The 288,358-nt window shown below is 33.5% G+C and overlaps 14 protein-coding genes, 2 long non-coding RNA genes and 3 pseudogenes across 39 annotated transcripts in view; 10 read left to right on the forward strand and 9 right to left on the reverse strand.

Moving 5' to 3' along the window:
- LOC128182864 (uncharacterized) overlaps nucleotides 1–3,833 on the reverse strand; it is a 5,006-nt gene extending 1,173 nt beyond the window's left edge. The window contains exons 1-4 of the long non-coding RNA XR_008243478.1: nucleotides 3,066–3,833; nucleotides 2,533–2,602; nucleotides 1,857–1,930; nucleotides 1–1,289 (exon numbers count right to left, since the gene is read on the reverse strand). The exon at nucleotides 1–1,289 is cut by the window's left edge and continues 1,173 nt beyond it. This is a non-coding gene — a long non-coding RNA (uncharacterized LOC128182864). The remainder of the gene's footprint in view (nucleotides 1,290–1,856; nucleotides 1,931–2,532; nucleotides 2,603–3,065) is intronic.
- Nucleotides 3,834–9,903: 6,070 nt separating this feature from the next.
- LOC128185931 (uncharacterized) lies at nucleotides 9,904–12,318 on the forward strand. Of its 2 annotated transcripts, XM_052855641.1 has the most exons (6): nucleotides 9,904–9,926; nucleotides 10,360–10,458; nucleotides 10,557–11,221; nucleotides 11,334–11,416; nucleotides 11,494–11,600; nucleotides 11,945–12,317. In XM_052855641.1, the coding sequence occupies exons 3-6, from the start codon at nucleotides 10,560–10,562 to the stop codon at nucleotides 12,149–12,151; spliced, it is 1,059 nt and encodes a 352-aa protein (XP_052711601.1). In that variant the 5' UTR covers nucleotides 9,904–9,926; nucleotides 10,360–10,458; nucleotides 10,557–10,559; the 3' UTR covers nucleotides 12,152–12,317. The 2 variants fall into 2 exon arrangements, with proteins under 2 accessions (XP_052711601.1, XP_052711602.1); XM_052855642.1 differs by lacking the exon at nucleotides 10,360–10,458 and having other exon boundaries at nucleotides 9,910–9,926; nucleotides 11,945–12,318.
- An 8-nt stretch (nucleotides 12,319–12,326) lies between these two features.
- On the reverse strand, nucleotides 12,327–24,866 carry LOC128185932 (uncharacterized protein CXorf65 homolog). Its single transcript, XM_052855643.1, has 6 exons — nucleotides 24,713–24,866; nucleotides 13,669–13,755; nucleotides 13,146–13,265; nucleotides 12,876–12,950; nucleotides 12,661–12,714; nucleotides 12,327–12,542 (listed from the first exon to the last, which is right to left on the reverse strand). Exons 1-6 carry the CDS (start codon nucleotides 24,738–24,740, stop codon nucleotides 12,364–12,366), a joined length of 543 nt encoding a protein of 180 aa, XP_052711603.1. The 5' UTR covers nucleotides 24,741–24,866; the 3' UTR covers nucleotides 12,327–12,363.
- A 1,432-nt stretch (nucleotides 24,867–26,298) lies between these two features.
- On the forward strand, nucleotides 26,299–89,130 carry LOC128184499 (uncharacterized). Its single transcript, XM_052854015.1, is given in 30 exon segments — nucleotides 26,299–26,753; nucleotides 26,882–26,993; nucleotides 27,466–27,590; nucleotides 27,869–27,984; nucleotides 29,843–30,028; nucleotides 30,863–32,474; nucleotides 32,884–33,065; nucleotides 36,622–37,087; nucleotides 37,880–38,275; nucleotides 39,768–39,799; nucleotides 48,241–48,358; nucleotides 48,487–48,598; nucleotides 49,024–49,148; nucleotides 49,421–49,536; nucleotides 52,012–52,197; nucleotides 53,155–53,431; nucleotides 53,434–54,765; nucleotides 55,445–55,629; nucleotides 59,605–60,070; nucleotides 60,849–61,244; nucleotides 70,586–71,002; nucleotides 71,145–71,256; nucleotides 73,332–73,456; nucleotides 73,908–74,023; nucleotides 74,489–74,674; nucleotides 82,006–83,611; nucleotides 84,029–84,210; nucleotides 85,062–85,527; nucleotides 86,900–87,220; nucleotides 87,632–89,130. Coding segments are annotated over 30 exon segments (10,572 nt in total). The 5' UTR covers nucleotides 26,299–26,302; the 3' UTR covers nucleotides 87,682–89,130.
- Nucleotides 89,131–89,281: 151 nt separating this feature from the next.
- LOC128184498 (splicing factor, proline- and glutamine-rich-like) lies at nucleotides 89,282–112,868 on the reverse strand. 7 transcript variants are annotated; one of them, XR_008243740.1, is made up of 10 exons: nucleotides 112,243–112,868; nucleotides 111,657–111,958; nucleotides 111,150–111,442; nucleotides 110,932–111,016; nucleotides 110,331–110,412; nucleotides 110,000–110,113; nucleotides 108,053–108,106; nucleotides 91,037–91,158; nucleotides 90,600–90,838; nucleotides 89,282–89,392 (listed from the first exon to the last, which is right to left on the reverse strand). XR_008243740.1 is itself a non-coding variant. In XM_052854012.1 (8 exons), exons 1-8 carry the CDS (start codon nucleotides 112,795–112,797, stop codon nucleotides 101,902–101,904), a joined length of 1,698 nt encoding a protein of 565 aa, XP_052709972.1. In that variant the 5' UTR covers nucleotides 112,798–112,868; the 3' UTR covers nucleotides 91,470–101,901. The 7 variants fall into 7 exon arrangements, 3 of the variants coding, with proteins under 3 accessions (XP_052709972.1, XP_052709974.1, XP_052709973.1); XR_008243739.1 differs by having other exon boundaries at nucleotides 90,600–90,902; XR_008243742.1 differs by lacking the exon at nucleotides 108,053–108,106.
- Nucleotides 112,869–115,138: 2,270 nt separating this feature from the next.
- LOC128183036 (zinc finger MYM-type protein 4-like) lies at nucleotides 115,139–135,056 on the forward strand. 4 transcript variants are annotated; one of them, XM_052851837.1, is made up of 19 exons: nucleotides 115,139–115,418; nucleotides 116,709–116,802; nucleotides 117,301–118,605; nucleotides 118,779–118,853; nucleotides 119,302–119,405; nucleotides 119,688–119,804; nucleotides 119,901–121,230; nucleotides 121,528–121,635; nucleotides 122,522–122,586; nucleotides 122,858–123,005; nucleotides 125,125–125,303; nucleotides 125,466–125,592; nucleotides 125,769–125,993; nucleotides 127,331–127,819; nucleotides 128,144–128,269; nucleotides 129,518–129,775; nucleotides 130,381–130,495; nucleotides 131,448–131,468; nucleotides 133,796–135,056. In XM_052851837.1, exons 1-19 carry the CDS (start codon nucleotides 115,320–115,322, stop codon nucleotides 133,995–133,997), a joined length of 5,187 nt encoding a protein of 1,728 aa, XP_052707797.1. In that variant the 5' UTR covers nucleotides 115,139–115,319; the 3' UTR covers nucleotides 133,998–135,056. The 4 variants fall into 4 exon arrangements, with proteins under 4 accessions (XP_052707797.1, XP_052707798.1, XP_052707800.1 ...); XM_052851838.1 differs by having other exon boundaries at nucleotides 133,802–135,056; XM_052851840.1 differs by having other exon boundaries at nucleotides 125,814–125,993.
- Nucleotides 135,057–135,585: 529 nt separating this feature from the next.
- LOC128183037 (cyclin-dependent kinase 8-like) lies at nucleotides 135,586–145,117 on the reverse strand. 8 transcript variants are annotated; one of them, XM_052851842.1, is made up of 14 exons: nucleotides 144,936–145,117; nucleotides 144,615–144,690; nucleotides 144,104–144,214; nucleotides 143,585–143,725; nucleotides 143,016–143,073; nucleotides 142,645–142,776; nucleotides 142,413–142,556; nucleotides 142,036–142,105; nucleotides 141,709–141,781; nucleotides 141,463–141,560; nucleotides 141,108–141,195; nucleotides 140,613–140,705; nucleotides 137,343–137,372; nucleotides 135,586–136,106 (listed from the first exon to the last, which is right to left on the reverse strand). In XM_052851842.1, the coding sequence occupies exons 1-14, from the start codon at nucleotides 145,061–145,063 to the stop codon at nucleotides 135,999–136,001; spliced, it is 1,350 nt and encodes a 449-aa protein (XP_052707802.1). In that variant the 5' UTR covers nucleotides 145,064–145,117; the 3' UTR covers nucleotides 135,586–135,998. The 8 variants fall into 8 exon arrangements, with proteins under 8 accessions (XP_052707802.1, XP_052707805.1, XP_052707801.1 ...); XM_052851845.1 differs by having other exon boundaries at nucleotides 140,631–140,705; nucleotides 144,936–145,116; XM_052851841.1 differs by having other exon boundaries at nucleotides 140,613–140,717; nucleotides 144,936–145,116.
- Nucleotides 145,118–147,473: 2,356 nt separating this feature from the next.
- On the forward strand, nucleotides 147,474–150,241 carry LOC128185520 (lambda-crystallin-like; annotated as a pseudogene).
- Nucleotides 150,242–152,377: 2,136 nt separating this feature from the next.
- Nucleotides 152,378–161,206, forward strand: LOC128185658 (lambda-crystallin-like). Of its 3 annotated transcripts, none has more exons than XM_052855279.1 (7): nucleotides 152,378–152,453; nucleotides 157,618–157,712; nucleotides 158,177–158,411; nucleotides 159,581–159,742; nucleotides 159,882–160,076; nucleotides 160,327–160,432; nucleotides 160,968–161,206. In XM_052855279.1, exons 2-7 carry the CDS (start codon nucleotides 157,669–157,671, stop codon nucleotides 161,180–161,182), a joined length of 957 nt encoding a protein of 318 aa, XP_052711239.1. In that variant the 5' UTR covers nucleotides 152,378–152,453; nucleotides 157,618–157,668; the 3' UTR covers nucleotides 161,183–161,206. The 3 variants fall into 3 exon arrangements, with proteins under 3 accessions (XP_052711239.1, XP_052711238.1, XP_052711237.1); XM_052855278.1 differs by lacking the exon at nucleotides 152,378–152,453 and adding an exon at nucleotides 157,196–157,318; XM_052855277.1 differs by lacking the exon at nucleotides 152,378–152,453 and having other exon boundaries at nucleotides 157,438–157,712.
- An 18,213-nt stretch (nucleotides 161,207–179,419) lies between these two features.
- Nucleotides 179,420–193,134, forward strand: LOC128185521 (ganglioside GM2 activator-like). Its single transcript, XM_052855102.1, has 7 exons — nucleotides 179,420–179,437; nucleotides 180,718–180,912; nucleotides 185,383–185,524; nucleotides 187,366–187,570; nucleotides 192,033–192,210; nucleotides 192,286–192,380; nucleotides 193,122–193,134. The coding sequence occupies exons 1-7, from the start codon at nucleotides 179,420–179,422 to the stop codon at nucleotides 193,132–193,134; spliced, it is 846 nt and encodes a 281-aa protein (XP_052711062.1).
- A 2,997-nt stretch (nucleotides 193,135–196,131) lies between these two features.
- LOC128182672 (ganglioside GM2 activator-like) lies at nucleotides 196,132–198,530 on the forward strand. Its single transcript, XM_052851359.1, has 5 exons — nucleotides 196,132–196,163; nucleotides 196,432–196,553; nucleotides 197,012–197,216; nucleotides 198,092–198,269; nucleotides 198,343–198,530. The coding sequence occupies exons 2-5, from the start codon at nucleotides 196,481–196,483 to the stop codon at nucleotides 198,451–198,453; spliced, it is 567 nt and encodes a 188-aa protein (XP_052707319.1). The 5' UTR covers nucleotides 196,132–196,163; nucleotides 196,432–196,480; the 3' UTR covers nucleotides 198,454–198,530.
- A 548-nt stretch (nucleotides 198,531–199,078) lies between these two features.
- LOC128184893 (ganglioside GM2 activator-like) lies at nucleotides 199,079–201,212 on the forward strand. Its single transcript, XM_052854532.1, has 4 exons — nucleotides 199,079–199,208; nucleotides 199,348–199,552; nucleotides 199,976–200,153; nucleotides 201,069–201,212. Exons 1-4 carry the CDS (start codon nucleotides 199,136–199,138, stop codon nucleotides 201,177–201,179), a joined length of 567 nt encoding a protein of 188 aa, XP_052710492.1. The 5' UTR covers nucleotides 199,079–199,135; the 3' UTR covers nucleotides 201,180–201,212.
- Nucleotides 201,213–204,372: 3,160 nt separating this feature from the next.
- Nucleotides 204,373–212,790, forward strand: LOC128184666 (uncharacterized; annotated as a pseudogene).
- Nucleotides 212,791–217,510: 4,720 nt separating this feature from the next.
- On the reverse strand, nucleotides 217,511–257,618 carry LOC128184926 (B-cell receptor CD22-like). 4 transcript variants are annotated; one of them, XR_008243792.1, is made up of 8 exons: nucleotides 257,499–257,618; nucleotides 256,932–257,162; nucleotides 253,726–254,040; nucleotides 249,534–249,818; nucleotides 249,118–249,402; nucleotides 248,740–249,033; nucleotides 246,480–248,090; nucleotides 244,470–246,194 (listed from the first exon to the last, which is right to left on the reverse strand). XR_008243792.1 is itself a non-coding variant. In XM_052854569.1 (8 exons), exons 1-8 carry the CDS (start codon nucleotides 257,554–257,556, stop codon nucleotides 247,886–247,888), a joined length of 1,554 nt encoding a protein of 517 aa, XP_052710529.1. In that variant the 5' UTR covers nucleotides 257,557–257,618; the 3' UTR covers nucleotides 244,470–247,885. The 4 variants fall into 4 exon arrangements, 3 of the variants coding, with proteins under 3 accessions (XP_052710528.1, XP_052710529.1, XP_052710526.1); XM_052854569.1 differs by having other exon boundaries at nucleotides 244,470–247,920; nucleotides 248,040–248,090; XM_052854566.1 differs by having other exon boundaries at nucleotides 247,794–248,090.
- On the reverse strand, nucleotides 231,713–234,001 carry LOC128184927 (uncharacterized). 2 transcript variants are annotated; one of them, XM_052854571.1, is made up of 3 exons: nucleotides 233,900–234,001; nucleotides 233,311–233,581; nucleotides 231,713–232,916 (listed from the first exon to the last, which is right to left on the reverse strand). In XM_052854571.1, the coding sequence occupies exons 1-3, from the start codon at nucleotides 233,964–233,966 to the stop codon at nucleotides 231,728–231,730; spliced, it is 1,527 nt and encodes a 508-aa protein (XP_052710531.1). In that variant the 5' UTR covers nucleotides 233,967–234,001; the 3' UTR covers nucleotides 231,713–231,727. The 2 variants fall into 2 exon arrangements, with proteins under 2 accessions (XP_052710531.1, XP_052710530.1); XM_052854570.1 differs by lacking the exon at nucleotides 233,900–234,001 and having other exon boundaries at nucleotides 233,311–233,660.
- On the forward strand, nucleotides 232,704–235,244 carry LOC128184934 (uncharacterized). Its single transcript, XR_008243794.1, has 2 exons — nucleotides 232,704–232,843; nucleotides 233,246–235,244. It is a non-coding gene; the product is annotated as an uncharacterized LOC128184934 (long non-coding RNA).
- Nucleotides 241,005–244,457, reverse strand: LOC128184928 (uncharacterized; annotated as a pseudogene).
- Nucleotides 257,619–261,739: 4,121 nt separating the features above from the next.
- LOC128185522 (uncharacterized) lies at nucleotides 261,740–271,277 on the reverse strand. The gene is made up of 11 exons (XM_052855103.1): nucleotides 271,262–271,277; nucleotides 270,001–270,240; nucleotides 266,619–266,933; nucleotides 265,860–266,144; nucleotides 265,442–265,726; nucleotides 265,020–265,343; nucleotides 264,387–264,671; nucleotides 263,968–264,252; nucleotides 263,567–263,869; nucleotides 263,083–263,379; nucleotides 261,740–262,508 (listed from the first exon to the last, which is right to left on the reverse strand). Exons 1-11 carry the CDS (start codon nucleotides 271,275–271,277, stop codon nucleotides 262,231–262,233), a joined length of 2,913 nt encoding a protein of 970 aa, XP_052711063.1. The 3' UTR covers nucleotides 261,740–262,230.
- Nucleotides 271,278–272,812: 1,535 nt separating this feature from the next.
- The window catches only part of LOC128184933 (B-cell receptor CD22-like), a 20,557-nt gene continuing 5,011 nt past the window's right edge, over nucleotides 272,813–288,358 (reverse strand). The window contains exons 4-9 of the mRNA XM_052854578.1: nucleotides 280,599–280,883; nucleotides 276,732–277,016; nucleotides 276,327–276,626; nucleotides 275,861–276,157; nucleotides 275,667–275,675; nucleotides 272,813–275,547 (exon numbers count right to left, since the gene is read on the reverse strand). Coding sequence (XP_052710538.1) covers nucleotides 275,279–275,547; nucleotides 275,667–275,675; nucleotides 275,861–276,157; nucleotides 276,327–276,626; nucleotides 276,732–277,016; nucleotides 280,599–280,883 — 1,445 coding nt within the window. The 3' untranslated portion in view covers nucleotides 272,813–275,278. The remainder of the gene's footprint in view (nucleotides 275,548–275,666; nucleotides 275,676–275,860; nucleotides 276,158–276,326; nucleotides 276,627–276,731; nucleotides 277,017–280,598; nucleotides 280,884–288,358) is intronic.

The following is a 288,358-nucleotide window of genomic DNA, read 5'->3' on the forward strand; positions in this document are numbered from 1 at the left end:
TCTTTCAGTCAAATAAAATCATAAATTCATACATGTAGTGCTATTAAACAACTATTATCATCATTCATACATGTTGCACTAAATGCTAAAAAACATCATTGATTCCTACATATAGCACTAATAACATCAATTCATACATGAAGCACTATTTGCCAAATAACATCATCAATTTAAACATGTAGCAATTTAAGACAACTATGGTCATTAATTCATGTATGTATATGTTTCACTATTGGCCAAATAACATCATCAATTCATGTAGCGCTGTTAGCCAAATAACCTCATCAATTCATACATGTGGCGCTACTAGTCTAAGAACATCACCAATTCAAACGTATAGCACAATTGGCTAGCCAAGTAACACCATCAATTCACACAAGTGCTATAAGTCAACTTTTATCATCGAATCATCCATAAAGTTTACATGTACATCCTCAATTGATACACGTAGCGCTATTAGCCAAATAACAATCAATTCATACCTGTAGCTATTATTACAAAAACATTATCAATTCGTATACATGTAGTGCTAATAGAGGACTAACATCATCATTCATACATGAAATGCTATTAGAGAACTGACAACATCAATTCATATAATTATGTAATGTTTTTAGCAAACTTACATTATCAATTCCTTCTTGTAGCACTATTAGACAAATAAAATTATCAATTCATACATGTAGCACTATTAAATAACTAACATCATTAATTCATACATGTAGAGCTACTAGCCAACATTCATACATGTAGCACTTTTGGCTAAATAACATCATCAATTCATACAAGTGATGTTAGACAACTCTTATCATCAAATCAATAATGAAGTGCTATTATCTAGTTTACATCCTCAATTGATACATGTTTGTCTATTAATGGCCTAAAATAATCAATTTATACCTGTAGCGCTATTAGAAGACTTACGTCATCAATTCATACACATGTAGTGCTATTAGAGGACTAACATTATATAAATAGTGCCTGTTTGGGAGGGTAACAGTTGAAATTGACACCCCGAGGACACCATTGTCAACCGACGCGAAGCGGAGGTTGACAATGGTTTTCGAGTAGTATTTAACATGAAAATATAATAATATCAATTCATGCATGTATCACAATTCTCTTTGAATATTGAAGTTGATCAAGATTCATAGATGGCTGTGATTTTACAGGGGAGTAATTTCCATAAGACAATAATTTCACAGCTTCACTGAAGATTTCATGCTCTGATCTTTCATCTTTGGACTGATCAGACCCCACAGTTTTCTGAGATGACAGAAGATCAAAATCTGAAAATAAATATAAAAATAAATATATACCGGTATATTCATTAAAATATATATATTCAAAGTATTAGACTAAACTCAGCTGTTGGATACACACATATATGTACCACTATAATATACATGTAAAGCGTTGACAGCTTTAATAACAACTATATGACATCTCAGAAAAAAAATATGCATTGTAAAATTCACATATGATAATCATTTCAAGTGGCAGCCAATCTTTGAATGACCTCGATCCCTAAGATGATCACTGTGACTTTTATCTACATTTAGCATTGTCCTTGTGCCTGAATCACATTTAAACTCATTGAACTGTAAAACTGAAATTCAACCATACAGTTCAAGAAACATATATACCACCCATGCGGCAATAATGAAAAAGGTCAAATAATTCATATTTGGAATATCTATGATAATCTATAATAATAATGCCAAGTATGCGTCATTAATCATCTTGTACAGTACACAAAAAACTAGCGCACATAAAACTTTTATAAACAGCCACAACACTAGACAATAAAAATAATTCTATTAAATTGTAAAACATATATTTTTTCACTGTTATACCTCTTGGGTTAGAAAAAGATATATCAGCGTCCATTGCTTCAGGATCTGTAGTTTTTCTAATAAACAGCATATTTCTACAAAAGAGTACATTTAATGTATATCTAATATAATGTATATGTAGTCTATATACTGACAAAAATATAGCCCAATCTTATTTCTGATTTTCATACACAATATCTAATGTACATATACAAGTATCAATTGAATATCCCAAATGTTGATTAGTTGAACTCTCAATAGACATATTGTAATATAACTAAATATAAAGTGTAGATGATTAAAGATTTTGATCCATTAAAAGACATTGTTATTACAATGTATCAGTTATTCTAATGTTGTCCAGCTAAATAAGCTTTTAGCATGAATACAAACTATACTGCTATCTTAATGGGACAAATACATTAACCATTTGAAATGCCCTTTGATTTTTAAGACATTTTCATGTATAAACCTGTTTTTCTCTTAAATACTTCAATGAAAGATCCAGGCCTGGCACCCCCCCCCCCCCCATATCTTTGGTGTGAAATTATCAGACAACATTTGTTCTTACATGTAGTACATGTACTCCTCAACTCCTTCGTATTTATATTTTCTGTTTCATATGTAGTGTACAACAAAGTTTTATGAGTTGAAAACATCATAATAATTCAGTCAATCAATTGTGTAAAAAACACACCTTTCAACTCCTCCTTCAGATCTGTATTAATCTTGACACAGTTTTCTCTCAATGCGTCTTCTGCGAACACCTATTTAATGGTAAAATTCCAAACATCATTCTGATGTGTCCATTATGCATTAATTTCCCCTAGACGTTGGTTCATTTTACAGAGTTTTTGTTCATAATCAAAACAATAATTTATCAGTGACAACAGGTAAGAAAATTGAGATCAAGCATGGGTTTATAAAAGCACTAATTCATTTCTTGAATAATAAAATTAGGTTTTCAAATTTGTATGAGTATTTCAACAAGTAAATTTTAAGTTTAGAACACTATACCACTATAAAAAATGAACTGTGTATCTTTTCATAGATATCTAATCAAATGGGGAGGGGGGTAGTTTTAATCTGATATTGATGTGCATTTATTTTATGCATAAATACATGTAGTAGGTCCTAGCAATATATACTGGTACACAAAAGAGTACTGTTATATAAATATTTTTGGTTTGTTAAGAATTATGTCATTAGGTAAAGGCAATTTTTTCTTACCAGAACCAGTTGGAAAATGTGTGCTCAGCTTCATCCATATCTCTCGGCTTTGAATGATTGTAATTCCAATCGCGATTGTGTCAGATTGAGATTTTTTATGTAGTGAAAGACAGCATGTTCTCCTTTTCCTTTTCTACTGAATTCCAGTCCTGCCTGTGATTAGCACATGTACGCCCGCTGAAATTTGACAGCCTCAGCCCATGCACACCAGCACAATGATTCTGGTATTTGTGCAAAATCTGACTCAGATGTACATTCAAAAAATCTCAAGTGTGCTGAAGTGTCTTTCTTACAATCTTAAAGTATATTATCTGCTTTCTCTTTACAATTTTCACCAAAACTACATTTCAAACCATCCATTTTGTTGACATTTGGCTTTCTCCAATCATTCTTCTTTATCTTCTTTACACGAGAGTTCCACAAAGGAAGATAATTTAATTTGTAAAAATCCCGAATTTAAACACCGGAATATAAGCTTAATATTTATTTGCAACCAAATTCCCATTCAAATATATATTTTTATGGATAATTCTATTGTTTGAACCAAGAAACTCTAAATTTAAAACGTTTCTTGGGGTTTTATATCCTACTAAGAGAAGTTGTGTGTTTTGGACATTATCTATCTTATTAAAATATTTGATTATCTAGCTTAAAATCAAAGAATGAATTAAAAAATATTTGTGCACCAAATCAAAGGTATTTGTATCAGATGTTATGTGAATCTGACTCCATGTATGATTAAACTCTATTTAATACTTAAATGACTATCTGAAATTAGCCTTATTCATGCATAAAATTTATCATGAATAATGAGCTAAAAATAGAAATGATCTTATCTGGGGGATTTCAGTGGTGCAGATAAATTTTACCATGAAAATTTGATAAAATATACAATATACTTTAGATATATCCAGATAAACTATGAAAATTAATCTACACCCTTCATTATAAAATTTTGATTTTGCATGGTTCTATCGTAGACTGCCTCTTAAATTTACATATTAAAAATTGAATTATAATAGAGATGCCCCCCCCCCCCCCGCTTTATGGGAGTATGGAAAAAATGGAAAGTTCACTCTTTTTTTTGGGTAAAGATTTTTTGGATGAGTCCCCCCGCCCCCCCCCCCCCCCCCCCCACTTTCAAAAACGATGCTACGTGCCTGTTTTGAAGTGTTTCCATAAATTTTCTAAAGCTGTGAAAGACCATTCCTGATTTGTCAGATTGGTCAGAAGTAAATGTCGTACGAAGATGACTTCCTTTCGATACCTGTCAGACCCTGACGATCGAGTGTAAGGAGAAGGGGGGCGGTTTTAATCAGATTGTCTATTTATCATACTTTTTTAAAAACAAATTTGAAACTTCATAAGTAAATGTCAAAACTTCAAGAATTTACAAACTGGTCTTAATAAAAAGTGAAGTCTTATGGAAGTACATGTAAATCTAGTCACTGAAAAGTAATCAAACGGTGAGTAGATTTCGGTACATACATGGACAATCATCATAGCTTTGGCCGGTGCATGGAGGATACAACCCCACCCTGCTTTCTAAGGGTCTGGGCTACGATTTTCTAAAGAACTGAAGAGTAAGTCGCTAATGATTTCAATCACGTTGAATAGTTTTCGACGCAAAACCTTATACACCGAAATGAAGTACATTTCCTGTAAGTATAAGTTTTTCCTGGCTCTGGCAATGAATTAATATGTTCTCATAAATTGACTATTAAAGTACAACTAGTGTAGAGATTTTTTTAAGTTTTCTGAACTCATGACTAATTGCAATTGTAAATCGCTAAGAAAATTATGTTTATTTATTTCAAAAATTTTTGATGCTGTCTGCTCCTCTTAGTTGTTTTCCTTTTATGATCCTTTATACTAAAATCTAACATAAGTAGTGATTCTATAGTCTGTTCTTTTTTATTTATATTTTTTCCCTTTATGAAAATTTACCTGTTTGTATGTACCTCTGACGATTTGTATTTGTGTGTATTATATATATGTTCCTCTTGTACCAAATTATTTGGTTTGAGCGAATAAACTGAACTTGACACATGAGTTACAAAATGAGCATAGTTAAATATAAGAAGATCAAACAATAAAAGAATAATTTATAACTAGAGCAAAGCTCGTTGCAAAGCAACGAGTGGGTCTTCCGTTAATGTCGGAAGTAAAGCTGGAAATTCCTGTAAGGCCAAGAGCTCTTAAACCAATTACAAGAGTAACTAAAATATAAAAGATTAAAAAAAATCGAATTATTCCTTGTACGACTTAACAAAATACGAATGATTTTAAGTACGACTTAACAAACACCTTTCCGATTTCAAGAACGACTTAACCAAAAAAAATCCGAATGTGTTCAAGTACGACTTAACAATTATTTTTGGTACAAGTTAATTTCACTTTAAACATTACGCTATTTTTTAAACCAAGGACGCGGAATCAAAATTTCCGGAAAAATCAATTTTTAAACCCCGATATCTCTGTAATGCATCGTCCGATTTTAAAACGGGTTTCGGTTTTAAATTAAGCTTAATAAAAGCTTCTTTGCTGCTTTAAGATTAATATCAAATTATTGGTCAGAAAAGAGTTATTATGAAAAGATTTAGTAGCCCTTCTGGCCCTAATTTGAGGGGTCAGCCCCTTTTTTTGATATCAAATAAAAGGTCTCGGTAATATTAACATATTTTGTTCTACAAGTGTTCATGAATTGTAAACCGTTCTCGAGATATCTGTACAAATGCGTTTTAGGGGCCGACCCTTTAACACCTTACCGGGGCCACTAACAACAACATTTTTGGTATCATATTGTTAAGAACATTATTTTGAAGAACTTTTGTTCTACATTGCTTTTAAAAAATATTTCTCCTTTTTCAGATATTAATGTTTTGAGTTCTGGCCCCTTGAAACCCCTAATTACGTAATATATGACTTAGGCATGGTAATGTATAGATGAACAGCTGTACAATATACATTTTTCCGTCTATAATTAATAACAAAATATTGTTCAGTAAAGAGTTATTGTAAGAAGACATAAGAGCCCTCTTGACCCCTAATTTGAGGGGCCAGCCCCTTTTTCTTGACATCAAATAAAAGGTCTTGTGAATATAAACATATTTTGTTTAACAAGTGTTCACAAAATGTTTACCGTTCTTGAGATATCTGTACAAATGTGTTTTAGGGGCCGACCCTTTAACTCCTAAATGGGGTCATAAACAAAAACATTTAAGGTAGCATATTGTACAAAACATTATTTTGAACAACTTTTGTTCTACATTGCTTTTAAAAATATTTCTCCTTTTTCAGATATTAATGATCAAAGTTTTGAACTTCTGGCCCCTTGAAACCCCTAATTACGTAATATATGACTTAAGTATGGTACTGTATAGATAAACAGCTGTACAATGAACATTTTTGCTTCTATAATTGATAACAAATTATTGTTCACTAAAAAGTTATTGCAAATAGACTTTAGGGCCCTCTTGGCCCCTAATTTGAGGGGCCAGCCCTTTTTTCTTGATATCAAATGAAAGCTCGTGCAAATTGAAACAGCTTTTGCTTTACATGTTTTAACAAAATATTTATACGTCAAAAGATATTACGGAAAATGTGCGAAGATTTTGTGAAAAAATTTGGTGCTAATTTTCAGGTTCAGGCGAGCTTCTAGGCCTTGCGCATTTTTTGCAATTGGAAGCATGGAGGGAATTCTACAGACATTCATCTACAATCCCTGCAAATTTCAAGCTTTTATCATGATTAGTTTCAGAGGAGATGCGTGGACAAAATGACCCTTAAAAATTTACAAAATCGTCCATATCTGAAACCGGAAGTGACGTAATCATTTGAAATTTTAAAAATTAGTAGCGACATTAATGCTTTATAACTCCTAAAAATTTGGTGTAAATCGGTTGAATAGTTTCTGAGAAATAACGCTCCAAAAAAGTCAGAAAAAGAAAAAAAAGTATAATAACTAGAGCAAAGCTCGTTGCAAAGCAACGAGTGGGTCTTCCGTTAATGTCGGAAGTAAAGCTGGAAGTTCCTGTAAGAAGCAGAACTCTTAAACCAATAACAAGAGTACCTTAAATAAAAAGATGAAAAAATCGAATTATTCCTGGTACGACTTAACAAAAACCGAATAATTTTACGTACGACTTAACAAAAACCTTTCCGATTTCAAGAACGACTTAACAAAAAAAATCCGAATGTGTTACAGTACGACTTAACAATTAATTTTTAGGTACAAGTTAATTTAACCAAGAACTTGATACTAATTTCTTAACCAAAAACGCGGAATCAAAATTTCCGGAAAAATCATTTTTTGAACTCTTATATCTCTGTAATGCATCGTCCGATTTTCAAACGGTTTTCAGTGTTAGATTCAGCTTAATAAGCTCTATAAAACACATATTCATTTTTGATTTGATCAGAAAATTCATTTTTTCGAAAAATTTGATATCCTTCCGGTTTCGACCGGAAGTGACAGATTTTCATTTCCAGCCTTATTACAGAGGTAAATCGATTAAATCATAACCATTGAAAATTTCAAGCCTCTATCTTGAAGCGTTTTTTAGAAACGCCGCGGACAAACTGACTTTTTGAAAATTTTAAAAATGACGTAACGTTAAAACGGAAGTGACGTTTTCAAAGAAACTTCACAAACTTTGAGGTATTATAGTTGCACACAACCTCTGAAAATTTCATTAAAATCGGTTGTAAACTTTTTGAGTTATAAAGCCGAAAAGGAGTCAGAAAAAAAAATAAAAAGAATAATAATAACTAGAGCAAAGCTCGTTGCAAAGCAACGAGTGGGTCTTCCGTTAATGTCGGAAGTAATGCTGGAAGTTCCTGTAAGAAGCAGAGCTCTTGAACCAATAACAAGAGTAACTAAAATAAAAAGATGAAAAAATCGAATTATTCCTGGTACGACTTAACAAAATCCGAATGATTTTAAGTACGACTTAACAAAAACCTTCCTGATTTCAAGAACGACTTAACAAAAAAAATCCGAATGTGTTCAAGTACGACTTTACAATTATTTTTGGTACGAGTTAACTTTACTCTGAACATTACGCTATTTTTTAAACCAAGGACGCGGAAACAAAATTTCCGGAAAAATCAATTTTTAAACCCCAATATCTCTTTAATGCATTGTCCGATTTTAAAACAGATTTCAGATTTAGGTTCAGCTTAAAAAGCTCTACAAAACACATATTCATTTTTGATTTTATCAGAAAATTCATTTTTTCGAAAAATTTGTTTCACTTCCGGTTTTGACCAGAAGTGACATATTTTTATTTCGAGCCTTATTACAGAGGTAAATCGACCAAATCATCACCATTGAAAATTTCAAGCCTCTATCTAAAAGCATTTTTAAAAAACGCCGCGGACAAAATGACTTTTTGAAATTTTTAAAAATGACGTCACGTCAAAACGGAGGTGACGTTCTCTTTAAAACTTTAACATTTTTGAGGGACGCCAACTTGCAAAAATCTCTGAAAATTTCATCAAAATCGGTTAAAAACCTTTTGAGTTATGAGGCAAAAAAGGAGTCAGAAGAAAAGAAAAAGAATAATAATAATAATAATAAAAAGAAACCGAAGAATAACAAGAGGGTCTTCCGTTGGAAACGGAAGACCCTAATAATAGAAAGAAACCGAAGAATAACAAGAGGGTCTTCCGTTGAAAACGGAAGACCCTAATAAAGAAAAAGAAACCGTAGAATAACAGAAGGGTTTTCCGTTGAAAACGGAAAACCCTAAATAGTTAAAACATTTACAATAAGCACTTGTACACGTACTTTGTAAACATGGTCACAGGTAAAACACACCGCTGCGTTGTAACAACATCCAATACTAGTACTCCATGATTCTCATTGATTAATTCTTACAGAATTACATTTTTTGGTGAACAGATACACACAGATTAATCGTTTGTGTTAAATTAATTTTAGAATCAAGAGCATTATTGATTTCTGGAACATTTTTATTTTCATTGATGGTTTTATTAAAATTTTTAACTTTATTTTAAATAAGCATGTCAACTTTGCTATGTTTATATCAAGAAGATTATAGGTACAGTTTTCATGAAAATGTATATGAAACAAGAACATGCATGTGTTTCCGACGATGGTCAGTGTACAATTATATGGCCATTTAACACAAAGTCCATACCCGTGGAGATATGTATAATAGTGAAAGTTACTGACATAGACCTTTGTCTGGCGCAAATCTTCCAAACGTCAAAGGAGGCTGACTACGTAAGTGCTTGTACATGACTTGCATAAAAGCTGTATAAGTTTACAACATGCATGCACTATCCAAATTGTACGTATCTATGATGTAACTGCATGTTTACTACATTGCACATTTAGCCACCCCCCCCCCCTCCCTCATCCCTCCTTTTTTGGGAGGGGGTGAATAATTATATTCCCTTAAATTTCAGCATCTAGCTTGTATAAATAAGTATATTTACATTCGCTTAAATTAAATACACAGTCATGTTTGCATTCCACCATAATTCGTGTTGAAACAAAAGTAAGAAGTTCAACATCGGCTATTAAATTAAACATTGAGAGCTGGAACGCCGTGTCAATATGGAATAGTATATCGATATTCCACGCCGAGGCTCTTATGGCCGCCTCACCGTGTACTAGCAGCGATCAATCAGATTCAACTATTCAGTGCCTTCAAGTGTTGCTCAGTAAAGAAACGCCAGCTAATCTACACTTTACACTGACGATTAAAAAACTGATAACCGATGAAAAGGAGACCTCATTATCAAATTAAAGCCACGGAGTCTATTTGGGAAAGAACTTAAGATTTCACCTTGGTCACTATATATATCCTTGCACCTAGAGGTCCTGTGCAGGTATGTTAAATTACTGATGATAGAAAATATATAAAGCAACAATTCAATAAAAGGAAATCAACAATGTATGGTTATTTTAAAAAATCAGTTGTGAAATGTAAAAGGTTTCGTAAAATCGAAGGTGTCTCACACCTTTACTCAAAGATCAAACATGGTTACCAATAATCTATACGCCTTCCAGAATAAATGCCCCCTTTTCCTGTAAAATTCCCACTTCAGCATTCTATTTTTTATAATTTTCTATAGAATTTAAAATCGAAAATGCTAGTCTAACGAGATTTATTAAAGGACAGTTATCTCTGAGGAACATTAAATTACCCCTTTAAAAAGAAAAAAATGTAAGCATTGAAAGCTAAGATATTTCATACCTCACTGAACTGACTTTTTAACACGACAGAGATTGAATAGAAAACAAATCTTTATTTGTTGATAGCACTCTGTTTCTCAGTGGGCTCAACATGGATTCATGTGGCACAAACATCCCATAGCAATAGGGAATTCTTCGATTTCCTTTTCACTGTCGGAATAACAGGTATTTCTCTAATGATTATGGAACACTTAGCAAAGTAAGACAATACATATTGGATTTAGCGTGATAGTATACAAAAAGTTTTGTCTATTTCATTGTAGAAGATGGAGGACAAGGAAGGAGGCGGTCCTACTACGGACGCTCTACCAAATAGTGCTGAGAATATAACACACGACAACAAAACACAGGATAGCGCAACATTCAAGACAGATGACAATGATACCGTGAAGGAGGAAAAACAACAGGAGGATGACCCGGAACAGGATAACACCAGCCCTCCTCAACAGGCTCCAGAGCCCGTAGAAGAATCGGAGTCACTAAAGAAAATGAGAGCAGAGTTGGAGAGAATGCGAGTGGAGGACAAAAACCGAGAGGAAATAGCAGCGGCAAAATATAAAGAAGATTTTAGACATGAGCGTAACAAATTAGAAGAGGGGAGGATTGCGCAAGGATACATGTTTAACCCCGATATCCGGGACATTAAGAGTGCTATAGCGGACATCATGAAAGAAGAGCGCGTGTGTATGTTACAGAGACAGATCGATGCTCTAGATAAGGAGGAGAAACAGGTTCAGGAGGAGATAGACCGGAAGTATGGCCAGCTCTTCTCTACAGACCGGAAACATGACCTTACAGCCCTCGCCAACAACTTTTTCTCCTTGCCCGGAAATGCGGGTCTTCCGGAACACATCACGCGTGCTCTGACGTCAGAAGAAATAGCAGACCTAAAGATAGTGTTTGATCTGTTTGACGTGAAAGGAAGAGGGTACTCGAATGCTCTTTAGACAAATATTTTGTGCATTGCTATGTTTTTTGAAATCAGAAGAGCAGTTGATATTGACTAAAGATGCCAATGTTGTATTATTTTCTTATTTTAGATACGTCAGTTCCAACGATTTAAAGAAAGCTCTAGCTATGCTAGGATTCAAAGCTTCAAAGGCAGTCCTTGGCAATATGATAAGTAGGTATACTAGTATGGATATTTTTTAGGTGCTTCAAAATTTCATTGATTTAAAATGATACATATATTTGTTTAAGGTGAAGTGGCAGGGGAAAAGAAAGTGAAGGTGACTTTCAAAAACTTCTTGGATTTTGTCGTAAAAAGTCAAGGCGATGGTCCCGACCCGTACGGTGAAATCAAACAGGTGTGTCTATATATAAAGAGGATTTGTTTTCAGTCGTTTGTTGATTGACAGCTAGCACATTCATACTCTTGACTTGTCTTTTAAAAGTTGAACGTTATCTTTAAAATCGTTCCCGTTGATGGCTCGAAAAGTTTTACAAATCAAAACAATGAACTCATTTATGTTAAACCAAGAATAATTAAATAGTTATATTTAAGATCTGAATATAATTGATTCAAAATGTTAAACTGTTTAAGTTCAAGATTATTTTAATGAACATCGCATATACTTTAAATCGGTGCATAATGCGTTTTATACGTGATGGTCTCTAAATCTACATGGTATTTTATGTTCCTATGTCTCAGGCCTTCGACTTGCTGGATACAAACGGTAACGGGTTTCTAACGCTGGAGGACTTGAGAGACGCCTCTATGGAATGCAGCCTCAACTTCTCTAACAACACGTTACGCGAGATGTTACAAGAGGCAGACAAACATGGCGATGGCAAGATCAATTTGGCGGACTTTACAGACATTATGTTACTAACCAGTAAATTCAAGTATGCGTCCTGACGCAATATATGGCTTTAAAATGCATTTATCATTGATCTCGATTGAAAGTAAAGAGCTGTTATGCAGCTAGTTATAGCTTTTGTAAGTAGAGATAAAACCATGTCTATTGTAAACAGCTTGAAATAAATCATTTACCAAGTGCCAAAACCAAAGAACGTGTGATATTTTTTGTAACTTATTTATTAATATTTTCATCAAGGGTTGGTCGGGAATCACGTGCTGACCTTTCGTTTTTTCTTGGTCTTCTTTGGAGATGAAGTGGCGTCAGGCAGGGGGGACTTCGTTTCCTTCCGGCTAGAACCGGAAGCGCTGTGTCCTCTCTCGCTCTTCTTTTTGTTCAGCTTCCCCTCTTTGTTTTCTTTGGGAGCCCCGTTCTGCAGCAGCTCCGCTTCTACCACAGAACAAAATCAATCAATACAACATTATCAGTCATGAAAAGTACAGTAACTTTGGTCAAACACTAATGTTAATAAGCCGATGAGTTGTTGGTTAAAGATCTATTTACTTACCTGTCTTTTCTTCTGCGATCTTTTGCTGCTTTTTATCCCAATGCTTTAATTTCCCTGGAGAAACGTTGTTTAAAAAGAAAGAACTTAGAACCTTCAAATGAACAAAGTGTTTAATAAGAGAGAGAGAGAGAGAGAGAGAGAGAGAGAGAGAGAGAGAGAGAGAGAGAGATATTTTTACAGTTCAATTAGTTTCTGGTAATGTATCATGTACGTACTCTCAAGGAATTGATACTTCTTCTCCCAGTCTTGTAACAAAGGGGTAATCTTCTTTATGGCGTTGTCCTCATACACTTCAACGACATAAAATCAATTCATCAGTTTCAAGGTGAACATTAATATTGTTGTGAGTTTGTTCAAACTGCAAAAGGCAATTTCTTACACTACGTCAATACAGATGGACAAAAATCTGTTGATTTGTTAATTTTTCGAGGAGGGAAGGGGATAGGTACAAGCTTATGGTAAATAAATTCCCATCTTGTCCTTACATTCAACGGATGCCAGGATGTAGACCCCTCTGGGCGAGAACAAGGAGACCACATTTTCGTTCGGGTTCTTGGTGAAGAGTTCAGACGCCCACGCATTCTCGTCAATCAGATCAACCACGTCTGTAATAGATTACATGTGTCTACAGATCAACTACGTCGGTAACCAAAAGAGACTACACAGAGTCTAACAATAAGCCACGTCTGTAACAACAAAAGACTACACGGTATCAACAATCAACAACGTCTGTAACAAAAAAGACTACATGGTGTCTACAGATCAACAATGACTGTAACAAAAAAGACTATATGGTGTCTACAGATCAACAACGTCTGTAATAACAAAAGACTACTCGGTGTCTACAGATCAACAATGACTGTAACAAAAAAGACTTCACGGTGTCTACAGATCAACCGCGACTGTAACTAAAAGAGACTACAATGTGTCTAAAGATCAACCGCGACTGTAACCAAAAGAGCTCGAGACTACACGATGTCTACAAATGTATTATATTTAAGTAATTACCTTTGGGGTCAACTTTGCATTTTTCTCTTATGAAGTCAAGAAAAAGTTTGCAGGTGCAATCAGGATTTAGAATAAGATTTTCGCTTTCTGAAAGAGATATAAAAAAAAAAACAACAACCAAAAAAATTAACACGTTTAAAGTGATTACAAAGCAAGCAAAATATAAACTTTTAGCTATTCAAAATGGCTTTTTTGTCGATCATGAAGTATTAAAAGCCTACAAAAAGATAGAAATTTCACCTTTCTGTAAATAATGCATGTCACGATCCCTATCTTGTCTTCTTCAGAGACTGAGCTTTTCAAAGTTTTTGGATAAAATATGAAAGGAGATAAATTCTGTGAAACACATTTTTGCATTTATCAATCTATTCTGAATAGCTTAATCAAGCTTACGTGATGCAACTTCTGTAATTACTAAATGCATTTGATTAATGTTTTGATTGGAAAAGTCCCATTGAACATTATCTATTTACATCGACCGAGCATGATTCCCACTATTTCTCACAAAAATGAATCGCAATTCATAAATCTCTATAAAAACTGACAAGTTGAAATCACCTTTCTGTTTTGAAACATCCCCTATAGCTTCTCGGGTTTCAAAACACTGCTAAAATAAAGAAGTCTAGCTACGGGGGTATTGCTACTCAACAGACACGAAAGTATCCGTTTTTGCCGTTCCAGTGAAAAGTGGTATGTGCATGTCAATATGTAGATAGAATGTTCTATCGTTAAAATGAGAGATGTTTTACGGACCCGGTTTAACGATAGAATTCGTCCCATATACTCGCTTCGTAGCAAATAAAACAAGTATTCCTTTTAAAGGAATGATCGGAAATAATTATATATTGATAGCTAGAAGCAATCAACATGATCAGTTTGATGTAAAATAATTAAAAAAGTACTGTTTTTTTTCATCAGCAAAGTGGACCGAAAACTACGAAAGCCGAATAGGGCCACATAAAAAAATATTTTTATCTCGTAATTACGAGAAAAGATCTCGTTATTACGAGTTAATTATCTCGTTATTACGAGAAAAGATCTCGTTATTACGAGTTAATTATCTCGTTATTACGAGAAAAGATCTCGTAATTACGAGAAAAGATCTCGTTATTACGAGATAATTTTCTCGTTATTACGAGAAAAGATCTCGTTATTACGAGATAATTTTCTCGTTATTACGAGTTAATTTTCTCGTTATTACGAGAAAAGATCTCGTTATTACGAGAAAAGATCTATATAAAATGGTGCGTTTCTGAAAAAGAATTCGACTGGATCACACTTTAACGAGGCCGGGTCTAATTTGTTCTGAAAAGATCTCGTTATTACGAGATAATTTTCTCGTTATTACGAGAAAAGATCTCGTTATTACGAGATAATTTTCTCGTTATTACGAGTTAATTTTCTCGTTATTACGAGAAAAGATCTCGTTATTACGAGAAAAGATCTATATAAAATGGTGCGTTTCTGAAAAAGAATTCGACTGGATCACACTTTAACGAGGCCGGGTCTAATTTGTTCTGCCCTAGATTTTTGGATGAAACTTTTTACATGAATTTCTACTGATATAATTATTATTTTAAGATTAAAAAATAAGACATTTACCACACTGTTTGTTTAGGGGGTCATCTCAAAGTGTGTTAATCTTTAACATAGGACCCTATGGGATTTTGCTTTAAATGTATCAATTTTGCATATTTTTTTACATTTTTTCAAAACTTCTGCCCTAGGGATTTCTTTTTCTGTTCTACATATTAAAGTTATTGCTAAAAGGCATCTAATGGTCAAATAAAAAAAACCTTTTACCTCCTGGTTTGTTCCAGGGGTCTTATCAAAGTTGATTTTTGTATGCTCAATTTCCCAGATTCGTCAGATAATGGCTATTTTTTATTTGACAAAAGCGGAGAAGGTGATCTAAATAGTATTATTAAAACATTCAGACATATTTAAGTAATAAAAAAATATATAACATCACATATTAAGGGTCATTGATATAAAATACATGGTTACTGTCTGAAATATATGAAATTAGCTATATTTAGGCGGGTTAAGAAAACGTGACAGAAGGTTAGGCTTGCTGAACCCTCTTCACGTTTTCGACCCGAGCCCAAATATAGCTTATACTTTGAGACATTTATGTTTATTCCACAATATAACATTATTTTTACGCATCAAACGAGATATTTTCAACAATTTTCGCTGAATATCTGCAGTTGAAACTATCACGCCATGGCGTCAACCTAGCAAAAAGATGACGTCACAATACAAATGAAACGCTGCGCGAAAGCGTGCGTACTCGTTCTGTACTCGGCCTCGTTAAGTCTATCTTTTTCATTCCAGAAACGTTGATTCAATTTTGATCAATATTTAAAAATAACAACGATCATTATTCATTAATTTCTACATATCAAAATGATTGGATTTGACATTTTATCTGGTATTAATAAAAGGAAAGAACTTTAGGTAATTTTTCTATTTATCTTATATATATTATAATCCCACTCCGAAGTAAATACCAGGTAGTCCTATAGTCGTAAAAACACAGTTTTATTAGTTACAGATCACTTTAATGACTATATAGTTTCAGTCATGGATATGGATACACAGGATTTACCCGAATTTGTGTTTTATATGTTCATACACAACCTACATGTATATTGAAAATCATTGATTTTATATAAATATTTTTGAGTCTGAAAAAAATAACACGTATCCTTCTTAATTATTGACATATAGTTCAATGAATTTTTTAATCAATTTGCTTTGCTAATTCTTCTAAAATTTCTTTTAAACTGCTTGGTCCGATTTTATATCAAATTATGCGTTTTAAACGATGATCACATGTGCTAAGTAAGTGTATATTAATAGACTTTGCAGTACTTCATACACTTTATATAAAAAGAATAGAATAATGAAACGCGCCATTTCAAAAATAGATCTGTTCTCGTAATTACGAGATAATTAACTCGTAATAACGAGATCTTTTCTCGTAATAACGAGATCTTTTCTCGTAATTACGAGATCTTTTCTCGTAATTACGAGATAATTAACTCATAATAACGAGATCTTTTCTCGTAATTACGAGATCTTTTCTCGTAATTACAAGATAATTAACTCGTATTAACTCGTAATAACGAGATAATTAACTCGTTATAACGAGATCTTTTCTCGTAATTACGAGATCTTTTCTCATAATAACGAGATAATTAACTCGTAATAACGAGATCTTTTCTCGTAATAACGAGATCTTTTCTCGTAATAACGAGATAATTAACTCGTAATAACGAGATCTTTTCTCGTAATTACAAGATAAAAATATCTTTTTAAGTGGCCCTATTCGTCTTTCGTAGAAAACCCTTGGCTAGCGAAGATGTGTATTTTTACAAAATATAGAATATTTTTAATCTGTACACACACCATGCATAATTTCATCATCATTAACCGTCAACAAATTTAATTTTGAAATAAATTTGGGGAAAGCCAATCGTAAACTCCTTGTCTAGTTTTATATTTTTAACGTAAGTATTTAATTTTATTGTATCTTCAGAATACTGAATAGGGCTCTTCAAAGAGCATTAATTAACACGTATACAAAGAAAGAGTTGTATTAAATAATTTAATGCGACTGAAAAACATTGAATGCCATCATAACTTGCTACTGAGGTCGCATTATAAAGTAACCTTGTTTATAAATCAAGCCGTCTTTCTAGCTACTATTATGCAACATCAATAGATCGAGGTCAGTTCATGGATCATCTTATGATTGAGGTCAGTTCATCGAGGTCACCTGCATTACTGAATGAATCGTTCGATCGAAATTCTTACGCGTGAGACAAAATGTGCATTCATGAATTAACAGGTCGAACTGTATTTTTTGTATGTTTGCATCTCTTAAGGTAAATGAATTGAGTAAAATGTTATATAAATACTAAACCAAACTTCAAGTTTTTGTAAGAACTACTTATGCAAGCGGAATGTATGCGCACGTGGAAGCATTTGCCGTATGCCTCATATGGACACAACAGTGATCGGCCGAAGCCGATCACAAAAATAATATCGCGCTGTATCTCGCCTAAATTCCCATATGATTGGTCTCAAATACCTACAATTTTGCTCTTTTATAAACCCATATGACCATATTAATTGTGGTTTTTGTTGTTTTTGCAACGAAATCACTGCCACTTTTACATCAGTTATGGTCGCCATGTTGATGATAAAATCTGAGACATTCCGAGTGCGATTTCCGACAAAATGGCAGGCAAATTCAAACGTGTATTTTAACAAAATGCCTTGGTACGGCTCATTAAATGGATTTTTTGTGGACTTAACTGCACATGCATGTTCAAAAAGGCTTGCAATGTTTAGATATGTGTTATTCCCCTGCAGATTATTTTGATCAGTCTTAAAATCGACGCAAAGCTCATCCGCTTTGCGGCTGCTACATTGCAAGTATATGGGACGAATTTTTACTGTGACCTGAGCGTAGCCTGGTCACGGTAAGATTATTCTTTCTAGTCATTATGAAGATATGTTGGATATTTTCCCTTCCATCGATTTCAGTTGTAACGTGTAAGTATCGCATAGCCCCCTAACTCCGTCACTACCCTAACTCCGTCACTTTCGGGAAACTCCTCGCCGTTTGAAATTAAGTACGATTATGACGTCATATTTTACATGTCAAAAATCTTTAATCAAATGTCATCAATTTGCAATGGTTAAATTTAAGGTATCTCACTCCTCATGTTTTGATTTCATTGCGCAGATGATCATTATATTGAAAATGAATATGATTTTATTTATTTAATCATCACAGATAGATTATTATTTGATAATTACACAACATTCATAAAAAAAATCCATTTGAATTCAAGAAACAAACAAGTTTTTGGGGAACTATTTTTTCGTGCGGAAGGCTTTTTAGACGAAAATGACAGAAACAAGCAATTTTATGAATTTTCAATATACTTTTCTTTTTATTATACCTTATTCATTATTCACATTTTTAACATTTGATAGGTTTGTAACATATTTTATAGGTTCTGTGTGACATGTACAAAATCAAATCTTGAGAATATGATAGCCGTTTAGCATAACATCATGCATATATACATGTATAGAACATGTCTGAAATTTTTTAAGCCAAATTTTGCAAGAATTTTACCTTTGAAGCCCTATATCTAAAATTTGACATCACTGACCCCCATGTTATATTATGTCAAGATGATACTGAATACAGATTTAGGCAAACTGGATTAATCTTATAAAATTCTTGATATTCAAAAAGTTTTTATTTCAAATCAAATTGTAACTATTATAGAAATTGTCTATTTTAAGTGCAAAAAGGTCACACAAAAATTTATGCAGCTTTGTACAGTTTTTTTTTTCGTAATCCCTCTATTCAGTGTGACCATTGTGCATAATTAAAAAACAATATTTGAAGAAATAAGTTTGCTTAATCAAAAATACTGACAACAAATCCTAATCAGGATGAAATTGCATTTTAGGTGCAAAAAGGTCAAATTAAATGGGCCATAACTCAGAGGGATGGATACTGGTCCCCCATTATCTTTGTATTTTTTACGTTTGTTTTGTCTACAGATTTCAATGATATACTTCTCAAGAAAATCTTGATACAACAACATTGAGGAGTGGGATACCTTAAGAATGTGTCAAAAAATAACAGAATTAAACCTTGTTCATTTTATGCACTAATTGTGTGAAATCGGCTAAAACTTTTTCACGGGTGCACTAAAATATCGATATTTCTGACATGCGGGCCCATTCGACCATATTTACGGTGGTCAGCAATTTTTAGAGAGGTCAAGATGAAACATTTCACACGTAATACATTTTTGATTAGGGTAATTCATACATTTTTTTCAGTCCGCAATAGCCTTTATGCACTACTCTTGATGATAACGTCAAATCGCTCATGCCGATACTTTTGCCTTATACAGGGTATAGATATCACCGGTATATCGCTATTTAGAATATGCTACATTTCTAAAAATGTTACAAATAAATAATATAATAAGTAATATATTAATTAATGATATAAAATATTTGAAATATGTAAGGACATAAATCAAACGGCATCCATACATTCTGAAAAGGCCATTGTGATTGTTGTTACATGGACCCATTTTTTATTCTGGCGATCATTTCATTTCGATGAAATTAAATACAATTTAAATTATATGCACCATTTTTACTTATTATAACTTGGCGTAGATACAAATGGAGTTTTAACTAAATTGTTAATGTGTCTTCATTCCCTGCCATATCATAGAGCATGTGGGTGACGGAGTTATAGTCTGTCCCAAGATACTTATGCTGCATATTTGAACGATTTTTAATAAAAATACACATACCTGTGACTGAAGTGCAATTAAAATCGATGAAAGGGAAAATTCCCAAGATAAGTTCATTCACACATTATCATATTTCCCTCGTAAAAATTCACAGGAACGAAAACAGATTTCCTACGGAGATTTATAATGGGGAATGTTGATATCTTTTCCCCATTTGGAAATACTCGGGACCCCTCGCGCAATTTGTCAACGTTATCATCCGGGCGTCTTCATCTCCTTGGCAATGAAAAAACCTCGTAGACTTTTTATTTTTAGCCGTGTACTGATACCCGACAAGCTAGAGGGGGCGTTTCAAAGGGGAAATCTTGGGATTTTTTTCATACTATTGAATGAACATCGTCTGAACCAAGAGGTATTTATAAATATTGAATAATTTATATAGGATCTCTCATGATTTGCGATGGTATATGATTTTTATCCAACGAGTTGTGTGTTTTCTATCCCCGAGCCTTGGCGAGGGGATAGAAAACACACAACGAGTTGGATAAAAATCATAAACCATCGCAAATCATGAGAGATTCTTTTTATCACATGTTTTACCAAGTATTTTGTTAATCCCAACTTTTTATGTAAAAATTGTGATTGTGAGCGGCACAATACATTATTTACAACACGTCAACAACGTTACGCATGGAAAAAAGTTCCTTTAAGTTTAACCAACAGACATTTATTTTCGAACATTTTTTTATGAATTCATGACAAATAACTGAAATAACATTAAATGTTTCAAATTTATATCTCAACACCCCTCAACTGAATTAATTATTTACTTTTTCATTCTACGTCAACCAACCGTCTAAACCTACGTAATGATTAACTATGACGTCACGTGGCGTAAGAACACACAGTGGAATATCATTTAATATTTATTCGTTTGATGAGATATCGGCGCTTCTGATTGGTCGAAAAATTTCTTTGATTTAAGAAATGAAGATAATAATTTTTCTATTGATCGACGTATCAAAGAAAAAATTGACCGGAAAACTTCATCAATGCGCGTAGCGCATTGATGAAAAAGTTTTCCGGTCAATTTTTTCTTTGATATGTCGATCAATAGAAAAATTATTATCTTCATTTCTTATCATTTAATTAAACATTTTCAAATAAAAAAATGTGAAGTGTCATTGATCAAAAATGTAAATAATGTATATGAAGCAGCGCGTATGAATACCAAACAACAACAGCAACAATACTCAAAATGGATGCGCCTTCAGCTGATGCTGATCTATTGAGCTAATTTTAATGGATTAAACACAAATAGTGAGTTAAAATCTAAACCGGCTGAATTGAAAACGAAAGGAAAATACATGTGATATTATTCACTGTGCAGAAAAACTCGTATTAAAACTAGTTTTCATGTGAGATCGCTGGAATATGCAACTCAATGGACATAACCATCCAAGGAAAGGCGATCGTGGACGAAAATAGCTGATATGTCGACAAAGAATAGTATGTATAAGCGACTTTTGTAAACGTTGTGGTAACTAGATAGCCAGTGATGTCCTTGAATGGTATATCTGCCGCTTGGAATGCGCCGAAGGAGTTGATCGATGCATTTCTCATAGCTTTTCTTTACGACGCCATTTCTGATGACCGATCATGTACGTGTGTAAATTAAAAACTTATCGTTACCAAATTTGAACAGCAGTGTAACCGTGAAAGTTTATAGGCCTATTTGTTCGTTATAATATTCCTGGAAGAGGAACAGCCAGCCTCGCTGTAAATGTTCATTGATCTCAAGCAGACGAAATCGTGAGAAGACGCTTAATTTTCTATTTCGTGAATCAAATAATGTGTTTTATTCATTTTTGAAGGTTAAACTTTCAAGTTTTTAAATTCCCAAGGTTGCATTTTCTTTGCTGACAATAAAACAGACACAACTTTACATTTTGTTGACAGTGTTTATCTTGGAAATACCTGTTCTATAAATAGTGTTAGACCAGAACAGTTGAGAAAAGTAGATCCGGCAAAAATTTTATTGATGCGGGTATCAAAGAAATTTTTCAACCAATCAGAAGCGCCGATATCTCATCAAACGAATAAATATTAAATGATACCTGCATCAATAAAATTTTTGCCGGATCTACTTTTCTCAACTGTTCTGATCTAAAGCTATTTATAGAACGGGAATTTCCAAGATAAACACTGTCAACAAAATGTAAAGTTGTGTTTGTTTTATTGTCAGCAAACAAAATGCAACCTTGTGAATATAAAAACCAGAAAGTTTAACCTTCAAAAATAAACAAAACACATTATTTGATTCACGAAATGGAAAATTAAAGCGTCTTCTCACGATTTCGTCTGCTTGAGATCAATCAACATTTACAGCGAGGCTGGCTGTTCCTTTTCCATGAATATTATAACGAACATATACGCCTATAAACTTTCACGGAAACACTGCTTTTCAAATTTGGTAACGATAATTTTTAAATTTACACACGTACATGATCGGTCTTCAGAATGAATAAGCGTCCTAAAGAAAAGCTATGAGTAGGTATCAACTCCTTCGGCGCATTCCAAGCGGCAGATACACCATTTAAGTACATCACTGGCTATCTAGTTACCACACCGTTTACAAAAGTCGCTTATACATACTATTCTTTGTCGACATATCAGCTATTTTCGTCCACGATCGCTTTTCCTTGGATGGTTATGTCCAGTTGCATATTCCAGCGATCTCACATGAAAACTAGTTTTATTACGAGTTTTTCTGCACAGTGAATAATATCACAAGCTACCGCATGTATTTTCCTTTCGTTTTCAATTCAGCCGGTTCAGATTTTAACTCACTATTTGTGTTTAATCCATTAAATTCAGTTCAATAGCTCTGCATCAGCTGAAGACGCATCCATTTTGAATATTGTTGCTGTTGTTGTTTTGTATTCATACGCGCCGCTTCATTTACATTATTTACATTTTTGATCAATGACACTTCACATTTTTTTATTTGAAAATGTTTTATTAAATGATAAGAAATGAAGATAATAATTTTCTATTGATCGACGTATCAAAGAAAAAATTGACCGGAAAACTTTTTCATCAATGCGCTACGCGCATTAATGAAGTTTTCCGGTCAATTTTTTCTTTGATACGTCGATCAATAGAAAAATTATTATCTTCATTTCTTAAATCATTTAATATTTATTCATTTGATGAGATATCGGCGCTTCTGATTGGTCGAAAAATTTCTTTGATACCTGCATCAATAAAATTTTTTGCCGGATCTACTTTTCTCAACTGTTTTGATCTAACACTATTTATAGAACGGGTATTTCCAAGATAAACACTGTCAACAAAATGTAAAGTTGTGTCTGTTTTATTGTCAGCAAAGAAAATGCAATCTTGTGAATATAAAAACTTGAAAGTTTAACCTTCAAAAATGAACGAAACACATTATTTGATTCACGAAATAGAAAATTAAGCGTCTTCTCACAATTTCGTCTGCTTAATTGAGATCAATCAACATTTACAGCGAGGCTGGCTGTTCCTTTTCCAGGAATATTATAACGAACATATAGGCCTATAAACTTTCACGGTAACACTGCACTGCTGTTCAAATTTGGTAACGATAATCATAAGTTTCAAATTTACACACGTACATGATCGGTCATCAGAAATAGAGTCGTAAAGAAAAGCTATGAGTAATGCATCAACTCCTTCGGCGCATTCCAAGCGGCAGATATGCCATTTAAGTACATCACTGGCTATCTAGTTACCACAACGTTTACAAAAGTCGCTAATACATACTATTCTTTGTCGACATATCGGCTATTTTCGTCCACGATCGCCTTTCCTTGGATGGTTATGTCCAGTTGCATTTTCCAGCGATCTCACATGAAAACTAGTTTTAATACGAGTTTTTCTGCACAGGGAATAATATCACAAGCTATCGCATGTATTTTCCTTTCGTTTTCAATTCAGCCGGTTCAGATTTTAACTCACTATTTGTGTTTAATCCATTAAATTCAGCTCAATAGCTCAGCATCAGCTGAAGGCGCATCCATTTTGAATACTGTTGCTGTTGTTGTTTTGTATTCATACGCGCCGCTTCATTTACATTATTTACATGTTTGATCAATGACACTTCACATTTTTTTATTTGAAAATGTTTTATTAAATGATAAGAAATGAAGATAATAATTTTTCTATTGATCGACGTATCAAAGAAAAAATTGACCGGAAAACTTTTTCATCAATGCGCTTCGCGCATTGATGAAGTTTTCCGGTCAATTTTTTCTTTGATACGTCGATCAATAGAAAAATTATTATCTTCATTTCTTAAATCAAAAATTTATCCCATGAGTGATATCCACCGTATATTGGAATTAACATGTGATAAAAGAAAATATGCGGCAAAAATATCTTGGGACAGACTTATAGGTTCATAATTAAGATATAATAAGCACGCGATTATATTTAGTGATTGCAAATGATAAAAACCACAAAAAATAATTTACAGAGAAACGCGGGAGGTTTTCTGCTTCTGGTGACGGAGTTTGGGTACTCGGGGATACCGGTTTCTTTCACAAGTATGATACTTTTATTCAATCGTCCGAATGTGACGGAAACAATAACTTGCGATAAACTGTTGAACTGTGAGCGATGTGACCCATGGGCCTCTTGTTTTTGGTTGGGGATCTTTTATAGAGGGTTCATAAATTAAAAAGATAACTTACCTCCATGTTCAACTATGATAAACGTCATTTTAGCATTATGAGTAATAACGTCGTATTTTGTGACGTCATGTCCGCGGATAACGACGTGATTTTTTGAAAATATCAAAACGAAAGTAGAAGTTGCATTTCAGGCTACATAGTCTATACACTCGGCACAGAAGAATGTTTACACAGGCGAGTTGGTCTCTCAGGTAAACATTTAGCAACACAGTTGAGAACTTTCTTTCAGTTATTTGAAATGCACCGAACATATGTGATTTTATTTTAACATTTAAGGCTGCAGATTTTATCGGCGTCAGAGGAGTCGTGGATTAACAGGGCTAGTTGAACGGTAAGCTAACCTAGCCGCTACGTAGATATTCGTAGCCTAAATTTTTTATGCTAAGCATAAAGCAATATGAGCTGCAATTTTCAAGTTGAATTTTTTTTTTACGAAAATGTTATTTCCTACTAAAATGACAAAAAAATATCTTTTAGCCATATTTGTGTGGATAAGGCCATTACATGTAAGAAGCCTTAGTTGCAGCAAAATTAAATTATTGTTGTCCTGTAAAAAAATTGATTTGCTATAAATTCCTTAGTAGAGAAATCTTTCCTCTAACAAAAATTAATCATTTTTTCGAATCTTATTTAGGCCTATGAAAAAATTGTATGTTTAGGGTAACACTGATGAAAAAATTAGGTTAGGTAGGTAGGGATTTTTTAAAAATTTTATCATAGGGGCCTATTTTTTTCTGCATGAATCCTAAGAATGTTTGTTTGTGCCATATTTAAAAATGGATTCTTTAATAGAAATAATATAAAATTCACAATCGGACAAAAACAGATATCTAAAAATGGTAGGATCAGAGCATTTTTGTAGGTTAGGTCGGGTTACCCTAAACACACATCTTTTTGGGAGTTGATTTTAATCAACTCTCCTATGCAGTCACTCTGACAAACCGAAAGTGAAACAGTGTTTGGACCTAAGTACAAATCATCACCACTGACAAGTCTTAGTTCTTGAATATAATAGAAAAATTTTATGTACTGTATGCTGAAGCATTGTTTTTCAAGGAAACTTATCTATAAACACTTTGAAAATAGTAAGATGTTATATAATACAAACAATTTAGATATTTATGAAGTCTCATATGTATTCCTACGCCAGAGTTTAATATAGTCTCGTCCAACCAAAAGCTTGGCTGTCTCTGTAAATCTCTGACAAACAGAGAGGCTCTCTTGCTTGTCGGAGATTAACAGAGACAGCTGAGCGTCTGGTTGAACGGGACTGGAGTTCAATATCAATAGTGCTTGGATCCATACAATTTTTAGAATCTTTAAATATTACACAACATGATTCATATGGGGTTTCTCTAAGTTCTCGTCTGAAAAGTCTAATTAAAATTCATATTATAAAAAAAGTACTTAATTTAAATACAGACCAGAAACTAATTGCCACGCAAGATAAGTTGATTTTAAAATTTTATAAATGATAATCGATAAAATCAACTCCCGTCAGTACTTTAGTACTTTAATTTTTTTAGGCCTTATCAACAAAGTTTAAATTATATGCAAACAACAGAGTCAAACTTTTAATTCGCAGTTGAAATGGATGACGTGGATCTGAATTCTCCCAATGTGGAGATTAGTGACACTCACATCCACCCCTGGGACCTGATCCGCCATGGGCTCTCACAGGAACTGGACACTGACCAAGGCCTCTTCCAAGAAGTTTGCCAGCGTGCGGCTCAGGACCTCGGACCAGTCTTCATACAGAGTGTCAACAATGCTCACCAGTTCTTTGAAGCATTGCATAACAATTTAAGTAATGATGAAGTTCTGGTGCTGGACTATTTAATAGCTCTAGTGGAGTTAGTTAATCTACATAGCCATCAGGGAAGTCAACCTTTCAAGAATGTTTTACTCGAATATAAAGTGAAGTTAACAAAATATAGGGAGGACTGTGCCCGTATATCACGGTCTAAAGCTGAGGAGTTTATTGGGAGAACAAAGGACCTCCAAGATGTAGAGGAAAAACTGACTGGAAAAAAATATCTAGGTTTGAGTTGATTTTTCTAATGCTAGTAAGCATTGTTTATTTCCTGAATGTTATTGATACAGATGCAAAATTGACATAGAACTTAATCAAATTAAAAATCATTGCAATTTATGGATTGATAATTACAGGAGTTGCTATTTGTGGCCTTGGTGGAATGGGGAAAACCAGTCTTGCCACTCAAGTCTGTTATCAACTGCAGAATGCCACGAAAATCTGGCACATCAAATCCATAGACATGAGGTAAGTTATATAGCTGTAAAAAACTGGAGCATGCCAAAAAGATCTTGCACATCAAAATCATTGATATGAGGTAAGTAATAATCACAGTTTATTGCATGCCACAAATATCTGGCTCATAAAAATCTATAGACATGTGGTAAATTATAGCTACATAATGGTTAATCAAAACAACAGAGATAGCTACAGACATTTTGCATTCTAGGAGAAACTGGTACATGTAAATTGAAGACATGTGATAAGCGATAGCGACAAAAACTTGAAGTAAATTATAGCTACAGAATGCAGCATGATAAAGAAAATTAACATGATTATTAATTACTGGTCACTTTGGTTCTGGAGCCATTTTAATGGATTTTATGCTTCACATGATGCTCTTAAAAGCATGAAACTGAATCTGCCTCCAAGTAATTAGTGGTAACATGTTGTTTATTACATGTAAAAGAGAAAAAATTCTTGATTTTTTTTCTTTAAGAGAGAAAGAAGACTTGATAGACTTGTTGAGGGACATGGTCGGTGAAATAGGCCTGGACTGTAACAGTACCGAACTGAATGACCTGTACTCAGAGCTTTGTAATGGACTCAAGGGCATTAAGACTAGTAAGTCTTTGGACTTGAAAGTACTTATTTATTTTAATGAAGGAGATTTAGACTTTGTATGTAATCTCATATGCTGTATCTTTTGATAAAAGATGTGTTGGATATGGCAAACAAAGACTTACCGCTCATCTTGTTGAATACTAAACCACGCATCATATATTGTGTGCACAATGCAAATTGTGTATATATATTTTTTAATTTATCACAAAAAACCCCCAAATATAGTGATTTAAAACAAAGTTGAGGGTATAAATAATATCTTTAGATGTTGATTTCAGGGACAATCTTTTTCATGGATAACCTGGACGATATGATGAAGACAGAAGAAAAGAAAGATAGGCTGTTGTATTTTCTAGAGCATTTCTGCAAAGACATAAAATCCATGGGGACAGAGGTATTCTACTTTGTCACAGTGTTCTGTGAAATATTCACATATTAAATGTGTAAAACTTGAAAGGGGATCACATAATTATGCTTATTATGCAATTTCATGTATATTTTAAATGTGTAAAACTTGGAAGGGGATCATATATGCAATTTCAAATTCTAAGTGGCATTGCAAGATTTTTTTTTAGATATATCTTTGCAATTGGTTAGTTGATCTTCATGCAATGATTTATTGATAATACTATTTCAAAGGAGCTTACGATGCAATTGGGTTATTGTATAGAGCTCTCAATATCCATCAATTTTTGGGTCACCTGAGTAAACTCAGGTGACCTATTGCTATAGGTTTTCGTCCATTGTCATGCGATGTGCGTTAACAATTTTACATTTTTAAATTCTTCTTAAAAACTACAAAGCTAATTGTTACCATTTTTGGTGTGAGGCATCTCCATGGTAAGAGGAATCTAAATTGTGAAATTCATGGCTCTACCACCCCCGGGGCACTACAAGTAGGGCCAAATATGCAAAAAAAATCCAAATTTTCAAAAATCTTCTTCTCTACTTCCACACATGTGAGGAAAAAACTGGTTGCATGGTTATGATGTCCATGAAGCCCTCTACCAAAAATTGTGAAAATCATGGCCCTGGGGTCAAGGGTTATGGCTCTAGGGTGGGGCCAATATGGCCAAATAGTAAAAATGTATTAATTCTTAGAAAATCTTCTTCTCTACTCCCATATATATTTGTTATAAACTAAATGCATGATTATGATGTCCATGAAGCCCTCTACCAAAATTTTGGAATTTATGACCCCTGGGTCAGGGGTTCAGGCTCTAGGGTTGGGCCAATATGGCCAAATAGTAAAAATGTATTAATTCTTAGAAAATCTTCTTCTCTACTCCCATATATATTTGTCATAAACTAAATGCATGATTATGATGTCCATGAAGCCCTCTACCAAAATTTTGAAATTTATGACCTCTGGGTCAGGGTTCTGGCTCTAGGGTGGGGCCAATATGGCCTTATAGTAAAAATGTATTAAGTCTTAAAAAACTCTTCTTCTTTACTCCCAAACATGTGGGCAAAAAACTGAATACATGGTTATGAGGTCCACCAACTCCTCTACCTAAATTGTAAAATTCATGGCCCCTGGGTCAGGGGTTCAGGACATGGGGGGGGGGGGGCAATATGGCAATGTAGTGTTAATGCAGATAATGTTTTAAAATTTTCTTCTCTATTCTCACACATCTGTATGAAAAACTGACTCCATTATTATGTTTACCAGGAAGTCCTCTACTAAAATTTTTAATTTCATGTCCCCTGGAGTATGGGTTTTGACTCTAGGGCAGGGCCAAAATGGATGTATAGGTGCTAATGCATATAATGTTTAGAAATTATGTTCTTTGCACCCACACACCTGAAAAGAAAACTGAATTTATGATTTTGTAGACCAGATCTTTAATTTTTAGGCCAAAATTATAGGTTTCATAATAGTTCTTTTTGAAAGATTTCAGGCAGGGAGGTGGTCATCATTACAAATTATAATTTTTCTACTCCAGAATGAAACCCAATGAAATTAATATATGAGACTCCTCGACAAGTTTGTGTATGGGTTATATGCTACTCAGGTGACCGTTAAGGCCTATTGGTCTCTTGTTTAGAAGTACCCCCCATATCTCCTCTTTTTTCAGCTAAAATCAAATTACAACTGGTTATGATCCCCTGTTGATTATTAGACAGAGTGTGCTCATATTGACAAGTTTAATGACTTATGTTTTAGAAAATTTTAGTAAAGGCAGACAGAAAAACAGTTCTGAATATGTAAAATATAATCACTGATTTTTAAATTTTGGTTGGACTGGTAGGTTCGTATATTGGTGACTCTACGACAAAAACTAGTTCCCGAGGATAAACTACGCACAACTGCCAGTCAAAAAATATCTCGAGGTGCCGAGAGGCTTAGTGGTCTGATGTTTGAGGTAGAACTCTCCAAGTTAAAACTGCTGGACGGCGTGAACCTGTTCAAAGCCTGCTGTAGGAGACCATTCACGGTTAGTCTGTTTTTATCATCAAGAATATTGTTATTTTTTAACATATACAGTATTTTTGTTTTTCAATGTTTTTAACTCAATCTGTTATATTGTTCAATCTTTAAAGCTTATCTGCTATATTATTTGTACAATTAATATGGGTTTTTTTAAAGAATTTATTTTTCACTGCCTTTCCAATTTTTTGATATGTGCAGATGTTAAGGTTTGTGTGTAGTATTTTTGAATTTAGACCTATTTTGTGTTTTGAAGTGAAGTAAAGTTAGTCAGTTGGGTGGCTAGCATTGCTTAGGTGACTTACATTAAATTAATTATGCTTCTATGAATATGAGTTGATGTTTTAAAGAACATTTGGAGCACATGGCTCAGTGGTCGTGGGTGATGGACCAGTAACCCAAAGGTTGCTGATTCAAGTGATATGGGTTGTTCACTGTGCGGCACCCTTAGACACGACACTTTCTATTCATTGTCTCAGTCCACACAGCTGAAATTAGGTACTTGGTTACACCGGGAGTTAACCTGTGATGAACTTGTGTCTAATTCAGGGGAAGTCAAAGACTCTACTGAGCATCACAAAAAACATAATAAGCTCTGGCCTAGCTTGGAGAGGGATTTTTAAACTTTAAAAGAAACGATACATTTTGATTGAAAATTTATAAACTCTCAAAAGGTAAATTATCTACAGCCCACAGATGTAGAACCTTTTTTCCCATGGACAATTCCAAATTATGAAATTCAAGCAGTAGTTACCATTACAAAGATAGGCCTTGTACACCCCGAAACAAAAACCCTGCATCATAAGAATAATTGTTTTAATATTACAAATTTCTGTTCCAGCCTGCTCCAGATAACGAGGTATGTCAGAACATTGTAAACTTGTGTGGAGGAAGTCCTCTAGCCATTAAATCTGTGGGAGCAGCCGTCAGGAGTGGAAAGGTCATTGCAGAAATGTTGGCTAAAAAACTGGAGGATCTCCCAAATCTTGATGTAGAGAGCAATTGTCTTGCCCAGACTTTTGATACTCTGGACAAATCCAAGCAACACCTGCTGGCTAAACTGCATGTATTTGGGACAGCTAAATTTGATTTGGCATTTGCAGCCTTTGTTTTAGGTGAAAAAAGTATGGATGAAGAAAAACCAATAGTTTTTGAAACGAGTCTCAACATGATTTACTTAAAGAGTCGACATTTTGTGGAAGTTGACGACCTGCAGAAAGAAGAGACGGATGACATAAGAACAACCTCCAAAAGTGCAAAGTTTTCGTTACATCCATTAGTTCACAAGTTTCTCCTCAAAATTGCTAATCAGGAAGAATTTGAAGAGCCAGTAAATGAAGCCAAATCTTTATTTGTTGCATATGTAGAAAAGAAAACCAACAAAATTTTTGAATACTTTGAGAAAAACTGTGTTAAAGCATGGAAAGAATTGAAAGATTTTAAGGTTCACTTAAAGACTTACTATGAACTGATTCAGAAAAGTTCTCCAGAGTTTTGGAACAAAGGGTCACGCACAGTTTTGACGTGCAAAAGAGTATCAGAAGTTGCAGACCTATTTCTGGAGGACTATTACAAGTTTAGATTACTACAAAAGTGTATTGAGCTTTCAAAGGGAGATGAAAGAAAATTCTTGGAAACTGCTCTTTGGCAAATACATCTTGGTAAGAAATTTTTTGAAAGTGACAGAAATGAAATAGCAGGAGAGGTTTTAAATTGTGTACTAAATGAGACTCTACAGAATATATCGCCTGACTTAAGCTCTGACGAATTGGGTCAGCTGGTTGAGGTGGCAGGAGCAGTGTTTTATCTGGCTGGAAAACTTTGTATTCAAGACAGAAAATACATTGAAGCAATGCATTATTTGGAAGACACAAAACAACTTTGGAGCAACAAGGTAGAGAAAGCTGTGAGGAAAAAATACAAGATTGATCTGGCTCTGGTATATAATTCCCTTGGGAAAGTCTATGCCAATATGACTCCTCAAAACCTCCAAAAATCCAAATACAACCATCTAAAGGCATTTTTGTTTGCATACAGAATATCAGATAATTTTAACAACATAGATATACCTTTGTACATCCAGAATATTGGAAGATGTTCATACCGGGAAGGTCTAGAACTTGAGAAACTTAATAAAAAAGAGCAAGCGAACCAGAGCTTTCGGGATGCTGAAACCTATTTCCGCCATGCTATGAAACTTTTCGAGCATTTCAAGATGGAGAAGTTTGACAGCTATGCCGAGGTTTTGAGGTCTCTTGCTTATGTGGAAATGAAGTTAAGGCAGATGGGGCTGGCAGAGGACAACATTTCAAAATGTTATGAGCTTCGAAAGAAGATCATGTCCCCACCGCACGAAGCCATCACACTGACGGTGCATGATGTGGCCACGGTGAGGATCGAGAGAGCAATCTACTTGTACTGGGACTACTTTGAAAATAAAAGAGGAGATGAATGTAAGAAACCAGAAACAATTGGATTTTAAGAGGCTGGTGGTCATCAAATTACATATCAGATTAAACTTTAATTTTAGAAATAGTTCTTTTAGATATAAATTATTATTTAAGAAATAAATCCAAATCTTTAAGCCCTAAATTTATAGTTAATCTAAAAATAGCCAAAACCATCAGCCAAATCTTGATTTAAATTGTTTTAATAAAAGGAAAAGTAAATATTATTTGCTGGAACAATCTTAATGAACACTTGAATAAAGAATCCATGAAGTACTTTTAAAGAATGATAAGCTATAATTGCCTTTGAAAATAATAACATTGGACATCATTAAAAAGATCATATGACAATGTGGGAACAAATTAATTAAACTGCATGTAGTTATGTCTTTACTTCCTTTTTTGATGATTTCAGATGCTTCTATTAACAAGTTGTATGAAGCGATTGCTGACTACGAACATTTGATGCACCTCACCAAGTTAGGGGGCCTGCCCAGGAACCACCCCGAGTATCCCAGTATGAAGAGGTCCCACCTCTGGGCTCTGACACAAGTCAAAGAAACCAAGAAGATAGAAAAGGCCATCCAATTCTATAAGGTAACCAAAAAGATTGATATAGCCAATCAACTTTTTTGCCCTTGATATGATAGCCTTAAGGCCAAGATCTAATAAATAGAGACATTGAGATTTCAAACGTGTACGGGTATGTGTACCTGAACTAGGGGAATCACCTAAATTCTTTACGTATTACGTCATCAGGTTTTTGTGACGACATGGTTTCTGCACGTTCTCTAAACTTGTAGAGTGTCGTTTACAAGTAAGTACAAATATGTAGCTTTATACAACAAATAAAATCTTATTGATGAGTGAATGTATTCTTGTAATACATTATATAGATTTCAAAACTTCATTTGCATGAAAGTTGATAAGAAATTTTCCATTTAATTTGGAATTAACTAAATAAATTCATGTCACAAAACTGCGTCAATTTACGTACACTATATGCTACATATATCCTACAAGTTAAGAAATCTCAACTGATAAATTACAAAAACGTGTACGTGTAGTTTTAACACACATATGCGTACCCGTACACGTTTTAAATCTCAACCTCTCTAATGATTCCAGAGTGTCTTTTTGATGAGAGAACCATTATTATGTCATTATCGATTTGATGAAAATTTTTCCCGTTCTTTTCGGCTTTAAAGGAATTATGTAGAAAATGAAACAGTTTCTTGACATTCTTAATCAAATCATGAAAAAAGTAATCCCGATACCTATATTCAATTTTACATCATTTTAAGAGGAGGTCAAAAGCTTGTTTGATGCCGTTTTTGGTGAGACTCTAGGCATTCTAGATATATTCAGTTAGTAAAAATATGGACAAAACTCTGAGATTTGCTACTTATTTCCTTCATATTCTGTAAAAATGGCAGTTCAAAACCTGATCTTTCATTGTGTTTAACAAAAATTTAAGCCCCGGTACACCTCATCAAAAAAGCTATTATTATGAAGCATCGTAAAAAAAATTTATATCTTGAATTTCATAAACATTGAGGCACCTTTCATTTACTAGATCTTGACCTTAAATTGTTACAACAGAGAGGGGATAATTTATGGTTAATAGGATAACCAGTTGTTTGTTCTTTAATGCCTCTTAGTTTATATTTCAATTTAGTTGTGAGGAATTATGATAAATATTTCATTTTTTAATTGTTGTTATTTTCTCTTTATTACTATAGAATCAATGGATTACAGGATATCTCGGATGAAATATTTCATCACATATTTATTTGTAATGTTACTATGTTCAAGGATATCTTTGATTAATCGTTTGTTGTGAATTCTTCATTGTTGATATCTCATTCCTGTTACTACAGTGTAGGACGATATCTTTGCTTAATCGTTTGTTGTCAATTCTTCATTGTTGATATCTCAGTCTTGTTACTAAAGTGTAGGAGAATATCTTTAATTAATTGTTTGTTGTCATTGCTTCATTGTTGATATCTCAGCCCTGTTAATACAGTGTTAGAAGATATCTTATTAATTGTTTGTTGTCAGTACTTCATTGTTGATATCTCAGTCTTGTTACTTCAGTGTAGGAGGATATCTTTGATTAATCGTTTGTTGTGAATTCTTCATTGTTGATATCTCATTCCTGTTACTACAGTGTAGGACGATATCTTTTATTAATCGTTTGTTGTTAGTGCTTCATTGTTAATTGATATCTCAGTCTTGTTACTAGTGTTAGAAGATATTTTTGATAAAATTCTTGTCAGTATCATTGTTGATATCTCAGTCTTGATACTACAGTGTAAGAAGATATCTGATGGATTATTTGTTGTTAGTATGTCATTGTTTATATCACATTCTAATGTGTTCAGTATAAGAAGATATCTCTGATGATATATTGGTTTTATAGTGTTACAGTGTTATAACTCTTACCTTGAAATTGGTATCTCAGTCTTTGAGACCATTGGCAACAACAATTTTAAAACAATAATGATAAATCATGGGTTTAGAAATGGTCCCTCAAGATGAATATACTAGTAAAATTTTGACTGTATATAGGTCCAGTGTTTATGATTATTCATTTATGTCATTAACAATTTACAAAATTGACCAAATACCTTTAATTTATTTTTTTTTTCTTACAAAATTCAATCAGAAATTATAATTGTTTAAGTTAAATGTAAAAATTTGTGTATACAATACCGGACCATCAAAATAATATCGTATTTTCTAGCAAAACTCTAACATAAAACATTGAGCGCTGTAGATCGATGGATTCATATCTATACTACTATATTAAAATAATAGACTCGAATTTTTGGGCTTTAATACCGATAAATCGGAAAAGTACTGTCTTTTTTTCATATATTTTAAACATCATTGGCGCTTGAAAATTACCAATTTGTTTTTATTTTTTTTCAACTATGCTTCGCTAATTAATAATCAACGAAAACTCCTCAAAAAATCCCGGAAATCACCTAGATTTTTTGGATTTTACAATCTTGCGCGTGCGCATTACATTCACGCTAACGGGATCTTTAGTTTATGTTTCCACAATATCATATTTGCATTAATAAACTCAGAAACGATAATTCAAGTAAGTGTAAATTTTCATTGGAAATTTGCTATATATTCTGTTCATATATGTTTATGATTTCTTATGAGAGAAATTATAAAATAACAAATATAAATATCAACTTAGTACATGGACTTACTTTTGTCTTCGTGATAGCAAAAAAAATATTGATTCCATGCAAAAAGTTCACATGATATTTCTTAGGAGAGTGAAGATGTTTTATTGTTAAAATGATAAATGTCTTTCAGACCCGGTTTAACGATAGAATGCGTTCCGTGTATCTTCTCTGTGGCAAAGAATTAAAATACGTGTACGTTGGCGAAAAGTGTTGAATTCTTCCATTATATGGATTAAATTTTTAGATGAAATGTATTTACAGTCTCAAAGGGTTTTTTTTTATTATTAATTTGACTGTTATCTTCAATGCAACTTCATTAACTTTCTCAAAAATTGTTTCGCAGCGATTCTGCAATTTTCTGCTACATTACGGGTATTTATATGGGAGCATTCTAACTGTGGTGAGGGCCTCTCTAGAGACACAGTTTGATTATTCTAACTAAGGAAAGTGTAGTGGATTTCTTAGTATTATTGTAGACTTATAGCTTTGTTATGTAAATGTCAACAATACGGTGTGTGACTGTGGATGTATCTTTTTAGTAAATGTCCAATATGCAATGTCAACCCATGCACGCACGGGTCAAAGTCTAGTAATAACTAAAAGCATTAACTATTTCAGAGCTATCCGTAAAATAATATTTCAATTTAGTATTCCACAGTATTAACATACGGGGCTAACTTTAAGGGATGGTTTGTTTTCTTTTTTTTTAAAGGAGGGGGAGGGGGTATCTTTGTAGTCCACAGGGTATATTGGATAACCGAAAATTATATTTTGTATAAAATTTTGAAAGTGCTTTAAATTTGTTTTTCCTTTGTGATTTTTGAGGTTTCTTAATAAGAGACATGCTTTAGTATTTAATACATATCAGTACGAGAAATCTTGTGTGCATCTCGGAATAGTTCCTTATTAACAATGTAAAGACATAAAATCTTGTTGTTCACGCACAGGACTTCGAGAGTGGAAAATTTGAAGAAAAGAGGAAACAGAAGAGAAGTAAGAAAGAGACCACGCGGTTTTTCTACACATACGATCAGTTGCAGACCATGCTAGCAGCAGGTGCTTTTGAGGGAGCAACCGTTTCTGCGTGTTCCTCGTCAGAAAGTTCCTCCGATTCCGATGACAATGTTCCGGAAAGTCCCAAACCTCCTCTGGTAACAGATACTCCTGTAACAGAAGATTTGGTTTTACGCAAAACTAGGCTGAATTTTAACTACGTCTTCAGGCAGTGTCCAGAGAAAGAGAAAGCTCGATATGGAGACACAAGCAGCGATGATTATTTCATCGAAGAAAATTTCGAAGGCGTAAACATTCTGGACAATTTCAACGCTTGCGAGAACCTCTTCGATCAAGTTCAGAAAATGGAGTGCGATAGTGATGACGATGAAATCGATGAAATCGCTAGTGGAGGGTCAAGTAAGGGAATTTTACTGTTATAGTTACGGTATAGAGATGATATATATTTAGATAAAAGATTATTTCCAGCAAATGGCAAATACTAGTAAGTTTTTCCAGTTGTCACGACTTCTTTATTTTAAAAAGTTGAATTTTCCGACAACCGTTTACCTCAAAATAAATACTTTAAAATTATTCTATTTTTTCTTAAACTTAATAAATTTCGTTATATTTCTAGAAGGATACGTGTAAAACAAACCATTTGTTACCAATCTCTTTATTAAGATATAGTTGTGGATTCAGTCAGCTAGTTCTAAATGAAACGATCCTTGCCGAACGTCCTCGCAAATTAATGTTTGTTTACCGGTATATTATAAAGAGTTTCTGGATTTGAAATTGCTGAGAGTTGTTGATTAAAAAAACAACTTCTCCTTTTTGATCAGATTCCTATTCAAATTAAAATGGCATATCGGTCGTTTTTTAAAAAAAAATCGTTTTCCCCCATATTATCAGGCACGGACGTTTTGGCCGATTTCGCTTGTAAAAAGAAATTCAAGGCAGCATTTTACAAAGTTATTTACGGCAAAGCCGTAAATATTTTCAGTCCCATTGAATGAACTTTAACGAAAAAAGAATATAAAACTATACATTTACAACTATTTCTGTCAACAAAACATTGATTAGTTTGTGTTAAATAAGCAGACAGCAATTTCGTCGCAAGTCGTAAGGTTTTCTAAAACGCTGCCAAAGAAGCATAGGACACCTCCATATTGTGACGTAGTTTCTTCCAAAATAACCACTATCTTGTTGCAGTGAGACAGCTAGAGAGAAGAACCAGCGATATTTCCGTATCTTCACAGAGCTCTTTAGAGGAAGATGACCTGGAAGACAGAAGGAAGCGCTTTGCGCGCAAAGGATCACGTGAGAGTTCGCTGCAGAACTTCCTGGAAGACAGGCTGCTGGAGTCGAAGATCATCACTACGGGTAGACACTCGTCCTCGTCTTCCATATCCATAGAGGTCAGCATGGATGAAGATTCAACATTTGTAGAGGTAGAAAGAAACCCGGCCCTGGTGAGTTTGAAGAAGTTCATATATGATCGGTTTGCAGCGAGAGACCAACAGGATTCAAAGAAATCGCAGCAGGAGATCAAGCAGAAGAGATCGAGGATGCAGCAGCAGCATGCGACCATAACTGAGGAACCAGCAGGTAGGGGTTGCAAACGAAACAGGCTTTTTTAAAAAAAAAAACTAGCTTTGCAACTGTAGCTGACACGTATATTTGCAAAGCAAAGTTCGTTGTAAGAAACCTAAGTCCAGTGTCCAATACTAGTACCCGTTCTTAGTAGTCAGTAATATGGTATGCAAAATTGAACGTGGTTTTAAGGTGGCTCGACACACCAATGCATTATTTGATGGATCGATGAAGAATCATTTTTGAGAAATGATTATACAAAAATGACACCTATATCGGCCTCTGATTATTTTATATGAATTTTTTTGTATTTTTTTATAGAAACCGGAAACATCGTTTTAGCTGCGAACAAGATATATTAGAGCTAAAAATTTGTTATCAATTAATGCACAATACAATTATCTATAAATACATATCAAAAACGGCCAGATAAACTTTGAAATATTTTTGTAAAAAGGATTGTAGATATTTTTTAAATCTATGGATAAAAACTGCAGATAAACTGTTACTCGCATTTAACAATTGCTGTACAATCATATTTCAACAAGAAATTGAAACCAAATAGTGAAATTAAAGAAAAAATGGAAAATTTTAAAATCGAACCGATCCCGATTGTAATTAAACTGATCCCGAACGAAATCACATAAAGTTAGAATGAATCAGAATTTTGCAAAAATTTCAGGTTGTTTAGCTGTAAAATGGTTTCGACATTTACTGACTTTATAATTTATACCAATTACTTAGAAAAAAACTGCAGTTTATTTGTAAAATTTCAATTTTAAAATAATTCTGATCGGGATCAGATTTTTTTCAATCGGGATCGGTTCAAATTTGATAAATAGCAATTTTTCTAAAATTTCGCATTTTCATTTCAATTTCTTTGTAAGATATCATTGTTTAGTAAATAGTTTATGTGACTATATGTTATTTTTAAAATTTTATCCATAGATTAAAAAGATATTAAAGAATTAAAATTTTGATTTTCAGAAATATTTTTTTTATTAAAAAATTAAACACTTGACCAAACGATCTTTGGCATGAATTTATTTATAATTATATTACACATTAATTGACAACAAGTTTTGAGCTCTAATATATTCTGTTTGTCTGCAAAACAGTTTTTCCTATTTCACTGAAAAAATACAAAAAAAATCGTATAAAATAACTGAAAGCCGATATTGATCTCTGTTTTGTGGAATCATGTTTCAAAAAAAGATTCTCTATCGATCCATAAAATAAAATTTTGGTGTGTCGAGGAACCTTAAGAGGATAAACATGTTGGCCACGTTTCAGTGCTAAAATTTTGCAATTTTCAACACAAGATAAGTTTTTTTTTCTATGTCTAACATGTTGCCTTGAGTTCATTAAATATAAAAAATACACAATTTTTATACAAACCAGAAATCATTATTGTGTCTCCATACGTTTATCATTTTCTGGCAGACCGTTAACATTTGGCTTCTCTATCACTGCCACTTATTCATGCTTTGAAATATTTTCTTTTCAGGACTAACTGATCCAGCGGAATCTAAAGCAACTGTTAAGCGAAAGAAATGATTGTGGTTGAAGAAGTAGAATTTAAAAGTTAATTTTCAATTGATTTCTTACTGAAACTTATTAGAACTCCTGGCTCTCTTGAGACTGACAGCAGACACCTAGCATCGGTTATGAAAAAAAAAACAACAAGGGAACAGGAGTAGCGCATCATAACATTAACTTCCAATTCACTCTTCATTCATTTTACATTGCTCCAAAAAAGGGGGCGGGGCGACTTTATAAAAATTAACTTTTCTATAGGTATGTAAATTTTAGAAAATATTTGCTGCGACAACTAGCACCCGCTCCCGTCAAAATTACGCCAACAACAACATGAACAATAGTACCGGAAGACTCGGACGTGTGAACAAACTTGGTGATGCAGAAATTTAGTTTTTCGGCAGTCCTTTTTCTCATCTTTCGGTCTTGCTGCATTTTCAACATTTTTCCGTTCATGTTGATTGCATCACAGTCTCTGTACATAATCTTGGTGCAGTTTGTACAGTCTTCTGTACACGACTGCGTCAATATCTTGGTGCAGTTTGTACAGTCTTCTGTATGTGATGATTTTGTCTACAGATGTTGTATAGTGCGTGTATTTAGTCGTTACAGTATCAGTATTAATACTTTAAAATATCCTTGTCCTTGTCAATAACCTGGGCCAGACAAAAGTCTTCATCGTCAGTCTCTGAACATGTATGCATTGGTCATGATTATTTTTCGAAAGTCCAATTTTCCAATCATATAGAATGAACTACTCTTCTTATAGATTCTGTAAATAATCATTTTATCAGAAAATCAATTTGTGGCACTTTAACATACACTAGACAATTTCTAGCTGGCCCAATTCAAATTTTCCCGATGTGCCTTATTACTTATTACCTCCTCTGTACTGAAACTGACATGTAAACAGGAAGGCAAGTCCAAGAGCTGTCTGATACTGCTGCCTAATCATTTTTCTGCTTTTAAATTAGATATCATTGAAGTGATTAAAAACACGCCAGTTTAATTTGCAAGACATTATTTATTCAATGATACAAATACACGTGAAGGGAAACAAAGAGTAGTGTTTCTCTTGCACATCAGCAGGCAGCCTCTTACATTCGCACCAAACACTGTAAAAAAAATATATTTCATTACATTCCAAATTTGCTATCAGCTAATGATGATTCTAATCTTTAATGTTAAGAACATTCCATAATAACTATTGTTTGAAATGCAGTAAAAGATTAACTAGAACAGGTTTTGAATTTGTTTTTTTTTTATATGTAGATCGTTTTCCTATGCTATCTCTTCCAGCTTGTTACTTGTGTAGATATTTTATGAGTTTTTACTTCTTTAAAAAGTGCTCATTAATCAGGTTATTTTTACTGTTTATGATACGATACAATTTTTACTTTGTTTTTACGAAATATTTACTTATATTGCATTTATAGGAAGGTTGTTGTTTTTAATTCTCAAGTGCTTATTAGTTTATTTTTGCAAAATATTTACTCATGCATTTTTAAGAAGGTGATTGGTATTTTCAATTTATAAAATGTTAACTTTGAGTTTACTTATATTTCATTTGACTTTACAACCTTGATATTGTAAGAACGGGTTTCTGTTGTTGTTGATTTGGCATGTATTTCTGTATCTCAAGGTATACAGTGTACTATTGTATGTGAAAGAAGTAATACAAACATTATTTTTGTTAAAAGTAGAAGAAATGACCTTAATTATATCGAGAAATGCCAAATGGAATGTGCATTTTACTAATATTCCCAGCAATACAAACTTTCGCACTTGCTGACTTGTAGAGGCAAGCTTTTTGGAGTTGATAGTGGGCGCTTTGTTAAATATATTATTATTTATTTGCTCAAGATATACATTTTATGGTATTATGCACAACATGAGTAAATATATATTATATGATCTACATATGTATGGTACAGTGTCTGCTATGTAACAAAGACACAGTAGTACGGCAGAAAAAATTTTTATGGAATACCATTGCTGTTATTAAAGCTAATTGAAGATATTTCCCCAGATTACATAATTCTTTATAATTTTGGACACTTAATAATTGTATAAATTTAAAAAACAGAGGATTTTTCCCAATAATATTTCTTAATATATTTGAATCTGAATTCTTTATATTGAGGACAAGTTTGCAAAGATGATTTTCTTTTGTAATATTTGTGTGCCGACCACTTTTATTAGCAAGGTTTTGTGATATAGGACGTGCTTGCTTTTTAGACATGCTTATTTTACAAACTCACTTCTTGTGTTTTATAAAGAGACCCTTGACTATTTTGTCAATAAAAAATCTCGCACAAAAGTCTCTTGTGTTTTTCAACGTAGGGATGTCCATAGCGGGAGTGTCCGTTGGTCAGGTGTTATCCTACAGACGATAGGATCAAATCTCCAGGTGTTAGGAGTGTCCGTTGGTCAGGTGTTATCCTACAGACGATAGGATCAAATCTCCAGGTGTTAGGAGTGTCCGTTGGTCAGGTGTTATCCTACAGACGATAGGATCAAATCTCCAGTGCAAACACGTCACTATTAAACCAAGAGAAACAAGATTATTTTACTATATATATATATATATTTTTAGATGGGTCATTTTCGCCGTTATATCCCTTATAACTGAAATCTGCAGAATTTGAATTGTGCCAGACTTGTTATCATAGTTTCCTTTAATCAAAGACTTGCCAATAGACGAGTGCCTAGTTCAGGGTACGGTTTGTACGGATGACAACAGAATCTGGTACTTGTTGTATCAGTCAGACGATCCGTGAAGAACAACTGTAGAATCAGCCACCGTAAGCCAGGCCCTGGAGAAATAAGAACATTCATTACGACAAAATTTAAAATACCCAAATAATTTATTTCTTAATGACGCAATAGATAGTAACTCAAATATGTAATTCAAAGTCTCTCATTACACAGCAAAAGACAATATCCTTTACTTTCTATGGTTTTGTTTTTGAATCGTCAATTTTTGTCATATGACACTGTCTAATAATTTCCAAACGCAGCTTACAAGACTTTGTACATGAAGTGAAAACTTAAATTGAGATTAACGTGAGTTTCCTATTAACTCTTTATCACTGAAATATTGTTTTAATATAGATCAAAAAAATTATTAAAAAACGTACACATTGTTAAATTTCCTTTGTGCAAATATAAACTGTGGAAATATTCTTTTCAGGACCCTCTATCTTTAAATTATTTTCTGTTTTTATTAAATCTCCCTCGATTATAAGTGCACATTTTGCATTTATGCCATTCATTTTAACAAAAGGTACAGTTTGGATAACTGTTCACAGACAAAGTACTGACGAAAAGAAATCGCATTTGCTAAGTGAAATGAGGTGGGGATGAAAGATAAAGTATATTACTTTTGTAAAGTTTTGAATAAATTCACTTTAATTGATTAAAGATGATGTCATACCCTGATCATTTTAGTACTTTATTTGATAAACAAACATTTTTAAAAAGGGTAAATAACTCTTGTTGCGAGAAATCAGAACTTTTTAGTAAGTCATGTAAAGAGGAACCATGAGTTATGAGCGAATGACTGACATCATTTCTGACCTCTCGTACAAAGCAGAAGCCACACCCCCCCCCCCCCCCCCAACATTATTATGACTTTATAAGCGAAATGAAATTCATTCAGAAATTAAGGTCCGACTTCATAGAGTAAAGAGTATAATATGAACTATTCATTAAAGGTTCAGATGAAGGACCAAAGACCCTTGGGTAGTAATGATGTATTAATTTATCCAGTTCACGTTTTTCAGTAGCTCACAGCATTTGTTGCATCACAACTTCAACATACATTATGAAGGTTAAGAAATCATAATTTCTTCAATATTCTGTTTCAGAACTTTATCACATTATATCATAAACAAATAGATGGAGCACTTTAGTGTTCAGTGTTTCAAATTAAATAAAACTTATTATTCATATTATTATAGAATTAAACATCCGGGTCATCAGTGATGATAACAAAACATTTACTGTACTTGGAACTATTATTCAAAAAAGAAAAAGTTTTGAGATAAAATAATATAAAAATGATTTGATATGCCTCCTCGTCTAAGAGTGGTTGTGGTTAGATATGCGCCGAAGAAACACAAACTGCTGGAACTGTTCATCGATGATTTATGCATATTTCATATTTTTTATTTGATTAGATATGGCTGTCTTTTTCTTTCGTTTTATGGCTGGGTTTAAGAGAGGTTTAGCAGACCAACGTGTACGTGTACTTGTACGTGTAGGTTACAAGTTAGAACTACCCGTACCAGCTCAATTACTTTTCTGGTTTAGCAGCTGTAACGTGTACTTGTACGTTTAAATGTTTTAATGTAATTATGGATATCCTCTCCTACTAAGCTAAGAATGTTGGTTATAAACGAAAAGTAGGAATTCTGCATGTGTTAATTTTATTAAACATCATTTATTATATATGGACATTTTTATTTATCGCAAATTAATAAGATAACGGAGCCATTGCATGTTTTGGAGGAAGAGATGCGTGAAATAAAACTCCAATAACATATTAAACGCTAATGAAAATTTATGTTGGTAGATATCAGTATTCGCATTGAATATTCAGGCTTAAGAAAAGTTAACATATTTTTTAAAATTAATAGACAACAGGGACACAGAGGCTACAAGTTCGACTTTACGGGTACTTTGCAATTTACACGTATGTTCATTCGGGTACATACGTGTAGAAATTCGTCATTACACAAACTGATGACGTAATGCACATATTTTCCGTTCTACACGTACACGTACGCGTACACGTTGGTTTGCTAAACCTCTCTATTGTCTCATTCACAAACTTGAAAATGTCGGTTGCTTCTCATAGCATAACTTGCAACTAGTTGATTTGAGCACACTTAAATTAACCACTTATGCAGATCCAATAGATATCAATTATCAATATCAAGGATTCCACAATACTGGTGCCGCTTTTTATGGCCTCCTTATTTTGTCAAAAACAGGATTTAAATTTTATTAACGATAACTCATCTCAAACAGACAGAGTCAAATATGCTTCATCTCTTGCATAAGTTACAGTTCATGTCGAAGTGGTGGCATTTGTCGAAAGAGTTCTTTTTGCATTTTTTACTAGATTTTCTTATTAACCTGAATTCTAAGTGAGCGCACACCCGCTAACGCGTTCGTTCTCATGATTAAAACGAAAATCCTGATACGTTCTTGCACATTAAATATTATAAATAGCAAGGTGGGTGGTCAACAATTTACCCATCACGTATGTCTTAAACGTTTAAATATAATATCTTTGGTAATAAGGTATTGTTTTAAAAAAAGAAAAAGTCTAGATTGTTTTGCTTTGAAATTTGAATAATTGTTGGGTTTTTTTTATATCTTTACAGAGAGCTATTCATCTATAGTTAATAGAGCCTTAAATGGTTATGACCATCCATAATTCTTTATAACTTGCTAAGAATGTATAAGGAAAAACCTTAGAACTACGAAATTCATAAAGTAGAGTGTATTTCTTCAGTCATTGCTTAAAAATACCCAAATGGTGCAATAAAAACACTTTCCTTACCAAAATATGCTTATAGAAAGTAAGTGCAAAAATGTGTTCAAATAGTATGACAGTAATATTCAAAGCAAACTTTGTTTGACAGGATATGCTATTTCATATCCATAATTGATGGAATTTATATGTACCATTTTTGAAACTATATTTAAAAAATTTTAAGACATGTTCACTCAGACATGTTCCTTGTGATTATCTTTAGCTTTCATAGCTTCTGGTAAAAGAAGGTATGTGAAACTTTCGTGTTCCAAAGAAAATACCAGATAAACTACAACAAATAGCAGCATCCGCGTTTACTTTAAAAAGAGGTTCCCCAGCAAATTCTATGTAAAGATGACGTTATTATATGTAATGATGTTCCAATCTGATAGATCGAAAAGATAAGAAGTTGACAGTTACAATGAGAAAACCAAAACAATTATCAAAAGTTCACCATCTTTTAGCGCAATTGATTTATATGGTATGACTGTTCATTGGAAAATAAAACCGCACGTTAAAACAAAGCAAGCAATAAGCAGTGTGTTAGGCTCCTTGATAAAAATTATTAAAACGAATATATCTTCGTTCAATGCTAGAAATCAAGTTACAAGCGAGATACAGAGGAAATAAGTCGTCGTTATGTAAACAAAACTAGAGTCAAATCAAATAAACTTATTCAATGGGTTCATGAATAATGTTATCAAAATCATAAAGAAGCAATAGATTGAAACTTATACCAATATAACCCAGTCATATAAACAATTAAATAACATGACTCGAACTTTTTTCGCAAATAAACGAATTGTAACTCGCTTGAACTTGATATTATACTTTCAAATTTTGACAAAGCATTAAAAACATCCATATTGATCATTCCAGAAAATATTGAGCTTAAATTGTGTCAAAGTCCCTTTAATTTCTCGATATTTATCGACATACCCAAGGGTTTAAATGTTCATTCAAAAGGATATTTTTTTGGGGGCCCAAAGTTTTCTCTTTTGAAACACCCCTTTAGCTTCTCATGTTTCGATACATGGCTAAAAATAAAGAAGTCTATAGGAATTTTGTATTGCAACATTCATGAAAGTATTGTCGAAGGCCCATGAGTCGTTATCTTTAGAAAACGTACCATTAGACGCATAGTTAAACTTGTTATATATACATACATGCATAAAAGACTTCTATTTCTTCGTATGACTTTCCATTCGTGATTTTATTTTGCAGCGATGCGATGAAAATGATGAATACAAAACGGACACGATTCTAAGACAGTAACGAATTTAGGACCTCCGACGTTGAACATTTTTCATTATAATGTGTAAATAGAGATATTTTGGATTTTTTCCCTTTCAATGATTTCAATCGTCTAAATGTTTTGGAAACTAGAGCTTGGGACGGACTATATAGAACTGCTGTGTAGATGAGCAATGCGGACCATTGGCTTCTTGTTTTTGGTCGGGGATGCTTAAAAGGTTAATATATATAAACTTATTTCCATGTTCAACTGTAATGAACGCCAAGCATCATGAGTTATATCCACGTCTTTTTTATTAAAACGAAAGTAGAAGTTGCATAGTAAACTGTTGTTTACACGGGTGCGGGGTCTCTCAGGTAACTATATTATAGCAACACTGTTAAACTTTCTTACTTTAATATGAAATGCATTAGTACATTATAAAACTGAACGTCTGCAAATTTCATGACAGGGCGTAACATTTAAAGCCGAAGTGTCTATGTTGACATTCATTTTATCCGCAATTTCTCTGACACCGTTTTTACTCTGTTCTTCCTCACCATGTTTATAAATTGTTATCTATTTATTGATTACAAGTGGATAAAATCTTGGATGTTGTGAAGTGTATATAGCTGTTGTTGAATTATGAAGTGTAATTAAAACACAGGCACACTTTATAAAAATAGATAAACACAATCTTGAATATTCTTTGATATGTTAATATGAAATTTAATAATGCAAATTCTTACCAATTGTATTTCACGGTGTTTCTGTCAATTAAATAATTGTGTATAACCGTATGCAGAGGGACTTGACATTTAAAATTATTCTCTTTAAAAATGAAGTGTTTCTTGTAATACCGATAGATGATGAAGATTATAAAACGAGGAAATATTAAGCATTGATAAGAGAAAAGTTTAAAACGCCAAGTGCATATTAGCCACAGTCTGATTCACTTTTGATCATAAAGTTAATATTCTGCTGACTGACTTGCTAAGGGTTTTTTTTTTTAAAGATAAATCTTGTATTATCAAATAGGGGAAAGTAACTGGAGAAATCACTGATGTTTATATTCCTCATTAATTACGTCAACTTGTCAAAGACAGGACTTAATATAAGTATCAGAGAGATCTTTGATTAGGAAACAGGAAACAAAAACCTATGGAAATTATGACATTGTCAATTTTATCATGCATTATTAGATATCACCTTAACGTTTCATCCAAGTTTCACAGTGAAACGGTACATTTCATGGTGCACATTGGTAAAAGTATTTTGTCCATTTCACTTTATCTTTAAACAACAGAGTCCATCCTTTAGTTAGCAGATAACATGGATGATGTGGATCTGAATTCTCCAAATGTAGAGAATTGTGACACTTACATCCACCCCTGGGACCTGATCCGCCATGGGCTTGCACAGGAATTGGATACTGACCAAGTTCTCTTCCAAGAAGTTTGCCAGCATGCGGCTCAGGACCTCGGACCAGTCTTCATACACAGTGTCAACAATGCTCACGCGTTTTTTGAAGCCTTGCATAACAATTTAAGTAACGATGAAGTTCTGGTGTTGGACTATTTAATAGCTCTAGTGGAGTTAGTTAATCTACATAGCCATCAGGGAAGTCAACCTTTCAAGAATGTTTTACTCGAATATAAAATGAAGTTAACAAAATATAGGGAGGACTGTGCTCGTATATCACGGTCCAAAGCCGAGGAGTTTATTGGGAGGACAAAGGACCTCCAAGATGTAGAGGAAAAACTGACTGGAAAAAAATATCAAGGTTTGAGTTGATTTTTCTAATGCAAGTTAGCATTGTTTAAGTCCTGAATGTAATTGATACAGATGCAAAATTGACATAGAACTTAATCAAATTAAAAATCATTGAAATTTATTGATTGATAATTACAGGAGTTGCTATTTGTGGCCTTGGTGGAATGGGGAAAACCAGTCTTGCCACTGAAGTATGTTATCGACTGCAGCATGCCAGGAAAATCTGGCACATCAAATCCATAGACATGAGGTAAGTTATAGCTATAAAAGACTGCAACATGCCAAACAGATCTTGCACATCAAAATTATTGATATGAGGTAAGCAATAATCACAGTTTATTGCATGCCACAAATATCTGGCACATAAAAATCTATAAACATGTGGTAACTTTTAGCTACAGTTTGTACATAGCATGCCAGGAAAAATGGTAAATCAAAACCATAGAGATAGATACAGAAATTTTTACAGAAATTTTGCATTCTAGGAAAAACTGGTACATGTAAATTGAAGACATGTGATAAGCGATAGCTACAAAAACTTTAGACATGAAGTAAATAATAGCTACAGAATGCAGCATGCCACAGAAAATTAACATGATATTAATTACTGGTAACTTTGGTTCTGGAGCCATTTCAAAGTATTTTATGGTACACATAATGATCTTTTTCTGTAAGAGAGAAAGACGACTTGATAGACTTGTTGAGGGACATGGTCGGTGAAATAGGCCTGGATTGTAACAGTACCGAACTGGATGACCTGTACTGAGAGCTTTGTAATGGAATCAAGGTTATTAAGACTAGTAAGTCTTTGGACTTGAAAGTACTTATTTATTTTAATGAAGGAGATTTAGACTTTGTATGTAATCTCATATGCTGTATCTTTTGATAAAAGATGTGTTGGATATGGCAAGCAAAGATTTACCGCTCATCTTGTTGAATACACACTTCATATATTGTGTGCACAATACAAAAAGTGCTGATATATTATTTAATTTATCACCAAAAAACCCAAAATATAGTGATTTAAAACAAAGTTGAGGGTATAAATAATATCTTTGGATGTTGATTTCAGGGACGATCTTCTTCATGGATAACCTGGACGATATGATGAAAACAACAGAAAAGAAAGATAGGCTGCTGTATTTTCTAGAGCATTTCTGCAAATACATAAAATCCATAGGGACAGAGGTATTCTACTCGGTCATAGTGTCCTTTGAAATATTCACTTATGAAATGTGTAAAACTTGAAAGCAGGCTTGGGGCGAATTACATTGTAAAGTAATGCATTACATTATCATTACTTCATGAATTTGGGCATTAAATTACCATTACCATTACTTGATTTTCTGGAAGTAATTCATTACATTACCATTACAGGAGTAAAGTAATGCATTACCATAACCATTACTTTGTTTTAAAAAAGTAAAGCTAATAAAGAGTTTTTGCAAATGTTTCAAATATTAAACACTCTTTAACATATCTACAGGTTCATGCTCAGTATTAGGTTCAAATTCAATGACTATACAAGAGTCATTCTTTATTTGCTCAATATATAATCATCTTGTGGTATTATGAGCAACATATTACATAAGGAGAATTATATTTATAGACATTTGGCATGATACAATGTAGAATACGAAATAGAGACACAGAATTACATGCATAACAAGGCCACAATTAAAAATATTTCAGTTTGTCCAAACCCGACCCATGATGACTGGGTGTGTGTAGGTAGGTAGGCAAATTCTTTTTTTTTTCTTTCAGAATTTGCATGAAGTTTTTCCAACCTTTTATATCTACCACCTCTAACGTTATACAATAAAATACACAAGGGAGGAATCAAAACTCGAAAAAACCGCTACCCCCCGATTTCGGTCGCCTCGTATTAATTCTTCTCGGACGTTAAACCCTGCACTTTAGGTATCATTAGATCCGGAAAGGACCATAGTTTTTAGGAATACCAGCAACATTTAAACATCGGCAAAAATTTTAGAAGTTGTCACGCATTTTCTTCTAGTTTACTGTCCGGTGTGAGCTTTCTTCTGTTAAAATAAATTTAATCAAATTCAATTTCAACTATTCATTTATTCATCACATTTTTAAAGTGAACATGCATAAATAAGCATAGTAATGCAAAGTAATGCCATGTAATGCCAGCATTACACTAGATTTTGGAAAGTAATGAATTACATTACCATTACTTGTAATGCTAATTTTTAATATATCGAAAAATACATGAATCTTGTATTTTCTTTCAGTCCAAACTAATGTACAGTGTATTTAATATGAGAGAGAGAGAGAGAGAGAGAGAGAGAGAGAGAGAGAATAAGTAAAATTATTTTCAAATGGGTTATAATATTGGAAGTGATATTGACAGTGCATTCATTTTGCTTTTAAAGGTGCATGTCTGTCTCCTATTCTATTGGGACATAGCGAAGGGAAGGGGATTGGGGTGTTTAGCACTTCTTATAACAATAGATTGTCTTGATACTTAGATTATCCTGAGGGCATAGTGTATTGTTGACACATTTCTTATTGAAGTGCAAACTAATTAAAGTAAATTGTTTAAATGATTAAAAACTCTTAATAACAACACTCTTAAAAATGTTATGAAATATTGCTGTTATATTTAGTTATATTAACAATTCAAAAATGAATTTTTAAAAATCTTTTTCAATAATACAATTAAAACATTTTTTTCTAAAGAATTATTTCTTTCTTCTGTTAAAATAAATTTAATCAAATTCAATTTCAACTTGTTTAAATGATTAAAAACTCTTAATAACAACACTCTTAAAAATGTTATGAAATTGTGCTGTTATATTTAGTTATATTAACAATTCAAAAATGAATTTTTAAAAATCTTTTTCAATAGTACAATTAAAACATTTTTTTCTAAAGAATTATTTCTTTCTTCTGTTAAAATAAATTTAATCAAATTCAATTTCAACTATTCATTTATTCATCACATTTTTAAAGTGAACATGCATAAATAAGCATAGTAATGCAAAGTAATGCCATGTAATGCCAGCATTACACTAGATTTTGGAAAGTAATGAATTACATTACCATTACTTGTAATGCTAATTTTGTGGCATTACACATTACTAGCATTACTTCGAAAACATGTAATGCATTGCAATGCATTACCATTACATTTAGCATTACCCCAAACCTGCTTGAAAGGGGATCATATATGCTTATCATGCAATTTCATGTATTTTTTAAATGTGTAAAACTTCAAAGGGGATCATATACACTGTATGTATACGCAATTTCAAATTCTAAGTGGAATTGAAAGATATTTATGTAGAGGCTTTTAGACCTTTCTTTGCAACTGGTAAGTTGCTTTTTGTAATGGTTTATCGATACTACTATTTCAAAGAAGCTTACGATGCAATTGGGTTATTGTATAGAGCTCTTATTATCCACCAATTTTTTTTTAGAAGTACCCTCCATATCTCCTCTTTTTTCAGCTAAAATCAAATTACAACTGGTTATGATCCCTTGTTGCAATTGATTATAAGACAAAGATTTGATGTGCTCATATTGACAAGTTAAATAGGCTTATGTTTGAGAAAATTTTAGTAAAGGCAGACAGAAAAACAGTTCTGAATATGTAAAATATAAACACTGATTTTTAAATTTTGGTTGGACCTGTAGGTTCGTATATTGGTGACTCTACGACAAAAACTAGTTCCTGAGGAAAAACTACGCACAGCTGCTAGTCAAAAAATATCTCGAGGTGCCGAGAGGCTTAGTGGTCTTATGTTTGAGGTAGAACTTTCCAAGTTAAAACTTCTGGACGGTGTGAACCTGTTGAAAGCCTGCTGTAGGAGACCATTCACGGTTGGTATGTTTTTATCATCAAGAATATTTTTTAGCATATAAAGTATTTTTGTTTTCAATGTTTTTAACTCAATCTATTATATTGTTCAATCTTTAAAGCTTATCTGCTATATTATTTGTACAATTAATATTAAAGCATTTAAATAGTTTTTTTTAATCAATTTTTTCACTGCCTTTCCAATTTTTGATATATGATGTTATGGTTTGTGTGTAGTTCTTTTGAATTTAGACCTATTTGTGTCTTAAAGTGAAGTAAAGTTAGTCAGTTGGGTGGCTAGCATTGCTTAGGTGACTGACTGACTTACATTAAATTAAATATGCTTCTTTGAATAAGAGTTGATGTTTTAAAGAAAATTTGGAGCGCATGGCTCAGTGGTCGAGGTGATGGACCAGTAACCCAAAGGTTGCTGATTCAAGTGATGTTATGTGTTCTTCCGAGCCGTGCCCTTAGACAAGACACTTTCTCTTCATTGTCTCAGTCCACACAGCTGAAATTACTCAGTAGGTACTTGGTTACACTGGAGTTAATCTGTGATGAACTTGTGTCTTATTCAGTATTCTTATTACTGATTTATAATTTATAAACTCTCAACAGATAAATTATCTACAGCCCACAGATCTTGAACCTCTATTCTCATGGACAATTTCAAATTATGATATTCAAGCAGTAGTAACGTAACCATTACCAATATAGGCCTTGTACACCCCAAACAAAAACCCTGCATCATACGAATTATTATTATACTGTAAAAGTTGTTATTTACGCTGGTGGTAAAGTATGCATTTTTGGAATTAAATACGTAGATGTATCATTTACAAACAAAAGTATTGCTTTTTTTATCATACACGTAGGGGTATTTTTCGTGGTTTTAAATTTACCGCGTAACTATATTGTAAATTTCCCCGACGCGTAAATAACCACTTTACAGTACACTTTATAACAAATTTCTGTTCCAGCCTGCTCCAGATAACGAGGTCTGTCAGAACATTGTAAACTTGTGCGGAGGAAGTCCTCTAGCCATTAAATCTGTGGGGGCAGCCGTCAGGAGTGGAAAGGTTATTGCAGAAATGTTGGCCAAAAAACTAGAGGATCTCCCAGATCTCGACGTAGAGAGCAATTGTCTCGCCCAGACTTTCGATACTCTGGACAAATCCAAGCAACACCTGCTGGTTAAACTGCATGTATTTGGGACAACTAAATTTGATTTGGCATTTGCAGCCTTTGTTTTAGGTGAAAAAGTATGGATGAAGAAACACCGATTGTTTTTGGAACTAGTCTCAACATGATTTACTTGAAGAGTCGACATTTTGTGGAAGTTGACGACCTGCAGAAAAAAGAGACGGATGACATAAAAACAACCTCCAAAAGTGCAAAGTATTCGTTACATCCACTAGTTCACAAGTTTCTCCTCAAAATTGCTAATCAGGTAGGATTTGAAGAGCCAGTAAATGAAGCCAAATCTTTATTTGTTGCATATGTAGAAAAGAAAACCAACCAAATTTTTGAATACTTTGAGAAAAACTGTATAAAAGCATGGAAAGAATTGAAAGATTTTAAGGTTCACTTAAAGACTTACTATGAACTGATTCAGAAAAGTTCTCCAGAGTTCTTGAACAAAGGGTCGCGCACAGTGTTGACGTGCAAAAGAGTATCAGAAGTTGCAGACCTATTTCTGGAGGACTATTACAAGTTTAGATTATTACAAAAGTGTATTGAGCTGTCAAAGGGAGATGAAAGAAAATTCTTGGAAACTGCTCTTTGGCAAATACATTTTAGTAAGAAATATTTTGAAAGTGACCGAAATGAAATAGCAGGAGAGGTTTTAAATTGTGTACTAAATGAGACTCTACAGAATATATCCCCTGACTTAAGCTCTGACGAAGTGGGTCAACTGGTTGAGGTGGCAGGAGCAGCGTTTTATCTGGCTGGAAAACTATGTATCGAAGACAGAAAATATGTTGAAGCAATGCATTATTTGGAAGACACAAAACAACTTTGGAGCAACAAGCTAGAAAAAACTGTAAGGAAGAAATACAAGATTGATCTGGCTCTGGTGTATAATTCTCTTGGGAAAGTCTATGCCAATATGACTCCTCAAAACCTCCAAAAATCCAAATACAACCATCTAAAGGCATTTTTGTTTGCATACAGAATATCAGATAATTTTAACAACATGGATATACCTTTGTACATCCAGAATATTGGAAGATGTTTATACCAGGAAGGTCTAGAACTTGAAAAACTTAATAAAAAAGAGCAAGCGAACCAGAGCTTTCGGGATGCTGAAACCTATTTTCGCCATGCTATGAAACTTTTTGAGCATTTCAAGATGGAGAAGTTTGACATTTATGCCGATGTCTTGAGGTCTCTTGCTTATGCAGAAATGAAGTTAGGGCAGATGGGGCTTGCAGAGGACAACATTTTAAAATGTTATGAGCTTCGAAAGAAGATCATGTCCCCACCACATGAAGCCATCACACTGACGGTGCATGATGTGGCTACGGTGAGGATCGAGAGAGCCATCTACTTGTACTGGGACTACTTTGAAAATAATCGGGGAGATGAGTGTAAGAAACCAGAAACAAATTTTATATGAAGTTAGTGGCTGGGTGGTCATCAAATTACCAATCAGATTAATCTTTCATTTTTTAAATAGATTTTGTAGATACAAACTATTATTTAGTAAAGCAATAAATACAAATATTTTTTCCCTGAATTTGAATTCTTAAATCAATTTTTGTTAGTTTGCGAGAGAAATAATTGAGGTTTGTAAGACCTTCGTATTCTTGAATTTTTTTTCGCTCAAACCGTTCTAGCTTTGCTATAAAGGTGTAATGACAACTCAAGAAAATTGTTTTAAAAGTCATCGCAAACAAGTTTATATCTGTTGAATTGCGATTTAACGTCATGAATAAAAGTTGATTTACAGTATTTTATTTAATTTTTATATGGAACTCTTCTTCTTAAGTACGTTAACAATAATATTTAGTCTAAAAATAGCCTCAACCATCCAGCCAAATCTTGGTTAAATTGTTTTAATAAAAGAAAAAAAATATATTTGCTATAGTCATCTTAAAGAACACTTGAATAAAGAATCTTTGAAGTACTTTTAAAGAATAAAAAGCTATAATTGCCTTTGAAAGTAATAGCACTAGACAACATTAAAAAAAATTAAATGACTATGTGTGAGCAAATTGAACTGCATGCAGTAATGTATTTACCTTTTTCATCATTTCAAAATTTCAGATGCTTCTTTTAACAAGTTGAATCATGAAGTGATCGATAACTATGATTATTTGATTGACCTCATCAAGTTAGGGGGCCTGCCCAGGAACTACCCCGAGTATCCCAGTATGAAGAGGTCCCACATCTGGGCTCTGACACAAGTCAAAGAAACCAAGATGATAGAAAAGGCCATCCAATTCTATAAGGTAACCAAAAAGATTGATATATCCAATCAACTTTTTGGCCCATTATATCATGGCCTTAAATTGTTATAACAGAGAGGGGATAATTCAATATTATAATAACCAGCAGTTCGTTCTTTAATGCCTCTTAGTTTATATTTCAAATTAGTTGTAAGGAATTATAATGAATATTTCATTTTTTCTCTATTTTATTTTTCTTTATCATAGAAAAAGTGGATAAGGGGATATCTCGGATGAGATATATTTATCAGTAATGTTACTATATTCAAGGATATCTTTGATTAATTGTTTGTTGTCAGTGCTTCATTGTTGATATCTCAGTCTTGTTACTACAGTGTAGGAGGATATCTTTGATTAATTGTACGTTTGTAGTCAGTGATTTATTGTTGATATCTCATTCATCTTACTACGGTGTAGGATGATATTTTTTGATTAATTGTTTGTTGTCAGTGCTTCATTGTTGATATCTCAGTCTTGATACTACATTGTCTGATGGATTATTTGTTGTTAGTATTTCATTGGTTATATTGCATTCTAATGTGTTTAGTATTAGAAGATATCTCTGATGATATATTAGTTTTCTAGTGTTACAGTGTTATAACTCTTACCTTGAAGTTGGTATCTCAGTCATTGTGACCATTGGCAACAACAATTTTCAAACTATCATGATAAATCATGGGTTTAGAAATGGTCCCTCAAGATGAATATACTAGTAAATTTTATCTGTATACAGGTCCAGTGTTTATGGTCATTCATTTAAATGTCATTAACAATTAACAAATTTGATCAAATTTATTGTTTTTTGTTGTTGTTGTTTTTAGCTCACCTGAGCTAAAAGCTCAAGTGAGATATTCTGATCGCATTTTGTCCTTCGTCCGTCTGTCTGTCCGTCTGTCCGTCCGTCCGTCTGTCCGTCTATAAACTTTTTTACATTTAAAACTTCTTCTCTAAAACCACTTATCCAATTTCAACCAAATTTGGCACAAAGCATTCTTATAGTACGGCAAATATCAATTGCAGAAATGAAACACCTATCTTTATTCAAAGCTGGGAAATCCTCGAGACTGTAGAAAAAGGGGGGTGCATTTTAAAAAATCTTCTTCTCAAGAACTACTGAGTCAAATTCAACGTATTTAGCATAAATTATCTTTATGGGAAGGAAAATATAAATTGCAAAAATTAATGGCTAATTCTGTTTCAAATTTGAGTAATTTACAAAAATGATAATAAGACGGAGAGAATGAGGGTCAATCAGTTTAACTTCGGTTTCGGTATTCCATATCTAAAAACCCTCAAAAACCCTCAAAAGCGGCCATTTTGAACGTATAAGAAATGGGTCAATCTGACAAAGATGAATTTGGTTGTTGTGGAACAGTTTGCATGCGAATTGAAAATTTGAAACGTGCAAGATACATTAATGCCGATTTTGTAAAGTAAATTGAGATTAAATATTCCAATGCGTTGACATTTTCACCCTTGACGGTGGTTTTAGCTTGTTTTGATTTTCGTTTCGTTTTCATGAATTACGGTTTATAACTTAAGGGAACTATCGCCTGTATTTTGTCATTTTTACGTATCAATCATATATAGACATCGGAAAGTAAGACAGCTGACTGTTACTTGCGGAAAATAAGATACATTAACAGGTACGGTACTTCAACAACTAAAATACAAATTCTAATGGTAATACGGTATGGTCTTTGCGTAATAGCTGATTACTGCAATGTGTTTTAGGCTAGTTGTAAGTATAAACGGAGATTAATATTGCTGATGGAAATACTAAGTGTGTGTACATGTAGCAGAAACATAAATAATTGTTGGCTCACCTGAGGTGAAATATACAGAGAAACATCTTCTCAAAAATAAATCGGTCAGAAAAGCTGTAACTTGTGTGGAAGCATCCTCAAGTAGTGTAGATTCAAGCTTGTCCAAACCATGATCCCCGGGGGTGGGTACGGTGGGGCTCCAATGGGGGATCAAATTTTAGATACAAATGTATAGAGAAAAATCATTAAAATCTTCTTTGCAAAAACCAGTTAGCCAGAAAAGCTATAACTGTGGAAGCATCTTCAGGTAGTGTAGATTCAATTTTTTTCAAATCACAATCCCCGGGGGTAAGGTGGGGCCATAATCGGGGGTTGAAATTTTTTAGATAGGAATACATAGAGAAAAATCTTCTCAACAAAAACCAGTAGGCCAGAAAAGCTGTAACTTGTTTGGAAGCATCCTCAGGTAGTGTAGATTCAAATTTGTTCAAACCATGATTCTGGGGGTAGGGTGCGGCCACAGTGGGTGGGTCGAATTTTACATAGGAATACATTGCGAAAAATCGAGTTATAAGCAAGATACAGAGCTTTGCGCACAATGCTACTATATGTTTGTACACAAAGCTGAGGTCATGCTTTAGTTTGTTTAGATTTAAATGCAGCTATGCTGAATAGGAAATACCAAGTTTCAAATTCTTAAGTTGAATGTAATAAACTCATGTGAACAAAAACATGACTCAAACCAAGCTATGTATCTTGCTTTTGATTCTACGATTGACACAGAAATTTTGGTTGATCAATAGAAATGTCTTGCTAAAAGGATGATATGCTGTAATTACTTTCTGTTGCCCCTTCTTCAACGATGAATTGCATAAAATCAACACAAATTTTTGATAGTTTTTCGAACACAAGTAAATGAAAACAATGCCTTTTAAACAGTTTCCATAGGCCTGACACATTATTATTATGAGGATAAAAGCATTATCGGTGTTCTTAAAAAATTATTGCAATGGAAAATCATCTTTGTTTGTAAACATTTGTTGTTTTTTAATAAAGATGAAAATAATGGAAGGGCCTTGGTACAATAGAGCGACATGCCTGCCAATACATTAATTTGAATTATAGCTCTTTAACATATGTGACAACATTTTCAGTTAAGTTTATTTTCTTCAATCAAGTGAGTAAGGATATGAAAGGTCATACGAAATGAATTCATGCCTGTATAATTGTATAATGGAAAAGGCCAATTAAATTTTTCAATGTTTTAATTTGAGGAATTGAGCGCATTCATTCTGGTGCATTGAGGTACACTTTTCTTCTTTCACATATAGAATTTTTTGAAATACAATAACTAGCAAGTAGTGGAGGGAGAAAATGTACCTTTATGCTCTCATGTATTTTAATTGTTTTAAGTGATGGGGGGGGGGGGGGGGGGGGCTAAAGTAAAGGGAACTGGAAATTAACCGTGAACCAACAACTGAAAATTTAGTTATTTATATTGCATATGATCTTATTTTCGGTAAAAATGTTATTCATGAAGGTAAATATGTCAAAGATTAAGTATATGCAAAAATAAGTGAAAATTCGGATATTCATTTTTGGTTTATCTACCGAGTGGCCACATGGCACAATATCCTTTGAACGCCCATTTAAAGCCAGTGTTGCTCAGGTGATCGATGTGGCCCATTGGGCCTCTTGTTTGTTTTTGTTTTTTTGTTTGTTTGTTTTTTTTATTACAAAATGCAATCAGAAATTATAATTGTTTAAGTAAAATGTAAAAATTTGTGCATACAATATCGGACCATCAAAATAAAACTCTAACATGAAACATTGAGCGCTGCAGGTCGATGGATTCGTATAATAATTAAAAGCATTAACTATTTCAGAGCTATCCGTAAAATAATATTTCAATTTAGTATTCCACAGTTACATACGGGGCAACTTTAAAGGGGTGCTTTGTTTTCTTTTTTTTAAAGGGTAGGGGTAGGGGTATCTTTGTAGTCCACAGTACCTATTGGATAACCGAAAATCAAATTTTCTATAAAATTTTGATGATGCTTTAAATGTGATTTTCCTTTGTGATTTTTGAGGTTTCCTAATAAGAGACATGCTTTTGTATTTGATACATATCAATACGAGAAAACTTGCATTCTTCTCGGTTTGGATCCCAATTAACAATGTAAAGACGTAAAATCTAATTGTTCACGTACAGGACTTCGAGAGTGGAAAGTTTGAAGAAAAGAGGAAACAGAATAGAAGTAAAAAAGAGACCACGCGGTTTTTCTACACAAACGACGAGTTGCAGACCATGCTAACATCAGGTGCGTCTGAAGGAACTACCGTTTCTGCGTGCTCCTCGTCAGTAAGTTCCTTCCATTCCGATGAGAATGTTTCGAAAAGTCCCAAACCTCCTCTGGTAACAGATACTCCTGTAACAGAAGATTTGGTTTTACGCAAAACTAGGCTGAATTTTAACTACGTCTTCAGGCAGTGTCCAGAGAAAGAGAAAGCTCGATATGGAGACACAAGCAGCGATGATTATTTCATCGAAGAAAATTTCGAAGGCGTAAACATTCTGGACAATTTCAACGCTTGCGAGAACCTCTTCGATCAAGTTCAGAAAATGGAGTGCGATAGTGATGACGATGAAATCGATGAACTCGCTAGTGGAGGGTCAAGTAAGGGAATTTTACTGTTATAGTTATATAATGTCAAATACTTTTAAGCTTTTCCAGTTGTCACCATTTCATTATTTTAAAATGTTGAATTCAGTGACAACTATTTACCACCATACTAGTACTTTGCAATTATTCTATTTTTTTTAAAGTCAATAAATTTTGTTTATATTTCTTAAAGGATACATGTAAAACAAACTGTTTGTTACCAATCTCTTTAATAAGATATAGTTGTGGATTCAGTCAGCTAGTTCTAAATGAAACGATCCTTGCCGAACGCCCTCGCAAATTAATGTTTGTTTATATTATAAAGAGTATCTGGATTTGAAATTCCTGAGAGTTGTTTATCTTAAAAAAACAATTCTCCTTTCTGATCAGATTCCTATTCAAATTAAAATGGCATATCGATCAATTTTTTTAAAAAAAGAATGAAGGTCTTTTTTCCCCATATTATCAGGCACGAACGTTTTGGCCTATTTCGCTTGTAAAAAGAAATCCAGGGCAGCATTTTACAAAGTAATTTACAACAAAGCCGTAAATATTTTCAGTCCCATTGAATGAACTTTGACGAAAAAAATTAAATATATAAAACTATATATTCACAACTATTTCTGTCTATATTTTACTTTCAATAGAACAAAACATTGACTAGTTTGTGATAAATAGGCAGTCAACAATTTCGTCGCAAGTCGTAAGGTTTTGTAAAACGCTGCCAAAGAAGTATAGGACACCTCCATATTGTGACGTAGTTTCTTCCAAAATAACCACTATCTTGTTGCAGTGAGACAGCTAGAGAGAAGAACCAACAATATTTCCGTATCTTCACAGAGCTCTTTTGACAAAGATGACCTAGAAAACAGAAGAAAGCGCTTTGCACGCAAAGGATCACGTGAGAGTTCACTGCAGAACTTCCTGGAAGACATGCTGCTGGAGTCGAAGATCATCACTAAGGGTAGACACTCGTCCTCGTCTTCCATATCCATGGAGATTAGCATGGATGAAGATTCAACATTTGTAAGGGTAAAAAGAAATCCGGACCTGGTGAGTTTGAAGAAGTTCATATATGATCGGTTTGCAGCGAGAGACCAACAGGATTCAAAGAAATCGCAGCAGGAGATCAAGCAGAAGAGATCGAGGATACAGAAGCAGCATTCGACCATAACTGAGGAACCAGCAGGTAGGGGTTGCAAACGAAAAGGACATTTTTTTTTAAAAACTAGCTTTGCAACTGTAACTGAAACGTATAGTTGCAAAGTAAAGTTCGTTGTAAGAAAACAAAGTCCAGTGTCCAATACTAGTACCCGTTCTCAGTGGTCAGTAATAGGTTATGCAAAATTGAACGTGGTTTTTAGAGGGTAATTAGTTAGCCACGTTTCAGTGCTAAAATTTTTCAATTTTTAACACAAGATAAGGTTTTTTTTCTATGTAAAACATGCTGCCTTCATTTAATATAAAAAAAAATACATTATTGTGTCTCCATACGTTTATCAGTTTCTGGCAGACCGTTAACTTTGGCTTCTCTATCACTGCCACTTATTCATGCTTTTAATATTTTCTTTTCAGGTTTAACTGAACCAAATGAATCTACAGCAACTGTTAAGCAAAAGAAATGATTGTGGTTGAAGAAGTAGAATTTAAAAGTTATTTTTTCAATTATTCATAGCTCTCTTGAAACTGACAGCAGACACCTAGCATCGGTTATGAAAAAAAAACGAGGGGAACAGGAGTAGCGCATCATAACATTAACTCCCAATTCACTCTTCATTTATTTTACATTGCCAAAAAGGGGGCGGGGCGACTTTATAATAATTAACTTTTCTATAGGTATGTAAATTTTAGAAAATATTTGCTGCGACAACTAGCCCCCGCTCCCGTCAAAATTACGCAACAACAAGAGTACCGGAAGACTCGGGCGTGTGAACAAACTTGGTTTTGCTGAAATTTAGTTTTTCGGCAGTCCTTTTTCTCATTTTTGGTCTTGCTGCATTTTCTACATTTTCCCGTTCATGTTGATTGTGTCAGTCTCTGTACATAATCTTGGTGCAGTTTCTACAGTCTTCTGTATATAACTGCTTCATTGTCTTGGTGCAGTTTTTACAGTAGTCTGTATACGACTGCGTCAATATCTTAGTGTTGTTTCTACAGTATTCTATACATGACTTCGTCAATATCTTAGTGCAGTTTGTACAGTATTCTGTACATGACTGTGTCAATATCTAAGTGCAGTTTGTACAGTCTTCTGTACACGACTGCGTCAATAGTTTAGTGCAGTTTGTACAGACTTCTGTACTTAACTGCGTCAATATATTAGTGCAGTTTGTACAGTCTTCTGTACACGACTGCATCAATATCTTAGTGCAGTTTGTACAGTCTTCTGTACTTGCTGATTGCGTCGATTTCTTGATTTAGTTTCTACAGTCTTTTGTATGTGATGATTTTGATTACAGATGTGGTATACTGTGTGTATTTAGTCATTACAGTATTAGTATTGATACTTTAATTTATCATTGTGCTGGGCCAGACAAAAGTTTCTTTTTCAGTTTCTGTACATGTTTGCATTAATTATCATTATTTGTCCAAATTTCCAATCATAGAATGAACTACTTTTCTATAGATTCTGTAAATAATCATTTTATCCGAAAATCAATTTGTAGCACTATACTTCAACATACATCAGACAATTTCTAGTAGGACCAATTCAGAACTTTTCCTGGTGTGCCTTATTACTTATTTCCTCCTCTGTACTGAAACTGACCTGTAAATAGGAAGACAATTCTGAGAGCTGTCTGATACTGCTGCCTAATCATGTTTCTGCTTTTAAATTAGATATTATTGAAGTGATTAAAAACACCAGTTTATTTTGCAAGACATTATTTATTCAATGATACAAATACACGTGAAGGGAAACAACGAGTGGTGTTTCTCTTGCACAACTGCAGGCAGCCTCTTACATTAGCACCAAACACTGTAAAAAAATATATATATGATTCATTACATTCCAAAATTGCTCTCAGCTAATGATGATTCTAATCTTTAATGTTGAGAACATTCCATAATACCTATCGATTGATGTGCAGTAAAAGATTAACTAGAACAGGTTTTGAATTTATTTTTATATGTAGATTGTTTTCCTATGTTTTCCCTTCCGCCTTGTTACTTGTGCATATATTTTATGAGTTTTTACTTCTTTACAAAGTGCTCATTAATCAGGTTTTTTTTACTGTTTATGATATGAAACAATTTTTTCTTTGTTTTTACGAAACATTTACTGATATTGCATTTATAGGAAGGTTGTTGTTTTTAATTTTTAAGTGCTTATTAGTTTATTCTTGCAAAATATTTAATTACGCACTTTCATTTTGTCAATAAAAATCTCGCACAATAGTCTCTAATGTGTTTTTCAACGTAGAGATGTCCATATCGGGAGTGTCCGTTGGTAAGGCGTTATCCTACAGAAGATAGGATCGAATCTCCCAGTGATAGGGGTGTCCGTTGGTCAGGCATTATCCCTCAGACGATAGGATCAAATCTCAAAGAGGTTCACATCTCTAGTGCAACACGTCACTATTAAACCAGGAGAAACAAAATTATGATTCCATGTAAATTTTTAGATGGGTCATTTTCGCTGCTAATTGCTGCTATATCCCTTGTAAATGAAATCTGTAGAATTTTAAAATGGCGGCAGACTTTTTAAAATAGTTTCCTTTAATCAAAGACTTGGCTTGCTAATAGACGAGTGCTTGGTTCAGGGAAAGGTTTGAATGGATGATAACAGATTCTGGTACTTGTTGTATCAGTCAGACGATCCGTGAAGAACAACTGTAGAATCAGCCACCGTAAGCCAGGCCCTGGAGAAATAAAAACATTCATTACGACAAAATTTAAAATACCCAAATAATTTATTTCTTAATGACGCAATAGATAGTAACTCAAATATGTAATTCAAAGTCTCTCATTACACAGCAAAAGACAATATCCTTTACTTTCTATGGTTTTGTTTTTGAATCGTCAATTTTTGTCATATGACACTGTCTAATAATTTCCAAACGCAGCTTACAAGACAAATTTGTACATGAAGTGAAAACTTAAATTGAGATTAACGTGAGTTTCCTATTAACTCTTTATCACTGAAATATTGTTTTAATATAGTTCAAAAAAATTATTAAAAAACGTACACATTGTTAAATTTCCTATGTGCAAAAATAAACTGTGGAAATGTTCTTTTTAGGACCCTTTATCTTTAAGTTATTTTCTGTTTTTATTAAATCTCCCTCGATTATAAGTGCACATTTTGCATTTATGCCATTCATTTTAACAAAAGGTACAGTTTGGATAACTGTTCACAGACAAAGTACTGATGAAAAGAAATCGCATTTGCTAAGTGAAATGAGGTGGGGATGAAATATAAAGTATATTACTTTTGTAAAGTTTTGAATAAATTCACTTTAATTGATTAAAGATGATGTCATACCCTGATCATTTTAGTACTTTATTTGATAATCAAACATTTTTAAAAAGGGTAAATAACTCTTGTTGCGAGAAATCAGAACTTTTTAGTAAGTCATGTAAAGAGGAACCATGAGTTATGAGCGAATGACTGACATCATTTCTGACCTCTCGTACATAGCAGAAGCCACCCCCCCCCCCCAACATTATTATGACTTTATAAGCGAAATGAAATTCATGCAGAAATTATGATCCGACTTCATAGAGTAAAGAGTATAATATGAACTATTCATTAAAGGTTCAGATGAAGGACCAGAGACCCTTGGGTAGCAATGATGTATTTATCCAGTTCACGTTTTTCAGTAGCTCACAGCATATGTTGCATCACAACTTCAACATACATTATGAAGGTTAAGAAATCATAATTTCTTCAATATTCTGTTTCAGAACTTTATCACATAATATCATAAACAAATAGATGGAACACTTTAGTATTCAGTGTTTCAAATAAAATAAAACTTATTATTCATATTATTATAGAATTAAACATCCGGGTCATCAGTGATGATAACAAAACATTTACTGTACTTGGAACTATTGTCTCATTCACAAACTTGAAAAAGTCGGTTGCTTCTCATAGAGTAACGTGCGACTAGTTCATTTGAGCACACTAAAATTAACCACTTATGCAGATCCAATAGATGTCAATTATCAATATCAAGGAATCCACAATACTGGTGCCGCTTTCTATGGCCTCCTTATTTGTGAAAAACAGGATTTAAATTTTATTAACGATAACTCATCTCAAACATACAGAGGCAAATATGCTTCATCTTTTGCATAAGTTACAGTTCATGTCGAAGTGGTGGCTTTGGTCGAAAGAGTTCTTTCGAGCTATCATTTTGCATTGTTTATTAGATTTTCTTATTAACCTGAATTCCGATTGAGCGCACACCAGCTAACGCGTTCGTTCTCTTAAAAAAAAAAAACGAAAATCCTGATACATTCTTGCACATGAAATATTATAAATAGCAAGGTGGGTGGTCAACAATTTACCCATCAGGTATGTCTTAAACGTTTAAATATAATATCTTTGGTAATAAAGTATTGTTTTAAAAAAAGAACAAGTCTAGATTGTTTTGCTTTGAAATTTGAATAATTGTTGGGGTTTTTTTTTATATCTTTACAGAGAGCTATTCATCTATAGTTAATAGAGCCTTAAATGGTTATGACCATCCATAATTCTTTATAACTTGCTAAAAATGTAGAAGGAAAAACCTTAGAACTACGAAATTCATATAGTAGAGTGTATTTCTTCAGTTATTGCTTAAAAATACCCAAATGGTGCAATAAAAACACTTTCCTTACCAAAATATGCTTATAGAAAGTAAGTGCAAAAATGTGTTCAAATAGTATGATAGTAATATTCAAAGGAAACTTTGTTTGACAGGATATGCTATTTCATATCCATAATTGATGGAATTTATATGTGCCATTTTTGAAACTATATTTAAAATTTGTTAAGACATGTTCACTCAGACATGTTCCTTGTGATTATCTTTAGCTTTCATAGATTCTGGTAAAAGAAGGTATGTGAAACTTTCGTGTTCCAAAGAAAATATCAGATAAACTACAACAACTATCAGCATCCGCGTTTACTTTAAAAAGAGGCTCCCCAGCAAATTCTATGTAAAGATGACATTATTATCTGTAATGATGTTCCAATTTGATAAATCGAAAATGTAAGAAGTTAACAGTTACCAAGAGATAACCAAAAAAATTATCAACAGTTTACCATCTTTTAGCTCAAATGATTTATATGGTATGGCTGGTCATTGGAAAATAAAACCGCACTTTAAAACAAAACAAGCAATAAGCAGAGTGTTAGGCTGCATGATAAAAATTAAAAAAACCGAATATGTCATCTTTCAATGCTAGAAATCAAGTTACAAGCCAGATACAGAGGAATGAAGTCGTTGTTATGTAAAAAAAAACAAAAAAACTCGAGTCTTATTTTTGTTTTTAAATGATTCATAGTAAAGAAATTGCCATTCTTTGGCAAAATAACGTATGGCAAATGAAATAAACTTAAATGTGTTCATGAATAATGTTATCAACATAATAAAGAAGCATAGATTGAAACTTATACCAATATAACCCAGTCATATAAACAAATAACATGACTCGAACTTTTTTTTTGCAAATAAACGAATTGTAACTCGCTTGAACTCGATATTATACTTTCAAATTTTGACAAAGCATTAAAAATATCCATATTGATCATTCCAGAAAATATTGAGATTAAATTGTGTCAAAGTCCCTTTAATTTCTCGATATTTATCGACATACACAAGGGTTTAAATGTTCATTCAAAAGGATATTTTTTGGGGGCCCAAAGTTTTCTCTTTTGAAACACCTCTTTAGCTTCTCAGGTTTCGATATATGGCTAAAAATTAAGAAGTCTATAGGAATTTTGCATTGCAACATTCATGAAAGTATTCTCGAAGGCCCATGAGTCGTTAGGTCAAACGGCGTGAATTTCTTTATTGAAACGAAAGTAGAAGTTGCCTAGTAAACTGTTGTTTACACGGGGACAGGGGCGCGCTTGATTTTACCAAAAGGCGTACACCGTGTACACTTTTGTAAATCAAGTGCAAAGATGTAGCGTTTAGTTTCTACACCGGGCCGAGTCAGGGGCATGTGTTGTTGGGTGTAGCACTGAAACCAATATGGCGGACGAATGTTATGATGGAAACTTGGAAAATTATTTTAAGTAATGTTAAACGGATTAGAAGCCGCATAAAAGTTGTCTTTTGTATAAAAGCAATTAAATTTGAAATGTGTGTTTATTTCATTGCATTTATATCACAAAAAACCTATTAACTGTCGCAGAACAGCAGATTCTTGGTTAAAACTGCACCCTTTTCCGTCATATTTATTCTTAACTTCCCTACACCATGTACACTACACCATTGAAGTGGACTTTATTTACAATACAAAATTTTTACACCGGTGTACATCAAGTTAAGCTTAATCAAGCGCGCCCTACGTCTCTCAGGTAACTATATTAAAGCAACACTGTTAAACTTTTTTACCTTTATACATGTATGAAATGCATTAGTACATTATAAAACTGAACGTCTGCAAATTTCATGACGGCGTAACATTTAAAGCTGAAGTATCTATGTTGACATTCATTTCATCCGCAATTTCTCTGACACCGTTTTTACTCTGTTCTACCTCACCATGTTTATAATGGATAAAATCTTGGAAGTTGTGAAGTGTATAATTATATAGCTGTTGCTAATAATGAAGTGTAATTAAATGCACATGCAGTACACAGGCACACTTTATAAAAATAAATGAACACAATCTTGAATATTCTTTCATATGTTAATATGAAATTTGATAATGCAATTATTACCAATTGTAATTCACGTTGTTTCTGTCATTTAAATAATTGTGTATACAGTATGCAGAGGGACTTGAAATTTAATATTATTCTCTTTAGAAAGAAATTTCCTTTTAATAACGATATATGATAATGATTGTAAAACAAGGAAATATTAAGCATCAATATGAGAAAAGTTTAAAATGCCAAGTGTATATTAGCCATAGTCTGATTCACTTTTGATCAAAAAGTTAATATTCTGCTGGCCGACTTGCTTGGGCTTTTTTTTTTTAAAGATAAATCTTGTATATCAAATAGGGGAAAGTAACTGGAGAATCCATTGATGTTTATATTCATCATTAATTACGTCAACTTGTCAAAGACAGGACTGAATATAAGTATCAGAGATATCTTTGATTAGGAAACAGGAAACTATGGTGTTCCGATGGGGCCACTTCGACCTTCGCACTTTCGCGGATGAAGATGCGAGAGTGCGAAGTTGCAAAGGCGAAAGTGCGAGAGTGCGACGGCGAAGGAGCGAAAGTGCGAAGATGCGACGGCGAATCGCGAAGATGCGATAGGGACAGTGTGAAGGTGCGAAGTCGATGCAGCGATACTACTATCGCTCGTTCGCTTTTGCACTTTCGCATCTTCGCCTTCGCAACTTCGCACTTTCGCCTTCGCCTTTTTTGATAGCATTCAGAAAGTCTCGGTCGATTACATAGAATTTTATGCAGGCACCGTACTCGCCAAGGTTTTCCGATTAATCCATGATATTATTTGTACGCATGCGCTTGGCCATAATGCTTACTATGAATGTTTATAAATATTTTAATGTGTATATGTGACATATATGTTTACCAGTGCTGGCTATGCCTAATCATTATATACTCCACATAAAATGTAATGTCCGCCATAATGTATACATATGCACTTCCAGACTCCTGTCACTTACCAGTTGTCTGTTTACCGTCGATCAAACACAGTAACATTCTAATTTCATTATGTGACACTCCTTGCTCATGTATGTATCTAGAGGGGGGGGGGGGGGGGTCCGTCCCCCCCCCCCCGTCCCCACCGGTAAATTCAATATTAATAACATCACACATGCAGTGAAGGGGGAGAGAGGGTCCGGATCCCAACCCCCCGAAAATTAAATTTTATCAATTATATAAAATAAAATCTCCAAACATCTTTCGGAACCACCCCCCCCCCCCCCGACAAATTAATTATCCATCGACCCCCCCCCCCACCACCAACGGTTAAAGTTATGGATCTGCGCAGGCTGTTAAAAATAAATTCTAAAAAGTTCATCGTCTGCCTCAGACGTCCTTTTATACAGCTAAAAGGCGAAGGCGAAAGCGCGAAGATGCGAAGGAGAGAGTGCGAAGTTGCGATGGCGAAGGAGCGATAGTAGTATCGCTTCTTCGCCTTTGCAACTTCTCAATATCGCATCTTTCGCTCTTTCGCTCCTTCGCTGTCGTACCTTCGCACTCTTGCCTTCGCAACTTCGCATTTTCGCACCTCAACCTAAAGGCGAAAGTGCGATGGTTGAAGTGGCTCCATCGGAACACCATCAACTTTATGTTGAAAAATATATTCTTCTAAAAAACTGCAAATACCAAGAGTATAATAACTATTGGTCAAACATCTTCCAAAACCTAGAATCATAGATAATTGCTTTCATCTGCTTTCTATTTTTGTACCTCTCCCCTACCCCCTGCTTTATGTTTTTTTCTCTATTTTTTCCCTCCTCCCCATGGGTGATTTAATCAAAATCATATGCTGGTAAATCCTGATTTATGGAAACACACTTTGTTATATATGCATGTGTATTATGTTTGTATCTATGCCAATGTACATGTCTTACATGCATGTATTGAAATCTGTACAAGAATACAAGAGCAAGATTAATTTATAGTAAGTCAGTGAATTTTCTTTTTAAACTTATAGATAAATCACCCAATTTCTACCCCTCCCTCATCCCCTCGCCCCCCATATATACCCCCAAAAAATAACAGCTTTCATGACAATACTAAAATTTTATTGGTGATAATGTACATTTGTGTATATACATCTGTATAATCATATTATATTAGAGAAATGTATTAACAAAATTTATTATACCAGTAAGTGTTATATGTATTATATCACTTGTATCTGCTCTTTCTTTTGTGAAAGTTGTATTTAAATAAAAAAAAATTGTTTTAAACGATAGAGAGCTCCACAATTATAAAAAGGCGAAGGCGAAAGCGCGAAGATGCGAAGGAGAGAGTGCGAAGTTGCGATGGCGAATGAGCGATAGTAGTATCGCTTCTTCGCCTTTGCAACTTCTCAATATCGCATCTTCGCACTTTCGCTCCTTCGCCGTCGTTCCTTCGCACTCTCGCCTTCGCAACTTCGCATTTTCGCACCTCAACCTAAAGGCGAAAGTGCGATGGTTGAAGTGGCTCCATCGGAACACCATAGGAAACAAAAACCAACAGAAATTATGTCAATTTTATCATGCATCATTAGATATAACCTTAACGTTTCATCCATGTTTCACAGTGAAACGATACATTTCATGGTGCACATTGGTAAAAGTATTTTGTCCATTTCACTTTATCTTTAAACAACATAGTCCATCTTTTAGTTAGCAGATAAAATGGATGATGTGGATTTGAATTCTCCCAATGTAGAGAATAGTGACACTCACATCCACCCCTGGGACCTGATCCGCCATGGGCTTTCACGGGAATTGGACACTGACCAAGTTCTCTTCCAAGAAGTTTGCCAGCATGCGGCTCAGGACCTCGGACCAGTCTTCATACAGAGTGTCAACAGTGCTCACGATTTCTTTGAAGCATTGCATAGCAATTTAAGCAACGATGAAGTTCTGGTGCTGGACTATTTAATAGCTCTAGTGGAGTTAGTTAATTTACATAGCCACCAGGGAAGTCAACCTTTCAAGAATGTTTTACTTGAATATAAACTGAAGTTAACAAAATATAGGGAGGACTGTGCTCGTATATCACGGTCCAAAGCTGAAGAGTTTATTGGGAGGACAAAGGACCTCCAAGATGTAGAAGAAAAACTGACTGGGAAAAAATATCTAGGTTCGTTTTTCTAGTAAGCCTTGTTTATCTGAGAGTCACTGAGACTTTAAATACAGATACAACTTTGACATCCAAGTATTTATGACACCAATTGGTAACTTTGAAATTAATCCAATTAAATTTTATGGTTTGATAATTACAGGAGTTGCCATTTGTGGTCTTGGTGGAATAGGGAAAACCAGTCTGGCAACTGAAGTTTGTTATCGACTGCAGCATGCAAGGAAAATCTGGCACATTAAATTCATAAACATGAGGTAAGTAATAATCACAGCTTGTAGTCTGCCATGAAAATCTGGTGTATTAAATCCATATACATGAGGTAGGTAATAATCACAGTTTGTAGCATAACAGAAAATTTCGCATATCTAATCCATAGATTAGAGGTTATTTATTGCATTAGATTGTAGAATGACATGAAGAATGTCATATATATATCGAACACTTGAATTATACAGCTGTAGTCTGTAGCCTTCCAGGAAAATCCCTTTTTGATAGACTTTTTAAAGTCAAAATGTCTAACACCATTTATTTGTTGTTATGTGGTCCCGTTGCCATAGAAACAGGGAATAAAGATGTAAAAGCGGCATTTTAATGTTTATTTGAGAACATATTGTTAGTAATGGCAACATTTTGGGGTTTCATCTGTGTGGGATATATTATGAAGAAAAATTAACATTTTTCAAAAGAAACACATTTTTGAAGAAATGCATTTTAAAAAGTGTTTTCTTGGTATCTACACAAATTTCGAATTAAGATTTCCTTATTGAATTTGAATTTAAAATGCAAATCTTGAATTTTTGTGCACATTACAATGACTGTGAAATCTATAATTTGCTGAAAATAATTGCTGTTGGATTGTTTAAAAAGTGGAAATGTTTTTGAATGTATTTTCTACACAACTTTAATTTACTTAATTTCCTTAGCAAAAACACTTTTGTGTTGCATAACAAAACTTTTTGTGGTATATTCAACAAAACCAATTGTTAAAAATCTTTATACTGATGCTTTGTCAATGATAACAGTTTAAAAGAAATTGTTTTCTTCATCAGTTTTCTTCTATGAAATAAAAAAAATTGACAACAGGTCAAAAATTGTTTTATGTATTGGCTAGTTTATTTTTGTGGGAAAACCTTCCAATATGGCTTTAAAGTAGGTACATATTGCTATTTTTTTGGAAGTTGATTTTAATCAACTCTCCTATGCAGTTACTCTGACAAACCGAAAGTGAAACAGTGTTTGGACCAAAGCACAAAACATCGCCGACAAGAATTAGTTCTTGAAAATAATTGATAAATTCGAAATAATGTATAAGCTAAAGCATTGTTTTTCAAGGAAACATATTTATAAATACCTGGAAAATAGTAAAATTTTAAATGGTACGAACAATTTAGATATTTTTTGTAGTTGTATGTATTCTTACGCCAGAGTTCACCATAGTTTTGTTCAACTCGACGCTCGGCTGTCTCCGTAAATCTCCGACAAGCAGAGAGTCTCTCTTGCTTGTCGGGGATTAACGGCGAAAGCCGCGCGTTTGGTTGAACGAGACGAGGGTTCAATATTGCTTGGATCCATAAATTTTCCAGAAATATATCTATCACTGATTCATAGTTTGATTGAATTAATTTTATCTTTAAATATTACTTAACATGATTCATATGGGGTTTTATCAACATACTTGTGTCGAAAAAGTCCAAAAATTCATATAATAAAAATGTGCGTAATTCAAATACAGATTAGAAACTACATGTACTTGAAAATAACATATCATTGATTTTAAAATAAATAAACATCGATAAAATCAACTCCCGTCAGTTCTTCGGTACTTTGATTTTATCTTCAGTCTCTCCCAGCAACCAACTTTCAGTGTCTTTATGCGTTTTCACCTAAGTGTATAAAATATAAAGAAAAATGATGACTATGCTTGGCCAGATCCTGCAAAAATCTGATTTTTATATAGAATTGATATTAAAGCCTTAGACATTGGGTAATTTTTAACTGTAGACTGCAATACACCAAGACCCTCCCAAATCATAACCATAGACTTGATATAATCTATAACTCATGAATTTTATTATTATAGAAGAAGCTAGTACATGAAAATTAAAAACATAATATAAGTGATATAGCTAATATATGAAAACTATAGACAGGAGGTTAAACCAGAGTCATAGTGTAATTCATAGCTATCATGCCAGGAAAAATTACCGGTATAATCTTGGTTCTGGAGCCATTTGAATGCATTTTAGGGTACACATGATGCTCTAAAAATACTGAAACTAGATATTGTTGTTTATTACATAAAAAAACACAATTCTTGATTATTTTCCAGAGAGAAGAAGGACTTAATAGACTTGTATAGGGACATGGTATGTGAGATAGGCCTGGACTGCAACAGCACCGAACTAAATGACCTGTACTCGGAGCTTTGTAACGGACTCAAGAGCATTAAGACTAGTAAGTCTCTGAACCTTAAAATACATGTACTTAATATCTAATTTAAAGAAGGTGTTCTAGACTTTGTATGTCGACCTGTGTGCTGTATCTGTTAAATATTAAAAGATGTCTTAAAAATGGCAAACAACGTTTGAATTTATAAAATCCCCATCACATTTGTGTATTTCAAGCACAGTGTGTAGTTTACATATGTATTTTTGAATTAATCACTTCCTGCCACCACAATAAACAAAATATATTGTGTTGAAATGAGGGTGTACTGTAAACTTGCAAGAAATTTTCGCAAGGTGTAGGAAGGCCCAAGTCGTCGCAAATATTATTCACCGCGAACAATTCCTCAAATATCCCTATATCTACATCTTAATTGCAAAAAAAATCATCTACGTAAAATTGTGAAATAAAGTAGTTGTGAATAACAGTTAGGTTACAGTTAATAAAACGTTGATTTCAGGGACGATCTTCTTCGTGGATAACCTGGATGATATGATGAAGACAACAGAAAAGAAAAACGAATTGCTGTCTAGTCTACATAAATTTTGCAAAACAATAAAATCCATGGGAACAGAGGTATTCTAATTGGTCATTGATTCATATTAAATATACCGGTAAATATGTATTACTTGAAAGGTGGTCGCATATGCAATTTCAAATTCTTAGTAGCATGCTTTTTTTAAGACTGATCCTTGTGAAATAGGTTAGTTTAATCTTTGCAATGATTTAATATTATATCAGAGGAATTTAGGATCCAATTGGATTATTGTTTAGCTCTCAATATCCGTCAATTTTTAAACTTCACCCTCCATCCTTTAATTCTCTCTTTCTTTCTTTTTTTTTTTAGCTAAAGTCAAATTACAACTTCTTATGATTTATTTGTGAATTATAAGATAGAGATCAGATGTGCTCATGTTTACATATTCAATATGCTTTTGTGTGATATATTGGTAACATAGCAAGATAGAAAAACAGCTGTCAACAAATAATGTTGTCTGAAAGCTCAAAATACGAATTTTAATTTGTTTCTTCAAATTGTAGGTGCGTATATTAGTGACTCTACGACAGAAACTAGTTTCTGAGGAAATACTACGAACAACTGCTAGTCAAAAAATATCTCGTGGTGCCGAGAGGCTTAGTGGTCTGCTGTATGAGGTAGAACTCTCCAAGTTAAAACTAAAGGATGGAGTGAACCTGCTCAAAGCCAGCTGTAGAAGACCACTCACTGTTAGTCTGTTTTTATTAGGTCACCTGAGTCACTCATTTGACCTATTGCAATTGATTTTCGTACGTCGTATTGTGCCGTGATTTAACTAATGAACATTCTTAATTACATGGCCAATTCTTTTCAAATTTGGTATGATGCATCTTTGTAGAAAGGTTAACATAATTTGGAAACTTTTTGGGCAGCATTTTACAAAAGAACAACGACTTAAAACCATGTAAATGAACGCTATTTGATGGAAATTAATCAATGCTTTTTTCTTATGGTTGTAAAATATGATTATAGAAATCAAAAGTTTTGTGAATAAAATTTTTTTGGAAAATAAATTTTGTTTATTCAGTGAAATTATTGAAACATATATACGAAATACAGGTTTAAATTTTTTTTTGTAAAATGCAGCTCTGATATTTGCTCTGAGAGAGTCCTAAGATCAGGGCCAAAAATTTGACAATTTTTAATTTTTTTTCTTTTGTTGCAAGATGTCAGTTATTTTATATCTTATCAAGGTCTTCCGTTTCCAACAGAAGACCTTGTACTGATTCTGTTGGAAATTCTTCATTATTATTAGGGTCTTCCGTTTCCAACGGAAGACCCTCTTGTTATTCTACGGTTTCTTTTTCTTTATTAAGGTCTTCCGTCTTCAGCGGAAGACCTTACTGTTTGTCTACGGGTTCTCATTCTTCTATATTATTATAATTTTTCTCCTTGGTAGACACCCTTAATTTCTCAGCCATTTCTCAATCGATTTTAATCATTTTTACAGGGATAATGTCTTTGGTGAATGTCTCTTTGCATCCCACTTCCTGTCTGAAAATTCACTTCAGCTTCTGAATTATCTCCCTTTTTCCTGTATTTTGGAGCATGATGTTGTCCACGCATCTCCCCAGGAACCGTTATAGTTAGAGACTTGAAATTTATATGCAAAACAGAGTGGTTATGGTAGATATGCTTGCTTGTTTTAGATTTTGTTTATGACCCCATTTAGGAGTTAAAGGGTCAGCCCCTAAAACACATTTGTACAGATATCTCAAGAATTGTTAACATTTCGTGAACACTTGCAAACGAAATATGTTTATATTTTCAAGACCTTTCATTTGATATCAAGAAAAAGGGGCTGGCCCCTCAAATTAGGGGCCAAGAGGGCTCTAATGTCTTCTTACAATAACTCTTTACCGAACAATAATTTGTTATTAATTATAGAAGCAAAAATGTTCATTGTGCAGCTGTTAATCTATACAGTACCATAATTAAGTCATATATTACGTAATTAGGGGTTTTAAGGGGCCAGAATTCAGAACTTTGATCATTAATATCTGAAAAAGGAAAAATATTTTGAAAAGCAATGTACAACAAAAATTGTTCAAAATAATGTTCTTAACAATATGATACCAAAAACTTTGTTGTTAGTGACCTCGGTAAGGGGTTAAAGGGTCAGCCCTAAAACACAGTTGTTTAGATATCTTGAGAACGGTTTACAATTCGTGAACACTTGTAGAACAAAATATATTTTTATGAGCGAGACCTTTTATTTGATATCAAGAAAATTAGGGGTCAGTAGGGCTACTAAGTCTTTTTATAATAACTGTTTTCTGACCAATAATTTGATATTAATCATAAAACAACAAAGAAGCTTTTATTAAGCTTAATTTAAAAATGAAATCCGTTTTAAAATCGGACGATGAATTACAGAGAAATTGGGGTTTAAAAATTGAGTTTTTCGGTAAGTTTGATGCCGCTTTCTTGGTTTAAAAAATAGTGAAAAATTCACACTGAAAGTAACTTCTACTAAAAATGATTCGTACTGATAAAACTTGATAAGAAAACATAAAATTGTATGCATATTGTAGAGTTTGCAAAGCTAAGTACAAACTGAAATTTGTTTTAAAATCGGATCATGCATTACAGAGATATCGGGGTTTAAATATTGATTTTTCCGGAAATTTTGATTCCGCGTTATTGATTTAGAAAATAGCTTAATGTTCAAAGTAAAATTAACTCGTACCAAAAATAATTGTTAAGTCGTACTTGAACACATTCAGATTTTTTTGTTAAGTCGTTCTTGAAATCAGAAAGGTTTTTGTTAATTCGTACTTAAAATCATCCGGATTTTGTTAAGTCGTACCAGGTATAATTCGATTTTTTTCATCTTTTTATTTTAGCTACTCTTGTTATTGGTTTAAGAGCTCTGCTTCTTACAGGAACTTCCAGCTTTACTTCCGACATTAACGGAAGACCCACTCGTTGCTTTGCAACGAGCTTTGCTCTTGTTTTTCTCTTCTTTTTCTTCTAGACGTTTCTTTAAACTTTAATTTCTTGCTTGTTTGTCATTAGATTTTATTCAAATTTTCAGAATTTATTGGAAATGTTAACAGCTCACTATAGCAAAAAATATTGTGAAATCTCTACTTCCGATTTTGAGTTATTCCCCTTTGAATAATTTTTTAGTGGGTCTCGTGTACCCGGAAAGGCTCCGAGTTGATCCGTAGCAAGTATATTAATTTACAAATCTTTAATGTAGACATCTTGAACGTTGTCCTCCTAGTTTTACGTCTTTGATTAACCGACGTATCCTTCTTAAAAAATTACATCGAAATTAATGTTTCAAAAAATGTTAAATTTTACTTATATCTTTGCTCAATAACTTTTTAGTTGTAATTTTTTTCCAAACACATGTACAACAAAAGTTGTGCAGAATATTAAGAGCTTTCATTTGATACCATAAAAAGGGGCTAGCCCCTAAAATAAGGGGTCTATTTTCTTTAGAAGTCTTTGCTTTATAACTCTAAAACGGTAAATTTTTCGATATGGACGTCGCTGCAAAAAGTGTTGTTTGTGACTTTATTAATCTCATAAAACTGTTTTTTGTGTTCGGGTATTGCATAATATGAGGGTAAAAAGTAATACGTGTTGACCAGTACTCGCGGCAATTTGGCCAAGTTAACGAAAGTCTGTGCGTACAAATGACATAAATTTATCACAGAAAGTATACCGGTATATATAAAGGATGTCTTAATTCATAAGAAAACCTTTTTTTAAGTATACATGCTTGTGGGGAATATATATATATATATATATATATATATATATATATATATATATATATATATATATATATATATATATATATATATATATATATATATAAGTCATATTTTGTTAAATTCTTATAGTGAACAATCCTTTATAAACGAGAAACAGAAAATATAAACATTCTTTTTCCATGACATTGTATGCGCGATTCGCGTCTTACATAAATGTTTTTGTTTTAGCCGCAAACACAAGAACTGTTTTAATTTTATGCCATAACAGTTTCTTCATCTTCAATTGTGTTAATTAAACGATAGACTGTTAAAAAGTAAAAATAGTAAAAGTGATATTATTCCAAATCAGAAGCATCGTCATACATAGATCAAGGTGAGTTTGTAAGTCTCATATATTCTTAAATTGTACAAATAATGTTTAATGTTTAAGATCAACACAAAAACCCCACCAAGATGATACCTTTAAATGATGATCATCCCTCGCACATAGCCGAGGAGATCCCGCGCGAGTGGGCAAGTGATCCGCTGTAGTTTCTTGTGCTTCTACCTTATCACGCGTGCATGATTATTGATAAGTTGTACAAACACCACTATTAAATTGTTTTATTTTTAATTCAACTACCTTAGTTGCAGACGAAACGAAAAACCTACAGTTGATTTAGCATTGGAACTCTGGAGTTAACATTCGACCAACACAAAATCGTGTAGAATGTACATTTTAAAAAGTTTTCTTAAGAGTTGTACAACAATTTAGCGATGTGTACAAAGTAAAAGTGAATTTAAATCAAAGTACTGAAGTACTGACGGGAGTTGATTTTATCGATTATTAGTTTATCTTAAAATCATCGATATGTTAATTTGCTTGGCATGTAGTTTATAATCTGTATTTGAATTACGCATATTTTTATAATATGAATTCTCGGACTTTTCCCATGCGCGGATCTAGAGGGGGGGTCGGGGGGGTCCCGACCCCCCCCCCCCTGGAAAATGAAAATTTATTAAATTTACATAGTAAAATTATCGCGAAAATATGCCTCGGACCCCCCCCCCCCCCCCCGGCAAACACAATTATCCTTCGGACCCCCCCCTGGAAAAATTTTCTGGATCCGCGCATGTTTCCGACAAGAATTTCGAGAAAACCTCTAATGAATCATGTTGTGTAATATTAAAAAATAGAATTGATTTCATCAAATTATGTATCGGTATTCGAAATATTTCAAAAATTGTATGGATCCGACCAATAATGAACTCTAGTCTCGTTCAGTCAGATGATCGGCTATCTCCGTTAATCTCCCACAAGTAAGAGATACCATGTCACGTGATAGCTTGATGATGCGACCTCTAAATATAGACTGACTCTCTGCTTGTCGGAGATGTACGCGGACAGCCGATGGTTGAACGAGACTATATTGAACTCTGGCGTAGGAAAACATACGACTGCAAAAAACTTCTAAATTGTTCGTTCAAATCATATTAAATTAAAATCAAAGTTCTGTGTTACATTATTACATGTATGCGGTAGGTGCTGGCACGATAAAAGAATTGTACGGAATTGAGGGATTCAGTAATCATTAAAAAAAATATTCACATGAGTTTTTAAACAATTTTGTTATGCACTGGCACTTGATCACTTTTGTGGTTCTCCTGTATGATCGTTTGCCTCATGGTAAAAACAAATTCATTGCTGTTAATCGATTTACGTCAAAGATAATAATTACATGTATTTGTTCTCCTGTTTAAAAAGCAATGAAATACGGTTTGCAAGTCTCGACGGTTTCCTTTTTTCTTTGAAACACCTTAGAACATAACTCACTTGACTTAACAGAATAGCAACATATTTGTATCCCAAAAATAGATGCACTTCTCAAAGTTACACATAATCGACTTAAAACCCAGCAGATTATTTTACATCTGACTTTTCAAAATGGTAGATCGTAAAGTTGTGGCCACTCTGAAATTGTAAAGATCAGGAGAAATAATGCCTTTGTGACTTTCACTCCATCTTCTTATAATTTATACATATGAATCCATAAATTTTTGTTTCATTATATAAAAAGTGTGTAACATGTAGTAACATGTATATGTGATATGATAGAAGGAATTGTAAAACACAGGTCGATCTTCGTGCAGCACTAAAGTTGCAGAAAGGATGATTGATCCAGTGGGAGCTCTGCCCCCCCCTTCCCGATCCCGCCGACTTTTCCTTCTAATCAAAATTTCCCACAATTGACGTAAATTAAGAAAATTAAATTTTGGGACATTCACACACTCCTTCTCTACACACACCTTTCAGATAAAGCTAAAAAGAAATTAGCATATTTAAAACGAATTGTATTTAAAATTCAAAATTAAGAAGTTAGAGTTGCTTCACAACCCCTACAAGAACATGTACCTCCCTCACGGATTAAGATTTTGAAGATTTGAAGTTTTAAAGATCCATTTATTTGCTTGTAAAGATTTCCGATAAATTATGGTCATCCTTTCAAAAATAACGCTGAGTTCCTACATGGCCAAACATTATAGGGAGAGTTATCCCTTCCACTGAGCACCTCTCGTAAAACGTTCCTTGGTTGGGGGAGGGCGTCCTAGTTTATTTACAGTTTGTGTTCGTTTCAATTTTTTAATTTTAACACTGCATTTTACATAAACTATTCCATGTCTTAAAGGTAGAGGTGTAAGTATGAATTATGAATTATGAAACCTAAAAACACTGTTTTTTCATGAATCAGCGCAGTGGATTTTGTGTTCATCACACTATGATAAAGGCTTAGGTTGTATATCCTGTCATCAGTTGTTCATAATTGCTTTGATTTTCTGGTCGGAATAATTAAATACACATACATTTATGATGTGTGTTTTTAAGTTATCATAAACTAGATAATAGGGAATTAACAGTTAAAACATTTCAAAATAAATTATACAATGCTTCGTTTATATAGCCTCTATTCTTATTGTTGCAGCTGTATGACTGAAAAAAAAAAAACCCTTGCAATCTTTTGCATTTTTCCCAAAGCAGGGAGTGGCTGTACAGTGCGTTGTTTCTTTTTTCTAAATTTTGTTTTTTAGGTCTTTAAGCTAAAATTCACTATAACTATTATAACTGCCCCCAAAAATTCAGATAAAAGACTGTATCCTTACCCGTCCCGATTCAAATTCCTCGTTTTATGCATACAGCCATCATCTATTCATACAGACGTAAAGTTTTCAAAACGATTTGTATATGTTTTACGAATTAATGTATATAGTTTACTACCAATCTGCACTGCTATAAAAAACTGTTTGTAGTACCCCCCCCCCCTTCTCCTTACATTCGTCAGGGTCTGATAGGTATCTATAAGAGGTCATCTTCACATGACCTCTACATTTGCATACAATCGAAATATAACCACAATTTATCACATACATGCATTTATCTGTTTTATGAGAGTGGTAACTTTTCAATACTCTGCAGTTGGAGGTTACATAGAAAACAGGCATGAATTAACTTGTCTATCAACTTCTGAAGCGTTCCAATTCATTTTCTAAAGCCATGATTGGGCAGAAGCTCTGGTCGTGTGAAGATGACCTTCTATGTAAGATGACCTTCTATCAGTACATGTGTGATCCTAATAAGTGTAAGGAGAAGGGGTGGTTTTATTAAGGCTGATTGACAATCCCATCTTGGATTGAAGCTATAACGGAAGACCTCCTCGTTGCTTGCAACGAGCTCGGCTCTAGTTTTATAATAACTTTTATATTTACTCCATAATTAAGATTACTCAAATGCATATCTGGGATTCTTCGACAGGTCTGGGAATGGGCTAAGGTACTCGGTGATCAATAAATGTGTAGAGATGTGCATTTTACTTGAATTTTGATTTTTGAAAATAGTGTAAAAAGTACCTGCTGTCGAACAAAGTATATTTAAAAAAAAACATTGTATATTGAGTACCCCATTTCTCTAGATAGGTGGTGTTTATTAATTTAGGGTTTACACATTGACATGTTGTAAAATTAGTCACTTGGTTGGCTAACATTCCTAAGTTGAATTGTGTGGGGCTCTTAGAAATGGTAACTGCTTATATGAATATAAGTTGATTTTTGGTAGAAAAATTCACTTTGATTGAAAATTTATAAATTGTACAAGAGAGACGTGTATAATATATTAAACCTTATTCCAAATAAATAATTCAAAATTATCAAATTCAACAACAGTAGCTGAACTTTAGCACACCTTATCTACCACACTCCATTTAAAATCCTGAATCCTTGCATTATTAGAATTATCTATCCATTCCAAATTGTTGTTCTAGCTCGCTCCAGATAACGAGGTATGTCAGAACATTGTGAACCTGTGTGGGGGAAGTCCTCTAGCCATTAAATCTGTGGGTGTAGCCATCAGGAGTGGAAAAGTTCATCCAGAAATGCTGGCCAAAAATCTGGAGGATTTCATAGACCTCGACATAGAAAGCAGATGTCTCACCCAGACCTTTAAAACTATGGACGAGTCAAAGCAATACCTACTGATTAAACTGCATGTATTTGGGACAGCTAAATTTGATTTGGCATTTGCAGCCTTTGTTTTAGGTGAAAAAAGTATGAATGAAGCAACTCCGATTGTTTCTGAAACTATTCGCAGCATGATTTACTTGAAGAGTCGACATTTTGTGGAAGTTGACGACCTGCAGAAAGAAGAGACCGATGACATAACAACAACCTCCAAAAGTGCAAAGTTTTCGTTACATCCACTAGTTCACAAGTTTCTCCTCGAAATTGCTAATCAGGTAGAATTTGAAGAGCCAGTGAATGAAGCTAAATCTTTATTTATTGCATATGTAGAAAAGAAAAACAACATAATTTTTGAAAACTTTGAGAAAAATTGTGTAATGGCATGGAAAAAGTTGAAAGATTTTAAGGTTCACTTAAAGACTTACTATGAACTGATTCAGAAAAGTTCTCCAGCGTTCTGGAACAAAGGGTCACGCACAGTTCTGACGTGTAAAAGAGTATCAGAAGTTGCAGACCTATTTCTGGAGGACTATCATAAGTTTAGATTACTACAAAAGTGTATTGAGCTTTCAAAGGGAGATCGAAGAAAATTCTTGGAAACTGCTCTATGGCAAATACATCTTGGTAAGAAATTTTTTGAAAGTGACAGAAATGAAATAGCAGGAGAGGTTTTAAATTGTGTACTAAATGAGACTCTACAGAATATACCCTTTGAATTTAATGAATTGGGACAACTAGCTGAGGTGGCAGGAGCAGCGTTTTATCTCGCTGGAAAACTCTGTATCCAGGACAGAAAATATTTTGAAGCAATGCATTATTTGGAAGACGCAAAACAACTTTGGAGCAACAAGCTAGAGAAAGCTATAAAGAAAAAGTACAAAATTGATCGGGCTCTGGTGTATAATTCCCTTGGGAAAGTCTATGCCAATATGACTCCTCAAAACCTCCAAAAATCAAAATACAACCATCTAAAGGCATTTTTGTTTGCATACAGAATATCAGATAATTTCAACAACATAGATATTCCTTTGTACATCCAGAATATTGGAAGATGTTTATACAGGGAGGGTCTAGAACTTGAGAAACTTACTAAAAAAGAGCAAGCGAACCACAGCTATTGGTATGCTGAAACCTATTTCCGCCATGCTATGAAACTTTTTGAGCATTTCAAGATGGAGAAGTTTGACAGCTATGCCGAGGTCTTGAGGTCTCTTGCTTATGTGGAAATGAAGTTAAGACAGATGGGGCTGGCAGAAGACAACATTTCAAAGTGTTATGAGCTTCGAAAGAAGATCATGTCCCCACCACATGAAGCCATCACACTGACGGTGCATGATGTGGCCACGGTGAGGATCGAGAGAGCAATCTACTTGTACTGGGACCACTTTGAAAATAAAAGAGGAGATGAGTGTAAGAAACCAGAAACAATTGGATTTTAAGAAGCTGGTGGTCATCAAATTACAAATCAGATTAAACTTTAATTTTAGAAATAGTTCTTTTAGATATAAATTATTATTTAAGAAATAAATCCAAATCTTTAAACCCTGAATTTATATTTAGTCTAAAAATAGCCAAAACCGTCAGCCAAATCTTGATTTAAATTGTTTTAATAAAAGAAGTAAAAAAAGTAAAAATTATTTGCTGGAACAATCTTAATGAACACTTGAATAAAGTATCCATGAAGTACTTTTATAGAATGATAAGCTATAATTGCCTTTGAATATAATAACATTGGACATCATTTAAAAAAAATCAAATGACAATGTGAGAACAAATTGATTGAACTGCATGTAGTTATGTCTTTACTTCGTTTTTTGATGATTTCAGATGCTTCTATTAACAAGTTGTATGAAGCGATCGCTGACTATGAACATTTGATGCACCTCATCAAGTTAGGGGGCCTGCCCAGGAACCACCCCGAGTATCCCAGTATGAAGAGGTCCCACCTCTGGGCTCTGACACAAGTCAAAGAAACCAAGAAGATAGAAAAGGCCATCCAGTTGTATAAGGTAATCAAAAAGATTGATATAATAGCCAATCAACTTTTTGGCCCATTATATCATGGCCTTAAATTATTACAACAAAGAGGGCATCATTTATAATTATGATAACCAGCAGTTCCTTCTTAAATGCCTCTTAGTTTATATTTCAATCTAGTTCTGAGAAATTATAATAAATATTTCATTTTTGAATTGCTGTCATTTTGTCTTTATTACTACTGAATAAATGGATTACAGGATATCTCAGATGAAATATTTCATCACATATTTATAAATAATGTTACTAATCCTCAAGGATATCTTTGATTAATTGTTTGTTGTCAGTGCTTTCTTGTTTATTTCTCATTCTAATTAGAAGATATTTTTGATGATATATTGGTTTCCTAGTTTAACACGAAATAACTCTTATCTTGAAATTGGTATATCATTCTTTATTACCATTTGCGACAACAATTTTAAAACTATCATAATAAGTCATTAAAATTTTTGATCGGATTCCATCAATTTAACGTTTTTTGTCTGAAATCCAATCAGACTTTAAGATTGTAAAAGTCAAATGTAAATGTTTCTGTACTAGTATACAATATCAATAAAATAAAATCATATTTTGTAACAAAACTCTTACATAAAACACTGAGCGCCGCATATCGATAGATTCGTATAATAACCAAAAGCATTATATGTATCTGTCTCTGTCCTTTAAACAATGAAACATTATTTCAGAGCTATCCGTTAAATATTATTTCATTTAGTATTCCACAACATACGAGGCTAACTTGAAGAAAATATTGTTTTGCGTGCGTCTCCGATTAACCCCTATTTACAATGTTAAAATGGTTTACCTTGTTTTACACGTACAGGACTTCGAGAGTGGAAAGTTTGAAGAAAAGAGGAAGCAGAAGAGAAGTAAGAAAGAGACCACCCGGTTTTTCTACACATACGACCAGTTGCAGACCATGCTAGCAGCAGGTGCTTTTGAGGGAGCATCGGTCTCTGCTTGCTCCTCGTCAGAAAGCTTCGCTGATTCCGATGATAATGTTCCAGAAAGTCCCAAACCTCCTCTGGTAACAGATACTCCTGTAACAGAAGATTTGGTTTTACGCAAAACGAGGCTGAATTTTAACTACGTCTTCAGGCAGTGTCCAGCGAAAGAGAAAGCTCGATATGGAGACACAAGCAGCGATGATTATTTCATCGAGGAAAATTTCGAAGGCGTAAACATTCTGGACAATTTCAACGCTTGCGAGAACCTCTTCAATGAAGTTAAGAATATGGAGTGCGATAGTGATGACGAGGGAATCGATGAATTCGCTAGTGGAGGGTCAAGTAAGGGAATTTTACTGTTAGCTCCGGTATAAAGATGAAATATGTTTCGATAAAAGATTATTCCAAGCTATTATAAAATTTGTAAGCTTTTCCAATTGACACTTTCATTTTCTTGAAGTTGAATTCTTGGCCAGCTACTTACCACCAATTAAATACTTTACAATATATATATATATATATATATATATATATATATATATATATATATATATATATTAGAATGACATTTTTTTCACTTATTGTTATATTTCTAGAAGGATACATGTAAAACAAACTATTTTTTTTACCCATCTCTTTAAAAAGATTAATTTGTTGATTCAGTCAGCTAGTTCTAAATGAAACGATCATTGCCGTACATCCTCACAAATTAATGTGTGTTCATATTATAAAGATTTACTGGATTTGAAATTGCTGAGAGTCGTTTATCTAAATAAAACCTCTCTTTTTGATCAGATTATATTTCAAAATGGCATATCGATTGATTTTTAAAAAATATAAGGGTCATTTTCTCCCATATAAACAGGCATGAATGTTTTGGCCGATTTTCGGTTGTAAAAATTCCCAGGACTGCATTTTTACAAAATAACTTGCGACAAAGTCAAAAATATTTTCAGTCTCATTGAATGAACTATGATGAAAAAAAAACCACAAGAGGCCCATTTGACCACATCGCTCACCTGAGCAACAATGACTTTAAATGGGCGTTTAAAAGGTATTATGCCATACGGCCCCTCGGTAGAATAACAATTTTTTTTTTATAAAAGTATTTGAATTTTACACCTTTTTGCATACATGTAATCTTTGACATTGTACCTTTATGGAATACTATTCAGATAAGAAAATCCTTGGCAGGATATAAACCTAAACATTTGGTAGGGGTACACTGTTAACTTCCGATTCCCTATATTTTCGTTTTGCCACCTCCCCTCCCCCACATTTTCTCCGCTTTGAATAAAGATCGGTCTTTCATTTCTGCAATTAATATGTGTCTTTTCATAACGGTGCTCTGTGCCAAATTTGGTTGAAATTGGCCGAGCAGTTTTAGAAAAGAAGTTCAAAATGTGAAAGGTTTACAGACGGACAGACAGACAGACGGACGACGGACAAAATGTGATCAGAATATCTCACTTGAGCTTTCAGCTCAGTTGAGCTAAAAATTAAATAAATATGTAAATCCATTATTTACAATTATTTCTATTTCCAGTACATGTATTATATTTTACTGCCAACCGAATAAAACATTGACTAGTTTGTGATAAATAAGCATTCAACAATTTGGTCGTAAGCTTTTTGTAAAACGCTGCTAAAGAAGTATAGGACACCTCCATATTCTGACGTAGTTTCTTCTACAATAATCAATATTTTGTTGCAGTGGGACAGCGCTCTGAGCGCAAAGGATCACGTGAGAGTTCGCTGCAGAACTTCCTGGAAGACAGGCTGCTGGAGTCGAAGATCATCACCAAGGGTAGACTCTCGTCCTCGTCTTCCATATCCATGGAGGTTAGCATGGATGAAGATTCAACATTTGTAGAGGTAGAAAGAAACCCGGCCCTGGTGAGTTTGAAGAAGTTCATTTATGATCGGTTTGCAGCGAGAGACCAAAAGGATTCAAAGAAATCGCAGCAGGAGATTAAGCAGAAGAGATCGAGGATGCAGCAACAGCAGCATGCGACCATTACTGAGGAACCGGCAGGTAGGAGTTGCAATCGAAACAGGGATTTTTTAAAACTAGCTTTGCAACTGTAGCTGACACGTATAGTTGCAAAGCAAAGTTCGTTATAAGAAACCAAAGTCCAGTGTCCAATACTAGTACCCGTTCTTAGTAGTCAGTAATATGGTATGCAAAATTGAACGTGGTTGTTAGAGGGTAAACAAGTTGGTTACGTTTAAGTGCTAAAATTTTTCAATTTTCAACACAAGATAAGTTTTTTTCTATGTATAACATTTTGCCATCATTGAATATAAAAAGGAACACAATTTTTATACAAACCAAAATTTTGTTATTGTTTTCCATTCGTTTAATTATCAGTTTTTGGCTGCAGACCGTTATGTTTGGCTTCTCTGTTCACTGTCACTTATTCATGCTTTAATATTTTCTTTTCAGGTCTAACTGATCCAGCGGAATCTAAAGTAACTGTTAAGCGAAAGAAATGACTGTGGTTAAAGAATTAGAATTTTAAAGTTAATTTTCAATTAATTTCTTACTGAAACTTATTAGAATTCATAGCTCTCTTGAAACTGACAGCAGACACCAAGCATCGTTTATGAAAAAAAAAACGAGGGGAAGGGGAGAAGCACATCATAACATTAATTTCCAATGCACGCTTCATTTATTTTACATTGCCCTCAAAAAGGGGCGGGGCAACTTCATAATTATCTATTCTGTATATATGTAAATTTTAGAAAATATTTGCTGCGGCAACAGCCCCCGTCAAAATTACGCCAACAAGAAGAGAACCTGAAGACTCAGACGTGTGAACAAACTTAGTTATGCAGAAATTTAGTTTTTCGGCAGTCTACTTTCTCATGTTTTGGTCTCGCTGCATTTTCTACATTTTTCCTTTCATGTTGATTGCGTCAATCTCTGTGCATAATCTTAGTGCAGCTTGTACAGGCTTCTGTGCACCACTGCGTCAATATCTTAGTGCAGTTTGTACAGTCTTCTGTACTTGACTGCGTCAATATCTTAGTGCAGTTTGTACAGTCTTCTGTACATGACTGCGTCAATATCTAAGTGCAGTTTGTACAGTCTTCTGTACATGACTGCGTCAATATCTAAGTGCAGTTCTTACAGTGTTCTGTGCATGACTGCGTTTAATAGTTTAGTGCATTTTGTACAGTCTTCTGTACTTGCTGATTGCGTAGATGTCTTGATTTAGTTTCTACAGTCTTTTGTATGTGATGATTTTATTGTCCCACGCCGAAACGCGGAGCGGGGACATAGAAATGCCGGGCGTCCGTCCGTGTTTCCGTCTGTCACACTTACTTGTAAGCGCTCTCATGCCTACAAATTTCGACGGATTTTCATTAAATGTATATCAAATGTTTATACCACTAATACTTTGGTCAAGTTCTAAAAATCAGCATTGGTCGATACTTTTTGTTGGAGTTATGGGACTTTGACCACAATAATGACTCCGTTTTATCCAAAAATTGACCTTGTAAGCGCTCTCATGCCTACAATTTTTGACGGATTTACATGAAGTTTATACCAAATGTTTATACCACTAATACCTTGGTCAAGTTCCTAAATCAGCCTTGGTCGATACTAGTATACTGCTTGACCGGCGGGGGACCCAAGAATTCTATTCTTGTTTATGTTGTGGTGCAGGTTTAACAGATGTTGTAAACTGCGTGTATTTAGTCATTACAGTGTCAGTATTGATACTTTAAAATATCCTTGTGCTGGGCCAGACAAGTCTTTATTTTCAGTTTCTGTACATGTTTGCATTGGTCATCATTATTTTTCGAAAGTCCAATTTTCCAATCATAGAATGGACTACTTTTCTAATAGATTCTGTAAATAATCATTTTATCCGAAAATCAATTTATGACACTATATTTCAACATACATCAGACAATTTCTAGTAGGCCCAATTCAGAACTTTTCCCGATGTGCCTCATTACTTATTACCTCCTTTGTACTGAAACTGACCTGTAAATAGGAAGACAAGTCTGAGAGCTGTCTGATAGTGCTGCCTAATCATTTTTCTGCTTTTAAAATATATATCATTGAAGTAATTAAAAACACCAGTTTATTTTGTAAGACATTATTTATTCAATGATACAAATACACGTGAATCGAAACCACGAGTGGTGTTTCTCTTCCAAAGCTGTAGGCAGCCTCTTACATTAGCACCAAACACTGTAAAAAATATATATCATTACATTCCAAAATTGCTATCAGCATATGATGGTTCTAATCTTTAATGTGAAGAACATTCAATGATAACTATTGTTTGAAGTGCAGTGAAGGATTAACTAGAACAGGTTTTGAATTTGTTTTATTTATATATATATATAAAGATCGTTTTCTTATGCTTTCCCTTCCAGCTTGTTACTTGTGTAAATATTTCATGAGTTTTCACTTCTTTGAAAAGTGCCCATTAATCAGGGTTTTTTTTTTTTTTTTTACTTTTCATGATATGATACAATTTTTACTTGTTTTACGAAACATTTTCTTATATTGCATTTGTAGAAAGGTTGATGTTTTTAATTCTCAACTGCTTATTAGTTTATTCTTGCAAAATATTTACTTATTTTGCATTTGTAGGAAGGTTGTTGTTGTTTTTAATTCTCAATTGCTCATTAGTTTATTCTTGCAAAATATTTACTTATGCATTTTTAAAAAGGTGATTGTTATTTTCAATTTATAAAATGTTAACTTTATTTGAGTTTAATTATATTTCATTTGACTTTACAACCTTGATATTGTAAGAACGGGTTTTCTGTTGTTATGGATTTGGCATGTATCTCGAGGTATACAGTGTACAATTGTATGTTAAAAGAAGTAATACAAACATTATTTTGTTGTTAAAATTAGAAGAAATGACTTTAATTCTATCGAGAAATGCCAAATGGAATGTGCATTTTACTAGTATTCCCAGTAAGACATACTTTCGCACTTGCTGCCTTGTAGAGGCAAGCTTTTGGGAGTTGATACTGGGCACTTTATTAAATATATTATTCTTTATTTGCTTAAGATATACATTTTATGGTATTATGCACAACATGAGTAAATATATTATATGATTTATATTATGTATGGTACAATGTCTGGTATGTAATAAAGACACAATAGTACGGCAGAAAAAAAAATTATGGAATACCATTGCTGTTATTAAAGCTAATTGAAGATATTTCCCCAGATTACATAATTCTTTATAATTTTGGACACTTAATTTTTCCCAATAATATTTCTTAATATATTTGAATCGGAATTCTTTATATTCAGGACAAGTTTGCAAAGATGATTTTCTTTTGTAACATTTGTGTGCCGACCACTTTCAATACCAAGGTTTTGTGATATAGGACGTGTTTGCTTTATATACATGCTTATTTTACATACTCACTTCTTGTGTTTTATTTGGAGACCCTTCACTATTTTGTCAATAAAAAATCTCGCACAAAAGTCTCATGAGTTTTTCAATGTAGAGATGTCCATAGCGGGAGTGTCCGTTGGCAAGGCGTTATCCTACAGACGAAAGGATCGAATCTCCAGGTGTTGGGAATGTCCTTGGTCAGGTGTTATCCTACAGACGATAGGATCGAATCTCCAGGTGTTAGGAGTGTCCGTTGGTCAGGTATTGTCCTACAGAGGATAGTACCAAATCTCCAAGTGTTAGAAGGTTCACATCTCAAGTGCACACACGTCACTATTAAACCAAGAAAAACAAGATTATTTTACTATGTATTTTTTTTAGATGGGTCATTTTCGCTGCTATATCCCTTATAACTGAATTGTGCCAGACTTGTTATCATAGTTTCCTTTAATCAAAATTTATCTTACTTATGGACGAGTGCTTGGTTCAGGGTACGGTTTGAATGGATGACAACAGATTCTGGTACTTGTTGTATCAGTCAGACGATCCGTGAAGAACAACTGTAAAATCAGCCACCGTAAGCCAGGCCCTGGAGAAATAAAATCATTTATTACGACAAAAGTACAAAATTTTTTTTATTTATTTCTTAAAGACGCAATTAATAAATAGTCACTCAAATATGTAATTCAAAGTCTCTCATTACACAGGACAATTTCCATTACTTTCCATGGTTTCGTCTTTGAATCGTCAATTTTTGTCCCATGACACTGTTCAACAATTTACAAAGGCAGCTTACAAGACAAAATGTATATGAAATTAAAATTTAAATTAATTTAAGTTTAACGTGAGTTTCCTATTAACCCTTTATCAAATATTTTCGCTTGAAGATATTTCAACAAAATAATTCAAAAACATAAACATTGTTTAATTTCCTTTGTGAAAATATAAACTGTGGAAATATTTTTCAGAACCCTCGGTATCATTAAATTGATTTTTTATTCTTAAACCTCCCTCAATTATAAGTGCACATTTCACATTTTATCCCATTCATTTTAACAAAAGGTACAGTTTGGATAACTGTTCACAAACAAAGTACTGATGAAAAGAAATCACATTTGCTTAGTGAAATGAGGTGAGATGAAATATAAAGTACATTATTAATGCTTTTGTAAAGTTTTGAATAAATTAACTTTAATAGATTACGGATGATGTCATTGTAGTACTTTATTTGATACACAATTTTAAAAAGGGTAAATAACTCTTGTTGCAAGAAATCAGAACTCTTCAGTGAGTCATGTAAAGAGGAACCGTAAGATATAAGCGAATCACTGACATCATTTCTGACCACTCGTACATAAAATTAGCCACCCCCACCCCTCATCAACATTATTATGACTTTATAAGCGAAATGAAATTCAATCAGAAATTAAGGTCCGACTTCATAAAGAGTATAATATGAACTATTCATTAAAGGTTCAGATGAAGGACCAGAGACCCTTGGGTAGCAATGATGTATTTATCCAGTTCACTTTTTCAGTAGCTCACAGCATTTATTGCATCACGACTTCAACATACATTTTGAGGATCAACAAATCATTTCTTCAAAATTCTGAACCTTATCACATCTTATATGCAAATAGAAGGAACAGTTTAGTTACATTTTTATGTTCAGTTTTTCAAATAAAATAAAACATATTATTCATATTATTATAGAATTAAACATCCGGGTCATCAGTGATGATAACAAAGCATTTACTTACTGTACGTGGAACTCTTGTATCATTCACAAACTTGAAAATGTCGGTTGCCTCTCATAGCGTAACTTGCAACTAGATCATTTGAGCACACTAAAATTAAACCACTATAATGCAGATCCAATAGAAGTCATTTACCAATATCAAGGGTTCCACAGTAGTGGTGCCGCTTTCTATGGCCGTATTTTGCGAAATCAGGATTCAAATTTAGAAATAATCTCCAACAAAAGGAGGCAAATATGCTTCATCTCTTGCACGTGTTACAGTTCTTATCGAAGTGGTAGCATTGGTGGAAACAATTCTTCGTTAATTTTTTAAATTGTTTTTTTTACTAGATTTTCTTATAAGCCTGAATTCCAATTAAGGCAACACCTTGAGGGTGGGATGGGGTGGTGGTAGGTTGTATATTTCTAATATTTTTCCTATATAACTATGACGAATTTTGCATCCCTCAATTGGCCTAAATTATTAACCCAGATCTCAATCCCCCCTTTCAAAAATTAAAAAAAATATATTATCGTTGATTCTGGAGTGAAGATTTAACGAAAGTAAATCTACACTAAATAAGGAAGTTTTCTTAAAATCAAAAGAATTTTTGACGCGGTGAATCTTATAAAATGTTTGTATGGTAAGCGCATCCTATTCTCAGGTGTAATAAAACCGCTCCGTGTGTTTCAGCTTATCAGTGATTAAGTGATTTTCCAATACTTTCCCTATTTAGTTACCCTTTTCTTTTCTTTGGACAACAGTACACTAATTTTACCGTTTTTTAAGACTCAGATTTATATTTGACTTTTGAAAAAAAAAATACTAGAGTGTTTTAATATATCATTGTTGATCGAACATCAGGGTTGCTTGTTGTATTTTCAAAATAAATAAAGAAGACAAAGGAATAAGATAGCGCAAATGGTTATTTGGTTTAGTCGTAAAATACAATTTCATTTTTAAAAAAATTCAAATTAATATACTTGATAATGTTATAATATAATACGTTTACAAAAGGGCAATTTCTAACTAAAGTATATTATTGTTTTGAGTATTTCAACAAAAGATAAGGAACAAAATAAATTCTATAGTTTTGGTGGCATCAAGCCCACAACCTAAAAAAAACCCTAGCTCGACAATGTTACCCGATGTCTGGTGCTCTATCCAATGAGCCATTTCATGATCAGTTACAACAAACTGCTATGCTATGCGACTTCGACCACAAATTTACGGACTTGTATTTTTTTCTAAAACGTTCAATTGTTGGGATACAAAATGAGATTTTTAAAGTGTAGAGGGTCATCTCTCCACATTTATGTTGATTGAAATCGGTTTGGTTTTTTGTAAACCTTATATAAACTATGACAAAAACATGGAGCTCAGAACTACTTTACAAAAGAAAAGTCTTGGAAGTTCTAAAAATGATATGGAGGTTTTGACACGCATACGCCAGTTCAAATCGACCTATTCCAAGTTTTTAACAAATTCAAGGGTTATAAATCGATGGTATGATAAATATACATTGTTTTCAATTTTATCAGATTTGTTCATATTTTGATTTCATGGAATCTTATCTATACTCATAAAGGCATTCTACACGCCTTATTCACCCATCTTCTTATTGTATTTGAGAGATTATGATGGAAAAGGTAGAACCTTACCTTTAATATATAATACATGACTGCAAATCATACTCTGAAGTATTACAAATAATATCAATACAGATGAAATTGTAGATCTCAAACTCTTATACTGTAAACATTTTTCCTCAGCATCCATTACCGTAATAGAAATGAAAATCCTTATACCTTACTGCACATCAAAAATTTCCAAATTTAGAATGGTAGATGGTCAACAATTTAAGGTAAGACGCGACCTATCTACCATTGTTTTCTATTTATTCCTATCTCCGCGATGTGAAGATTTCCACTTCGTAATTCCAACATTACATTTTTTTGTTGCATGATATTCTTCTATCTGGATATATGGTTTCAAATAAAAATATAAACTATATATGAATTAACTAATAAGCGTTATATTGCATTTCTTTGCATGCTATTAAAACAATTCGAAATATTCATGAACAGATAATCTATCAAGGAAAATTATCTAAAACTAACTAACGTTGCATCTGTCCTTAAGGTCTATAAAAGGCCGTAAAATAAATATCAAAAAAAAAGTCTATGTATTTTTGCTTTGAATATTTTTTTCCATCTTTCAACAGAGCTCTTCATATAGAGGTAAATATAGCCCCAAAATGGCCTTAATTATTCATTCCTCTTAATACATCTTAGAACTACGGGATTCATATATATAGAAGAGTGTTTTTGTTCGATATGTACACCCAAAATGGTGTTGTATATCAACAGTGCTAAAACCGTCACCCTTTACACAAATATGCTTACAGAAAGTAGGTGCAAACAATTGTGTTTAAGTAATAAGATGATAATTTTCAAAAGAAATATTGTTTGGCAGGATATGTTCGTTTTTATCCATAATTGGAGTTAATGGTTACGATTTTTGACACTATTCTTTAAGAGCTACTGCTGTGCGTTTGGTAGTTCCTTGTGATTATATTTAATCAGAAATAAAAGAAGATATGTGAAACCGCCGTGTTCCAAAGAAAGTATCTAATGAATTTCAAACTACTTAGAGCGTAAACTGTCCTTTTTTCTTAAATCAAAGAACCAGTTTATTTCCGGGTTCCTTCTTGAATATCTTGACAGCATTTCCAACATCATCACTGCTCTGAAAAAATCAACTCTTTGCAACATGAATATGAATTAATCTTTTCGTGAAAACAAAGTTTTTAACCCTACTCAATACTTTGCATTCAGCAGTATGGTAAGATAATTACTTTGAAAAGACGAGAGATAAGAACATTGCTAACACTAAAAGGCAGTAAACGGTGCACTTTTAACTAAAACATGTAAAAAATATATAATATCCTGTACATTTCGATGTAAACTTGTAAAATGTAACCCCCTCCGTTCTAAAGCGTTAAGAAATGACCAAATTTAAATATTATCTTTACCTCACAAAATTAATGTAAACAATGTTATATTCAACTGTGCGATTGTTCGCCAAAATAGTTGACATTTTTGCAATGTTCTTGAAGCTGCTTTCTAAATAGAATACACAGCCAAATGTATTACATTTACTTTCACAAATACTGTACCAGCATCCACATTTACTTCCAAAAGAACCAAAGGTTAAACCCCCAAATTTTTATGTAGTGACATTATCCCCTTGCCATGTTGTTCCATTCTGATAGCCCTTCCCAGCGTTGTGGTATAAATCCAAAACTTTCTCATATTAAGTTTCTGTTTATAAGAAATTTCCATATTACAAGTCTCCTATTTGGTTCAGAAGATATTTTAACATATCCATATAACGACCAGTTTCTCGAGAAAACTGTAAAAGTTCACAAATAGACATTATGGTACATAGAAGATATAATCCAGAGCTTACTGGCTTCAGCTCAGATATGCCTAAAACTATATTGCAAGACTGGTCATTTGGAGAGGATTTTTTTAAATATAAAAATCATACTTGAAACATAGCAACAATTAGCACAGCGTTGTGCTCTTTAACAGAAAACAAATTTAAAAAATAAGTTACTTAAAATGTTCTTGAAAATATGGTACATTAAAGATGAGCAAACACCTTCTTAATGGTGTTCACATCTTTGCCCTTAAATATTCAAACCCTTACGGCAAACAGAAATGCAAAAATGCCATAAAGAAACATTATCAGCAGCCATGAAATGATATTCTTTTTTTCTTTTTTCTTTTTTGGTCTACTAAATTTGTTCATAAAGCTTGCAATAAAAATAATATATTAAACATCATGGTTCCAGATAAAATGTCACTTTACAAGTATTCTTTGGAAATCTTGCAAATACATTTGTTTCATTTATAACATTACCAATACAGAGATTAATATAAGCACATATAAGTTTAGAACTAATTTACTTCCTGATTTCCCATTCATTGGAGTAAAATGATATTGACCGCGTTTCTACCATCAGCATTGCTCTGAAAAATCAACTCTCTACAACTCATAAATATAAATAATATAGTTAATTTTGTCAACAACAAAAAAAAAACCCCTTTTTTAATTTATAATTAGTGTATGTAGTTGAAATATTTATTAAAACAAAGTAATTTACAGTCTATTCAGCGGTAAAACTAGCTTGGAAGGACAAAACATTTACAACAAACAAACACACAGTCGATGCATAAATTGATTACAAACGCCTTTTGATTTAAAGCTGCTTGGTCCGAGCTCGAGAATATTTCAATCTTCAAAACTTGATTACACTCCTAAGATTTGCGAACGCTAACGCCCGTTTCGCGCCTACATTTTACATCCAAATATTTCGAAATTTCTTTCAGATATTCAAAAACTAAGTTTTCTACTAAAAAGTATAATCAAATCCTAATCAATTTATATCAAAATAAAATTTGTAATCAAATTATTAATTTTTAAACAAAAGTTTTGCTAACGCGGGGCCTTAAAATTTTTTTTTCATTGAAATCGCTGTCATTGAGTAAGGAAAATATTATTTAGCGGCCGATAGATGCATAAAAACTTAATAATCACATGTTTACGTTGGAAATTAAAATAAATTTTCATTTGAATTCATATTTGACTATTTGAAGAAGATTTATTTTTAAAAATCCGTTTTCCGTTCGTTTCTATTTTGAAATGAGCTATTTTAACCCAAAATGCATAGTAATCTATCTTTGTTTATATTTCATGAAAATATACATTAATATTTACATTATAACAAAAAAAAATATATTTAACTGGACAATTATAAAAAAAAAATGACTTTTAGTCAGGCGCCTAGACAATGCTATCGTTCGCAGTCCTTTGCCATACGAGTATTTGATTCTAAAAAAGGACTTTAACAGAAATTGTTCACTAATTACAACATACAAATACAAATCATGCACTTTGAAGAAATATCATAAATGAAAAAATAATGGCAAACTAACGAAAATCCTATTAATAATCACTTTATTAAAGTTCAATATGGCGTTCTTTTTCATGATCAAATTTGTGAAGCAAATTATTTCAATTAACTACTTACATGAAAATTATCAAGTTTCCAAAAAAATTCCGCCTAAAATTAGTCACATTGGTTAAGTTTTTGATTATCAACAACAGTTATGAGAATGAAGATGCTAAAATACAATGATATAAAAATGTTATAGGCAAACTGAAAAAAAAAATATTTTTAAGGACGTGATAGTCAGTCACGTCTATATTTGCTATTTCTTCCCGTGTCCATGTTCGGTTATGGTGAAAGCAACATGTATCCGTTCAGATAAACAAAAAATTTAAAGATATTGTAAGTAAATTATTTAGTGTTAATTGGAGCCCACATTTTGTGAAAAGTTCAATTTTGATATATATTACATGTATCTTTAGTCAATTTTAGCCGAGATACGGAATTCACATCGGTAACAAAAAATGGAACTTGTTTATCAAACCAGGCTAAATAGTTAAATTATCGTTACAGGATTTTGATAATTAATGGCCTTACTGTATATGTTCCAAAATCAAGTGGTATTTATAAATTTAATTTAAAAAAAATGTAAAATTATAGCGTTTAAAACACTTACAGGTAACCAATTACAGTAATTTTATAAAGCAAGCAGGTTGAGGGGGGAACCCAATCACCAGAAATATTTCCCTTATTGAAAGCCAGAGGTTATCACAAAATAAAACAAAGTGACGAAACAGATCAAGAGGAAGATTCAATGGAATTTTGGTATTCCATCTGTGTAGTGTTTAATTTTAATACATGATCACCTGACTTTGTTCTTACCTTAATCAATATAGGAAATTAAAGCAGTAGACGTCAAAAAGAGAGACCAATAATACGATGTTATACCCTAAATACTAGTATTACAGCAAGCCTAGAATTGCACTCTATCATGCTATAATCTATTTACAATATTTCTTATCATTAAACATTGATTCTAAATAGTTCTTTTTGATTTTTTGAAATAAAATAGATAATTTCATAACTAATCTTTGAAATGAACAAGACACCAAAATTAATGATAAAATTTAGGAACAAAGAATTACGTAGATGTCCCAACACCATGAGCACTTCTGTTGAAGGTGGAATTCTTCACCAAAATTTTGCTTTATGGTAAGTTGATTAAAAGTAACATTATTGAAGGTTGATTTCTCGTTGTTCAAAGGAGGTTTTATTTTCTGAATTATTTCATACACATTTTTTTTTGTATTTTTGATGAGAAATATTTAAAATCTGCTTAAATTGCACATAAGAAAATGAAAAGTTTACAGCTTGCTGTAAAACAATGAATTTTATTAATATCTAACAAACCATGCCGAGTAAGGTTATCTTTTCTTCATAAAATAATATTAACATAAAATATTTCATGAAATTAAAAACAATAACCTAATTTTGTTCATATTTTTCATAACAACACACAATAGAGAGGAAAGGTTTGTCAAATGAAAGAATATAACAATTTCATTAGAAACCTATAATGGTTTGTTACATAACTTGACAATCAAATTCAATAGCTTTTATAGCTGCAAATGCAAAATTATTTTTTACATTTATAGGAATTTGTATCAGGATCAGTTTTTTTTTTATCAGGATTGATCAAAATCATTCTAACTTTCAAAGTAAAGTAAGAATATAAGAATGATTTAATTGCATGATGGTGACGTAGATATGAAGACAATGAAGTATGATTTGTTCCTCCAAGAAAAATCATACTTCCCGATTGCGAAGGCAAGGCTGAGGGATATATGATTTTTCTCGGGAGAATCCATTCACATGTTCAGTATATATACTCGTTCATATCACCCTAACATTCATACAATAAATTGTCTATTATACCTAAAGACATGTTAATATAAAATACGTCAAGTTCCAATAGTTTCTAAACTTTAAAAAGCAAAAACATCTTAAATGTTTGACTTTTAGACTTTTCATGTGAATATCTTCTATTTCTTTCATAAATTCGCATTCATAAATAATGAAAATTTTGTTTATCTGATGAAAGAGTGCTTATAACTTTTAAATGTTTTAGATTTAACCAAGTTTATTTATGTTGTTTGCTCATCTCACCTTTTTTTCATATCAATGCAATGAAAAAAACCCGCGACTTCCTAAGGACTGGTATATGATTTTTACGACATTTTCCTCACCCTGTCACGTGTGTAGACAAATCAGATGATGCATTATATAAATTATCATATTGATGTACAAAAATAAATAAACAAAATTAATAGTATGTAAGAATCATAAATGAAAAACAATAATAAGAATGTTAAAAATATACCACATTTTATGATTGAAAACTTATGCCAATACAACCTAGTTTATTTGCAGAATCCAAAATGTCCACTTTTCTAGTGAAAGATGTTGGTCATAGTGTTATAGTGACCAACAAAAAACAAACTAATTAACTTTTTTAATTACCAATAAAAAGATTTCACATTGTTCATTATTTTATTTGTCTGAAAAATGGTTTTCTGCACAGAGGATTATAGACACTATATTTAAAACCATCGCATTATATTTATTTCCCCTTATGTTTCCAGCTCTCATGCTTTTTTTCAAATTTTTGTAACAAGTGGAAAAGAACAGCTATACAATAGAACCCTGGATTGAGTATGTACAATAAACAAACAATTTTTATGTAATTCATAAACAATTCAGACTACTGTGCACACGTGTCTTGGATACTATCGTAAATTACATATATTTGTTTTAAGCATATCTTTTGATCCAAATTAGGAAACAGAAAATTTTCAGTATTTGTTCAACTAAAATAAGAAAACCAAGTAACCAAAAGAATACCTTTTCGTATGTTAATGTCAATTCGAGTTTTTTAAGAAGTTAAATTACTTCAAGCTGATTTCTAAAAATAATACATTGTTTATGTCCGCATGCCAACTGGTTAATGCCCTTTTGTTGTTGAGTATCCAAAAGAATTTGATATACTGAGTATTTAGAAGAAATCCTTTGAATGTCATATGACTGAATTATTATCTGTGCTGTTTCCCTCAACTAGTAGTGGTACAGAGGTTCATCTATGTCTGAAGTCAATACCTAAATACAGGAGTTGACTCTAAATTACATTACTATTACAGGTAAAAATTGTTTGATTATCTACAATGTTGACCTTTTTGAAACTTGCAAGATTGTATAAAATTCCCTTTTTCATGCAAAATTCATATTTATACTTTATTTAAAAGTTGCAATTTTCCATGAATTTAGACAAGATATTGAAACCATTCTTAAAAATAGACAGTTAAGGCGACTCCCTACACATTGCAAAAGTTTCTCAAATCAGTAGAAAATCACTGTATTTTGATAGATAACATGAAGCATAATAAGTGTAACAATCAAATGTGCGAAAAAAAATAATGCAATTTTGGATAGAAAATATAATTTTTAAAAAATTTATTCAATATTCAAATTAGAAGAAAATTCCCAGGATGATTTGAACTCTGTGGTTCACAAGCCTGATACTTAAATCATTAAGCGTTGACAATATTCAACCGAATTGGCCATACAAATATCTAATGCAGCGTCTGATGAAGTGAGGTACCTTAAATCTTTAAAATTTCTATTCAAAAATTTCTCAATTTATGTGACTTTTAAACAATTTGAATACCACACTTGAGGGTGATTGAATTAAAGAAAATCAAAGAAAAAATAAGCCCAACACCACAAAAATTACATTACTAGTGCTTTTGTTGGAATTAAAAATTTCCCTCAGAGGTGTTTTTTTTTAAATTAAATTTGCCAATCCAATAAGCAGTATGTTTTTTGTTTAAAATGTAGCAAAATTATCAAATAGTTTCCTGTAATTTTATAATACCAAGTTCTATTATTCCATCAGCAATTTAGAGCACTTGAACACTGTGCTATCGATTCATGGTGAATACTAACAAAAGCTCTGTTAGTGTAATGCCTTCATCTAAACAGTACAAAAACCCTTTAATTATATTTCAGTTTGGAGATATAATTAAAGTTACTAAATTTACCACCAAATATACAAAATATTTTAAGACATTTTAAGCTACAATTTACTAACATACTGTTTACAAAAATATATTTGTATTCAAATTGAGATTTTATTTTTTGAAAACTTTTCTACCAGCAGGATATCTTTTTCCCATTGATTGATTAATATCACAAACTTCTGTCTAAATAGACACATGATTTTATTAATGTATGACACAAGGTTTACAATTATGACAACAATATTATTAATTTTTTTTAAACAATTATATGACATGTTTCTCATGGCAATAAAATTCTGCCAGCTTTCTATCTGGTTTGCTGGCAATTGTTTTCCTCATAGTCCTTATTCATTGTAAAAACAACATTTGTAAGGTACTTTACGAAGTAAGAATAAATTTCACTAAAAATGAAATACATGAATTGTTACTGTGAATATGCTACATAAACTTCCATGTTCATGACTGTACTGAAATGTCTAAAAATTCAGCACTGTTAAAATCAGATCACCAGTCATCAACTCAACAGTTCTTTCAAGGGGGAAAATCCCTGATTATATCAAAGCTTAAAATCTGCGCATTCTCTTCATTTCTCCATAGTCGTCTCTGGGACCGCCCATTCCTCCCATATCGCGTCTCCTATCATTGCGATTCCCCATCCCACCCATATTTCGGTTATTGCCAAACATTCCCCCTTGATTTGGCATATTGCCACCAGGGTGGTTTCCGAAATTGGATGGGTTGCCTCCAAAATTGCCAGGGTTGGAATCGAAACGATTCTATTAAAGCAGCACATTGACAATTCAGAAGTCATGGTTAAAATCACGTGGGTCAAAGTTTTGTTCGGATTTATGATAATTAAAGTGGTCAGATATCCAAAAGGGCAGATAATCACACATCAGGAGCGTTTCAAGGTTCATCAGAGGTCATCCAAGTAAACATAAGGGGAAAAAGAAAGAAAAGAAAACAATTCATTAGTGGGGTTGCTTGATATTTACCTGCCAATCTTCACTTTGTGGGGAGGTTCCTGGTCATTTCCGGGAGTAACTTGTGACAGGGCTGATCAACACTACTATCAAATGTTGGACATTACTTCCAACAAGAACCAAAGAACAGCCAAAATCAAAGTCCCAAAACAACAGGTATTCAACCTTCACAGTCATCAGCAAATACAAATATTGCATTATTTCTTCATTTCAGCTATCAGTAAGCATTAAAAATTAACATTTGTGCTCATTGATATTCAGAGGAACTAACATTTTATGTATAACATAATAAAATGAATACAACAGGTCTTCGTGCAAGACCTAGAAAACATAAGGTAAGTTACAAAGCAGTTCTTCATATCAAGAAATTTTTCCTTCATTAGCAGGATGTATGCAGAACATGTCAAATTTTTTTAAGGTATGTTCTTAATCAACTAAATGTTAATATTGATTTATCAAAACCTAAATATTATCTACACTCTTAAAGATTACGTTTACGCAGGGGCAAAAAATAATCCCCTAATAGGAACGAAAAACTACTGACTGTAAATTGTAGCTCCACTATTGTGGTGCTATTTTTCATTTTCAAATAACTAGGTCAATGACCTACCTTTTATGTTAGTGACCTCTGAAAGTTTAAAGAAAAAATTGTCAAAATTGTCTGCCCTTTCCAAGATTTTCTTTAATGTGTAATTATTAGAAATAATAAAACAATTTGTAGGTTGGTAAATGATAAAATACGAATAGCTTTACTAATTTTGTTATTTGAATACTGTGGTTTCATCAATATTCGTTGAACACCAATTTTCGTGGATTTCGTTGTTAAGTTGATCCACGAAATTAAATGTTCATTGAATTTCAATTTCAACTAACATTTTTTATTGATAGGATCATTGGCCACGAAATTACGTATCCTTGAAACTGTGGTTTTCAGAAAATCCACGAAAATTGATGAAACCACGGTAAATCGTTTCAGGCTCATATTTAAAGTTTATTTTAGACCAAATTTCCTCTATCAATTTTCAAATTGTACCTAATTTTTTTTTTTTTTTTTTTTTTTTTATACAAAAAACTGACTAATAGGACTTCAAAACCATTGATTCATTTTGACCGGTTTTATTTTCTGTATTCTGTTGACATTAACATAATATAAGGTCAATGATCAAAATTTCGAGATATTTTATCTTGAGTTAATTTTATGTATTTTAAAGATTTTTTCAATCGCATGCCAGCCAGTGAAACAAAATTATACATGATTTAATACAACCACAAAATATGTAAAATGATATAAAAAAACACATTGAAACTTAATTTTTGCAATTTCATTGCAAAAAAAGTTTTTAAGAGAAAATGAAAAAATAAAGTTTTCAATATTAATCTACTTTTGTCATAGCATATCTTCCTCAAATAATCAATATTGATATTTGTTAATAACATTTTTATTTTGTGATTTTAAAACAACTTTGGACTTTAGGTATTGAACTTTGTAAAAATATTTTTTTTGAATTCTCAAACCCTGAGTAAGTGTAATCCTTAAAGCATGTTCTTAATTAACTTTAATGTCAATTTATCAAAACCTATACTTTATTTACATTTGTTGTAAACTATAAAGGTCTTAATTAAGTATGTTTGTTGTTCAAATAAACTTAAAAAGACCTAAAGGGTCATGTAAATACATTATGCTAGCTTTGGGGATACAATTTATATATTTAAGGCATTTTAAGTAATTCCATGTACCATCACCACATCCCCCCCCCCCCCCCCCCCCCCCCCCCCCCCCCGAAAAATCATTCATGACAACACAGTTGGTATCCTTAAAGCTGCTTGGTCCGATTTTATATCAAATTGTATGCACGCTATTAAACGATGGCTATGCTTAGTATATGTATAATAATAGACATTGCAGTAGTTTTACCCGTCAATTATGCCAAATTTCAATGAAGAAAAATACGTACAAAATTTGCAAACAAAACCAACGACATTAAAAGGTACCGTGTTATTTCGCCTCGTGTTCAATTTCACCCCTGACGACGAGACGGGTATGGTTGTATTACGAATTTGACATCGCTTTAAATAAAGGTCGAAATGATCAGACAAATTACAAATAAACGTGTGTACGTATTGTTTGCTAATATTTCTAAAGTCTGCTTTCTTTACAATCGATGCATAGCGTGCGGGTTGAATAACCCCAATCATTCGGGGGACGAAACCAAGCGGTTTCCTTTTCTAAACATTCCCGTGATGCATTTTGGTTTGTTTTTCCGTTTGCCCAAAGAGAAATTATTTTTATTTACTTTGAATATTTCTAACTTTGAAGGGAGACTGATTCTGCTGGTGTAAATAGGAGAAAGTCCATAACTTTCTAAGATATATGATTTGTATGGAAAAAATTAAGATACTGTAATTACAAAAAAATCGGACCAAGCAGCTTTAATAAACTCGCAAATACACGTGCTGTGCAGTAATTCAAGTTCTTTCAATTTTACACCAAATTGACAGGTATCATGTAAAATTTATAATATGTATACTGAACCTAACATGAAATTTAACCTTGCAGCAATGAAAAAACATCATGAGATATGCCAAAATTTTCTATGGGTCTTTCTGTTTTTATAAACTTCTCAAAACTTTTGTTATCAAATCAAAAGAAATGTTTATGGACAGAGGAATGGATGGTTAGATGGACAACATGAAACCTATAGGGACCCAAACTTACATAAATGGTTTCATGTTGTATAAATCAATTGACGCAGTTAAGACTCGCATAGAAAACCAGGTACACAAAAATCACACTAAAATTGACCTTTAAAATATTGCTGTTGCAGTCGACAGACTTAAACACCCCCCTTCTTTTAAATAAATTTCTTTTTATTCATTTTGTTATTAAAACATATTTACATGGAATTCATGAACTCTCATCAAATTAAAAAGAGCTTTGATAAGTACCTTGTAAATGAATTTAGATATTTTTGGTGGAACCATTTATAAACAGCAGACCCATTTAATCAAAGTATTTTCAACACTTTGTATGGTAGTTACAATTTTGCAAACAACCATTTTCAACTCCACAGAGATCATCACTGAAATTAACCATCGCACCCTTTACTTTTCTCCAATGTTGTCCAACAAGCACCTGCTTTATCAGGGACTGTAGTGTTACCAGTCTCTGTCACACTGACAGTTACCTCCCTTTGATTCTGAACCTCCCTCACAATTCTTTAACATACAACAATGATGATTCCTGCAATAAACTTTACATTACATGGTTAGGTCATTACATATTAAAGTCATTAATGGAACAACATTCACACAGGTATAATCAATTGCATCATGAAGTCATAACAACCTTTACATAGGTGCAGTTGAGATGCCCAAGAATAAATGGCCATTCATCCTTTTTCACAAAACAGCAGAATCTCATCAAACCATCTTTGACACTGATTGTTGAACAAATTTATTTCATTAAATTCATCAGTTACTAAATACAGACATCTCAAGCACAGCAAGTATGTGCAATTCAGATCTAAACTGTTGGAGAATTACTCTTCATTAATCAAACACAACTAACTACCACAGCAGTTAATCTTAAATGATAGCGGGAAAAAAAATGATACTTGTAGAAAATACTGTATACACAATAACACATAATTATTCATTCTTTGTGAATTGATCAGCACCAAGTTTTGGAAATACAGGTGTTTTTTCCAAGGTGACAAAATTGCATCATATTTGCACATTAAATGTTAGAATAAAATTTAACATTACACACAGAAAATTGACAGTGATAGCAAACTATTACAAATACAACAGGATCTGACCCTTAAATATCATCAATGAGCTTTAAATTTCCATTGTCCTGTCCATCAGACTCAGTGCATCTTGATCTGAGCATGCCAATACACATCCCAGCTTTTATACAAATTCAGCACAGATTATAACTTTTTTTCATTAAATGCCGATAGAAGACTCTTATGGTCACATTAATGGTAAATCATTGGTAGTTTATTTGGGATAATGCAAGTTTCAACACATTCTGACCAATCAAAACTGTCAGTATGAAAACTAAAGGACTACATTTAACATGGTCAATTATCTGCACCAAATTTTAACCATTTTCAAATGTTATTGTATCAAAATCAAATATTCATATTAAAAACTTTGCACAGAGAATGTCTGTCACATTAATCTTGATATAAGTCATCATTGTCCAATAGCTGTTTATCACCGAAATCTGCTAATTCCTGCAACTTGGCTATGCTACATTTTTGGCTAACTTTGCAAACAAATGAAATATCATTTTTTCTTCATATTTTGTCTTTGATAGTATAGAGTGCAGGTCTGCTCAAGTACAATTTTAATATATTTTTTGCTCATATAATTATACAAATCATAGTTAAAAATGGTATTTGAGCAAGCATGCGCTCCATGTTTCCCAGTCGAAAAACCGTTGGAAAACATCCATATTTTGTTCCAATACATTAATTTTTCAAAATAAGACAATCTTCATGACATCATTTCTACATTATGACTTCATTGTGGTGATAACCTTCTCCACAATTACTTTCATCATGATTTCAACTATCTTTAACCTTATTTTTAAAGTTATAGAACTTTAACTTTGGGGACGAGAAATGTGTAAAACTGCACATAGTCCTTTGGTATTTAAGATTCAAATTAAATCAAAATACAATTGTCAGGGGCCTTCACTGACAGATCATGTGTATCAATCAATATTTATATTGATAAATCCTGGACATTCATTGGCCATCAAATATTCAACATCAAATTCCAGCTGTACATTAAACATAATCTATTTTCCTGAGACATCACTGCACCTTTTGGTTAAAACTGTATGACAAAGTAGAGCATGATGCAAAAGATGTATACCTGACCCAGATTTTAAATATATGAATATTCAGGTTTATATAATATGTCAATCTGTCATTAATTCAAATATCACAAGAATAAGTTCTCATAACATCACATTATGATTGTGACACGGACAGAATGTTAAACAAGTACTAACAATGCATACAAAATCAAATTAACTTTTCACTACAATGATGAAAGAAAATGATGGTATATCAAATTGTTCTATAAAAGTACAAGATACGGTCAATAGTGGTATGAATATTGGGTGGGCAAGAAGAACAATGCATTGCCAACAATGAAAAGGTGAGTATCTAACTTTATACATGCTACCTTCTTATAGTGTTTGCACATATGCATTCATATAATATCTATATTTTCCCCCCAATCTTGTCATTTCAAATTATGTAGTGTTCATAACTTCTGATGACAAATAAATGCAGCTGTGTCAAAACTTTTGCAGCAGAGTACAATCATAAGGCAAGGGTCCTAAAGCCGACATATCACAGCAATACGACCTACACAACATTGACTGTCTGTTAATTTGGTATATTTTGTCAATACTGTGAACTCATTTAAATCTATGGGACCAATTTTCTCACGTTTTATTTCTTAATTTTAAAGGATGTAAATTCATCAGTCAGAGGTACCTTAACATAAAAAAAATCTAACAGTGAAACGGTATACAAAGCTTGATCGCTCAGCTTCTGAGTTTGTCCATTCATAGCTGTAAAAATACTATGGTGTAATAATGACCCTGCAGTTTTGGGTGAATGAACTGTTTAATTAATGAACCCACTTTTCCTAGTAAAGCATCACTCCCCCATCCCACCCCGCAGTGATAAATCACAAGATACATTACCGTTTTCTTGTTGGCCCTATCATCTCCCTTTTTGCCAACGGAACTGCTTGGCATCTAGTGAGGAAGATGTAAACATTTATAGCATTATTGTGTCAAACTCAAATAAAGTTTTCAGCACAATTTTTTGAAATATAATCAAGTCTGATTAAATCATATGAAAAGAACTCAATTATATCCTCTAAAATTTCCTTTGTTTTATGTGGCTGGGCGGCTAGATCCTTGTAGTGCACGTCAACAATTGATACTCAAAGCTCTCACTGCGTCTTGTTTTACTCCAACACAACTCTCTCTGTACAGTTTTTTTTTCTTACTGGTCATTCATTAAATGAGATATGGATAAATCCAAAATCTATAAGTAGTTTCCTTGTTGCAATTGGATTCGACTCAATCAGTATTATCAAGAGCATATTAGATATCTTCTGCATTAAACATGGACCTTAACATGTCACATCGAGGCACTTGGCAGTATGTTTTGCCTTAAGGTGGCACCTTTAATCTCTGAAAGAATGTGAAAACATAAGCTCTGCTTCATAAGTACTGGTCTGTGCTCTGAGCCAGGATAATCTGAAGAGGCAAAAATCTCTGACCTAGTTTTATTTTATCCATATCCTCTGAAGATCCTGACAAACTGTTAAACTTGCGTTAAACTTGTACATCAACTTCTAGCATTTGTAATTGACCAAATGGCTATATCTTCACAAAAAACAAACATAAACAGGGGTTTTCTTATTTAAATTTTAGTCATTATAATTCCCTCTATTTTTTTTTTTACGATAAACAAATGTCAAATTCTTACAATTTGTATACCTAAGACATATCTTTATTTTTACTAATCTAACATTACATTTCTAAATATAAAATTCTTTTTAGCCAATCTAATTTGGTTTACGGCTTGCATTTCTTTTTTATTTTCAAAAATTGTATCAAATTTACCTACCATTTTGTTCACTATATTTATAAAATTAAAATGATTTTGATGGACCCATTTTAAATTACAAAAGGTCATTTATACTAAAAATGTTCTGAAATAATGCTACTATGTATCTCGTGATTCTTTTCTATCGATCTCTAATGAACAATTTAAAAGTAGAATAAACTGCAACAAAAGTCAAAATTTTGAAATAGTTCCATGTAAATAAAAGCAACTTATTTTAAACCTTTCTGGGTCCACCGAATTCATAAAAACTTATCACAGTATATGTGTAATCTGGCGTTTCTTTAAAACTATTTAGAACCAAATGTTGTCAACTTCGTTTTCCGTGGAAATTGATAAAATGCTTGTGTTCTGTTACTTTGTCACAGTTAATTACAAAACCCCACAGAATAAATGATTGAAATCAATTATTGCAAAATATAATCTTGGCATCATATCTAAAATATAGGGTTGCTGGTGTTACATCACAACGGAAATCAGAGTTATTTCTCGTTGCCGCAAACCCTACTTTAAGCCTCTGCTTCTTTTCTCTTTACTCCTGTATGCTTGAAAAGTTTCAAGCAATGACAAAACGGACGACACTATAGGTCTTTGACTTGAAAATTCTTAACACATGTTTACTTCAAGATTATATCTTGACAGGTAGTTTTATACAGGTACTTAAACAGTAGACACTTGTAACCATTCAATCATGTCAAATTTGTCTGACAAAATTTCACCTGGACATCAAGATATTGCAGTTATCTACCGGTAAGCATGACATACCCCCTTGTGTATAATAACCACAACCAATTTACACTTTCCAAATCTGGATTATTTTCTTTAATTCCAGGGACTGATAACACGTAATACTTGTCATTTACTTCGCACCTTTTTTCTACATAATGTACAAACATCATAGGATGCATAAACTCCTCTTCCCACCAGCATTTCTCATACAACACAACCTTCAACCATTAACAGATGGCTATTCTGCAGGTATATTTACCCTGTGCTTTAAACAAATGACTTACCTGATCTGAGGGACTGTCAAAGCCCATGCCTGCTGGTGGGGCGGGTGGGGGAGGAAGGGGGGCTCCTCCTCCACCCCCTCTCTGATTGTCCCCTCTTAACATATTACCACCGGGCTGACAAAAAAATCACATCATAACATTGTATTAAACACAGCTTGTTAAAAGGAACTTACTTCAATGTCTCTAGTAAAAGAAATTGAGCTAGTCTGCTGCTTTTATTCTTATGAAATAAATTCCTGTTTAACAAATGCAGTGTCCATTACAAGTAGACATAGCTGCCTCTAGGAGCTGGCTGTTTGAGTAGAACAGATAATCTTCCTCCAACACTTACCTGGTCCATGCCAGGTCTTCCTCCCCTCATCATGTGCTGTCTGTCATCATCCATCATATTCAGTCTTTGCTCATCATCCATTCTACAACACACAAACAACAAATTAAAATTCCCAGCATTTTTTCAGTACATTTTACATTAATTAACATTTGCAAGATCAATCGTCCCTACTTGTTGTTGTGTCATAGAGGTAAAGTATTATTAACACTATCTACATTTAACCTCAAGTATCCTTCATATAACCACAAAAATCAAGGGCCTAAAAACATATATTCAATCTAAACTTTACGTGTCTAATAAATTTACAACCTAACTTTGAACCCTGTGCTTTATAAAAACATGATTTACAAATATTGCTTACCAAGATATAGGTTCTACAATTTCTATTTCATATTATTACCTATAGATTGTTACGTTATCAGTTTCTTACAGAAACAAGTGTAATATATCAATCAAAGATTGTCAGAAAGGTTTATATTACCATGTAAGCAAATATTTGGTTTTAATTATATTGCTCAAGGCAAAAAAGAGCTTATTTTCCATCAGTATACGATATATAACATAAAATTTTTTTATAAAGCTACACTCGTCTAAGACACACCTGAAGTCATATTCCTGCCTACGTCGCATCTTCTCTGTTTTCATTTCTTCCAAGCGACGAAGCTCTTCTTGCTGCCTCAATAAATCTATCAACAAATGAAGACAAAACCCATCAATTCACATCATTAAAGAACAGACATGAAATTAACAAAGTAATCTCTCAACAAACAGTTTATGAAAATATCTAATTTCAGCCCAGGTTTGCACAACAAGACGTACCTGCTCTGATTTGTTCTGCCTGAAAATCAAACATGGCCCCCTCCATCTCATGTTCCAGCTTCATTCTCTGTTGATCCATTTCCTGTTTCACTCTCTCTATCTGCTGTTTCTCCAGCTCATCAATTTCTCTGTACTTCAGACCAAACCTGTACTCAAAGGAGCCAGGGGGTGCAAATCTGGGTTCCTTCTCTCTTTCTGCCTGGTACTGTTGATTTCTGGGAAGGAACTTTTCTGAGAGACCATCATCTTCATCTTTGGCTTCTAGATTCTCTGCAGATATGGGTCTCTGGGACCTTCACAAAAATATGTATGGTTGGAAAAATGTCGGTTTAAACTTGCAGTAACTAACAATGAGTTCAATGCAGAAAATCCAATCCTCTTATTCAAATTTAGAGTTTATAAAAAAAAAATATCTTAATTTTCCTGCACAAAGATGATAGAAACCCTATTGTCTCAAGAGCAATATAAATCAAACGTTACATATATCTTTGTTTAATTTCAACATACGATGTCATAAGGAAGACCCCGTCATTAATTCGTTTGAGAGCCTGCTGTGCCCCAGGCTTTCTGGCAAACTCCACAATCCCCTCTCCGGTGGATCTTCCCCTGTCATCCACAACAACCACTGCCCTCTCAACATCACCAAACTGCTGCATGGCCATCTCCAGCAACTCATTGGACACAAAGGGAGAGAGATTCTTAATCTTGATGGCTGATCCTTGGTTCGAGAACCTGACGCGAAGTGTTCTCCCTTTATGCTGGCTTCCATCTAATGCTGCTTTTGCTGCCTCTGCATTATGTCTGTAATCCTGTAAATACGTAAAAATAAGTGATACATCTAGAAATAATAACATTTTTCCGTCCGTAATTTTTTAACAAAATTTTCAATGCCATTTCCATGTTTTACCACAGGAGTCAGCAATTTAACAAATAATTGTAAACACTTATTAACACAATAGATCTATTAGCTTCGCGACTTCCGAATATGAATTAACTTTTCTCATTATTTTTTTTTTACTAAATATGTTGGTTCAATGAGATTTCAAACTAAAAAAAATAAAAGAACAATATACATCTATTTTAACGTTCTTACCAAACGTATAAACCCAAAGCCTTTAGAACCATTCAAGAACATTTCCCCGGTTTCACCAAATTTTGAGAAGAGGTTTTTGAACTCCTCGTCCGACGTTTCTGATGTGACATTTCCAACAAACAGCCTGCATCGCCCTGTAAATTTCTTTGGCTCTCTTGGTGCAGCGTCGTGTGCCGACATATTCATTTGGAATTCGTTTTGTCTGAAGTTGCCCCCACCTCCTCCCTGGCCATGCTGCCCCTGATTCTGTTGTTGGCCCTGATTCCCTCGCCTGTCACCCCCGCCTCCTCCTCCACCTCGCTGCATCATCCCTCGGCCTCTATTTCCACCCCCACCGCCCCCTCTACCCATGCCTCTTCCACCGCCACCGCCGCCGCCACGACCACCCCGGCCACCACGAAAATTTCCTCCGCCATGTCCGCGGTTGTCTTGCTGTCTTCCCTGATCTTGATTACTTTTATTTCCCTGCATTTGGTTTTTGTTATCTTCGGATTTAGAATCGTCTTTATCTTTTTTCAAATCCATAGGAGATGGTTTACTAGGTGTAGTAGACATGTTTAATTAATCGCACCTCTCTTTTGACTTTTCTTTTGTCAGTAAAATGGCGTCAGTGTAGCGTTAGTGAAGTCGATTGAAAACGGAAATGAATTGAAGCATTCGGATATAAACGGATATATCTAAAATGAAAAATATCTTTCAAATTACATGATTTGAGTTTGAAAATTTCTCTGGAAAGTATAATCTTTTGAGCAATTATAACAAAGAATGAAATAAAAGAATTTAATTAAGGGATGAAAATTTGTTCGTTCGCCCTTCAAATTCGTTCGCCAATGACGCTGTTCGCCTTAATTTTGGTTCGTCCAGAATCCATTCGCCCTAAATTTGTTCGCCCGAGATCCGTTCGTCATAGATTGAAGAAGAAAAAATTAAAATGATTTTTCTGTGTAAAAACATTATCAAATTTGATTATAAATTGAATATTTAAAAGAAAACTCTTTCAGTGGATTCAACAGATATTCTCAGTAATGATCGATCAACCTGACCTAGGTGCATGGCCTACGATAAGATAAATTATTGATTATTGAATGAAAAACTCGAAAGCTATAAAAATATCAATTTCAATCCAAAGAGCCGCTGCTCATTAACTTTTTGGGACTACATGTATCATATATATACGACGCTCTACTGGTTTCATGACGCGAACATAAAGACAGACGCTATATATATACCTGGGTATCCATACTGTAATTTACATCATTAGAATCACCAGTAAACCATGCAATTACTTCTTTAAAAATAATCATTAAAAGCAGTGTAATTTCCTCAAAATGAATTTAAATTTTGTTGACCAAAGTAGAACTATTTTAACAAGAGCTTGGACTTTGGGTAGTTGTGTAAATCGGCGATGTGACGTAGACCTGTCTATTTCATTGCTGGCCACTCAGTCATGGCTCTTTGGCTTTTGAAGACTACACAATCGGTGTATATTTCGCTTGAAACCAGCATCATTTTAACTTAATTGTTTTGACGCAAAAAATGGATAGTTACATCATACTGAAAGTCCATGGCTTTGTTAAAATGTTCCTAAGTATTGTCCACAATATTAAGGAAAAAAAGCATTGAACGATGATGAATGTAAAAATAAAATGGGTGAACAAATGAAAACGACTTATATAATATTTTTATGTTAAAATCGTACACTTATCTTAATTTGGTTGTTATATTCTTTTAAAGTCTTCATGTTGCCCCTTGAGGGCCCTTAATTGGTTAACAAAGAAATTGAAATTGAATTATACTATTTGGGTGATGACCATTTCATCATTCTGAGCAAACATATGTCCATGTTGCTTTTCACACAGGGCCGTGGGGAATTGAAGAATTTCCTAGGGCTGCCCCCCCCCCCCCTCCCTTAAATTAAAAAAAGGACTGAATTCTCATTATACTTGAACTTTTGCATGATTGTGGATATGAGAGTTGATCTGTGCGAGACTTGAATTCCTCTTTCAATATGATCTGTTTACTGTAGTATCAAATTAAATCTAGTGTTATATGGGACATCTGACGATATTAATGTGGATTAAAGAATAAATTAAAGTACATTGTTATTCATAATTGAAATATACTTTCATCGTTTTAGAATTTTCAAATTTTACATTATATTTAACCAAAAATCCGTTTTAAAAATATTTGAAAAGGTAATTTATAAAAATCCCCAAAGGAATCGAACTCATATCATACGTACATTATATCTTACAGATCCGTGAACCCTCTATAACCCACTGGGCCATACTGTTAGACGACAACTACATGTATGTAAAAATTTACTTGATTTTATTGTTTCTTTCGATAAATAATGCGTCACAACATGAACGTGTCCCATACCACCTCACTAAGAAAGAATCAGTTTCCTTGAATTGGGGTGGGAGTGGGGGGGGGGGGGTGAAACTATACATTATGACTATATATATGAACTGACGGATTTATAGGTTTTTTTTATTAAAATTTTGATTTCATTTTTTTTTTTCATGTATATTTAACATGTATATTTAACATAAATATTTTCTGCGACAAAATCCCCCCCCCCCACCCCGATGTTTCGTGCCTGTTTTAACTGGTGATGAAATTTCTCAACATAGGCCTATAAAGTCTCATTGCTATGCCTGGCGCCTGTAACTGTTATTATTTAAAAATTGGGAAAGTCATAATTAAGTGTCCCAAACAATAATGCATCACTGGCTTAGATCTAAGATAAGAACGGTTCCTATTTCATCTAGTCCAACATAATGACTTGCAAACAAAACGTCTGCTAGTTCGTGATAGGTATAAAAGGAATATCGAGTCCAACTTATTAGTGCAAGTCGTACTGTGCGAGTCGGAGTGAAAACGAGGCTCTAGCCGCCATTTTCATCAAAACAATGCGGTTGTAGGACTTGAATCCGAAGGGAAAACATTAATATTCGTTGAATGTCGGTGATTGCATCTACGGAAATAGCAGAGGCTGAATTTAAACGCCAAAGATCAGGTTTTTGATTGTTAGATGATCATCAGAAATTGTCGTTAGAAGTTAAAAAGTCGAAATGTCGGGACTCGAGTCGAATGAGGTCGAAGACGCCGATAATCCAGACATCGAGCCTAGGCTCACCACAGACGAAAACATCGAGGCACCGATCAAACCAGTTAGTATATGCTATTTGAAAGGGGTATCGCTTTGCATTTCATTTTGATGAGACACATTATGCGAGAATTTTGGCAGAAACATACAGTAAAAAGGGGCACAACTCTCGGAGTACTGAGTCAATGATCATTGTTTTAAATGTTACAAGATCATAAATATGTAATCATATATTACTTAAAAACTTAATAATGCCGACAATTTTTCTTTTGCATTAAATTTCTTCTTAAGCTAAATTAAATATTTTCTGCTGTAAATAAAAATGTGTAAAGTTTTTTCTTATTGTGAAAGGGAAGTAACTAAAGCTTTAGTGTGGAATAACACACCTCGAAAAAGTTACTCAAATTAACAGTAGATTAATTAATTATGAAAGATATATAATGATAATTAAACTGTACATATGTCAAATAAGCGAAAAATTTGCAGTTGGGGAATAAAAATTGAAAATCTATTAAAAATTCAACAAAAGCCCCTGCAGGATGCGAACTCAGGATATACGGATCAGAAGGCCGACTCTTTATCCACTCGGCCATGGAGTAATTTACATGTCGCTAACAAAATTATTTTGATTAAACGAAACGGCATTTAGATCAGATGTCAGCCATTTTGTGATGATGTGTTATTCAACCTTAAATAAAACAAAACTTTAAGAGCAATAGATTTTTCATACCGGCACATGTGATGAATACTTTGATTGGTTTTATATATATTCATTTGAGGTGGTATGGGACACCTGTTAATATGGATAAAAGTTACACAAAAATCAGAATACTTCCCTTGTCTTAGAATTTTCAAATTTCTAGAAATATGACCCAAAAATATGTTTTAAATTTTTTTGGAATGGTCAAATTTACAAAAGCCCCATCAAGATTCGAACTCATGACTAACAGATTGGTAGTTAACACTCTAATACATTGCGCTATGCTGTTATGTTACAATTTTGGGAAAGAAAAAATTTACATAAGCATATTAGATTTTATTGTTTAGTTTGATCGGATATATGTCACAATTTGGAGGTGTCCAATATCACCTTAATATAATGAAAAAAATTTATATTATTAAAACATTTTTTCATCATTGTTTTATTTTTTTGGTATTTGAAAAAGTAAAATTGAAAAAAGTTAAATGTTTATATAGTTACCTAATGAATTTTTAATAATTTGTAGATCAGTTAACAAAAAAACACTTCTGAAATGTATATTTTCATGTTGTATTAAAATTTATTTTGTTGTCAGATGTGCTTAGATATGTCTTGTTTAATGCAAGATCTATGATACAGTGCCTTATTTGGTAGGTTCTGAGGGAAGTGAATGGGGTGGAGATGAATGGGAGTGGTGAGGATCAAGATGATCCTGACGGCATGGCTGTCCCCCCAGAACCAGACAAAGGTATTCACTTCTTATTCCCAACAGTTTCTGTAAACCAATTTTTATCTGCGCCATTGCAGTGTCAGACTTTTATTCAAGATTTGGACATGATTTACTGGTTCTTGATGACAATTATATGCAACAGTGTCCACAAGAAACACACAAGAACTGTAAAAGGACTGATTTGTGGCGATGAGACATTTGCATCTGGGATGTTCTTGAGACCCATGCAAAATTTTTGGCACATTATTCGTCTCATTATCTTAATTAATTCTCTTGTTCTGTATTCTACATTCATGCTAGATTTGATGTGAAAATTTTAACATGAAGAAGAATTTTTTATCAACTGAACAAAGAAATGACCTGATTTCTATTTTGAGGACATTTTATATTAAATTGAAATTATGTAAATGATATTATGATTTTCGATTTTTGGTCAACTGAACAAAGAGATTACCAGTATGACTGTTATGAGTATATATTGTGTTCATTAAAGTTATGTAATGTGAAATTTCATAGAAATAGATGCCACGATTCCAGAGGAGCCCACATCACCGCAGATGAACCTTCTTGTGACTAATGTAGTATCACATGCCATCCCTGTTGAAGAATCTCCACTCACTGAAGCGCCTCAGGAGTCTGGTCAGGAGGACAGGGTACAGGATGCTGGGGTACAGGATGCTGCGGTACAGGATGCTGGGGTGCAGGATGCTGGTCTGAATGAAGTCCAAGAAGAGGAGGTAACTCAGCCTGAAGAAATTCCTGCGGAGAATGACAGTCAGCCATCACAGGATAATTCAACATGTGTTCAGGATTTAGATTCTCTAAGTGATACACAGAAAGAGTCCAGTGATTCTGTAGAACCACCAAAAGCAACAGAGACTGTTCTAGATATTTCCTCAGAGGCAGAGACGGAAACAAACCCAGTTGTAAATGAATCCGAGGAAGCACAAACAGAGGATACAGAAAGCATAGAACAAGAACATGAGGTGGGGCCAGAATCCCCGAGTTTAGAACCTAAAGTTAGTGTGGAAACGGAACCCAGTAGTTCAGAAGTTTCGGAGTCTGTGCTGGACTCTGATTCTCATGGCGGTGGAGTGGGAGAGTTGACCATCACTTCAGTAGGCACCTTCCATGGAGACATCACAGATGAAGGTGCTATAGAGGCGATGGAAACCGATCATAATGATGATGCTATCTTATGCAGTTCTAATGCTCAATCTGTAGAGAAAGAGGCTGAAAGCATGGAGGTATCAGAAAGTGAAGACCGGCTGTTGAAACCGGTTGAAGGGGTTGTGAGTGAAGATGTGGAAGAGATGGATGAAGACAATCTGTTGAGGGAAAAAGAGCCTGAAAAAGAGGAGGAGGAGGTGACAGAGGTCAAAGGTCAGGAGGTTGTGGAGGAGAAGTCTGGAGAGAGTTCACAGGATGGGGATGTGAATGAGGAGTTGCCTTCTAAAGACTTGACAGACATTGCTCCCACACACGAGGTTGTGACAGAGGCTGGTGAAGGGAGCAGTGATACTTCTGAAGTGACAAAAACAGAAAATGCTGATAATTCGGCAGATTCTGATGCAATAGAGACTGTTGTTGAATCCAAAACACCTGTAGAAGCACCTGCAGAAAATGAAGAGGTGCTTGATGCAGAACAAGGAACAGAAGTGGAAACTCCTGAGGAGAAAAATGAAGACACAGAAGAAAAGACTTCAGCTGAGGATGTGACAGGGGAGGCAACCAGGGACGCAGATGAAAGCAAAGAAAAGAAAACCAGTCCGCCAGCGGATGAGGATGTTGTCATGATTGATGATAAAGAGGATGCCAAAAGTAAGTAGGAGGAGGACACGTTGAAATGCTACTTGCTTGTGTTCTGTCCTAATGCTATGTAACTTCATGATTTTAATCTTAAAAATACCTTGATGTTTTACTGAATAGTAAAATGTATTTTCTATCAGTGATTTTAAATTTAATTTTTAAACATATTTTTTTGCAAATTACAGAACCCAAAGAAGAAGAGAAGAAAGAGGATGATGATGATTCTGATGACATAGCCATTGTAGGAGTTAGTCCTGCCAGTAAGATGACAGTTATCATTTCTAACAACATGTTCTTATTTATAATCGCATGATGGAAAGCTATGTGCTGTATTCAGGGTTATTTTCACCCCTCTACTCCTGTGAACAGTTTTGCTCCGTCTTAAATTTGCCCAGACTCAATCTTGTTAATTAAAAGAGATAACCCTGTTTGTAATAATTCACCTAGTCATAAGTTTGCCCACTGACTACAAAGTCAAAGGGGGAGGGAATAAAATGGGGTGAAATATTTCCCTTTAAACAGTAAGATATTTTTCTCAATTTTGAATTTTATCGATATTGTTTGAATTTTTTATTGACACTTATAACTTGCGTTAAATGATGGTATTTATTTGTAAATGTTGCTTGAAGTTTACTATATTCACCTGAAAATATTGTTTTTAATGGTAACATTAAGGGACTGAGTATTTTGATTACACTTTTTTATTAGCCAAGAAGCAGCCCTCTGTACCCTCTGGAAGTGGACTACAGATATCATCTGTCAGTGGTGGAACTGATATCTCAGACGTCCTTAACAAAGACAAGCAGCAAAAGGTAACTGATATCTCCGACGTCCTTAACCAAGACAGTTAGGAAAAGGTAACTGATATCTCCGACATCCTTAACAAAGACAATCAGGAAAAGGTAACTGATATCTCCGACATCCTTAACCAAGACAATCAGGAAAAGGTAACTGATATCTCCGACATCCTTAACCAAGACAATCAGGAAAAGGTAACCTAATAGATCATAGAGGTCTCCCCAAGTAAACTGTTTATAAGAGTTATGTCCCATTCTGTATCATTTGAATGCTAGTAAACATCGTATGTATTGTAGACTGAGGTTCCAAGACAACCAACAAAGTCAGAAGTCAATAAAGAGGCAAAGAAATCTCCCGCCACTACATCAGCTAAACCACCAAGCAAAGTTCAGACTTGCATTGTTTGTAGTAAGGTCAGTCTATGTTGTGAAGTTTGAACATCGTACAATTTATGATTGGTAAAATTCTAAACTTAATGTTTTTATCTTTTTCTATTTAACTGCTTTCAGATTGGCAAATGTAAGTATAACATCGTGCGCAATGGAGATGTCAAGCACCTGTGTGATGACACTTGCTTCCAAAAATTCCGTTCCAACCCCACCCAATACCTCAGGGCATCCGGCACAGCCAACTCCTCCAACTCAACCCCTAAGCAAGCCCGCACAGAGTCAAAGAAACCCCCTACCAACAACTCCGGTCAGGAACAATTCAAAACCTGCTCAGTGTGTCAATTGATGAACATTAAAACCTCCAAGCCATTCCTGAACTGGCAGGGTATGGACTTCTGTGGGGAGGATTGTCTGGGGAAGTTCCAGGGATCCCTCAACGCGGCCTGTACTAACTGTGCCAGTATGGTAGCAGCCAGCGCCAAGGGGAAGTTCTGTCTGAGGTATGGTAACATAGTGAAGCAGTTTTGCTGTAACAACTGCTACATTGAGTTCAAGAGGAGGCAGAAGCTGTGTGAATGCTGTCAGAAGGATATATCCAAATCTGTTGATGCGTTTGTTGCGCCTGTTGGAAAAGAAGGAACCTTTAAAGACTTCTGCAGTCAGTCTTGTTTACAGAAGTACGAGGACAAAACAAATTGTGATGTAGAAATAGTTGGGGTGGAGCGGGCACAGAAGTCAAAGACTCTCCCAAAGGGAGAGTTCCCATGTTCAGTTTGTAAGAAGCATTCGACTGTGAAGCACGAGATCTTGTTGGACGGTAAAACTCACCAACTCTGTAGCGACCCATGCCTCTCGGCCTTCCAGTACGCCAATAAACTGACACTAAGCTCCTGTGATAATTGTGGTACATACTGCTTCTCTGACGGAGCGCCCCAGTTTATCCAGTTCGAGGGACAACAGAAACGATTCTGTAGTTTTGTATGTGTCAACAAATTCAAGTCAGAGAAAAAGAAAATAGTGGCATGTGCTTGGTGTAACTCTAAGAAAGGCAACTTTGACATGATTGAAAGGGTAGATGCAAACAACAAATACCAGCTGTTTTGTTCATTGAACTGCTTGTCTCTGTATCGGGTCAACCTTCAGGCGACCTCTAACCAGGCAGTAGTGTGTGATCACTGTCGGAAGTTTGTCCCCGCGCAGTATCATCTGACTATGAGTGATGCATCAGTTCGAAACTTCTGTTCATACCAGTGTGTGATGGCCTTTCAATCGCAGTTTGCTGCATCATCAAATAAAACATCGGCCCCTGTCAATCAAACTCAGCAGCCACCTGTAAAACCACCCCAGCAACCTGTAAAGCAACCTCCGCAACATGTCAAACAGCCACAGCAACCTCACAAACCAGTGCAACAGGTGAAGAATGCTCCAGTCACAAGGAATGCAACCAGAGGTAACCATGTTTGCTGACAAGATTTTTGTGTACATCTACATTCCTGTGTGCATTATCTTTTCTTAAAAATTTTCTTGTACGCTAAGGTAACTGTGTTAAAACTTGATGATTTTTTTTTTTATTTATTCCAACAATGTTGAAACTTTTGATTGCTTTAGTACTATGATACAACAATATGAAAACATCGGATTTACGTTAAAAAATATCTGTGCTAGAAAACAATAGATTAAAGCCATTCAGTTGTTTTGCCACTAAAATCACATGGTTACTTTGAGTTGATGATGGTGTATTTTTCAGCTCCACCCTCAAAGCAGCCCCCTGCATCCAAGCAGTTATCTCAAAGAGCGAGTCAGGCCCCAGGGTCCAGCCCAGTCATCTCTAACATTGTATCCCTGGCCCCCAAAGGTATTCAATCATAATCAAAGTATTGACACGCTGGAGTTTGTTATACCCCCACTCCGAAGGAGGAGGGTGTATACTGTTTTACCCTTGTGTGTCCGTCTGTCTGTATCAACAATTTCTGTCACATTTTCTCAGCAACTATTCATTGCAGATGCTTGAAATTTTAATACACCAATAGTTTAGGCATGTAATATTGTAGGATATATTTTATACCAATTGGACATCAACTTCCTAGTAAATGTTGACGTTGTATATTTTTAGCCTAAATTTTCAAACAAGTTTTCATCAAAGATTTCTCGGCAACTATATATTGCAGATGCTTAAAATTTAATCACACTATTTGCATGCCATACGTTGGTATATATTTCTGTACCAATTGGATGTCAACTTCTTCTTAAATGTTGACTTTGCTTATTTTGCATATTCACATCAGAGCGGGGGTATTACAAGTGAGCATTGGCTCACAGATATCTTGTATTTGTATCATTTCTTCCATTCAAATAATTTGTTTACTTTGTTGATTATCTTATGATTGTTAATTTACATAGTTTTGTTGAATTCTATGACATTAGTTCATTTTTTTATTTTCTTCATGTACATACCGGTAACAAAATAAAAATCTATAGTCCCCATAGATTTTGTATTTTTCAATGCTCACTAAGTAATAAGAGTATCGGTAATCAAAAAAAGAATATCAAGAATGGATACCAGTTACATATGTTATAATACTACGATAGATTGGATGACACATTTATGAGTCTATTAAATTTTTCGTAAACATGATAAATCAGCAGATAAAGATTATTCAACCATTGTCAAATCTATACTAATTAAAGAAAGAGAATTTTAAGACCAGGCGATTTAGTACAGACTGTTTTTGATTTTATAGCAAGCCAGCAGGGAGGTCTGAAGTCGGTGTCTACTACAGCACCCTCTAACCAAGTCCAAACAAAGGTAGGCTGCTTACCTACTCGTCAACAAAAATATACGCGACGTACCACTATTTACATATATATATAATTACACCTGGACACAAAAAAGCAATACATTGACATGATTGTGATTTGTGAAGCTATTTATATTCAAGAGGGTTGGTTATTTATTCATTTAATTATTTAAAACCATTTGGTCTGGTGTGTTAGGAAATTGGATAAAATGTTCTGGAAAAAACTTCAAACGTGCATGAATAATGTACATGTATATAGTAAGCATGTTTACATTTCAGACATCCCAGGTCCAGATTCAACAACAGATTGTGATACAGCCTTCCTATCCAAAGTCCATGAAGAACAAGTCCATCATGTGTAAACCCTTCCTCCAGACTAAAGCCACCTCCTGCAAACCTCACACGCAGACCCTCGGAATTCAAACAGGTTCGACAAACAGCTTGATACTTGATTGCAGACTTTGTCTGAAAAGAGAAAATTGTGGAGTGAACATTACGCATTCATTGCAATTGTCTTATTTCTATGTCAAGAGATACACAAAAGCAAACCTCTCGCCTACACCCTAGGAATTCAAACAGGTACAACAAACAGTTTGACACTTGAATGCAGTCTTGGTATTATTCAGTGAATACCTCACATTCATTCTAATTTTCTTATCTCAATGATTTGTACATGTCAAGAAATACAAGAAAGCAAACAATACGCCCACCAGAGATTGGGTCAATTCCATTAGAGAGTGAATAATTAAATTACAATTATTTGCTTAAAACCTTCTATTAAATTACCATTACCATTACAGGGATTTTCAAGTGTAATTTATTATATTACAATTACTTTACAAATGTAATTAATTGAATTACACATTACATTTGAGAAAAATACATTTATTGAATTAAAGCAGATATGACATGTACAAATTTTGTCATGAAAATTTACTAATGATTTACCTACAACACCTACGCATAGTTACATTTTCATTTAATGATTATTTATCGTTCAATATCCATGTCCTGTAACCTACACCTGTCATATCTACAAGTCTTTTGGGTACACTGAAAATACTACTACTAAATTCTTTTTTATAAATTGGAAAAATAAAGGTTACTAAGTACATGTAAATCTGGGGTAGAGAGAAGACTATAATTGTTATAAAAGCATAATTCACACCTATTGGTCATTAAGAGAACTCATCAAGGTTTGGTGACAAAAACTGAAAAACCCTACTAAAGCCATAGCGCTACGCCAGGGTTTTTTTAGGGGTCGTAGGGGGTCTGTATTTGGCCCCATTCCCAACGGTAAAAAGTACGTGTTTTTCCCAATTTCATCTCAGAAAATTCCCAAAAGTTTAAAACAAATATCGTTTAAGAAAAAAAAACGTGTCCCGAAATTCGTGAAAAGTAAATCGGGATCGGGGTCTTAAAAATCTAAACCGCATGTTCAAAATGGAATAAGGGCCGCCATATTGTGACTGTCAACATGTCGCACAATTCAAAGTATAACAGAAAAAAAAAATAAACTGGGTGATGCAAAACTGGTTAAACCTGTTTACACATATTTTTCTAACAATACGGTAATGTCTTATTTGAAATTATTTAGAGAAATGTAAGGTAAGACATTTTCCCAATTGCATCCAAATGTTGCTATTTTTCCCAAATGGAAAGGTCCAGGCCCTTGTTTTGGGACCTAAAAAAAAACCCTGTAGGCAAACTGGCAATTAAATAGCATGACTTTATAATTTATATAGTTCAAATAAAATTGATTTTATTTGTAAAATAAACGGATCCTTTTTAATCAAACACAATTAATAGTTGGAAACAATAATTATTTCAATAAAATAATTGATTTGTTAGGCAAAAGAGATTGAGCATACCATCAAAATATTTGGTCCCCACAAATTGTTAAAGAATAGAAACATTGATATTTATACCTGATACAAAGTTAGGAACCTCATGATTAGATAGTGAATGAGTGAAAAAGTCAAAATCAAAACACTATGTGTACATAAATGTATTTTTTGTAAAAGTTAAATGCATTTAAGTAATCTTCCTAATTTAATCTTGTGTTTGTATTGTTTTATACTTTTGTACTGTTGGAAGTGTAAGGGACAATGGATAGTGGACAGCGTTCTTGTTCATATTTACAATCATCAGTATGTAATTGAAAAGTAATGTGAATAACATGCCATTTTTGAAATTTATTAAAAAAATTTAATTACCATTACATGTAATTGAAAATTAGATCTATTACTCATTACTTTCAATTACATCAAAATTTGCAATTAATTACACTTAATTTACAATTAGCAATACAAATTACCATTTCCCCATCCTTGACACCCACACCCTTCGAATTCAAACAGGTTTGACAAACACCTTTATATTTGAAAGCAGTATTGGCTATAGAGTGAAGAGTCCATTTGGATTGCAATGGTCTCACCCCTGGGCTTTATCAAGAAATACAATTACAAGTAGTTCAATTTTGCATATGTTTTTATCATATATGTACAACATGTGCAAGTACTGATGTATTGTCTTGAACCTTGTAGAGAAGGTTGAGCCAGAAAAGGTGATTATCCCGGTGCCCATCCCATTCTACGTCCCGGTGCCGATGTCCATGTATACCCAGCCCACACCAGTACCCTTTCCTGTTCCTGTCCCCATCCCGATTCCGTGCTTCATTCCGACCACCAAAAAATCGGCCGACGGAATTCTAAAGCATATCAAGGTAATGGGCTCAATGTATGGAATGGTATCTGAAAAGACTTTGATATAGAGTGAAAGTTTTATGGAACTAAAGATAAGTTTAATGTGTGTAAGGAAATACAACAACTTATAGAAGAAAAAGTTCAAGTTTTATGGTTTTTCACATCTGCTTTTTGTTCTTCAGGAAATACGAGAAAAAATTCCCAATGATCCTCTGGAGGCAGAGCTCCTTATGATGGCTGAAGCTGTTGCTGGTGTTGGCAATGAGTCCGACTCAGATTCTGAAAAGGAAGCGGAGCCAGAGTCCAAAAGTACTAATGCTAATGAGTTCAACTCTATTGGCAAAGTTCTATTATTTTTTAATAACACAGAATTTTTAAGCCTGTGTTTGTCATGGGTTTTCTAGATTAAGACAAAATTTATTTTCGACTAGAGTATCTGTGCTACAGTTTAAATTAGTTTTTTCACCAAAGATGTTGTACTTCAGAAAAAACTAATTGCAAATCGCCAACTCCTACTCCCCACTCCACAGGGCCCGATGCGACAGAAACGACGATATCGACAACAACGACAATGGCGTCAACAGCGAAGGCGGAGAGTAATGGGGACCTGGGAGAAGACATGCTTCAGATGGCACTGAGAATGGCGTCAGAAATGACCGAACCAGTCATGGATTTGGAGAGTTCTATTGAGCCAGTGCCTGTTAACACAGGTAGTTTCAGAAACTAGTGTGTTACAGAAGGGAAAAGTACTTAAGGCCAAAAAAAATTAATCTCTTGGTTCTCAGGCCAACATTTTCAAAAACAGATGCGATCGGGTGGTGACAATTTTTTCTTTTTATTTCATAAAAAAAGGATGGGGTATTTTTTAATTCTTTTTATTTTAACAATGTGCAACTCTTATTCAAATCCAGAAAAAACGATGTTTTAAAGCAAATAAAAGGTTACCTTGCAATAAATGTATTGGATTTATTAGCCCAAACTAAATAAAAATAAATACAAATACAAATACAAATATTTTATTGGCACAAACACAATTACAATAATTGGCAAAGGCCCAATGAATATATAAGAACATCATTGTATGTTTACAATAGTTTCATGTACAGTATATATATTTTTACTGATCTATATAGATCAGTTTAACATTTCCTTAGACTAATTGACATCTGCGTTCAAAGCAGTCATTAATGAATTTAACAGTAATATTTAAAATAGTATGTATTTCACTATTTAAACATACATGTAAAATGTTTCTTTCTTTGTCCAAGTTATTGGCAATATTTATTTTACTTATCTTATAAAAATTACTAAAATAGCTGTTCCTTAGATGATAATAGGCTTTACATTGAAAAAGAAAATGAGTTTCATCTTCAATTGCACCAGTTTTACAATAAATAAGTCATCATGTTCTTCAAGAGACACCACAACTACGAGGCTTGAGAAAGCCATGTGTTTAAGCATAATGGGATATTTAGTATAGTTCAAGCTGCAGTAACTCTCCTCCTACATGCATTTCAGGTTAAATGGTGTTCTTCTTCATATACCAAAACTAAAATCTTTGCTATCGTGATCATAACTAAACATAGCGTCTCATAACTAGATTCGGCGGCCATTTGCAATTGCTATAATTAAATCTGAATCATCGAGATGTTTGCAATTATGTTCTATATTAAGTCAAGCGTTTTACTGACTTGGGTATCTAAAATATGGTCCTAAATCCGGAATTTTTTTTTCCGGAATAAGCAAGTGCACTATTGAAATTTTGTTTTATTCATTTAATAAAAAATGGGCAATGCGCAACGTGAAATCAGATACGCGCAGGCCTGAGAACCAAGGAATTAATTTTTGATGGCCTAAGTGTAGCTTAGGTTGGATTCTAATCTTAGTCATGCTTATCATTTTATATGTTATTCATTAATTGTCATTGAATCCTCTCTAAAAATTTTTGTATCCTTTGAGTAATGTTATTAATTGGGTATCAAGAAAGATTTTCAATTGATTGATAAAATATATTCTTTAGAAGAAATTCAGTGTGATTTTATTACAGAGCCTCCTCCACCTCCACCTGCAAAACCTCCCCCAGAAGAATCCACCACACAAGATGAAGATGATGAAGTTTACATTCCAAGGGAGACCAGATCTGGGCGAGGCTCCACCAAACGATCCTCGAGAGGGGGTGGAAACAAGCGACGCCACAAACGTCAAAAGGTCAACCACCACCAGCCGCCAGAACCACCCATGGAGGAGTCGACTCCTGAACCCTCAGAACCAGAGGTCCCAGAACCCGCCCCTGATGCGAACATGCACCTTAAATTTACCTATGGGGTAAATGCCTGGAAGCATTGGGTCATTCAGAAGAATGCACAGCTGGAGAAGGTGTCCAAGCAGGGTTCAGGGAAGCTCAAGATGTTCAAGACTGACATGATGGGCTGTACTGCTGATGAACTGAACTATTCTCTGTGTCTCTTTGTGAAGGAGGTCAGGAAGCCTAATGGGGAGGAGTACGCCCCAGACAGTATATTCTACCTGTGCTTAGGTAAGTTCTACCTTAAGATTAAGAATTTACATTAGATGTATCATTTTCCACTTTTTTTTCAGGGAATTCAAACTGTACCTGTTTTTTTACATGTCTTTATGTGGTACTTGGAATTATTTCTCTTTTGAGGGCATACTTTATCTTGTCTTGTAAGAGAATGTTTCACTTTTCTTTATTCAATGCTTTTATAAATGATTTATGTGATAGAAGTACATGTACATTAAAAAAAAAGTAAAAGCTGTAATGATCTTAAACTTTGATTTAGCACTGAATGACAACATTAATGAATAAATGAAGACCCAGAATTTTTTTCTGATTGAGCAGGGATTCAGCAGTACCTGTTTGAGAATGGCAGGATAGACAACATCTTCACGGACATGTACTATGAAAAGTTTACAGAGTGTCTGAACGAGCTCCTCATTCCCTACCAACCCAAAGTCAACTCTGCTGGTAAGGGCTGTCAAAAATCATGCATCTCAATTGAAGAACATGTTTAATAATGCAATGTACATGTATAAAGACAATAGAAAGTAAGTGATTACGGTAGAGTCCTAATTAAACATTAGGAATTAACATCCATTAAACTGCAACAACAAAAAAATCTCCTGGTGAACTGATTCAGTACATATTCAATTTGTGCCCAATTCTTCCGTAAATCTGGAAATTTTTATGTCAATTTATTTTTGCGAATTCGAGTCATAAAGCTATAGATTAATTTTTACGTTTTAAATTTTTGCAAATTGTCATCGGCGCTAAAAATAAAAAGCATTCAAATATTAAATACATACACAATGTTAGCTAACCTTCGGACATCATATATTACTGCTGCCTCTAATTTTCTCACAAATCTGATATGTTTACCAACTTCATATAGTATCATGTGAGAGTTGATGTCTGCAATTTATATTTTGTTCAAATTACAGATATATACAATAACAGCAGCAAATGCAACAAAACTACCTAAAGGGGTATCTTGATACGAATTTATAGCGAGATAATTATCCCAATTAACAGTTTACACCTTCACATGCGACGGTTTGTGTACACCACACAATACACACAAGCATTGGAGGGTCACGTGTCAAACACAGGTGATGTTTTCCTGTGTCAAGCGAGCGAGAATGAGAAGAAAATAGCGGCATTCAGCAAGAAATTCAAAATACTGTACAAATTTTCGTATTCCGTGAATTTTGGTGTCCCGCCGGTACACTGTGAATGGGGTTAAAAAAATAACGCTACATTCTGCGTAACGCCGGTACATATCATATCTATGAATAAATCACGCATGCATGCAGTGTCATCAGTATACATGTACACTAAGATAGACATGAGGCTACCGATTTTGAGTGAAGTCCTTCTCCACACGCTGGTAATAGCTTGGGGGTAATTATCTGGTTATATAAACAAGTTTTTTAAATGACCACTACTTACGGACACCTGTTCATATAGCTTGGAGAAGAGACCAGCCTTCAGCAAAATTTTTATTACTTTTTTTTGTTGATTAATTTTTAGGAAAAAAAAAATTTCGAATGCAGAGCACGTGCAAATTAGCTAAAAATTTATCTACGGTAAAAATTTCCAGATTTACGGTATTCACATATTATCACTGCCCTTTCCTGTACATATTACCTGTAAATCTGTGTTCTGAATCTATGAGTTTGTACCTTATATCTGAGTCAATTATGGTTCTGTCTTTAGGTCAGTTGGTTTGCCGGATTGAGGAGGAGCACCTGTGGGAGTCTAAACAGCTGGGCGCCCACTCCCCCCACGTCCTGCTGAACACCCTGGTGTACTTTAACACCAAGTACTTCATGCTCCACTCAGCCGAGGACCATCTGAAGCTCTCCTTCACACACATCATGAAGCACTGGAAGAAGTCCCCGCCAGGGAAAGGCAACTCTGCCGGCCGGAGTGTGTTCCTCCGTTACTACTGTCCCACACCCCTCAAAACATCCAGTGAGTAGTCGGGGGGGGGGGGGGGGGGGGGGGGGGGTTCCTAGTTTATTTTTGGGTCCGTTTGCTGGACCCATTCCAAATCGAAAAATCATTGATATGTTTACCAATTCAAGACCTTTTTTTCCCAATCAGGTGTTCATTGAAGTTGGAAAGAGCTGTTGACTTTTTAAGACATAAAAGAGAAAAATATCATTGTTATAACAAAGTCATTAGAATCAATGCCTATCATTGCTGATAACTAAAAATGCAACAAAACAGCCTTTTTCTTCACTTTTCTTTATATATTGAAGCATAATAATGAAACTAGTAGTACTTTTACCAAAAAAAATTTTTTTCCCAATATCATCAGTTTACGCATCAATTTTCCCAATTCTATGGACCCTGGACACAGTTTAAAAACAGCAGAAAATGCCTGTTAGTAGGCTGCTGTCTAAATAAATATAAACACCGCTCGTATTGTTATTCATCATTTGAGATGTTTATTGTTTAAAAAATAAGCAAAAAATATTGTGAGCATGATAAAGAGAGGTTAAATATTCATTTCTTTGGTATTTATAGGACAAATGATATGAATTGCCTTTAGAATTCTCTTGCTTTCAATTCAGGTGATTCTCAGAAGAACAAGAAGAAAGAGGAACTGCCCATTTATGAACAAGCAGAGAATGTAGATAACCCCCTAAGGTGTCCAGTCAAGCTGTACGAGTTCTACCTCTCTAAGTGGTAAGTGTTGCCAGCATTACTGATGGTCCAATGTTCTCACACCATGGAGTGAGCCACCCTGTCACTATATATACATGTATCTCGTCTAACAGTTCAGTATTAAAACTTCATATTCTCTGTGTAGTGATTATTAGGTAATTGTGATTTTTGTTGGGCATCTATATTTATTTAGTGTACGGTAGTTGTTACCCACGAATAGACATTAAAGGATGATCCTTTTTCTGAAACAAGAAAATCTTGAACAAACTTGTTTCAGATTAATATTAGAATTGTAGGTCTATGTTATAACCATTTTAAAATCATATGCCTATCTTCTGACAAACAATAAAATTTTATTGATTTTGCATTTGAGAACTCTTGGTTGCGTTTATCAATAAGTTACGCAGAATAAGCATTCTGTAGGAAATGTGTATTTCATGAAATAAGAATCTTGTTTTTAGGCAGATATTAATGTCTATGTGAAATAGGATATCGATACTCGCTTGAATAAAACAGGCTGTAACTAACATACCGTATATTTATCTTATTATATGTACATGATGATTATAGCAGCCAAGTCTGATCTCACTGTCAATATTCCAAAAATGGATGATAAATAAATTAAAAGCATAAAATTAAAATAAGAATTAAAAAAGAAAGTGATCATTTCTCAATTCATGACATTGAGATTGTATTGGCTTTTATTGACACCTGACATGTAATTTGTCGAAAAATACAGTACTTTTGCTAGCGAAGTTCGATTAGTAGTTCATGTCTTTTTAATGTCAGATGACGACGTTTTTAATATTAATAAAGTGAAAGTTTAAGTTTCATTGCCCAAGAGCTGGTGGAAGTTAATGATTATCCCTGTTTATCTCTTTGGTGCAGACTTCTTACTGTTAATCCATGTCTATCTTATCCTTTATGTTGTGCTTTACATACATGTATGTGATTGTTTGCTTTCTATTTGCAGGCCTAGTGATTATAGAAAATAGTAAGTTCAATCTCATAGCTTAGCCACTAAGCCAAGTGTTGCCCCACCCGCCACTCTTCTAAATCAAAGATTCTGGTCATCATGTCTGTCATCATCTTTATTTTTAAGAAACACCTGAAGCCTCGTTTATAAATGTAGACAAGAATAATTATGATCGGTACACAGTTGTGGACCTCTCAATACACATGTGTATGAAACATAACAGTTCAGTTGATTATGGAAAGGAAGATACATCCTTAATTTCTTCACACACATTCAAATTATATGAAACATTACAATTTTGCATCCCATGGTTAATGGAATAGTGGAATAGAGCATACGAGTCTCTGTTTTCTTTCACTTTCAATATTGTTATAAATTAAAACTGAAGCCATTTCTTTCATTTCTTTGGCCACTTCCAAATGACAAAAAATTTGTTTTCTCTAATGATTATTTGTTGAGCATGTTGGGAGGGGGACACCGTCGGGGGAGGGTGTAGTTGGTAGTTGTTGGGGGGGGGACACCGTCGGAGGAGGGTGTAGTTGGTAGTTGTTGGGAGGGGGACACCGTCGGGGGAGGGTGTTGTTGGTAGTTGTTGGGGGAGGGGGACACTGTCGGGGGAGGGTGTAGTTGGTAGTTGTTGGGGGGGGGGGGGGACACCGTCGGGGGAGGGTGTAGTTGGTAGTTGTTGGGAGGGGGACACCGTCCGGGAGGGTGTAGTTGGTAGTTGTTGGGAGGGGGACATCGTCGGGGGAGGGTGTAGTTGGTAGTTGTTGGGGGGGGGGCACCGTCGGGGGAGGGTGTAGTTGGTAGTTGTTGGGAGGGGGGCACCGTCGGGGGAGGGTGTAGTTGGTAGTTGTTGGGGGGGGGGGGGACACCGTCGGAGGAGGGTGTAGTTGGTAGTTGTGGGGGGGGGGGGGGGCACCGTCGGGGGAGGGTGTAGTTGGTAGTTGTTGGGGGGGGGCACCGTCGGGGGAGGGTGTAGTTGGTAGTTGTTGGGAGGGGGACACTGTCGGGGGAGGGTGTAGTTGGTAGTTGTTGGGGGAGGGGGACACTGTCGGGGGAGGGTGTAGTTGGTAGTTGTTGGGAGGGGGACATCGTCAGGGGAGGGTGTAGTTGGTAGTTGTTGGGGGGGGGACACCGTCGGGGGAGGGTGTTGTTGGTAGTTGTTAGGAGGGGGGGGGGGACACCGTCGGGGGAGGGTGTAGTTGGTATTTTTGAGTGAGCACTGTTTTACTGTTCTGCATGCTTTATATATGGGTTTTTCTGGTACTAAAAATAACTTAAAAACCACTTAATCTTTTTGTTCATTATTTTCTTCAAATTTTTAATCAACTGTTTAAATCTACAATTAAGTCTATGTCTTCAAGTAAAGCATATCCAGTCATTGTATATAGAAGCAATGAGATTGAACTTGAGTTCATATGCACAAGCTTTTCTTTTTTGGCCTTTATTTATACATGTACTAAATATAAAATTTGTGTAGCATATCTGTATAAACAAGCTTGTTTTTGTTTTTATAATTCATATCTATGTCAGTGAAAAACAATTATAGTCAATTGGCCATACTCATACACACATGAGTACATTGGCCTTTATGACAGAAAAACAAACTGGAATGAATTACTTCGGTCTCAGGATAACCCCTCCTCCCCATTAGAATACCAATGAAATAAGAAACAGTTTAGTATCCCATTCAGCACTTTAAATTAACACGATTCATTGGGAAAGACTTTATTTTGTACACAATTTCAATACGCATCTTTTGATGATGCACATACATTTGAGGTATTTTATGAGCTATGCTGAATGGCATGAGTAGTGGATATCTCAAGTTGTTAACCCAAGTACATGGATCAGTTATCCTCAACTTATATAAAACACACGTCCTCTCCCCCCAAAAATAATAATTCTCCAACAGTGAAGATGAAGGGATAATTTTATTGAACATTTTTGAAAAAGAAATTCAGATCCATGTTCAGGAGTGTGTAAAATCTCACACATTTACTTTATGAAAAAGTTGAAACAATGCATGAAGAAAAAAAAACTCAGGCTGATTAAACATCTTTTGATATGTACCTTTGATAATCAGCTTTTAAAAAAGATAAGAAAAAAGATATAAAAACTGATGTTTAGAATTTTCTTATTATTCAAAGTACTTTGAAATATACTATGTAATTAATAATAATTGTAACTCCAATCTTAGAATGAAGTAACTACTGGTAGTGTTCTATTTGTTGTTAACATCAGTGCCAACGAGAGATATTAATATAAGTTGTAGAAATTGTTTATGAATTGTTGTAAAATAGATAAAGATCAGTTTTTTTTTTGTTTTTTTTTATTTGCTGTTACAGCCCAGAGAGCATCAAGAATCGCAGCGATGCATTCTACCTGGTCCCCGAGAGATCCTGTGTGCCTGATAGCCCTGTGTGGTACTCGACTCAGAATCTGTCAACAGAGGCCATGAACAAAATGTTACACCGAATCCGATTGGTGCGAGAAATTCAGGAGGCCAAATACCACACTCAGCCTGTATATGCTACCATGTGATGATTAAACGGAGACTTAGCGCCTTTTTCTGTGAAGTACAGTGTCGTTACATAAATTGAGACTTAACAACGGTCTCTGTGAAGTACAGTGTCGTTATATAAACAGAGACTTAACACTTGTCTCTGTGAAGTACAGTGTCGTTATATAAATGGAGACTTAACACCTGTTTCTGTGAATACAATGTCGTTACATAAACGGAGACTTAACACCAGTGTCTGTGAAATGTGGTGTCGTTATATCATGGTTGTAGACTGAACATGAAGCAAGTAGGTTACAGTGGTATACCAAACAAATGTTGAGGAATGGGGTATTGTGACCCCAGACAAAGAAAGATTTTAAGCCTATCAGTGAAGTTGGCATTGAAATGTTTGCTGGAACAACAGTGAATGCTCCATCGTTTTTTTTTATACAGTTTAATTTTTTTTTTAAAGATCATATTTTTTAACGATGTGTACATACATGTATATTGAAAACCAAATATCATTGTCTTAAAATGTTAGAGACAACAAAGGCTTCCGTTTTGAATATTGGGATATATCTCATATACAGTACATAGAGTGTACATTTACAACAAATTATAGAGTGTACATGTACAACAAACTTACAGAGTGTGCATGTACAACAAACTGTATATGTACAACAAACCTGTAGGATGTACATGTACAACAAACATAGAGTGTATGTGTACAACAAACTTATAGAGTGTATGTGTACAACAAACCTTTAGAATGTACATATGTACAACAAACCTTTAGGATGTACATGTACAACAAACTTATAGTGTATGTGTACAACAAACCATAAGTATGTACATGTACAACAAATGTCAATGATTTGTGTTCCTCATTTCTGTGAATAATTGTATATAGAGCCAACACTGACAGACTGGCAGTGAACAAAAATCATGTACCATAGATGAGCTTTTTTTATTGTTTACAACAATTCAAACTTCTTTAAATGTATGCAAGTGAAAATGAAAAGTGCTGACTTGTGGGGCTATGTTGTAAATGGAAGAGAAAATGTTGTAGATGCAATACCAAAATAAAACTTGAAAGAAATGATAGTTATTGTTATTTTACATTTGAAAAGGCACAGATCAAAATTGTCAGTTCATGCTCTCTTGTTTTTGGTTGCTAAAACCAGGGTTCTCCTTGCCTGCGGAATTTTACGGTGCCAGAACAACACGGCATACTTCTATGACTACATACAGGCTTTTAATATTAATTCAAACCAGTGTTCCCCATTTTGAGCCAAAGTAAAGTTAAAATAGAGATCTGTGTGTTAACTTCATACCTGTAAATCACTTTAAGAAAAGTCCACAAGAAGTAAAAAATAAAGAACTGTTTCATAATTTCAGCATAATTGAAAACTGTTTTGATAAACGATCATCTTGCCTGTTTAATATTAAATCCATTGTTCATTGATCAGTAATATTCAAGGTATGAAAATGACTAAATTTAATATTAACATATGCAGTGTACAAATACTGCAAGCATTGCCCTCATTACAGAGTTGTCCATTTAAAATGGCAGATGTACAAGTGGATCAATCTTTATAACAAATATAGATGTAAAAAGACGAACACAAATTACATTAAATATTTTATTATGTTACGATCAGATTTGACAAAAATGCAGAGTTTGCCCTCTATTTGAATGACTTTATGAATTGCCCAGATGCATATTCAATAGGAGTACCACATGATTTAAAATACAATGGACTTGAAACCACTGACAACTACATATACACACTCACTGAGTTATTACACATACATTCACTGAACTTACACATCCATTTTAACACACATCTGACCTTTAGTCAGCGTTTAACTTAGCAAAGTGAAGGTCACTAAAACAAGCTGAAAGTCACTACGGGGAAACTGAGAACAGAATACTGGTAGCTGATTTTAATTTCCAAGATGCTTTCAATAAGAACACAATACCCTTATAAATGAGTAAGTTTTTAAACATTCTCATCAGAATGAGACTTGCTACAGGACTCTCAGAATCGGGACGACTGGCCGTAGTTCGTTGTAGAGGTTGTTGAGGTCTGATGGCCGCCTGAGGTGAAGGTCATTCCTTGCTGACTACCTTGAACATTGTGCATGTGCTACAAAAGAAGCAGGTCAATATTTGCTTAGACAAAACCATCTTGTCTATCTGATACATATACATTATACAACAAATACATGTATATAATTCCATTCAGTTCCTACACCTGTTCAGTCATAAACTTTCAAACCAAATATATCTGGCACATACTTACAGTTATTACTATGCTACTTGGAAGAATACAATTTTCTCATCTACATTTCCATTCTATCATATTCATGTTTACAGTATTAGTATAATCATAATAATTATGTAGACTTTCTTTTGGAGAATTTGTCAAATAATATATACAGATGTTATGGGTGCAGTTAATGTGAAATTATTCCTTTTTCGTGACGAGTCTGTGAATGAAATGAATGGAGAGGTGCCTGGTTACCATGGAGACGGCCTGGTGATTCTAGACCAGATGGAATCGGTGATGAATTAGCGATGGACAATTATGATGGGACAGTGATCCGTTTATACGTACATTTATTCACAAGCGTCTAAGTCAAATCACACAAAAAACCATACCAGGTCTGAATAAATATGCCACCAAACCAGTATCTTTATAAAATGTTTTAATGTTGACTACATTTTTGTGTATTAAATGAACATTTGAAAAAGACTATTAATTAACTAATAAACTATAATTAACAAAGTTAATACATGTAATAAGAACAGTATTAATATTTGACAAAATAAGTTATTGCAATTTAAAATAACAAAATTTCTCTATGTTTAAGCTGGACAGAATACCATAAACAGTTAAAAATGCAAAGATGTGCTTCACTTCTTTTATCTCAAGACTTCCTAAAGTTGCTCTGTCTGCATTTTTAAGGGCTGCATTAGCATAATCACTTACAAACAATGTTTCACTGAATCAAATTAACACACAGGTCATATGATAGCCACAGTACATGCCTGTAAAATCTTCTAACAAGAATTAACTTTTGTTGTTTAAATTATCTTTGGTTTTTCAGCTTTTCACTAAACACCATTTTAAGAAAACCAAATCAATGTACAATATATTAATACAAACATGATAATCTTTAATTTTTTTTCTTCTAAAAACAGCAATTCTAGCTTGTTGGTAATGAAATGGAAGCTCAAGGGTCAAGGTCATTGCTCATCTCTGCATTGATAACGTGACCTTGACACGATCAGGGTGGAGGAGTACATGCAGAATAACAAACACGAGAGACTGAGGCTGAGGCAGAAAGAGAAGAAGAAAGCAGAAATGATGTCGACTTACACCAGACTTGTGTGAGTGCCAGCTGTTCCCCTTCAAATATACAGAATAATCATGTCAACATTACATCTCATCATAGCTCGCTGACCAAGTCCCTCCCCCTGGGGGGGTGGGCCAATGACTGGAGCTGCGTACCACCGACACGTGTAAAGATCCGCTCTACACGGCCGACTAACATCAGGCTATATATATATCATACAATGTCATAATCACACCACAGAGCAAAACAATCAGGACATATCGGTGCCGATGAATTATTGGTTGAAATACCAAGTGTATTACTTCCGCGCTTCAGACATTACCGTACTTGTTTCAATTGTAGTTTGAATGTCCTGCATTTTGTTAATGAACTAAATTCTGCTGCTAGTTATAATTAGTAATAAACAGTTCATACTAGCACTAAATGGATTTTGTGTAGCAGGGCATAAAACCCAAGGTTTTGTGTCTCGCTATTGGCCTAAGCTCTAAACCAATCAACATTAGAGTAACATTTATACTATTCATTAGTCATAAAATTTTGAAGTTTCTTCTTTTCATTTAACATTATGTCTTACTCTAATCTAAACCTATTTACATAAAATGCATGAAGTCGAAATGACAACAGTGATTGCCTTTTGATTTTCATACGTTTGTTTAATACAATTCATGTACTGTGGTTAATTCTCTTTGATATAATTAAGTATGGGGAGTGAGAATGCAAAACACTGGTAGATATTCATAGATATTCATTAATGTCTGCCATCTAGAATCAATTGCTAAAGCACAGTACTACCAGAGGCTATTAAGGAATATGGTGCAATTCACAAACTAGCCGTTCTTTGCTATTATAATAACGCGACACCCAAATCTAAGAGTGTTCAGAGAAGCAGTTGAGTTTTCCAGAGACATGATTAACGGTACATACGTCCCTGAGTTCTCATGCAAAGACTTCAATCATATACGTCCCTGCTTCAATATAGAGAAAAATGCTCAAGTGTAGTAGTTCCTAGTAAATTCACTGCACGAAACAGCTTCTTTCACTACAGAAGAGCTATTTTAAGAAAGGAGGGGGGGGGGGGGTGATTAGAATTGATGACTGTGTATCTAGGTCCGGTAATTGGTTCAACTATGAAGTCTTTCTTCTAAATTTATCAGCTCTGCATGAGAGCATCCGTCTCGGCCAGCCATGGAAATTGACCTTTAGTCTTGACCACATATATCTTGTCCAGTGTTTTAAGTCGACAAAGCAGAAAGAATAACAGCTAACTTGACATTAGTTTTGTATGGTGGACCTTGATTTCAGAGTTTGAATTATGAAAAATATATCTCACAAAAAATAGTTTGAAAATATCTTTTATGAAGCATGTTATTTTCCCCTACAAAGTCAAAAATTTTAATCTGGTTAAAATTCTTTAATTATTGGTACTTTAATTTCATTGGCACATGAAAATTAATGTGATTTTGTTTCATTACATTTAAAGGGGCATGGTCACGATTTTAGTCAAATTTTATTTCTCTGTTTTTATTATTTACAATGCTTTAGGAAAGCATTTCTTATGATCAAATGAAATTTGGTTGTTAGTCGATCAGTTTTAAGCAAGATAAAAGGCTCACAATTCTTCTCATGTAAACAAGGCTCGTGCCCTGTTTTTGTTTACATAGGTTCAATATAACAGTAAAAATCTTTTTCAAGCTGATTTGTCTATCTTTTTATTCATTTTAAGCATAAATAAACAGTTACTAATGATTTACACATTCATTTGAGGTCTAAAACTGGAATTTTCACTTCAATATTCAAGATGTAAACAAAGGCTTTGTTTACATAGCGAAGAATTGTATGCTCTGTATCTCGCTTACAACTCAACAAATGAGATTCAAATTTTGGTTGCCTATTTAAAATGCCTTACTGAAGCATTGTATAGATTAAAATCGAAAAAATAATTTTTGACCAAAATCGTGACCATGCCCCTTTAAGAAATAGAGCGTTTTCAGTAACAGGAGAAATTTTGATTTAGTTAATCATCAAACATGGATATCAGTGCGAAAAACCCACAAAAGTAAAATGGCAACTTAACATCATTATTGGGCTTTTTGACATTTTGAGAGCAGGTTATTGAAAGAAATGCCCAGTAAAAGTGAGAATGTGTGCATGACTAAATCAGTATACACAATTTATATATCAGTCCTTACTAAACAAGGGTTGCTATGTTGAGTCATTCTAAACCATTCTTATAAAAGAAACAGTTCATTTTTAGCTTTGTCTGTATCATAATGTTTTTTGTGAAGAGTTCATGATAAAAATCTACATAATTTTTAACAACTTCTGAAAAAAGGGATTCCACCATTTTCCCCAGAATGTCAAGTTAAACTATAGGTTGAAATTACAGAATTTTCTGAGATACATGTAGATATTTGTCTAAAACATTGTCATAGCCTATAGAACAACATTTAATGGAGTTCTGAATACCCTACTATGTTAGTTATTGCCTACAAAACATGTTAAACATCAACAGACAAACACACACGCAGCAGAGCAGGCATCAGAGAGCAGTGCATATGGTGTAATCTCTCCCACAACTGTGTTACCCTCTGTCAAATAAATACAGGCACATGTACAATACCAAACACTCAAATATAAACTCAGTTCTAAACTTGTTTTGCTACATCAATTCTATTGAATATACATCATGCTTATACAGCACATTTAGACCATTTTATTCACATTTTGTTCACTTTGTGATGGTAAATAATGTACAGGTAACAAAAGCAAACATATCATTTGACTTCTTAGAGATTTTGCTACCATTGATAAAATAAGGATTATACATGTTTCATATAAACAAAACAGATACAGAAATGGCAACACAATAAAAATATGACCACTTTAATAGCATGCACTTATATATATTATTTATCGATCCAAAGAAAATCAACTTGTCTCCAAAAGGAGCATTTACATTTATCAAAATCCCAGTAAACATCAATTTTATCTCATCAATAGAATCAACTTAATTTCCACTATTCAAACTACAATACAAATGTAAAACAGTTAAAATAAATTTTCCAATGATAATAAAGTTTTGATTGTTTCTTTTTTGGAAATAAAAAAAAGTCAGCAGGAATGAATAAAAGTGAAGCAGTGTGTCAAGATATAAGCCCTGGAACTTGAACCCCTGACCTTTCAGCCAGTGTTCCAGAGTTACTATGCCTGACAACAACTTTACAGCCAAATCATGCGACGGTTAATGGCAGACCAGCATGCATTGTGGAAGTGGTCAGAGTTTTAGAGGTTACCTGGTAGTCACTAGTTACCATAGAGGCGCTGGTACTGGTGGTGGAGGGGGGCATCACGCGGACACGCTTGGCTGGCTGGGTGTGGTTAGAGGACTGGTCAGTGGCCTGCAAAAAGCAGGTCAATATAACACATGGAGAGATAAGACCCCTTTACACTGCATTTACACTATAAACCCCAACCCTTACAAATCACAAGCCATAAACAGCAGAGATCTGCTTTCTGGTTTGTATGTTTTTGTGTTTATATGCTTTCTTAATATTTACAGCAGCTACTGCAACAAAAGTGCTAAATATCTCAAATTCTTTTTATATACATGCACTGAATCAATTAATATGATAACTTTTTTAAGTTCCAGTTTTTCAAAGAAACACGTTAAAACTGGGAGAGGAAACAATGTTTTAGCACAATTTTTCTGCTTTATGGTATTCCTAACTGCTTGCCTCCGGACACTATGACTACAATCTGACTTGGTCCCCCTGTGATTTCAGACCTACCTTACTGGCTCCTGTGTCCGCCTTGTCATCGTCCTCATCAGTCAGAAACTCTCTTTTAGGGTAGGGTATAGGCTTCCCCTCAAATATACTACAATGTTCAAAAAATCCAAACAACTCACACAGAATCATATTTCTTTCTACATCAACAGTAACAGGTTCTTGCTAATTTTATAACAATTTAATACAACTTCATGATGATAAACATCCTCTCCAGAATCTTTCACATGGAAACATTGCTTATTACAATAACTTAGCTTTATATCACAATACAAATACACAATGGAAAATGACATTATTCCACAATGTCAATCAACCAATACCAAGGCTCTATAACCACCCTGTACCCCATACTTACTCCTGAGAGGGGTGGGGTTCTTCCGTAAAGTAGGGGTCCTTCATTGCATAATCTGATGTGATTCTCTTTGTAGGGTCCATTGTCAGAAGTTTCTGTAACTGTAAAATTAAGGAACATCTCATTAGCGAAAAAAAGCATTTAAATGTTGCTTCTACACTCCTTAACAAACAGTACCGGTATATGTACAGATGTCATATATATCATATAAGTTGTAAAATCTTTCAATTTTTACAGGTGTGCACTCACCAAGTGAAACTGCCTGCTATCTGCCTTTATTTTATGTTTTTCCATATACTTCACTAACGTGCAATTTAGATAACTGCAACAGAAAAAAAGATAGGGAAAACGAATCTTTAAAATTTAGTGACAAATTTATTTTGATGAAAAATAAACAAAACATGCAGAATGATTTTGAATTAAATCATATTGAAACTGCAAATATGGTGTCAAAACAAATATAATCATAATGTTATTTGTCTAAATAACTGATTTTGTTTGTAAAAGAAATGGTAATTGGAACAATTTTGGGAATCCTGTATTGTGGTCTATTGTCTGTGGAATGGGCAACCTTACTTTGACCGTTTGAAGTCTTTGGTTAATGTACTGTGCTCTGGCATTTTCCTGATGTCTTCCCAGTCTTTTTCTGTTGAAATAACAAGATCACAAAACATGAACCTTGAAGAGTACTAAATGATGTACCTGTGAAATGCTTAAATATACAGACAGGTGATCTGTTTAACCTTCTGGTAATGATTGAAGTCTATAATTTAATAAGTTAGAAACATTTTTACATGAAAGTATTAAAGTAGCTATTGTTTTTGACATTTATCAAAACCAGCACAAGAAACTAAATACATGTATTTTTATCAAACACCTATTGGACAGCTTCATGTTTTTGATCGATTGTTAACCTAATGAACAGAATATGATTACCCATATCCCATGCTTACCTAAAGGGAAGCCCATGACATTAAATATTCGGTCTAGTTGATCATGATGATAAGGGTTGCTTGTTTTAATGTCTTCCTGTCGACAGTGAAATATAGGCTCATAAGTTAAAAGTTCTGCAAATATACACCCTATTGCCCATATATCTGAAAAGACAAAAATTACACAGTCTTGTACCCAAACCGCCAATCATTTGAATCTGTAAGATCATTGAATCAAGCAGGACAACTTTACCTATTGCTTTTGTATAATGTCTAGCACCAAGTAGAAGTTCTGGGGCCCTGTACCAGAAGGTCACAACCACAGGGTCAAGGTCAGCCAGGGGCTTCAGAGGGGAGTTAAACAGTCGGGCAAACCCCATGTCAGCTGGAATCAGAAAAAGGGGGGTTGTTCTCATCAGACTTTTACTTTACTCTCTATATATCAATACATGTACCTGTAGTCCATGTTTACATAAATAATGACACTTTGTCAGATCATTATAACATACTATTAAGAATAAGATTGATTGACATGCCTTTCATTAAATGCATGTACAGTATACATAAGTACAGTATACAAAATATACATGTATCAATAGCACGTTCCCCACTTATAACACTCACCTATCTTTACTCTCCCTCTCTCTGTACCTTCTCCCATGACAAGAATGTTGGCAGGTTTCTACAAATCACAGAGAAATTTCCATTCTACAAATTCTTACAGACAAATGCTGCCAACAGAATACATCTATCACTTCTACAATCACAGCCATTAATAATTTATGTTCTAGGTGAAAGCTTATAAATAACGAGTGTATGTTTTTGCAAATATACAAGCAGCTGCGCAGTTAGTTTTTTTAAAACATGATATTGTACATGGCTATTACTGCATTGTATACTGGAAAAGTAGAAATATTCGTTGTGGATATAATTTCGTTATTTTTGTTAGCAGTATAAGTCAATGAAATGAAATCCATGATGAATTTTTTAACCCAAGTATTCATAAATACAGAGTTGATACTTGAACAATTTTAGAGATTACGATATGACGAAATTTTATTTGTTATAAAAAATTCTAAATTTTAACCCATCAAAGATTTGTGCTTCTACAGTATTTAGCATCTAGCCAACTACATAAAAAAAAGTCCCTTCAAACATAAGACAGTGTCTGTTCTACTTTGTGCTGCACCCACCAGATCTCGATGTAACACCCAGTTAGCGTGGAGGTAGTGAATCCCATCCAGGATTTGATACAACAGCGACTTCACCATGTTCCGTGGAACATCAATCTGTTTTTTGTTGGCCTTTGCAGATCTATGGAACTTAATGATGTGCTGAAGAAAATAAACAGAGAGCCATGCAGCTATATAAATCTATGGAACCATGACTTTGTCGTGGTCTGAATTTGTGGGTCTTGTTAAAACCCCTCACCAACAGATTCACATCCCAACAAATGTTGACTCACAATTTATACATGAATAAAAATTTTATATTAAAAAAATTTGGTCTATTTTTAACACGTTTAACAGAATCTGTATGTTTTTTTTAAATATCTGCTCAATGGCTGTGTGATGCCAACAGTGAGTGTGTATGTATGTCTGTTCATGTCTGTCCCTATTACTCTCGCCTTTAGCAACTTGATGTGAATAAAAAAGCATAATTTATTCTTCAGTTTCATCCACCAAGTGGAATAAGAATAGAAACAATCTTACCCATAAGTCATGCTCTGCATAGTCAAAGAGGAGCCAGACCTTTCTGTCTTGATGGGACAGAAACACCTTCTGTAGACTAATGACATTAGGGTGCTTTAACTCGCGCAACAACTACAAAAAGAGGACAAAGATATATATATAGGATCTCTCATGATTTTCAATGGTATATGATTTTATACAATGAGTTGTGTGTTTTCTTTTCTATCCCCAAGCCTTGGCTATGGGAAAGAAAACACACGACGAGTTGGATAAAAGTCATATACCATTGCAAATCATGAGAGATTCTTTTTATCACATGTTTTACCACAAGTAAAACCTAAATGTTTTGTTAAACCGCAGTCTTTCTGTAAACATTATCTACAAGACGTCAACAACTTTACGCATAGGAAAAAGTTCCTTGAAAATTAACAAACAAACATTTCATTTTCTGGTAGATTTTTATCAATTTATGAAAAATGAAACAGTTACTCAAACAATGTAGGTTGCCTAGACCTGTTGAAGGCATACTTACAGCAATTTCTCTACATGCTGACATAGATATTCCTGTACCCTCAATCTGCTTCAGGGCATACTCCTTGCTTTCCGACCTGTGCAACACAACAATTTCAACATTTGCTATATTTACCAAATACAATTTAACACATAACATATACAAAATTTGGTTTAATGTCAGTTTCAAAACATACAATGGAACAATAACTTTTTAAACAATGGCTCCGTAAAGTCTATTTATAAATGTAACACTTTTGATTCTTAACAAAATAATATTCAACATGTTCAAATTCGCATAGGTTTGTTGAAATGTTGCAAAAAAAAAATAACAAAATCGCACCCATCCTTTCTTTTAGCCTTATATACATGGCCGTATGTCCCTCGTCCAACTTTACATCCCTCAAAGTCAAATAAGTCCTCTACTTTTTGTCTTTCGGCAGCTTTTTGTCGCTTAAAATCATAATCCATTCTGCATTTTTATTGTAAAATCGGTATATCAAAAGCTTGCATTACCATCAGAAAGTCGATATGCTGTCAAACGTTTTTACGACTTATCTAAAATATAAAACCAAATCCTCATCCTAATATTTAAATCCGGAAAACTTTGAGAACAGTAGGAAAATATAAACTTTTTATACAAAAGTTGAACCATTGAAATCAAGCACGTAGCATCAGGGGGCGGGGGGGGGGACAGGGGGTGCCTTCCCCCTTTTTTTGTGCAACAAAGATTTTTCTGAAATTTACATACAAAAAATTGAATTAACATGGAGTTGCCCCCCCCCCCCCCCCCCCCACACACACACTTTTATGAGATCATGTAAAAAATTGAATTGAAAATAAGGAAATAATCAGTGTGAAGTTAAAGGGAACCCCCCCCCCCATATATTAAGATGTTGAAATCCAATCTGTGTGTTCGAGGCAGTAAAGCACGTGAAAAAGGCAATTTACGAGATAACCACAAAAGCCAGGAACCCTTTTGCAATACAAAGAAAATGAGAATAGTACCTCGCCCAAGAACTAAGAAAGAATCTTTCCATTTTTTTAATACTAGTCTGCAAACGTTTGTGAAAGTACAGCACTGACCAAAAAAAAAGAAGAAAAAAAAATAACCGTAGTCCGACAGGATCAAACACTTCAACCTCAGTTGTCACGAATGGGAATTAAGATATGCCAGTACATGCAGTAGTAATTGACATTAATCCTAACGGACACCCAGACGACAGTTTGGGATGCACAGACGTACACGAATGCTGACATTCAAGTAGTTGTAGTTACCGTGGTAACCTTCACATATAAGGAGAATCAGCTGATTCTTTTTTTCATGTGGATATTTCATTCACATTGTAAAAATTGTAAAATTCTTTTTTTGTTGGCGTTTTATTCGCGGGCTATGTACATGTAGTTATAGCTAGGATTGCAGAAAATAATGATATTTTCTGCAAAGTGTTACATTTAACCCGCTTGAAACACCAAAAAAAAAAAGCATTTCAGGCCTATTGTTAATATTTTGCGATTTGCAAACTGCAAACTACTTATTATTAACTGCTTTTCTCTAGAACTACTCTCCCTAATTTCTTTTTCGAAAAGATAATCATATAGTCTTATAGTGCAAAACGTATTTATTGCCTCAACTGCAAAAGGACTGCATGCGCTACAGCCGTGCATTTCCTGTGTGTGAGCAGTGCTATTGAGCGATAACCTATAGCCTATAGTGTCGCATACTGTCCCGAAACTAATCCGAAGATAAACAGCACTGTCAGCGGGAATGACGACCAAGAGGACAGAGCAGCAAGTGGGGATCGTAGGAAGGTTAGTGGATACACAATTTCACATTAACACTGCGACATTTATAGAGATTAAAAATAATTTTTCAGATATTTTGCAGATCGCAGGCGCGTAGCTGCCTATACGCAAGTGCGTACACATCATTTTCAAAAAAAGGAAGGAGAGAGAGAGAGAGAGAGAGAGAGAGAGAGAGAGAGAGAGAGAGAGAGAAATTATTTAATTGGAGAAAAAAGAGTTTACCATCCAGCACTCCCTGACAAATTGTTTTGTGTCCTTAACATTGCTCATTTTCAAATCTATATTCAGCCTGTAATGTCATCGTAAATTTAAGAGAAAGAAAGCATGGTAGAAACAGAATGAAGCAGTTAATCCGTATTAATGTTATCCTGTTTATCCAGACCATAAGTTTGACGAGTAAAAGCGGGCTAAGGCTTGCAAAACTATGTGTAATATTCTTTTTTTAAAAAGTTGGTAAAAGGATCGTGGACACCTATACACGATTTTTAATACATTTCCGCCGAGGTAAAGCTAAAAAATTACGTCAAACAAAACAGATAATATATATCTTCTTTTACTGATTGAATTGAAAAAAAAATCACATCTTATTTAGCTTTAAGGTTTCCTTGCAACATTTACAATTCCATTTATATGCACTAAAGAGCTATTTGATATATTTTGAAAGTATTCTCCGATGATAACGATACTAGTATTCAAATGACTCCTTTGTTGTGTCATCTCAAACTGGTAGAAAAGGGATGTACATGATGTCTTTTGCAGGAAATTGACTTAAAATTTTGGCGAAATTTAAGCCACGTTCAAATAAGTTCATTGTCCAGATAAGGTTTCACTCTTCTGATCGCAACCTTATCACTGATACCAATAAACATACCAATAAACATAAAGTTAAATATTGTAATATCCACTGAACAAAATGTTACGTCATGCCCCCCCCCCCCCTTTTTCAGGTAGATATATAAGAATTATTCTTCTTGAACGCAACAAGTTATATGAAATACTTGTATGCATTGGAGATATGACGCATTGACAGATATAATTATAGACCAATATTGATTCTTTCTATTACAGCGGACTTATAGGTCATAGTTTTGCTATGCTCTACGCAGCTTCCGGTTAAAGAGTTCAAATCTACGATATAAAACCGGAACAAGTCCAGCATGCATTGTCTACCATTGATGAACAGCTGATACAGCTGTCTAAAGATGGATTACTTTGCGCAAAATTGACGGTCAACGAGCAAAGGTCACTTATAACCGGAACAAACGACCTTGCCGAGTGTGTAAAGGACGCTTTCTTTATACAAGTACATATTTATTGATAATAATTGATAATTACTATTTGACAATCATACAATCAGCCCTTTCTATAAAATATTCACCATGCAAAATTCCATTTACCCATAATTATAGATTCCATGTTTACTGTAACTCCACACAATTGGCCACAATGCAAGAAAAATGTATATGTCTCGAAATAGCAATTTATTTGTTTATGCACGTTTCATAGTCTGCACCAGGGACTGTCAACACTTGCACGAATAGAATTTATAACCTTTTTTTGGACCAAACGATAAGAAAATCAAACGAACTGTAAATAAATACTCATAGCGTGTGTTGATGAATTTCTATAGCTGGAAGGTTTCTCGGTAGTAGAATACGGAGTGACGGGTAAATGGAATAACGCGGAATCCTACAGAAGTGACGTAACAACATCTAATTGGACTCATTGTATCAAAAATAACATTCTATCTGTTCATACAAGAACCTGCTCACAAGACAACCTCTTTGTAGAAAACATATATTTTTGAATTACAAGTAATTAGAAGGTTATCGCCACTACTGGAATTGATGATTTACACCCTGCGTGTGGTATTCTTCTTGATTCTTCTTCTAAAGAAAGAATAATGTTTTTAAAAAATTGGATTGAACGAATTCATAACGTTACAAACTTGACAACGCAACACTCCCAAATGGTATCAATGAAGCTACAACTCATATTCTCTAGCTCTATCCAGGAATGTAGCATCGTTTTTTAGTTTGAAAGTTAAGGGGGAGGGGGGCAGGAGCAGACTCATCCAAAAAAAAATTAATCTTTAAAAGCCAAAAATAAAAAACCCAAATAAAAAAAAAGAAGAAGGAAAAATATTGGAATATCGCATCATGAAAATTCTAATCTGTTGGAGGGGTGGGGGGGTATATAAAAACAACCCACAAAAGTGTTTACGCACGTCAAATATATTCATTTAGGTTATTAACAGCGACCATGCACTCCAAAATATAGTAAACACATTTCCTTTATAAGACCGCGGACCATTAACTGGCAAGATTGGAAATATACAGCTTACGTCAGTTTCACTTGTTACAGTCAAAACATTTGAAATGGGCGGGAACAAACTGACACGGACGTCTGAGAAAACATTGGATTGAAACTGTAGTTATAGGAAATGTATTTTCAATCCACCTCAGCATTTCTAACTTGCATACTAATGTAAAGCGATCGAAAAACATTTTAATTAGTATCAGAAAAGCGGTTAAAAACATTTAATTTCATGAATAAGAGGGTATATATTTTCTATTATGAGAAAAATATAAAAACGGCATGCAGATGTCTGCGATGCAATAATAAATCATAGGCGTCGGAACCGGGGGGGGGGGGGGCTAGGGTTTTTTTTGCAAAGGTATACCTAACCATTAGAAACATAGCATGATAGAGGGTTCAGCCCCCCCCCCCCCCCCCCGACGTTTTCTCTCAGGAAATCAGGAAAGATTATTGTTGCTAAATTTACCTTGAAAGATTGAGAAGTTGGATTCAGAAGCATACCCCCCCCCCCCCCCCCCCCCCCCACGGATTAGGAATTTCATGATTTCGGAAAAAAAATTTGGTTAAGGAATTATTTTTTTTCTGTGGGAAGTATAGGTATACCCCCCCCCCCCCCCCCCACGGATTAGGATTTCCATGATTTTGGGAATTACTTTTTTTTCAATATTTCTGAGGATTAGTTTAGCCCCCCACTTTCAATTTGCTTCCGACGCCAGTGAATGAATAAAACCTTAGCTTTATTTTTAAATAAACTACATAGATTGTCTTGCTCTCTTCTGAAGGAATGCGTGTACGAGGACCTGGATCTGAAGCGAGGCGTCCACGGAAAGATAGACGACCTCTGTAAAGACGATGTCATCATCGCCAGCGCGGCCAGCGCTCTGATTCCTTTTCTGATCTCTCAGAATCTCAAGCACAAGAACAGGTTCATCGTCTGTCACCCGGTAAGGAACCACCCTCAAGATCTGTCCAAAACTTTTGTTAGTGGTGAATTTGCAAGCGAAACACAGATAACAATAAAATTCTTCCATGGACAACCAAATAATTTCAGACTATCAATAATTGAAAATCTCGCTTCCCATTGCGCTATAGAAGTGGTCATCCACATTTGGCAATATAAACAGCTTCGCAATGGATGAATATTGTGACGTACGTACTGTCATTAAAACTAAAAGTCACGAGATGTCGAGGATCCTTAAATAGGCAATAAGATTAACATTTATACAACAAAATAATTGTTCAGCTTATAATTAGTTTCAGCTTAAGTTAAAAATACAATGTACAATGTTGCAGACCAACCCGCCTTTCTATGCCCCCCTGGTGGAGGTGATTCCCGCCCCCTGGACGGACCCGGATGTGGTGGTGACGACAAAGCAGCTGTTGGCAGAGATGGGGCAAGTGCCCGTCATCGTGAAGAAGGAGATTGACGGCTTCATCTTGAACCGTATCCAGTTGTCCATCATCGGCGAGTGCTGGAGGCTGTACGAGGTACCCAAGGGTGTGAAATGGAATCCATATTATTAATCAAGTTAATCATATATAAATAGATTAAATATATGTTAAAAATTGATAAACTTGACATAAGTCCATAAATAGCCATTTTGTTTTGCAACGCACTTATTTTTTAATATATATCGAAACTATAATATTAGTAATTATATAAGTTCTGATTTGTTTTCTACATATAAACTGCTTAACATATATATGATGTACTAGCTCAGTGACTTCAATCTTTGTATCACACCCTCTGTACTGATTGCAAGAAGGGGTGATGAGCGTGGAGGACATAGACAAGGTCATGTCGGAGGGACTGGGGAGGAGGTACGCCTTCATTGGACCCCTAGAAACGGCCTACCTCAACGCCGACGGTCAGTGTTTTCATTGGACATTGTTCATTGTTTTGCCTCGTGCTTTACGCAACGTCATTGGATTAAACGTATCACGTAATTGCCGTCCATATATTTTTAGACAGTGAGTAACAAATTATAGACGACAATATGGCGGCTGTTTTGTCTTTTTCATTATATTTCTTCCTTTGATTTATTAAGAAAAAAAAGATTTGCTGTCGAGAAAACTACATGTAAACACTTATTAGGTTTGCTACTGATCGCATGTGTACTGTTTATGTCGCGTTGTTGAAGTTCATAGAAGTCCAAATGAGATAAAAATTATCATGCAAAGACAATCAAGATCATTACAATTTCTGCATCAATTTTTTTCAAGTTTGTCTGTTAAACTATTTGCATGTATGGTTATGCAGGGATGTACAATTATATGGGTAAGTACGGAGAGATGATTTACAGAGTTCAGTGTACATTCGGGGCCCCTCGGAAGATGGAGGGGCCCATTTTGGACGAGATACAAAACGAACTAGCATCCAGAATCCCGCTCGATCAACTCAACGAGAGACGGAAATGGCGAGACATTCGTCTCGCCTCCTTCCAGAAGCTAAAGAATGATCTAGATAAAAAAAAAATGTTACTGCATTACCATCAATTTTTACAGTATTTTGTTTGTTAACCGTTGTTAATATAGTAGTTTTTAAGTAGCTGCAGATCTAAAAAAGAAATTCGGATGGACGACCTGGGAGGCACAGTGCCTCCCATTGTAAAAACACTGCGATTTACGGCGCACAAAAATGCGCAAGTTGTGGATTGATTAATCTTATTTTCGAACACATTCTGTACAAATATTTGATTCCAAATCCTCGTACATTTTACTACAGATATTGTCAGTTTATTTGCCTCTGATATTCTTTTAAACACCTTCACCAGTGTACGTGAATACATGAATATATGTCTATCTCCGCTACAATCACAGCCATTATCAATTTATGTTCTAGATAAATGTTTATAACAGGTGTATGTTTTTGCAAATACACAAACACCTGTGCAGTTGGTGCTTATAAAAATGCAATTGTACATGGCTATAACTAAATTGTATATTTAGCATGTATCTCTAGCCTGCGAACTAATAAAACAGTCACTTCAAATATAAGACAGTGTCTGTTAGGGTTTGGGGTTATAGGTTTAGGGATAGGGTAATTAGAGTTAGGTTAGGGTTATGATTAGGGTTTAGGTTAATGGTAACCATTGTAACCAATGTTACCGATGTAACCAAATTAAAAAAAGTCCCCTAGCTGTATATCATGAAAATGGCTGTCACCATTGTTACCTTTTGTCATCAAGAAAATACACTGTAACCATTGTACATGTAACCAAACAAAATAAAACCCGCTGGTAAACAGGAAAAGGCTTGTCACCTCTGTTACCTTTAGTCACCAAGGGAATATAGTTGTAGCCATCATAACCAAGTGAATAAGACCCCCTTCTAAAAAGGTCTGTCACACCTGTTACCCTTTGTCATCAAGAAAATATGTATAACCATTGTTACCTGATAAAATTAAGCCATCTAGCGGAGAGACCCCCCCCCCCCACCCCCAGTGTTGTCATACTTTTGTCACCTGAAAACAGTGCCTTATTACTGGTTATGTGATAGCAGAGGTTGCAAGTGATTTTGATCAATGGTTGTTTGAATGAATTGATTATTGCTGTCATGTGTTTCCATATTTACAGTTTTATTCAAGTTATTTGTTTGGTAAAGTCACCTATGGGTTTCCATACATGTAAAGTCTTTGAAGGTAGACCGTAGAGTTAGTTTTGATTTCTCCACTGACTACTGTTGAGATCAGTCTGTCATATATTTGATTCTATACAGACTTGGACTAAGACCCAACGTAAGAGTGTTTATAAAAATGCTATTTATTAGAGTAATTATTTTATCAGTTATTAATTAATTATTTAGTTTTGTAGAGTCATTCCTACAACCCTACAGTAATTTACAGTGTAGTACATGTATGATGTCACTTGCATGTTACTAAGGTTCTGATACCACATGCCTGGTAAGATCTGTTTCGTGTGACAATCATATAAATGTATGCGGTGTCCAAATTGTCTAAACTGTGTCTATAATATATTTTTTTTACATTTATAAATAAAAGTCATAATTATGCATATATGTGATAAATTTACATATTGATCATTTTTGATAATAATGGTGAAATCTGAACAATTGGTTGGATTTTTTTTTTTATCTATTTTCCATTTCATTAATATAGTATATATGATTGAATTATGAAACGGAGTTATTGCACTTGGTATACCGGTATGTGTTTGTATTGTCTTGTGATGTGTATGTTTTTATATGTTTGTGTATGTTTCAGAGCCATATATCTTTCATCTACAGTTGCAATAAATCTGTTACATAGCCTACATGTGTCCAATGACAAATCCCGTAAGTGGGCGTTACAGACTAACAGTTACAAATGAAGGGTAAAAGTCAAGTCTTATTTCTGCCGGTGTAACGAAGAATTTTGACCCGGGTTGAAAATTGACCCGGGGGTCATTTTTCCACGTTGAATATTGAGACCAAAGGTGTTGAATAAAGACCCTAATCCGTTGAAAATTGACCCGCATCGTGGAATTTTGATCATGAAACCGGTTCAAAATTCAACAGCACAGAAGCACAAATTAACGAATCAATATTATAACTTGAGTTTATTTAATTAAAATCAGTTTGTATATATGTATTCTTTAGATTTACATATTCATATGTTAAAACGGTGGGGGGGGGGGGGGGGGGGAGGAGGGATTAAAATGAGACTTAAATAATTATTTTTTGAATTTACATAGTATCCCTTTAAATATATACATGTAATTTTATTCATAATAAACTTCTCGCGTATAATTGGTGTTTTGTGTGATATCTATATATTTTTATAGAAATATATGTTTTTTAATAATATTAGTATACTTGGTTACACGTTAAAATATTCAATTCAGTAAAACCCTTTTTTTAAATTTCCTGGAGAAGTGTACAAATGTAAATAATTTTAAAAAAATTACAATACGTCATATTATTTAATTTTGGTTTTACGTTCACCCAGTAAATTGAAACTTTGATATTGTTCATTGTAAATTTTCTGAGTGGGTGTAAATAAAAAAAATTACAGTATGTCATATTGAGATTTTTGTGTTTGCACCCATTCAGTTTGTTAAAACTGTGACTATCTAAATTTTGTATTCACACCCATCCAGCCAATAACAGTTTACAAAATGATGATATGCTAACATGATTGTACTCTTTCATGAACAATGCTGTAGTAACTATATCTTGAAAGCCGATTTTTGGTGTTTTATTTGTTCCGTTAGACTAACTTCTGATGTAACTAAATATCATCAAATCGCTAATTTTTCTAGGCATTAACAATTATGCTTCATGGAATCTGTAGCAAGTAAGCAACCTAATTTTTGTACAGGATGACAATAGAATTTTGCTTTAAAGTTTTTAAATTGCTTTGATCACAAAAATTTATCATACATTTACTAACAGTAATTGTTTTCGTCGATAAATTGGTAAACTGCATTTTTTGAATAGAAATAAGTAGTAGAAGATCATACAGCAGCGTTGGAGTAGATGATCGACCTTCCTATCACAGCCACCTACATTATTAATTTAAAAACGTGTTAAATGTGTATATAATGTGTATATAAGACATGAGGTACTTGAATATTAAATAATTATCTGAATATTTATCATATATGATTGTAAGACATATTGTTGGTAGACATGTTCACTCACACCTAAAACATATCACCTTCATTTATACCTGCAGAGATACAAACATAAGAATGAGATTTTCATGATCCAGCCCATTTGAAAAGAGCAGTAAATAAAAGGGAACTGTATATTTAGTAAATATACAGATAAAATACTTAAATAGGTTTATACAGTGTACCTTAAGAGAATCAAAAAATGCTTTGGAGATCTAATATAAGTATAAACATGGGAAACAATTTTACAATTTTATCTATATGAAAAATCAGAACTACCATTAAGTATATAGTTCATATAAAATGGTACACTAATGTCAATAAGTTGTTTAAAAAGTTCGTCTCTTTGTTGAGTGTATCTTGGATATTCAGGGGAAAATTCACATTTCCTTCAGATTCAGATCCACAATATAAACATCGACTCACATCAGATAAAAAAATCCTTAAATAAGTAAGCTTTACTAGCTATATTCCGTAATTGACGTAAAATAATATTTCCTATTGTCTTAACTGAAAGGTTTGTAAGCTCTTGGTATATTTTGTTTTTTAAGTTTTGACTGAAAAGAAAGATAAAGTTGATGAAATTTTCTTTTCTGCATGAAGATTCCATAATTTACATGTATACGGAGCAAATGTATTGTATTAAGTATATGGTGGTAGATAGTAAAAAAGCTAATTGATTATATGCATGTTCAGTAAGAAAATATGATTGAATTTAATCTAACATATCTTGGGGTGCTAAACTATTTATATTCTTGTAGAATATAATTAGTTTATGGTTATCCCTTCGAGATTGCAAGGTTTCCAAATTAAGCTCACTATATAAAATTATTTTAGAAGAATTAACTCTGATCCCTGTCACTGTCCTGGTTGCTTCAATTTGTACATGTTTATGCAATTCGGGTTTTTCCTTGATACAGCTGCTCCAAACAACATATCTATCAGTTGTATACTTTTCGCATACCTTTTCATGTATATATACCATTAATATAATTAGATCAACCATCCTATGTTTTTAATTTTGAGAAAATATATTACGTCAGTTGCCTGTGTTTATAATTTTCAGGTAAATAATAGAATTGAAAACTCAAAATGATAGAAATAAATCGCATTTTTAAGAAGAACTATGACTGTATATGCAGAAAATTGGATGGTGCTTCAATAAAGTTAATCAGACAAGTTTATGAAAAATTATTTTTAAGCCGTAAAAAATTAAAAACATGTGTAAATATGTATATGCTGTATATATACGTATAAAAAAACCCAGTATATATGAAAAAGGATAAAAATATGACAATCATTCATTTATTATTTTGTCAGTGAAATATTCTGACTTCTTCAAATTAAGCATAGGTATCTGACATTATATCCTTTTGTCTTGATATAAATATATATACCCTTTACCCAATAAAGCAGTATAGAGGTTATATATTTTCAATTATTAGAAAAATATACAACGTCAGGTGCCTGTCGAATAGAGCTCTGTTGAATTGCCTTAAAAGTGACGATAACGGGCAATATGTTTGTTAGATATATTTATCAGAGATTGTGACAAGTTTAACTTTAAATTCTGTCACATGAGGGAATGAAAACCATGTCATCTATGTCAAAAAGTATTCTAGCCCTACTCGCCTGCTCCATTCCGAAGCAAACGGTCATCTTCTTAGCTTTATTTACATAGTATTGTAATAATAAATGGATATATTTTCAATCTAAAAACTTTTTGATTAATTGGACATATCAGCCTAGAAGGAATTAGCCACGTCCGCATATGTATCGGACAGTATGTACATTTTAAAACTGAAACTTTCAAATATGTGCATGATTGTACATTTAAACCGTGTAGAGTAAGTTCCAGTTCAGATCAAAACTCTGAGGATTGGGTCAATTCTCAACAGGATCAATTTTCAACGGGTCGAGGTCATCAGAGTTTAGAAAAATCTTTCTCATACCGTTAAAAAATGACCCCGGGTATAAATTTCACGATTTTGGTCTCAATTTTCAACGTTGAAAAATGACCCCCCGGGTCAATATTCAACGTTGAAAAATGACTCCCGGGTCAATTTTCAACCCGGGTCAATATTCTTCGTTACACCGGCCATATCTAAACATTTACGAAACGCAATTTAACAAAAACAAATATTATTGAAAAATTCATTTATTGTCAGATTGAAAACAGACAAATCTTCTTATAAAAGACAAATGTAGCACTTTAGATGCCTAATACTAGTAATATAACTTTTTAACATGTTCAAAATGCTGAAATGATTAATTGAAACATTGCAAACAAAATGTTTTTAACTGGCACCAATCCTTTCTTTTAGTCTTGTATACATGTCTGTATGTGCCTCTTCCAACTTTACATCCCTCAAAGTCAAATAATTCATATACTTTTTGTCTTTCGGTAGCTTTTTGTCGCTTAAAATCATAATCCATTCTGCATTTTTATTGACAAATCAATATTTTTAAAGCTTGCATGCCTATCCGAAAGTCCTTATGCTGTAAAACGTTTTTATGACTTTTCTAACATAAAAAACCAAATCCTCATTCTAATATTTTATACCGGAAAACGGTAAGACAATATTCGTATGTACTAATAGTCATAACACAGTAAACATATACCAAGGGCTGAGTTGTAAATAAGACCAACCATTTTTTGAAAATATGTAAATACATTTGATCACCTTTATTTGACATGTTTTTTATTTGAAGTAGTTTTGTCAAAGCAATGGTCGATTAGTCGATAGTCATTGATCATGCGCAAAAATATTTACCAGGAAACGGGGTCTGAGTGGTTTTTTTTTGGGGGGGGGGGGGGGGTAGAGAGAGTCATACTACATGCAGAGTCGGAACAAAACTTTTCTTGGTCATTGCTAAATCACCTCTCGGCTTTTAATCTATGTTATCATATAAACTAATACACTCCTTCCTGATCGTGCACTTTAATGAGTTAGTAACATTCACCTTCATACATTTATCACAAAATAAGGTATGTATTCAATTGTGTATCCAAATGCACAGGCACTTGCTTCTGCAATGAACTTTTATAAGAGAAACAATTAAACGCTTGTGTCAAAATGATAGAAGTTTTAGGTTAACAGTTTGTACAGTTTTTCCCTTACATTTTTTGTTTGGATTAGAATTTAGATACTTTTAATTGTTATCATATCTATCGTGGTATATTTTTAAATTTTAACGACTTGTAAAAGAAGTGCGACTGAATCTGCTGTGTGCATATGGACAGTTCTACTATTGAACTGGTGACCTGCCATATTCTATATACTGTAGTGCCACATACTGTCCAGAAAACTAATCCAGAGATAAGCACAGTCAGCAGAAATGGCGGCCAAAAACTCGGAACAACAAGTGGGGATCGTAGGAAGGTTAGTGGTCAAAAAACATATATACTCACACTGCGACCAAAGCACTTAACAATTTTTTGGACACTGCAGATTACAAATATCGAGTTAAAGTCGAAGGCGTTTAACGTTTTTTTGAAAAAACTTTTATTTTCTATATTAAGATTTTACACTTTGTCAACATTTTAACCGATAGCGATAAAGTTAAATTTTGTGATCATATGTATGAAATGTTACGTCATGACGCACTAAAATGCTTCAAGTAGTTAAAATTCTTCTCGAACGCAACATGATATATCATATTCAATGGAGCAGTAGCGTCCTAAGCAAAGGGGGGGGGGGGGGGGGGGGCTAGACTGATAAAAGGTCTTTGGTTATAGTTATGTATAACTTTGCGACGGCTAAGCCCCCCCCCCCCCCCAGCCCTCGGTTCCGACGCCTATGTGGAGACGACTTGTTGATTGATAAGACCGAATTTTCCATTACAGCGGACTTATAGGTCATAGTTTTGCTATGATCTACGCAGCTTCCGGTTACAGAGTTCGAATCTACGATATAAAACCGGAACAAGTCCAGCATGCATTATCTACCATCGATGAGCAGCTAGAACATCTGGCTAAAAACGGATTACTTCGCGGAAAACTGACGGTCAAAGAGCAAAGGTCACTTATCACCGGAACAAACGACCTTGCCGAGTGTGTCAAGGACGCTTTCTTTATACAAGTATATAATTATATTGATTATAATTGATAATTACTACTAAGTATCTGACTATTTATTGTATATTTTATTTTTATCCAAGGGTCATTCTAAATATCTTCACCTTGCAAAATTCCATTGACCAATAATTTAATTCCAATATTTGTTTGCTGTAGCTCCCAATAATGCAAGAAAAAAGGCATGACTCGCAAAAGCAGTTTATTTGTTTAAGCCCATTTCATAGTCTGAACCTGCACGAATAGGATTTATTTCCTTTTTTGGACCAAACGATAAGAAAATCAAACGAACTAAAATTAAGTACTCTTAGCGGGCGTTGATTGATTTCTGTAGCTGGTAGATTTCCCGGTAGTAGAATACGGGAGTGAAAGGTAAATGTGTGGAACGCCTTAACTGCCTTATGTAGATAATCTTCATAATATGATGATACTTTATCACTTTAACTGTATCAGAATATGTTCAAGTACCATCATGAAATATTGAAGTATCAGCATGTAACATTTTTGTTAAATTACCATCATGTAATGTAGTCATGTAATCATCATGTAATGTAATGTAACCATTTTGTTAAATAACCACATGTAATGTTGAAGTATCAGCGGAATCACGAATCTTACGGACGACAACTAATGTAACTTCAACATATCAAAATAGCATTCTATATGTTTCGAGAACCTGCTCACAAAAGAAATTCTGCATAGTAAAGCTTTTTAAAAGTATTTCCACTTCTTTGTCGAAGACTTTTAAAAAATAATTAGAAAGATCACGCTACTAATGGAATTGATGATTTACATGTATTGTACATATGTATGTTGATTCCTCAACTGAATGAATGTTTATAATCGCACTGAGCGATTTCATTACGTTACAAACTCGACAACGCACACTTTGGTATCCATAAAGTCACGATCCAGATCCTGTAACTGCCAATAGTTCCCGATAGGCCCATTCATCTTTATATTTAATAGATAGATACTGTTTGGTATAAAAAAGAAACAAAACTACAAAGAGTGCTTACGCATTCAGCCACATTTCATTGAAATGACCAAAAGCAACCATGCACTCCGAAATAGAGTCAACAGATTACCTTTAATTAGCTCCATATGACATCGTATCATAATAAACCTGAGCTTTATGTAGGGAATTTAACTAGTTTGTCTCGCTCTCTTATAAAGGAATGCGTGTACGAGGACCTAGATCTGAAGCGAGGCGTCCACGGAAAGATAGACGGTCTCTGTAAAGACGGTGTCATCATCGCCAGCTCAGCCAGCGCTCTGATTCCTTCTCTGATCTCCCAGAATCTCAAGCACAAGAACAGGTTCATCGTGTGTCACCCGGTAAGGAATCACCCTCAAGGTCCGTCAAAAACTGTTCATTTGTGACTTAACAGTTTTGACTCGTATCGGTTATCTAAGAATAAATCTTTAACAGTAACACAAAAGTTGTGCATGAAAAACACACTGTCTTGCGTTGCAGACTAACCCGCCATTCTATGCGCCCCTGGTGGAGGTGATTCCCGCCCCCTGGACGGACCCGGATGTGGTGGTGACGACAAAGCAGCTGTTGGCGGAGACGGGGCAGGTGCCCGTCATCGTGAAGAAGGAGATTGACGGCTTCGTCCTTAACCGTATTCAATACTCCATCATCGGCGAGTGCTGGAGGCTGTACGAGGTAAGCACGGGTGGGAAATGGAATCCATATTATCAATCAAATAAAATAAAATATATGTTAAAAATTTATAATTCTTTGACATATGTCCATAAATAGCCATTCTTATTTTGCAACGCATTTTATCTTAAATCTCAAAACTGATTAATAATAAAGTTCTGATATGTTTTCTACATATAAACTGCTTAACATTATGATATACTAGCTCAGTGACTTTAATCTTTGTCTCGCACACCATCTGTACTGATTGCAGGAAGGGGTGATGAGCGTGGAGGACATAGACAAGGTCATGTCGGAGGGACTGGGGAGGAGGTACGCCTTCATGGGACCCTTGGAAACGGCCTATCTCAATGCCGATGGTCAGTATTTTTATTGGACATTTTTCACTGTTTTGCCTCGGACTAAAATGACGCAACGTCATTGGATTAAACGTATCACGTTATCTTCGTCCATATTTTTTTAGGCAGTGAGTAGCAAATTATAGACGACAATATGGCGGCTGTTTTGTCTTTTTCATTATATTTCTTTCTTCGACTTATTAATAAAAATATTAGTCGTCGACAAAACTTCATGTTAACAACTACTAGGTTTGCTATTGACTGTGCACTGTCTATGTCGCGTTGTTGAAGTTCATAGAAGTCCAGACGGTCTTTAACGACCAACATAATTCCATGGACAGTTAGTAACAAATATTTAAATTAATTAGGTTTTCTACGCTCGTAACCGTTCGAGCCCTGATAGTAAATTTCAAAATATCGTTTGGTTTTAACATTAATTTATCTGAACGTCCACGTGGGGCAATTGAGTACGGTTAGAACAAACGGTAAATTATTTTCTGGATCAGTTGTTTTTTTTTCAAGTTATCTCTATGGTTATGGGTAATTGCTTTTGCAGGGATGTACAATTATGGGGATAAGTACAGAGAGATGATTTACAGAGTACAGTGTACATTCGGAGCCCCTCGGAAGATGGAGGGACCAACCCTTGACAAGATACAAAATGAACTAACCTCAAGAATCCCGCTCGATCAACTCAACGAAAGACGAAAATGGCGAGACATTCGTCTGGCCTCGCTCCAAAAGCTAAAGAATGACTTAGATAAAAAATAAATGTTACCAGAAATTTTAACAGTACATGTTTATTTGTTGTTGATTGTTGTTATTATTGTAGTTATTAAGAAAAATGTTCAGCGATTGATAAAAAAAAAAACAAAAAAAAAACTCAACATCCGTAATTAGTTTCACTAACTGAATATATTAGCACAATGTGAAATGTTCCCCTTGGACATAACACACACCTTTTCCCCTGGCACTGGCGTTGAGTGACTTTGATCCGGACACTCTTACTTGACTCTTAGTTTATCTAACTAATCCGTTAACTGAAGTAACTATTTATATTTACTATTCTTTATTTCTCTATTGTTAAAACTGTGTTTCATTATCTATATGTAATTGTTGACCATGTTCAATTATTCGAAGATTTAAATCCGGAAAACTTTGAGAACGGTAAGAAATAACTATTTTCATGCAAGAGTTGAACGATTGAGATAATATAATTCCACAATCAAAGTATATCTGAATCGTAAAGAAGACCAACTTATTGTGAATATTGATGAAAAGACATTAATCATCCCTGTTTGACTTGCTAGTGATTAATTTAATTGATTTTATTCGATTCAAATAAAAATTATGGCCAGTCACTCTATAGAAAAGGTTGATTATTCTATATCTCAGACAAATGGAAGTGTAGAAGAGAGAGAGAGAGAGAGAGAGAGAGAGAGAGAGAGAGAGAGAGAGAGAGTCGCATCACACACACGTATGAGCATTAAAGTTTTACTGGTCATTGCCAAATCCTCTTTCAACTACTCGCATCCTGATCGTGCTCTTATTATAAATGATTTATTGACGTTTACTTCTATATATTATCAACAAAATATCTAAATGACAGAATCTCTTGTACAGATTGTTTTTTTTTTTTTACATTTTCTGTATTCTTTTTTTATAAAATGTAGATATAATGAACAGTGCGACATTTAAGTCCGGACATGACAAGGTCCGGGCTTTTCGCTACCATTTCCGTTGGACATAGCTTACTTTTGTTTATATATCTTAGTGGGACATTTTACTTTGATCCTATCATGTCAGCATGAATGTACACATTGCTCTAGTTTTCTTATAATTGTCTCTCAAATATCAAAATCCCATGGGATTTTGGTGGGATTTGTCATCCCATCTCAAACCCCACCAAAATCCCATGGGAGAAAATGTACTGTGGGATAAATTGTCCCATGTGGGAGAAAAAATCCCATAATTGTTAAAAGGTGGGATTAATTCTCCCATATAGGACAAAATATCCCACAAAATAAAGAAAATGGGATATATCCCATGATTTTTCACATAGGATAAATGTTCCCATATATCACAGATATTTTTCTCATGATTTCTCATAATAAATTATTTTCTTTTGTTATTTCACCTTAATTTGCACATAACATTAAACTCTGTCTCATAGTAATTGATTGGATCAAGAACTGTACAAACATTTCATGTTTTCATCTGATATTAATCTTTTAAAGGCATGTGAGAATGTATTGTGTTGATTTTCCAAAATACTGTAGGTGCATGTTTGCTATAAAATGCAGATTCTAATCCTCAATTAATAGTTATTATTTGGTTCTTCATTTTTAATCCATCTAATTTGACTTTCTTGTTATCTATCTCTTAAGAACTTATAATTTCATTACATATTATATAGCTCTTTCCTGTAATTACCATAGGCACTTCCCACCTAAAATCAGTGTATAAAAAATCCATCCCGAAAAGAGATGAATATTTGGCACAATGATGTATAGATGGTGAGCGTTTAACAGGTGCGGTTCTTTACCTCAGCAGATAAGAATGACCTTTGTTGCTGTGCAGTACTAATGCAACGCTTAAAAAATACCTTATGCAGATTGTAAGCAACCAAATGTTTACCCAATGATGACGTTTTTTCATATCTAATGCTCATAAACTTCATGTATTCATTTCTCAACTCTGATGATCAGACTAATGTTCCCAGTGATGTTCCTAGTTTCCATCTTGGAGTGTAATAATTATGTTGAATTACGAACCCGATTGTTAAATACCCCCCCCCCCCCCCCCCCCCTTTAAAAGAATTCGGAATACTAAGACAATCTCATATCATGTTTCATGGAGTCAGGTGCACAGAACAAGAACCACATCACCACATCGTCAATAACGGCGATTGTCTACGCCGCATTGTTACCCATTGAACGGATTTTTTTTAAATAAAAGAGAGTAAAATATAACATTTGGGAAAAAAATGTTTTATATTGACTTCAAAATCATGCTAAAATAACTGTATCAAGTTTTGTAGTTTAATTAAGTCATTAAAGTAAGACTGTTTGGGTTTTTTTTTTCAATGTGATTGTTGTTGTTTTGATACATGTGTGGTAGATCGGGATTTTGTTTCTATTTATTATTATTAGTATTCCGATCCCGGTGTGATTTATTCTATTACTTTGGTAACGCCCACTTTATACGTAACCAATAACGTTAATGACAGTTGTCTATTGTTCTGTCCCATATATAAACCCATGTAAGTCCTTATTTGACGAAGGAGACGGCTGGTTTCGCTAGCTACTTTTCTCCTGAAGCTGAGAGAGAGAGAGGGAGGGAGACGGCTGGTTTCACTAGCTACTTTTCTCCTGAGTCCCGACCCGTCTCGTCTGTCTATTTAAGGTCCCTGTTAAAGTTAGGTTTTAGGTTGGGGGATTTTAAGTATATGCTATTGCCTTGTGTTCTTATTTTGTTATAATAAATTTATAAAGGGTTGTTAATCTTGGTTTTCATTTACTTTGAGTTTGGTTTATTATATCTGGTTTATCTATAGTAAGAGTAAAGTCGTTTTCATTCCTTATTTATAATTTAGTAAAGTTTAATTCTTAATGTAGAGGTCAAACTCAGTCTCAAAACAAAAATAAACACAACGCGAAGTACTGATAAAAACCTATACGGCATTGACCTGCTACATTATTTGGTGAACCGTGACCAGGATAGGGTTTGTACTACAATGGTCAGTGGCACGTGCTACTCACTTTGAGAGCCCTATTCAGTGATTCGGACTTGGCTGAATTCTTTTGTTGTCAGTTTCTATTGTATTGTGTTTTTTGGTTACTTTAGCTGTCGCTCTTTATAATGGATTTGTGGGTTTGAGAATTCATGCATGCTGTTCGTGAGTTGAAATATTTAGTAGATTATTTTTGTACTTGATTTTTTACGCTGCATTTTTTCATCATGCAGTTATGTTTAGAGATGATAGAGAATTTTTGCGTGAGAGAAATTATTCCCCAGCACATATTCAGACCGGGAATGGTGTCCCTAATGAAAGTTCAGATAAGTCCAACGAAGTTAGAGTAAATACTATTGATAGACAGATAGAAGAGTTATCAGCAAAGTGTGATTTTTTAGAGAGAGAGCTCAAAACGAAGTATTTTAAAAATGGTCTTTCTTTTGAAAATGTCAGTCAGACGGCTAGAGAGAATCGAACGCACGTGCAATCTGACAATTATTTGGCACATTCACGTCATTCAAAGCATAGGAAAGAAATTAAGTCGCCAACATTTGATGGTAGTTTTGATATTCATGAATTTTTTATTCAGTTTGAACAGGTTGCTAAGTGGAATGGGTGGAGTAAGAGAGAATGTGAAAGTCAGCTTATTATGAGTTTACGGGGATCTGCAAGACATGTGTTATCCGAAATTCCATTGACAAAGTCTGACAATTATGATGTTTTAAAAAATATTTTCAAGAGCTATTTCAATCCCGGAGAAAACGTGAAAGCTTACCAAGTTGAGTTTAAAACAGCGCGTAGACAAAATGGGGAAACAGTCGAAGATTTTGGTTATGCTTTGAAAAGGTTAGCCTTAAAATCATATCCACATATTCCCTATAAATACTTAGAACCTCATATTGTTGACCAGTTTATCTTTGGTTTAGGGGATATTGATTTGCAAAAGCATGTTCAGTTTAAACATCCCTCCACAATTGAGAAAGCGATAGGTCTAGCAATAGAATATGAGAGCTTCGTAAGTAATTTTGTCGCAAACCAAATGCCTGTTTCAGTTCACACAAGTGACAGCGATTTTAATTATTTAAAAGCATTTATTAGGGAAGAAATTCAGAAAGCGTTTTGTGAACATTATGTTGATGAAGTTGATTCTTTACCGAATTCAAACACGTCTGTTTGCAGAAACTTTTCCCATAAAATTACCAGTAAATCATGCCATCTGGTTGGTCATTGTTCTGAAAGTTCAAGCTCGTTAGAAACAACTCATACTCTCGAAAAACCTTCAGAGACTAATGCCATGGTCGGGTCATTAGTTTCAGGCCGTTCAAACCTTACTGAACATAGTCGACCATTCGAGGTAGAGTCACAGAACCAAACAGAAACTGGTAAAACGCCGGGTAAAGTTCAATGTTCCGAAGAAAATGTATGTCTTAGGGAAGTTAGTAAAACACACAATGTGCCTGTTGACTTTAAGTCCAATTCTACATGTAATTCTGTAACAGATGAATCCGAGTGTTCTAACACTGAGTTTCAGACCGATTTTAATACAGTTGCACCTTTGGTTAAAATTTATGAAAAGAAAGAGAACGAGCACATGGCGAATTCCATCCTGGAATGGAAGCTCGATGGAAGAACTCTTCCCCCTGGTAAAGTTAATTCTTGTCTGAGCGGTGAAATCCCCTTACAGTTGTCGTTCGTGGGTACTACTTCTATGTACAAGCCCGTCGACCCAGTATTGTACCCTTACTGCCGACCCGAGCATCCGAAGGGAATTGGCTAAATGTGTTTTGATATTACAATGTCAGTTGAAAGTTAGAGCGATGTAGCATTTACGTGTTCGTTGATTTGTTTATTTTTGTGGCTTATAAACTAAATTAGATTTTTTTTTTGTAAAATTTGATAGGTTATTAAACACGCGTAAATCTAGTAGGTTAGTCTAACAGTAACTATCCTCTGTCGATCTTGTTGACAACACTGGGATAGTATGCCTGTTAATAACCCGTGTAAACATAATACTTTTATGTACTGTAAAGTTCCGTGTTTTGTGTTCTGTGTGATGATTTGATATATGGATTCCGTTAAGATATTTATGACATGTTTATTAATAAATTCTTTTGATTTTTCAGACCATGTATTCACCAGTTTTATTGCAGTTTATCCAGACACCATGTTGACCAATGCAAAATTTGGAAATGGACTGGAACCTGATACATTCAACTCGATATATTTCAAGTGTCTGATCGTCTTCAAAATATCCGATGTTTTACCGGTATCCATTGTGTTCATTCTGGAATCAGCGATATCCGTGAATATTGTGTTAATCGTGTGTAAATGTTGTGTTATACCCGTAGTACCCTATTTCGGAATGTGTTCCAATTAGTGATTGCTGAGGACCACGAAGACTGGTACTGTGAAGCCACGGTGAACTTAGTTCAGTTCAGTTCAGTTTATTTCACTCAACACCATATAATGGTACAAGAGGTACATAAGAAGAACAAACATATTTACATATATACAATATAGTTGTAAAGTTCAAGTAAGTAAGTGGGGTGAACGAACAATATGATTAATTTTTAAAATAAAGAAACACAGTTTTCTTAATGTGATATAATCGACTGAAGACATGATTTCATAAAACTTTTTAGTGTTAGGAGAAGAACAGTAATATTTATCTAAAAACTGACTTCGTAATTTACTTAATGCCTTGCATTCTAATATAACATGAAATTCATCACCAATTTTGTTACAATTACACAAATTACAATAACGTTTACTTCTTTCAACAATACCCCACCTTCCTACTTAGCAATGTGACATATTCCCCTAATTGTGTAATGTTTTGCTTATTTTTGTATAATGTATGTTTTGAGGGAAATTTGGTTGCTTACTTTTATTATTTATCTATTACTTGATTTTAATCAAATGCATAGCATTTGTCATTAAGGGGGGAGGAATGTGGTAGATCGGGATTTTGTTTCTATTTATTATTATTAGTATTCCGATCCCGGTGTGATTTATTCTATTACTTTGGTAACGCCCACTTTATACGTAACCAATAACGTTAATGACAGTTGTCTATTGTTCTGTCCCATATATAAACCCATGTAAGTCCTTATTTGACGAAGGAGACGGCTGGTTTCGCTAGCTACTTTTCTCCTGAAGCTGAGAGAGAGAGAGGGAGGGAGACGGCTGGTTTCACTAGCTACTTTTCTCCTGAGTCCCGACCCGTCTCGTCTGTCTATTTAAGGTCCCTGTTAAAGTTAGGTTTTAGGTTGGGGGATTTTAAGTATATGCTATTGCCTTGTGTTCTTATTTTGTTATAATAAATTTATAAAGGGTTGTTAATCTTGGTTTTCATTTACTTTGAGTTTGGTTTATTATATCTGGTTTATCTATAGTAAGAGTAAAGTCGTTTTCATTCCTTATTTATAATTTAGTAAAGTTTAATTCTTAATGTAGAGGTCAAACTCAGTCTCAAAACAAAAATAAACACAACGCGAAGTACTGATAAAAACCTATACGGCATTGACCTGCTACACATGTAAGAAGGTAACAAGACTTCAAATTGTCGCTAAGTTTAATAAATTTCACAAACGCTATTTCTATAGGTTGGTTGCACCGAGCTCAGCTTGAGCGAGTTTCTGTACTTGTGTATATTACCTGCAAACAGTAGATCAAATAAGTGTATTTTAAAAATACATGCACATACATAGTACAGAAGACCAAAGGTGGCAATGTTGCAAACATCAACCCGTAATTATAAATTGCCAGACTGTCACCTTGATTAATATTCTTACCCCTCGGTGGTTCGTATTGTATATACATGTAATTATATCCCCGGATGTTTAAGACTTGTTACCTGTAATTAAATCCGCGATGTACTGTTCTAGGATAACACAAAAGTGAAATTTTTGTTTAAAATTCAATTTACTGGTTACAATATTATTTCCCTATAAATTAAATTATAAATGAATTAATCATTTTCCAAATGTTTCATTTTTTGAAATCTCTCTCTCTCTCTCTCTCTCATTATTTGCTTGCTTAAGTACTGCTTTAAAGTATACCAGGGACAAACGGTATCTAGACTACCTACATGTATAGTGCGGTCAATTTTTGATATAATGGAGATCTATGTGTAAAAACATCCTGAAAATTTTACTGCGGTCGCATAAGTACTTCTCGAGATATTTGGGGAAAACACGATTTCACACCTTCAGAACGATTTTTAATCAAGCCGATTTGGCGCGGGATGAACTATGGCGTCACGGGGTCAAGTACTATAATAATTATGAGAAACAAGAATATCGTATGATAACTGTTTGTTTTCTTGCGTTGCTTTTTCGATATCTGAACATTTTTTTTTTTGAATTTCCTTATCAACACTGAATGACTAAATATACTGTTGTTTGAGTTTAAACCCATATTTTATCGAACAAAAATGCCGAATTCGGAAACTTGTTAACGTTTGCTTCATGAATTTAGTCAAATAATTGTGACACATTTTGCATCACATGTGTATTCTATGTAGCAAATTGACAATCAATCAAGGCACTATTGTTATAAGAAACCTATTTTTAAAACATTTTTCGGATGTTTTTTCATGACATTAATAATGATATTGATAAATTTATATGTTTTGTAAAAGGTGACGTGGGGGTCTATTCCTCGTATGAGACATAAAATTCAGGCACGAAGCATCAGTCGGGGGGGGGGGGGGGGGGGGCTTGCATTTACCATGTTTACATATAAAAAATTTAATTATCATGGAGCCTCCCCCCCCTCTCATTTTTGGGGGAGTATGTAAGTATTAATTAAGGAAATTAAGAGTGAAATTGAAGTAACAGATATATACCACGTTAGCTCCCGCCCTCCCCCACGGATAAAGATATAGAAGATTTTCAATGTCCCCTTTATTTTTTTTATTTTTTTTTTTGGTTTGCTTGTCAAGATTTTTTGGATGAGTCTGAGATGTAATTTCAGGCAGGTAGCATCGTTTTTTAATTTGGGGGGGGGGGGGGGGGGGTCAAAACGATGCTAGCTGCCCGAAATTACATCAATATTGCCCGATTATTCATTTTAATATTGATTTCGGACTTATAACAATCAAAATAGCATGCACATTTTAACAAACAATCGAGGGATTATTAACGGATCAAGGAGAAAGTCCAAGATGGCCGCATGATGAAGTGTGTCTCGTAACTTCTTTGAAAATACGATAATGGAATTTTATTTTACACTTATTTACATCCTTTGTCAAGATATGTTAAAGTTTCTTTCAGTTTTAATAATGATTCAGTGTCAGTATAACAATTTAATTAAGCTATTTGGAGTTAAATTGCTGACTATAGCGCTCGAAAGAAAGGTGTTCTTTATTGGACAAGAAATTAAGACCAGGGACGTAATTACTTCCGAAATTATTACTTCATTATTACTTGATTGCATTTTTTAAACAAGGTTTAAATTGCTGAATTGTGAGTTTTGTCATTTTTTAAAAGATAAGTAACAATTAAGGCATATTTTGAACATTAGTTTCTTTTTGATAGTCTCATGCATGATTCTTTGACCACTGATTGACGGACTATACCCGTGTATTAGCTAATGAATGCTTATTTTACACAGTCTAATTTGATTTCTGTTTTAGCTGTCAATAATCGAGTAGCTAATTATACACAAATCAATTTACTAGTCTAGAGGTGTGAAACCTCCTCTTTGTTCACCAGACTCGTGTACCATGTGTATACATACCCCAGACACACACGTGTCTGGAGCAGTAGCTTCGTTAGTTTACCTGTGCCATCGTCTCAGGTCAATCGTGTGTGAAGGGAGATTATGTAATCAACAACTGAATAATGAACATCAATCTGTACATGCAAGCATTTAAGATATCGTAATCATCGGTAAAAAAGCCGACGAGAATAGCCAAAATCCTTTAAAAAGAAACTTGATTGTAACAAAATAATTACGGATACAAATTTCTAAAGCTACAATACTTTAAATAACTAGATACGTCAAAACATCAGAGCTTTATCAATTTTTTAAATTTTTGACTGCAAAATCGAATTTATTTTGTAATGCTTTTTAAGGTAATTACTTCCTGTTGATCTCATAACCTCTCTTCCGCATGTTGAATAAGCAAATTAATAAAATAATGTTAAATATGTCGCCTTAATTATAGTTATATTATGTAAGTACAACAAATAATTTTCTATAATATCAAACTGCTAGCATTCATTCCATAAATACTCCATTTCATAGAGCTTTATTTGTGATGCTGAATAAGTAAATATATTATTCACCAATTCCTATATATTTGCTTTGTTTATCTGTGTATATTTAATATTCATGTCGTTATGAAATAAACGCATGTACATATATATCGAGAAGGTCATTGTGTACACAGCACACAAGTCAGTGTTTTTGTCTAGATTTTTGTTTTCTCTCAAGTTGAGATTAATTTTGCTCTCAATTATAAACTTGTATTAGTCATGAAGAAATTTTGGAGAAAAATCAGTGCCGCGAGCGTGATTTGATCCCACGTCAGTACAATAGTGCTACTTACATCGCCCTCCGCGCAGCCACTGCGCCACTCGCGCTTTAAATGTACGTCCCTTTTTTTTTTAAATATAAGGTAAGGCTATCTTTTTAAAAAGGAAAAAAAATGAAAATCAATAAAAGAAAAGCTAATTTTTTCTTCGGAATAATATATTCTTAAAAATATAGAGTATTTCACCCCTTGTTATGGTTCTTTATTCAAAATTTGAATAATTACTTTTTGATGTTTTATAGTACTACCAGGGACATTTATGTATATCACCGCCTGACATGGAATGCACCGATCCAGCTTTTTTTCCTTGGGGAGGTGGGGGGGGGGGGGGTTCGGAGTGGCATTTTAGTTTGCCAGGAGGTCAGAGGCATATTTTCGATATTTTTTTATGTAAATTTAAATTTTCAAGGGGGTCCGTCCGGTCAATGATACGCGTTTTGTCACTGCCGGTTTGATACTCAGCTTAGCATTAGCTTTGAAATTCGTTATCATTTATATGTTCTAATTAGAAACCAATTATATTTTTTTTATTATAGCCGAAGCACTTGTTCATTCTTGAAAATGATTCTCAAAATCATGCATGTATTGCATTTAACTTGGTTTTACACGAAATAATTTAATTGAATGATCAGCCCAAATTTGTGGCAACCCTTTTAATACATGTTAAGAAGCCCGATAATTAACAGTGTTTTAAAACTTACGCACATTTGTATTGATTGGCAAAATGTGAATATAATAATCTTCGTTTCGGGATGGCATTGTAACGGGCTTAGCAAAACCAGGGACGCTGGTGTCTCACTGGCAAGAAAACTACCAATTTACTTAAAATGATATATGTCGCATTGATCCACATAAATATCTTATGCCAAAAGCTATCTGATTAATTAATTCAAAAATTCATTAATATTGATAGTAACGAATAAAAGTTGGTTAATAATGTTTACATTCACGTAATAAAAACCGTGTTTGATTTCGTAGAGACGGAAGACCTTAATGATAAGTGTTCGGTAAAAATTTCTCGCTTCTGAACTTCCAGTAAAAACAAAAAATAATAAGAACGCAGAACCTTAAAAATGGATGAAAAACAATCCAAAATTAATATAAAGATTCACAATTCACTCCTTGTATGTGCCAAATTTCCATTTTATCATGCAACTTGATAAACTGGTTCACAGCCAGTTTCCAAAACTCGGAAGTGGAGTGAAGACAAACGAGGGGAATAATTTTGCTATCATGAGCAGTAAGTACATGTATGTTCTTAAAATTATTTTCTTCATCCAATTTTAGCCTACAGCGAGTTCACCTGTGTCACGTGTTTCTGTTCAATCTGGTATCTGCTCGCACGTGTCTTACACGTGTATATCTCCATTCTTTGTAGAACAATAGGGTGCTAATTAATATACACAGACTGACACCTGTAGATACTGCCATGTGAATTGGTAGATGCTTTAGGACAATGGGATAGTAATTAGGTATACACAGAATGTGTCTCCTTGGTCAGTTGACTTATCTATGAGAAATTGATAATGAACACAACAAAGACTTTTAATGCTACATGTACACAGCTGGCACATGTAAAGCTTATTTGTAATTGACTTCAACACAATATTTAAAAGTTATTAAAATGATATTATAAATAAAATGAATGTGCAAGTAATAAAATGTTGAAAGAGTAGATTATCATATATAGTCAATGTAATACAAATCATTGCATTCACAAAACTATATATGCATTGATCTATATTGATAAAGTTTAAATACAGTTTTGTAACTACACTTGTATTGTTTTCATTTTAAGGAAATATTTATAAGTACAGAAATATGAACAGATCCATATTTCAATTTTGTCATTAGTACAATTGGCAACATTTTAAAAAACATTATATAGTCTGGCATCATGTCTATTATAGACTGTGCACTGTTGCATTCTCTCATTGGGGGGGGGGGGGGGGGTGGAGACTTTTTCCAGCACCCGTTTCTGTCGTTATAGTCAAATTATTTTACTACTCCTATAATATGTCAACTTATATTCTTCCAAAAATATTATACATGTGTATAAAATTATCAATTATTAATGTCTTTATGCAAAGCATATTTTTACCAAAAATTATTAATTTGATGTAATATATATCATATACCATATGATGATTGTAAAAACTTGAATAACTTAATTGAATGAGCTGGTCATCTAAGATAGTCTTACCAATTTTTATATAAGTCCGTTGAATGATTTAAGTTATATGTAAGTAAGTAAATCATTCATTATTGTGACATGTGTATCTTTTACAACTGAGTAGTATACAATTACATAAATCAAACACCTGCCCATTGGACCTATGATAAGTCACTGTTAACACTAAGTTATGATTTTATGCATGGGCAGGAACTTCATTTGTCTTAATTAAAATGCAGAATGAATAAAATTTGCAGCTTGTCTTGGAAAATTACAAATGAGAGTTTGAATTTAGAAACTAGAGAAATTAGAGAGATTATTTGGAAAAATAACAATTTGATATAGTTTTTTTCTGAGATTGTAATCTAAGTTCATTTTAGAAGAAATTGGAATGTGTCCTCTACATGTATTTTGTCTACAGAGTTTTCATGTGCACTCTGAGTCTAGACAAGTTCACCCTGAAATTGTGCAGTCTCTATTTTCAGGGGTAGTATTAGGACTATATACCCCACACCAAAACTGTGCCATTGTTGATCTAGCTAACAATATGTTTAGGAATGTTCATTGAGATGTTATTTTCTAGGCAAACATTTCCCTTTGATAGTTTGTATGTTCTTAATTTAGGAGTATTTAATGTGGATATATCCATTTGCTATCTTAGTTCATATGTTCTAACGGCTGTTTGCTAATAAAATGAGTTAATATATACATGAAGTACATGGGGGCATATTTTCATAGGTTGCCAGCTAGTATATCTACATCATCTAGAATAGACATTGTGCTTTTATGAATAGTCCTTGTCACACTACTACATGTACATTTTAATACGTGTATTGTCAAACAACAATTTATGTACATGATATACCATATGACTGCCCAGAAAGACAACAACTTCAGTAAATAATGAGTAACATAAATACAAGGCTTTTAGTTACTAAAACATCTTGTCAATGAATAGAAGAAGTCGATCAGAAATAATTAAGTACTACATATAGGTAACTGCAAGTTAAAAATCAGAATTAATCCTTTAAAACCTATGGCCAAAAACTTTCAGAGAGAGAGAGAGAGAGAAAGAGCTAGAACATACCCGGTATATATAATTATGTTCATAATTAACTTTGAAACAAACCAAAATCATTCATTAGGAGAGAGAGAGAGGGAGAGAGAGAGAGAGAGATTGTTGAACATTAGGGTTCACTGGTTAAAAATACATGTACCTGGTATGTATTCAGAGCTTTATTTAAGCTCATTGAGCATTGTTGAGTAGAGTATTAGGAAAAATTTAATATGTAACATAACTATTGAATAAACATTTAAGTGTTTGTAGTATAACCTCACAATATTCATAAAAGTACCACTGAGACCAACATAATACAACTGCATGATAAATAAATGTTATTTAAGAAATTAATGGGTTCTAGCCTCTGATCCGCCATTCAGTAAATATTTTAAAACTGCAATCTTGACTAATAAATGTCAATCATATAATAATGATTCCAATATAAGTCAGATGAGCAAATCTAATATTTTGAGGCTGTATTAGCTATAATTTTTGAGAACCTTAAATTTATCACAATGATGGGACCCAGTTCATTTAACAGGCATGGGGCAATGACTTTTTTCATAAAGGAAAAGCATGGGACAAAAACTTCCTTAGTATTAATTAAGTACCTGTGGGATGAACACTTTTTTAAAATAAGTTACAATTCCCAACTCAAGAGGAACAATTAATATCTTTAAACATATTTCATTTAAAAAAAAATAATAATTTAGGAGGGAGTTACTCCCATTATTATTCAAAACTGTCTGACTTGCTCTCTTTAATTTACACTAAAATTCTATGAAAAGATGAAATTAGAAAGCTTATGCAATTCTGAGAAAAATATGCATCATATTGCCAATTCCATTGAGGTTTAAGAAAAATATAGCCATTTAAGTGAACCTACCATTTCCCCACTCCTCTATTTAACACAGATTCATGGGGCTCTCCTTTAGTAAAACATATTAACTTAATCTTTTAAACATCAATTGTTGTTCAACCTCCTTGAATAAGAAACCTTATTCAGTACTACATACATCTACATAATATTACCATGATAAAAGCATCAAATCACTTAGAAATACTCTTACATGTATTACACTCCCCGTATTTTGATTGTCAGAAAAAGCATTTATAGTTTAAAATATTTTACCTAATATTATGAAACTTGTTGCAATTTTCTTGGGTCATTTCTTACACATATTTGAAATAATCATCACTGATGCTAAGAAATTGCTCTTTTTTGGTAAATTGGATGATTTGTAGCATTTTTATTCACAACTAGACATGCCATCCTGCATGTGGTTTTTTTTGTTTCCATGAAATGGAAGTTAACAATCATATTTAGTGAATATCTTATCTATTCTGGTTTCTAGTCTCCTTTTGATAAACAGTAGGACCTGCAAGTATGATATACCTACCTTTAATTTAAATAAAATTAAAACACACCAGGGTTACGCTGGAGATGGATATATATATAAGAATTTCATGAAAAATGTTCAATTTTTACATGTATTTCTACATTTTTGACGCATATATATATACAATAAAAGGGTAAAAATATGTTGATTCTTGTTCGTTTCAATAGTAGTACCGTAATTATAGTAGCTTATGATGTTATTTGAAGGTCAAGTGTACCTTTACATATCATACATGTATACGTAATGAAAGAACGGAGATGATTTTTTAACTAATGTAAAAACATCTTAAATATCACTTTTGCACAGGATACATACACTTGGGTTTTTAAGGTTGATACTATAATAACTACATTTGTTTACATGTAATTACATTTGTATTACATTTGAAAGAAACATATTCTTTAAAAAAAAAAATGGGTTTATAATTTGTCAGGTTTCTTATTGGTATTTCATAAAACCAGAGAGCAACTTCACTGCAGATCTATAAATTTAATGATTAAATTGATAAAAACTGTTTTAAAAGTATTAATTTATTTTTATCTCAGTAATTAACTTAAGCCTATAAATTGTCATCAGAATAGGAAATTCCAACTTTCTGGGTAGGCCAAATTTTACTCAAGTGGTGGCCATTCTACACATGTAACCGAAGAGGGAGTATTAATAAACTCTCATTCTGTATGTATATTAAAATAATTGTTTACATTGTACCTTTTGTAATCAAGTCTCCCAAAAGAAGTTTGGAGACATTGTTTTTGACAGCTAGCGGTTTCTTCTTTTTCTTCTTTCTTGCCTCTGAACTTGTCCATCACTTTTCTCAGAGATGGCTGCATGAACAGAGTTGTACACAACTCTAGATCTAGAATATGATAGGCCTGCATACCCTGTTTTAAAATTTAAATTTTTTGTTTTTAAATTGGGGTTGGGCAACCATAGTTTTGGGGGTCAAATAGGGGTGGGGTCTAACACTGAATCCGTAGGGGAAAATTATACACTATATTGTAAATGGTTATCACTTGAAAACCGTTAAAGATATTGACATGGATTTTTCAAATGCTAAATATATTGAGTGTTAATTATGCATGGTCAATACATGGTACATTATAGATATGATCTCTGGGGACTATATATATTCCCCAACCCCGAGGTTTGGGAAATTACTTAATATTTAAAAAACCGTGATTCCTCACCCCTAAACCATATAAATTCTTGTTCCTTGTGCAATGGGGCATCATATGGTATATAGGTTATGGCCATATGGGGGTGGTTCCGTCTACCCCTGAAACAGGAAGTGCCCTAATTTGAATATCTCATAAAATTCCTATGAGATCCCCAACCTCAAACTACTTATATTCTTGTTCTTTGTGTTAAGGGGCATCAAATGGTATGTAGGTTATGGGCCCTTGGGGTTGTCCTGGCCCCCATTGAACAGGAAGTGTCCAAATATCTCGAAAACGGTTGAGATCCCCACCCCTAAACCAAATAAATTCTTGTTCCTTGTGTCAAGGAGCATCAAATAGTATATAGGTCATGGGCCCCAAGGGTGGTCATGACCCCCCCCCCCCCCCTTTGAACAGGAAGTGCCCAAATATCTTGAAAACAGTTGAGATCCCCGCCCATAAATCATATATATTCTTGTTCCTTGGGTCATGCCGGTTCACCTGATGTACAGTATCAAATCAAAATTGAAAACAAAAATGAGTCTCCTTGCAGCAGTGAAAAGTAAGAGTTTATAGGTTTACATAAACAGAAATATTTTCATTAATATTCAATAGAATTGGTAATTTTTGGTATTTATTTTCTCAGAATTTGTTAAATCTTATTGTTATAAGCTCTATTAAGTCATTTCAAGAAGAATATGTTATTGATGGTACATATAATTTAGCATGTGTAATTCATTAGATGGATATAATGACATTATCTAATAAATTAATACATTGGTTGTTTGAATATTGGTTTTACTAGACTATATGATCAGACAATTGAATCATAAGTGTTTAGTTAACCCCAACATACAATCAATCAAGATGATGTATTTAGAGGACTTTTTATCCTCTGGGATAAAATATCCCAACATGGTCATACATAGGATTTTAAATCCTATAAAAGCCTTTTATAGGATTAATTATCCTATCAACACCAAAGATGGGAGAAAAAATCCCACGGGAGTTTATATCCCACAAAGATTTTTTTCTCCCATGGGATTTTGGTGGGGTTTGAGATGGGATGAAAAATCCCACCAAAATCCCATGGGATTTTGATATTTGAGAGACAATTATAAGGAAACTAGAGCAATGTGTACATTCATGCTGACATGATAGGATCAAAGTAAAATGTCCCACCAAGATATATAAACAAAAGTAAGCTATGTCCAACGGAAATGGTAGCGAAAAGCCCGGACCTTGTCATGTCCGGACTTAAATGTCGCACTGTTAATTGATATATATTGCGATGATTTTTTTTTATGGTGCTATAATTTTAACGACCGAACATCTGACATTTCCTGTGTGTAAACAGTGCTATTCAGCGATACTATTACTATAGGTTGTAGTGTCGCAAACTGTCCTTAAAAACAATCCAATGATAAGCACTTTTAGCAGAAATGGTGGCCAGAAGGCGGAGCAGCAAGTGGGGATTGTAGGAAAGTAAGTGGACAGACAATTGCACATACACACTGCGACATTTAGCAAATTAAAAACAATCTTTAAGACATTTTGCAGATCGCAAACAGCGAACTTTAAGCTACGTTGATAGAATTCATTGTCTAGATACGATTTCACACTTTCGCAACCTTATCACTGATAACAATAAGGTTAAACATTGTTATATGCACTGTACGAAATGTTACGTCATGACCCACTTTTAAAATGCTTCAAGTTGAATAAGATTCTTGATAGCATGCAGCAAGTTATGAAATACTAGTATGCATTGGAGATGACGCATTGACCAATAATGATTTTTCTTGTTACAGCGCACTCATAGATCATAGCTATGCTACAATGCATGATCTACACAGGTCCCGGTTACAGAGTTCGAATCTACGATATCAAACCGAAACAAGTCCAACATGTATTGTCTACCACTGATGACCAGCTGGAACCTTTAAAACTAGATTACTTTGTGAAAAGTTGACCGTCAAAAAGCAAAGGTTACTTATTACCGGAACAAACGACCTTGCCGAATGTGTCAATGACGCTTTCTTTATACAAGTACACATGGATATATATTGATTGATTTGATTTGAACATATTTTAATGTGTAAATAACACAAAAGGATTGGAAACAAGTTCTTACAACTTACAAGTTCCTCTCCTAATGATAATACATACAATATATACAATTGTCATAGTACATGTAATATTATATAAATAGTGCCTGTTTGGGAGGGTAACAGTTGAAATTGACACCCCGAGAAAACCATTGTCAACCGACGCGAAGGTTGACAATGGTTTTCTCGGGGTGTCAATTTCAACTGTTACCCTCCCAAACAGGCACTATTTATTTTGTTATACTGAATGTCTTAATTTTTAAGAAAATTTTACTGCTTTTATATAGGAATAACGTGAATTCTACAGCGAACCGTACGCGCAGAATTTTCGTGCATGTAACAATTTGTAATGTTACCCGTTGCTAAGTGCGTTGCTAACGCTGAGGGTAATAGAACGGATTATGAACTGCGTCTTAACCAATCAGATTTCAGTATTTAACATGAAAGTATAACAATACATGTTACTTATAGTTATTACTTTTATAATAATTAAATTCATAGACATACATTTACAAAGTAATTGCAAATATATAGTAGATAACGTTTATATACAGTAGAGAAAGCAAAAGCAAAAAGGAATTTAATTTTTAAATATTCCAGACAATATTAATTATAATTGATAACTAATGACCATTGGACGACTTATTATACATTTTATTGTTATCCAGGGGCCTTCCTTAAAATATTCACCATGTAAAATTTCATTTACCAATAATTTATTTCCATGCTTGTTCGATGTAAATTTCGTCCCGCAACGCAAGAAAGAAAACATGTCTCGCAAAAGAAATAATTCATTTCTTTAACCACGTTCCGTGCATCGTCTGCACCAGGGAATGTCGGCACTTGCACGAGTAGGATTTATAACCTTTTGGGGGACCAAACGATAGAAAAATTAAACGAACTGTAATTAAATACTCTTAACACATGTGTTGATAGATTTCTAGGTTGCAGGTTTCTTGTTATAGTAGAAAAACGCAAGGGGCAGTTAAATGGAACAACGCGGCATCCATTATATAAATAGTGCCTGTTTGTGAGGGTAACAACCGACGCGCAGCGGAGGTTGACAAAGGTTTTCTCGGGGTGCCAATTTCAACTGTTACCCTCCCAAACAGGCACTATTTATTTATTTATACTATACGTCTTATATTAGAGAAAATTTAACTGCTTTTATATTGAAATGACTTGAATTCTACGGCGAACCGTACGCACATAATTAACGCGCCTGTAACAATTCGTTGTGTTATCCGTTGCTAAATGTGTTGCTAACGCTGAGGGTAATTACCAACTGCGTCTAAACCAACCAGATTTCAGCTTTTAGCATGAAAGTATAATAACATATAATGGGACTCACTGTATCAAAAATAACATTCTATCTATCAATACAAGAACCTGCGCACAAAAGGCGCTCACAAGTGTTTCCACAACTTCTTTGTAGAGAACATTTTTTTAAATTATAAGTAATTAGAAGGTTATCGCCACTAATGGAATTGATTAGTTACATCATACTTGTGGTATTGTACATTTGCATGCTGATTCTTCTTCTAAAGAAAGAACGTTTTTAAAAAAATTGGATTGAATGAATTCATAACGTTACAAACTCGACACTAGTAACACACACTCCCAAATGGTATCCATGAAGCCACAACCCAGATTCCCTAACTCTATCAAGGATTTTTGAAAGTGGGGGTGGGGGGGGGGGGGGGAGGGAAGCAGACCCATCCAAAAAATCTTCACAAGCCAAAAACAAATACAATAAAATAGGAATATCTCATCATGAAAATCTTAATCTGGGGGAGGGGTATATTGAAAAACCCCACAAAAGTGTTTAAGCCAGTTAACCATATTTCATTGAAATGATTAATAGCGACCATGCACTCCAAAAAATAGTAAACACATTTCCCTTAATTGGCTACATAAAACATACATGTACCGTACATGTATATGCAATCCACAGGCACCTGACGTTATATATTTACATTGATAATAATATTATAAGGTAAAGGGTAAACATTTTCTATTATGAGAAAAATATATGACGTAGGATACATGCGATGCAATCATAATTTTTTTTTTAAAAGGCTTTACTATTTATTTTTAAAGTAACTATAGATTGTCTTGCTCTCTTCCTCAGGAATGCGTGTACGAGGACCTGGATCTGAAGCGAGGCGTCCACGGAAAGATAGACGACCTCTGTAAAGACGATGTCCTTATCGCCAGCGCGGCCAGCGCTCCGATTCCTTCTCTGATCTCTCAGAATCTTAGGCACAAGAACAGGTTCATCGTCTGTCACCCGGTTAAGAACCGTCCTCAAGATCCGTCAAAAACTGTTCGTTTGTAATTAGTTACTAACAGTTTTGTTTTGCAAGTCACAATGGATAATAAATGTCTTCAATTTATAACCTTAACAAATTGAGAGTAACAGTATGATTGAAAGTCTTAAGCCAATCAATTGTATTAACAATACTACAAATTTGATGTGTAGATTCCTCTTTTATTGGTTGTCCTAAAATAATAGCTGTCAGTTTAACTAGACACAATAATTGTGCCTGCAAAAATGAAATGAAATCAATTATATCAATCAAATTAATTAAAACTGATAAAAAAAAAGGAAAAAAAAACAACAACAGATAAACCTTAAATACCAAAGTATATCAAAAACTGGATAACATTGACAGTAGTCTATAAATAACTATTTTGTTTAGCAACGGAATTTTTCAAATGTCGAAACTTTAGTATTTAAAATGGTATGGGACTCTGTCTATACTAATTGGGGTTAAAGTACATTAAAATCAAAATACTTTTACAGGTTAAGAATTTTAAATTTTAGAATATTTGACGAAAAAAAAATACGTTTTAAAAATTTTTGAATATTAGGTGAAAATGTTAAAAACCTCAGCGGGATTCGAACTCATGACTTTCAGGTTCTTAGTGAACGCTCTAACTCAATGCTCTTCGCTGTTACGTGGCAACATTATTGTTTATTTTGTTAAATAGTACGCCACAATATGGAGATGTCCCAATTACCACCTTAAGTTCTGATATATTTTCTACATATAAACTGCTTCAGATAATGTATACGATTGTCAATATCCTTTTAAAATGCTTAACAAAGTGTTTTGCTTTTTCACATACAGCACAATACAGATTAAAGATGTAAGTCCTCTAAGATCTCTTATTACGTCATCAATGGGTGTGGCAATCAGTTTTACTAACTGATATTGTAACGATCAACAACTTTGTTTCTATAATATATTACAAAATCTTTATCGTTTTAATGGTATGTGTAAAAGACTTTACGAGTGTCTTGGCCCCTAATTTAAGGGGCCAGCACCTTTTTCATGAATTCATTCGAAAGTTCTCACGAATACCGACATTTTTTGTTCTTACGCCTATCTAAAATTGTTGATCATTTTTTTTTTAGATAAAAATGATTGAATATTTTAGGGGCCAGCCCTCAGATCCTTAATGGGGACAGAAATTAGTGTTTTGATTAATGGAATCGATTAGAATCATCAATGCAAACATTTTCTCCTCTACAATGCTTAACAAAATATGTCTCCTTCTCAAGATAAATTGCGCCAAATTTTAAGTACTTTGGCCCCTAAAAATCCCTAATTACGTAATACATGGGCGTGGCAATGATTTTTCCTGATTTATAATGTTACAATCAATAACTTCTTTTCTGTAATGCATTACAAAATTTTGATCGTTTTTAAGTTATTTGTAATAGAGTTTACGAGTTTTTTGGCCACTAAAAAAGGGACCAGCCCCTTTTTCTTGATTTTGTTGGAAACAACTTTTAATTCTCTACTACTTTTGTTATATATGTCTTAACAAAATACCAACTGATAAAACGATACAGATCAAAAAGTATGAAAATTTTGATTAAAAATTCGTACCCAATTTTCGTGCTCCAAGATATGGCGCCACTGACGTAAAACAACATAAAAGTGCACAACTTCAAACTATAGACTACGTATCCTGAAAATTTCATAGTCATATCTCTGATAGTTTCTGAGATCAGCTCTGCACAAAATAGGTCGTAAAAAATAGAAAATCGGCCGTAACTCTGTACCAGTAGCGGCGATTTCAAAATTCCAAAAAATGTCTAGAATTATGACCTCTGGCAATCATCTGTGAAAAAATGGTCGAAATCGGCCGAATAGTTTCTGAGAAATCGCGTGCACAAAATTTGTGGAAAAAAATAATAATAAGAAACAGTACGAAAACAATAAGGTCTTCCGTTGGAAACGAAAGACCTTAATGAATGATTAATTAATATAATTATTAATAATAATAAACAAACATTGACTTTTCTTTAAACTCAATCGAAGAAAATTGATATCTGTATGACTTACAATTTTTTTAAAATATCTAAGTCTTTGTGATTAAAAATCATACAATCGCAACTTCCCTGGCCTTTCCGGTAGGGTCGGAAAAACACCTCGAATGTATTACCTAGGCGTCCATGACCCCCCCCCCCCCCCCTTTTTTATAAAATTTGATATAAATACACCACATTTTATGATCTGTTGAGATGTGAGTTTGACTTCATTAAAGTCAATGCTATACCCTAAGATATACCATTAAAGACTTTTTCTAATGGGAAGCGACTCCATTGCGTATAAAATTCTATCATCCGGTCATTTTAATACATTCGAGATGCTTTTCCGAGCCTACCAGAAAGGCCCGAGAAGTTGCGATTGATAATCACACAGACTGTTTTAGAAAAAAAGGTGATCTCCATGCAGAGCTCTGTCACATCCTGTATACTCGTATATAACTAGCATTGTAGCCACGAAAATGGTATTACTGACTTCTTATAATCTTGGATTTTATGGTTTCAAAAAAAAGAAGAAGATATCATTTTATGGTAATAGCGGACCAAGACCTCTGGATTAATCAAAAAGTTATAGTCATTAAAGGGGAAGGAAACTAAAAATATATTGTACAGTAAATCAATTAATTATCATCTACTATAATTGTAAATCGTATTTATTTTCATTAAAAACCCCGAAACAATGAATAAATCAAGAAAATCGATCGCTTAATTTAAATTTCCCGCCGCCATGGGGGCTGCCATTGAACTTTAATCTATGACGTCACACCATCTATTCCGGTTTCTTATCAACATAACATCAGTATATTCGCTCTAAATGACAAGTTCTGGAAAATTTGAAACAATATTGATTTGAGACCGTTCTTTTACGTTTGCAAACTTCAAACTAACGTCAAATGGAGCATGTTCGTTGAAATCTAAAAGCGGAGGTTAGTGTCGGAGAAATCTCCGCGTAAATGTGGAAATTGTCAACAGATGCCAAGTATCATAGAAAATGTCTGCCGTAGTTATTTCGACATGGTAGTTCCGACTTTAAAGAATGAATTTTAAACATCCCGATTACAATTTTAACATTTATTCAGTTAGCGAAGAACTTGCCTTGGATTAAAAAATTAATCGAGGTCGTTTTCAACTTTGAATGATAGCAGATTAACAGCTGCCATTTACTGATAAAATTGCATATATTTATGCATACAATGATACATGTATTTATTCTTTAGATTGACGTGTGAGATCAAACATTATCAATTTTGTTTAGTCGATTATTTGAGTAACAGAAAGGCATAAACCAGCGTTAATTATATTCAGAGCACTGTGTACATTCTTTGTATATGTAAACCAAACCGGAACAGATGGTGTGACGTCAAAATAATTAATTTTTTTGGTTTTTAATACAAAAGAGTTCTACATCATGTCAGCCTCCAGTAAATACGATTTCTCCAACTTCAAACGTTCATTAAAGCTTAATTACGTATTTTATTTTCAAAACAGCATGACCACATGTGATAATTTACACCACTTTATTAAAATAAATATATTATGTTTTTGACTTTCCTTCCCCTTTAAAGGTGTTATTTGTCCTAATTTTGACCCTAATTTAGAAATGAACGTATTTTAAAGCCAACTCTTGACGGTCAATGGAGTTTCATTTAATTGTTAGCGCTCGAGAGCGCTAGCAACTACGTTAGTCTTGTTTAACTGGAATACGCATGCTCGACTTCATTGTAGGGGATTCTGGGAATACTGCACTACTATAGATAAACTGTAACAAGTAAATTTCGTTTTATCATCTTTACATGATCTGAATTTTAGTGTTTTATTGTAAATGTAAAAATGTAACAGTAGCTTAATTAGGTCTTACAATGCTAAGTTATTTCTAAAATTATAATAAATAGCTAGCTCTATCTTCACTATAGCTACCTTTAAGCTCGGAAAACAAAATCGGATGTTTTCCAAGCTTGCCGGAAAGGCCCGAGAAGATTCGATTGCTCAAGATATTACCAATGGTTTAGCTGATCTTGAAACTTTTCACCTCGAAAATGTTTCAGTAGATATAGATTGATTTAAGCACAGTGAATGAGCTATGCCATTGTGGATGTGAAGCCCACTCTAGATTTGTAATTATAAAGTGAGACCCCTACCCCACCCCCAACACAATTCCAGTACACCACTCTGCCCTCCTATCAATAATTAAATGATTAACAAAAAATTAATCAATGGTTTAAAAATGTATTTTGTGTTTAATGATGGCTACATCGCTAGCTCACCAATCTTTTTAAACGATAAGCTTGTGACTTCATTATCATTTTGGCAAAGCAAGAATAAAATTGGGTATTTCGATAATCAATTCTACTCTGTGGTGTCTAGTGAATTCAGCATTAAGTTTATTAACCGAATTTCAGAAGATTTGAATGCAGATAATGATCGAGCTATGAACTAGTTGTGGTGCCAGTATGATTTGATAAGAAATGCGTTTCTGTGAAAACCCCAGTTATACTTAACCAAGACTTTGATAGAGTATTTATTTTGAAAGTTGCAATTCTCCTTCTTAAAATCGTTGTTTTCTCCGAGGCCGCTTTTACATGGAAGGATTGCGTTCGTATGTAATGTATATAGCACTTCGCATAAACAGGCAGCATGTCTTACGGGAACAGACCATGTATTTAAGAATTATTAATGGAGAAATATAGGAATAAAGTTTAACATGTTATTCAGAGCAAACCGTCGATCTAACCAGAAGTTCCTAGTCTCTAAATTAAATAAAAATCTGATGTGAGAAAGCATGGGTATACCATTAATGTTTTGTTCTGACGTTAAGAGGAAACATTCCAAGTTGAAAATAATATTGATTAACTAGATACGATCTCGTTACGAGTAACGAGTAGGTCTTCCGTTCAATTTTTTAAAAATTCGATTAAAATATCAATGAAATTTCAGAATTCTCCCTCAACCACCTCCTTTTAGATAATGTATACGATTGTCAATATCCTTTAAAATGCTTAACAAAGAGTTTTGCTTTTTAACATACAGCACATTAAAGATTTAAGATTATAGTCCCCTAAAATCTCTAATTACGTCATCAATGGGTTTGGAAATGAGTTTTACAAACAGAAATTGCTGCTATCAACAACTTTGCTTCTATAATGCATTACAAAATCTTGATCATTTTTAAGGTATGAGTAATAGAGTTTAGGAGTCTATTGGCACCTAATTTAAGGGTCCATCCCCTTTTTCTTGATTTTATACGAAAGTTCTCATGAATACTAACATTTTTTATTCTTACATCCATCTAAAATTGTTGATCACTTTTGAGATACAAATGATTGAATATTTTAGGGGCCAGCCCTCTAGATCCTTAATGGGGACAAAAATTCGTCTTTTGATAAGTGGAATCAATTTAAATCATTTATTCAAACATTTTCTCTTCTATGATGTCTAACAAAATATGTATACTTCTCTAGTTATTTTTCGTCAAAGTTTAAGTACTTTGGACCCTAAAAATCCCTAATTACGTAATAAATGGGCGTGGCAATGATTTTTTCTAATAGATATTGGTACGATCAACAACTTTGCTTCAATAATGCATTACAAAATCTTTATCGTTTTTAAGTTATTTGTAATAGAGTTTAAGAGTGCCTTGGCCCCTAAATAAAGAGGCCAGCCCCTTTTTCTTGATTTTGTTGGAAAGAACTTTTGATTCTCTACCACTTTTGTTATATATGTCTTAACAAAATATCAACTAATAAAAAGATATAAATCCAAGCTCCGAGCTCCAAGAAATAGCGCCACTGGCGTAAAACAACATAATAGTGCACAACTTCAAACTATAGACTACCTATCCTGAAAATTTCATAGTCATATCTCTGATAGTTTCTGAGATCAGCTCTGCACAAAATAGGTCGTAAAAATGTACAAAATGGCCGATAAATCGGTACCGGAAGTGACGACAGGAAAAATCTCTAAAATGTATGAAGTTTACATCAAGTCCCATCTTCTGTGAAAAAATGGTTGAAATCGGTTGAACAGTTTTCGAGAAATCTCGTGCACAAAATTTGGAAAAAAAAATAATAAGAAACAGTACGAAAACAATAAGGTCTTCCGTTGGAAACGGAAGACCTTAAATTTTATTCCCCTTTTTTACATATGAAAGGAAAGATGACAAAAACCTGCCTACTGTCTGAACTGAAGAATCCCACTGTCCCTTTCTTTCATTCGAAGAATATTTTCGAAACGTCCGTTGAAAAATATCGAAGCTTCCTTATTATCACCTCTTACAGTAGACATGTTCCTTCATTTGTCCAAACATAAAAGAGTGCTTTTTACTAGTTTGGTTGGATATAGGGTACCAAAGAAGATGAAAGATTTAAAAAGTTGACCAGTTTCGACAAATTTTGACCATATGAAAAGGCTCAGTCTAATAATATATTTTTTTTTGTCAAGCATCAACGACAGCCCACCCCTATGTCACATTTACATCAATGTCGCTGTCACCTTCACCGGTAATGTTTCCAGGGAATGTTACTGTAGGTATACAGGCCACGGTACATCACCACTTTGGGAGTGATGTCAAAATAAGGGTTCACATGGATAAACTACTTCTTGGACAGTGGACTAACGTCCCCTGCAACAATAATTTTGGGTCATGGTGAGAAACACACAATGGATCTTCATGACTTTTGTATCTCACGTTTTTGATATAATTTGTTACCTCATACTAAATATGAATTGAAGAACTTATTTATGAAGCTGACATCGACATTTAAGCTCACCTGAACTGAAAACTCTGTGAGCTTTTCTGTTTATTTTTTGTCCGGCGTCCGTCTGTCCGTCCGTCTGTCTGTCTGTCTGTATGTATGTCTGTAAACTTTTTTCATTTTCAATTTCTTCTTCAGAACCACTGCGCCAATTTTAACCAAACTTGGCACAATTATTTTTTGGTAAAGAGAATTCTAGTTTGTTAAAATGAAGGGTCATGCTCTCTTTCAAGTGGTAATAACTAGGATTTATTGAAAATTTGTTGATTTTTAAAAAAAAATTACAAAAATAATTTGGTCAGAAAAGCTGAAACTTGTATGGAAGCATCCTTTGATAGGGTAGATTCAAGTTTGTTCAAGTCATGGTCCCTTGGGGTAAGATGGGGCCACAATTGAGGGGTGGGTGGGTGAAGTTATACATACTAATCTATAGAGAATTTTTTTTAATAAAGTTCTTCAAATCAGAAACTTGTGTGAAGTATCCTCAGGTAGAGTAGATTTAAGTTGGTTCAAATCATGATTCCCGGGGTAAGATTGGGGCACAGTGGGTAGGGGTTAAATTTTTAAGTGAGGGATATATAGTAAACAATCTTTTTTCTAAAGAAAACATAATTTTAGAAAAGGTGCAACTTTAGTAAAAGCAACCATAGATAGCGTATATTTAAATTTGTCAAAATCGTATTTTTCAGGAGTAAGGTGTGATTACAATTGGGGGGGGGGGCACTTTTACAAATGAAAACATTTTAGATTCACCAGAACTCAAATGTCACTATATACCATTAGGTTTTCCGTTCAATTTTTAAACGATACGATTAAAATATCAATGAAATTTCAGAATTCCCATCAACCACTCCCTATCAGAAAATGAATACGATTGTCATTATCCTTTAAAATGCTTAACAAAGAGGTTTGCTTTTTCTCATACAGCACATTAAAGATCTAAGATTTTAGTCCCCTAAAATCCCTAATTACGTCATCAACGGGTTTGGAAATGAGTTTTACAAACTGATATCTGTTACCTGTAATAGAGTTTACGAGTGTCTTGGCCCCTAAATAAAGGGGCCAGCCCCTTTTTGTTGAGTTGATTCAAAAGGTCTCACAAATAATAACATTTTTTGTTCTTACACTTATCTAGAATTGTTGTTCATTTTTAAGATACAAATGATAGAATATTTTAGGGGCCAGCCCTCTAGATCCTTAATGGGGACAGACATTAGTGTTTTGATTAATGGAATTGATTAAAATCATCAAAACAGATATTTTCTTTTCACAGTGCTTAACAAAATATGTCTCCTTCTCTAGATATATTGCGTCAAAGTTTAAGTACTTTGGCCCCTAAAAATCCCTTATTACGTAATAAATGGGCGTGACAATGATTTTTTTTTCTGATAGATATTGTAACGATCATCAACTTTGCTTCTATAATGCATTACAAAATCTGTATCGTTTTTAAGTTATCAGTAATAGAGTTTACGAGTGTCTTGGCCCCTAAATAAAGGGGCCAGCCCCATTTTGTTGAGTTCATTCAAAAGGTCTCACGAATAATAACATTTTTTGTTCTTACTCTCATCTAGAATTGTTGTTGTTCATTTTTAGATACAAATGATAGAATATTTTAGGGGCCAGCCCTCTAGATCCTTAATGGGGACAGACATTAGTGTTTTGATGAATGGAATTGATTAAAATCATCAAAACAGATATTTTCTTTTCACAGTGCTTAACAAAATATGTCTCCTTCTCTAGATATATTGCGTCAAAGTTTAAGTACTTTGGCCCCTAAAAATCCATAATTACGTAATAAATGGGCGTGACAATAATTTTTTCTGATAGATATTGTAACGATCAACAACTTTGCTTCTATAATGCATTACAAAATCTGTATCGTTTTTAGGTTATCTGTCATAGAGTTTACGAGTGTCCTGGCCTCTAAATAAAGGGGCCAGATCCTTTTTTCTTTATTTTGTTAGAAGGACATTTGATTATCTATTACTTTTGATATATATAAGTCTGAACAAAATATCAACTGATAAAAAGATACAGATCAAAACGCTTGAAAAATTTGATTCAAAATTCGTACCCAATTTTCGTGCTTAGGCGAGCTCCAAGAAATGGCGCCACTGTTGTAAAGCAATATATAGTGCACAACTTTAAGCTATAAACTACCTATCCTGAAATTTTCACAGTCATATCTCTGATAGTTTCTGAGATCAACTCTGCACAAAATAGGTCGTAAAAATGAACAAAAAAAAAATGGCCGATAAATCGGTGCCGGAGGTGACGACAACAAAAATATCAAAAACATATAAAACTCAGATTACATCTCATCATCTGTGAAAAAAAATGGTTGAAATCAGTCCAATAATTTTTGAGAAATCACGTGCACAAAATTTGGAAAAAAAAAGATAATAACTAGATACGACCTCGTTACAAGTAACGAGTAGGTCTTCCGTCCGATTTTTTTACTTATTTAAATGATACCATGAAATATCGATACAATATCAAAATTAACACCCACCCCCCGAAATTTTAAGAAAAAAAATAAAACTCCCTAATTACGTCAAACATGGGCCTGACGATGACTTCTTCAAACAGATATTGTAGCGTTCAACAACTTTGATTCTATAATGCATAACAAAATATTGATCGTTTTGAAGTTATTCGTTATAGTTTCTTGGTCCCTAAATAATGGGGCCAGCCCACCTTTCTTGATTTTGTTGGATAAATTTTATGATTCTCTACTACTTTTGTTCTATATGTCTTAACAAAATATCAACCGATAAAAAGATACTGATCAAAACGTATTAAAATTTTGATTCAAAATCTGTACCCCATTTTCGTGCGTAAGCGAGCTCCAAGGAATAGCGCCACTGGTGCAAAACAACTGTATAGTGCACAACTTCAAACCATGGTCTGCATATCCTGAAAATTTCAAAGTCATATCTCTTATAGATTCTGAGATCAGTACTGCACAAAATTGTCGTAAAAAATTACAAATCTACCGTAAATCCGGACCGACGACAAAAAAATTCAAAAACATATAAAATTCAGATAATGTCCCATCATCTGTGAAAAAATTGTCGAGATCGGTGTTGTAGTTTTCGAGAAATCGCGTGCACAAAATTTGAAAAAAAACCCTAATAATATATAGTACGAAAACAATAAGGTCTTCTGTTGGAAACGGAAGATCTTAATAATAAGAAACGGTACGAAAACAATAAGGTCGTCCGTTGGAAACGGAAGACCTTAATAACATACGGTCTTACTTATATGGAAGCATTTTGACATATTAATTACGCGGGGGTGTTAAGGAAGCATATGAATTCTGAGTTACATGTAATTTCGTGAAATCACATATCTTAGTTATTATGTACATATTCAATTATCTGAGCAACGAAACGTAGACCAAAATCAAATAAAAATACTGAAGTCATATTTTTTTCAGAAATTAGTTTGTATTACGTAGATTTACACATTGATGACGTCATGACTAAAAGTTGAATGTCGTGTGAATTTGATCGGAAAGCATTGTAAACATATTCAAAATATAACTAATCTAAGAACTCTAATAAAATATTGTGGTGTGATTTATTGAGAATGGAACATAAGAATACTGGGAGAGATAATAGTTTTATCAATCATTCGCTAAAAGGTATGTAAATTTGCTTTTTATTTCTCGACCAGGCTTTCCTCTGTCGTTGTTTACGATATAAAAATCCGACTAGAACAACACTACCCCGCATATATTGAACTTGGAATTTTATATGTATCGTTAGTTTGATCAATGCTTAAATTGAAAAGTGCTGCTAGAATCCCATGTTGTGTGTTGTTTTGATGCAACTTGCCGTTTTCCGTACAAACTTTATTAAAGTTGGGAAGGTTTTACGAGAACCGGATGAATAACTATTGAATTAAGAAAAACATAGGATTCTAGCAGCAGTTTTGATTAAACTGAGATGTTTTGCCTTCACTTGGTATGTTTATTTTATTTTGGAAACTGCGGGGTAGTGTTGTTCTATCTCATTTTATGTTAAGGAATATACGTAAGCTATTTATAGTTGTCACGTGATAATGCACCAATGTGGCAGTAATGTACTACCCGATTTTATTGCACTGAGGATAATACTAAGTTTTTGGTCGTATTTAAAATAGTTATTTAATTTCACGATTTTGAATATAACAGTCAAAATAAGACGCTAAATTGCCCATATGCTTCCTTAACACCCCCGCGTATTGTTATCATCATTTAAACATTTAAATAAAATGTATGTAGTTTTGGACTCTGCATATCAAATAAATTTGATGCAGAATCATTCGCACTTATTTTTAAAATTTGTGATTTACTTTCTGTTTCAGTAACTATGACAACCCATGTGAATTTTTTTCCGCTTATAAAATCATGGAAACCTGTCCAGCTCAGTTTGCAGCGCACGGTCTCCCCTGCACGTGCCCGTTTAATCCCACCACCATCAATCTACCCCCGTCTGTGTTCGTAGAGCCTCACATCGATCCAAAGTGGTCGTTTATTTTAACCGTAAGTAGTTGGTTTCCAAAAGCAATTTTCTGAACAAAATGTTTTACAAAGCATTACGCTTTTCTTTTATTTCAGGGTAAATTCCGAGTAAAAGTCGAAATGATCCATGGAGGTGACATCGTTGGGTGCTTTGAAATTGAGCTTGGCACCACACACCCCGGCGGTTTTTTGTTTGGATATCTCGACTTTGAATTGATATCTTTCAGAAGGAAGAATCATTTTTGTTTACCCGTGTGTAATGTTGTAAATTTGATTTACTGGGTGGGTTCAAGGTATCACACCGGTAATCGGCCAATGAAAATGAACTTAGTCAATTGTAGTTCCATATATAGTTCAGAATTATTTTTTTCCTTGACTGCATTTTTACATTTTCCTTTACTCAGTTTTAAAATTTTTTGTACCACTGAGTAGGATATTTCATGTATTTTGTTAGGTGGTGATCTTTTTTCACAGGGACTACTTCTTTCAGGGCACATGCAGCAGCTTCCTGGGGAGTGTGCAGTCTGTTTACATACAAATGGAAAACACGTGGTTTTGAGGGTAGACCTGTTTGGAGCTAGATATTTTGAGAAAATGCAGTATCGCTTGCCCTTTTTATGGTGTTAGCTGATGAGATAGATAACAAATAACATTTCCTCCGAATATTTTGTCATGAAAAATACAAACTGATTTTTAAGAATTTTTTCCCCTCTATAGTGTTATATAGTGAAAACAATTACCGGTGTGTTACCTGTAAATTCAAAATCTACAACATCACACGTGTAAAAATGTAGTGGATCTGTATTTATAGTATACAACAAACTGTCTTTTCTTCCCTTCCCATGCAACCATTTCGAAATAATAAAACTCTCATTTCGGATTATATTAATACTTTTTTGAAGTAATGTAGTCTTTTAGTTGTATTCTTTTAGGGCCTTCAGGTGATATAAAGTTATTTTTTGGTTACAGGGATCCGCCATTTATTGTAAATTTTAAAAGAAACTGCAATCTAAAGTGTTCGCAGCAATGTTAAGGCGTCCCGATACTAAAATACGGCTCGAAAACGATATTATTTGAATCATCGCAACAATACTTTGACCGGGAGTATTTCTTAAAATCTATGTTTCATTTATTGACACCGATGTTAAACATTATTTTTGATGCATTTTTGTGACATCATATGTTCTTTGTAATCACGTGACAGGCGAATCCTAATATTGCAAATGATCTATTTAAATCGCATCGGCGCAGGTGATTAATGACATTAAATCATACATACATGTATTATTAAGGAAAATCCTTTGTTCAGTTATATACTTTGAAGTACTTGCTTGGAAAAGAAATAGATAATTCGTTTATGGAAGATATTGTTGAAACATTCCACAAAATCATCAAAATAAAGAACATGTTTACCAATCAAAAGCGATTTACAAAAAATGGGGTGAATTCGTAGTTTCCCAAGCACGATTCACATTGGTACTTGTATTCTCTACCAATTTTACGTAAAATATTCTAAAATTGTGTTGATCTTTCACCTGCGCCAGGCTGGTTTTACATGCATTAAAATTTCTTTATTCAGTTGTTTACACGTAGCAGAGATAGTCTTCAAACCACTAGTTTATAAATAGTCTTTTACTTAAAACAAAGCAGCTTTAAAACTGCCGATTATTTGATACTGGTTTTTAATATGAATGAATTCTGTACATTTTTCTCATCTAGAACTTACAATGTACATGTACACCGTAAACAACCCCTAACACGGGGGAGTCGACAAAAAGTAGGGGGGAGTCGATTCCAACGTTTAACGCATGGGGGAGTCGATTTTCTTCGCTTCGGAGACGGAAGGAATTTAGGTCACGCCTTTTGTAGGTATTTATAAGAAGTATCCCCCCCCCCCCCCAAAAAAAAAAAAATAAAGCGATAGTCAAACTTTGTGTCGGTCATTGGTCCGAGTTCTCTATGCGTCTAATAGTCTTTTCGAAACTATTTGACAAATACAAATTCACGGATTTTCGGGTGGTCAAACTATGCATGATTTGTAAAATATACGACTTGCTTTGAGTTACAGACTGTTGAAACAGTCGAACAAATGATCAACCTTGTAAGTGCAATAATTAAATCTTAACAAATCTTAGGAAAAAATGAATAAACAAGGCATTTTCCGTTCAGATGTAACGGTGACGTAGAGGGAGTCGATTTTTGGAAAACAGAACGCATGGGGGAGTAGAAAAATTAAAATTCAATTTACTCTATCGGGAATGTTTAACTTATATTTTCATAAAGAAGTACGAGGTCTATAAAAGTCGACTTTATGTAATAAATAAAATAATTCAACTTATTCACAGATATTTAAGCAATAAAGACAGGTACATGTACTACTCATCTTTTCCATTTAATTTCGTATTTTGTTTTTATTTTATTTTTAAATGAATTGAAAAAGAATACATTTATTAAAAGGTATTTTCTTTCTATTTCTTTAGAAAATATATAGTTACGCGAACTATTGAAACGAACCACATGTGTGTGAAGGTATTCATAAACGTTTAATTGACTTTCAAGAACTACTTTTTAATCTATTGTTTAGGTGATAAAATTAAAAAAAAACATTTGAAGAGCTATATTGTTTATTTTACATCGGTCATTGATGTCTTTTTGTACTTTTAATGTTGGAATTGCGTGCGGTTTTTTTCCTTTCGTGATTGAGCGATTCTAGTAAAGCTACATATCGAAAGCACGGACTGTACATGTACGTATTTACAAGGGCTAAGTTCAAACATCCAAGTAGCTATAGTTCTCATTACCATGGTAACTTCTTCATATATGGATCCGGAATATTGCTGTTACTTCTGTGTAATGTTTTGACAATAAATAAAAAATAAAATGCTTTTTTAGTGATTCATGCGGGATATGAAGATTGCGACATTGCCGAAAAAAATGAATATTTTTTCTGCAATGATTGCTACATTCGTTAACTACATTTATCATCAAAGAAAGCATTTCATTGTTTATATGTACATCTTTTTTTTAAAAGATCAATAAACTAATCGTAAAAAGTAAAACTAACTAAATTATAGTCGATGTACATCAGTACGAAATTTATGAGCAGCAGCCAAATCGTATTTATTTAGAAATTGAGTCTGACATCGTGCAGTCTGTGATTTTTCCTAGCTTGATGAAGATTTCGAGCTGCTGATAAACGAGGCGTAAAGACTTCAGTCCTGTCAGTTTCTTCAGAGCTATGAATTATACAATCAATTTCCGTAAGAAATAGAGGAAAGTATACTTGGTGGATGAAAATATATAGTGATAGAAAAGGAGGAATGACCAGATCTAGACTCGAACCTGCGACTATTCAGTTTAATAACCAACGCTCCAACAAGCTAGTGCTAGTAGGAGCGTGACAGTACTGAGCCTATTATATACACTAATATGTTTTACCGTGCGACCGTTGGGGCGAGCGCAGCATGTGGTCAAATAATGAACTATGATAAATCAATAAAAATAAAAATAGCAACGTAACGTTAATGAATTTGAGTGCAAAATAAAATATAAACATACCTATTTTTTTCGAGTCAATTTTCGTTTTTCATAATTTATAGGATTTTGTATTTGTTTATAAATAGAATTTATCTCAGATACAATGTTCTTGAAAAATAAAGATTATAACACAGTGTTTATTGCAGTTTATTTCCTCTTTTCTTGCAACAGACATTTTTCTTAAACTTACATATAAAAAAGTTGGCTTATCATAGAGGCCCCCCCCCCCCCCCCGTTAAAAAAAATAATTTTTTAAACGTATAAAAAAAATTGCTGATCATTTAAGGAAAATGGATTCTCCCCGCAGCCCCACCAATTGCTAAGAATAGCTTAGTCAGATAACATAGAAAAGAATAAGACACGGATGAAGCCATATAATCGAAAAGAAAAGGCAACGCGGACCGATGAGAATGGACATGCAATACATGAATACGAAAGTATATCTTTTTTTAATTATTCCTAACGTCTCATTGTTGGTTACAACAATTTAATATACTTTGAATATTTTGATTAATCAAAAAATTCCATAATCAATTTAAGTTATATAATTTCCATTTTTAATGAATAGAAATAGATTACATATCCCCTACCTTGTAACGGACTGTTTTGTCCTCTGCACCTCACCTTTTATAGTGCAGACGCATACAAATGCATGTTCCCACGATTTTATCGGAGTTAAATAAATACTTAAATGCACTTCTGCAGAGACGTCAGTTTTCTCGAGGTCCAGGAGTTGACAGACACAGTCCTCACAATGAAAGTCGCACTTCTCGTCCTTGGAATCGTCGTCTCTGCTGAGGCCGCTTTTACATGGAAGGATTGTGTTCGTATGTTATTTTCTACACTTCTTTAAGTGCCTAGTATTGTCTTATTTATTGTAGAAATATTTATTGTCTTATTTATTGTAGAAATTTTTATTGTCTTATATTTTTAAGGTTTAGTCTAAGAAATTGAGGAATAAGAGCGAAAGGAGGTAGAAAAGTAATAAGGATATGGATTAAATTAATACATGTATTTTGTAATTTTTCATCTTGCAGACAATTATGAATGCTGTAATAAAAACAACTTAAACTGCTAAGTCTTCTTAGCCTCTCACCATGGATACAATCCTTTTTTAAAGTATATAAATTTGTATATCAATTAACATATATTTCAACAATTGCATATGTTTTTCTTTTGAAAAATATTGTTATAAGGTTAGAATGCCATAGAATTCTCTTTAGGATGCAACCTAGAAATATGGCTTAAATGTGCATAAACTTAAAGGAGTTTATTGTTTCTCAAGCATCAACGACAGCCCACCCCTATGTAACATTCACATCAATGTCACTGACACCTTCCCCGGCGGTCCTCCCCGGAGATATCACTGTGGGTATGCAGGGAACGGTCCACCACAACTTCGGAAGTGATGTCAAAATGAGGGTAACCATGCATAAACAACTACTTGGGCAATGGACTATGGTTCCGTGTGCAAATAGTGTTGGGTCATGGTAAGATACAAACCGATGTCTAAACTTTGGTTTAAAACAGCTGTATATTATTCGATTACTAACTTCTGTCTTTTTATTTATTTGGTCTTTTTAGATATACACTTCTTAGGTGCTTTGACAAAGCTTGGAAAATACTTCAAATTTTATATGTTGAAATGGAGCAACCTGCAATAAGTTGCTTGCCAGAAATATACAGTATGCCATTTCTGTTGTTTGTTTTAGATTAAATTATCTCGAGAGTGCAACTGATTCTAAAGTATGAATTTCAATCACGTAACATAAGTTTTATTTGTAACCTGTTTATTCTAAAAAGAACAAAACAAACCAACCTTTATAGCTTAGTGTTAGTTTACAATGTATATAATCTAAAGTTATTTGTTAATATAAAAGTAATGTTTTGACGATACAATCATTTAATAATCTTACTACTTACTGTGTCAATTCAAAGTTCGAATAATTTAGATTCACACAAATTATAAAAATGACATATTTTTTTTTAGGAAGAGGCTCCAGCAATTATTATTTTTCATTGAAGATTTTTTTCAAAAACTTAATACTATTAGAAAAATGCATTCTTAGAACTGCGCTCTTTGTTTTGTTTGTTTCTTCTTTTTAAAAAAGAAAAACATTTGATTTGATGCCAAAAACAGCGTCAATTATGATATCACGAACTGCTGCTAGTGCATGTAAATAAGAAAAATTGTTTATCAAGCTTCTACATAACCATGCAAATTACGTAACCGAAACGCTACAATTAACTCTATAAATATATATGCAATCTGTATGTTGCTTTATTTATATTTGTTTATGAATGCTTGCTAGTACACCACATTACTTAGTGTCGAAATCCATAAATATATCGTTTTTTATTGCAGTAACTATGACAATCCATGTGAGTTTTTGTCAGCTTTTGAAACATCGGGAACCTGTCCAACTCAATTGGAAGCGCACGGTCTTCCCTGCACGTGCCCGTTTAATCCAGCTAGCATCAATTTACCCCCGTCTGTGTTCCACGTGACACACCTTAACACAGCCTGGTCAATTCTGGCTACAGTAAGTGTGATTCTTTTATCGAAATACGCATATTTTTTTTAGTTTAAAATTTCGTGATTTTTTTTTATTTTAGGGAAGGTTCCGTGTAAAAGCTGAAATGATCCATGGGAAGAATGAGATTGTAGGGTGTTTCGAAGCAGAATTAGACATAAAGGTTCCTGGAGGAAGCGGTATATTGGGATGAACTCTGTGATATTGAAATATATTTATTATGTAATTCACTGTCTTGTTTATAAATGTAAGTGTAAAATAAGAATTAAATTACCGGCAATATCAAGTAGGAGTTGATGCAGTCGTCATTTATCAAATCATTTTACAGAATGATCTTCTCAAGAAATTCACTTTTGAATCAAATTTAAGATAAATTTCGTGTTCACAGACGTGAAATTCTTAAAATTTTAAGACAATATTAGTCTGTATATTTTTTTATCTGTGAAATGACATACAGAGAAACGGATACACCATCATGCTTCACAATCTAACCACTGGCTATCCCAACAACAGCGGTCAATGAAAATCCGAATTCCTTCACTTAAAAATCAACGTGTATATTAGTTTAGGAACTTAATAACTTTAAAAAAGAGAGAGAAAACGTTTGATTCAATTCAGATGGGATGATGTCTCACTGAAAATCACAAATCAAACATCTTTGATAACAACCTCTTTGCTAAAAAATATGAATTGCTTTATTTATAAGACGCAAAACTGATTTTACTACTAGGAGTTCACAAAGAAATACAAAGTGTGACATAAATCTGTAATATAGCAGACACAAGGGATATGACTGTAACCTTAATGATATCATATCTGAGAGAGATAAGGAATTTCAGTGCGAACGCCGAGCAACATTCCAGTGACACACCGCCATGAAAGCCATCGTTCTTCTGCTGGGGATTTTGGTCTCCTCGGAGGCAGCTGTAACATGGAAGGACTGTGTTCGTACGTAAAGCGTTTATATCAACGTTATTTTCAACGGATTGTAATGATAAATATTAAGAATTATAAAAATAACTTTTGTAATTTTTAATGTGTTTTCTCTAATGGTAACATATTGTCATGGAGTTTGATCTGTATCCAGCCCCGACGACCGCCCACCCCTATGTAACATTCACATCCTTGTCGGTGTCTCCCTCCCCCGTGGTTATTCCCGGAAACATCACCATTGGAGCCCAGGGAACCGTCCATCACCATTTCGGCAACGACGTTAAAATGGTTGTCCACATGGATAAATTGTTGCTAGGACAATGGACTAAAGTCCCCTGCAGTCAAAACGTTGGATCATGGTTTGTCATATTCTGATTACGCAGGAAAGAAATTATTTAATCATTATTTAATCATGCAGCAGCATCATTTCAAAAATATTTATTTCTTGAACAGTCTTATATCAATACTTTGGTTTCATTAATATCATTAAGTCCTGTTTTCTCGTTTTAAGTTGATTCACAAATTAAATGTTTAACGAATGGAAATGTCTAATATCAAATTTTAATAGTAAGATGTTTATCCACGAATACACGTATCCATATCACTGTGCTTTTCAATAACTCCACAAAAATTGATACCACTGAATAATGATGAAACCAAAGAAAATAGTACAATAATAGATTGGCGTATCATAGAGTTCGATTAGTTTTGCTTTCGTTTTCTATATTTCCATTTTCACAATCATCGTTTTATGTGAATAGATTTTGTTAAAACATTTACAGTAACTACGACAACCCCTGTGAGTTTTTGGCGGCTTTCAAGACTTCGGGAACCTGTCCACCCCAGCTGACCCAGCATGGTCTCCCCTGCACGTGCCCATTCAACCCCTCCAGCATCGACCTCCCTCCGTCCATGTTCGAAGTGCAACAGATCAGCGCTGCCTGGCAATGGCTGGCTACAGTAAGTCCTTGTTGTCCATTATGGTGTGCTTTCTGGTGTTTTGTATTCATCCATCGAGAGAGAGAGAGAGAGAGAGAGAGAGAGAGAGAGAGAGAGAGAGAGAGAGAGAGAGAGAGTTTGTACTCTCTTGATTCTTTTCTTTTATTTATCGTTATTAATGGCGGTTTTCATCGACTGTAACACTATAAAGGGAATTGGGGTAAAGCATAATATATTTTATTTACGAACGTGATTTTTGCGATTTAACAGGGCTCGATGGTCGTTGTCATTTTTAGGCTGAATTGGTCTCCTTTAAAAAGAGAGTTCTATATAAGAATATTCGAAAATGGCAAAAGAAGATGAATTGATAAGGCGTGTAAAATGCCTATAAAAAGACGAACAAGATACTGAAACATAAAAATATCAAATATTAAACCTATTTCAATCAACAAAGACGTGGTGAGATATCCCACTATACATTAGAAATATCATTTTGTATTGCAACATATGAAATAATTAAAAAAAATAATACAAGTCCATAAATTTGTGGCCAAAGTCGCATATAGCATTGAAACAACTCATTTTGTTGCGACTGAAATGGCTCAATGGTCAGAGCACCAGACACTAGGTACACTTTTGTAGCCAGGTTTTTTAGGTTGTGGGTTCGAAACCACAAAAACGTAAGGCAATATATATATATTTTTTCTTTATCGTTTGTTGAAATATTCAAAACTAAATATAGTGAGAAATTGTGCTTTTGTAAACTTGTATTGTAACATTATCAAATAGATTTAATTAAAAACTTGATCCTTGCCAACATAACCGATTATACGATTCATGTACTAAGTGCTTTCTAGATGCATACACCAGATGGAATGTGGACATATTTCCGATTACATACATATAATATATTTCATTTGAAAAAAATTATTTCAGGGCCGATTCCGCGTCCAAGCTGAGATGATCCATAATCACGTTATTGTCGGCTGCTTCCACGTAGAAATGGACATCCAAAGACACGGAGGCGGGGGATTCTTGTTTGGTTAAAATATTACGTGAAATAAATGATGTGAAGAACAATGGATGTTTTATAACTTGATCTTTTTTTTTAATTTGAAAGCATATTTAAAAGCTTACATAAGAGTTTGACTGATGAGTGACTTTTAGCGCATAGATAATATTGTGATACTTTTTAATCTGAATTATAAAATAAAAATAACTAGAAAATATATTTCATGGGATCAAAACAAAATTAAAGATATTGATAATTGTATATCAAATACATTTAAAAATATAGTTTGAAATTAAAGCAACGCTCTTTTCAACAAATTTACAAAACTACACACACTTTATTAAACATATGTGTTTGTAAATCGACGTCAATGATATCCCGAATTCCAATAGTCTAGGAACATTAGTATTTTTTTTTTATTAATGGTTGTACACAAATAAGCTAGTCTGTATTTGCTTTGTCCTTTTAAAGAGGCTGGACGATCAGTTACTGGTCTACATGATCATCTTCAAATGTATGACAAATGTGTCACATATGCAATGCACTTGACATTTAGCACAAGAACAATCACTTTCATTCTGTTTTATCATTGATTTCATTTTTCTAACACCTTTCATTAAAATTCATCACCCCCCCCCCCGTTTTTCGCAAGTAAAAATACTGTGAAATGACCATCATTTCAATTAAATGATCAATGGCTGTTTTCTTTTGTTTGTCGTGTTGGGTATTTTGTCGGTCTTTGTCCAAAATGCGTTATGATTTTCATTTTGATTTTTTATTGCTTTTTTTCAAAATCTACTCGCTCCTCGCTGTTTGATAATGATAAGAACCATCACCGCACAAAACTATCAGGGTACTTTGTGTATTTAACTGATGTTTGTCAAACTGACACAACCTTTTTTTGTTTTAACTCGAGGATTCTTTTCATAATTTAAATAAAATTTTGGGATATCTTTAAGAATATATTCCCGATATCTAGTCGGCAAACTATAGTTATTATATAGTTATGACAGTTTTCAAAATATTCTTTTTAAAAAAAATATACTCTCAGGCGTTCAGCAAGCAAACTGTTATTATGATAAACAAGAAGTAGGCCTTAAAGATTCCTTTGTCACGGGTTCAACTTTCATTTTCATTAATTAAAATTAATTTTAATTGAATTCAATTACGCCAAAATAAAAAAATGCATACTTACTTTATGCAGGTGAATGACGGACAATTCTATGTCAATAAATTACACACTACAATCGTCTTTATGGAAATTAAAAAACATTCTCAGGCCCAAATACCTATTCCCTGCCAAATCAAACATTTTTAAAATGTATATATCATAAGCATTAAACGGTGCCTTTGGGTCTACCAACATTACTCGAATGAACATATGATCTTATAAGCTCCTCAATCAAACAAGCATTCTGAGAGTATTGCATAAGCAATACACGTCCCCAACCGGTTTGTTGTAATTGTGAAAACATTAACAATGCACTGTTATGCAGAATATCGAACCCGAACATTAAAAAATTGGAATATAAAAAATAAAATTTCTCGAAAATATGTCAACCAGACGCTACAAAAGTGTAAACTTGATCTGTAGTTTGACATTTTGAAGCTGTTCAGCAAATTTCATATTATTCCTTAAACGCATAAAGAAAAAAAGTGTGGAAAACTGAAGTTGGACAGACAGACAGACAGACAGACAGACGGACGGACAGACGGACCGACGGACAGACAGACGGACGCAGAGGAAAGCTATAGTCCCCTCCGGTGAAACCGGTAGGGGACTTATAACTGGTCAAAACTTCTTAGGCAACCCTCTAACCCACTGCGCTACGCTGTTAGACAATTTTGGGAAAGGTACTATCTATAAAATTACACTTGATTTTATTGTTTATTTCGATGAATAGTACTTCACAATACGGAGGTGTCCCATGCATGCCAACTTAAATCCATGATCAGCATTTAAAACGCGTTTGAGCGCTATAGTATTTTACCATAAGTGTGATCTTTTGAGACCTAAATAATAGGGGATGACAGGGGATGCACAGGAGATGACTGGAAAAACACAGAGGTGTGACAGGGGAAGACAGTAGATTTTCATACGGACAGGGGCTTTAAGAGCCAGTAATGATTTTGCTGTAATTTACAGGAGAGTTTCATACTTAGGTGACCGTGAAGTACCAAGACCTACTAGTTGTTAGACCTGACATTGACAGTAAAGATAAGACAACCAATAAGACAAACGTCTGCATACCTATTGACGTATGTTTAAAAAAACCGTTCCCGGTCAAATTTATAACATTTACTTAATTATTAACAACAGACGAAAGCCTCGTGTTTTATGAGATGGATATGAGTACTCAGTATGAGTCTTAAAATATTTTTCTTTTCTAATGAATACAGCTTTTTCATAGGTTTCAACATGTTTAAAAACAAGTATGTCACCTTTCTAATACGATTGCTGGGTTGCAAATATCAAATCTGATGGATGTCCAATCAAGCTTAAACACTGAATTAATTTGAATACAGTTAAAAAATATTGTACACAAGCACTAAAGCTTGGCAGTGACCACCGTTTTCTTTGAATTCAATCTAAAGGAAATGTAGTGTAAGGATGAAATGCAGTACTGTATTTTTAAGTTTGTGGTGGTAAAAAAACATTAATATAGAAACAAGAAACAAAAACCCATTATAATAGATGGTAAACAGAACTATAGGACAAGGTCAGGGTATCGTATTAAAACATATGAATATAAATTGCACGGATTAATAGTTCGTTACAGAACACTTGCACACCAATATCAGGTTAATAATCAACTTAATCACAAAGGAAAATGTTGAAATAATTAAAAAGTTAAGATAACAGATAAATTTAGAATAAAAAGATGTTTTATAAAAAAAAAGAGATATATTGTTTATACATGACATGTGCGGATTCAGAATAAGAACTATTCCTGAGGTGAAGGGATCCAAGATAGGTTTGTGTCCGAGGCATATTTTGGACAATTTTTATGTACTGTGTTCATCGAATATATAAAAAAACAATAAACGGTAGAGGGATGACTTTCGCTCTAGATCAATACATGCATGATATATAACTTAATTGTTAGAGAAGGGTTTTTAGAGCCAAATGCATGTGTATTTTAATGACAAATTTATAATTATCGTAATATCTTAAAGAAATGATATCTTAAATATGCGTGTGTCTGTTTTATCCAACGTACATTCACCATGCTATCGAAGGTGTCTGTGTTGTTGGCGGTCTAGTAGGTTGTCCGTACGTGCGATGACGTCAACACCGTGGCCTGTGGTCAGCTTGACCGAGTTATGAACGTCTGTACTGATCCGTGCTTCTCTAATCTGTATCCACGATATTGTGGAAAATGTCGTAAGTAATAGACTTAAAATTATGTTATAAAATTTATCATTTTCTTGATATTAAAGAAAAATATAAATAGACATGTTTAATGCAGAAAAGAAATCATATTGCTTTTATTTTTTTCTGTAATATGTTTTGATAGCCGTGAAATGTTACAATTGTGTTTCGGGAAATCAAGCAGATTGTACAGAGATAGAAGAATGTCCTAACATGGAATATGTAAGTACAGAGATAACTTTACTGGAAATCTCAATCTAGGTCAAGTCAGTCAGACGAACGTTATTTACTTTAAGGTGGAATAACAGATCGTCACAAAAATGGCTGACCTCTGATCGAAACGACATTTTGTTTTTCTTAAAAGGATTTTATCGACGGCAACACATATTTTAACTCATAGCCAAGTGAATAAAGGGTCGGGCGTGTGATCCGTACAGGGGCTTTTGTTGTTATTTATTGATTTGATTTTTTTAAAATAATGATTTTTTTATCCCAAATTTGCAAATTTTCCGCTTTTTTAACATATGTATAGTTTATTATAGTCATCATATCTTTCATAACCAAATAATTTACAGTTAATTTTAATGACGTTTTCCAGGTGTGTTATTCCACCTTAAACGTTTGCTTGTCATCTTGAATTATATCATAGATATAATATTGACTATATTCTGAATTAAATTTTTTTATTTATAAAAAGGCATGCATACACGAACGATTTCTAAGTTGGTCATATAAGTGGAAGTGTCCATCAACAGGTAAAATAAAAGATTGAGCAAACATTCTTCTCTTTACTCTTTCAACTGTGAAAATAACAAACACCATGAACTCTAAGAAGTGAAGGCCCAGCAACATCAAAGATGTGAAATTTTTATTGAAAAAAAAAAATCAATTGTGACATTTACGCTCAATCAAGATACTTCAAATGATGTAGAATTCCAATTTTAACAATGACTAGGCATGCAGTATGTTGTATGGGACAGCTTGCCATTCAGCCGGAGAATGTAGGGACCATAGAGGATTCTGTTGCAAGTCTGATCTGTGTAACAATGACGCGACATCTCAGAGGACAGGAAGGAGAGGGTACATTGAAACGGGCGGTAATGATCAAAGAAGGGCAGCAAACAGGAATGATACAGGTAACAATATCAGAATATCTTTTGAATCTTGTTAGAAGAGCTTTAATTGAATAAATTGGAATATAATTTCAACATGATTTATCCGAAGTTATTATGTTTAATTGAACAAATTGGATAACTTTTTTTTCACAATAACTTAAAATGACAATAATTTCGGAGTTTTCATTTTTTTTACAGTGTGTCATGACATCGACAAGACTAACTAATTCAAAGACAAATGCGTGTTCTTTACCCTGTTTCAAACAAGCATGTCCTCGAACTTGTGGAGTTTGTGGTACTCACTATCATCAACATATTCTTAAAATTGACAACAAAAATGAGATATGTACTTTAAAACAACTATAACCTATGTCATCAACATGCTTGCTTTCAGTAGAAGAGAACATAAACAAGCTGCTCAAGATAAATACTTTTTTTATGAAAAGAGAGAAGATTTTGTATGTGTATTATCTCTACCGTGTCGTTTTGATGTTGGCTACATTTATTAAAGTTATCAATACTGTAAGTTAACATATGAAATTACTTCTCACAGTAATTTATATGATTAAATTATCTGATGAGCAATTGGTTGATATTTCTTTTTCTCTCCCTAACTCTCCTTCTCTTACTCTTTTCACCACGGAATTATTTGTCATTTCAAAATTTTTTTAAAAATAATTTTTAGTTGAATGTTCTTCTTGCCATCGTGTTGACCGACCTGAAGATTGCAACATGACAACAGTATGTGATCCAGACGAGGTGAGAATTCGTCAAAATACCTGTAATCCTGGCTTATTTAAAATGTCACATTAATCCCCAGATGTCCTTTCAGAAATGCTACACACTGAAAACTAGATCCACAGATGGAACGTATGCTTATAATCTTGGCTGTCTTCACCAGAAGGTAATTGAACATGTTTAAATGCATCCAAAAAACAAATGTTAAAGAATTTTGAAGGATTTAATGAATTATATATGCACCTTTACACACAACCAAACCTAATAAAAATTACAGTGTCAGGTTTTCACATAAATTTAGCATATAAACAGTTTACACAAAGTAAAAGTGTTGTCTTTCATTTGATAAGTGTGTGTGTGTGTGTGTGTGTGTGTGTGTGTGTGTGTGTGTGTGTGTGTGTGTGTGTGTGAGAGAGAGACTGTGTGTCAACAACATTTTCAGAAAGCTTTGCTCTTTTGATAAATCATCAATTAAATAAAGTAAATAAATATGTTTGTAGGGATGTGATACACTACACGAATCCGCACCACACGCTTTAGGAAGAAGTGATAGCATTGACATTACAATTGAGGGACATTGCTGTTCTGGGAATCTTTGCAATCAAGTTAAGCCAACTGCTTGCTTTGGTAAAAATAAAACTTTGTTTTTAAACTATTTGGTTTAAAACAAACTTTCCAGAATAACATATTTGACGTTTTTGGAAAAACTCGAACATTATCATTTTAATATGTAAAACATGAAAAGCACTAGAAATGGCATTTTTAATACTACAAATACATTGTACCAAAAAAACCCATATCTGTCAAAGAAACATAATTAAAATCGATACAACGTAAAAACCCTTTTTTGTAATACGTCATTGGTTTGTGAATCATATTTTGCAGGTAAAAAACGAAGAGATGCAGTCCTAAGCAGGAAAGGTTTGGATAAATCTTATTTTGTTAAATTTAGGTAGTCCTATAACCGGCACTAAATTGGATCAATCATAGTTTAAAACTATTGATTTTCATTTTAACAATACATTAACTCAAGAAAAATTATATGTTTACGTGCTGATTATTTTGTTTTCACATTTCAGAAATATGTACCCCTTGCAAAAGTTATTGAGATTTATGTAATTTGCAAAACATCCACAAATTAATTATCAACTATTTGTCAATTAAAACTAGATGTATAAAATCAATAATTAATCTGATTTGACATTTAAATTCATTCTCCTTTAGCGGGCTTCAAATTGCCAGCTATCAACTATACATGTATGTCTCAAACTGTTGTGTAATGAAGCATACCTGATATCCTGTTTAATCAGTGCATTTTTATCCTGAGAAATGTCGTTTTTCATTTTTCAGTTTTCATAATTGAGTTTCTTAACTTCAGTCATTCTTTTTTCTCATTCATTGCTGCTCTACCTGCTAATTATAGGCATTGTTTACAAGAGCAAACGAGAGGGTACTAGTCGCCCTTTTAAGTTTAGATATTAGTAAAATGAAAGAAAATAAGCTCGACTGTTTTAAAATAATCTTGTTCTGAAGAACCAAATAGTCAGTAGGATATTTTTTTCTGCGAATCTTCCTATTTTATATTCAAGTTTGACCAAATCTTGATGAATGAAATAAAAATTGGTCAAACTGATTCTAAGTTTATTTGCATCTTAGCAAATTGTCATGATTACTTACCTAAATAGAAAAAAAATAGAATAGATATTGATTTATTATAGTCTTTGGTGGAGCGATAAGTTCAATGGAAATGATGTTTTCATCGAAATTTGTATTGTATACATGTATGAACTATATTAATTATTATGGCAAATTCTAATAAGCTACAGGTCGGTCGATCACATGGAAGGATTGTGTCCGTAAGTTTTGAACTACTTTTTCTCGTTAACGAAGACACATTCTGTTTATCAACCATTTGATGTTGAACACTGCATACGTAGCCATGGTTCCAATTAAATTTTCACAGTTTGCATCTATTCTTCTTCATACTTTTATCTTTAAGGAATGTGTGATGTAAAAGTAGTTCATTCCATCATCGAATTATTTGCATAATTTTATGTATAGGATCTGTGCGAAATGAAGTTCTATATGAAAAAAATGAGCTCTTTAAGGTCCATTTGGGCAAACAATTTTTGAGGTTATCAGTAAAAATACTTTGATATCAAAATGTTTTATTAAAGGAAATGAAGCCTACTAAGAGTGGACTGTTAAAGGTAATTTTTTAGCCTGCAATAACAACAAAAACAAGATATTAAAGCAAATTTTACATTGATAAATATCTGAATCCTTGAAACTTTCAACAACTGTGAAAGGCTTCTTTTTATCTATCATATCAATTAGTAAAAGCAGTCAAAAAAGCTATCTTTTGAAGCGAACTCATGTATATTTTTTCAACACATTTTGTTTTTTCTGTTAATTCAGAAGCTTGCAAAATTGTTCCTTTTTGCTAAAACCGACTGTAAAATGTGTGGAATATAAGCCACATTGTTAATTTCATTAACCTTTAAAATATATTTTTACATTTTGTAGAAATGAATGTCTTTATTTTTTTGAAATAATTTATTGCGATGATTTTCTTGGCCTTAACATATTGTCATGGACTTTGATCTGTATCCAGCCCCGACGACCGCCCACCCCTATGTAACATTCACATCCTTGTCGGTGTCTCCCTCCCCCGTGGTCATCCCCGGAAACATCACTATTGGAGTCCAGGGAACCATCCATCACCACTTCGGCAACGACGTTAAAATGGTTGTCCACATCGATAAACTGTTGATAGGACAATGGACTAGAGTCCCCTGCAGCCAAAACTTTGGATCATGGTTTGTTGTTATTGAATTTTCAATGTTAGAAATAATGACACTATATCGCTAAATAGACAATTGTTTACGTTACATCTCTGTTTATTGTTTGCAAAAATTACAGCTCTCCTTCACTTTATTGTTTCAAATTCTTAGGGTATTCTAAAGTGTACCGATGCCTAAGCTACAGCTATGTGTTTTTTCTTTATATTTGTAACATTAAACCTTGACAAAATCCATTTCAAATCAATTTTTGTAGTAGATATAGTTATGTTGAAAGTAATAGCAAATCATCGAAAATAAGTCACTGAAGCGGTGAAGCGAGGGGCTGTGTCCAAAATAGTTCGGTTCGGAAGTATTTGATCACTCGTTTGATAAAGCAAAGATTTATCATACGGATAGTATACACCACACGCATTTGATATATATATATATATATATATATATATATATATATATATATATATATATATATATATATATATATATATGTGTGTGTGTGTGTGTGTGTGTGTGTGTGTGTGTGTGTGAATAAATGATATTATGAATATCTTTACATATTTAAAACTGGCAATTTACAAGCATGCCTACTTATTTTTTAACTCCAGCAAAATAAAATAAAATGAAATTTGGAGAAAATTGTAAAACGCATGATGCCATTGTTGTTTTCATTCAAATTACTCCTAATACATTTTAGTAATCTCGACAACCCATGCGAGCTTTTGTCAGCATTTGTACTCGGAAACGGCTTCCCGTGCGCTCTTTTGGCTCATGGCATACCAAGTACTTGTCCATTCAATCCATCATCTATCAACCTTCCACCAACTGTGTTCGAGATAAGACGCGTGAACGAATACATTAGAGATTTCTTAACAGTGTGTTTCTATTCTGTATTTTTAGTACAACAGTTATATTATGTACTAACTCCAATATTTATATTATAGAATACAAATGATATTAGTAGCTACTTGCTACATTTCTGATCATGACAGACCGAACAATATCTGTTTTCGTCCGTCGCCATCCATCGTGTGTCATGCGTCGCCCATTAACAATTGAACATTTTAAATTCTTTTCCTAAAACTACCAAGATAACTTAGACCAAATTTGATGTGTAGCATCTATAAAAGAGGTAGAACATAACTTTTAATAACATAAATTTATAGCATATCCCCAATTAGCCAAATATATAAAGTTAAAGGTGTGAAATTAACTACTAGGCACCAGGTAGGCAAATTACTAAGCACATTGTCATAAACAAAAACATTGTACAACTGTTAATAATCTTGTTTACATTTGCATATAGCAAGCAAATATTACAGGAGTTTGATAAACAGAAAAGTTTTTTTTTTTTTAGATTTTAGAATCTTATGAACTTTGAGTCCGTGTTTGGGTGAGGAAAGGCGGGGGGTTAAGTTGTCAAAAAGTGAATATGTAATAATATAAATGGTTTGGATGAGCAAAATACTTATATAAAAAATCGAAACTCACGACTTCTGGACTATGGTTTTTGTGTTAAGTCCGAGTTTTGGAATAATAGTCTTTAGGAAATATATATACATTTAACAATCTATATCGGCATCTAGCAGGAAAATTTAATACATTATACAGAAGAGAGACTTCATTAAAATTAAAATTGTGAAGTTTATGTCCTTTTGAGAAAGTGACTCGGGTTTTTTAGGGTGGGGTCCATTTGTAATATAATGAATATGCTCTAATTTCAAAAATTCTTGACTATTGGGCATCTATTAATGGCAGTTTTCATCGACTGTAACACTATAAAGGGGATTTGGGTAAAGCAAAATATATTTTATTTTCGAACGTAATGTTTGCGATTTTTATGGTCGTGGCCATTTTTAGGCTAAATTGGTCTCCTTTAAAAGGAGAGTTCTATATAGGAATATAGGAAAATGCCAAAAGAAGATGAATGGATGAGGCGTGTAAAATGCCTGTAAAATATCAAATATCAAACTTATTTCAATCAACCAAAACATAGTGATATATCCCACTATACATTAGAAATATCATTTGGTATCGCAACAATTGAACGTTTTATAAAAATAATACAAGTCCATAAATTCGTGGCCAAAGTCGCATATATAGCATTGAAACAACTTATTTTGTAATTGCGACTGAAATGGCTCAGTTGTTAGAGCACCAAACACTAGGTACACTTATGTAGCCAGGCGTTATAGGTTGTGGGTTCGAAACCACAAAAACGTAAGGAAGTAAAACTATTTTTCCTAATCGTTTGTTGAAATATTCAAAACAAAATATAGTGAGAAATTGTGCTTTTGCAAACTTGTATCGTAACATTATTAAATAGATTTAATTGAATAAAAAAATTGAAATTTTATCTTACGACTAGACCAAATTATAGGCATTTGTGCTATCTTATCCCCTATCTTCTGTTAAAGACTTTTTCTTTACTATATAATAGTTAACAGCTTAAGAAATCATATATCTAAAAGTTTAAGGAATATCTGACAGCGTTCAGTACTGTACATAGTTCCTGCGTATTGTAGTTTTTCGATGTGAAATTGATCGCTATTTAAAAACTTGATCCTCGCCAATGTAACCGATAATACGATTCATGTACTAAGTGCTTTCTAGATGCATAATACAGATGGAATGTGGACATATTTTCGATTATATACATATAATATATTTCATTTGAAAAAAATTATTTCAGGGCCGATTCCGCGTCCACGCTGAGATGATCCATAATCACGTTATAGTCGGCTGCTTCCACGTAGAAATGGACATCTTAAGACACGGAGGCAGCGGATTCTTGTTTGGTTAAAATATTACGTGACATAAACGATGTGTAGAACAATGGATGTTTTATAACTTGATATTTTTTTTAATTTGAATGTATATTTAAAAGCTTATAAAAGAGTTTGACTGATGAGTGACTTTTAGCGCATAGATTGAAAATTGCATTTTTCTATCAAAATAGATAATATTGTGATACTTTTTAATCTGAATTATGAAATTAAAATAACAAGACAATATATGTTATGGGATCTAAACAAAATTAAAGATATTGATAATTGTATATCAAATACATTTTAAAATATAGTTTGAAATTAAAGCAACGCTCTGTTCAGCAAATCTACAAAACTACCCACACTTTATTAAACATATGTGTTTGTAAATCGACGTCAATGATATCCCAAATTCCAATAGTCTAGGAACATTAGTATTTTTTTTTATATTAATGATTGTACATAAATAAGCCAGTCTGTATTTGCTTTGTCCTTTAAAGAGGCTGGACGATCAGTTACTGGTCTACATGATCATCTTCAAATGTATGACAAATGTGTCACATATGCAGTGCACTTGACATTTAGCATAAGAACAATCACTTTCATTCTGTTTTATCATTGATTTCATTTTTCTAACACCTTTCATTAAAATTCATCAACCCCCCCCCCTTTTTCGCAAGTATGAATACTGTGAAATGACCATCATTTTAATTAAATGATCAATGGCTGTTTTCTTTTGTTTGTCGTGTTGGGTATTTTGTCGGTCTTTGTCAAAATGCGTTATGTTTTTCATTTTGATTTTTATTGCTTTTTTTTTCAAAATCTACTCGCTCCTCGCTGTTTGATAATGATAAGAACCATCACCGCACAAAACTATCAGGGTACTTTGTGTATTTAAAATGATTTATGAAATACATGGTTTGTCAAATTGACACAACCTTTTTTTGTTTTAACTCGAGGATTCTCTTCATAATTTAAGTAAATTTTTGGGATATCTTTAAGAATATATTCCCGATATCTAGTTGGCAAACTATAGTTATTATATAGTTATGGCAGTTTTCAAAATATTCTTTAAAAAAAAATATATACTCTTAGGCGTTCAGCAAGCAAACTGTTATTATGATAAGCAAGAAGTAGGCCTTAATGATTCCTTTGTCACGGGTTCAACTTTCATTTTCATTAATTAAAATTAATTTTAATTGAATTAATTCAATTACGCCAAAATTTAAAAAATAATCGACAATAATGCATACTAACTTTATGCAGGTGAATGACATACAATTCTATATCAATAAATTACACACTACAATCGTCTTTATGGAAATTAAAAAATTCTCAGGCCCAAATACCCATTCCCTGCCAAATCCAACATTTTTAAAATTTATATATCATAGGCGTAAAACAGTGCCTTTGGGTCTACCAACATTACTCGAATGAACATATGATCTTATAAACTCCTCAATCAAACAAGCATTCTGAGAGTATTGCATAAGCAATACACGTCCCCTACAGGTTTGTGGAAATTGTGAAAACATTAACAATGCACTGTTATGCAGAATATCGAACCCGGACATTAAAAAATTGGAATATAAAAAATAAAATTTCTCAAAAATATGTCAACCAGACGCTACAAAAGTGTAAACTTGATCTGTAGTTTGACATTTTGAAGCTGTTCAATAAATTTCATATTATTCCTTAAACGCTTAAAGAAAAAAGTGTGGAAAACTGAAGTGGGACAGACAGACCGGCAGACGGACATACGGACAGACAGTCAGACGGACTGACGGTTGCAGAGGAAAGCTATAGTCGCCTCCGGTGAAACCGATAGGGGACAAATAACTGGTCAAAACTTCTTAGGCAACCCTCTAACCCACTGCGCTACGCTGTTAGACAATTTTTGGAAAAGAACTATTTTTAAAATTTTACTTGATTTTATTGTTTATTTCGATAAATAGTACGTCATAATACGGAGGTGTCCAATGCCAACTTAAATCCATGATCAGCATTTAAAACGTTTTTGAGCTCTATAGTATTGTACAAGAAGTGTGATCTTTTGAGACCTAAATAACAGTGGGTGGCAGGGATGTGCATAGGGGATGCACAGGGGATGACTGAGAAAACACAGGGGCGTGCCAGGGGAAGACAGTAGATTTTCATACGGACAGGGGTTTCAAGGGCCAGTAATGATTTTGCTGTAATTTACTGGAGATTTTCATACTTAGATGACCGTGAAGTATATAACTAGGCCTACTTGTTGTTACACATCGACATTGACAGTAAAGATAAGACAACCAATAAGACAACCGTCTGCATTTTTTTTATTGACGTATGTTTAAAAAAAACGTTCCCGGTGAAATTGAAAACATTTACTTAATTAATAATAACAGACGAAAACCTTGTGTTTTATGAGATGGATATGAGTACTCAGTATGAGTCTTAAAATATTTTTATTTTCTAATGAATACAGCTTTTTTCATAGGTTTCATCATGTTTAATAACATGTATGTCACCTTTCTAATACAATTTCTGGGTTGCAAATATTATATCTGATGGATGTCCAATCAAGCTTAAACACTGAATTAATTTGAATACAGTAAAAAATAGTGTACACATTGTCAATCACTAATGCTTGGCAGTGACCACCGTTTTCTTTGAATTCAATATAAAGGAAATTTAGTGTAAGGATGAAATGCAGTACTGTATTTTAGTTTGTGGTGGTAAAAAAACATTAATATTGAAACAAAAACCCATTATAATAGATGGTAAACAGAACTATAGGACAAGGTCAGGGTATCGTATTAAAACATATGAATATAAATTGCACTGATTAATAGTTCGTTACAGAACACCTGCACACCAATATAAGGTTAATAATCAAGATAACAGATAAATTTAGAATAAAAAGATGTTTCATAAAAAAAGAAATATATTATTTATACATGATATGTGCAGATTCAGAATGAGAATGAGTTCATTGAATATATTAAAAATAAATGATAGAGGTATGACTTTCGCTCTAGATCAATACATGCATGATATATAACTTAATTGTTAGAGAAGAGTTTTTAGAGCCAAATGCATGTGTATTTTAATGACAAATTTAGAATTATCGTAATATCTTAAAGAGACAGTACAGCTGAAAACACATGTATGAATAACTTCAGATTTACCTATTGTATGGATAGGAAATAAGAAATAACGTTGATTGTAATAGTTGAAATGCATAAAAATCCCTTTGAATCCCTTTAAATCGATACAACCGAAAAAACTCATAGATTTCGTTTGTAACACGTCATTCATTTCAAACCGAAGTGACAAGATTGAAATCAAAATCCTTTATAATGGGAAATAAAAGCATGTGTTATATATATATAATGTCATTGGATTGTAAATCATATTTTGCAGGTAAAAATATGAAGAGATGCAGTCCTAAGTGGGAAAGGTTTGAATTAGTATTTTGGATGAGCCACGCAACAAAAAAAGAAATATTTAAATTGTTTTGTTACGACATAACAATTTAAATATTTCTTTTTTTGTTGCGTGGCTCAGTCCGACTGAACAGATTTTGGTAGAGAGATATGAATATAGGAAATAGGAATAATGAAAATGTCTTCATATAGAGAATTCATATAGCTATGATCAAAATTGTTTTGTATATGAATCATCTTGACTACTAAATTAAAATAATAGACTCTAATTTTTGGGCTACTGTCTTTTGATTACATATTCTAAACATCATTGGTACTTGAAGATTACAAATTTGTTTTTATTTTTTCTCAATCAAGCTTCGCTAATTAATAATCAACGAAAATTCCTCAAAAAATTCCGGAAATCATCTGAATTATTTGGATTTTACAATCTTGCCCATGCGCATTACATTCTCGCTAAATCACGTGTTGCTGTTTATATTATATTTCTACAAAATCACATTTGCATGGATAAAATCAGAGACAATAAAACAAAAGCGTGTAAATTTTCATTGGAACTATTGTTCTGTTCATCAAAGAAAAAACGGGAGATTACTCTAACACAGTATATTTACTATAAAAAATCCCGAAGGTTTCGAATGTCAACAGGGTGTGTAAAAAACGTTGTTGAAGAAATGTTGAATTCTCCAATTATAGAATTAAACTAAAAAGATTTTTTGTAATTTAAAATAAACGCGGAGGTTTCAACACGCCCAGTCTTGCGTTCATATTACATGTAATTTTGTACGCCCGCTAGATCTTAGTTAGCCAGGCGGACGATTATTACAAACACTTCGTGATATGATCTATATTTAATAATTTCATTTTCATTATTAACCCTTAATAATTAGCCTATTACAGGCTTCATACATTTGAAGTCGGACTTAGCTCGAATTCTGGTGCCCAAGACTCTTAATTCTGTTGATAATAAAAATGTATTTTGGGTGAATTACGTTATTTGAATTCCAGAAAAGTAGGCACGTATATTTTTTATGCGGGTTTATTATTTTTTGCGACCCAATCATAATTATTTTCTTAGTTCTTGTCTCTTAGAATGATCTTTGATGAACAAAATTTATAGTAAAACAATAATATACCTTATTTTAATTATATAATTATATTTCAAATATTAGTTAGTTTCTGGGTAAAAAGCAATCATCAATTTCGGACTCAGGTAAAATGTGTAGCTTTGGAAAAACATTAAATAATAAAAAATAACAATTTTTACACCTTAGTGGTGCTTTAACATGATAAAGTATATCAATCTCAATAAAATGATGATAATGATTATGAGAAAGATAATCTTGGTTTTTCTTATATATACACTTGTTGATTCTACTAAAGGTTAAGATACTTAAGGTGATCTAATTTACAAGTAATGCATAAATTATCAAATAATGAAAGCAGTCATATTATTGTTCAGTCATTCTTTAAGGTCGATAAGAATCAATTATATGATGAAGATGACATGACTAAAGCAACTGTGAATGTGAATACAGAAAGATTAAAATGAAGATTTTGGCAAGATTTCATACGCTCAAACAAAGACTATATAAATAGCAACAAGGAAACAAACACTGATTGTATTAAATAATTGGATATTTATCCCTTAAAATCGAGATCTAAAAAGAGTGGCATGCTTAAAAAAACGTAAGCAAATCGAATCTGAACAAACAAGGAATTTGAAATTCTTTGTTTAGTTACATATACTAGCAAATACAATTCTTTTCAAAATGACAAGGTATACGGTTGCTGTTCTCCTTCAAAAAGATATAAGAATAGATCACGTGTTTCATTAGATAAACTCAGTTTTGAATTGTATCGATTCTAGAGTGTCTCCTCGTATGGAGATTCCTGGTTTGTGCGGTCCAGAGCTGTGTAGTTTTTATCTACATCAGTATCTTGCAAATCGTCATAATGTTGTGCCATTCTTTGTGTCTTTAATTGATGACTTTCTTCCTTACGTTTATCGATTTTATGTAAAAGCAAAAGCTGCTTTTTAAAAAGTAAATATATTATTATGAAAAGCCACGTAATTCCCAAAATTGTAGAAAGAACGACAATAACAACCTTGTGTCCTCTTGACATCTCATACTCTGAAAACACAAAAAATTATGTGTATTGTCAATTGATATTCCAATGACGACGACAAAGTACTTTTGGTAATTGCATTTTCAATTAAAATTATAATTGTGGTTCAAATTGGTACTAACGTGAAATTTCTACAGAAATTTAAAAAAAGTTGAATTAATGCTAAATTAGTTAACTTCGGCATACATGTATATATTTGAATAGCTGAAATAACCTTTTTAAGAAAAACGTGGTGCTCTGTTTCAGGAAAGTGTTGTATAGCTCGGTGATTGTTTGTTCAATGATATTAATAATGACATTATGATTACAAAACATACAGTAAAAGTATTTTACCTTCTCTTCTGATAAAAATATTTGTGAGTACTTTTCCTTCGTATAAAAGCTTATATTCCCCGAATGTTTCGTCTTCCAAACCGGAAATGATGCTTATTATACGGTGCTTGTAGATGACGCCATTACGCTGTAATACAGCACTGGTGGTGATGTTTGTCGGAAGATCATCTGGCCCTAGCCATACCAACTTTGACAGGACAGGAGATGGATGAGCAACAATAGGTATGATCACAATCCTGGTTTTTACCGATTCCGTAATTGTTTTCATTTCAACCTCTTTATCCAACCTTGGCTCACCTATCATTCAACAAAAGGAGCGTCCATTCAACTCTTTAACAAGTAAATTCCAGCAAGCAAACGACGAACAGACTCGCTACGAGGCATGAGAAATTACATTTATTTGTCATTAATAAAGTAAAACAAATATTAATGGTGCAGGGGTTGATGACATGTAAAGTAAAACTCTTACACAAAATGTTTACATCAATGGCTTTAGTATTGGTATTCAGATCTGTAGACTGTCCATAACAAACATATGTCCCTGTGTCAGAACACTGAGCTCCTGTACCAAAGCTGTAGTTCGACCAGTGGTCCCTAGCCTCAGACAAAATGACAGTCCCTCCGTTCTGTGATTTGCCGAGTCGTACTGTTGGGGTCGGACCTCCCTCAGCATAACAAAATATTTGTAACGGGTTTTTCTCTTGGATGTCAACAGCTATTCGATCAGACACCCACTCATCATTTATATAAATAACTGGGTCATCAAAATCTGCATACAAAAACAAAATATAAACTAAAGACCAATATATAGCAAAAGTAAATATTAAAATCAAAATTCAAAGTTTATGCATAAAAGTACCAACATTGAACATCAAGTAAACTGTTTTTCTCAATTTGGATTGGGGATCTACAACCTTTAATCTTTTAGGTATTCAGTTTTCAGTTGATCTTAAAGAAATTATAGATATTAATTTTGGGCTTCAAATCCCAAAAATTTCTGCACTCATTGAACAGTGGAAAAGAAGAATTCTTACTCCTATTGGCAGAGTTACTGTTATTAAAAGTTTGCTTATCCCAAAATTAAACCATTTATTTATTTCACTGCCTACTCCAAAAAGGGAGACAATTTTATACCTATATAAATGTATCTTTGAATTTTTTTGGAAATCTAAGGTAGATAAAGTTAAGAGATCAATTATAACACAAGACTATTTTTCAGGGGGTATAAAAATGGTGGATATAAACAACTTTATTACAGCCCTTAAATGTTCATGGATAAAAAGGTTAACAAAATCATATAAACCTTGGATGGATATTTTTTACACCATCAATGGACATGATTTTTTACAGAAATTATATGATTTTGGAGACACTTTTGTATTGGAATGTCTACATAAAGAAAACAATGCTTTTTGGAAAGATGTTCTCTATTCTTGGTCATGTTATATAAAAACTATTAATAACCACCCAACCATTAAAGACAACATTTTAAATGTTCCAGTATGGTATAATTCCAATATAAAAGTAGCCAACAAAACAATCTTTTATAAATCCTGGTATAAAAGTGGGGTAAAGGTAGTGCAAGATTTTCTTGATGAGGATTGTAATGTTTTAGCTTTTGATGTATTTAAACGCATATATAACCTCAATGACATATGTATTATGCAATATAATAGCATTACAACATCAATTTTTAAATATTTGAAACTATTATCTATTGACAGGAGTTCTGTAAAAAGAATTCCTAATCCATGTATGCCAGTTTTTTTGCAACCTGTTTTAATATCAGAAAAATGTACCAAAATTATTTACAACTATTTGAATGAGAAAGATGATGTACCAACTGCTATAAATAAATGGAGGACAGAACTAACTCCATATGGTGTTGATGATATTTCAGTAAATGATGTTTTTAAGATTTGTTTTAAAACAACTCATGATTCTTCTGTTCAGTGGTTACAGTTTAGAATTTTACACAGAATTCTTCCAGTGGGTATTACCTTAAAAAAATTAATATCAAGTCTTTAGACAGCTGTGGATTTTGTAAGAAAAATGTAGAAACCATAGTCCATGTTTTTTTTTCTTGTGATATTATACATACTCTGTGGAGTGAACTGAGTCTTCATATTTACAGAAAGACTTCTGAAAGGATTGGGTTTAATGTATTAAATATCATGTTCGGTGAAGCTCCATTAACATGTCATAACAAAGTTATTAATTATATTATTCTATCTATGAAACAATACTTATTTTCTTGTCTGATGTTGAACAAGGTGCCAACACTTATTGGTTTTCTTGGTCATTTAAAGATAAAATATAATGTTGAAAGATATGCTGCAATTCAAAGTTCTAAAGTGCATAAATTTGAAAAAAAGTGGGATAGTTGGAAAGAAATATTTGACTAATAACTTTTCTCTTTGTCTCTTATTTGTTTTAAGTTTTGTTTTTTCTTTCTTGTGTATTATGAACTTTACAACAATTTTTTTCTTTTCCTGGCTTTTTTGTTTTTTGTTGTTATTTGTTATTACTTTTTTTTCAAGCAAGTAACCACTGCTTAGCGCAATTAAAAAAATTTATTATTTAAAATATGATGGCGAGTGTGTGAGTTGGTGTGTTTGTGTGTGGTTTTTGAGGGTGTAATTATGTGTATGCTTGTATTTCAAAAAATAAATAAATTATAAAAAAAAAAAACAAAACTGTTTTTCTCAAGCGATTCATTTTCCCATCTAGATGAGCAAATGATTTGGGTTACATTCCTGTTGACGCTTTGTAATAATAGTATCGCATCTTGTGACAGGCCATTTCTTACCTTACTTGAGTAAATATATTTTCACGTAAGATTATAGGGTGGATTTCAGTCAGCTGAACAAAAGCTGAACAAAAGATAAGACTAACTGCATTGCCTTTCTTTACAATGAATTTATTATTTTTATCCAACTCTGGGCCATTTGGTAACAGAGATAAAACACTATACACAGGATATGTAAACTTACTTATAAATAACGAATTGTATTGGTTCACAACTGGTCATATAATAAAATATAATAAAACATATTGTTAAAGGACTATTTACATAAAAGGTCAGTCCGTACTGTATCACTGCGATCAGAGTCCAGACCTTCTTCTGTCGCGATACACGAATACCTGTTGCACGTGTGTTCTATAGTAACATTCAATTTCAAGGTCTTCTCGACTTCTCCTTTTATTTCAGTGTTGTTGATAAACCACGTGTAGGACAAGGTGACAAGCTTGGAGTAATAGTCAGGAGCGGAGGTTGATTTACTGATACATGTCAGTTCTAAGTATATATCGACCCTTGTGGTAAGGTTTCCCTTAATTTCTGGTTTTTGGGGTTTGGCTTAAAATTGAAAAACATCGCTTTTTAAAACATTTGATAATAACAAATGGATATATATATATATATATATATATATATATATATATATATATATATATATATATATATATATATATATATATATATATATATATATATATATATATATATATATATATATATATATATATATATATATATGTGTGTGTGTGTGTGTGTGTGTGTGTGTGTGTGTGTGTGTGTGTGTGTGTGTGCGTGCGTGTGTGTGTGTGTGTGTGTGTGGTAATATATACATATCTTGTTATTCTTATGGTTCCTTGTGCTATAAATTAAGTAAAATTCCATCTTAATAGATGAGGCCCTTTTTTTTTTATTAACGCCACTGTCTTGTTGCAAAACATTTTATATCTATTATATAATAATAAGTTCTAAAAAAGAGATTTATGACTCAACTTTTAAGTGTAGTAATTTATAGTTGATAAAAATAGTATGTATGATCAAATAACATGACGTAGAAAATTTGGAAAACAATGCAAGGAGTGAAATGTATAGGAACCTGAATTTTTCTAATAGACTTTTTGCAAGTAAAGTCATGTAGTTTGGAACATACGTGCTTTGAGAGTGTGAAAAAGGCTTTAACGGGAAATAAAAACATATTTAGTGATGTTAATGAAATCATTTACCTGATATAATCAGTACAGTACCGCCACTTGACCACGCTGCCTCAGCAGACATCCCGCCATTGTAATATCCAGCGTCTTCCAGAGTTATGTCCCTTATCTCAAACTCGATGTTAGTGGAATTAAACGGTCTGGAGGTGTATGTGTATTTACTTGTTTGTGTATTTCCTTCATAACTTACCCCGCTGCTCCTTATACTAAGTATTGTTCTGTTTTCTTTATACGTGTGATAGACGTGGTATTGTCCGGTAGATGGAAAAGATGAAGCTGTCCATGTCATAATCGCGCTTCCTCCTATCTGAGCTTTAACTTTGGAGACTAAAAATTATTGATTAAATGTGAGATACATTATAAATAAAATGAATAAAAATAAATAAAATGAATTGTTCTGCTATCAGAAAATCTTTATGAAACACACAGAATTTTAACATTACTGAAACACATTACGACTTTTTGAACTTTATATCAGTAGATCTTGTTCTCGCAATTAAAATATACACATTTCACTCAAACTTCATTAATCCTTTGCTCAACCATGCGCGGATCTAGAGGGGGGGGGGGGGGGGTCGGGGGGGTCCCGACCCCCCCTGGAAAATGAAAATTTATTAAATTTACATAGTAAAATTATCGCGAAAATATGCCTCGGACCCCCCCTGGCAAACACAATTATCCTTCGGACACCCCCCCTGGAAAAATTTTCTGGATCCGCGCATGTCAACTGTTAAAGAATAAAAAAGATATATTTGCACATTAAAACAATCAACCTATAAACAACACCAAAAGGGGAGAAGAATTGGCTTGTTTACATGTAAACATAAACACTTTGATCAGCATGTGAAAAAATTGTACACTTTTCCGATTAGCGTTTTAAAAGTAAAGAGATTGGATCAGTAGTAAATCGTTTGAATAATATTCGAAAGCCATTTTAACATGACTTTGGATTTTCGGTATAATGTAAATATCTACTTCTTGCTTAACATTATTCTCAAGAGAAACGTGCACAGATTACATAGGGTCAGTAGATTGCAGTGAGCAATGAATGGCTATTCAATGAATTATATAGGTCAATGCTGAATTGTTGTTTGATATAAATACCAAGTCAATGTTATTGCTAACCTTCTACAGAATACATCAGAAAATCTGGTTTATCAGTACAACATAGCTTTTTGTGCACCGTAAATTGCAAATATGGACCTTAGGCATGTTCAACAGAGAAAGAGGGCTCGCGAGCGATGCCAAAATTCCCTATACCTGCAACGCAAATTTTGGTGATCGCTCTCTCTGTTGAACACACCTCCGATTTTTTTTCTGTAGAGCTACATCTGCAGTGGTGTAATAAGTCGTTGTCAAAAAACAAGAATAGCTTTACTTAAAAAAAATCTCACTTTTCTCTCTTTTCATAGATTACATTCGTAACTTTTTTTTATTGATCTAGTTGATACATGCTACTTTTCTGAAAAAGATTACAGACCTAGTGAAGTTGGCTATAAATAATTACAGAAAAAAAATGATTAAGAGTTGTTTTCAATATCCCTGTCTTTGTTTTTCTGGTTTGGTTTCTAAACTTGACGCAATCATGACAAAACATCGCAAGAAATTAAAATAAAATGTATGTTTTTACCAAAGTTAAAAACCTGTAAAGTTAAGAAAGTTGAAACAATAAAGGTTGTCTGGTTATTAAAACCTATATATGGTAAGGCGAAATAAAGTTAACAGTCTTCGCTGAAGATCAAAACCTTACATATAAAATATATACTTTATAAAGCACAATGAACAAAAAGGTTTGGTCACCATATTGTTTTGTAAAGTCAACAGAAATAAAGAAGGCGATCGCCAACTGCACATCCTTGGTTCTTTCCGATAAAAGAAAAAAATCAGCTCTGCCAAAGATGTACGGGAAGGTTCAATCGTGTAGTGCATTCAATCAAAGATGGTGCAACATTATTGTTCATGACAAAAATAAAACTTGCTCTGTGTTATTTTCACGTCACACAACAAGAGTGTGTTACGTACAGTGCAAGATGACATACAAATTGGCTGGAGTACAAGTGAATATTTCCCAGAATTCCTTTTCAGTAATCATAATTCCAAACATGCGTAAATGCAGCTAAACTACTAGTAAACGCAGATGCTATATGTAGGAACCAGGGTGGTAGCAATAATAATCTCAGTTTTTTTTAAAAAGCCAATCCACGTGATGTTCGACATTAATTTACAAGTGAAAAAAAATTTGATCATTTTTCAAATATGGGCAAATTTTACAAAAGTTTTTCAAATTGAAGTATTAAATAAAATTTATTCATCAGTTATTGATTGAAAAATCACTAAAATCTAAAACCCTCGCTATAATTTGAATTTAAGCGTCTTTGCGAAGCTAACAGTTAAAAGAATATTTATACGAAACAAATGTTGATAACATCGGTCCATGAATGCAACAAAAGAGTAATAAAAAGGGAGATTGTTATTTTAAAGTTCTAAATCAATTGTGCGAAAACAAAATATCATAGTGGTAACGTCTTTTTCTCGGTAGAATAAATACAAGAAAATATAGGTTTAAGAATAAAAACAAACCGTTGTAAGTCATTATGTTATATTCAGATGATACGATTGCTCTAATGTCTACAAATAATTCGATGAAATAATTTAACATCACATTCTTCACAGTGTACTGTGTATCATACACACGTATCCACTTGGAACTGAATGCGCGGTCTCTGTAGACGAGGACGTCATAATCAGAATCGTTTGACGATGTCCATGTAAATATCACATTGCCCGAAATGAACATGGTTGATTCTTGTAGGATTTGACCTTCAAATAAAACAGAAATTGTGAGAATAAACATCAAAGATAGTTTAATGGATACATGTTTATAATAAACACAAGAGAACTTGTCAGATATTGAATTTAAAGTAGAATACCATCGTCAGTCTGTTCCAAATATAACTTTTGTGCCATTAAAACAATTTTCATTTTTAGTTCACAGCTCAGGTGAGCTTTTCTATTTTTTGTGTCCAGCATTTGTCTTTCTTTTCGTCCCTCTGTCCATCCGTCGGTAAACTAATCTAACCAAACTTGACACCAAGCATCACTAAATAAAGGGGATTCAATTTTTGAAAAATGAAGGGCCACAATCTATTTCAAGGGGGATAATTCAGAATTATTGAAAGTTGTTGTAAGGCATTTTTTAAAAACTCTTCTCAAAAGCCATTTGACCAGAAAAGTTGAAACCTCAATGGAAGTAACACCAGGTAGTGAAGATTCAAGAATGCTAAACTCATGATTCCTAAAATAGAGTGGGGCTATTAGGAGGGTTTGCATTTTTACATTGTTGTAATTAGTTAAAATCTTTAAAAATATTCTTTACAAAAACAATTTGGCCAGAAAAACTGAAACCTGTGTGAAAGCATCCACAGATAATTTAAATTCAAGTTGATTTAATTAATGATCCACGGGGGATAGGGTGGACTGCAATGGCTCTGATTGAATATTTACATTAAAGTAAATAGAGATCTTTGAAAATCTTCAAGAAATGGAATTTGATGTTTAACCTCAGCGAACGTGCATAAAAATTAGAAGTTATTTATAAACAAGACATACCATACTAAATTTTCAATATATTTGACTTTAATGCCATGAAATTGATTTGACCAGAGTTGAGGCTAATGTTGCAAAGGTAAACGATATAGCCCTTGGGCCTCTTGTTACTGTATACTGTCGGTAAAAACATAATACTTGCAAGAACTCATATCTGTGAGCTTCTATATCAAAAGCATAAAGCCTTACCTTGAACAAGACTTATTCCACAATGTATAATGTACAGAGCTATGAATAACAGCATTTTAGGAGCTATTCACACGCAAAATATCAATAGCAAATCTACATCAATTCATCTTATCTTCTCCTTAACTTATCAACCAATAAGATTATGATGAAAATTTTCCTATTTGTGCCCTACTTATAAAGAATTTAACTTGTTTCCCGTGGATGAACGTAAGATGATTCTGTTCTGGGTGTATGAAGTACAGACGCTTGTTTCTGTATAGTCTGGTAATTGTTAGCGTCAATTATTGATAATCTTTAACGAAAAATTTAAAAAAAACTTGTCAATTTCATCCATATCCAGGATATTTTTTCTTGACACGTTTTATGTGTTTACCCGTAGAAACTCACAAGATGGAAAATAACTTTCTTACGGAGATTTGAAAATGGGAAATGTTTATTTTTTCTATTCTAACTCGGGACATCTCAGATAACTGTTTTAAGTTAACACCCGAAGTACATATTTTAACAATGCAAAAGTCCTTTTAGAACTTTAGCCATGTAATCAAACCTGGCAACAAGAAGAGGTGTTCTAGAGGAGACCTCTTTTGATTGTTTATATTTTTAAATACATCCTGAGGTATTTATAATTAATCAAATAATCCAAAAATAATTTGCCTTGCTAATATTCTAAAACAGAGTATAGTTAAAGTTCAACTTTTATTTACGTGAAGAGTACACACCTACCCCTTTTTAGTAAAATACAATTATTTCCGCTTTTACAGGAAACGCAATAAGGAGAGTGTTTTCTACAATACACTTCTTCTTAATGCTTAAACAGCGTCCACATCGTCGACAGAAAAAGTCGTTTTACACCAAAAACCTCTATTAACAAGGGATTTAAAAAGAATAATAATCACACTTGGTTTTTTACCTACATTTATTAATCGTTGATACTTTAACTCTTTCTTTCAATTAAAAGTACTAAACTTTGGCCAGGCCCCGAGGTTATAAAACTTTGTCCATATTCGTACTCCAGCTCGTACTCCGTACTTGGAGTATGTGCTCCACTGAGTACGGCTCTAAAAACCGAGGTTATAAAAGTTTTAGAGTACGTTCTCCGCTGAGTACTATTTGGTGTATGCTCCAAAAGCCGATCGATGAAATTTTACGTCTCTGGAGAAAGACAGAGGACGGTAATTCATGTAAATAGGCAAACTGTACATGTATTCAGATTAATTATTTATCAACAAAATGTAGCACATTATGTACATGTACATACTACCTTCTTCATCCATCTACAAGCATGGAGATGCGTCTGCATCTAAAACCTAATAATTTTTAGCAACAAAGACGATAAATCCAGTGTGATTGGTAAAATTATCAACAAATTGTGTTTGTCAAATCTCTCTCTCTCTATCTCTCTCTCTCTCTCTCTCTCTCTCATGAAACTCAGATAGTGATTCATGCATGTGATGATTAAGTATAATTTTGTTGTAAGGAACGATATGAATATAAATGAAAGAAGTAAGAATTTACACGGATATTTCAACATAGAATTTAGTTCGAACATCTTAAGTTTTCCTGGTTTTTTAACGATTTTGATATCTTACATGCCAGGAAAAGGTCAGAAACGACGCCATTACAAAACTGAAAAGTCACTGCCCCCAAGTGGATATCTCTTAAAATATTTAGTGAGCAGTTCCTGCATTAGGAAAAACATGGAAGAGTTAAATTCAAAAATAGAAACATACACTTAGGAAAATCACCAAAATACTGAGAAGATCCGTTTATTTTCATACTTACATAGTATACACTAAGGAAATTGCAACATACTATATTTGCCTTAATTCTTGTGAGAAAAAACATCTAATATCTTGAAGGTGTGGGGTGCAGGTGGGGTGGGGGTTGGAATTGCATCAATGAACATATGCCAAAAGCCAAGGACACACGTAAAGTTTCTCATTTCAATATTTTTGGGAATGTGCACGAGAGTTTAAGAAAATTCACTAATTGATTTTTTTTGTTGAAATTTCCAATATGAAGAACACGTTAAACCGAAACAACGTATTCAAGGAAACTATGTACTAAAGTTGCTGTAACACTTTTTGTGGGGTTTTATTGATGGTTCAAGTTATTCTCACTTATAGTCTGTCCCAGGTTCTCGGTTCCGGGATATTTTGACAATTTTTAATAAATGTCAGAGAATTTTTTAGTAAAATGAATAAAATTAAACGCTAACAAAAATTTCCAAACAAAATAACAGGTAACTGACCGCATAAATGTTCCCTTAGTTATGTATGAGCCGATTTTCAAAGTCTACGGGACTTTACAATGTTAATTTCGGCCATTGCTGCCAAGCGTACGAGGGAGTAGTTATTATTTTTCATGCGCTTTAAAATAAATCGAAAAAAAAATAAAACATAATGTTTTATTTAATCTGTGCAAATATAAATGATAATTTAGCTATTTAGCGAGACTGTTAGTTATCCTTTTGTAAATTCGAAGTCAGGAAAACATAAATCCGAGTGGGATGCAGTACAACTAATGATGACCTATATATCGATACGTATAAGTTACGATGCGCTGACATTTTAAGCATGATGAGTGACTGTTGGGACTGTGAACGTTTCAATGACAGCGCAACTGGAAAGCTTTTAACAAAGGTATGTTAATATTTTGTTCTATGTATCGTAAATGGTTTGATAATAAGAGCAATCATTATACTTCAGTTGTAACTTGTTTATAAATGAATCTGCAGTGCGAAAGCGAAAGTAGGGTACCCCTGTGAGTTTTTGTTGAACACATACCGTTAAATCAATCACTTAATATATTAAACAGGAATAGATTGAAATCCTCACAAACTTGACAATAACCTACTGTTAATTTGACATTGGCACACTTGTAAATCTGTGGGCCAATGATTATATCATGTGAATGAAAGTAGGGGTGGAAAAACATTCAAAGAATCAGCATTATAAAGGAGCATTCTTCTTGAAATTTTGTTCATTGCTTTTCTCTAACCCACAGCTTAAAATTTTAATTGTTTATTGATTAATTAGTTCAATTTCTAAACATGTATTTTACCTTACTTTTGAAATTTAAAAATAGAATTGTATTTATTTATTTTAATTTTATACTGTTATTAATGGTTATAATAACCAGGCCAAGATACATGTATGTATGATAATTTGTTTCATGTAAATTACCAACCATAAGCCAAAGAATTATTTGATATCTGCAGTATTTTGTTTCCTGTTCCATTTATGGCTTTAAATGATAATATAATTTCATTAATGAAATAGTTTCTTTTAATATGTTATAGAATTATATATTTTTTTATGCCATTCTTAAAAAAGTTTGTTTAGAATTGCCGCATGGAGGTTTCTAGACCCAGGAGAGAGGGGATGGGGATTTTTTTTTCAAATTTGAAATTTATCTTATCAAATTTTGATAAAAAGAAAAATCTCCATATAAAAACTTCTTTTTCGCAAATAAAATTTCATCATGGGGGAGGGGAATTTCAATGAGGTGTAAGGCAATTCCAAACAAACAATAATTTTACTTTGGCCTTATGCAAGATCCAATTACAAACATCAGAGGTCATCTAATTCGAGCAAGCTGAACAATTTAAATCAATATTAATATGCCAGCTGTTTTAAAATTTTGAACAGCAAGAATATTCATCAATTGAAATTAGTTCAAGAAGTCATCAATAGGACAAAATATTGCTGAACTACAAGTACCTGTATACAAAGCAGAAATTGTTATTAAAATTTTTAGCAACTTGCAATTTACAGCTAATATCCATATTAATCCCATTCAGCATCTACATTATAGTATTAAACATAGTTTTTAAAAAAAAAAAACAACAAGGAGAAATGTTATTATAATTTTATAATGTTTATTTTGTACAGAGGTCATTCATGATCAAACCTTTTGTTTTCATTATAACGTGAAAGATAATCATTAACAATATATTTTATAATGATAGATGTGAAGTTAAAATTAGATGTTTGATATTATATTATCACAGATGTGCAGCATCACAGTCTTTACATGTGATATTAATAATGGAAATTTTCAATTTCAAATTCAACAACAAAGCGGCAGAATGAAGTTACTTGTATTTGTAAACTAAGCAACTAATCAAAGATGTGCAATATCACAGTCATTACATGTAATTATTATAATTGAAATTTATAATTGCAAATTCAACAACAATTAAAGCAGCAAAATGAGGTTACTTGTTTTTATAAAATAAGCAACCAATCACAGATATGCGATATCACAGTCATTACATGTGATAAATATAATTGATATTTACAATTTCAAATTCAACAACAATTAAAGCAGCAAAATGAGGTTACTTGTATTTTTAAAGTAAGCAAACAATCACAGATATGAAATATCACAGCCATTACATGTGATAAATATAATTGAAATTTACAATTTCAAATTCATCAACAATAAAAGCAGCAAAATGAGGTTACTTTTGTTTATAAAGTAAGCAACCAAATCACAGATATGAAATATCACAGTCATTACATGTAATAATTATTATTGAAATTTACTATTTCAAATTCAACAACAAAGAAGCAAAAAGAGGTTACTTGTATTTGTAAAGTAAGCAACCAATCACAGATTTGCAACATCACAGTCATTACATGTAATTAAATCAATTTAATTTATAAATTCATATTAATCACAAAATTTACAAAACGTGTGGGGAGGAAGCTACTGGTAATACATAATTGTGATTGAACTTGAATAACATATATACAGGTATTATAATGGAAGTCCCTGTTACAAAGAGAGAGCTGAGCGCTATAGGAAGATTGATACTATAGATGAAGATCTGCTGACGAAGCCATTCATAACATGCAGAAGAAGAATAGTTGAAGTTTCACTTCTCAAAAGTCAGGTATACTAGTTCAGTATTGGGACTGCTTTTATAACTTACCATCTTCATATATATAGTCATTAAAATCAATGAAAAAGATTAACAATGGATGGAAAAGATCATTTGTACAAGTAGAAATCATTTGTAGATTAATTTGGGAGTTGTATTATGTTTGATCACCCTAAACAAGCATGCATTATTAGCACATTTAATTTATCATTCATTTGTAGTCATCATGCTACAAGACAGATCTAGAAGGTAGGGGCCCATACCCCTTTGAAAATTCAAATATATTAATAGGTCTCAGATGCATCAATTATGATTTATCAAATGATATTTTGTCTCGTAGCAAAAAGTATACAAAATATTTATTTATGTGAGCAATACTAGTACTCTGGGTGCTGGATGGACAACTTTACTGTTTTAAATATTATGAAAGTCGAGACAAACTCGAAGAATGAATATTTGTTGAAGAGAAGGATTAAAGTTTTTAAAAATTATTTCAAACAGTATTCAGTATATTATTTAATCCTTATTGTTCAAAGAGAGGTAAAATATACTTGTCAATTATCATATTTACCTGTAAAAAAACTAATTAAAGATGCTTAGTTATAAATAGCAGTCCCATGAATAAAGAAATGAAACTAATCACTGATACAAAATTTCCAAAAAAGTTTAAATTACCAGTTCGTTAATAAATAATACATATACTGTGGAATCATTAGATTTCGTGGTGGCTCAATTTTCGTTGAATTCGTGGGTACCTCTCATCCACGAATCAACATCTTCCACAAATGAATATATAAGGGTAATAAAGTCATATTTCCTTCGTAGGTTTAAGAGAATACACGAAATTATGTCCCCATGAACCTGTAAAATTTAGGCAATCCACGAAAACTGCGGATATGAGAAATTGTTTTTACAAAATAATTGAAGATAGGTTGCGTCTGACCTTAAAGACACAACATTTTAAAATATTTGGAATGTTGTGTTTCTGTCAGAATAACAAAAGATAAGCTACATTACCGGTACGTAAAATATTCTTTAAGATGTTTTCAAATATGTTTTCCCCCAAATTATGTGGGACTACATGTAAAGAATACTGGTACGCCACTTTTGAAAATTGAAAATTAATTATGAAATTAGGTGTAAATCAGTGATTAATTTTCTTTCTTTTACCTTTAAAAGGGAGCAGTTCTCCAGAGACCATGGGAAGGCTCATGAAGGAGCTGGATTCAGTCCATACAAAGCGATCCAACATTGGACACACTTACCTGACTTTAGAGAGGGCTTGGTACATATGCGGTGACTCCACCTCTTACACACCTCACACTCAACCCAAACAATCTTTCGAGACTTTCCAGGAGCATTGTAATCACCACATATGCAACAAGTGACCTCATTGTCAGACTCCTCAACGAAGCCCATGGATTCGTCAGAGTCAGAGTCATTTTCGTCATCACCAGAATCTGTGTCCATGTCACTGTCACTGTCTTCCGAGTCCGTCAAGTCTATGACCACAGGAGCAACCTCCTCATCCTGGACTCCGTCGAGTTTCCACAGTTTTTCTTCGACCTCTCTTATCACGTGACTCTCTACCTTACGCCACTTCTCAACCCCATAAGTTGATCTAGCCTGATTAAAGAGTTCCTTCACTTTATCTTTCTTAAATGTGGAATTGCTCCTGGCGACGAAACTTTTTAATTCAGCCCAGACCAACTCAATAGGATTAAGCTCACAGTGATAGGGAGGTAGACGCAAAACTGTGTGACCTGCCTTTGAAGCCAAATCGTCTATAACATATTTAGGACGAGGCTTATGTTGCTTCACCAATGTGATCAATTCAGCCTTGATCATTCCCGGGGCGTAATGGATACCCTTTCTATCAAGCCAAGACTGGATCTCGGCCTTCGGTGTCGACGAAGTCGGACACTTAGACTCAGGATCTAGATGACTGTGATAGGAAGCATTATCCATCACTATGACTGAATTAGCCGGTAGGTTAGGGAGCAACTGCTCAGTGAACCACTTCGTAAAGTTTTCCGAGTTCATCTCGTCGCGATAATCCTGGTTGCCTGTTTTCGACTCGAAAATAAGAGCGGATCCCGGGATCATGCCCACAGCCGAAGAACCTGCATCCACAATTATCAGACGAGAGCCTTTCCCAGATGGGACAAAACGCCCATGACCTCCACGATGTGACTCAAAGGCAGAGGTAGATGTCCTAGGACAGTCCACCCAATCTCCCCTTGCTACATGATTGGTGTTCAACCAAGTCTCATCCAAATACACAATAGGACGACCCTCCTCTCTAAACTTCCTAATGGACCTCAGGTAAGTATGTCGCATACTTACGATGTCATTCCGATCTCCAATGTAGCGTTGGTTGGAACCTGCTTTGTAGAACCTGAAAAAAAGGATATCATGTTGTTATGCACCTATCATCTTTCATCACATAATTTTATTTTGGTTCGAATGTTTTATTGTCATTGGTCTTTGTCTATCATAGTCTGTTAAAATTTTACATTTTTAATATCATCTTAAGTACAAGATATATTGTCAATTTGCCATGTTAGGATGTAGACACCAATAATGAAGCTTTAAATGCAACCATGACACTCACTGACAGGTCCATCTATGGGCTATGGTATTCCAGGACCGTCATGACCTGTGAGGCATGTTTAATTGGCCATGATATGCTAAAGTAAAGTCTACCTGTAATTTTTATTTTTTCAGATCTAGAGTGCATATGACTCTTCAGTTTTACGTCATGACAAAGTGATTTGTCTTAATGTGCTTACCTGAACCCAAGATCCTTCACGAGTCTCCCCAATGAAGACTTGAAGAGCCTGACTCCCTTTTCTACCAGAACATCCGACAGTTGGCGCAATGAAACGTACTGGCCCTTCAACTGCATGTCATGGATGGTCCTCTTCACCAGGTCTGCATCGAAGTCATCCAGCTTCCTATCGGGTCCAGGTTTCTTCTTTGGAGCAGGGACTTGCAAATCCTCCACCACCATATCAACTGGGTCTTGCATAACTTTTCTCTTTAGAGTATTCTCAGATATTCCTATAGATGTAAAAACAGATTTTATTAAATATGTATTTACTAGTACATGTACCATGTAAACAAAACATTTGTGTTGCATGGATTAATACAAATTCATGCTAACAATTTTATAAATTTAGGTCTCTAAGCTAAGTCACTCAGAGAACCTACTGGCTTGCTATCTGTGAATGTAAGTTGTCATCCATGGTGCTTTGTGCCAATGTTGAATTTAATTTTCATCATTTGTTTTAGGAAAAAAATGCATCCAAAGTATCAAAAAGGATATCGATTTTTGAGAGGAATTTAATGAGTTTTCTATTTACAAAGACTTATTTTTACCAGTTGCGAGTGAGAGTCTTTTCAAAGGGTTTTTGATATTCTTCACCCTCCCCTGCTTGCATTCCATGGTAAAATGCTCATATATCTTCTTTAAAAGATCTGTAGGCTGTAGAAAAGAACATGCATGTTTTAGATTAAGAACACTAGAATCATTGCATAGGTGTTGGAAGCAGGGGGCTGGGGGCTTTTGCAAAGTTAGTCCTAACCATTAGGCATATAGCATCAGGGAGGGGCCACCCCCCCCCCCATTCAGGGAGGGGCCAACCCGCCCCCCCCCCCCCACTTCTTCTCGCAGCAAGCATAATTGTTCATAAATTTAAATATCAAATAAAATATCAAAAGTGATATTGAAAATTGGACCCAGGGATTAGGAATTTTTCATGATTCTAGAGAAAAAAAATTTTTGGTAGGTAAGATTCTTTTTTGGAGTAATAGTTATACCCCTCCCAAACGGATTAGAATTTTCATGATTTTGGGAATTAGGTTTTTTTTTTGCTTGTCAGATTTCTGATGATTAGTCTAGCGCCCCCCCCCCCCCACTTTCAATTTGCTTCCGACGTCACTGTATTCATTTGATTCAATACCTAATCATGTATAAAATTAACCTACAGAAAAGCAAAAAACATCGAATTCTATGTGAGCATTTTAATGATGTCAAATTCATTACTGCACACGCTTTAAGATTGCATGATTTTAACATTAAACACACTGTTATCTTCATATATCTGAATCGGATCAATTTGCCTTTTTCAAACATAGATATACCTGTATTAAGTAATAAACAGCTATGTTAAAAAGTTCACTGTGATACTAGGAACTTGGTTGGCACCCCAGACCTTGAAAGTGAAAATAAAAATCCTTGCCAATTTAACCTTTTTAAAATTTTGTTCTATAGGTTAAGCTTACTTTTTTTTAAACTGTCCCCAAAAATGTGTGGGGGGAGGGGTATCTTTATTTTAAATTTATTTTAAAATATGTCAAATTGCATTGTTCATTTTGAGAAAAATGCTCCATGTTGTATACCTGTTTATAGTATTCCAGTTTATTCTATTCATTACAAATTAAATTTTGCAGGACAAGTATCTTATGTTTGTTGAAAATATATTCAGTCTGACTCTCTATATGATAGTACACCTGAATATACACTCAAAAACCAAAGAATATCAGTTTTTCTTCTTTTCCCTTTACTATTTTAAAGTATTTTTCATGGAAAACAGATGTTGGCACTTGCAATTTTTTTAATATGTGAAAATTTTGATTTATGATGAATATTATTCAATGATTGCTCATTTTTAATATGTTTTTAAATTTCAAACCCTTCATTGAAATAAAATTTTAAAGCTGTTATTTCCCTTGCAGTTTGTTTATGCAAATTAACTGATCTGATTAAAGAATGCTTTTTGCACATTAATGTAATTATCTTATATATATCAAGATCAAGATGTATATATAGCATTTATACACAGGTACCTGATATTTTTTTTAAATATTTTTTACAAGAAAATAATTCCATGTACTGGTACTATATTAACAAAATAATTCCATGTACATAATACATGTAATTATATTAATTATAGAACATGGACAAGTACATGGAATTATTTTATTATAAAAATGTAAAAAAAAAAAAAAAAAAAAATGAACCTCAGGCGCCTGTGCATTTAAATTGTTTGTCCATTCACAACTTAATGTAGCATAATTTTGATCATTATAAGTTGTGAATAGCTCATATTGTTATAACATTTGAAGTGATTTTCAAGAACAATGCATGTTACAGTAATATAAATATAACTTTGTCCATTCACAACTTGTATTTTACACCCCCATACACCTTTTTTAAGAAATCCAAAATATTTCCATGTTATTGAAAGTTGTGAATGGCTCATGATATATCAGATTTACAAAAATGACTTCACTGTATTCTTTATGTATACGGATTTAATTAATTGGGGTCTAAAATGACATGGTACCTGTTGGTATTTAAACAAAGGTCATGGTCAAATTTTCGTGACATCATACAAAGCAGACAGCAAAGAAAACGTTGAGGATGTAACTTGAAATTCAAATCTTGCAGTGTTATGTCCAGGTGGTGATATATGGTCTTGCTTTTGGATTGCTATGGACGTTTAAAATATGATAATTGTGTTGTTCTTCTGAGGATAAGGAATAGTTTCAACGATGATTTCAAGGTAGGCCTATGTGTTTTCAAAATACTGTATTAATCTCAAAGAAATAATGGAGAAATAAAACATTTGGATGGAAGATTTTACCGTTAAACGGTTTCAAATTACGCTACGTTGATATCATTAACGTGTATACTGTAGAATAAATGGAAACAATGAAGTCCTTTTTGCAATATAATCGGAAAAACTCGAGTTGCAAGAAAATTTTTTACCTCCATACACTTGACTGGCTTCCCACCCTTAATCATAGGCATCTTTTTTTTTCTTCTTCTTCTTGTTTTTAAGGTTTTTTTTTAAAGTCAAAAGCAGACTATATTAGGCCTATATTTTTGGTTATTCTCGGAGCAGATGTGTTAAATTAAACGGCAAGTACAGAAACTTTCCGAACGTAAGCGTGAACGCGATCACCGTGCGCGACGTTACATACGTCACAAACGTAAAATTACGTATAGACACGAACTTATGTGAATAATGACAGGCCCCTGCCGAAGTGGTAGCCATTTTCTCCAATGTTAAATTCCCGTAAGGATCGAATTTTTGGCTGTGTAGGTTAACTGTTAGACTTTGAAAAACTATGAATATAGCAGATGTCTTGGAAATTTTTCATATTATTGAATGGATATCTTTTTAACTCAGTGATATGTATAATTATCGAGTAATCGTGCAAAATCTGCATCCAAAAAATCTTGGGACAGACTATAGTCAAGGCTTGAAAATGTGTGTTTAGAATCTATACATACACGTACTGTGTCATTTTTGGCAGTTGATTTTAATCAACTCTCCTATGCAGTTACTCAGACAAACCGAAAGTGAAACAGTGTTTGGACCTCAGCACAAATCATTGCTGCTGACAAGACTTAGTTCTTAAAAATAATTGATGAATTCGATGTAATGTATGCTAAAGCATTGTTTTTCAAGGAAACTTATTTAGAAATACCTTGAAAATAGTCAGATTTTAGATGGTACGAGCAATTTGAATATTTTTTGTAGTCGTATGTATTCCTACGCCAGAGTTCAATATAGTCTCTTTCAACTCTACGCTCGGCTGTCTCCGTAAATTCTTGTCGGAGATTTACGGTGTCAGCCGAGCGTTTGGTTGAACGAGACTAGAGTTCAATATTGCTTGGATCAATACAATTTTTGATAAATATTTATATCACTGATACATAGTTTGATTGAATTAATTTTATATTTGAATTATTTAACATTATTCATATGGGGGTTTCTCGACATTCTTGTCGAAAAAGTCCAAAAATTCATATTATAAAAATGTGCGTAATTCAAATTAGAAAATACATGTACTTGTCATACAAAATAACATATCATCGATTTTAAAATAAATAAACATCGACAAAATCAACTCCCGTCAGTTCTTCAGTACTTCCATTAATCTCAAGTAACGTCATTTGATATTTATGAACAAGCCTTTTCCTATTCATCTTTAAAATTCGAAATACATGTGTTAATTTTGATGCATTTGACATAAATATTTGATTACTTTAAATAAAAAAGGAAAAAAACTACATGAATTATCTAAATAGTTACTTGCTAATAAAATTAAACAATTTAATAGAGATGAATATTCCCACAGCTAAGCTATATAGAGAAAAATCTTTCACAGGAAAATGCGAAGAAGCTATTTTATCACAAGTAGTACATGTATTCTCAATTGCATTATTTAACAATAATCCCCTTCATCTCTCTCTCTCTCTTTCTCTCTCTCTCTCTCTCTCATAAATTCTAGCTTCTATCATGCGGATTATGATTAATGAAAGTGTTAAAGTGTTTTGTTTGTTTGTGTTTTTTAAACTTCATAATCAATTTATTAATTAGTTAAAGCACAGATGTTACATATTGTAATATACACATTAAAATGCTTCTTTTGATGATTCATGCGGGTTATGAAGGTAGTGAACATTGCAGAAAAAAATTATATAACCCACTAACGCGGGTTGTGTATTTTCTCTACAATGTCGCTACCTTTTTTTTCTTCTTTTATTAATTTTATATAAAACAATTTACAAAATTATGGTCATAGATAGCTTATACATAGATATGAATTTCAATTGAAATCATAATTCATTTTCTAGTATATAGGTACATGAAAACATTATTATGCACACAGTGATGAATATAATAAAACATACATAATAACACATAATGTATCGTACGAAAACATAATAATACATGCAAATATTGGAATGTTACATTCATTGGTTTACGTAGTAAAATAAGTTGAAACCCTGGCTTACCCGGTGGACATAACACATACATATGCATACAGTCCATCACTACGTCCCCGGGTAAAGAGCTAATACACATATAAAGTCCCTATTTGTATAGGGTATATTATTATTTTGAAAAAAATCACAAATATCAAAGTTTAGATATCAAAAGTTGAAAAAGCTCATTTTCTTTTGTATTTTTTTTTTTAGAATTTTCAGAACTGCACAGTGTGTCTTAAAATACTCTTTGAATGAGTGTTTTATCAATAAAATCGATTCGGGTAAATTTTCAAGTCTACAATACATTTTACATTTGTATATTCTATATGCAATAAATGACAAAAAATAATTATATAATTTGGTGACCTGTGTTTCTTCCAGGTAGAACCCCACAACAATATGTTTCCAATTAATATCAAAATTTAAGCACTCGCTTGCCGCTTTCCAATTTTTTCCTACATCAAAACTATCAAAAATAAGGTGTTTCGAATTTTCAATTTCGATACATTGTTTGAATTTAGCAGTGATATTTTTATTCCATTTGCTCACTAAAAGATTGTTACATAACAGATTGTTCAGTAGTTTGTAATTAAACTCAGCTAAGGCTTTGCCTTTGGTATTTTTAATTTTCTGTGTGTATATTGATTTTCATACATTTTTGCTTTCGAACTTAAATTCTTTTTCTAATTTAGATTGTGTACAAGGTGCTTGAAATTTACGTTCTATCAATCTTGAATAAAAAGTTTTGGTGTTGGGTTTATGGGAAATTATTGGTATTTGTTTTGTTTGTAAGTATGGAAGTTTTGAAAAATCATATTTGAGTTCAATTTGGTAAAAATTTGTTTTATTATTTTGTATTCACATAGCCAGTTTGTTCTTTTGCGCAATGTATCGAATGTATCCGACGAACTTTTAAAAGTTCCATTTTCTTCAAAAATATCCTTTACATATAGAATTCCGCTTTTAATCCAATTTTCAAAGCAGATTGTCTTACCTTTAGAATTAAATATTTTATTTGACCAAATAGGTTGTAATAAAAAAGATTCGGTAGAAAAGGCAGGTATTTTGGTTTGGGTATCATCTTTACATAAATTATAGCATACAAATGCTTGTTTGTAGAAATCTGGAAAGTTGTTAATTATACCATAGTCTTTGGCAACCATTGCATTTGTTTTCATCAGATATTCAATATCAATTTTTGTAGCCTTACAGAGACTTTTTAAATCTGAAAAAAAACAGAGATGGGGGAGGGGGTGGGCTTTGGTAAAACAGTCACCTTTTCCGCCTCCAAATACTTGGTCGCGGAGTTTGCTTTGTAAACAGGTGCATCGTGGTGCGAAAGTCGGAGATACTTCACACAACATTGGGCATGCGGCTTTTGTTATATTTCGATAGTTTTTGCGAATGTTATTGTCATTTAAATTAAGACCACGTGGTTTTATTTGATCTTTTCAGATTTGCAGTAAAAATCGTTGATAGTCTATATCAAAGAATCTTATTTTTTTCACATTTTATTAATTATGGAACAAAATATGAAGATACAAAGACAAACATATACACATTCATTCAGAAAATCATACACTAGTAATCATTTTGAAAGTATTTTCATTCTTAGCAATACATATATGTTAGTTGTGTTTGGGTGATGAATTAAAGAGAAAAATTGAACAAAATAATAGAAACTAAATAAAGACCAATACAGTATGCAATATTCCAGCCATAGCAGCTTACTGTATTTGATGATTTTTGTACTATGTCAATGTACAATGTCAATGTATTCACTAAATGTCAGTAATAATTCTTTCCAAAAAAAAGTTATGAGTATTTTTGAAATATTCTTGAGTAATCAGATCCTATCTGCAAAAATTTTGAGGCTTTACTTTTTGTTATTACACCAAAAAGAGATTTCAGTAGATTATCTGTACATTGTAAAATTCTTCTGAACTATGATAATCTGAGGGATTTAATACATAATTCTATGTGTCCCATTTGGAGTCACCTGTCAGTATATTTCTGAATCAATCATGTTATTGACACCTAATCATTTTTTCCATTCAAAATAATTTTAAAAAAAATTGTTTTTCAAGTTCTGATATCCACTATCCTACTATCTTGGTACTTGTCGTCAAATATAAAATCTAGACTTTTATTGATTTTAAACTTTATATTAATTAATCGGTGGATAAAATGAAGTCTACAAATTAATGTAATAATAAAAAATATAGGTTTTTCTGCTCATGCAATAATTAATATGCTTGGTAGCGATCCCTCCTAATGAATAATTTTCGATCCCCGCCTGAGCTATTAATAGCATTAATAGTGGAAAAGACTGTACTACTTTATGCAGAACGATCCTTGAAATTGGCTTGATATACCAAGTTGATTTAATTCAAAACAGAAACCCATTTATTTTTTAAAAACCATGGTAATACACACCAAAAGCAACAAACATGGCTATGATTTTAGTGAGCAAAAATAATGTTTATATTTTAACCACGTGAAAAGTGGTTGAACACGAACGATAATTCTGAATATCATCCATTAGTTTAAATAACGCTAGCTGATAAAAAAGTCATATATCCTTATATTTTTCATGTTTTAAACAAATCAAAGTAGGATATGATATGAAAAAAACGACCAGTACTTACGTAGTTTGAGAATGTTATCCGAAGACTTATACTTTCGCCCAAAATTTCACAGGAACTGAATAAATCTCGGCGAAGGATCGTGAGCTTTCATTTGAGCACCTCTAGATTTATTTCATACTTAGCAACGATAATGAAAACATTCCGAAAATATTCGCAGGGGTGTTATAGAGGAACACGTTTTTGTACTAAAGTGTTATCATTATCCGGACTGCCATGTACAAGTCCATTCAATCCATTAAATATTGATATTTCGTTGGATAAATACGGACGATTATTTCAAACACGCCATGATATGAACTATATTTTATAGTTCCATTTTTTAATATTAACCCTTATTTACTAGCTAAAGTTACAGGCTCCATACAGTGGAAGTCGGACAAAGCTTGAATTCTGATGCCCACGACTCTTAATTTTGTTTATAATAAAGATATATTTTACGAGGTGATTTAAGTTATTTGAACATCCAGGAAAGTAGTACGTAGTACGTATATTTTGAGTGAGCCTTAATAATTTTTTGCAACACAGTCACAATTATTTTCTGTTTTGAAAAATGATCTTTGATAAACAATATTTGCATTTAACCAATATTATGCCCTTATTTTAATTCCTATAATTAAATTCTAAATACATTAATTCAAACATTAGTTTCTGATTAAAAAGCAATCTTTAATTTGGTCGTAAGTTATAAGTCCTTTTGTAAAAGACAGCCCATGAAATTATGGACTCTAAATGTGTAGCTCAAGGAAAACAATAAATAATGAAAAGCAACAATTGTTTACACCTTAGTGGTGCTTTTACATAATAAAGTATATCAATCTCAATAAAAGGATGATAATGATTATGAGAAAGATAATCTTGGTTTTTCCTATACATACACTTGCTGATTCTACTTAAGGTTAAGATACTTAAGGTGATCTAATTTACAAGTAATGCGTAAATTATCAAATAATGAAAGCAGTCATATTATTGTTCAGTCATTCTTTAAGGTCGATAAGAATCAATTATATGATGAAGATGACATGACTAAAGCAACTGTAAATGTGAATACAGAACGATTAAAATCAAGATTTTGGCAAGATATCATACGCTCAAACAAAGACTAAATAAATAGCAACAAGGAAACAAATACTGATTGCTTTAAAATATTGGATATTTATCCCTTAAAATCGAAATCTAAAAAGAGTGGCATGCTTAAAAAACGTAAGCAAATCGAATCTGAACAAACATGGAATTTGAAATTCTTTGTTAAGTTACATATACTAGCATATAAAATTCTTTTCAAAATGACAAGGTATACGGTTGCTGTTCTCTTTTGAATAGATATAAGAATAGATCACGTGTTTCATAACATAGACTCAGTTTTGAATTGTACCAATTCTAGAGTGTCTCCTCGTATGGAGATTCCTGATTTGTGCGGTCCAGGGCTGTGTAGTTTTTATCTACATCAGTGTCTTGCAAATCGTCGTAATGTTGTGCCAGACTTTGGGTCTGTAATTGATGACTTTCTTCCTTGCGTTTATCGATTTTATGTAAAAGCAAAAGCTGCTTTTTAAAGAGTAAATATATTATTATGAAAAGCCACGTAATTCCCAAAATTGTAGAAAGAACGACAATAACAACCTTGTGTCCTCTTGACATCTCATACTCTGAAAAACAAAAAATTATATGTATTGTCAATTTAATATTTCAATGGACAACTACTCAAGTACTTTTTGTAAATGCATTTTTAATGAAAATTAACAATTGCGGTTCAAATTGTTCCTTACGTGAAATTTCTAAAGAAAAAAAATATTCAAGAGTTGGATTAATGCTGAGTTGGATTAATGCTAAAATAGTTAACTCTAGTATGTATTTTCATAGGCTGCAATAACCTTTTCACGATCAACGCTCTGCTCTGTTTCAGGGCAGTTTTGTATAGCTTGGTGATTGTTTGTTCAGTAGATGATTAAATGATTTAATAATAACATTGAAACTATTTACCTTCTCTTCTAATGAAAACATTTGTCAGTATTTGTCCTTCGTATAAAAGCTTATATTCCCTGAATGTTTCGTCTTCCAAACTAGAAATGATACTTATTACACGGTATTTGTAGATGACGCAATTAAGCTGTAATACAGTACTGGCGGTGATGCTTGTAGGTAGATCATCAGGTCCTAGCAATACCATCTTTGACAGGACAGGAGACGGATAAGCAATAACAGGTATGATCACAATCCTGGTTTTTACCGATTCAGTAATTGTTTCCATTTGAACATCTTTATCCAACCTTGGTTCACCTATCATTCAACAAAACGAGCGTCCGCTCAACTCTTTAACAGGTATACTCGAGCAAGCAAACGACGAAAAACGCGTTAAGAGGCATTATAATTTACATTTATGTTTATGTATAAAGTAAAATAAATATTACTGGCACAGGAATTGATGACATTTAAAGTAAAATTCTTACACAAAATGTTTACAACAATGGCCTCAGTATTGGTTTTCAGATCTGTAGACTGTCCTAAACAAACATATGTCCCTGTGTCAGAACACTGAGCTCCTGTACCAATGCTGTAGTTCGACCAGTGGTCCCTAGCCTCAGACAAAATGACAGTCCCTCCGTTCTGTGATTTGCCAAGTCGTACAGTTGGGGTTGGGCCTCCCTCAACATAACACCATATTTTTAACGGGTTTTTCTCTTGGGTATCTAAAGTTATTCGATCTGACAACCATACGTCATTTACATAAATAATTGGGTCATCAATATCTGCATACAAAAAGAAAAAAAATTAAAAAGCAATATATTTGACGCATACATTTAAAAAGAATACCTACATTCAACGTTATGGCATAAAAGTACAAACATTGAACGTCAAGTGTAATGTCTTCCTCCTCTTATTTAGTTTTCCATCTAGATGAGCAAATGATTTTGGTTACATTCTTGTTGACGCTTCGTAATAGTTATATCCCATTTTGTGACAAGTCATCTTTGATTCTTTATATTTCCACGTTATTTTACAGGGTTTGATTACAGTCAGCTGATTGGACCGTCTGCATTGCCTTCCTTTACAGTGAATTTATCATATTTATTCAATTTTGGCTGTTGTTTGAAAGTGAGTTGTTCTGGCCAATCTGTGAAAAAGATATTAAATAATAGAAACAGAATAAAAGAAATTTAATAGCTGAATAACGAACTACCTTGTTTTACAACTACTTTTAAATTATCATTTAACAAGATATGAAAAAATCACGATGTAAAAAGACTTTTACATAAAGGATTAATCTGTACTGCATCACTGCGATCAGACTCCAGTCCGTCTGTCGCTGTACACGAATACCTGTTGTACCTGTGTCCTCTAGTAACTTCAAATCTCAGAGTATCTTTGATTTCTTTGTCCACTTTAGTGTTGTTGACAAACCACGTGTAGGACAAGGTGACAAGCTTGGAGTAATAGTCAGGTGTGGAAGTTGATTTACTGATACATGTCAGTCAACCAGTGAGGTAATGTTTCCATTTATCATGGCTTTTTTGGGTATGGCTCAAAAAATGGGGAAAAATCACAAGTAAGAAAATTCTTAGAAAATAACAATAGACATCGTTGAGAAAAGGCATACATTTCATATTTGATTATTATTTGCAATGGTTATAGATGTTCATGAGGAATAAATGTTTTGTTAATTTTATTCTCTCTATGACTTGTATATAAACCCATAATGTTGAAAGAATTAGGATAACATGTGAATATTACAAATAAAAAATAAATACACGAACGTGGCGTACAACATACAACTAACACAATTCGTTCTATCTATGGTAAATTTTTAAAAATATATGCACATATTTCTCTAAATAAAAGGGAAAGAAATAACAACATAACAAATCTTTTTGAAAAAACGGCACAAATTATTTTTTATATGTTTTTAAGCAACCAATAGAGTTTTTGTGTTTTTATTTGAAGTGAATATATACAGGGTAATCTGGTGTGCAAATAATTATTCAATTTAATTTGACATAACCCTATTAAATGATTGTTTCTAAGGGCAGCATGAATAAAAAAGATTACGGTTTTTAGTAATGGCGTTGTTTGTTTTAAAGTTTTCAAAAAGTTGATAGAAATTTGAATTAATAAAACTATGAAAATAAATCGATAATAATTTGATCTTATTGATGCAATCAAAGTGGTAGATAAAATAGAACATACGGATATTTAATGCCCGTAACCTTAAACCTTGAATATTTAATATAGTTCCGTTTTCGTTATACGTGTGAAAAACGCTGTACATTCCAGCAGTTGGACGGAAGGCAGCTGTCCCTGAAATATTTGCCCTGCCTCCTATCTGACTTTTAGCTCTTTGAGACTACAAAAAATTTTTAAGCAATTAACAATTGTTTTAATGCATTGTATTATATGCATTGTACTTTATAAAAATCACCATGGAACATTTTTACAGCAGCATTAAGGCTAGTAGTATTTTAATCGGTAGCCATTATTTACAGGATTAAAAATATGCGCAATTCACGATATCTTCATAGAAACTTCGCCTAACTGATAAATATATAATGACACACTCATTATTTATATACGTAAACAAAATGATGCATTGCTAAGCTATAAATCATCATTTAAACAAAAATAGATAATGTTTATATCTATATGATAAAATATGATATTTTAATAATTTATGATTAGTTTTTTTTTTCTTTTTATTTTTTGTAAATTAATTATGTTAAATAATACCAAAACTGTTTGCAAATCCTTTGAGCACAGAAACACACATTTTGCATTTGCAATATTCCAGGGTACCATCTTTCTGGCGTGTTGTGTTACATTGAAATAGCGGTCTTAGTTCCAAATTACAAGCACACTTAAGATTCGTTTTAAGTGTATCAAAAAATACTTATGTCTATATAAACATACAGTTGAAAATACACAACCACATTTTCCATTAGTAATATTAAAATAATTTTAAACTAGAAGAGAGTTTAAATTATCTTTATCTAATCGATATTTTAAGGGTATTGATTACGTATTGCGTTTTATTGCTACAATTATTTGAGAGACATTAGACGTAGTCAACCGAAGCGTCCTTACAGCTGACCACAAAGAAATTTCTCTCTGTCCAGTCGTGAAATTATTGCTACCTCCATAATCATAAAAATAAGATGTTTTTGAATTCATATTTATCGGCATTGATGTACTCCTCATTTTGCTGGACTTTCCTCAGACTTTGGCTCCACAGAAAGAATCCAAAGTAGAGCTACAATGCATTTTGTAATATATTTTGATATAAAAGCAGTAGTACATGTTAGTTAAAATAACTGATTAAAGAGTTAAGGATATTTTTTTTTCAATTTTCTTTAGACACATGACTTATTATAATGTAAAATAAATATCAGACGCAAAACAATAAAAAAGTGACTTCCAGATTAGACAGTAACCAAATATCCGAATTGAATACAATATAAAAAACAAGATCAAATGCAACATCAACAATAACGCAAACTAGGAAAACTGTAAAAAAAATGTTGAATGTTGACAGTACCTGTTCTTTGTATGACGTGCAAACACGCATAAATAACACTCAATTAGCCAACAACAAATAATAGATCTTTCTCGCCTTCCACCGCAGCCTCGCTCTTCCTTGTCATCTCTGATATACCTCAACTTAATTTAGCCGATACATAACCACAAGTACCATTTTTAACCATGTAATCGGAAATCTACTTTCACGCGAACTCTCGCTAATCATGTGACGATGTAACGACCACGATGGAGGAGTATGATAATTCTCATCGAAGACACTCTTTTAATATCTATTTGAAATTTATTATAACTAATTAATTTGAAACGACCACTATTGTGGTTTTTGGAACACCATTAATTATGTTGAGGAGCATAGACTGAGCTTATTTCAAAACGAAATTATTTGTTACTAAGAGGCTATTTTACTAACTAATAGCAATCATATTAAAACGCGTTTTAAAAAAATGTCAACCACTGCACCTGTTAAAAATATCTAATGAAAGACAAAACAAGTATTCTTTTTAAAGAAATGATCGGCATGTGACATCGTTTGCGCTTGCGCCATGATATAACAGTACAACAAAGAGAACAACGATCAAAGGTTATGTGTCCCTTGTTTTGTCGGTTTGTTGTGACCTGCTTCGGACGATCTCAGTTATAGCCATATATGACATCCCACAAATTTTATTATTTCGCACGCATTGCATCTCGCTCTAATTTGTTTTTAATGCAGCAACAGCTTTATGTAAATCTTTAATTACATGTAGAAAACATTATGCTTATACGTTTGACTTGAGATAAAATCATTTATACAGATATATACAGATACCTATTGATTCCCATCACATTTTTCATTATGTGTTAGAATTTTAATCGGAAGTATACCTCATCTACTAAAATTAAAGGTTATTTACTAAATATAATTGAAACTGCTTGAAATAAGTATTAAGATTTGTATGAATGTTTTTTTTTAAGACAACTAATATTAATATCAATATTTTAATTGAATATTTAATTTAAAAGTGGATTTTCATGCTTTTACCGATAGACACCATATCTTAACTTAGAATAATGATGTTTGTAAAAAAATCACTCGAGAGTAATCTTGACTAGATTACACAAGTAGAGCATATATAAAACCATAACGCTATCAAAAGTTGTAATATAAGCAAATAAATATTTCGATTCTTTCAATCATAAAACTGGCTTAAGATAACATGAATATATCTTTTTTAATTTTAAGTGTAGTTGACTATATCATTAATTTTATATTTTTATATGTGATTTCTATGTATTGTCCGTCATCATAATTTAGTATATGTAGATATCTTACCTTCTTTTCTGATGAAAACGCTTGTTAGAAATTTTCTTTCGTACAAAAGCTTATATTCACCGAGTTTTTCGTCTTCCAAACCAGAAATGATGCTAATTACACGGTGCTGGTATATGACGCCAGAAAACTGTAATACTGCACTAGTGGTGATGTTTGTCGGTAGATTATCAGGTCCAAGCCATACCATTTTAGACACGACAAGTGATGGATGAGCAATAACAGGTATGATCACAATCCTGGTCTTACCTGACTCAGTGATTGTCTCCAATCTAACCTCTTTATCTAGCCTTGGTGCACCTAATATTGAACAAATTTTGTGTCATAGATGTGTTAGAGGTATAAGACAATAATACTCTTAAGGTTTCTTACTGATTGGCTACAGAAACATATCAGGTTGGTCAATCCCATAGACAACGAGGCGGAGCTTGGTAGTCTATGAGATTGATTGACCAAATATATTTCTGTATCCAGTCAGTAACAAACCTGATAAGTGTTCAGTTTTCCCGAGGACTATTACGTGAGACATGTATTAAAAAGCAATTATCTACGCAAATCCATAAACAAGTCGCCTTACAGCTCGTCCAAATTTATAAAATCAGACTCTTCAAAATGATCATTCTCACCTTTCAAATAGTCCTTTAAAATATTCGCTGCACCCTTTTTTAAATACAAATCTTGCTATTCAATTTTAAACGTTTTCTTTCTTCCTCCACAGAGGTGTGAGCAAATTTATACGCTGACATTTTATTCTCCTCTATTTACAACAATGTAACGTCAATTTAAAGGGCAACTACTCCTATTTAACAGCAATTGAAAAGGGAAACTACTCGCAAAATATTAAGAACTTACAGAACACGTATTCTGTATTTCAAAAATTACAATTATGTTCATGAAGAAACTTAAATATCAATGGTGTGCGGGTTGACATGTGAATTAACACTCTTACACAAAATGTTTACGTCAATGGCCCTTGTGTTGGTTTTCAGATCTGTAGACTGTCCTAAACAAACATATGTCCCTGTGTCAGAACACTGAGCTCCTGTACCAATGTTGTAGTTTGACCAGTGGTTCCTATCCTCAGACAAAATGACAGTCCCTCCGTTCTGTGATTTACCGAGTCGTACAGTTGGAGTCGGGTTTCCATCAACAAAACAAGACAGATGGAACGGTTTTCCCTCCAGGATGGTTATCCGTGAAGACACCAATTCGTCATTTAGATATACAGCTGGGACATCAACATCTACATCAAATACAAAGATATATTGTAAGATTTCATATAAAAATCAAAATTTAAATTTATAGATATAAGTACAAATATACAAACACTGAACATCAAGTGAAATGTCTTTCTTCATTGATACATTTTTCCATCTGGATAAGCACGTAATTTGGGTGTTACTTCTGTTGACGTTTCGTAGTAGTAATATCCCTTTTTGAGACAAGGCATCTCTTTGCCCGTTTGAGTCCTTGTATTTCCACGTAACGTTACAAGGTGGATTACAGTCCGCTGAACATAAGATTGGACCGACTATATCACCTTCCAAAACAGTGAACTTATCATTTTCATCCAATTTTGGCTTTGGTGTTAAAGTGAGTTTTTCTGGGCCATCTGTTAATAAATATAACATACCAGAAATGTGATAGTTTTAGTAACTGAATAACGAAATAAATTGGCTAATAACTACATTTAAAATATCATATAAAAAATTTGATAAAATTGAAGATTTATAGAATATTTACATAAAGGATTAATCTGTACTGCATCACTCCGATCAGACTCCAGATCTTCTTCTGTCGCTAGACACGAATACCTGTTATACCTGTGCCATTTAGTAACGTTTAATATGAAAGATTCCTTGGCTTTTCCTTCCACCTTTGTGTTGTTTATAAACCACGTGTACGACAAGATTAGAAGCTTTGAGTAATAGTCAGGTGTGGAAGTTGATTTACTGACACAGATCAGTTCTAAGAATGCGTTTACTAGTGTATTAAGCTTTCCGTCTATTTTTGGCTTTTCGGGTTTTCCTAAATTTAAAAAAGAACACCGCCTTAATAAAAAGTAAAATAATTTTGGTTATGTAGCTTTTTTAAAAACAGTAGAAACATTTTAGGTTTAGTTTTATTATAATTGATTATTTCAGCGAGGTTTATGCTAAAATCATAGTAGTTTATATATGTATAATCTACAAAAATATTGTACTAAAAATAATGTTGAAAGGTCTGAATTAAAAAAAAAAACACGTTTAAAACTTTAAACACAGGCATGCATTTATCTCAAATCATGTAAAACAATTAGTCGATTTTTGAATATAAGCACTTAACTATTTTTGAAATTGAAATTATATGATTGTGTATACAAATGACAAAATGATATAATTCTGATGAGGTTAGGAGCAAAACGGGGTTTTAATTACCTTCTTGAGATACTAACTCACATAAAATACTCTTGTGTGGAGAATGCCATTGTTTTGAATCGATATAAAGCATTTTAATTAATGACTGAAATTGAGAATGATATTATGACGTTTTTCCAAGCGTCTGATGTGAACAGCTCTCCGTGAATCTTATTTTTTCCAACATATCTTTGTGAAAGAACACGCAAACCCTCGAGGTTGATCTTATTCACAGTTATAAAATCTCACAAGCATTCAAGATTCGAAATAAAAGAATCGAAATTAACATAGTTAAAACGGGTACTGAGTGAATACACACAAGGTGCGAGCAAAATTACATAGAATCCTGAAATGGATTATATATTCTGTTAAATGAATCATACAAAAAAAATCATAAAGCTGGAGAAAAAAAATAATGTACGAGCATTGGTTAATTTAGATATTGAATCTCGAGTCTCGAATCTCGTGTTTTGAATCTCGTATTTTCAATCTAGAATGAGCCTTCTGGGCTTCGTAAATTACAGCTAATATGCATCCAAAATGATATGAACCTGAATTATCCTCACTCACACATAAAACTGATTCTCTCATACAATAAAATCGGCTCTCTCTTTATGGATGACGTTTACTTAGAATCAAAATAAATTCCACTGGTGATATTGAAATACCAACTATTGTGTGTGTTATGGCCTTAAATAGTAGTGCTATATACACAATGATCAGGATTTTTTCAATTTGGAAATTATTACAAATAATTTAAACCTTTACAAATTGAAATAAAGTTTATGAATGGCAGGGCACTAAATTATACAATGCATTGAGTTATCATTAACATTTTATAAAGTTATTTCAGTCAGTACGTTTTTTAATTCTCACCCATTTTTTTTTATCCAGTTGAACAAAATACGGAATGATGAAAACACTAAAACATTAGTATTATAGTATTAAACCACTTAAATTTACTCATTCATTTGGCATAACACTTTTTTTAGGAAAATGATCAAAATTTTGAGATATTGTATCTTTTATATTTTTTAAGCATTTGCAATTTAATTACATTTCTTGCCAAACGATTGTCTTAATGATAAAATACTAAATAATTATTCATTTCAATTACTCAAAAATTATTTATTGAAAAAATACTTTTTGTATAGCATTGAACTTTTTAACAATCCGAATTTGACAACTCAAACCCTGACAATACCATATCTTAATGCTAAAATTATTTTCACAAATATTTGTATGCAATGTATATATGCAATCTATCGGAACTGTTCCTAAGAAATTTTCACCTTTTGTAATTTAATGAAGATGATGATTTACGCATTTATTTAGCAATATTACTGCAGACACATCAGTATTTATTTGGTTTCGTGCACTCTTAAAATTATTGAGACATTACATGTCATTATTCAGGTTTTTCAATATAGATATTTATTTCTTTTCTTGAAGAATAAATAAAACTAAAAGTAAGGGTTAACATTACACGCTACTGTGAAACATATTTTGTTTCCATATTTATGTAAGCACAACATTTCGTTTTTACATGAATCATATTTTAATAAGGTTTACTTGGAATTAATTTTTCATTAAATCAATTTTGGTTTAACTTTGTCTTTAGACTAAAAAGGAGACAGCTCTTTCAATTAGTGATTTTCTGATACATTTATTAATATAAATACATAACCGTTTATGGATTAGTGTATAGGATTAAAAAAACCTCGAGAGAGATTTGAGCGGGCAAATACGGGATCCGCGTTGCCTTTACTGGATGTCTTTATTTCTAAATGTAACCATGTCTGATAATAAAATTGTTTGTCTGTCTCATAATAGAGAAAATTCAAAGGCATAAAATTTATTCAAGCTTCAGCTACCTTAATGGCGTTTATGAAGTTACGTAATGTATATTGTTGAAAATTGTAACAGCTGTAAAAAACATTATGCTGTGGGTTAAGAGTGTACATTTCAAGAAACAAAGGTACATTTGTATGTAACAAAAGATATGACTTATAGGGCCGTATTGGTTTCTGTCTTTACAAAAAGCATATCAATTTCCGTTCCACTTCTTGATTTTCAGTTTACTTTCTATAATACGATACATGTACAATACATGCGTTAACTCTATTTACAACCAGGGACATATTACATGTAGCAACAATCGAAAGTCTCCCGTGACACGATTTCAAAATTCGTTTTATGCATCAATACTTTTTATTCCATTGAAAACATTAACAAAATATCATTTAAAAACAAAGAATGTAATATTTTACTCTATTCTCTTATAGGATCATTACTATGATCATTAAATTCTCACATATGCCGTGTCCACAACAATCGGATTAAAAGTAGCGACATCGCTTCTGATTAAACCAAATAAATGTGCGTTTCTTGTTGATACGGATCTGTTTCATAAATTTTGATTTATCAAAATTTATAAACTTTTCAAAACAGAATGAGATGTACAGAAACTAAATAGCCAATTGTAATGTTATTGTGGCCACAATCAGATTGGATAAAGATCTCTGATCAACTTCGAAAATTTCGAAGCAATGTTTTTTATCTGAACTTATTTATTTCATAACGATTGCCAAGGAAGTTATTATATTAATATCTCTCGTTGGTACGGATGTTTTACGCGATGTGGTCCTTCATGTGGGGGGATAACGCAATTTTTTTTAAAACGTGCATTATATTTTCGGAAGTAAATGTAAACATGGCAGTACAGAAGTTGCTAATCCCGTTAGTGTATCTTCGTCCTTTTACAACTGCAGTACTTCTCCCATATTTACACTATGGTATAATTCCGGTTGATTGCTTTTACATGTAGTTAAGTATATATTTTCCAACGCTATCTATAATCCAAAGAGCAAATGTGTAATTAAGGAAGAGGATCGAAGTTTAATATACAAAATAAACAATTCTGCATTTAAAAAAAATGGTGTCTATAAATGCCATTTATTTCTAAAAAAGAAAAACGGAAGCCCACAAATGGAATGGATTCAGGGCTTAAAAAACAAGTTTGTAATAGCCAGCATTTTTTATCCTTTATTGGCAAGCGCCTCAACTTATTGAGCTATCCAGGACCTATACTTTACAATGACAGAAATCAGTTTTAGAAATTTTTATAGGTTTATTTGCAAAAATTGACCCCCAAGACCGGGGTGCACCTAATAAAACTCTCTCTTGATTTATTAATTTCATTTCCAAACCTATCAATTAAAATATTTAAGATTTTTTAAAGGCAGGGCGGTCCTGAAAGATATATAGGCAAAAATCATGCAGAAATATACCATTGTATTGCAAAAATGCTGTTTTAGCCAACCTTGAAGATTGATTTTAAAATTGCAAAAACAATATAATAGCTTCAAAATGCAAATTCGAAAAATTTAAAAATATGTACGATAGAAAAATTAAAAAAAATGTTTGATTTTCATAAGTGATTTTTTCTGGGAAATCAATCTCTCCTACCGGTCAATTCCTTTGTTAAATACAAGTGTAACAGAACAGGTCTAGTAAAGTAAAGATTAACGATCACTTACCAGATACAATTAATACAACACCCCCACCTGACCACGCTGCGTCAGCAGACAACCCGCCATTGTAATATCCCGCATCATCCAGAGTTATGTCCCTAATCTCAAACACGATGTTAGTGGAATTAAACGGTCTGGAGGTGTAAGCGTATTTACTTGTTTGTGTATCTTCTCCATAATTTACTCCGCTGCTGCTTATACTCAATATTGTTCTGTTTTCTTTATATGTGTGATAGACGTAGTATTGTCCGGAAAATGGAAAATATGCAGCTGTCCATGAAATATTCGTCTTGCCTCCTATCTGAGTTTTAACTTTTGAGACTACAAAATGTAATTTGTAATATAAAGCATGAACAAATTACATTGTTGTTTTCAAAAATTATTACGGTACATATTGAATTTTGACATGTACAGAAACACATTATGGCTTTTAACCCCTATTCTCGGGAGAGCTATCATCAAGTATTCACAACTCAACTTTGCATCAACGTTAGGGTATAAAATTATATATATATATATATATATATATATATATATATATATATATATATATATATATATATATATATATATATATATGCAAGTAGAAAAACCATGCATTGCAAGGCTGAAAATGATGTAAGATATATCATATTATCATATAAAGTAAAGTAATGTTGTGTGTTTACATGTGAAAATGCAAACTCTTGATCAGCATGTGATATTTACATATTTACATATTTTAATGTTAAAGGTCGGTGAGCCCGTCTCAGAAAACGTCATAGGCAAAAAAGAGACGAAATCAGTAAAAAAATATCTGGTAAATATTTTGAGTTTGATGCCATGTTAACAAAGCCATGGACTTTTGCTTTGATGTAACCACATGCATGTACTTTTTGTATCAATGCAAGTTGAAAACAACAGTTTTCATGCAAAGCATGCTCAGATTACATAGACTCAGGTTTAGTGAGCTATGAAAGATAGACCGATAATAAACTAAATAGGCCTACATCACATTGCTGTTTGAAAGAAATACCCTAAATCAAAAAGTATTTCCAAAATCGTTTTGAGTACTTCCACGTGTACAAAATATAGTAGGAACCTATAGCTAAGTTAATCAGAAAAAAGGAAAGGCATAAATTAATTTGTGCGCCGTAATGTCAAGCCAAATTTTCCCGTAGAACTATAGTTCTGCAGCTATGTATTGAGTCGATGTCAAGAAAACAAGAATTTGTCTACAATTAACAAAACTATTTATTTTCAATTTTTAGTCTTTATTGAAAACATTAGTATTTTTTTTTTTTTATTAAACTGTACTGGCACTGTACCAGTTATCGGCTAAACTTTAACGTTTTTTTCGTATTTCCTTGTTTCTTGATATATTTGGATAAACTTGACATACTTTAAATGGTGATTTCCTTGTTTATCCATCTGTTATTTTGTATTTCATTATTAAGAACTCAAAACATCTTGTTTTTGTGCTTTTTAGCACGCTCCGAATTTGCCTTGATTTACGATTTTCTGTACCAGTTATCGGCTTTGCAATAATACCATAGTAAAATCCCTGTACATGTTGATTTCATATTCTGTGTAATGTAATTTGAGTTATGTCCCTTTTTGGGTCAGACTAAAGGAGAAGGGGTTTTGATCATACATAAACAAAACTCATAAAATTGTTCGTTTGTTATCATACGGTAATACACAAAATCGTCGACTTTTCAATACACAATATTGTGCAATCGGGCGTTCAACTGCGCTATGAATATCTCAGAGTTTAATGTATTCCTTTTGTTTCTACATGTTATATGTATTGATATTATGTCAAATCAGAGAAGGTATATAATAACAAATCACAAAGATGTCATATTCTAGTTTTAACTTATTACGTCACGTCCCCCACTGCTGATAGTGCAAAGATGTAAAAAAGCGGTAAACAATGATCGATCAAGCTCATGGTTAAATCATATTCAAAAAGTTTTCAAGCAAACTTACTTTTCTTAATTCGAAACAGACGACTAAATAAAAAAATCTCGGATAGTCGCGTGCTATAAACCCAAACTCTCAGTTTAGCCGATAATATTACTTATAAGGTTAGTTACTAATTCACTACGGAAATATATTGGGTTGATCAATCTCATAGATGGCGAGGCGAAGCCGAGCTGTCTATGAGATTGATCAACCCAATATATTTCCGTAGTGAGTCAGTAACTAACCTAATAAGTGTTTTGTTGTCCGGAGGACTATCAAGCGACATATTTATTCACAAATAGCGATGATCTACGCAAAGCCATGTACAAGATGCCTATAACACCTCGTCCAATTTAACTCATTTAAACTCTTCAAAATTTTCAATTTTACCTTTCAAATGCTCTTTAAAAATCTTTGCTTCACCTATGTTCACTTACAATGTTTTGTTGCTATTCAATTTTAAAAGTGTTCTCCCTTTCCTCCGCAGAGAATTGAGCAAATTTCGACGCTGCCATTTTGTTCTCCTCCAGACAAAACAATGTGACGTCAATAATCTATGGGCAACTACTCTGATTTTAAAGAATTTCAAAGGGCAACTACTCCAAATACTTAAAGAAGTTACAGCATGCGGTTTATGTATTAAATACTATGAAATATCGAAATGAGTAAGGGAAGCGTCGGCCAATGACGGCCATATTGCCTCATATTATTTCTCACCGAACAAATATAGAGATATATGAGGCAATCACGTGCTATGTCTAAACCAATGAAAAGGTGACATTTCAGTCCAAGGGAAAACAACTAGTCTTAGCCGGTTACTGGTACAGTACCAGTATAAAATATAAATCTCATTTCTTAATATCCTTCTTATGCAAATTTGCATGACGCTCAATATTACTTTACGAGTGAAAAAATATGACTCATATCTTATAATATATGCCAAATTTAGTACACATTTTTTCATTTCGGAAACTTGAATTCACTTCTTTGAATGTACACCAAATATAAGACTCTAAGTATAAATTTAGTTAAAAGGAAACAGATTTTAAAGAATCCGACGGTTATAATTAAAGGACATTTCATAAAAAATGTGATAGCATCGACAAAAAGAGTAATTAAATGGGTAAGGGTATTATTTTGAAAACCTAAATCATATTTGCTTAAACAAACTGGAACAAAGTTGTACAGTTGTAAACAAAGTTGTACATATCAATTAAGTAAGTAATTATTGTTTAAAAATATGTACGAAAAAAAACCCATCAAACCGTTGTATGTCATTACGTTGATAACATTCGATCCACTTGTTCTCACATTGATCCGGATGGAATCATACAACAACACATGCTTCACAGTGTATTGTGAATCAGACACACGGACCCAGGCATCTGGTGAGTCATCTTTGGTAAGGAGGACGTCATATAAAGAATAGTCTAACGGTTTCCAAGAAAATCTCACTTCGCCCGAAGTGAACATTGTTGATATTTGTAAGAATTTGCCTAAAAACATATGGAGTGATCTGAGAATAAACATCAGAGATAGTTCGACGAATACATGTCCATTATGAACACAAAACAAAACATATGTCTTTAGCGAAGACAATAACTCAATTTAACACAGTATGATAGAATTATCTAAATATTCCATTTTTTTTTTAAAAATGTTTGCTATTATTTAGAGTTCGCCGATTTTGTCTTGTCATTTGCAACTTATCTGCTACATGAAAAAACGTTAATATTGTTTAGTTATGATTGTGTCTTTTAGGCACATGTTACTTGCAAGATTTTAGACCTGTACATGTATGCTTGTAATTATGTTAAATGTATATCACTCACCTTGAACAAGACACACTATTCCACAATTCAAAATATACAGAGCTATCATTAGCGGCATATTTGAAATTTTCACAAAACTATCACAAACTGTTTCAATTTATTTGATGAATTATGATCAGTATTTACTTCCTCTTATCTCCTGTTCAACAGTAATTAAAATTATAATTCAGTGAAAATCTGTACTATGTGTGTCCCGCTTGAGAGACGTGGTACTTGTTTCCTGTTTTCTTTTTTTCACGTTTTAGTGGTTTCATACACTGCATATTTATACAAATGTTGTTTATTTATTCCTGAATGTTCTTGCAAACTTATTTGACATTATTTGGCGAATATCATTATTCATATCGTTCATCATCTAACATTTAAAATCAATATATTTTGCCTCCATATATTCTAAGGCGTCTCATGAGTTGGTATTCAATGTTGAATTAATGAACAGCAATAAGTTATTGTTAAGAGTAATTTGTCCTAACATGTTGCTGTTCCTCCCGTCCATTCATGACATGTATTGCATTTCCGAAGTTGTACATGTACTTTACTTTCCAATGATTATGCTTACTAATGAGAATTTATTTACCATTGCTCATAAACCATTTTTTCAACGATTATAAAACAACACAAGCGACTTCCTTTTGTTTGTGTATGAGTGTTCATCTGTAATACAAGTAATTGCATGATTAAGGAAACTTAAATCCTGGAATTTTTCAAATGTGTTTTTCAAAACTAATTTCCTTTGAATAGTTATGAATTTATTTTTGGATTATTAATCACGTTTTCTCTCAGTAAAACGACACTTATAATTATTTAAGTTCGTTATTTCCGTTGTTGAGAATGTATACTGTTATCTTTCATTTCCCTGTGTATTTGAAAGATATTCTAGCAGTGTATTTTAACTTCACTGAGACCATTGAACTAGGCTAGATCTGGTTTTCTCCGACGTCCGTCTCTCTGTTTTTCTATCTGTTCTTATGGGTGTGTCTGAACAGTCTTCATAAAGGGTCATTATAAAAAAGAAAGAGAATAAGTTTTACATTTGTAAATAAGGTTCAAATTACTTAGAGGTACCGAATAAATTAATTTCAACGTAGCAACCATGTATGTACACTCGTGCGAACCGACGCTCTCATGCACGTTTGTACGCACGCCTACCACAAAACGTCGTGTGGTGTGGTTTCCACAAGAAATAAAACTATAACATATTTGATATTTCCCAAGGAAGATAACATAGTAGCTACAGATGTATATTTAAGCTAATTGTTATGATTTTTTGTTTTGGTTGGTGGTTTGGGGAGGGGGGTGGTAAGCGGGTTTCAATATCAAACAAAATATTAATATGATAAAAATCAGAATCTGAAATCTACTAAATTAGTATACCATTTTAGAAATAAAAGGGAAACAAGAGGCTCATGGGCCCAATCACTCACCTGAGGAACACTGGCATTATATGGGCATTCAAAGGATATTGTGCCATTTGGTCTCTTGGTAAATTAACAAAAAAAATATCAAAATTTTACACTTATGTATTTTGCATATACTTAAACTATGACATGTTTACCTTTATGGAATACCATTTTCATCCAAAAATATAATCACATGCAATATATAAAACTAAATTGGTGGTAGGGGTTCACGGTTAACTTCCCGTTCCCTTTAATTTAGCCCCCCATCCCACTACTTTAAAAAGCGATCAAAATAAATTAGAGCATAAAGGTAAATTTTCTTCCTCAACTACTTATTAGTTCTTGTGAAAAGTAAAAAAGGCAATAACAAACTGCCAACCATCCCAAAAATCAATAAAACGAAATACAAATACAAAGCAGAGCAATACGGAACTTTAAAAAGATAGAGGTAGGATAAGGTGCTTAGGAGGAGTGAGCATCCTCTGCTGACCGGTCACACCCCAGTCTGGTCTTTGTCGTAATTGGGAAAAACGATAAAGTCCGTAGAAAATTAGGTGATTAATTATGGTCTTACAATATGTGATGAATATATGTATTGCGACATAGTAAGGAAAGTTGACCATAGAAAGATTGAAATCATCGCGTTTATTATTTTAGTTTTGTTGTTTGGTTATCATCAATGTTAATTTCCAGTAAAAAAAAATCCAAATATGAAACAGGAGACGCATACTCAGTGGTATCTGGTGAAACTTGGACCAGAAGTCAGCCGTTCAATGCGGAACCCCACCGTACTAACTAAAATTCATTGAATAAACTGATTTACCCTCATTCTCTTTTTGTTAGTACTTTCATAAATTACTTAAAACAAAATTAGCCCATAATTTTTGCAATTTATGTTTTCATTTATATAAGGATTATTTATGCTGAATAACGTTGAATTTGACTCAGTACTTCTTGAGAGGAAGAACTTTTCTACAGTTATGAGGTTTTCTCCGCTTTGAATAAAGATCGGTCTTTAATTACTGCAATTTATTTTCATATTACTATAAGGATGCTTTTTGCCAAATTTGTTGAAATGACCAGGTGATTTTAGAGAAAAGTTTCAAAATATGAAAGTTTACAGAAGGACGGACTGAAGGATGACGGATACAATTTGATCAGAAAAACTTACTTTAGTTTTCAGCTCAGTTGAGCTAAAAATGTTGAAAAGTAAAAGTAAGATCTTGATTTTTTAATAGTAATATATTTACATCCACTAAGTAAGATTCCCTCTAATCTTTTTTATTTACGAATATTGTTTAAAATTCACCTCTCTGTAGACACTGACAGGGTTAAAATTTAAACGATTTAGTTCTGATCAGTTTATCAATCCGTCGAAACCTTTAGCAACCTACAATCACGGACCGCACGAAATAAGCAAGACGATTTCAGACTCAGATTCCCATGAAAGACGATTGGATGCTTCTGTTTTCTCACGTACTGATGTACATTAGCAATAATTTAATTGTTTTTACTTAATTTTTACGATCAATTCATTAATTTGTTTAAAAAAGAAGGAGTTATCGTACACAATTAAATGCTTTCTTAGATAATTCATGCGGGTTATGAAGTTTACTTTACTTTTTATTTTTTATTTTTTTTGCAGTATTGTTACATTCATATCCCGCATAATTCATCGAAAATAGTAATCTATTATTTAAATTTAGAAAAAAAATCAGCTTCGTACAATACAGACGTCTCGTATTTTTCAAATTACGCGGTTTAAGACAGGTGTCTCAGGTAAAAACCGCGTACCGTACTTCACGATCGCCAAGATCGCCGCGTTCTTTGACGATCAGTTACAGGTGAAAAAAGTAATCTCGAGTATCTAAAAGGTGTTTTTTTTTTTTTTTATAGAGTTTTACTTATATTTTGCATTAAAGGTCTTCTAGCAGAACGTCAGATATTTGGGGATATGAGAATCTATTAGCGGCTATGGTCTCAAAAAAGTAACCTTTGTCTAAGTATAGTGAGAGTACTGTATGAGCAAACCTATTCATTTTTACATGGCGGTGACCCTCGTAGAACATTTTCATTATTCAAACATGAACTAGAAGTCAGCCAATCAATACGGAACCCCACCATACTACCTGATATTCATTAAATATCCAGTTATAATCAACTTATTTTCCGAAACTTGGATTAGTAGTCGGCCATTCCATACGGAACCTCAATAGGGAACATGCAGTCCGTTACTATAACTCGTGACTTTACAAAGTTGTTTCCGTTTGCGGGATCATCCAAAAGGTCAGAAGGGAAAAACCAAATTTCCCCTTCTCTATGCTACCAAATAGTAGAACTTCCTGTGAAGTAATCTCTCTAAACTTAATATATTACTTCGATCTGTGGGTTGCTCCATCCTGGGGCAATCAGTAGACACAACGGGAACATACTTTTAACATCAAATGATAGAGTAACAAACCTCTAAACTACAAAGGCTGCTGTGAGAAATCTGTGTGGTTTTCCCCAAAGATGGCAGCCAAGCGACGTACCTTTTGTAAAGTGTGGATTGATCTATACCTAAAAACTAAGAATCGATAGGGAGTTACCTGATCAGACTTTCACAGAGGTAATTGTGTCGCATAAACAGTGCATTTTCACGTAATTTACATAGAACTGCGTTCAAGCAAGAGACACGAATTCAGTGCAAATAAACGTTTTACAATTACAGTTACTGCTTTCAGTCATGTCGGATCTTATCGGAATTAGTCTTACTTGAATAAGTGTCTGACGAGCTGACATAAATTGTTCACAATTAATCTTAAATTTGAACTATAACATTTCTTTGATTCAAGTGTTTTATTATGCATTGACCTTTAGAAGCCTAGAAACTAGATATAAAAAGCAAACCACGCAAGCAATTAAAATTGTTTAATTATTTGGGACAACTAGTCCCTTCTTTAGGACAAAAAAAAAGAAAAAAACAATTAATAAAAACTTCAAAAAGAACATAATCACATCCAAGCGAGGGGCCAAATTTATTTGTAAATCCAACATTAACATTTTATTTTTCAAAACTCACTTTGTAGTTTTTAAATTTTGTTTCTATTATTTATGTGATTTTTTGTTCGTGCCGTTTCAAGCTATATTTTTAATCATAACAAACATAAGCTAATATTGTAATACTGAAATGTCAAAAATATAAGTAAATAAACGTGGAACATAACAATACAATAAGGAATATAAAAAATTCTGCTATACCATGCATATCTAAGCATTAAAATTCAAAACTTGAAAAAAATCAGAAAATGGCAGTTTTTCTTTTTCAGACCGAATGGTTTTTTTTGTATGTTTTAGAGAGTTTCTTCGTAAGGAGTTTCTTGGTCAAGACGGTCAAGATGGGAGTAGTTTCTCTCAACATCAATATCTTGCAAATCGTCGTAATGTTGTTCCATGCTTGGTGTCTCTAATTGGTTAACTTTTTCGTCATGTTGATGGGTTGTTTTTAAATTCCTACGCCACTTTTGAAATACTACATATATTATCAACAAAATCCATGTAATTCCCAAAAGTGTGGAGGGGACGGCAACGTCAACTATATTTGCTCTTAATGGTCCGTCCTCTGCGTCCTCTGTAAATACAAAACAAATAATATGTCATTGTCAATGTCAATTAAATAAAGAAATGTCAAAATGCTTGGGTTTTAATCTTAAACAATAACGATTACTTACGAGATATATGTAAATTAGTTGAAAGAAATTGCAAATAGACTGATGTTAAACTGCTTTCTTGGAGAAAAGTTTTGCTCACTTTTTATATAAATTGAATCGAGACCATGAGTCAACGATAGGTATGTTTTAAAGAACAATTTCTTGAATAGCATTTTTATGGTTGCCCTCAATTTTTTCATTAATCTTGACACATGACATTTATATGTAGTTTAACATTACAATACCAGCCAATTGATACAAAGTAAACAACAAAATCATTATAAACCCAACCCTTTTTATAGCCGGTCCTGCAATCACCAACTACCAGGAAATGGTACACTATTTAATGTGTTTACACAGTTGATGTGTTATAGAACAAATAGTAATCAATTTAGTGAATAAGTATTTCTTTTTTGTTTACTTTACGATTCTTACTTATTCGCTAAATTCACTTAAACTTGTTTGTTATTATAAATTATTAAACGTTTCTCTTACCTTCTTTTCTGATGATAACGCTTGTAAGAAATTTTCTATTGTACAAAAGTTTATACTCCCCGTAGTGTTCGTCTTCCAAACCAGAAACAATGGTAATAACACGGTGCTTGTAGATGATATCATTAGACTGGATCACTGCATTTGCAGTTATGGTTGACGGTAGGTTGTTAGGTGCCAGCCATACCAATTTCGATAGGTCAGGTGGCGGAAAAGCAATCACAGGAATAATCAGAACCCTTGCTTTACCCAGATCCGTTAATGTCTTTAATTGGGCCTCTTTATCCAGCCTTGGCTCGCCTGCATTTGTAAAATTGAACAATGTAAACGTTTATTTAACTCTATTTCATGGCCACCTAGTTACAATCAACAAACACACAAACAATTTACAAGGTATGCAAAACTACTGTTTTGTTCTGTTAATGATATCTAACTCAAAGAAAGGGGGTGCCTGGTTTGAAACACACGAATTAAAATAAAATCTCACACAAAATGTTAACTCCGATGGACTTGTTGGTTTTCAGATTCGTAGACTGCGACTTTCCATAACAAACATATGTGCGTGTATCGGAACACTTGGCCCCCGTACTTAAGCTATAGTTTGACCAGTGATCCATGGCCTCAGACAAAATGGTCGTCCTTCCGTTCTGTGATTTACCAAGTCGTACAGAAGGAGTCGGGTTTCCATTAACAAAACAAGACAGATGAAACGGTTTTCTCTCTTGGATGTCTACAGATATTCGATCTGACACCCATTCGCCATTTACATTAATAATTGGGTCATCAATATCTGCATACAAAAGGATGAAAAAAATTAAAAGCAATACTTTGCACGAATAAATTTAAAACGAATACCAAAATTCAACGTTATGGCATAAAAGTACAAACATTGAACATCAAGTGCAATGTCTTTCTCCATTGATTTAGTTTTCCATCTAGATAAACAAATGATTTGGGTTACATTCCTGTTGACGCTTTGTAGTAGTAATATCCCATTTTCTGACAAGGCATCTTTAAGCCCGTTTGATTCCTTATATTTCCACGAAACATTACAGGGTGGATTACAATCAGCTGAACAAAAGATTGGACCGACTTCATCGCCTTCCTTTACTGTGAATTTATAACCTTTATCAAATGTTGGCTTTGGTGTGAAAGTGAGTTTTTCTGGTCCATCTGTTAACAAATGAAATACTAGAAATAGGATAATGAACGTACTTAGATAATGAACTGTATTTGTTCATAATAACTTTTAAATAACCATATAATAAAATATGATATAACTGCAATTGTAAAAAAAGAATATTTACATAAAGGATTAATCTGTACTGCATTACTGCGATCAGACTCCAGTTCTTCTTCTGTCGCTGTACACGAATACCTGTTGTACCTGTGCCATCTAGTAACACTTAATCTTATGGTCTCTTCGAATTCCCCTTTTATTTTAGTGTCGTTGATATACCATGTGTAGGACAAGGATCGAAACTTATAGTAATAGTCAGGGGTTGAAGTTGATTTACTGATACATGACAGTTTTAAGTATGTATCTACCAGTGTGGTAAGGTTTCCTTTAATTTCTGGCTTATCGGGTTTGGCTAAAACAAAATCGCATTATTTAATAATTTGATAGTAACAAATGGCACTCTAGGTTTTTGTTTTAAAAAAAAGAAAAATAAACTTGTTTATACCTTCAAATTTTGTTATCTTTGATTCTATAAGCAAGATTCATGATTAACAAGTTAAAATATCTTTTGTACCCTAATGATGCTTTCAAGAAGACTCGGAAGCTCCTTAAATTAGATGCACATAAACATGTACATGTATTAATGTATCTAGCTCTAAATGTTGTTATTAATAGTCATTTAAAATAGAATGTATGTCCAAAAAAACATGACGGAGGAAAGGTTGAAAAAAAATTTCCAAGGAGTGAAGTGTATACAAACCTGAACTTGAAGTACCCTCACACAAAATGTTAACTCCGATTGACTTGTTGGTTTTCAGATTCGTAGACTGCGACTTTCCATAACAAACATATGTGCGTGTATCGGAACACTTAGCCCCCGTACTAAAGCTATAGTTTGACCAGTGATCCATGGCCTCAGACAAAATGGTCGTCCTTCCGTTCTGTGATTTACCAAGTCGTACAGAAGGAGTCGGGTTTCCATTAACAAAACAAGACAGATGTAACGGTTTTCTCTCTTGGATGTCTACAGATATTCGATCTGACACCCATTCGCCATTTACATTAATAATTGGGTCATCAATATCTGCATACAAAAGGATGAAAAAAATTAAAAGCAATACTTTGCACGAATAAATTTAAAACGAATACCAAAATTCAACGTTATGGCATAAAAGTACAAACATTGAACATCAAGTGCAATGTCTTTCTCCATTGATTCAGTTTTCCATCTAGATAAGCAAATGATTTGGGTTACATTCCTGTTGACGCTTTGTAGTAGTAATATCCCATTTTCTGACAAGGCATCTTTAAGCCCGTTTGATTCCTTATATTTCCACGAAACGTTACAGGGTGGATTACAATCAGCTGAACAAAAGATTGGACCGACTTCATCGCCTTCCTTTACTGTGAATTTATAACCTTTATCAAATGTTGGCTTTGGTGTGAAAGTGAGTTTTTCTGGTCCATCTGTTAACAAAATGAAATACTAGAAATAGGATAATGAACGTACTTAGATAATGAACTGTATTTGTTCATAATATTTTTAAATAACCATATAATAAAATATGATATAACTGCAATTGTAAAAAAAAATATTCACATAAAGGATTAATCTGTACTGCATTACTGCGATCAGACTCCAGTTCTTCTTCTGTCGCTGTACACGAATAACTGTTGTACCTGTGCCATCTAGTAACGTTCAATATTATGGTCTCCTCGAATTCCCCTTTTATTTTAGTGTCGTTGATATACCATGTGTAGGACAAGGATCGAAACTTATAGTAATAGTCAGGGGTTGAAGTTGATTTACTGATACATGACAGTTTTAAGTATGTATCTACCAGTGTGGTAAGGTTTCCTTTAATTTCTGGCTTATCGGGTTTGGCTAAAACAAAATCGCATTATTTAATAATTTGATAGTAACAAATAACACTTAGGGTTTTAAAACCCCCCAGAATAAACCTTTTTATACCTTCAAATTTTGTTATCTTTGATTCTATAAGCATGATTCATGATTAACAAGTTCAATATCTTTTGTACCCTAGTGATGCTTTGAAGAAGACACGGAAGTTCCTTAAATAAGATACACACATACATGAATTTAAGTATCTAGCTCAAAATGTTGTTATTAATAGTCATTTAAAATAGTATGTATGTCCAAATAACATGACGTAAGAAATGTTAAAAAAAAATATGCCAAGGAGTGAAGTGTATACGAACCTGAACTTGAAGTACCCTGATAGGCATTTTGCAAGTAAGGTTATGTAGCTTGTGGAAACATATAGTGAGCTTCAAGAGTGTTTAAAATGCTTTAACGGGAGATGAAAACATATCTAGTGATGTTAATAAAATATTTTACCTGATACAATCAATACAACACCCCCACCTGCCCACGCAGCATCAGCAGACATCCCACCATTGTAATATCCAGCATCGTCCAGAGTTATGTCCCTTATCTCAAACACGATGTTAGTGGAATTAAACTGTCTGGAGGTGTAAGCGTATTTACTTGTTTGTGTCTTATCTCCAAAGTTTACTCCGCTGCTGCTTATACTCAATATTGTTCTGTTTTCTTTATATGTGTGATAGACGTGGTATTGTCCGATAGATGGAAAAGATGAAGCTGTCCATCTCATAATCGCGCTTTCTCCTATCTGAGCTTTAACTTTGGAAACTAAAAATATGATATAATGTTAGATATATTATGAATGAAATGAATTGTTTTTCAGAAAATCTTTATGGAACACACTGAATATTAACATTACTAAAACACATAACGACTGTTAGAACTTTATATCAGTAGCTCTTGTTCAAACAATTACTAATAGAATATGTACAATTCACTTAAACTTCATTATACCTTTGCTGCAATATAACAGTTAATCTTTTCGAAGAAAGGTATTTACAGCTTCAAAATTGTTTGTTTTGAACAATTTGACTGTTATTTACAATGCAACTTTATTAATTTTCTCCAAAATACATGTAATTTTGGAGCGATTCTGCATTTACCCATTCGGAATACACTCGGAATACATAGGGCAATTTTTCAACGTTATCATCCGGGCTTGCTGCAATACAAAATCCCCGTAGACATCACATTTTTAGCATTGTATTGGTTCCTGATAAGCTGACAGGGGCGTTTCGACTGAGACATTTTGGAAATTTGTCATACTTTTGAACATCATTTGGACCCTGAGGTATTTATATATATCAAGCAATTAGGCAAAATGTGAATCCAGGATATCTTGGGACAGAGTATACCCAAATGTCATGGTGTTGCAATTTATACAGAATACAGCAGAAAATTATGTTTATCAACACGACATAGCTTTTTGGGCGCCATAATTTGCAAGTATGGACTTGAGGCTCATTCAACAGAGAGAGAGAGGGAGCGCTCATGAGCGCTGCCAAAATTCCCTGTACCTGCAGCACAAATTTTGGCGAGCGCTCTATCTGTTAATAACAGGTCCGAATTTTTCTGCTACATATTTGCAGCGATGTAATACGTCGATTTCAAGAAAACAAGAATCGCTCTACTTTGATACAAGCTTCTTTTCTGAAAAAGATTAGGGACCCAGTGCAGTTGGCTATAAATAATTAAAAGTTGATTAATAGTTGATTTTGATATGCCTAAGTAATGTTTGTCTAAACGTTACGCAATCATGACAGTACATCCCAAGAAATTAAAATAAAAAGTTTGTTTTAACCAGTTTTGGAATTGTGAGAAAGTTGTAACATTAAAGGTTGTCTTGTTATCAAATCCTATATAAAGTAAGGCGAAATAAAATTTAAAAGGAAGACTGCACTTAGCGCCGGGTTTTGAGTCCTTTCGATCGCTCTATTCGTTTACTTCTTAACCTAATATCACTTTTGTTTAATTTTTTAAAGAGTCTAGACAATTTCAACATCAGTTAAGATCTGAGACTGCGATACAATAGACTATTCGTTTTTCTGCCCCTGATCAAACAAAAGATAGATATCAATATGCATAAGAGGTGGAGTTGGCATTATCAGAATGGTACTATAATTAGACCAGCATGAATAACAATGCCATGTATAAAATTTATGTGATCACTCTTTCACCATAACCCTCTCTATTCTACAGGCACGTAGCATCGTTTTTGAAAGTGGGGGGGGGGGGCAGACTCATCCAAAAAATCTTGACAAGCAAAAAAAAAAGAAAAGAAAAAAAATGGAAATTTAGTTTCCATAAATCTTCAAAATCCTAATCCGGGGGGGGGGGGGGGGGGGGGGCGTAGTATGTATCTTCAATTTCACTCCTCATTTCCATACTTTTATATCAATTTTTTACATACTCCCAAAAAAGGGGGGGGGGCAACTCCATGATATTTCAATTTTTTATATGTAAATCAAAAAAAAATTGTTGTTCTAAGAAAACCCCCCCCCCCTGCCGAAAAAAATTGTCCTCGTTAGCACATAACATGTGATAGAATTTTGTATTCGCAAAGTTACCTGAGATGAGAAATCACGTAGTGAATTATGATATTTAACATGTATCAGCTTTTGGTTACAACAAAGAAAGCGAAAGTAAGAGGAAGCATTTTTTCTCATTTGAGCCATGAGCGCATGAGAGTCTATTAATCTCCATTTGACATAAATTTGATAATGCAAAAATATAACTACTGTTAAACGGAGGACAATAAACAAACATGCGGTGACTATGTATGAAGTCGGTAAAAAAGTGAGTCTCCTCATTATCGTATGGAGATTGGAGATATCGTAATGACCCCCGCCTTTGAAAAATAAATTCATACTTGGTAACAAGAAACTTTTATTTAACACAATTACGTAATGTTGCAGTTCAGATGTTGAACGTTTCTGCAATGTAAAGGAAAAATATTCTTTTAAAAGTTTATTTTCTCGCAAATATCGCATGTCCTTAAGAGCAGTCATCCTTTTCGCTGAGGACCAAAACCTTACATATATAATATATTCTGCATAAAGCCAGTGATCATAAAGGTTCGTTTAACATGTTGTTGTGTAAAGTCAACAGAAATATAAAAAGAGATCACCAAATGCAATTCCTTTCGTCTTTCCAACAAAATTAAAAACAAAAAACTGAGCTCTGCCGGAATAGTACAATAAACTGCAAAGGCATTTTCATCAAAGATGGTGCAACATTATTGTTCATGGAAAAAACAAAACCTGCTCTGCATTATGTCCATGTTAAACGGCAGGGGTGTGATTGAAATTAAACATACGTATAGTGCCAGATGGGCTGCACGATGACAAATATACATGTATGACTTGACTAGAATTCAAGTGAATATTTCACAAAATTCCTATTCCTATTCGTAATTCCAAACATGCGTAAATGCGTAGAACGTAGAACCAAAGTTGCTACCAGTATATGTAATAATATCTTGAAATGTCAATCCATGTAATGACAACATTTAATTTACAAGTGGAAAAACAAACGCTACTAAAAATGTTGCACTGATGAAATTCATCATTTATTTATTAAATGTACGCTACTATCTAAAGCCATCGCTTATTTGAATTAAAAGCAATACGTTTATGGGAATCTGACAGTGAAAAGAATATTTACATGACAATATTGATAACACCGGTCCATGAATATCAAAAAAGAGTATTTGAAAAAGGGAGGTTGTTAGTTTAAAGTTCTAAATCATTTGTGCGAAAAAAATATCAAACTTGTAACATCTTTGTGTCGGTTAAAAAAGTACAGGAAAATTTATGTGAAAGAAAAAAAACCAAACCATTGTAAGACATTATTTTGTATTCAGATGATACGGATGCTCTCGTGTAGATATATATTCTGATGAATTCATATAACATCACATCCTTCACAGTGTACTGTGTATCAGACACAAGTGTCCAGTTGGAATCCCTTGTGTGGTCTCTGGTAACGAAGACCGCATACGAAGAGCAGTTTGACGATGTCCATTTAAATATCACATTGCCCGAAATGAACATGGTTGATGTTGGTAGGATTTGACCTTTAAATAAAAAAAATGTAATAATGAACATCAGAAATACCATGTAGTTCGAAGAATACATGTTTATAATGAACACAACAAATAACTTAGTATATGTAAAGTCAAATATTGAAATCAAACTAGAATACCATTGTCAATTCATTCCAAAGATAACTTTTGTCATTGGTAGAAAATTCACGATCTTTAGTTCACAGCTCGAATGAGCTTTTCTGCTCACTTTTTGTGCGGCGTTTGTCTTTCTTTTTCTCTGGGTTTTTTTTTGAAAACCTTTTCATATATTTTTTACTTTTCAAGGACTTTTAACATTTTTTACTTTTCTAGGACTTAATTTAAGAAAACTTGACACAAAGCAATACTATATAGGGGGATATAATCTAAAAACTGAAGGGCCACAATCTTTCAAGGGGGATAATTTAGAATTATTGAAATTTTTGTGAGGCATTTTTAATTTGACCAGAATAGTTGAAACCTCAATGGAAGTAATCCCAAGTAGTGTAGATTCAAGGATGTTCAACTCATGATTCCTAGAATAGAGTGAAGCTACTAGTAGGGGTTGCATTTTTACATTGTTATAAATAGTGAAAAATCTTTAAAAATATTCTTTACAAGTTTAATTTGGCCAGAAAAAACTGAAATCTGTCTGAAAGCATGTCATAGATAATTTAGATTCAAGTTAATTTAAATGATGATTCCCGCGGAATAGGGTTGGCCACAATTGCGCTAATTGAATGTTTATATAATAGTAAATAGAGATTTATGAAAATCTTCCAACAAATGGGGTCTGATGTTTTATATAAGTAAACGCTCAGAAAAATTAAAAGATATTTTTAAACAAGACATTCCTTTTCAATATATTGGTATTTGATGCCATGAAATTGATTTGACCAGAATTGTGGCTGAAGATGCAAAGGTAAACGATGTAGCCCTTGGGTCTCTTGTTACTGTATACTGCCAATAAAACACATTATACTTACAAGAACTCTGACCTGCGAGCTCCTATATTAAAAGCATCAAACCTTACCTTGAATAAGACTCATTATTCCACAATTTACAATATATAGAGCTATAAATAGCGGCATTTTAGAAACGATTCATATACAACTCATCAATAACAAATGTACATCAATTTCAGTTTTTAGTGAATCATTTAAAAATATAAATTCATCTTATCTGCTACTTAACTTATCAACCAATTAGATTATGACAAAAACTTTCCTATTTGTGTCCTACTTATAAAAAGAATAATTTGTTTCCTGTGGATGAACGTAAAATGATGCTGTTCTGGGTGTACGAAGTACAGACGCTTGTTTCTGTATAGTCTGGTAATAGTTAGCTTCACTTGTTGAAAATCCTTAACAAAGAATTAAACATACTTGTGAAGTTTGTCCAAATGAAGATATTTTTCATTGACATGTCGATTGTGTTTAACAAGAAACTCACAAGTTCGAAAATAAATTTTAAAGTGGGAAATGTTGATTTTTTTTCCGTTCTAAGGCACTCTGGACATCTCAGATAACTGTTTTAAGTAAACACCCGAGATACATTCATATTTTAGCAATGCAAAAGTCCTTGTAGATTTTTAGCCATGTATTGAGACCTGGCAACAAGAAGAAGTGTTCTAGAGGAGACCTCTTTTGATTTTTCATATTATTGTATAAACCCTAAAGTATTTATAACTAATCAAAAATCCACAAAATTTGCCTTACTCATATACTGAAGCAGAGTATAGTTAAAGCTCAACTTTTAGTATATTGAAACCACATGACATCTAACTTCAAATTACGTGGAGAGTACACACCTACTTCTCTTTAGTAAAATGCAATTATTTCCGCTTTTACGGGAAACGCAATAAGGGGAGTGTTTTCTACAATTCACTTCTTCTTAATGCTTAAACAGCGTCCAAATGGTCGACCGAAAAAGTCGTTTTACACCAAAAACCTCTATAAACAAGGGATTTAAAAAGAATAATAATTACACTTGGTTTTTTACCTACATTTATTAATCGTTGATACTTTAATTCTTTCTTTCCATTAAAAGTACTAACCTTTGGCCAAGAGTTTTTAGGCGATCAATCTAGTTCTGGAAATATTTTTCAAACTACTGATAGGCGTTTTTCCCAACATTTACTGATAAATTGCAGACCCAAGGGATTTTCGTGATTTGTTTCTTTTTCCAGATCCATGTAGGTGGAATTTTAGTTTAAGGAACAGACAGAAGTCTCACTTGGCTAAATCTAAAAAAAACCCACCAGAGATGGGGGAGGGGGTGGGCTTTGGTAAAACAGTGACCTTTTCTGCCTCCAAATACTTGGTCGCGGTGTGTGCTTTGTATACAGGCGCATCGTGGTGCGGAAGTCGGAGATACTTTATACAACATTGGGCTGGCGGCTTTCGTTATATTTCGATAGTTTTTGCGAATGTTATTGTCATTCAAATTAAGACCACGTGGTTTTATTTGATCTTTTCAGATTTGCAGTACAAATCGTTCATAGTCTATATCCAAGAATCATTTTTTTCACATTTTATTAATTATTGAACAAAATATGAAGATACAAAGACAAACATATACACACTCATTCACTCACATACTCATTTAAAATGTACAAAGTCTAGAAAATCATACACTAGTAATCATTTTGAAAGTATTTTCATTCTTAGCAATACATATATGTTAGTTGTGTTTAGATGATGAATTAAGGAGAAAAATTGAACAAAAAATAGAAACTAAATAAAGACCAATACAGTATGCAATAATCCAGCCATAGCAGCTTACTGTATTTGATGGTTTTTGTACTATGTCAATGTACAATGTCAATGTATTCACTAAATGTCAGTAATAATTCTTTCCAAAAAAAAAGTTATGAGTATTTTTGAAATATTCTTGAGTAATCAGATCCCATCTGCAAAAACTTTGAGACTTTACGTTTTGTAATTACACCAAAGAGAGATTTCAGTAGATCATCTGTACAATGTAAAATTCTTCTGAACTATGATAATCTGAGGGATTTAATATATAATTCTATGTGTCCCATTTGGAGTCATCTGTCAGTATTTTTCTGAATCAATAATGTTCTTGACACCTTATCATTTTTTCCATTCAAAATAATTTTTTAAAAATTTGTTTTTCAAGTTCTGATATCCACTATCCTAGAATCATGGTACTTGTCGTCAAATATAAAATCTAGACTTTTATTGATTTTAAACTTTATATTCATTAATCGGTGGATAAAATGAATTCTAAAAATAAATGTAATAATAATAAAAATAAAGGTTTTTCTGCTCATGCAATAATTAATATGCTTGGTAGCGATCCTTCCTAATGGATAATTTTCGATCCGCGCCTGAGCTATTAATAGCATTAATAGTGAAACAGACTGTACTACTGGAGTCCGGTCAAGTCGTACAGAGACCAACTCGTATACAATACCAAGTTGATTTAATTCAAAACAGAAACCCATTTATTTTTTAGAAAGCATGGTAATACACACCAAAAGCAACAAACATGGCTATGATTTTATTGAGCAAAAATAATGTTTATATTTTAACCACGTGAAAAGTAGTTGAACACGAACGATAATTCTGAATTTCATCCTTTAGTTTAAATAACCGCTAGCTGATAAAAAAGTCATATATCCTAATATTTTTTTCATGTTTTACACAAATCAAAGTAGGATATCATCTGAAAAAAAAACGACCAGTACTTACGTATTTTGAGAATGTTATCCGAACACTAATACTTCGGCCCAAACTTTCACAGGAACTGAATAAATCTCGGCGGAGGATCGTGAGCTTTCATTTGAGCACCTCTAGATTTATTTCATACTTAGCAACGATAATGAAAACATTCCGAACACATTCGCAGGGGTGTTATAGAGGAACACGTTTTTGTACTAAAGTGTTATCACCATCTGGACTGCCATGTACCAGTCCATTCAATCTATTTAATATTGACATTTCGTTGGATAAGAACGGACGATTATTTCAAACACTTCATGATATGAACTATATTTTATAGTTCCAATTTTCAATATTAACCCTTATTTACTAGCTTTAGTTACAGGCTCCATTCAGTGGAAGTCGGACAAAGCTTGAATTCTGATGCCCACGACTCTTAATTTTGTTTATAATAAAGATATATTTTACGGGGTGATTTAAGTTATTTGAACATCCAGGAAAGTAGTACGTATATTTTGAGTGAGCGTTAATAATTGTTTGCAACACAGTCACAATTATTTTCTGTCTCGAAGAATGATCTTTGACGAACAATATTTGCATTAAACCAATAATATGCCCTTATTTTAATTCCTACAATTAAATTCTAAATACTTTAATTCAAACATTAGTTTCTGATTAAAAAGCAATCTTTAATTTGGTCGTAGGTTATAAGTCCTTTTGTAAAACACAGCCCATGAAATTATGGACTCAAGTAAAATGTGTAGCTCAAGGAAAAACAATAAATAATGAAAAGCAACAATATTTTTTACACCTTAATGGTGCTTTTACATAATAAAGTATATCAATCTCAATAAAATGATGATAAAGATTATGAGAAAGATAATCCTGGTTTTTCCTTTATATACACTTGGTGATTCTTCTTAAGATTAAGATATTTAAGGTGATCTAATTTACAAGTAATACATAAATTATCAAATAATGAAAGCAATTATATGATGAAAATGACATGACTAAAGCAACTGTGAATTTGATTACAGAAAGATTAAAATCAAGATTTTGGCAAGATGTCATACGCTCAAACAAAGACTATATAAATAGCAACAAGGAAACAAACACTGATTGCTTTAAAATATTGGATATTTATCCCTTAAAATCGAGATCTTAAACTAGTGGCATGCTTAAAAAACGTAAGCAAATCAAATCTGAACAGACAAGGACTTTGAAATTCTTTGATTAGTTACATATACTAGCATATAAAATTCTTTTCAAAATGACAAGATATAAGGTTGCTGTTCTCTTTCAAATAGATATAAGATTAGATCACGTGTTTCATAACATAAACTGAGTTTTGAATTGTATCAATTCTAGTGTGTCTCCTCGTATGGAGATTCCTGGTTTGTGCGGTCTAGAGCTGTGTAGTTTTTATCTACATCAGTATCTTGCAAATCGTCATAATGTTGTGCCATACTTTTGGTCTCTAATTGATGATTTTCGTCCTTACGTTTATCAATTTTATGTAAAAGCAGAAACTGCTTTTTAAAGAGTAAATATATTATTATGAAAAGCCACGTAATTCCCAAAATTGTAGAAAGAACGGCAATAACAACCTTGTGTCCTCTTGACATCTCATAGTCTGAAAACACAAAACATTATATATTGTCAATTTAATATTTCAATGAACAAATACCAAAGTACTTTTGGTAATTGCATGTTCAATCTAAATTAACAATTAAGGTTCAAATTGGTACTTACGTGAAGTTTCTAAAGAAAAAAATTAAAGAGTTGGATTAATGCTAAAATTGTTAACTTCAGAATATATTTTCATAGGCTGCAATAACCTTTTCACGATCAACGCTCTGATCTGTTTCAGGGCAGTTTTGTATAGCTTTGTGATTGTTTGTTCAGTAGATGATTTAATGATAAATAATAACATTAAAACTATTTACCTTCTCTTCTGATGAAAAAATTTGTTAGTACTTTTCCTTCGTATAAAAGCTTATATTCCCCGAATTTTTCGTCTTCCAAACCAGAAATGATGCTTATTACACGGTGCTTGTAGATGACGCAATTAAGCTGTAATACAACACTGGTGGTGATGTTTGTCGGAAAATCATCAGGTCCTAGCCATATCATCTTTGACAGGACAGGAGATGGATAAGCAATAACAGGTATGATTACAATCCTAGTTTTTACCGATTCAGTAATAGTTTTCATTTGAACCTCTTTATCCAACCTTGGCTCACCTATCATTCAACAAAAGGAGCATGCATTCAACTCTTTAGCATGTACACTCCAGCAAGCAAACGACGAACAGACGCGTTAAGAGGCATGAGGAATTACATTGATGTATTAATAAAGCAAAACAAATATTAATCATACAGGGGTTGATGACATATAAAGTAAAACTCTTACACAAAATGTTTACGTCAATGGCCTTTGTGCTGGTTTTCAGATGTGTAGACTGTCCATAACAAACATATGTCCCTGTGTCAGAACACTGAGCTTCTGTACCAAAGCTGTAGTTCGACCAGTGGTCCCTAGCCTCAGACAAAATGACAGTCCCTCCGTTCTGTGTTTTACCGAGTCGTACGGTTGGGATTGGGTTTCCATTAACGAGACACGATAGTTGTAACGGGTTTTTCTCTTGGATGTCTACCGTTATTCGATCTGACACCCATTCGTCATTTACATAAATAATTGAGTCATCAAAATCTGCATACAAAAAAGATTTTTAAAAAACCTCTAAAAGCAATATATTGGACGAATAAATTTAAAAAAGAAAACCAAAATTCAACGTTACGGCATAGAGGTACAAACATTGAACGTCAAGTGTAAAGTCTTTCTCCACTGATTCATTTTTCCATCTAGATGAGCAAATGATTTGGGTTACATTCCTGTTGATGCTTTGTAATAGTAATATCCCATTTTGTGACAAGGCATCTTTAAGACCGTTTGATTCCTTATATTTCCACGTTACGTTGCAGGGTGGATTACAGTCAGCTGAACAAAAGATCGGACCGACTACATCGCCTTCCTTTACTGTTAATTTATCATATTTATTCACGTTTGGCTTTGGTGTGAAAATGAGTTGTTCTGGACCATCTGTAAACATAAACAAGAGGCCCATGGGGCCACATCGCTCACCTGACCAAAAATGGGCGTTCAAAACATATTGTGCCGTATGGTCCCTTGGTAAAATAACAAAAAATAAATATTGTAAAGTATTCGAATTTTACACTTATTTTTGCATACACGTAATGTTTGACATTGTACCTTCATGAAATACTATTTTTTACCAGAATAAGAAATCCTACGCAAGATATAAAACTAAACATTTGGTAGGATTACACTGTTAAGTTGTTAACTTTCAATTCCCTATATTTTCGTTCTGCCCCCCCCCCCACTTTGTAAAGCAGTCAAAATATATGAAAGCATATAGGTACATTTTTTTTCATCAACTACTTACTAGTTATTGTATTTTTAAAAAATATATAATAGTTATTGTTTTTTATTTTAAAAATCCTACATGTATAGATGTGAAGAGGAAAATTGTACCTCAATGTGCTAAATTCCTCAATTAAAAACATTCAAAAAATTTATTTGTCTTCTCCATTATGATTAAATGACAGTTATTTACTTCGTGTACAAACCAGGATAATTTTCCGCTGTGATATTTTCTAAGGAATAGCGATAATTACTTTATCCCTGCAACAGAAATGTGTCAGAACCATGGAAACTGTATTAAAAATGTCGTTTTTATTTACCCGTGTCTGAAAAACTATCGAAATTGATGTAGATTTCACATTATTTATTGTATAAAGAGGGGGCCCCAGAGAATAGGTATATACAGAATATCACTCTTTATTTTATTTGTACAAGTATTTACCATAGGTACTCTAATTCATATAGAATTTCTAATGTTCAACCAAAATTTCAGCGTCAATCGTAGATTTATACGCAAGATACAGAGCTCACAGTTCGCCTAGGTTTAAGTCATATTTTGTTCACATGAGTTTATTACATTCAGCTTAAGATTTTTAACTCGGTATTTCCTATTCAGCATTTAAAATGGAAAAAAAGAATGGCCTAAGATTTTCAATTCATTTATTCACTCAAGACCAGTTCACTGGTATTTGAGGTTCAAAATCAGTTTATACAAATGTACACAAACAGTCAAGGATCACATGTACAGTAGGAGTAATAATGACGAAAAAAGTTAAGTTTACAATACAATAAGTTGTTAAAGTTGGTTTCTGGAAGAACAGACTTTGAAAATTTTCTTAATAAAAATTGACAATTTTTTTTACTTTTTTAATCTTTAGTTCTGATCTGTGTACAAACATAGAATTGTGAGCATATCTCTGTATCTTGCTTATAATTCGAAGCTTAACACTCAAATATGGTTAGTAAATAGAAATTGTAAACAATTAAACACAAGAAACATGCACTATAACAAATAAAGAACACAATTTATTTTTTTGAAATGAATCATATATATACATGTATACTGGCATTGTAACAGTTATCGGCTATAATTTTACGTTTGCTTTTCGTGTTTCCTTATTTCTTGATATATTGGAATACAACTTTTCATACTTTAAATTGTGAACTCCTTATTTATCCATCGGTTAGACTATATCATCATTTAGAACCCAAAACATATCGTTTCTGTGCTTTTTAGCAAGCCCCGAATTTGCCTAGGTTTTATGATTTACTGTACCAGTTATCGGCTTCGTGATAAAAACATAGTAAAATCCTTGTACATGTTGATTTTATATTCTGCAAAGTGTCGATTGAATTATGTCCCTTGCGGGGTCAGCCTATAGGTCGTAGGGGTTATTATACATAAATTAAACTCATAAAATTATTCTTTTATCATCCTACGGTAATACACACAATCGTACGCTAAGCAATGTATAATTATACAATCAGGCGTTCAACTGCGCCATTAATCTCTCGGAATTTAGGGAGTTCCTTTTCTTTATAAATGTTATATGTATTAATATTATATGTCAAATCAAAGCAGGGATATAATTACGTATCATAAAGAGGTCATATTCTATTTTTAACTTATTACGTCACTTCCCCCACAGCTGAAAGTGCAAAGATGTAAATCAGCGGTAAATAATGATCGTTAAAGCTCATGTTTAAAACATATTGAAGAAAGTTTTCAAGCAAACTTACTTTTCTTTATTAGAAACAGATGACTGAATTAAAAAATCTCGGATATTCGCGTGCTATAGACCCGAACCCTCAGTTTAGCCGATAACTGGTCTTAGCCGATAACTGGTACAGTACCAGTATACCTACGTATTTCCGACAACGATATCAAGCTCTATTTAAACTGAATAAACTCGAGAAAATGCCGAGCATCTCAACAAAACCTATTGCATTATTCTACCATTATGCAAAAGATAATGCCGAATATTACCGATAGAATGAATTGTATTTCAGTACGTTTTTTATATGTCAGATTTTGCTTAATTTGCGCAGGTAAACAGTTAACTGTTTGATTTACCGAAGTCTCTGTTTGATTTGATACGTAAAAATCACGAAATACAGACGATAGTTCCCAGGTAACAAAGCATAAATAATGAAAACGAAACGAAAATCTGAACAAGCTAACACCAACGTCATGTGTGAAAATTGTCAACGCATTGATATATTTAGCCTCAAGTTACTTCACAAAATCGGCACCAATATATTTTGCATGTTTCAAAAATTTCCCTTCATTCGCAAGCTGTTGCACCACAAGCAAATTCATCATAGTCAGATCGACCCTTTTTCGTATAATGTCATGGCTGCTTTAAACAAAGAACCTCGTTTTAGAAGTATGGAATACGAGTCTTGGTAAAATGGGCATGCAAACCCGGGCCGTGGCAAAATAAAAGCCAGGGCAGATCGGCAATCGTCAATTCCAAATACGCATTATTTTGCAGCAATATTTACAGCAAATACAAATATACTGGTCCATCAAATATCCTGAAATTTTAATGAGATTGGCAGATTAATAACTGCCAATCTTTTGTTTGCTCAGGCCAAGTCTTGTCTACCCATTTTACCGGATGCCGAGCCCGATTGAAACACGCCTTTCCTTTATTATTATTTTTGTAATAACTCAAATTTGAAACAGAATTAAACCTTAATTTTTGCAATTTATATTTTCCTTCCCATAAGAATAATTTATGCTAAACTACGTTGAATTTGCCTCAGTAGTTCTTGAGAAGAAGATTTTTAAAAATGCACCCCCCTTTTTCTACAGTTTCAAGGTTTTCTCCGCTTTGAATATAGATTGGACTTTTTTTTCTGCAATTTATATTCGCCCTCCCATAAGGATGCTTTGTGCCAAATTTGGTTGAAATTGGATAAGCGGTTTTAGAGAAGAAGTTCAAAATGTAAAAAGTTTACAGACGGACGGACAGACGGACGGACGGACGGACGGACGGACGGACGGACGGACGGACGGACGGACGGACGGACGGACGGACGGACGGACGGACGGACGGACGGACAGACGGACGACGGACAAAAGGTGATCAGAAAAGCTCACTTGAGCTTTCAGCTCAGATGAGCTAAAAATACTAGACACAGGATAAAGAACTTTGATAGTTGAATGACGAGCTATATTTTAAATTATCATTTAATAAGATATGAACTATTTACAAGTGTAAAAAGATTATATACATAAAGGATTAATCTGTACTGCATCACTCTGAACAGACTCCAGATCTTCGTCTGTCGCTGTACATGAGTATCTGGTGTACCGATGTCCTTTAGTAACTTTCAATCTCAGGGTATCCCTGGTTTCTTTGTCCATCTTAGTGTTGTTGATAAACCACGTGTAGGACAAGGTGACAAGCTTGGAGTAATAGTCAGGAGCGGAGGTTGATTTACTGATGCATGTCAATTCTAAATGTGTGTCAACCAGTGTTGTAAGGGTTCCGTTTATTCGTGGCTTTTTGGGTGTGCCTCAAAATATAAAAAATCAGCAAGTTTTTAAACATCAATAACAATTAACATTGTTGAGAAACTTACAGTATATTTATTTTAAATCTTCTGATTTGATCTTATACTATTTGCTTTGATCAGGGATGGTCATGATAAATAAAATTTCTGTTAATTGTATTCTCTCCATGCCTTGTATACAAACACATATTGTTGAAAGAATGACGATGACCTTTGACATGTGAATACTACTTATAAAAAAACCCACAAGAACGTGCCAAATAACTACAAAAGTTTGTTCTTTTGATGGTAATTTTTTATTTTTATGCACCTATTTCTCTAAATCGAAAACAAAAGAAATTCATGTAACTTTAAAACAAAAGCAAAAACTATTCTTGGGAGTTGATTTTAATCAACTCTCCTATGCAGTTACTCTGACAAACCGAAAGTGAAACAGTGTTTGGACCAAAGCACAAATCATCGCCGCTGAGAAGGCTTAGTTCTTGAAAATAATTGATAAATTGGAAATAATGTACGCTAAAGCTTTTTTTTTTTCAAGGAAACTTATTTATAAATACCTTGAAAATAGCAAGATTTTAAATGGTACGAACAATTTAGATAATTTTTGTAGTCGTATGTATTCTGACACCAGAGTTCAATACAGTCTCGTTCAACTCGACGCTCGGCTGTCTCCGTAAATCTCCGACAAGCAGAGAGTCTCTCTTGCTTGTCGGAGATTAACGGCGACAGCTGAACGTTTGGTTGAACAAGACGAGAGTTCAATATTGCTTGAATCCCTAAATTTTCCATAAATATGTTACCCCAGTCCTGATGCTAAAAACAAGAAGAGGAGAATTCTGTTGTTACATTTATTTTGGCGGGTTTCAGCAGATATAAGAGTTAAAACCTATCACAAACAATCGCTGAATTTGTAAACAATCAACTCAATTTGTTTAGGGGATTTACAAAATAAACTGACTAGAATAAAAGACTAGAATAAATGGATAACTTACTGATATATTCATATTAACTGTCTTAATCAATTTTAACAATCGTGTCATTATGTCTGAGGATTTAAACTAGTAGCAATACACAAAATATGGAGCCTCTCGTGTTTGTGTACATTTATCTCAAACCGGAAACAGTTTACGCAAGCTAAAACCTAAACCTACACGATAAAACTCACTAAATTCCGGAACATATTTACCATGTACAATTTCAAGAAAAATATTAAAGTAATCTTTACCACTAAATTTCCCGTATCTACCCTATTGATATAATGTACATATTCATTGAAAATACTTTTATAATAACCAATTACTGCTCTTTAACTAGATCGATAGACACGTGACTAGGTACATATACATGTGCTACCTTCGCAAAATGCATCTTAAAAGGTACAAAATGTTTTACAACCATTCTATTGACATGCATGTTTACATATAAACATATTGTCAATCAAGAAAATAGTAATGAACATGGATTGAGGTTATAAAACCAGTTTCTTACCTAAAAACAAGAAGAGGAGAATTCTGTTGTTACATTTATTTGGCGGGTTTCAGCAGATATAAGAGTTAAAACCCATCACCCCGTATTCCGGACTTCCACGCTGGAGTTATCTCCCTTGCTACATTACATATCAATCAACAAAAAAAGGGGGGGGGGGTGGCTGAAACCCCCAATAACTACCCGTCACACACTCCCCTTCAAAACTGAATGTCGCTCCGACATTTACAAAATAAAACACTGAAAATCAAATTCGTTGTCATGACAATCAAAATCACAATTATTCAACTGACCTATGTCATTCAATTTGTAACATATGTTCTAGTCTACACACCAAATTTGTTTACAATTGGCCAAATTGCAAACGGAGACTTTAAAGAAACAAAGATATGAAACTAAAACACTGAGGTTACAATTCAGAGTAGACATACTACTTAAAACAGTCTCTTTCATCACCATGTTAATTCTTTAAAACACACTGATAGTAGTAAATACTACTTGAACAGTCTTTATCATCACAACGTGCAGTCTCTGTATAAACAGAAAAATTAAAACACAACTTTACACAAATATCTCGCAGTCCACTTTTAGGGTTTGTACAAACGATGGTTTTCCCAGTTGGTCATATGTGAGTTTCCTGGGAACTTTAGTTGCTCTTCTTGGTCTGTACCTGTGGTCTTCGGTTCCACTGGAGCCGCTGTTACCCGGGGTATTTGTTTCCACTAGTTCGTCATGCAAATATGGATCTTCCCCACCATCCAGACCACTTGAACTATGAGCTGACTGGAAACTATCCGCTGAACTGTGTGAAATCAACACAGGTTCCACAGGGTTGTCTGTAGGATTCCTCACTTCAACAACTGAATCTGAAGAGTCACTTCCTGTCCTGCACTGCTGCGGAGTGAATGGTTTGGCATTCGGATTTAGAGGGATTTCAGTAATCTCAATGAATCCATCATAATCTGAGGAACTACTGTCAGCGTCATAGACTGGGACGTCTTGTTTGCTGGGTTTTTTTGGTCTGCAGGATTTCCTGTCGTTATCCATGGACTCTATTGGTAGAGAGTTGCACTGTCTCAGGAGGTTCCTGTGAAGTCGCCTTATTCCACCCTGTCCGGATCTCTTCCTCACTTCATAAACTGGTGTCTCCTCATTCACCTGCTTCACAACAACATATATATCCTGCTCCCAGAATGATCTTAACTTTCCAGGACCTCCCTTCTCTAAAAGGTTCTTCACTAAGACGTGGTCTCCTGGATGTAACCGTGCACTCAAAAGTCCTTTGTCATGTTGTTGTTTTCCTTTTTCAGTCATTCTTCCTGCTTGTTGCGATGCCAATTTGTAAACCTCTTCCATGCGGTCTCTCCACTGAGCCACATATTGGGAATAGGTCTGTTTTCTAGTCGGCTGTTGCAGGTCTGAAAATACCAAGTCAATGGGTAATGTGGGGTGTCGCCCAAACATTAGAAAGAATGGTGAATAACCTGTGGTTTCATTCTTCGTGCAGTTGTAGGCATTAACAACTTTATTCAGATGTGATTTCCAATCCAGTTTCCAAGATGGCTCTAAAGTCCTCAACATCTGTAATAGCGTCCTATTAAAGCGTTCCACTTGTCCATTCCCCTGTGGGTGGTACGGTGTGGTACGAGAGCCTTTGACCCCACAAATTCTTTGCATCTCAAGAAAAATCTGTTCTCAAATTCACGTCCTTGATCATGGTGTATTCTGCTTGGCATCCCAAATTTTAGCACAAAGTCGTTGAAGACCTTCTCTGCAGCAGTTTTTCCCGACTTGTTCTTTGTAGCATACACCTGTGCAAAGCGGGTATAATGGTCCATCACAACAAGTATATACTCAAAACCACCCTTGCAGCGCTCTAAATGGAGAAAATCAATTGACACAAGTTCTAACGGACAAGTGCTGGTAATTGGCTGCAGTGCTGCTTTGCGTTGGACATGAGGCTTTTTGTCCTTGATGCACTGACACTCCTGAGTAACATACCGCTCTATCTCGGAACTCATATGAGCCCAATAGAACCGATCCCTCACAGAGCTCAAAACTCTTTCAGCTCCTAAATGTCCTAAATCATTATGTAAATGCTTCAGAACTAGTTTCCGAAAACATTTCGGTAGCACTACCTGTTGAATTATTCCCTCTCGTGGGTATGAAATTTCTCTTCTCAACAGTCCATTCTCTACTTTCAATTTGGCCCATTCACGCAGTAGGCACTTTGCAGCTGGGCTCCATCCCTTTGTTACTTGCTTGGTAGGTTTTTCCCCCTTCTGAACCCAGAGTAGGACTGTACCTATGTCTTCATCATTGCGCTGTTCCTTTGCCAGAGTATTGTTGTCAATGATAGGTAGGGATGCCCCCTGAATCAACTGCTCTTCTACTGCTTCAGCCTCCTTGACAGGTGTGCTAATGCTGCTACAGGTAGGCTCATCTAGTCTCACTGCTGACACAATGGCATCAATTGTATCTGGAGAACACCTTTCGGTAAACTGAGATACATCAAGTGGCATGCGGCTGAGTCCATCGGCGTCACAGTTTCTCACACCTGGCTTATAATGGATGTGAAATCGAAAATCTGCCAACATGGACACCCACCTTAATCTAGTAGCATCCAACTTTGGGGCCGTAAAAATATACCGTAAAGGGTTATAGTCACTGTACACTTCGAAGTGAGGAGCGTAATATAAATAATCACGAAATCGTTCAGTGACGGCCCACTTGAGTGCGAGGAATTCTAATTTCCCTGAGTGAAGATGGTAGTTCTGTTCAGCAGGCGTCAACGTCCTGGATGCGTATGCGACTACTGCTAACTTTCCATGGTCCTGCTTCTGGTAGAGAATCGCTCCCAAGCCCATTTGTGATGCATCAATATGTAGAGTGTATGGTCTATCAAAGTCAGGGTATGTCATCACTGGTGGGTGGAGTAGGATGTCAATGAGCTCTTCCAAGATGTTCTGATGTTGAGTCATCCAAGTAATGTGCACTGATGACCCCTTCTGTCCGGATGTCTGTGACTTCATTTTCTTCTGTTTTTTATTGGATTGAGTTGGGACGTTCTCATTCCTCAACAAATCATAAATGGGTTTAGCTCTGCGAGAAAGGTTGGGTATATAACTCCTGTAATAACCAATAAAACCCATTATTTTTCTTACATCTCCAACTGTTTTAGGTCTCTGATCCTTCAACTTTATTACTGCCTCTTGGTCTGTAGGGTCTACAGTATGTCCTTGCGTGGTGACTAGGTGACCTAGGTAACGTATCTGCTTTTGAAACAGGTGGCATTTACTAGGTTTCAGTTTCAAACCCTTTTCCCTTATACGAGTCAACACGCACTTCAAGTCATTCAAATGGGATTCAAATGAATTACTGTAAACCAGTATATCATCCAAATATGGTAGACAACATTTGTCCCTCAATCCCTCAAGAGCTTCATTCATGTAGGCTTGGAAAATTCCTGGAGCACCAGTGAGTCCAAATGGAATTCTATTCCACTCGTACTGTCCCCATGGGGTCACAAACGACGTATACTTCCGACTCTCTTCCTTAACAAAACCCTGATGATATGCTTTGCTTTGATCAAGAAGAGAAAACCATTGACTTCCACCCAAAGAATCAAGAGCATCCTGGACTCGTGGAATTGGGTGCTGGTTCTGGACAGTTTTGGCATTCAACTTCCGAAAGTCTACACATAGGCGGAGTGATCCATCTTTCTTTCTCACACAAACAATTGGACTGGAATATGGTGAAGTTGATCGGCGAATCCAGTGCTTTTGCAGTAAGTTGGATATATAGTCCTTGACTTCTTGGTAGAGAGGTCTAGGGACGGCCATGTAAGAACTATGTACTGGCGCCTTATCCATCAACTCCAATCCGAGCTCTAAATCAATAGCACATCCAATGTCGTCATCATTGACTGTAAATGCGTTGCATTCCTCCCTTAATAAACTCTCCACTCTTCTTTTCTGTTCTGTATTTAGGGGGGAATCTGTTAGATCAACAGGTGGATCCCACTTCCCATCGTTCTCAGCACTCACTTGGTTTACTGTGGTCTGAACATGGTCGCTACTCGAGCCTGCTATTCCAAAGGGAATGGATGAACAAATCTTTTCAAAACGTCCTAACAAAGTACCTTTAGACAAGACAGAGTCATTTTTGGAAGGATTACACAACAGTAATTTCACACGTCCGGCGTGGTTTGGCTTTACCTCCACAAGCATTTCCTGAGTTGATATTCCCAATGCATCGAGTTGGTGAGATGGGACGAAAAGAGCCTCACAACCAGGCTGGAGTTGTCTGCCTTTGAATGGTACACTAACGACTATGAATGACTGCTGTGGGACGACAATATTCCGACGTCCTACTTTTACCGTACCAAGCGTTTCATCTTCATTGTCTTTGAGTTCTTTGTAGAGTGCGTTGACTTGTGCTTCATTGGCTGCAGGTAGAGTAAGTCTGAGCAGATCAATTGCATTATTACTATGGACAGTTTGTAATAAATGTTGTATGACATTGTATCCCAATATTGGTTCATTGCTCGATACACTAGTGACAAGGAAAGGCACCTGAACAGCATTACAATGTTCTGACAATTTCATCATAACAGTTACAACACCTTCAACAGGTATATCTGAACCAGATGCAGACACTAATGAAACATCTTTTAACTGCAAAAAGTCTTCAACATTCTTTACATGCGTATACAATTCAGGAAAATGATTACCAATCCATGACTTGTTCATAAGGGAGACTTGAGCCCCTGTATCCCATAACACTTTTACAGGTTTCTCATTCAAAAATAAACATACATGACATGGTTTACTAACAAGTTTGACAAGGTTAGGCCCAATGTTATTAACTTTTCCTTTTATTTCCTTTACTTCATATTTCTCAAATTTGTGGTGATGCTCTAGACGGTTGTTGGGACCCGCTGCTGTTTCCCGAGAGCTTGAACTTCTTGCTTGGACACTCCTGTCGACGATGTCCAGATCCACCGCAGTTCCAACAATGATTGCAACGCTTGCCGACAGACTGGCAATCTGTACAGGATCGTGGTCCGCTTCGTGAAGGTGTTGGTTGAGCCTTTGCTGTGTTCGGAGATTGTTCAACCATCTTCTTCAATGCTGTCATTTCGATCCTTAGTGACTTAATTTCACTGGCAAGATCATTCTTTACTTCCTCTTTCACAGCATTGATTTCCACTGAGTTAGAATTGATTTGAGACACTGAATGTTTGGCTTGCAGTTTGTTATGTCTTTCACTCTCTTGTATGGTAATTTGGTTCAGTTCATGCATTAACGTTGCATCTGTTATTTTCACATTGTCCAAATGTGCTTTCATCTCATGACGCAGTGTTGTATCTCTTAGTCCAGTGTAGACGGTCCGTCTAAAGAGTCCAGCCACCAGTTCTGGACTGTATTTGAGTTCATGGCTATCCTCCTGTGATGTAAAAAGGATTCGGTTACGTAGATCCATAACCCTCAGGAGAAAATCGTTCGGAGTTTCCTTTGGATTTTGTGTGGCACTAGCCAATTCACTGTACAATTCGGTTGCATTCTTTTCTGCATAGTGTCCCCTAAGGATGCTTCTAAGGGTTGCCAAATTTATGTCTGGCCTTCCGTCTAAGTAGCTGCGCAGGCTTGACGATGGGACTACTGCCTTTATTACACCATCTATTATGTCCACATCCGAGTATCCCTTCTGTTTACCAGTTTCAATCTGTCTAATTAAGCTGGTATACGAAATCCCTGATTTGCAATCCACTTGCCCACTGATCTTAAAATCCTTATGTAATTTCACTGCTGATGTACTTTCAGTCTTTGTACTTGCTGGTTCATTAGAGGCTTCTATTTTCACGGTTTTGTCTGTTGATGTGCCAGGACTCTCTAATGCAAATTTCACAGCTAACAATGTTGTTTGTGCTTGGTCACCCTCCATTTCCTTCATAAAAAATCTGTCGGCTTGCATCGCCACCTTGAAACGCC

This window comes from Crassostrea angulata, chromosome 5 (genome assembly GCF_025612915.1).
Source record: "Crassostrea angulata isolate pt1a10 chromosome 5, ASM2561291v2, whole genome shotgun sequence".
Classification (NCBI taxonomy): Eukaryota; Metazoa; Mollusca; class Bivalvia; order Ostreida; family Ostreidae; genus Magallana; species Magallana angulata.

What these genes read in the sequence shown, in the direction of transcription:
- LOC128184498 (XM_052854012.1), bottom strand. Translation starts at nt 112,797, where the DNA reads ATGTCTACTACACCTAGTAAACCATCTCCTATGGATTTGAAAAAAGAT. An exon ending in GGGGTCTTCCTTATGACATC is followed by an intron (nt 111,443 to 111,656) that starts GTATGTTGAAAT and finishes ATTTTTGTGAAG; the next exon opens with GTCCCAGAGACCCATATCTG. An exon ending in TTGACAGTCCCTCAGATCAG is followed by an intron (nt 108,107 to 109,999) that starts GTAAGTCATTTG and finishes CTTCCTCACTAG; the next exon opens with ATGCCAAGCAGTTCCGTTGG.
- LOC128183036 (XM_052851837.1), top strand. Translation starts at nt 115,320, where the DNA reads ATGTCGGGACTCGAGTCGAATGAGGTCGAAGACGCCGATAATCCAGAC. An exon ending in CTTGCATTGTTTGTAGTAAG is followed by an intron (nt 119,805 to 119,900) that starts GTCAGTCTATGT and finishes AACTGCTTTCAG; the next exon opens with ATTGGCAAATGTAAGTATAA. An exon ending in CTAACCAAGTCCAAACAAAG is followed by an intron (nt 122,587 to 122,857) that starts GTAGGCTGCTTA and finishes TTTACATTTCAG; the next exon opens with ACATCCCAGGTCCAGATTCA.
- LOC128185522 (XM_052855103.1), bottom strand. An exon ending in CAAAATAATGTCTTACAATG is followed by an intron (nt 266,934 to 270,000) that starts GTTTGGTTTTTT and finishes TCATATTTTTAG; the next exon opens with TTTCCAAAGTTAAAGCTCAG. An exon ending in AGTACAGATTAATCCTTTAT is followed by an intron (nt 265,727 to 265,859) that starts GTGAATATTTTT and finishes TTTTGTTAACAG; the next exon opens with ATGGACCAGAAAAACTCACT.
- LOC128183037 (XM_052851841.1), bottom strand. Translation starts at nt 145,063, where the DNA reads ATGGATTATGATTTTAAGCGACAAAAAGCTGCCGAAAGACAAAAAGTA. An exon ending in ACATTATACAAAAGCAATAG is followed by an intron (nt 142,557 to 142,644) that starts GTAAAGTTGTCC and finishes TTGTCTTTTCAG; the next exon opens with ATATATGGGCAATAGGGTGT. An exon ending in TGTCATGGGCTTCCCTTTAG is followed by an intron (nt 142,106 to 142,412) that starts GTAAGCATGGGA and finishes TTATTTCAACAG; the next exon opens with AAAAAGACTGGGAAGACATC.
- LOC128184927 (XM_052854570.1), bottom strand. Translation starts at nt 233,660, where the DNA reads ATGCAACACAAATGTTTTGTTTACATGGTACATGTACTAGTAAATACA. An exon ending in GTGAAGGATCTTGGGTTCAG is followed by an intron (nt 232,917 to 233,310) that starts GTAAGCACATTA and finishes CCTTTTTTTCAG; the next exon opens with GTTCTACAAAGCAGGTTCCA.
- LOC128185932 (XM_052855643.1), bottom strand. Translation starts at nt 24,740, where the DNA reads ATGACGTTTATCATAGTTGAACATGGAG. An exon ending in TATCATAGTTGAACATGGAG is followed by an intron (nt 13,756 to 24,712) that starts GTAAGTTATCTT and finishes TATCTCTTTCAG; the next exon opens with AAAGCGAAAATCTTATTCTA. An exon ending in GAAGTATCAATTCCTTGAGA is followed by an intron (nt 12,715 to 12,875) that starts GTACGTACATGA and finishes ACGTTTCTCCAG; the next exon opens with GGAAATTAAAGCATTGGGAT.
- LOC128184893 (XM_052854532.1), top strand. Translation starts at nt 199,136, where the DNA reads ATGAAAGCCATCGTTCTTCTGCTGGGGATTTTGGTCTCCTCGGAGGCA. An exon ending in AACATGGAAGGACTGTGTTC is followed by an intron (nt 199,209 to 199,347) that starts GTACGTAAAGCG and finishes ATCTGTATCCAG; the next exon opens with CCCCGACGACCGCCCACCCC. An exon ending in AGTCAAAACGTTGGATCATG is followed by an intron (nt 199,553 to 199,975) that starts GTTTGTCATATT and finishes AAACATTTACAG; the next exon opens with TAACTACGACAACCCCTGTG.
- LOC128185658 (XM_052855279.1), top strand. Translation starts at nt 157,669, where the DNA reads ATGGCGGCCAAAAACTCGGAACAACAAGTGGGGATCGTAGGAAG. An exon ending in CAAGTGGGGATCGTAGGAAG is followed by an intron (nt 157,713 to 158,176) that starts GTTAGTGGTCAA and finishes TTTCCATTACAG; the next exon opens with CGGACTTATAGGTCATAGTT. An exon ending in GGCCTATCTCAATGCCGATG is followed by an intron (nt 160,433 to 160,967) that starts GTCAGTATTTTT and finishes TTGCTTTTGCAG; the next exon opens with GGATGTACAATTATGGGGAT.
- LOC128184926 (XM_052854566.1), bottom strand. Translation starts at nt 257,556, where the DNA reads ATGCCGCTAATGATAGCTCTGTATATTTTGAATTGTGGAATAGTGTGT. An exon ending in CAACGTAATGACATACAACG is followed by an intron (nt 254,041 to 256,931) that starts GTTTGATGGGTT and finishes TACATTTTGTAG; the next exon opens with TCTCAAAAGTTAAAACTCAG. An exon ending in AGTACAGATTAATCCTTTAT is followed by an intron (nt 249,403 to 249,533) that starts GTAAATATTCTA and finishes ATTTATTAACAG; the next exon opens with ATGGCCCAGAAAAACTCACT.
- LOC128185521 (XM_052855102.1), top strand. An exon ending in AACAATAATTTTGGGTCATG is followed by an intron (nt 187,571 to 192,032) that starts GTGAGAAACACA and finishes TTTCTGTTTCAG; the next exon opens with TAACTATGACAACCCATGTG. An exon ending in AGTGGTCGTTTATTTTAACC is followed by an intron (nt 192,211 to 192,285) that starts GTAAGTAGTTGG and finishes CTTTTATTTCAG; the next exon opens with GGTAAATTCCGAGTAAAAGT.
- LOC128185931 (XM_052855641.1), top strand. Translation starts at nt 10,560, where the DNA reads ATGGAGGACAAGGAAGGAGGCGGTCCTACTACGGACGCTCTACCAAAT. An exon ending in AGTCCTTGGCAATATGATAA is followed by an intron (nt 11,417 to 11,493) that starts GTAGGTATACTA and finishes TATTTGTTTAAG; the next exon opens with GTGAAGTGGCAGGGGAAAAG. An exon ending in CGTACGGTGAAATCAAACAG is followed by an intron (nt 11,601 to 11,944) that starts GTGTGTCTATAT and finishes CCTATGTCTCAG; the next exon opens with GCCTTCGACTTGCTGGATAC.
- LOC128182672 (XM_052851359.1), top strand. Translation starts at nt 196,481, where the DNA reads ATGAAAGTCGCACTTCTCGTCCTTGGAATCGTCGTCTCTGCTGAGGCC. An exon ending in GCAAATAGTGTTGGGTCATG is followed by an intron (nt 197,217 to 198,091) that starts GTAAGATACAAA and finishes TTTTTATTGCAG; the next exon opens with TAACTATGACAATCCATGTG. An exon ending in CCTGGTCAATTCTGGCTACA is followed by an intron (nt 198,270 to 198,342) that starts GTAAGTGTGATT and finishes TTTTTATTTTAG; the next exon opens with GGAAGGTTCCGTGTAAAAGC.